The 288358-nt window shown below is 44.6% G+C and overlaps 8 protein-coding genes and 1 long non-coding RNA gene across 16 annotated transcripts; 2 read left to right on the top strand and 7 right to left on the bottom strand.

The window, feature by feature from the left end:
• Positions 1-46028: 46028 nt before the first annotated feature.
• Positions 46029-48163, bottom strand: LOC119708462 (inositol 1,4,5-trisphosphate receptor-interacting protein-like 1). The gene has a single exon (XM_038154925.1). The coding sequence runs from the start codon at positions 48099-48101 to the stop codon at positions 46029-46031; it is 2073 nt and encodes a 690-aa protein (XP_038010853.1). The 5' UTR covers positions 48102-48163.
• A 2815-nt stretch (positions 48164-50978) lies between these two features.
• On the bottom strand, positions 50979-53113 carry LOC119708463 (inositol 1,4,5-trisphosphate receptor-interacting protein-like 1). The gene has a single exon (XM_038154927.1). It carries the CDS (start codon positions 53049-53051, stop codon positions 50979-50981), a length of 2073 nt encoding a protein of 690 aa, XP_038010855.1. The 5' UTR covers positions 53052-53113.
• A 2805-nt stretch (positions 53114-55918) lies between these two features.
• LOC119708464 (inositol 1,4,5-trisphosphate receptor-interacting protein-like 1) lies at positions 55919-58053 on the bottom strand. Its single transcript, XM_038154928.1, has one exon. It carries the CDS (start codon positions 57989-57991, stop codon positions 55919-55921), a length of 2073 nt encoding a protein of 690 aa, XP_038010856.1. The 5' UTR covers positions 57992-58053.
• Positions 58054-60287: 2234 nt separating this feature from the next.
• On the bottom strand, positions 60288-95234 carry PARVG (parvin gamma). The gene is given in 14 exon segments (XM_038154787.1): positions 60288-63210; positions 74539-74612; positions 76569-76641; positions 80148-80249; positions 81089-81157; positions 81259-81320; positions 83269-83291; positions 84173-84228; positions 85114-85229; positions 85624-85716; positions 85719-85763; positions 86663-86765; positions 89614-89678; positions 90184-95234. Coding segments are annotated over 14 exon segments (987 nt in total). The 5' UTR covers positions 90263-95234; the 3' UTR covers positions 60288-63183.
• Positions 95235-99126: 3892 nt separating this feature from the next.
• Positions 99127-153244, bottom strand: PARVB (parvin beta). Of its 5 annotated transcripts, none has more exons than XM_038154364.1 (13): positions 152914-153244; positions 128751-128840; positions 126827-126897; positions 120107-120209; positions 116644-116784; positions 116168-116283; positions 110209-110267; positions 108579-108598; positions 107309-107370; positions 106057-106125; positions 105087-105188; positions 103384-103456; positions 99127-99536 (listed from the first exon to the last, which is right to left on the bottom strand). In XM_038154364.1, exons 1-13 carry the CDS (start codon positions 153026-153028, stop codon positions 99460-99462), a joined length of 1098 nt encoding a protein of 365 aa, XP_038010292.1. In that variant the 5' UTR covers positions 153029-153244; the 3' UTR covers positions 99127-99459. The 5 variants fall into 5 exon arrangements, with proteins under 5 accessions (XP_038010292.1, XP_038010295.1, XP_038010296.1 ...); XM_038154367.1 differs by lacking the exon at positions 152914-153244 and adding an exon at positions 136273-136385; XM_038154368.1 differs by lacking the exon at positions 152914-153244 and adding an exon at positions 136098-136122.
• A 1193-nt stretch (positions 153245-154437) lies between these two features.
• Positions 154438-174304, bottom strand: SAMM50 (SAMM50 sorting and assembly machinery component). Its single transcript, XM_038154587.1, has 15 exons — positions 174144-174304; positions 171924-172034; positions 170792-170893; positions 170232-170319; positions 169573-169679; positions 167557-167687; positions 167276-167363; positions 166662-166790; positions 165965-166036; positions 164797-164883; positions 163425-163495; positions 162948-163015; positions 161949-162095; positions 160711-160852; positions 154438-159959 (listed from the first exon to the last, which is right to left on the bottom strand). Exons 1-15 carry the CDS (start codon positions 174162-174164, stop codon positions 159914-159916), a joined length of 1410 nt encoding a protein of 469 aa, XP_038010515.1. The 5' UTR covers positions 174165-174304; the 3' UTR covers positions 154438-159913.
• Positions 174305-175351: 1047 nt separating this feature from the next.
• Positions 175352-192273, bottom strand: LOC119708492 (patatin-like phospholipase domain-containing protein 2). Of its 3 annotated transcripts, XR_005259088.1 has the most exons (10): positions 191968-192273; positions 187017-187249; positions 186594-186659; positions 183786-183995; positions 182657-182717; positions 180371-180589; positions 179926-180058; positions 178640-178756; positions 177931-178081; positions 177422-177554 (listed from the first exon to the last, which is right to left on the bottom strand). XR_005259088.1 is itself a non-coding variant. In XM_038154967.1 (9 exons), exons 1-9 carry the CDS (start codon positions 192152-192154, stop codon positions 177263-177265), a joined length of 1518 nt encoding a protein of 505 aa, XP_038010895.1. In that variant the 5' UTR covers positions 192155-192273; the 3' UTR covers positions 175352-177262. The 3 variants fall into 3 exon arrangements, 2 of the variants coding, with proteins under 2 accessions (XP_038010895.1, XP_038010897.1); XM_038154967.1 differs by lacking the exon at positions 177931-178081 and having other exon boundaries at positions 175352-177554; XM_038154969.1 differs by lacking the exons at positions 177931-178081; positions 183786-183995 and having other exon boundaries at positions 175352-177554.
• Positions 192274-192397: 124 nt separating this feature from the next.
• Positions 192398-207105, top strand: LOC119708114. The gene is made up of 4 exons (XR_005258965.1): positions 192398-192592; positions 195304-195401; positions 205710-205827; positions 206847-207105. It is a non-coding gene; the product is annotated as an uncharacterized LOC119708114 (long non-coding RNA).
• Positions 207106-216436: 9331 nt separating this feature from the next.
• Positions 216437-243038, top strand: SULT4A1 (sulfotransferase family 4A member 1). 2 transcript variants are annotated; one of them, XR_005258964.1, is made up of 8 exons: positions 216437-216931; positions 232632-232762; positions 234184-234264; positions 234369-234495; positions 236444-236538; positions 237948-238086; positions 239644-239773; positions 241378-243038. XR_005258964.1 is itself a non-coding variant. In XM_038154080.1 (7 exons), exons 1-7 carry the CDS (start codon positions 216592-216594, stop codon positions 241488-241490), a joined length of 1026 nt encoding a protein of 341 aa, XP_038010008.1. In that variant the 5' UTR covers positions 216437-216591; the 3' UTR covers positions 241491-243038. The 2 variants fall into 2 exon arrangements, 1 of the variants encoding a protein (XP_038010008.1); XM_038154080.1 differs by lacking the exon at positions 239644-239773.
• Positions 243039-288358: the final 45320 nt, after the last annotated feature.

Here is a 288358-nt window from a genome sequence, read left to right on the forward strand (position 1 = left end):
CAATTTACCAGCTAGAGGGCTGTGTTTTTCCAGTGCAAAATCAGGTCTTAAGTTTGCTTATTGTCCTCACATAGCACAACTGGCAGAAGTAACAGAGCAAGATCAAAAGGAAAAGAAACTACATGAGAAAAGATGAAGTATGAAACAGTGCTGGTAACAGACAAGCAGCAATTCATGATCAAAGGAATGAATCTGACCCCAACTATATAAATAAAGCAGTATCTTCCCCCGTTTCTGAAAGGAAGAATTCATTGTTTGCCCTCATATCACGCAATCCTTTCAAGTGCAGATATACTTAGGAAGCTGAAAGGGAAAAAAATAGCAGAGTACCTCAAATTTTGTCTATTTTACTTTATTCATCATGAAAGAGGATTCTCCTGGGACCTCACTGCTTTCCCATTGATGTTGTTTATAATCCACAAAATAAATAATCAAACCCCAGAGCATTTTCCATTCCAGCTAAACAAGGTAAGTGTCAAAACAAGGTCTCCTGACCATTACCAGCTCGAAGCAAAGAGTCCTCAGCAGCCAGATCAGCACTGCATGCCCCACACATTTCACCTCCACAGTCACAGAGTGGATTTGTGAGACAGATGTGTCCCACCACCATCTCCCAGCTAGGGCAGAACCCACCCCACGGAGCTTCCTGGTCCTTTGAATTCAGCTGGAGCAAGAGGCTCAGAGAGGGTTTGATGAGGAGGTGGTGGTGAGCAAGCTACCTCCACGACTGCTGCTTATGCTCAGGTAAGAAAAAGCAATCCCCCCACTGGAGTTCTGCAGCACCTCCACCTAGGAATGGACTTTTGGACTCTGATATTTTACTATTCAGAAAAGGCAAATCAAAAGGAATACCTAGAAAGTTTCACTTTAACCTTCAAAGTATCAAACACCATTTGCCTACTGTTATGAATGGATGTCAAAATTCATATTTATTAGAATAGAGAAATAGATTCAAGCTTGTATAAAATATATTAAGGTAGATAGATATTAAGTAAGTGGGTGACACAGGTGTTACATCTGGACATGTTCTCAAGGAAAAGCCAGGAAAGCAGTCAGCAGCAGTGAGAAACCAACACACACATACCACACTGATAGACCACATTTACATGTGAACACAGCAGGAACCCTTGGTTTCGAGGTTTCAGCTACACAGGGAATTACGCCATCGGCAGCACATCTGGCTACTCCCGACCGGGGGTGGGGGGGGGGGGGGGGGGGAAGAACACACACTATTTAGAATTTTAAACAACTTCTGGGAAATCTCTTAGTTTGTAAAAGAGATTTCCAGTAAGGACTGAGTATCGAGTATTCAGGGTGATAACAAGGATATCTCTCTCGGTATGGTGTGTATTGTTAAGCTTAGTCCTGTCTAGCACAAGACCAGAAGCCGATGAATTATTCCCGAAGACATCGAGGACCGGACCACCTTCCATCAGATAGCATTCTACTGGACCGGAGAAACCTTTGGAACTTGTTTGATTATGAAAAGGACAATGGACTTCCTAGCCCGCGGCAAGAAAAATGGAATAAAAACCTGAGTGGAAGAAGACCTAGGTGTGCCGCCACACTCCAAAGCTGCCAGTGCTTGGAGTTCCTCAGCGTGTCACCCAGAGTCTATTCCCGGGCTAGACTCTGTCCGATCCGTGGCTTACCGAAATTCTGTCAAATTTGCGCGAAATAAATTTTGTACTTTTTTTTTATATCATAATTTGGCTCTTGCAAATTATTGATAAAATTAGATTGGCAATTTCATTCATAACACCTACCATCTTATTTATTAAGGCCACACAACACTGTGGAGACTCCCATGCCAAAGACCAGGAAGCAGCAGAGTTTCTGTGACACACGCTGATTTTCCCCCTCTCCCTCTACCCCATGCCAGAAATGGGTCCAGGCCTGTGGAAGGGGCTAACAGCAGGCCTGTTAGCTAAAGGAGCGAGAAGAAGCTGAGAAGCAAGAAGAAGCTGATAAGGAGCTCTCTCCAAGGCTGTAACCAAGGAGACCAAGAGAAGTGAGGAACAGAAGAAAGATAAGAACTTCGCAGCTGGATGAAGTATTTTTAGAAAGTTTGTTAAGTCACTGTAACTTTTCACCAATGGTGTTATATTGATTTATTGTGTCCAATAGTTAGGGTAGAAGAAGCATAAACAGAGAGTGTATAAAAGGTCAGCCATGTTCGATAATAAACAGTTGCCAACTGAGACTGCTTGTGGTCTCTGCTTGTGTCGCGACCGCCTCGACAGCGACAGAGGCCCATCTCCCAACTTCAGGAGTAACGCCAGAAGTAGCACCAGCACCGCCATCCTCGGTGTGTGCAGATGTCTTGTGCAAAATCAGAAGAATGTTACAGCATTTTCTGCTGAAATGGATGGCCTCCCAGCACACCTGAGCAGGGAGATTTTGCACAGAGAAGTTCGTCAGCCTGACATCAACAATGACTGATGGGCACTCTGTAAAGCTGAGTATTCAAAGCCTTTGTGTTCCCATGAGAAGGACCAATTTTTTCAAGACCTGGGCTCATACTTTTGGTGTACCAACAACCCAATGTGCAAGAGAAAAGGTGGAAGATTTTAGATTCTATTTTGGTTTTCAGAGTCAGCTTTGAAATACACAGAATGTCCTTGTGGAACAGAAATTTCCATGTAATTTGATGGTTGCATGCCAAGAGTTTTTGGTGTGATTGTCCCTGAACAGAAGGTGAATGTTAGGAAGCACATTAAAAGGAAATGTACCAGAACCATTGAATTAGTTCCTTTGTTCCTGCTGACAATGGCCAAGGCATCACCACAGAAAGCTGAACTTATTGATGCTGCACCTCCAGAGAGAAAACAGCTCCTCTGACAATCTCTGCTGTACTACCAGATCTAACAGTTCATTTTAGCTCTTCATCCCTCATATATAAACTCTTACCCATTTAAATAAACCACTCTGAGGCATCTGCTAGTTTTTGAGGTTGTGCTTGACTTCAGGGGAGCTCCCACCTCCATACAAGCCCTCTGCTAATTATTGTCATGTCAATCATTGCAGCATAAATTTGGACTGGATATGTTTTCATAAATGCTTCCTTTATATACATTGGTCCTGATTATTACATTATTGTACCTGATAAATAATTGGCAGGCAACAAATTACTCCTGGTACCAAGGCTGGTGGTTCTGCTTAGGTTTGGGGTTTTTTTCCTATGGCAGACTACAGTTACTGGTGTAGGATAACATTTTAAAAAATCATTTCATACTTGATAGGAATGAAGAGAAAATACTGTTTAAGCTCAGGCAGAGAGAAAGCATATTGAGATGGGACAGGCTTTATACTGGAGAAAGGACAATATGGAGACAGAAGGTGGGAAACGGAATAAAGAAAAAATACACCCCCCATTTTTTCCCTTTCTGTGTGCTGAAATACACGACACTCATTTTTCCTTTAACAATAAATGTTTGTATTTCACAGCATGTCCTTCTACTAATCAACATTTTTAAACTAAACACCCTGATTTACTGAAAACGTTTTTGTTCTTATCTAGGTTGTTTGTTGACAATCAGTTTTTCTTTAAAACAGAGAATACCACCACAAATAGGTACCTAGAGAAAGAAGTCCCTCAGTGCTTGATTATTGAGGCCCTTCTGTTAGAACATTTGCACACTTCAGTAATTCCCTCCTAACTCATGTAAAATATTGATAAGAGACATTATTTTAAAAATTACCCTAGACACAACTTTCTTTGTTTCATTCAACACAAGTTTAATGTGCTTTCTCTAAGAAGCAGCAAAAGAGAATTATTTTTATTCATGGTCTTGTCTCTTTACCTGCTTCTGTTAAAAGTCCATGAGTGTCAATGTTGGTGCCATTGGTTTTAAGAAAAAAACAGATAAGAAAATAAAACTTGACAGAAACCAAAAACAAAAACTGAGCCATTTTCTATTGCTGATGCCAATCTGAGCAGAGCTGCAGCCCCCACCCAGCAGCCAATTTGACCTGTGCAACAAACTCTGAGGGACCCGAGACACTTATCCTTCTGAAATGCCACAGTTCCCCTTTATCTGGGATTTGACAGCGTTATAGCATTTATGATTCCTCAGTTTTGTATCTGCCTGCCTGCTCTAAAGCCTTGGATGCAAGATTATAATACAAGATTGTAATCCTTGTTGCAAAACTAAGCTCTTTGGAACTTCCTGCACCAAAATAGTCTGATCTCAATTAGTAATTCATTTGCCCAATGAAGAACCAATATTTGCTTACAGTGTGAGTTTAGGGGTTGATTTTTATGGCCTGGAATATGTAAAGAAGTATTCATAAAATTGCAAAATGTAAGGCATATCCTGGCAGGCTAATTTTAGAAAACTAGATTGTCAAGTTTTAACATTAAATCTAAAGCTGGATCAGTGCAGGATTAAGCAGAGACACAAAAATGTCACCATTTTAAAATTTATTAAATATTTGCTCTTTAAAGTAAAATTGTACTTTTGCAATCTCTCCATTCAAAGAGTTTGGAGAAATATTCATGCACACAGTCTGACGGCTGAATCACTTCCTTTTGCTGTGTGTCCCATTTGCTTTTTCTGTATTATTCACTACCACAGAGACACGGTGATTTAACATTAATTTAATTTACATATATTAAATGTCCTCAGAGTATTTGCACAGCTTGACTAGAACTATGGGACCAGCTTTCCAAATTCAGATAAAATTTCCAAATTCATGGCAAAGCCCACAGGATGCAGTTATTTTGCTAAGCTGGCTGTGGAACAGAGTCACTTCTTAGGTCCTCAAATTTAACTATTCATGGAGAGTTAATTACTTCTGTTCTGCATATGAGCAACAGCTGACAAGCCTTATGCATTGGCATCTTTTTCCTTTGTCAGACTCTTGCTCTGCATCTGTGTCCGTCTCTAAGCTTTTCAGAAAGTTTCTGTGTTGATCAGTCGAGTTTTCCTTTTGAAAATCGTACAATTGGATGATTATAAAAAAAAGATCATCATGTTTTGAGAGCAGAGAGAATCTGGACTTTCACAGTCACCTTTTTGCCCCTTGCAAAAAAACTCAGTGTAGATCTAGATCTGTAATGCTAAGTATTCCAGATCTCATTCCTTGTCTCCTGGTACCACTGGGGGAGGAAGTAGAGCTGGGAAGGAGGGAGGAGTGGAGAGAAGGTGTTTCTAAGGTTTTATTTTACTTCTCATTATTCTGCTCTGATTGTCTCAGTGTAATAAATTCAATTGACATCTCTACTTCAAGCCTGTTGTGCCTGTGACAGTATTTGATGAGAGATCTCTCTCCAGTGCTTATCTCAACTCATGAGCCCTTGGTTGTATTTCCTTTCCCCTGCCCAGCTGTGGAGGGCAGTGAAAGAGGGGCTTTGGTGGGTGTTGGAATCCAGCCAGGGCCAAACCACCACACCACAACAGCACCCCCAGTGCCTGGCAGCCAACAGCCAGCTTTAGTGGAAGGTTAAAGCCACCAATCTTTAAGGAATGGATGTGAAGGAGATTAGGGGATCTCAAGAACATTGTCAGGGTCCTGAGTGTCTATAATAGTAGGAACATGTTTGATTTAGTGCACAAAACAACCTAGACTAGCCACACTCCATTTTAGTAGAGAAAGCCAGAAGGGAATTGGTGTAGTTTTTGCCAGTCTCACCTGAGGAAACTGGTCTTGGTCTCCAAATGAGGTAATGCCTTTCACTCTGAGTCAGTGTGAGTAGGACACACAAGCACCACTATCTCCTGGGTTAAATTATAGCCCACAGAAAAATTAATTCCTTAGTCTGTTTCTGCAGCCTCTGAAAAATACTTACCCATGATACATGGGTAATACATGATACTGAATGCATGAGCCACAAGTTCTATTTTCTATTTACATGGATTATTCTGTTGTGTTATAAAATCCTTTCTATAAATTTATGAAGTTCTATCATAGATTTCAAGTCTTTTTCCTCAGCAATTTGCAGGGTTGTGTGTTGTGTCCCTCAGCTCCCTTGAACTTCATCTTTAAGATGGCTGGAAACTTCTACTCTGCTAATTGCTGGTGTATGAATTGAAACAGTACATTCTGTGCCAGTAATCCCCCTCCAATTGTTAGTTTTTTAGTTCAGCAGCATGTAGTAATCTTAAAATTCCAGGTGGCCAGCCTCTTTCACCTTTGCCAGTAAAGAAAACTGGAACAAGCAGCACAAAACCAAGTACAGCCACTCCCTAAACTAAAGCACATCAAAAGCACATGGTCGGGGGATCAAAACAAAGTGGTAGAAGTACCATAACAGGCAAGCACAGCTAAAAAACTGTGTATGACTCATTGACTGACTACTGCAAATAGCAGAAATTTAACCAATAGTGTACTAAGGAGCCAAAAGCCTTAAAAGTCAGCTGCAAATGTTAAAAAAAAGGTGAAATTTGAAATTCCTATAATAACCCCAGAAACTGAAATATCCCCGTGTTGTCAATACAGTTTCCAGCAGAAATCTAAAATAAAGCCCCATACTAGCTACCATGAAGAATGTTAACTCTATCCCAGAAAAAAAAAAAAAAAAAACAGCACAGTCCTAAAGGCGAATGCCAACATTTTCCTGTTCCCTGTATCTTTTTCAGTAGAATCAACTACATCAACATCTGGTGAACCAATACACTCAGATGCACAATTCTATCATCTTTTTAAATAAAACAATTCATAAAGCAAATTCATAAATAAATAAATAAAACAATTCATAAAGCAAGCAAGAAACTGTCCCCTGTTGTGTTGTGTAGGTATCAGAAAGGTTCAGTAAATTCCAAACATCCTCTTATGGCTGGCTTAGGAAGCAAACCTTTGGGGCTCTAACTTTGCCCAGAGAAAGGGCTGCAAAGGCAGGGACACACAGCTAGTTGTGCACTGCTCCTGCCATGGTAGAGAAGCTTGGCAAGTGAAGACAAGCTCCTAACTCATTTTAGGAAGAGGGTATGCATGTGAGAAGGGAAGAATGGCTTATATTAAAAGGAAACTGTGAGGGTGAGTAGGAAAGGCACAAGAGCTGGCAGACAAGTACCAAGAGGATTTGCTAATTAGCCATCAGCTGCTGCCAAGGTGATTGGTGGGGGAAGCACGGCGCCTCTGAGTTGTCACCATTGCCTCAGCAGAGCTCACTTCTCCCAAACTTATTCTCTTCATCTCCCCTCCATCAAGAGAGTCCTGAGGGACTGCAAAGCAGTCAGGCAGCCAGGCAAGCTTGCCACTGAAGTACTGACAGCACTGACATGTCAGAGATGACATCTCCACACAAGCTTGGGACACTTGCATTCCAGCATGAAGATGAGCTTGATTTTTGGTTGCCTACATGGGCACCATCCTTCAGTCAAGCCAGCCTGAAGCCTGGCAGACCTTCTCCTTCACTAAGGCTTTCTCTCCAGTCAAGCTTTTTTTGTTTCCTCATGTCAAGCTGGATATGCAGGAGAAACTACAAATGAGAAAACTGTTTATTAAACTGTGTTAATAAAAATTACTTTGTCCCATGTCATCTGTGTTTGTCTACTGAAAGCAAATGGTAGAAAAATTAAATTTATGCTCTGTAATGCCAGTTGGTGCTAAATAATACTACATGGTAAAGGTTTGACTTAAAAAGTGATTGAAAAATTCTAGTGCTAAAGTAGTTGACCAAGTTTTGCGTGAGCACCAGTTAAAAATTAGGACATGAATGTATGATTTCAAATATATTTATAAAATTCTTTCATCTGTACTTTAGTGCATACTTGGGATGAAGAGCACTCTTGAAAGTTGAAATTACTGTCTACTAAAAGCATTAGTCTCAGAGAATTTTATCTAAGCATTTTTTAGGTCAGAGTTATCACTTTTTTAAAACAAAATAGGTCTAATTTCCCTTCTACAAAGCCCAATCCCTGCTTGATTTGCAGTCCAGATTTTGCAGCATTGTGCTAATTAATGAGAAGAATAGAGAGATAAAACCACTAGAAACAAAAGGAAAACCACTTTTGTTTCACTGTGTTAGGAGCAGGAAAGACAAGGAATTAACAGGAGAAATAGGAGGCAGAGAGAAGGAGAAGGCAGGGCAGAGAGAGAACAAAAATTTCCCCTGGCTCCCTGCTTTTCAATGGCTATGAACAGCCCCTCATGTCCATCCAAAAACACTGCAGAGAGACTCCTAGGTCCAGAGGACATCAGCTGTGCAAAGATGGGGCATGAACACACAGTGAATTACTGTCTTTGTGTCTTCAGGGACTCAAACAGCCTCTATGCCTACTCTACTTCCCAGGCTGCAGGGCTGCATCCTAGGCCCCTAGAACACATCTCTGGCCTTTCTGGCAACCTTCTTCTTCACTTGCTCTCTCCCCTAAATTTAGGCAGGAACTTACAGCAGAGCCTGCTGAATTGCCACTCAATCCCTTTCAGGAAGAGAAAAACCATTTAAAAACTATTGATCACCACCACCTGCAGGAGAGGATTGCAGGTGGGGGTTTTTTAAAACAAAATAATGGGTCAGTTTCCCACTGAGTGGAATTATTCTTCTGTCTCCAGGGAATGTGTGCACAAAACGAAAAGCACCCCACTTTCATTCTACAATTTCCATCTTGTTTATGATGCCAGCCCCCCTCTTACTCCTGTAATGAGATTCCTTCCTTCCTCTGTGATTCCAGAATTGCTACTACTTCTATGATGCCAGAATCTTTTCCTCCTCTATGATGCCACACTCCCTTGAACATCCAGGATGGCAGAAACCCTCTTACCTCTGTGGGCTCAGAATCCTTTCTCCATTCCTCAACAATGCAAGATTGCCTCCATCCTCTTTGATTACCTCCACCCTCTATGAAGCCAGATTCCATCTTTCCTCTGTGATGTGAGATTGCCTCCAAGCTCTGTGTTTCCAGACTCCTTTCTTCTGCTATGGTGCCACATTCCCTCTATCATTTGTGATGGCAGAACTCCCTCCTTTTTGATACCAGATTACCTTCACCCTCTGTGATAGCAGACTCTATCTATTTCCAAAACTATTAGAAAGATAAATGTTGTTTATCCTCATTCAGAAGGTTTGGATAAAGTTGAGGATTAATTTTAACTAAGTAGTATCCCATGGCTAAGTGCTTGTGGACATGCAGGGAACCAGGAAAGAGTGATGTAGGAGCATTGTGTTGCCAGGGAAGGGGCAAAATTACTTCAGCAGTTTCTCTCTGTTTGTAACTCCTGTAATTATCTCATAATAAAAATAACCTCCAGGATGTCTGAGTCAATGACAGCCATGTTCAGCCACAGCTTTCTCAGATCAGTTTTGTCATGTAAAATATTTATCAGACATATTTTGTCCTATTCTTCCCCATCTGTCTGGTGACAAAAAAAGGTCACCAATGTGCAAGTTCAATGCAGTTCCAGTGACAGCAATTAGATTGGGAACTTTATTCACAAACAAGTAGGACATTGGTGGGTACAAAAATTAATCCACTGGAGATCTGAGCACTGACTCTCAGGAAGTTATTACACAGCTAAGCACCACTTCATAAGATCTTCTGCTCTCCATAACCCCTCTCAACAGTACCAGCACCAGGACTGGAGGCTGAATATCCGAACAGTATTAAAAGGCGTCCCTGCAGAGCCCCTGGCAGAGGGACTGTTGGGAGCAAAGTGTGACAACATGTTTCCCAGGACAGGGAAGAAGCTGGGACAGCACCTTCACAGCTTCAAAATGAGAACAGCCTGCAGGTACTGTGTGGTGGGAAACACTAAATGGTCCATGGGGGTCCAAGAATTAACTTCCTCAGCTTTGCTTCTTAAGCCTTTAAGTTCAACCATGCCTTGTGAACACCAGCAAAACACTTTTGCCTTGTTTTCAACACAAGAACTTCTTTATGGTAGCATCTGGATTTTATCACAGCACTACACCTTGCCACCTCGGATCCTACAGCTCTTCTGACTTCAACCCTGGGCCAAGTGTTTCACTCAGGGAGGCCCTGTCAGAGCATTTCTGTACTGGGCAGCAGCACTTTTTTTTTTTAGCATCTGTCTAGTGAAACTGGAGAAAACTTTTTTCTGTCAGAATTACACAGCAATTCTGTGTGAGGCAGCATTAGTCTGTTGCTCAATATCAAAACAACAAATGGCAGTGTCTCTCCTGAGGGCCACAGCCAAGCTTAATCTATTTTGTCACTCCCCTAACCCTTCCCAAGCACTGTGGGTTTGTAATTTATCCTTTTATCCTTCCTTTAGATGTCCCAATAGACAGTTGCTTTTCTTTCCTCATAGGGCTGTCACTTCTCAGCAGCCCCAGCCTTTGTGTAAGCTCTGTTTACTGTAGAGAGCAGCCACTCCATTCCCTTTCCTTTCTCCTGTCTTGGCTCTTCAAGTGGTGACATCTCCTACACCTTATTTTGGTCACTAGACAAGTAGGTAAACTTTCCTGCAGAAATATTTCTTTTCCAGTGAAAGCAAGTACTCTTCTACTTGAATGTGCTGGATATACTTAGTTTCTTTTTAAAGATACACTTTAGCACAACCTTTGTAGAAGAAAGGGAAAGAGATCAATAAATGAAATGAATAAATCATAAAGGCATATTTTCCACAGTCAAAGGGATGAAGGGGAAAGGGTACCAAGGAGGTCACAGGGTTATTTGTGCACTTCTAAAAAATTCCAGAAATAGGCACCAAAATTGGGGAACACTGTATTGTAGGATGCAGAGGTCAGGAACATTGCTCAAAGGCTCATACCCCTGGCCTCATAGGAGTATATTGAAATTTTAATATCTTAGAATAAAGAAAGGTCAAACAAGAAAACTCCTGTACATTCCAGTTGCTGGGAAAATTGCACATATTAAAATATGCTCCAAGAAGACATGGAACATAACTATTAGGAGGTAGAAAACCTAGAGCTTTGCTTCTCAAATTAGATCTTTTAGCCAACTGCAGCACATCAGCATCATACAACTAATTATTATTGTGGGAATAGCAGTGTAATGCAATTAGCATTAATTTGGAAATGACTCAGCATGACCATGCATAAAGGATGAATGAATCACTCCTACAGAGTCTCTGGCTATAAGCAGTCCAGTCACAAGTATGAGAAGCAGGGCTGTATGGCTAACACTGAGATACAAATTTAAGCGGTATTTGAAGCTACCTGACAGTGTCAGTCTGAAGAGGCAAAGGCATTTAGGAATGGACCATAAAGTCAATTGAAAATGACAGAAGATCACTTGGATGAAATTAACTTGTACACAGGGGCTGAAATTAGAAAGCAGGGAGCAAGGCCATGCAGGCAGAAGTGCTATCAAGGACTGGGATTCAGTCAGGCACAGGCAGAAAATAGCTGCTCTCACAATGAAGAGATACTGGCTGTGATCTGGAGAACAAATGGGTCCACCATTTACCTAAGGAAGAGGACCAATATGAGGGAAAAACATGACTCTCATATTTTACCATTTTTCTACAATTCTTTTGAATCTGATGGACAGGTGTTCAGAGCAAGGACCAGATCCTTCCAACACCTACCAATGGAAGATAAGTGGATTTTGAAGTGGCAGACTAGACCCTTTCCCCATGTAACTTATCCAAAGCTTACTGCAAAGACACCAGCAAACCTGGTTTCCTTCTATAACCTGGTTGATCAAGGGATGCTGATTGATGTAACCTTCTTGGACCTCAGCAAAACTTTCAGTACTGCCTCTCCCAGGATCCTTCTGGATAAACTTTCCAGCCCACAGCTGGATAAACACATCCTGTGATGGGTGAGCAGCTGCCTCAGGGGTCAGGCACACAGGATGACAGTGCCTGGGGTGACACCAGGCTGGCAGTGGTCACTGGTGGGGTCCCACAGGGCTCCACCCTCAGCCCTGTGCTCTGAAACATTCTCATTAACGATTTGAAGGAATTCTAAGTCATTTTGCCAATGACACCAAATTGGAGGAGCTGTTGACTCCCTTGAGGGCAGAGAGGCCCTGCAGAGAGACCTGGACAAATGATGGGGGTGGGCAGTTCCCATTCTGTGAGGTTCCACAGGGGATTCTGCCCCTGGGATGGGGCACCCCTGGCTGTATGGACAGACTGGGAATGAGAGGCCGCAGAGCAGCTGCAGGAAGGGACCTGGGGGTTCCAGGCTGTGGCCAGCTGGACATGGGCCAGCAGTGGCCTGGTGCCAGGAGGGACAGCCCTGTCCTGAGGCACCAGGCCCAGCCTGGCCAAGGAGGGGATTGCCCTGCTCTACTCTGGCTGGGGTGGCCTCACCTCCAGTCCTGAGGGCAGTTTTGGGTGCCACAACATAAAAAATCATAAAAAGCACATTAAGCTTTTGGAGAGTGTCCAAAGGAGGCCACAAGGATGGGGAAGGGTCTGCAAGGCAGGCTTATGAGGAGTGGCTGAGGGCACTTAGTCTGTTCAGCTGAAGAGAAGACTGAGTCCAGAGCTCACTGTGCTCTTCAACACCGTTATGAGGGAAAGCATTGATCTCTTCACCCTCCTGACCAGGGACAGGACCCAAGAGAACAGCTGAAGCTGTGTCAGGGAAGGGTTAGGTTGGAGTTTAGGAAATTTTCTTCCCCCAAAGGGTCATGGGGCACTGAACAGGATCCCCAGCAATGGTCATGGACCCAGGGCTGCCAGACTCCCAGAGAGTTTGGACAATGCTCTCAGGCACAGGGTGGGATTGTTTGGACAACACTCTCAGGCGCAGGGTGTCTGTGCAGGGCCAGGAATTGAACTTGATGATCCTGGCAGGTACCTTCTAACTCAGCATATTCTATGACTCTGTGAAATCTGGCCCATAATACTAGATGATGGACATTTTTCTCTTTTGCAGACATGTAAGAGACCTTGGAAATTTGTTTATGTTCACCCAAATTTTTTTCCCTTTTTTGTTCTGTGTTTGAATAAATTACTCCCCTCAGGGACTATCTCACATGGTGTGTTTTCCAACAACACAGGCCAGCTAATGCTTGGACCCTTTCCAATCATGGAAACCAGGCAGGGGTGGAACAGAACCCTTTGGACTGCACAGCTGCAGCACATTGCAGGATAACATAAAAATGAAGATGGTTACAAAGAAGGAACTGGCCTCCTTTGCCCAAGCAGGATTCAATCATGGAGTGGTTAAATTTAGTCATGGTTACCTCTTTCCAACACCCTGCCATGGGCAGGGGCACCTTCCACTATCCCAGGTTGCTCCAAGCCCTGTCCAGCCTAGCCTTGAACAGTTCTATAAAACGTGAACATTGCCCCATAAATCAAAGTTACCAGAAAAATAAGGCTGTATTCTTCAATGGTCCAGATTCTGAGACTCGCTCTATTTGGTTCAGTTAAAGGTCAAAATTGACATATTTATCTTAAAAACAAGGTCACTTTAAATTCCTAATATCTGAAAAAAAACCCTCAGATCTATCAGAAAGACAAATTAATTTAAAGATGAATTAAAGATAAATTTAATCACCCCTGTAAAACAAACAGCCGCTTGTATTCCAGTTCTGACATCCTAAAAAATATTAAGCCCTAAAATTTTATTCCGATTCTATTAGGCCTTTCTAAAAACTCTGCTATGACACTTTTAGTATTTAGTATTTCCTAAGTATGGAAAATTAAGGCTCTTTTCTTTTGGAAAATACAAAAAAAGCCAATCCTCAGAAAAAAGCATACAGGGTTAATCTTTAACTGTAGGAGCCCATGAGAAACCAGATGCTGAAATTCAGGTGGATGCAAGTACAAATGATGTGAAACTGCTCACATTCAACAGACCCATATAGAGGCATTCAGAAAGAGTCAGCGTTTCTAAATCCTGGTCTGCAATCGCCAGAGAAAAAAAAAACAAAAATCCCTCTGGTACAGGCCACAGTGATAGGGAATTGTTTTGCTCAAGACAGAAAAATCAAAATCCTGTCCTCATGTAGTCAGGGTAGTTAAGATCCCCTGGCAACCTTCTTAAAACAGCACTATACAGCTTTCTGCTTTGCTTCTAATTTGACTATTTACTCCCTCCACTGCCCCTTGAGAATCACTTTATACAATCTCCGTTTGATAAGACACCTTTGCTCCATGTCTTTATTTTCCTGTAGCATTGCAGCATATTGGCATGTATCACATCTCCTTGATTTCAGGTATTCAGGTGCCACACATACAGGCGGGCAAAATGCACTCCAAAAGTATCATAAGGAACCATAACCAAATTCAGGCTCATTTTTCCAAAAGCAAAAAAAGGATCAATTTGTCACATTGCTTTGATTTTGAAAAGCACATTTTTCAAAGGGCATCTCTATTTATGCCTCCTAATTATAAGCACCATTATTGGGCACAAACAAGACAGTTCAACAGCCAGCTAAATGGTCTGCACACAGAGTTGCTTATAGATGCAGAGTTCATGTGGGGAAAATGTATTCACCATACTCATGATGCCTCTTTGAAAATGCCAAGGTACTGCCCTAAAGCTCTAGAGACAAAGCTTAGCGCACAGCACCAGCTCTGAAAATGAGCCCATGAGGACTTTTTGAGTCAACAACTCTGTTCACATTAACAATTCCCAACTTAAAACCACAAGTCACAAAATAAAGACGAGGTTTTACAATACAATGCTTTCAGTTCAGAACATCCTAATACATGAGTAAGGAGGTTCTCCTTTCCAGACATGCCCTTTCTTTGTAAAATTCAGTATAAAATGCTTGAAAAGCTTGAAAAACTGTAGTACCTTTACCCTATAAAGCATAATTTTCTCTACAATTATTTATCATTCTACTCCTGAATTGTAAGGGATAGGTTCTTCATGAGAATTTATAGTATGCCATTGTCTTCCCCAAAGTTCTGACAATTTATAACAGCAGAAAATTTAGCCATTCATAAATGCAGAATTAGAAAAAGAGTTATTGAAAATCCCTCCAAGTTCAAGGCCTAGGAAATCATACTTGCATGACAAAATATTAGAAGACGGTAGCTCTGTTTCTTAGCCATCTTCTAAATTTCCCTATTATCCTCCAAATTTTTTCTACAATAGAATTACAGCGGTGAGTGAGCCGACAGCTGTAATGATGGAAATGAGATGGAATTTGTTACGTCACAGAACCCTGACACCCCTTAGGTGTGTGAAAAGTGCAGAACAGCACAGTCAGATGCAGTAGCCCAGCTTTCCCTGGAAGGAACTCGATGCTGTGAGGTGGGAAAAAACATTTTGAGTGCAAGTAAGGAGTCTGAAGGCACGAATTCCATGCCTCCCTTGTGTGGCTGGGAGCCACGCTTGGTGCTCAGCAGCACGAGCGGGACCCACACATGGCCCATGGGCTGCCCTGGGTTTCTCACACAGGAGAAGTGCCAACAGCAGCGGGCAAAGGTGTAGAGGAAGGTCTGAAGTGTTTGAGTAAGTCTGGGAGCTGTATAGTTACACAGAAGCAAGGTATCTGTAGATTTTGGTAGTCGTGCAAAGGGTGTTTGCCAGTTGGAATGCTGAAAGATTTACTGGGGGCAATAGCACTGGCAGGAGATTCCTCCTGCTAAGGAGAAAAAGTAATAAAGCAGGTGCTAGAAATGCATATACCATTTAATTAAAACCAAGAACTCTGGGCACTATTTAGAATTAACTGCACAGGTTCCTTCAAACCAATTACCCAGCTTAACACAAGTGTGTGTATTCAGTCTCTAAAAATTTCATAATGTTTTATAACAGAAGCTTTTTTGTATTTATTTCTTTTTGAAGAATAAGAAATACTCTTATAAGATGAGAGTATTGAAAACCATTTCAAAGATGAATAACATGAAACTCTAAGTGACCCCCCTGTAATGATCTCTTGCCCCTCCATGAGAGGCATCATTGCTCAGCAGCCTCATGCTGATCCACCTTTCGGATACCATACCTGCCCAAAGCTCACTAAAAGGTCATTCTTGGTCTCTAAGGATGCAATTTAAAACTTAGCTCTGGAAATAACCTTTCATCTTTAATTATGTTTTATAATCCCCCTGCAAAATACTAATAATTTGTAAGCCTTGTGGAGGTAATTGTGTTTAACCAAACCCATAGTATGAAGTATTGAAGTGCTGGGGTTTAGATATCAGTGGCCAGGTCCCTGTGCAAGCACATTCATTCTAATTCAATATATTGACTTCTTTCTTCTCCACACATCTTCCCCTGTCATTTAGAGCCAAGGAAAGTAAAAGCTGCATCTGCTGACCTTCCTCCCCTTCCAGCTTTATTTTTGTCCTCTTTCAGAAAAGGTCTCCTGTGAAGGAACACATCAAATTAGTGTGGCAGAAAACAGCAGCTGCAGGCAAATTCAAAGAGTAGAAAGACTGTGAATTTGCCATACCAATTAAACATATACTTGCACACTGAAAATTAAGACATTCAGGATACCCAGTTGCCATGAAAAGAGATGCAACTCTTGGCTGCTCTGATCATGGTCAGCATCTCAGAAGAAAAACAGTGCAACACAGTTGTGAGCAAAGGGGTTGCATCCCAGACATTTCTCATGTGATGGAGCAAACCTGCACCCTCATGTAGCTCTCTTTGTATATCTGATGTCTTCCTTAAATGTCATGTCTTAGAATTGCATTCCTTCAAATGGAAAAAAAAAAACAAAAGCATATTTCCCAAAAAGAAAAATTAGAATAATGCACATGTTCAAAAGCTCAGAGGAAGAATCAAGAGTTCCTGATATTTGTTTCTTAAACATCCAACATTTTCTAAGTGTTTAGGGCTAAAAAATCACATTTATTTCACTCCTTTCTACCTCATATTCAGACAAGCAGCAGTTATCCAAAAACACACTGAACAGACCAGTTGGTTGGGGTTCTTTTTATATAAAACAATAAATTACAGAAGGTTACATAGAGCAAGGAAAGAGTTCGCTGTGGTCATCATCAGGAACCAAAATAACATGGCATGAACAAATAGAAATTAGTTATAGGCACTTGCTACTATTTCTACAGTGTTGAGCCATCATAGATGAGATTAAATAATGTCATGGTGGGGAGGGGGAGGGGAAATAGCTTCCTCTAATCTCTCTTGTCAAATTACATCTGGGTTAAGAAAAGAATTAAAGCATCTCCTTTTACATTTCCAGGAAGATAAAGGCAGACAGACCACTCCACATTGAGGGTAAGGAGGAAAGTTGGGATTCTGGTCTAACACCCACATCCTTTGACAGTTAATGCAGGGAAATCAGGGGTTACAGTCTGGGGTGTCCTGGCAGAATTTTGGATGCCCACAGGAGAAGGCAGAGATGCATTTCCTGCAGAAGAGTCCTTTCTGTCCTGGCTGAGTAGCTCAAGGCTGTGCATACTCAGGGTCCCTAACCTAGCTGAGATCCCACCTGTGGAGCTTTCCAGGCTGTGGGCACAGGTTGTCAGCACCTGGCAGATATTTCCCCAAACTCTGTGTTTGGAAAGTGAAGCCAAATCTATTTGAAGAACTAGAATCCCCAATACATGGTCTAATTCATCAAAACATCTTCCCCTTCACAGAAAATCAAGATTATGAAACCCAAACTTTTCCTGATGTTTTGGGTTCTTTCCCTCCAAGCATCCCAGAACAGTTATTCAAATACTGGAGAATCACCATTAGGATTTCCTTTGTCCACATTTTTTTTAAAACAGGCTCCTGTAAACAGCACAATAAAAAGAAATCTAGGTTAGATTTTTGAGGACATAATGGCTAATCCTGGCCTTAATTATTACAGATCACTTCACTTCTGGCAAGGATATGACCACCCATACCTTCAAGAACATTTGCTTGTTACTGCAAAACCTATCTGAAAATTTTGCTAATATCAATCAGAACTGAAGGCAGGAAAAAAAGGCCACCACTCAACTGCACCTCAAGGCACATGGTCTGTGCAAGGTTTTCCACCTCTCTTTTTCCCTTATTACATAAAATCTAATCACACTCAGTAGTTGCTTCAATATGCTCAACATTCACTACTGAAATTTTCATTAGCTAAAATTCATTCTCATAAATAAAAACACAGATGGCTTCTTCTGTACCAAACTGTTCTATCCATCTTCACCACACACTTTGCAGGCACTTAACAGAACACTTATAAAATCTGGACTCCTGTGAGGTGCAATGGTGAAGTAAATGCTGTCATTTTATTATCAACAGGATTTCAGTGAGTTTGATTCAAGGGATGGTGTCAATGGGGCTTTCTGAGAACTTTGACATGAGAGCAGCATCTCTAAAAGCTCATAGTAATTCCTGTAAATGAATTCACCGACATTTTCTCTGTCACTGTTAATCAGTGAATAATTTGCTCCCTTAGGCTCCCAAATAGGAAATTTTACTACATTGCATGAAATATCTTTAAAAATTGTAGTTGTGATGCAACAGGTTTTCCAGTTTGCAAAAAATCTCTATCACAGTAACTCCCTTTGCAAATGGTATTGGAGAAGATGATGGAGGCAGGCTTCCTTCCCTACCTGCTCAGGTGGACAGGCTGCCCCCTGGGGCTGGTGCAGAAGGTGTCAAGTGAGGCACAAAAGCTCAGTGATTTCCTTTTTCCTGGCCTTTTCTGCATGTGCTGTGTTTTTCTGGAGATGTCCAGCAATGAGGCAAGCCCTCACAATACCAGCACTGGTAGCAGAGTGGCACAGCACTAATGAACCACTTGGAATGACCATTATTCTTACAGAACTAATGAGAATTAGAGTGGAAAACCCCGAGTCATTTACACGCTGATAAATTTATACAAGTGAGATGTACCTATCTGGTCTGCTTCCACCAGCTGCTTTTGGTAAAACTGAATCAGAAAGAAGATTGTCTTAGAGGGAGAAATTGATATGCAGAATAATAATCCTCTTTTCCTTTACTTGTTTACAAAGTATGTTCACATAAAAAAAGCTCTCTCTCCCTTTTTTGTATGTTCATACATGCTCTCATTCTTCTTTTCCCATCTAAAATATTAATTTACTCAACAACTTGTGGGTATAAAACATTAGACTAACATTCCTAAGATGTTATTTAAAAAGCTACTGAACAGCCCAAATTATCTCTGCTAGTATTCAAATTAGCATCAAAGTGATAAATGTGTGTTAGTCTGAAATGGCTGGTCCTGCAAAGCATGAATGGCTAAAAGGTCACCACCTGAATTGCCTCTGTGCCTTGTAGCACACCAGCAACAGTCAGGATGTCATCCACTCCCTAGGAGACAAAGTTTAATAAAATTTGAAGAGCAAAGGACTGGACTTCAGAAGATAGTTTCCTTTTCCATCAAAACCCAAATATTATTCATCTTTACAATAAAGAAAATTATAATGAAAAAGCCATGCACATTTTAATATTTAATTAGGGGCAAAAGTATTTCAGCAAAATTTCCTCATCACAAAGACAGGGATAGAGGAGAATTTAATTACAATACTTATTGAAAATGTGTTAGCTTTACAATTCTCTCTCCTTCTGTCACAGTTCTCCATTAGGCATAACAAAACAGCTCACAGACCAGGTACTCTGATTAGAACAGCAGCTTATGAATATAATATAAGCTGTTGAACATACTGCAAGCAGCAAAGCTTTCAAAAAAATCTCTCTTTGTCTGCAAGGCAAATTACCTCTCCCCACATGAGTGCCCAATTGCACTGATACACTGAGTCCTGAATATGCTGAATATAATATGTGGCACATAGGGCTTTGCTGGTTTTCTTTGTGTTAGATATTTCCACAGGCACACCCCTCACTCTCACCAACCACTGCTGTGGTGCATCACAATCTGACAGCTGTTTGCAGTTTGCAGTATATGACTGATCCTTTAAGTCACTGATTAATATTTCTTCTCTCAGAGACCTTTCAAAATGGCTGATTAGCATATTTAGAGAAATTTTGGGAAACACTCTGTTGCCTTGTTATTTGATGGCAATTTTTTTCCCTTCACAAGAACAAGTCCCTTCTACAAATTCTAGAAATGGAAAGAATTTAAAAGGTGGGAAAATAGTTTCCAATCCAGCAGGTCAGAATGTCATATTCATTTGATTTTAAGTAACACTGATAATCTAGTAGAAGCAACAGCAAATGTAAGAGTCACAGAAATTAATGTGGTAGTTGTGGGGTGATTTGAACCAAATTTGGAGAAAGTGTATTGCAATAAAAATTATTACTTTAAGAAGAATTTGTTTCATGTATTGTTTTACACCTTGTGTGAATTAAAAAAAAAAAAAAAGAAAAAAGAAAAACAGACAAAACCCTGCTTTTCTTTACCATTTTGAATTAAAAAAACCTTAGCTTCTTATCTTGATTATTAATTTCATTAAAAGGGTTGCTGTGCTTTAACCAAACATGATAAAAAGTATAAAGCCATATTAGGTTTTATGAAGTCAGAGACAAAAGCTCATTGAAGTTTAAATTCTGCTGGCAATCCATCATGCTGCTTTGAAGGTAATTTTGAATTCTGGTATTAGGCTTTGGGAATACATCTTTCTACCCAATTCACACACTACCATTCTTCAGCTCCCATTAGAAGAGGTTACCAACATGTTCCCCTGATTACACACAGAACCAGCTGCCTTGACACATCTTGAAACACCTCTCAATCATACTGGGAATGAAATTGCTTTAGAATCCATGACTTGGGAAGCATCAGTGCTTCAGCTCTTTCACTGTTAAACAGGACTGACTGCACACCGTTTAAGACAGCACCTAAATAGATAAAAGAGAAAGCTGGGGAAAGATAAGATCAGGAACTCAACCAGAAAAAAAGGTTAAAAAAATGTAGAATGTGTAATTTGCCTACGTTCAGAAGGAATGAAAAGCAGAATTGGGAATTGAAAGCAGAAAACAGATCTTCTGGTCTTAATTTTGGAAATATCTGTATCCAGCACTACCTTTCCCAAATGAGAATTGAAAAAAAAGCAGCTGTTTGATTTTGTCTTTTTTCTAAGGAATGTCTCACTGTAAACAAGATGATAAAGTGAGGCAGTGTCTAATCAGGACTGAGACAAGGTCTGGCAGGACTATCAGTCTTGATGTTGCAAGAGATTTTCAAGGACTCAATAGGAGGCATTTTCTCCCCAGTCCAAGAGTCTGCCTCAAAATTAGCTTTGCCCAGCAGTTGTGGTAATTGGATAAAATAAGCCCCTATGGGAGCTGTAAGAAGTGTTCAAGCAGGTGGCAGGGAAAATTTTTGGTTTTATGTAGCTGGGCTTCAAAATTCATGCTAATTTTCACCCTCATCCCTCCCCCCCAAAAAATAAGGGGGAAAAAAAAGGTTGATGATAATTCAAGGTTAGGTTTAAAAACCACCCAAAACCGTGGAGAGGATGTCCACAATCATAATGCAATCTGATTTTTGATGAGTTTAGAGACATTCAACATAACAGCAAAGAGCCTCATGACAACAGAAGTCCTTATCTCTATTTATGCTCCAGCAGAATTGCAAAATCAGTAATGTTCTGACCATACTACAACAAAACTACATCTGCCAATCCTTACCCAGCTGTGTCTGGAATAAGCCAAGGTGCAGCCTGTCTCCATGGGCACTGAAACCATTGTGTAACTCAGAGCCTTCCCAGCTGTAAGCACCCACTGCAGCTCCTGCAAAAGGTCTGTGCAGTCACACTGCTCTGGTGTCCAGACACCATTTCAAATCCTCCTGTCCTTCCACCAGAGCCTGTTTTTCCCAGGAGGACTGTATAGTCAGATCCTATTCTCATGACATCCTCTTCTTTTTCTTTGAATCACATAAAACACATTGCTGAGTTTTTTCCCGAGCATATTTAAAATTATTTTCAAGTGTGACTCTAGTTGTTTTTCTTTCCCACATCACTATCATTGATGATATTTGCCAGACTAAACACATCTCCTAATCTGCCAGCTAAGGAGCTTCAGCAAGCTAAGGGCCACTGGTTCTCTGCAGATTTAAATCCAAAAGATCTGAATTCTGTTACTGAGCTTCAAATTAACCACAACAGGACAGAAAGACTTTGCCATGGAAATGCAGATAACAAAGAGCACAGAGATTCACTGACAAGAAGATATTTTGTGGTAATAGATTAATGGGCTCAGGTATTTACAAAAGAGAGACAGGGTGCCCAGCTTCAAGAGACACTTTCTTCCTTTGAAAAAAATCTCAGATGTACTTCTAAATACAACCACTGACAACAGCACTAGCCTGCTGCCTTGGTAAAGCACCATGTTTGACATTTACTTTTCCATTGCTAAATGGTGATGAATGGGTATAGAGCAACAGTGGTAGGTGGCTCTATACCATGGTCAATTTGGAAAAATAAAAAAAGCAAAGGGTAACTGTCACTGTCGAGGTGGTCGCGACACAAAGCAGAGACCACAAGCAGTCTCAGTTGGCAACTGTTTATTATCGAACATGGCTGACCTTTTATACACTCTCTGATTGTTTATGCTTCTTCTACCCTAACTATTGGACACAATAAATCAATATAACACCATTGGTGAAAAGTTACAGTGACTTAACAAACTTTCTAAAAATACTTCATCCAGCTGCGAAGTTCTTATCTTTCTTCTGTTCCTCACTTCTCTTGGTCTCCTTGGTTACAGCCTTGGAGAGAGCTCCTTATCAGCTTCTTCTTGCTTCTCAGCTTCTTCTCGCTCCTTTAGCTAACAGGCCTGCTGTTAGCCCCTTCCACAGGTAACCAAGAGTAAAGGAAAAGAAAGAACATTTTTAAAAGTGCCTTTGAGGTAAGGCAGATGGAAGCATCTTCAGAGAAGCAAAGGGGAAAGCAGCACAGTTAAAACTAAAGCAGAGACTGAAGATTGCACTGCAACCACTGTTGCATTTTCTGATCACATGAAGAAATTACAAACTCCTATCAAGGAAAATTAGTTTGATTTTTTGTGAAGAGATAGTAGGAACTAGGACAAACCAGGTAGGTTACAAAAACACTGGGCCCCTACAGACTTCAGCCCAGTAGAAGAGAGCATTCTGTAAGATTTGACTTGGTACCCTGGGCTGGAGGTCAGAAATAGGTCCTGATCCCAGCTCAAATGTCCCTTGAGGGATGACACACATCAAACCTCAGCTCTTTTTTTCATTTTGGTAATTTTCAAGCAAACTCTTTGGGGCCCAGTGGTATTTGTCACTCCACAGGCAGCACACCTCCGGTACCGAGCCAGAACATCACAACATTGTTGTCACATAAAAGTAATGAAATCCAAAGACATTAGGACATAAAAAATGCAGCATATGGCTTCGTGACTAGAAGAAAATCCTAGAAACACTTACTGAAGTGCAAGAAGAGTTGCTGCAGAAGAGCCATGGGAGAAATCCACAAAGGCTGTACGTGTTATCACAGCACATCCTGTCTCCACAGTGAGCTGTAGCACATGAACAGGACAGGGCAGAAGACAGAAGGGAGTGGGAGGACTGTCAATACCAGCAGATACAGCCTGCATAACATGCAGCCTGATACACTTGAATATTCACCTCTCCCTATCAGGGGAAATGCCAGACATGCTCTCAAAAGAAATTCTCACAAGCCTTCTTGACCTAGGTAAGCATTTCATGCAAACTTTCCATGCTGTTGTACAGTGGGTGCAAAATTCTTATAATTTCCTCTTTTCCAGATACATAGGCATACTCCTTAATCAGATTTCCTTTGTCAAAAGGTGTTGCCAAACTTCTCAAAATTAAAAAAAAAGAAAATTTCAATTATTTTCCATCTACTAATCTTCTTACAAAAGAAAATGAAAATGGCATGAGCAAAAAAAGTAGAGCAAAAACAATGTAGAACAGTGTAGATTAGTAATCTTCAGTTAGGTAGGGGGAAAAAGGCAGGGGGGAAAAGATGACATATTCTATATATTTATGCTGTAAGTTGCAGCACTGTACAGAGCAGTCCAAGCACACTATAAAGGATTTGGGTCATGCAAACCTCCACCAGGCTGGTGCAAAGGATGGGGTAATTACCCTACCAGCAGCAGAAGTGGAACCAATTTGCTTTGAAATGCCCCTCTCTTCATTCAGGCCATGAGGAGATAGATTGCCTTAGTTGCCAGTGGTCTGAGTTGACACCAGGTTAAACTCAGTGGTGACAGGATCTTTTGCTTCTGGTGTGAACAATTATAGATAAGCAGTTGTGTGAGGGGTGAGATAATCCACTGAGTTGGAGAGGTTGAGAATCCCCATCAGAGCTGAGGAGGAGTTTCCTTGCTCTTCACAAGGAGAGGGGGAAGTTTTCTCCCAGCTCAGCATCAACAGGAACCTCCTAACCCAGCTGTCCATGAAAGTTTGTCATCTCTGGATTCCATTGCATAGGACAAACACAATGTATTTTCAAAAACAAGAGGTTGCTTGCAGTGTTTCCAGAGCATTAATGTTACATAAAATAGAGTCTTTAACCCAAGGGCTAAATCTTATTCCTCTCAGGACTGTGCAAAGGCCTTGTGGGAGTGGAGGCTTTGTGCTCCCTCTTATCTCCAAGAGGTTGGGTGGTTACCAGGATTTGGCCTATCTTGGTCTCAGTGACAACAGCCCAGACGAGGCACCCAGCCCCCTGGGGGGGCACATGCAGGTCAGACCATGATTCACCCACATACTCACACAAAACCTGTTTTGCCTTAATTACTGAGAGTTTCATGTTTCTTCAGAAAATCTGTGAAATTGCTTTCCCAATAGCTTTAAAATCTCTATGTTCCTTAGGAGAGCTCAAGGCATATTCAGACATCCTTGTTTTACTTTAACCACTGCAACCACACAAGAAAAATGTCCTATTTAAACTCAAAAATGGCCATAACCTGCAGATACAGCTCAGAAAAATAAGTAAATAAATAAATAAAAGTAATGCTGAAACCATCATTAAGAATAGCCTATTAGCTAATGTTGTAAAACAGTGTCATTGCATTTAGGCTGTCTTATTAATGATGAAAAATACAGAAGTCAGATCAAAATATAATGAAAGTCATAGATTTAGAAAACTTAGCTGTGCAGAAAGTCCTAATAGCTCTAGTCCCTATATCATCTCCTTGTGTAGGAGGAAAAATTGACCCATAGTGACACTCTGCATTCAAAAAAAGACCTAAACAGTCCTAACAGACAAGAATTTATGTCACTGATTAGAGAAAAAAGTACAGAAAGGGTCAGGCTGTCAAGGAAGTTCAGTAAAACATCCTTTTGTGGAGACCAGATGGTCTCCTGTGCTAGTGAATTTGGAAAGGCTGATTGGTGCACCACTACCAAGCTGAAAACCAGAGGTCTTGACAAACATCTGAATGTCTTCTACCTTTCCTAGTTATTATCATTTTAAAGTTCATGTCTCTAGCTCAGGGAAGCCAAGGGCTGTCTTTTTTTTTTTTTGTTTCTCATCTTCCCCCTCTCCCTCCACCTTTTCAATTTTTTTTTCTTACTAGCTGCAACTAGTTTTAATACCATGATCAGATGTTTACTCCTTCAGGGGGAGGTTCTTGTCTTAAATAAGGTATTCAAATGCTGAAATTTGAATTGACACAGAGTACCAGTCTGAGGGGTGCTCCCATATAGAAGAGATCCAGTGGATTGCACTTTAGGTTATTAAATCTGCCTGACTGTTGAACAAGATGGTTTGGTTTAAAAATTAGCACACAGCCTTCAGCATTTTGCACATTTCAATGTCTTTTTTTTTTCTCCCCAAAATTAGTTTCCTTTCCATACTGAGCATGTGGGAATTCCCTCTCATCACTCCCATAATCGTCAGGAATTATTACAATATTGGAGTACAAAGGCATGTAGAAATCACAGCTTCAATCAGGGCCTCAGTGCAGCAATCACAGCAATCCACAAAGTTAAAAATATTCCTTGTTATAGTCTAAATATAGGAAAGCATAAATAAATAATTTAATTTTGTAGCCATGGAAACAAAGCTCCAGAACCAGCCCCCTGGTGCAAGTTAACATCTTCAAGAGTCTTCAAACAAGACTCAGTGTTACATGACAAAACATCCAAAAACTGTAGTTCAATTTTCAGACATTTCTGCCCCACCTGAACCAAAGCTACTCAGAGAGTCCCTGAGCTGAGCACCACATTATGCACCTTTTCTCTTCCTCTGACCTGTCCAGTAGAGCAACCTCAGAATGGTTTCCCCAATATTTGTCACATAGCTGCTATCATTGCCAAGACAAATAGATCCCATCTTCTGCTATGGCCCATAAGAAATTAGGAGAAGAAATAATAAAATAAAACTAATCTTACCTTAAATCTTTTTCCTTTTGCTTTTCCTTTCTCATTTTCAACAAGTCAACTCATCCAGGTTTTCCTATCGGTGCTTTGATCTTCCAGCCAGTATAACATCTATGTTTATTTCCATCTCTATTTAACCAAGCAGAAAGAGATATTTGACACTAATGTTTTGTTTAAGTCCTGTAGGTCTCAGTACTTTTGGAAGGTGTTAGATGGGCAATAGGAGCTTAATATTTTTCCTTCTTAATGACATGGAGCTGATAAAAGATGATGACTGGTAAATAAATACATGACAAAAATTCCTCCTCTTTTTATCAGTAGTAACGATGATGCCAGATTCACCTTCCTAAAAGTCTTTCCCTCATGAACAAATTCATTTAATGCAGAGCACTGGAGAGTGAACTTCTAGACTGCTTTAGGAATGTGACAAAAACAATAATGCTCTTTAGCACAGACAGGGTGCAGGGACAGACACGACATTGCTTTGCTACTTAAAACTTTGAAAAACTGTTTTCCTGAGAAATCATTTGGATTCCATGATATCACATGTTCTTTGAAGGATGGTTTTATGAAATTTCAGAGGTTATTTCAGTATTTGGCCAGGCCTTTGGCCCTCTAGCAAAACACAATACTATCTTGGCTAATAACACATCTCAGATACAGTAATGTAGACATGCTTGAGAGAGAGAGTTCAACAGCTATATTCCCTAAGTAAATTATTTACTCCTATCTTACTCTGCCACAGGCCTGCAAAGGAAAATCCAGCTTTCCTACCTGCATAGGAAAATCCAGCTTTCCTACCTGCATTTCTTCTCCGAAGTGCAATGTTCACACGTGGAGCTGAGGCAATGTGAAAATGCTGGGAGTGTTTCAAGAATCATCAAGGCTGTTGCTATCAGGCAATGGTATAAATAATTTTGTAGCTCTACAACCTTTGTCTCAAGAACAGTTTTTCCTCCACTACCCTTAAATGAGGTTTACTTCAAAATGTTATTTTTCTGGCAGCTGGATACCTCAGAATTTTCAGCCACGCCACAAACACCTGTTGCTTCTTGCATTACTGCTCTATCAGTGCAAGCAGCTCTTTTCCTTCCTGATGCCTGCTACTCTTCCACCCCCACACAGAGAAATGCTCCCAGCTTTGTGCCACAGGCAATTCCATTAATGCACTCTTACTTATTCTGGCTATACCACTAAAGGAAATGCTAAATAAAAACAGAATCAACAAATAAAGCCAAACTCACATATTTTCTTTCAAAGCCCTTCTTGCCTCCCCACTCCTGTTCTCTCTAGGACAACACCACAGAAACACACCCACATTGCCTTTCCCCATTGCACCTGAACATCAATATTTAAGACCTCTTTGCACTCTGGGGGTTCTTCCCCAGCAATGAAGTTAGACAACTTTGCTCAGTTTTACACAAGGAATTTGAGCAGTCACTGACTTCACTGAACAATTTTGCCAACGGACTGTAATGACTTTGGAAAGGAATGTACATCTTTTCTCAAGTGCAAACCATTCCTTAGAGATAAATAGTTTTGTGAAGCATGAAAATCAGAGGGTTAGGCAATTTGTGCTGATCAGACACACAATCAGTTGATTAGCTCCAATTAGTTTGGAGTTTCAGTTCTTAATTCTTCAGACACCTGTTCTCAGGGACCTTTCAACACTTCCCATAAGAAAGTTCCTCAAAAGAAATACCTCAGGTGGTATCACTGAATTTTGTGTAAATATCTTCCTTCAGGAACTTAGATCTGTATCACTTGTTACAAATACAGGAGAAAGAGGAAAATTATAAAAGCCACGTCCAAGAAGCCTTGGACACAGGAAACCTTCTTGGAGGAACTGCAGTGCAATGAACCCTGCAGCAGCAGCTGAAGTTCCTGTGTGCACTGAGTAGAAAATGTCCAACAAAATACTCTTTTAATCAGTAATTTTTCATCCCTTGCCCTTGACTGGTTACTAAAAAACAAAGCATTGTATTTAAAAATTTGCCCAGATGCTTTTTTTTTTTGCCATGATTTGCATTCAGAAACAAGCAGTGGTTTAGTTTTGATTGGACTTTCCTTATCATTGCCTGTCTCTCCAGTGAAAACAATACCTGACTTCTGGAGGCACAGCTTCAGAGATACAGCAGAGAAGTAAAAGCATGAAAAGGCAGAAAAGCAGTAGAAGGTTAACATTCTTTACCCTCTTCTTCCAGTACTTGAAATTAAGTGTCGTTAGTTCAAACTCTGCATGGATCTACAGCTTACTGCCTTCCAGTTTGTCACCCAGTATGGTAGCACTGGACCCTTTAACTTATCACTCACTCTCAGAAAATTTAAAAGGTGGCTTGAAAACCCTACAAGAAGAAACATAAAAAGATGAGTGGGGAAAAGTAGATAGTCTACTTTTAACATTACCCGTGTTCTAAGAGGAGACAGCCCAAAGCTCCTGCTGTTTGCAACCAACAAAAGTAGATTTTTTGAAGTTCTATGGGGACATGGCTGGACATTTCATTCTCAGGGGCAGAAGAGCAGGTGCATGGTGATGTGTAGTAGTCATGGGTACTCACACCAAATATAAATGTTTAGGTACCAATATAAAAATAAATCATTTTTATATGATTTTGCTTTGTGTCCTGGTAAATTCAGTTTGGCAGAGGCTGATCTCTGCATCTCACAGGTCTGAGATGCCACCAATTTCCTGCCTGGTTACAACTTGCTTCACATCTCTCACTACATTTCCCAAAACAGCCCTCGGTCATTTCCTTTTTTACCTGGAAGAATTAGGACTGCTCTGATGCTCACAGTAAGCCTCAATGGAGCACCCTATTTTCAGCTGTGCTTACTTACAGATGAGGATAAAAATAATTCAGGAGGGCAGTGTGATGAAGTGTTTCCTGAATGAGATTCCAGTAATTTATTTTGTTTTCACTGAAATGACCCCATGAACAAGTTCACTACACATCTCAAGTGGCTTAGTCATAAAAACACATGTGCACCAGAAAGCCTTCTACATGTGAGGACCACCAGCTGTTAAGAACCCTTGATATCATATACATCTAAAAACAGAGCAGCTTAGGGACAAAAAAAAAGGCCTTTCAGCATCAGTGAGAGCCCTGTCTTACTGCTCAAGCAAGCAAATATGTGCCAGAGAACTGTCATGGAGCTGGCACCATGTTATTCCCCTCACAGGGACTCCTCTGTGCTTGGAGATGTGGCAGTGCTGCTGCCATATAACATGTTCAGTTGTGCCAGGTCTAATATGGGTTATGCATTAGGTGTCCCCTGCAACAAGCATTGCCCTAAATTGCATAAACCCTGCAATAATTTTAAATATTGTAATATGTTAATGCATTATCCAAAACACATCTTCTCGAAATACTGACTCCTCATGATGGGCACATACAGAAAAAAATCCATGTTTACGACACCTTCAGGACCTTGAAATAGCTGTGACATTTGCACAGAAAATAAACAAAGGCATGCACAGTTTCAAAAGGGTCTGTGATTTGACCCAAAAGGAAATTATTTACTCTGAGAAAAACACTCTCTAGGAACTGCCAAGGGCTCCTGTATGAAATAGTGATGAGTCCCAGTTCTTTCTTTCAATGCCCCATCAGGCTGCACAGCAGTGCAGTGGCAGGAGCTCTTTAGTCCCACAGTGCCAGGCATGGGTATGTGCAGTGGCTTGTGCCAGTGGAAGGCAGAGGAACACCTCACATCTAACACTCCCATTCATGCGCCTGACTGGGAGGAAAAAGCATCCATCTTCCCTCCAACACCATATATATCCTCCAGACATAAACCAAGCCCTGGAGGGATGCAGAAACCCTCTTTGTATCCCACTCACCTTCAGTTCTCCAAGTCCTGGAACAAAGCCTTGAAAGAAGCAGACAGTTCCTAATGCTTCAACAGCATAAAATTGAGTATTTTGGTTTGTGAAATGCTTTTAGGTGTCTGAGGGCATCATCCAGCCAATGCTGAGGTACCACCACCAACCCAGACATCCTCCTGCCTATTTGACCTTCCACTAGGAAGAAAAGTAGGAAAGGGATGTAGAAATACAACTGACTTCCTGCCAGCAAAACGCATGGGGGTGTTTCAAATGAATTTTTTTTCTGACTTCCTGCCAGCAAAACACATGGGGGTGTTTCAAATGAATTTTTTGGAAATTATTTCCCTAGAAATGTTGTGGGAGGACTTCAAGGGAGATGAGTGATACCCTTGATTTCATTTCAGGAAAACCATATGCTAAATTGTAGGAATTAATTTTCCCAGATAATATTTTGACATTTCTACAATATGGTGAAAATTAAAATTATAATAATGGTATTTGGCTTATTTATCCTATGTGGTGTCTGAATGTATAGTGGTGGGGGGAGTGCAGATGTATTCCTTAGTGCAGATTTACATGAGATTAAAGCATTAGTTGTGTAGAAGCCATGAGACACTGTAGCAGGCGCAGGCCCTGCAAACCTGCCTTGGCGTTCAGAGGCCTAAGACAGGCAGGATGCTGAGTCATGAGGACTGGATGTTAGGAGCCCCTCTCTCCTGCTCTCGGACCCTTGCTTATCTCTCTGTAAGGCTATAGGTCACTTTCCTCTAACCCTTACCATTGGACAATTCTTGATCCCCTCTTGCCCTATATAAACCCCTGTTTCTGCACAGCTCGGTAGAGCCGCTGTCCCTGAGACCCTTCCAGACACTCCATGGAAGAGCTACAAAGACCAATAAAGACATCTACTCGGAACCTCATACAGCTCTCTCCTCTCTTTCCTGGTCTTCCGAATGCCTGCTGCATGCCCCAGCCGAGCCTAGCAAGCCCATGGGCTGAAATCACCCATGAGCTGAGAATCACTGAAGCTGAATATCACTAAAGGCTTGCTAAGACGCAGGCTGGAGGCACTGCTAGAGCTTGGGCCGACTAGCCCCCCTCAGAGCTAAGCTATCCGGCTTTGATGCAGCTCCTGGGTACACCCCGTAGCCCAGCCAGTGGCATTAAGACACAGCTTAGAGTCTTCTTAAACTTCTGAGGAGGAACCACTGACACACCCCCTGGCAGCATCCAGGGCACAACATAGGGAGCAAATCCTTAATGGGGATGTTATGAGTGAGATTGCCAATTTAATTTTATCAATAATTTGCCAGAGCCAAATTATGATATAAAAACAAAGTACAAAATTTATTTCGCGCAAATTGACAAAATTTCGGTAAGCCACGGATCGGATAGAGTCTAGCCCGGGAATAGACCCTGGGTGACGCCCTGAGCAACTCTAAGCACTGGCTGCTCCAGAGTGTGGCGAGCACACCAGCTTTCTCCATGTAGGTCTTTTTATCCCATTTTTTTTGCCGCGGGCTAGGAAGTCCATTGTCCTTTTCATAACCAAACAAGTTCCAAAGGTTTCTCCGATCCAGTAGAATGGTATCTGATGGAAGATGGTCCTGTCCTCGATGTCTTCGGGAATAATTCATCGACTTTTGGTCTTGTGCTAGACAGGATTAATCTTAACAATACACAGTCACATGCCGAGAGAGATATCCTTATCATCCGATACTCAGTTTTTACTGGAAATCTCTTTTGCAAACCGAAGTTTCCCAGAACTGTTTTAAAATTCTAAGTAGTGTGTTCCCCCCCTTCAGTCAGGGGATCCAGGTGTGCTGCTGATGACATCATTCCCTGTGGGGCTGCAATTGTGAAACTGACTGTCTCTGTTGGGTTTTTACATGTAAATAGAGTCTATCGGTGTGGTAGGCGTTGGTGTTTTGCTGCACTGACTTTTCTAGTGTATTTCCCTGAGAACATGTCCAAACGTAACTCTCCTTCTACCTTATTCTATACTATTCTGAATCTATTCTTCTACTCTAATAAATATGAATTTTGACACTCATTCATAACAGGGAGGAGCTGCTCCCATGGGCATTTCACTCTCTTGTGCAGAATATCACCATCACTTCACCAAAGGGAGAATATTTTGGTCAAAATCAAGCCCCTCCCTATGACAAGTTAGAGGGGGTTTTTTTCATGTGTTTGTGCATCCATAAATCTCCAGCTCTGACAAGCAGGATGGTGCAAAAGCTCAAGGCCAGGGTTTAGGCTGGCACTCTCACTGGTCTTTCATACAGGATTGTTTCAATTTATGGCTCTATTTTACCCTCCTTGATTTATTAATTCAGCAGGTATGCACTCTGCTAAGAGTATACTCAGCCTTACTCAAACAAATAGCACAGGATTCCAGTGGTGTAAGTAGAAATAAGATCAAAGATTAGAAGTAAAAAAAAATCATAACATGACAAAACAATTGCCAAAAATACTTCCACAAGCACTGATCCTGTTCCTTCAGAAGGTGACAGAAACACTGACATATATACCAAAGCTAATTCAAACATTACAGAAAAACATTATCTCAATAATTTACCCTAATTTGAGAGAAGCTGCTTGCTTTCTCCAGAGGGCTGCTGAAGTGGCAATTTTTGGATTTTACATCCTACAAGCCTGACTGGCACCAGGTGCTATCGATTGTTTCCCTCTCAGGAACCTGTATATTAAAAAATTATCGCTTTCTCTTAGGAAGCCCTCAGGTCTGGCTGCCCAGGTTCACTCCAGATTTTTCTTTATTGGACACATTTTAAAAGTTATTTCAAAACCACCAACGTACAGGACTGAGGCCCACCCTAACATCATCCAAAATAGCAAGCCTGTCTCTGACTCCCAAAACCTGTTTTCTCTCTAGTGTGCCCAACAGTCCAGATTTTGGGTGTCAGCACTGCTGGCTAAAGGCTGTGATCTGATGCCCACTCAATTTCTTTTTAGAGACTGTACTATTCATAAAACTAAATCTACCCTATATCCACTGATAATGAGGCTGCAACTAAAACTCATAAATATATCATGTAACTCACTTTCTTCAACTGGTTTGATCCCTCAGGGCCCAAAGAAACAAGCAGCAGTAAAAAATGAGTTTCCATTACTGACATGAGAATGCACAGCTTTGACAACACGACAGCCATTGATGAAGGGAATGCCATGTACCACCATGCAGCCTGTATGACTTATAAACACTGACTGAACTTAAAGAAGAAACAGAAATTAAATTCTACAGGTATTGAATTGTAACTCCTGATTGGCAGCCAGCTGTTGCTTACTCCAGATTAACAGGCAGTATGACAATGCTCACATCCAACCTCAGGTGAAAACCAGAGCAGAAAAAGTTTGTCCAGCAGGTGACTAAAGGAAATGTGCATGTTGAGAGTTTTCATTCTTTGTTTTTTGCAAGCAACTTCAAGATGTTATTACTAAAGACATTACACTCTTTGCTCTTGAATTCAGAGGTTACACACATTTTCAGCCATTATCCCCCCACCTCTCCTACCATACAAACAGCAGCTCCAAACCATTTTTTAGGTAAAACATACACTGAGAAACAATGGGTAGTTCAGATCATCACAGCACATTGTAAATGAGATTCTAAACTGGCAACTATAACCAAACTACCCCTTTGAGGGCATAAACATTGGTGGAAGCATATTTCTAAAACTTCTGTCAGCATCACATCTTATGAATAGAAAATATTTCCTTCTTCAGCAGATCATATAGCAAAATTCTAGTACAGAACTTACTTTAGGCAGGGCAATAAAATAAAATTTTTTGCATTCCATGAAGTTAAAATTAAGTTTTAAATCTAGGTCATGTAAAAAAAAAATTTAAGGTCCCTATCACTTCTGATTCAGTATTTCAGGCAGATACTCCTGGATTGTTCACTGCTGAAAACCATTTTCATTTAAAAATTGCCTTAAATATGTCCCATATTTCCATGAGCTAACACTTTCCTTACTTAATGACAGTCTTACGTCTAAGGCATAAAAGAAGTACCAGAAGATATTATTTTTCTCCTTCATTGCCCCTAAGAAGTGCGACTTTTAGAAAAGAGCCATTTTAAAAGCTGCACTACTCACAGACAGCTGGGTTGAAGGAGGCTTTTAAACTTGACCAGTGCCTCTTAAAAGTCATTACTTTGAATTACAGAAGAGGTGGCACATTTTAGCTCAGCATCTTCATGCTTTGAGTTCTGCCAGAATTCCTGAGCTCTGATGTGTACACACTCTGATCTGTGCTGCAAATCTGCCATTTCAAACCCCACCAAACCAGCGCAATGTCCCAGTCCAAGGAGGGCTGAGGGGCAGAGCCCATCCACATTGTTCCACACCCCTGTGCTCCCTGGGATTTTATTTATTCTGGGGAGGTGCAGTCCCATCCCCAAGCCCAGCAGCTCCTGACACCACAGGAGGGCAGCCAGGGATGAGGAGAGCAGGGACAAATCCAGCAAAGGGGCTGCACACAGATTTTGTGCGAGAGGTGTTGAATCAGAGGAAGCAGAGGCCAAGGAAATCCAAAGATCCATCATGGAATCCTGTCAGCTCCAGAGGTAAGGAGGGATGCTATGCGGCAGCCATCCAGCATCCAAAGCAAGCTGGGGCTAGGAGGACCTCACCCACTGCCAGCACCCAGGTAATTCTGGCCCCAGGGCAGAAAAATGCTCAGGACAAAATATCAGAACTGAGAAAAACACACTAACATCTAAGGCATTCTCTTTTCTCTTATGTCATGCAGGATATGCATAAGCTAACTCTTTCTATTTGTTTTAAAACTGATAGCATAAGGAAGCAGATGCTGCTAACCTCAACTGAGTTGAGTTCTCCTTATGCCTATGTAGTCCCAATTAAATTAACTAGTATTTTCAAAGAGCAAGACATTTCTTTACAAAGAAAAGCTAGAATAAAAAAACTAAGGAATTTTCAAACTTTTATATACATGGAATCACTTTATCTGCCATGATATTAAAAGGGGAAAAAATGGTTTAGCAGTGAGATTAATGAGAAAATGTCTTCGCCACAGGAACATAACCAGAGAGTGAAGGATGTGACTACTGACACTTCGTAGATGCATCAAGGTAAGAAGTGCCTGGTGGAAGAAGTACTGCATTGTGACAGTCAAAGTAAATCTTTCTAACACTCCCCCAGGAAAAAATATCCCTTTGCCATAAGGAACTCAGCAAACAGAAAATGATGATATGATAATGATACAGTGAGAATTACCAAGAAGGCAGAGCAACCTGCAGACTGGGTTAATACTTTGTCTCTAACTGAAAAGCTAAAGAATAAGAGATGGTCCCAGAGCCCTGCAATTTAAAGCAAGCTACACTCTGTGAATGCTTTCTGATAGCAATAGCTGACAAAGGGGTAGCAGAGGTTCTCAGACACAAAAACTTTCTCTGCCTTTCAGCATGGAAAATTAGGTGAGTCGATATATAATTTAGTATTTAATATACCATTTGAACATCGTAAATGTCAGGCAATGTTGGCATTGGGGGGATGATAGTGGCTAATAAAAGCAAAAATTACTCATAATAGAATGAAGCTAACTTGCACATCATTAATCTTCCTGCCCCATAATTTAAATGCATAATAGTAGTTTCTCCCCATGTCTCAGCAGTAGCTGAATAACAGTGCTGTTCTGTAATCTTACATCATGTATTCAATTCTTTTGGAGGCAGGCCTGATAACGCCAACTATTATTGAAATTACTCAGTATTGCCTGCACAGAGCCCTGCTTGTGGTTGCTTTCAGAACCATGCCTCAGTTTAGCTATCTAGATGGATGTTAGATGTCTTCCTTACAGGAGATTATGCTTTTTCAGATCAAAACCTTCAGACAGGATAATTTACTTGCTTCAGAAAATGTGGGCTTGTGAACAGGTGTCATGGTTTGGCACTGGTGCAATGCCAGTGCCCCCATGAAAACATAGTCTCCCTGGTATCTGCTGTGAGATGTGATCAGAAACAGAGCAAAGCAGGCCTCTACTTGTGAACAAAGGAGGAAAAAAACTTTATTACCTTACAACTATAATAAAATGAACACACAGAGCAAAATGGAAACCTTTCAAAAACATTTCTCCTCCCCCCACTCAATTTCCCACAACATAAAATCAACCCTTAGATTTTTACCCAATCATCACCCTTCAGATAATCAGCTCTCAGTCCATCTCCACCCTTCAGATAATCACCTCTCATTTCATCAAAGAGAGAGGAGTCCCTCTTGTGCCACAGGCTTCCCCTGGAAACACAGCCGAGTCCTTTTGTGTTTCCATGTCACTCAGCACCACCTTCGTGACTTCTTCCTTCCATGTCCAGCGCTCTCACCACTGCACATGGATCAGAGCTGCTTTTAGGGTTCTCTTTTCAAGGATGCTTTGCCCAGTTCCAGGAGAAAAACTACAGTCTCTCACTTTTTTGGGACACTAGTGCCCCCCAGATTTCACCCCCTGGGGCTGAGGGGTCTCGAGAGCAAAGCTCTTCCTCCCCACTGAAAATCGAGGGCACCACCACCCTCCTCACCCGTCGTCTCTGCTCACATCACTCCTTCGCTGCTCTCCTTTGGCACCAAGCCATCGCCTCCCCCTAAAATGCAGTCTCTGTATTACAGGAAAAATGGTTCTGTCCTTGGCCATACAAGAAAAGTCCAGCCATAGGCCACTCCATCATCTCCTCCCACCTAGAATTCTTCTCAACTTCTCGCGGTCATTCTTCACTTGCACAACTTTGCACCACACTTGCGCATTTCCACCTATTTCATCCCTGTCTCTCTTCTCATTCAGCTCCCGGAGGATCAGCATTTGCAAGGTTTCCATCATCCCATAGAAGGGTTAAAATCACAGTCTCTACTTGTCCAGAACTCCCATGCTGGCCCTGCCGGGCACTCTTCTTGCCCCCTCCCCCCCCCCCCCCCCCCCCCCCCCCTTCTCCTTCTCGGCCAGGCCAGTGCTATCAAATTTCAAGGTGGCACTGGCATGCTCTCTCTCTCTCTCTCTCTCTATCTCTCCCTCCTGGGAAAGGGGGCCACCTGATGCCTCTCAGAGTTATTCCACCCTTCCACCTTTGTAGGGAACTCACTCTTGTCCTGCAGGGGCCAGGGGCCTTCACCTCCCTTCTCTGCCCAAGGCCCTGGCAGCTGGGCAGGGGAGGTCTGACCTCTTCATCCACCGGAACCAAGAGAGAGTGTTTGCCTGGGAGTTCTTTGCTTTTAACCCCTGTGTTCTCAGAGGTGTATCCATATCCTCAGTGGCCCAACCAGGTGCCAATATTCACATCTGAGCACCTATTGGTTTGACCACCACCTCCCAAAAAACTCACTTCCTTTCAAACCACGACAACAGGAATGTGTTTTTCTCTGCTAATCTTTTTGAAAAGCTGCTATTTTCCATGTGAGGGTGGAAGCTTGAAGAGGGCAGAAGGTGCTTTTCATGATCTCATATTGGTTTTGCCATCAGCAGAAGAGTTACGTGAGAACTGAAAAATCACCAAAGCTTCAGCCTCATTTTGTCTCGCAGAGTTGCCAGGGTTGAACTGCCTGAACTCACCATCTGCTTGGTGCCACCAAGTGTGTTCCCACCTCAGGAAGGCTTCACACCTGCTGGCGGAGGACAGCCAGGCTGTGTACATCCCAAATTTGAAGTTTGGGATCTGGAGACTGGATTGGGCTAGATAAGAATGAGACAGCTGGTGGGAAGAGGATTGTCCCGCTCTGCTCTGTGCTGGGGCGCCCTCACCTCGAGTTTTAGGGCATCTCTGGGCACCACAATGTAAAAAAGACATTAGACTCAGAGAGCATCCAAAGGAAGCCACGGGCACAGTGAAGGGTCTGAAGGGGAGGCCATGTGAAGAGCAACTGAGGGCATTTGGTCTGTTCAGCTGGAGAAGACTGAGGCCAGAGCTCATTGTGCTCTTCAACACCCTCACAAGGGGAAGAGGAGGGGCAGGCCCTGATCTCTGCTCTGTGTGACCAGGGACAGGACCTGAGGGAATGGCTGGAGCTAGGTCAGGGGAGGATTAGGTTGGATATCAGGGAAAGGGTCTTCCCCCAGAGGGTGGTGAGGCACTGAACAGGCTCCTCAGGGAATGGTCACTGCCCCAAGGCTGCCAGAGTGCCAGGAGTATTTGGACAATGCTCTCAGGCACAGGGTGGTATTATTGGGATGTCCTGGGCAGGGCCAGGAGTACTCAATGATCCTTGTGGATCCCTTCCAACTCAGCATATTCTGTGATTCTACAGTTTGATTTTCTTTCCTTCAACCTCAGGTAACACACAGAAACATACTAAAAGTCAGAGCATATCAAAGGCAGAGCAGCGGGCAGCCAGCAGCTGTGATGTGTAAAATTGAAGGCATGGGCGGTGATCTGAATTCATTTCCCTTACACACATACATGAAGACACACTTTTTAAACATCTGATCACAGGCAGGTTTTCCACAGGGTGCCTCAGAAGGCCTCTGCACACAGGACACCCCTCATGGACAGCCCTTCTCCTTCTGATTCCTCTGCCCCCATCTCTCTTTACTGCCTGCTGCTCACATTTCTTCTGAACCCAGAGCAATTAGCTTTTCACCTCTATGACATTATTGCCAACAGTACTGTACCTTTTTATAAATAAATAGCCTCTGCCCAGAGAACAAATCCAAAAATGAATATACACACAGCCTAGCTCAATTCCAGTTGTGCTCAGTGTGTCAGTGTTCTGACAGTTCTGTCACGTGCAAGTCCACCCAAGCCTCAGGTGAGGACGTAATTAGTGATCACCACTGAAAAGCTGGTTTTACAGGACCAGGGATCAGATGGGAACGCACATGGGCAAGGAAAGCTATTTGTGCATTGTTGTTATTTTTGCTATTATTGCAAATTAGTGGCCAGAGCTAGGTTTTCTATACACAGGGTTTCTTGCTTTAACCAAAAAAATGCTGTATAAAATTTTTCAACAATAACAAATGAATGTCCAGTCAACCTGCACCATTTCTTTCAGATAGGAAAAAAAACTGTTTAATTTTAGAACAGTATAACTTATTTAGAGACCTTTTAAATTTCTTTAAGACTAACTCACTTTTTAAAAAAAAATATAATTTCACTAAGAAGTCAGCAAGTTTAATTCCAAAACTCATGAAAACCAAGGTCTGTCAGAGTTTTGCCATGGAAAAGGCCAGAATCCACACATTTTACAAAAAAGTGGAAGATGCTGATGTCATGGTTATGGCTTTCTGTAGTTTGTACGCAGAAGCTGGTGTGTCAGCTGAGCAAGCTTTCTAAACAATAGCACTCCCTGACCTTGAAGATTTAGGAGTTTTTTGTTTTAAACTTACTTAGGTGCATACATTGTTCTGTCCAATTAGTTGCAGCTTCCTGATGAACTCTGCTATTTCTAATAAAGGGTCTTGGCTAGTTTGATTTTGAAGCAATTGGTCATTTTTATGGGGAAAAGATAAATGAGAAATTCTCAGGATGTTAAAAAAAATTTAAATTATCAATTTTCAACAAAATTGCAAAAGAAGAAGCCATTATATCTTGATGTCTCCATCAAAGCATCCTCCTCATCCTGCAGCACAGGTTTCTGATACTCAGACTTCCTTCTGTGCCTCAGGCAACCACAAACTTGGTGTGAAGGCAGGCAGGGAAAGAACAGCTAGATACAACTCTAAAAGCTGAAGTTAAAAAACTCTTGCTTTCCTACCAAGTTGAATATCATTGCCTCTCTTTGAACGTCCATAGCTCAACATGCTCCACCTGTTCCAAAATTTCACTTCTTTCACGATTATTATCCAGGGGGAAAAAAATTGACCTTGATTTTGGATATAAAATATCAATCTGAAGTATTTGTACACACATATGTATGTATATGGCAAAACCCAACATAAATAAATAATCCATGTTTAGTCACAGACAAACTGCATAAAGGGCATGCCATCAGGGCCTGTTCACCCCAATTTCTAGATTAGGAATGGGGTCATCTGGATGGCTGTCAGGATTCACAGAAGGACTGCCACACTGACCACAAGTGCCTGAGATTTCTACCAATCATTACAACACTGAGGAGATCCTGAGAATTTAGTGGGAGAAAAGCCTGGGGCTCCCAGGTTGGAGCTTCTTAGATTGTAATGATGTTTGTCAGCATGCAAACATTTCATTCCTCCTTCCCAGACGTTATTAAGCAGAAGTGAGTCAGAAAGACAGCCAAATCGAGATAATATTTCTGTGGCATGTTTATAAATACTCAGTTCCATTAGACTGCAGATTCACAGAGCACTCCAAAGGATTGTTCCTTGTTAAGGCATAAGGCATCATTGTGGAAATATACCTTTGGCTGTTGGAGAGATTTCCCTGGAATACAATTGAGCATATGCCAACAAGCTGGAAGGGTTCCATAGCATGGGAGTGAAGTGTTTGAGGCATCCAAAGCTGTGCTTTAGCACATGTTCCTGCCTAAATCTACTCAGAAGGGAATCCTTTTGGAGATGGATAGTCCTGCAGTGAGAGGAAGCAATCATTTGTTGAACGCCAAGAATGTGTCTCAGTGTTATTCAAGTTATGTGGAAATTAGAAACCTACAAGCCAACAAAAAGTGAACTGAATGTAAACAGTTTGTGATATTACCTGGAAAATATAAAAAAATTCAGAAGTAGCAAGTCCAATTGCTAACACCTTTTGGAAGACCTTTAAGTTCATCTGTTTACAAGCTAAGAAAACAGATGTACTTGGATTTTTTTTCACTATTTTACTGAAAATTAGGAAAGGAACTGGACAGAAGTCAATGCCTAAGCCCTTGAGAGTGAATAGGTTTTGAAAAAGACCTTTTGTTATACCTTTTTCCTTTCAGAGTCTGAGCACCAGAGAAAACAAGATCAAACAGGCAGAACTGGCTTTGGTTATGTCTGTATCCCTTTTACTCTGGCCTCTGCTAATGTTGTGGTCAATCAGCACAGAAGCTTGTTTCAAACAGATATCAGAGAAAATAGTTATTTGCATGGGAAATTTGATAAAGTGCCACAATTAGCTCAGCTGTAGTAGGGGATTGTGATTCCAGGCGCATTTCAGCCTCACTGTCAGGGTGATTTCTCTCTACAGAAAGGATTTAGCTTTCTGTTGTCCTAAGAAAACTAAAGAAGTTCTGAACAGAAATAAGTAAAAGATTAATCCACTATAAAGCATTGTCATCTTACAGCAATTCACTTCAAAATCCCATTTCCAGCTAAATTAGTTTTAATTTCTTAATTAAATAGTCAATCACAGAATTTCATTTAAAAGAAACATCCCCTAATTTTTTTTTCATTTGTTTTTAAGACTTCCAGTGAGTCCTTCCCCACTAGAAGTCAGGAGACAGTAACACTTTAAGGATTTGAACTTCTTGGCCACATCTGTGTGCAGATCCCAGCCTCCCCACCTGCTTACATCCCAAGCTGTGGGCAAACAACATGTACTCCTCCCATGGGTGCACAAATACTCAGCATGGTGTTCCCTGGGGTCTGTGCTGCAACATGCCATTAATGAAAGTTCTGAGACATGTTCAGAGTGATTCTTGCCCCCATGGTGTAATTAAATATTTCCTCTTTGGTGAGCAGAGGTGTTATAGCTTCCCAGTTCTTAAATGTCTCAACTGAAGTACAAAGTTGCCTGTGAGGTATCCATGAAATCACAGAAACAAAGTTTTAGGGAAAGGGGCACGTTGATGCAGAAAAGTTAGGCTTGCTAAATGTGGTGGGCTGGGCCCAAGAAAAACTAAATAGCATGTAAAAGTAAAGATAAACTGGAGAACTGCAAAGCAGGAGCACCACTGGAGCAAATGGAATGGAACCAAGCAGAAGAAAATGTTGATAAAATATCCAATGAAAACAGAGCACTGGTACTGTTTGTCCCATAGAATGGCTCTGCCCCCTCTGCTGCAAACCTCTAGAACAGAGCAGCTCAACAGGCTGTGTCAGGAAACAATTCTGCCAGCATAGGGTATAATATATAGCAAGATATGGATGGGGAATGTGTGTTGTATCATTTTATTCTGTGATGAAATCCTCTAAGCAGGCCCCCTTTCAGAAGTGAAAAGCCCTGGAATAAGCTCAGTGAGTAGAAGGCAGGTGTTCTCATTGGGGTAGCTTAGAAATTCAGTCTAACTTGGATAAAAGGGAAAGAAGGGAAAGGAAGATACAACAACCCTTCTTCTTCAATTGGTTGCCAAAACCTAATAAAGACATAAAATGCACGACCTACTGAAGAAAACTACCTCAGCCCAAACCAGTGCACACCTACCTTACAGAAAAACTGTGCTGATCAGCTAACTGGCATTTCTGAAGCACTTCAGGGGCCTCTGAAAAAAAAAAAAAAAAAAAAGGATTTGTGATGTAAAGTGCTTGTTCTTGGGAATTTCCAAGCAAATATTGATGACAATTGGGAGCTTGGCAGTGGTTAAACAGTCCCAGGGAGTTCTCGATCCTTGCAATTCCCACCCTGAAAACAAAGATTGTAGATAAGAGAGTGAATGAACACACTTGTAATAGAAGAGGGGAGCGGTGATGTGAGGCTCAGAGGCTGCCACAGAATGACTGAAAAATTGGCTTCATGCTCTGCCAGGGGCTGCTGCATGCCGCAGGAAAACAAGAATATTACTCAGTAATGAAGAGGCGGCTCTCATTCCTCATGTAGGATTTGGACTGGTGGGGGAAGCTCTTTGAGTCCCTCTGGTAGTAAAGTGGACCAACAGAACAGATTCTGCAATCCCTTGTAGAAGCTAACTGTTCTTTGGGATTTTTCCCTGTGTCCAACAAGGTATGGAGCCCCATTCTGTACCATTTGTCATGCAAAAATCATATGTTTACAGAGATTAAACCAGTTGCGCATTTGCTGCCTGTCTGCATCAGTCCTTCCATGAGCAGCAGCCTCCAAGCCCCTTCCCCAGACAGCACTGATGTTTCTGCTTCCCCTCGAAAGCTGTCATCTGAAAATCTATCCAGAGATGCTGAGAAATCAATTGTGTTCCCTCCAAACTGCCCTTTCACCACTGAAATTGGCCCAAAATTTCTTTTTTTGCCCTGTAAAAAATGCCTTTGGGGAAAATCCCCAGTCATTTAGCTGCCTCTAAAATATAAATATTTTACTTTCCTAACTCCTTAGTTAATGGAAGAAAGTGGGCTGAAAACAAAAATAATTTTAAAAAGCCACTTTTCATGATTTTACATTAATTTTAATTTAATAGGCAAAATAGCATTTCAAAGAAAAATTCCCTTCAGAAGACTCATTAAGAAAAGAGCCGCCTCTGTTTCTAATACATTACATGTAAAAAGGGTATTTTCCTTTCCAATAGATTATAGTTAGTTTTTTCATTTCTTACATAAAAGTTTGCTTCCCAATACTTAATTAATCCAGCTTACGGATTCATAATTTTGTGTTTTCTAGATCAGATATTACTTGAACCAAAAAGCAAATAAAAACATGAGTGTCAAAGGTCAAAAAAAAGTAGAAGGAATCTGAGTAAACCACATAATCTGAAGCCATAAACAGAAGAATATGCATCCACACTTGCTCAAATACGGATATAATGCAAAATACGAGATACAAAGGCAGCAATTCGGTTTCAGGCTTGCTGCTTTTCTGGACGATAAGCATGGCAGCACCCTCTTGCCTCCCCACGACCTGGTACTTGTGTACCAGGTCTCTGGGAGAGCGCTCAATTTTTCTGCTCCAGAAGGAGATTCCCAGCACCATTACAAGGTGTTCTGCATTAGAAAGATGCCTTTTGGCTGCCCAGCTCCGGATAGATTGGTCTGTCTTTCTCTGCATAAACAGGCACAGCTACACAGACTGCAGCCATGAACCACCACTTAAGAGTCACGGGCTGGTCTTGTTGGCCTTCCCCCGATTCCTACCCAAAAATGCTCAACCCCATCAGCACCATCATTAAGCTCTAGACAGTTGGAACCCCGCCTGACACAGACGGTGGCCCCAGCGCCTCTCCTTCCCTTCCTGTCCCTTCTGCAGGGTTTTAAATACAAAAAACAGAGGCCATAGATTAGGCAGTTCGGGAAGTCTGCACCTTCCGAGTACCTCAGGCTGTGGGGGAAGAAAGAGGGGGCATGCACCTGGGAATTAGGATAAAAGAAGGAGGCTGCGCCCTTGTCCTGGGTCTCAACAAATCAAGACACGCCATGGGATATGTCCCTTTGGCCTCTCCCTTTATTCCAATAGCATTACAGGACCCCTCTGGGTCTTTCCTGGACATAACCTCTGGCGTCGTGAAGTTTTTTTGCGAGACACCCTACTCCTGCAGCTGGAGCCCATTCTCCAGCTCTTCTCTGCTTTCTAACGCATCTAAAACCCCGTGTCCTTGCTGCTGCGTGGCTCTCCCACGGCTCTCTGCCAGCCACGCTCCAGAGCTCCCAGCTCCAGCTGGCAGGGCCTCAGCACCCGCCCTGTGGCCTCCCGCCCCAACGGCCACACCAGGCCCTGCTTGCTGCCCTCACGGCGGCACTCCCGGCCCCAGTGCTCTCCAAGGCCTTCTCCGGGGGCACCTTCCGGGGGCCTTTCAGTCCCTGCACGAGGCCCAGCAAAGACCTGAGAGGGGCTGTGGACAAGGGCCTGCAGGGACAGCACCAGGCCCAGCGGCTTCCCACTGGCAGCGGGCAGGCTTGGGCTGGAGACGCGCAAGAAATTCTCGCCCCCCAGGCTGCTGAGGCCCTGGCCCACGCTGCCCACAGCAGCTGCGGCTGCCCCATGCCTGGCAGTGCTCCAGGCCGGGCCGGATGGGGCTTGGAGCAACCGGGCCTCGTGGACGGTGTCCCTGCCCTTGCCAGCAGGGTTGCAACAAGACCATTTTTAAGGACCCTTCCAAGGCAAGCTCCTCTGTGCTTCTGTGATCACAGGGGCCGGGGGCAGCTGGGCTTAATTTCTGATTGGAACCAGTTCAGCACCGCAAGTTTGGCTAATTTCAAGGAGACTCTTCACAAGCCCAGATTCACGACTTGTGACTTTTACCTATGCTATAGGTCTGCTTGAGCTCAATAAAGCCATGCACGATCCAGGTTCTGGAATACTGTAGTTTATTGAATCAAGAGCAAAGCAGTTTCCAGGTTGCTACCCATAAAAGCACTAACTATAAGAGCATAGTTATTTGTCCCCAACAGACAGAGACACGATCTATGGCTTTACTTCTACATTAAAAAAAAAAAAAAAAAAAAAAAAAAGATTTCTTCTATGCAAGAGATAAGCTATAATTGTTATGTGTGTTACAAATGTATCAATTTCATGACAATCTTTCCAGATGGAAACGCCCTAGGAGCATGAATACAATATCACAACTTCAGAGTGACACTAAGTACTGGCCATATTGTATTCTTTAAACAAAATTACCTATTTGACTCTTTATAATCATTTCTTATCATGATATAATAGTTACATAATTCGTACCGTTGATATTATTTATATTATTCTATTGGCTCTTATTATATTTTACTATTATATATGATAATTGATAAGCTTTCTAGCATAGAATATGTATACACGGGAGATACATATATATATATATATATATATATATATATACACACACACAAGTTAGCAATCTAGATCTTTACGTATACAAAATATCAGGTCAGCTCCAACACAGTTGCTACAATGCCGAGCCAAAGGATTCCCAAGGAGAAGCACCGTCCATTGACTGATGCCAAACATTGCCCAGGGACTGTGGAGTCTCTCTCCCCAGAGAGAGTCAAGAACCTTGATGGGAACGCAATCCTTTGTAGTGCACGGCGGGAAGAGCTGCCTGAAGCACCCCTGAACCAAATGATACCACCAGTGGTCCTGTCAAACATTCCCTCATCTGGGATTCTGAGATCGGCATCTTTGCACAGGGTGAAGCCCTCAGAGGGGAAAATGGACTCAAAGAAAGAGGTGGGGGAATAATAGGATTTCCTCTTGTGGGATCCTTGATCTGTGTAGCCAACCAGGTCATCCCCGGATGCAGTGCTGGGGAGGCTGTTGAGATGACACCGCTGCTGCTGATGGCATAGTGCTGCTCCGCAGCGTTTTCCCGTCCCTCTCTGTAGCCCACCTTCTCCCCTCTTTTCCCATCCACTGAGAGCTGGTTCTCTGCCACCAGGTGTGAGCCTCCCAAGCACAGCTCTGTGCAGGAGAACCTCTTTCACTGCTCGTTTTTAAGGATCCGTTTGAACCAATGGTGCAGATCCACGTACTGGCTCATTGCCTGGGAGTGGGCAACGGGATCCATCACCAGCTCATGGAAGAGATTGCATGACCCGGCCATTAGGACCTCTGGGGGCAAGCTGATGCCCTCCGGAAGCCTCTGGTTGCCCACAATGAAGTGATTGAGGCTTCTCATTTCCACACACGTGCGCAGGCTCTCGCTGATATCCATCAGGCGCCTCACAAAATGTCTCCTGCGCCACTGGGACACGGGTAAGACGCTCAGCAGGTGCATGACAATGGTCTTGATGGTATAGGTGGAGAAGCCTAAGCCCAGCTGCAGACGAGTGAAGAACTGCAGGCATTTCAGGTGCAAGCTGTCAGGGGGAGCCCGCCTGGCGATGTACCTGAAGAACTTCATCTCGGCCACGGCGTAGCTCTCCGGCCAGATTGTGCTTGAGGTGTGGGCTTGCCTAGGCTGACTGCTTACAAAGACGTCTGAGTTGCCTTGCCGCACCCCAAACAGCATCTCAATCCGGTAGCTTTCTCTGCCGTTGGTCACCTTGAACTGGCAGGAGCGTCTGGAGGGCAGCAGCACTAAATGCCAATGGTGTGACTGAAGCAAAGCCGGCCAGATTGCTCTCACCAGCTGGTAGAACCAGCGGGCAGTTTTCTCCACGTCCAGGTAGGAGCCCGTGCACAGGGTATGAAGGAGGCTGGGAGCCTGATACCTCCTCAGCTCCTCCTCAGGGTGGTGCAGGAAGCACAGCATGTTCTCAACCCGCTGCTCCCTCGTGCAGGTGCACTCCTGCTGCACGCGGATGTGGAAGTTCCTCAAGCGCCTCTGCCCTGCAGTGCCCAGCTCTAGGTGGAAGCTGTGCCCTCGGGGAGGTGTCATGGGTATGAGCACCTGGTACACAACATCCTGCTCCCGGGGACTCCAACCTTCAAAGGCACTGCCCACCCCGATAGCTCCTTGCAGCACCGGATAGAAACTGTTGGACAAGACCCGTCGAAAGTAAACTGCAAAATGCTCCATCAGGGTTCTTGTCCAGGTGCATCCTTCCTGCAGGTCCTGCACAGGCCACTGTATGCGCTCCATTATGATTCTTCCAAAGTTATCGGCACGATCGCGGTATCTTTCCGCTTCATTTCCAACATCATTGATGTTCGCTGCATTTGCAGCCTCGTTGCCAACTTCATTTGCAGCATCACGTCCTTCATTTGCAGCAGCGTTGTCGGCTTCCTGTGCATGGCCATCATCACTGTCGTTTTCCTCCCCATCCATGTCACTGTCTCCTTCTTCCTCATTTCCAACATCTTCTTCATATGCATCCACGTTGTCCACTTCCTCTTCATTTACACCATCATGTCCTTCTTCATGCTCCTCTCTCCTCAGGCTCCTTTTCCTCCAGATACACCACAGTGCCAAGAGAAGGAGCAGGAGCCCAGCAAGGGTCCAGACCTGCCAGTGCTGCCAGGCAGAGCAGAGCAGGTCTCCCCAGGCCCAGACACCCTGCTTCAGGGCCAGCTGCTCCACCTCCCGCTCCAGACGAATCTTCTCCTCTTCCTGGAGCTTGGCACGCCCCTCCATTCGCAGACGCGTCACCTCGTCCGAGCCATCGCCCGCGGGCTGTGGGTACTGGACTACACTTTGCAAGAGCAAGAACCACAATACCCAGGTATCCATGGTCTGCAGGAGGATGGAGAGAAGGCCTTTGAGAGGGGCTGTGAGGGAGGCAGCGGGCACTGGGGGCAGCCAGGGACGGGAATCCCAGGGATCTGGGAGCAGGAAGGACAGGACCCCAGGGAGCTGGCAAGCGGCCAGGCCTGTCCTGCTGCCCGAGCAGCAGCAGCAGCAGCAGCAGCAGCACGGTGTCCTGCCCAAGGCTCTGCCACGAAGGGCTGTTGCTGGATGCAGGGGGAAAAGCCAGCCCTGGGCACAGCGTTTCTGCCCCGGCCCTTGACCCCAGGCCGGCCTCCCTGCCACGTGTGCACTCACCGCTTGCCCAAGCAATACAGGGCCAGCGTTACCTGCTGGGGCCTCGTATAGCTGCCCCCATTGTGACATGGCCCCATGATGCCATGGATGTCACAGTACACCACAGCCAGCCCAGCCCCGCCCTTTGTCCCCACCCCAGCTCAGACTGTCGGAGGGGCCCTGGGGTACTGCTTAAGGCAGCCTTTGAGAGAATCTTCTTCAAAGAACTTCTCTTGGTCCTTCTCTTGTCTTTCTCATCAGCTGCCCTCCGCTGGCAATCTCATAGATATCCATGTCGGAAGGCACCCTTGAGGATTGTGGAGTCTAAGCCTTGACTCCACGCTGAGCTTCGCTTAAATCTCTGAGTCTATAAAAGGTGCGCTTTGGTTTCAGGCTTGCTGCCTTTTCTGGACGATAAGCATGGCAGCACCCTCTTGCCTCCCCACGACCTGGTACTTGTGTACCAGGTCTCTGGGAGAGCGCTCAATTTTTCTGCTCCAGAAGGAGATTCCCAGCACCATTACAAGGTGTTCTGCATTAGAAAGATGCCTTTTGGCTGCCCAGCTCCGGATAGATTGGTCTGTCTTTCTCTGCATAAACAGGCACAGCTACACAGACTGCAGCCATGAACCACCACTTAAGAGTCACGGGCTGGTCTTGTTGGCCTTCCCCCGATTCCTACCCAAAAATGCTCAACCCCATCAGCACCATCATTAAGCTCTAGACAGTTGGAACCCCGCCTGACACAGACGGTGGCCCCAGCGCCTCTCCTTCCCTTCCTGTCCCTTCTGCAGGGTTTTAAATACAAAAAACAGAGGCCATAGATTAGGCAGTTCGGGAAGTCTGCACCTTCCGAGTACCTCAGGCTGTGGGGGAAGAAAGAGGGGGCATGCACCTGGGAATTAGGATAAAAGAAGGAGGCTGCGCCCTTGTCCTGGGTCTCAACAAATCAAGACACGCCATGGGATATGTCCCTTTGGCCTCTCCCTTTATTCCAATAGCATTACAGGACCCCTCTGGGTCTTTCCTGGACATAACCTCTGGCGTCGTGAAGTTTTTTTGCGAGACACCCTACTCCTGCAGCTGGAGCCCATTCTCCAGCTCTTCTCTGCTTTCTAACGCATCTAAAACCCCGTGTCCTTGCTGCTGCGTGGCTCTCCCACGGCTCTCTGCCAGCCACGCTCCAGAGCTCCCAGCTCCAGCTGGCAGGGCCTCAGCACCCGCCCTGTGGCCTCCCGCCCCAACGGCCACACCAGGCCCTGCTTGCTGCCCTCACGGCGGCACTCCCGGCCCCAGTGCTCTCCAAGGCCTTCTCCGGGGGCACCTTCCGGGGGCCTTTCAGTCCCTGCACGAGGCCCAGCAAAGACCTGAGAGGGGCTGTGGACAAGGGCCTGCAGGGACAGCACCAGGCCCAGCGGCTTCCCACTGGCAGCGGGCAGGCTTGGGCTGGAGACGCGCAAGAAATTCTCGCCCCCCAGGCTGCTGAGGCCCTGGCCCACGCTGCCCACAGCAGCTGCGGCTGCCCCATGCCTGGCAGTGCTCCAGGCCGGGCCGGATGGGGCTTGGAGCAACCGGGCCTCGTGGACGGTGTCCCTGCCCTTGCCAGCAGGGTTGCAACAAGACCATTTTTAAGGACCCTTCCAAGGCAAGCTCCTCTGTGCTTCTGTGATCACAGGGGCCGGGGGCAGCTGGGCTTAATTTCTGATTGGAACCAGTTCAGCACCGCAAGTTTGGCTAATTTCAAGGAGACTCTTCACAAGCCCAGATTCACGACTTGTGACTTTTACCTATGCTATAGGTCTGCTTGAGCTCAATAAAGTCATGCACGATCCAGGTTCTGGAATACTGTAGTTTATTGAATCAAGAGCAAAGCAGTTTCCAGGTTGCTACCCATAAAAGCACTAACTATAAGAGCATAGTTATTTGTCCCCAACAGACAGAGACACGATCTATGGCTTTACTTCTACATTAAAAAAAAAAAAAAAAAAAAAAAAAAAAAGATTTCTTCTATGCAAGAGATAAGCTATAATTGTTATGTGTGTTACAAATGTATCAATTTCATGACAATCTTTCCAGATGGAAACGCCCTAGGAGCATGAATACAATATCACAACTTCAGAGTGACACTAAGTACTGGCCATATTGTATTCTTTAAACAAAATTACCTATTTGACTCTTTATAATCATTTCTTATCATGATATAATAGTTACATAATTCGTACCGTTGATATTATTTATATTATTCTATTGGCTCTTATTATATTTTACTATTATATATGATAATTGATAAGCTTTCTAGCATAGAATATGTATACACGGGAGATACATATATATATATATATATATATATATATATATATATATATATACACACACACAAGTTAGCAATCTAGATCTTTACGTATACAAAATATCAGGTCAGCTCCAACACAGTTGCTACAATGCCGAGCCAAAGGATTCCCAAGGAGAAGCACCGTCCATTGACTGATGCCAAACATTGCCCAGGGACTGTGGAGTCTCTCTCCCCAGAGAGAGTCAAGAACCTTGATGGGAACGCAATCCTTTGTAGTGCACGGCGGGAAGAGCTGCCTGAAGCACCCCTGAACCAAATGATACCACCAGTGGTCCTGTCAAACATTCCCTCATCTGGGATTCTGAGATCGGCATCTTTGCACAGGGTGAAGCCCTCAGAGGGGAAAATGGACTCAAAGAAAGAGGTGGGGGAATAATAGGATTTCCTCTTGTGGGATCCTTGATCTGTGTAGCCAACCAGGTCATCCCCGGATGCAGTGCTGGGGAGGCTGTTGAGATGACACCGCTGCTGCTGATGGCATAGTGCTGCTCCGCAGCGTTTTCCCGTCCCTCTCTGTAGCCCACCTTCTCCCCTCTTTTCCCATCCACTGAGAGCTGGTTCTCTGCCACCAGGTGTGAGCCTCCCAAGCACAGCTCTGTGCAGGAGAACCTCTTTCACTGCTCGTTTTTAAGGATCCGTTTGAACCAATGGTGCAGATCCACGTACTGGCTCATTGCCTGGGAGTGGGCAACGGGATCCATCACCAGCTCATGGAAGAGATTGCATGACCCGGCCATTAGGACCTCTGGGGGCAAGCTGATGCCCTCCGGAAGCCTCTGGTTGCCCACAATGAAGTGATTGAGGCTTCTCATTTCCACACACGTGCGCAGGCTCTCGCTGATATCCATCAGGCGCCTCACAAAATGTCTCCTGCGCCACTGGGACACGGGTAAGACGCTCAGCAGGTGCATGACAATGGTCTTGATGGTATAGGTGGAGAAGCCTAAGCCCAGCTGCAGACGAGTGAAGAACTGCAGGCATTTCAGGTGCAAGCTGTCAGGGGGAGCCCGCCTGGCGATGTACCTGAAGAACTTCATCTCGGCCACGGCGTAGCTCTCCGGCCAGATTGTGCTTGAGGTGTGGGCTTGCCTAGGCTGACTGCTTACAAAGACGTCTGAGTTGCCTTGCCGCACCCCAAACAGCATCTCAATCCGGTAGCTTTCTCTGCCGTTGGTCACCTTGAACTGGCAGGAGCGTCTGGAGGGCAGCAGCACTAAATGCCAATGGTGTGACTGAAGCAAAGCCGGCCAGATTGCTCTCACCAGCTGGTAGAACCAGCGGGCAGTTTTCTCCACGTCCAGGTAGGAGCCCGTGCACAGGGTATGAAGGAGGCTGGGAGCCTGATACCTCCTCAGCTCCTCCTCAGGGTGGTGCAGGAAGCACAGCATGTTCTCAACCCGCTGCTCCCTCGTGCAGGTGCACTCCTGCTGCACGCGGATGTGGAAGTTCCTCAAGCGCCTCTGCCCTGCAGTGCCCAGCTCTAGGTGGAAGCTGTGCCCTCGGGGAGGTGTCATGGGTATGAGCACCTGGTACACAACATCCTGCTCCCGGGGACTCCAACCTTCAAAGGCACTGCCCACCCCGATAGCTCCTTGCAGCACCGGATAGAAACTGTTGGACAAGACCCGTCGAAAGTAAACTGCAAAATGCTCCATCAGGGTTCTTGTCCAGGTGCATCCTTCCTGCAGGTCCTGCACAGGCCACTGTATGCGCTCCATTATGATTCTTCCAAAGTTATCGGCACGATCGCGGTATCTTTCCGCTTCATTTCCAACATCATTGATGTTCGCTGCATTTGCAGCCTCGTTGCCAACTTCATTTGCAGCATCACGTCCTTCATTTGCAGCAGCGTTGTCGGCTTCCTGTGCATGGCCATCATCACTGTCGTTTTCCTCCCCATCCATGTCACTGTCTCCTTCTTCCTCATTTCCAACATCTTCTTCATATGCATCCACGTTGTCCACTTCCTCTTCATTTACACCATCATGTCCTTCTTCATGCTCCTCTCTCCTCAGGCTCCTTTTCCTCCAGATACACCACAGTGCCAAGAGAAGGAGCAGGAGCCCAGCAAGGGTCCAGACCTGCCAGTGCTGCCAGGCAGAGCAGAGCAGGTCTCCCCAGGCCCAGACACCCTGCTTCAGGGCCAGCTGCTCCACCTCCCGCTCCAGACGAATCTTCTCCTCTTCCTGGAGCTTGGCACGCCCCTCCATTCGCAGACGCGTCACCTCGTCCGAGCCATCGCCCGCGGGCTGTGGGTACTGGACTACACTTTGCAAGAGCAAGAACCACAATACCCAGGTATCCATGGTCTGCAGGAGGATGGAGAGAAGGCCTTTGAGAGGGGCTGTGAGGGAGGCAGCGGGCACTGGGGGCAGCCAGGGACGGGAATCCCAGGGATCTGGGAGCAGGAAGGACAGGACCCCAGGGAGCTGGCAAGCGGCCAGGCCTGTCCTGCTGCCCGAGCAGCAGCAGCAGCAGCAGCAGCAGCACGGTGTCCTGCCCAAGGCTCTGCCACGAAGGGCTGTTGCTGGATGCAGGGGGAAAAGCCAGCCCTGGGCACAGCGTTTCTGCCCCGGCCCTTGACCCCAGGCCGGCCTCCCTGCCACGTGTGCACTCACCGCTTGCCCAAGCAATACAGGGCCAGCGTTACCTGCTGGGGCCTCGTATAGCTGCCCCCATTGTGACATGGCCCCATGATGCCATGGATGTCACAGTACACCACAGCCAGCCCAGCCCCGCCCTTTGTCCCCACCCCAGCTCAGACTGTCGGAGGGGCCCTGGGGTACTGCTTAAGGCAGCCTTTGAGAGAATCTTCTTCAAAGAACTTCTCTTGGTCCTTCTCTTGTCTTTCTCATCAGCTGCCCTCCGCTGGCAATCTCATAGATATCCATGTCGGAAGGCACCCTTGAGGATTGTGGAGTCTAAGCCTTGACTCCACGCTGAGCTTCGCTTAAATCTCTGAGTCTATAAAAGGTGCGCTTTGGTTTCAGGCTTGCTGCCTTTTCTGGACGATAAGCATGGCAGCACCCTCTTGCCTCCCCACGACCTGGTACTTGTGTACCAGGTCTCTGGGAGAGCGCTCAATTTTTCTGCTCCAGAAGGAGATTCCCAGCACCATTACAAGGTGTTCTGCATTAGAAAGATGCCTTTTGGCTGCCCAGCTCCGGATAGATTGGTCTGTCTTTCTCTGCATAAACAGGCACAGCTACACAGACTGCAGCCATGAACCACCACTTAAGAGTCACGGGCTGGTCTTGTTGGCCTTCCCCCGATTCCTACCCAAAAATGCTCAACCCCATCAGCACCATCATTAAGCTCTAGACAGTTGGAACCCCGCCTGACACAGACGGTGGCCCCAGCGCCTCTCCTTCCCTTCCTGTCCCTTCTGCAGGGTTTTAAATACAAAAAACAGAGGCCATAGATTAGGCAGTTCGGGAAGTCTGCACCTTCCGAGTACCTCAGGCTGTGGGGGAAGAAAGAGGGGGCATGCACCTGGGAATTAGGATAAAAGAAGGAGGCTGCGCCCTTGTCCTGGGTCTCAACAAATCAAGACACGCCATGGGATATGTCCCTTTGGCCTCTCCCTTTATTCCAATAGCATTACAGGACCCCTCTGGGTCTTTCCTGGACATAACCTCTGGCGTCGTGAAGTTTTTTTGCGAGACACCCTACTCCTGCAGCTGGAGCCCATTCTCCAGCTCTTCTCTGCTTTCTAACGCATCTAAAACCCCGTGTCCTTGCTGCTGCGTGGCTCTCCCACGGCTCTCTGCCAGCCACGCTCCAGAGCTCCCAGCTCCAGCTGGCAGGGCCTCAGCACCCGCCCTGTGGCCTCCCGCCCCAACGGCCACACCAGGCCCTGCTTGCTGCCCTCACGGCGGCACTCCCGGCCCCAGTGCTCTCCAAGGCCTTCTCCGGGGGCACCTTCCGGGGGCCTTTCAGTCCCTGCACGAGGCCCAGCAAAGACCTGAGAGGGGCTGTGGACAAGGGCCTGCAGGGACAGCACCAGGCCCAGCGGCTTCCCACTGGCAGCGGGCAGGCTTGGGCTGGAGACGCGCAAGAAATTCTCGCCCCCCAGGCTGCTGAGGCCCTGGCCCACGCTGCCCACAGCAGCTGCGGCTGCCCCATGCCTGGCAGTGCTCCAGGCCGGGCCGGATGGGGCTTGGAGCAACCGGGCCTCGTGGACGGTGTCCCTGCCCTTGCCAGCAGGGTTGCAACAAGACCATTTTTAAGGACCCTTCCAAGGCAAGCTCCTCTGTGCTTCTGTGATCACAGGGGCCGGGGGCAGCTGGGCTTAATTTCTGATTGGAACCAGTTCAGCACCGCAAGTTTGGCTAATTTCAAGGAGACTCTTCACAAGCCCAGATTCACGACTTGTGACTTTTACCTATGCTATAGGTCTGCTTGAGCTCAATAAAGTCATGCACGATCCAGGTTCTGGAATACTGTAGTTTATTGAATCAAGAGCAAAGCAGTTTCCAGGTTGCTACCCATAAAAGCACTAACTATAAGAGCATAGTTATTTGTCCCCAACAGACAGAGACACGATCTATGGCTTTACTTCTACATTAAAAAAAAAAAAAAAAAAAAAAAAAAAAAGATTTCTTCTATGCAAGAGATAAGCTATAATTGTTATGTGTGTTACAAATGTATCAATTTCATGACAATCTTTCCAGATGGAAACGCCCTAGGAGCATGAATACAATATCACAACTTCAGAGTGACACTAAGTACTGGCCATATTGTATTCTTTAAACAAAATTACCTATTTGACTCTTTATAATCATTTCTTATCATGATATAATAGTTACATAATTCGTACCGTTGATATTATTTATATTATTCTATTGGCTCTTATTATATTTTACTATTATATATGATAATTGATAAGCTTTCTAGCATAGAATATGTATACACGGGAGATACATATATATATATATATATATATATATATATATACACACACACAAGTTAGCAATCTAGATCTTTACGTATACAAAATATCAGGTCAGCTCCAACACAGTTGCTACAATGCCGAGCCAAAGGATTCCCAAGGAGAAGCACCGTCCATTGACTGATGCCAAACATTGCCCAGGGACTGTGGAGTCTCTCTCCCCAGAGAGAGTCAAGAACCTTGATGGGAACGCAATCCTTTGTAGTGCACGGCGGGAAGAGCTGCCTGAAGCACCCCTGAACCAAATGATACCACCAGTGGTCCTGTCAAACATTCCCTCATCTGGGATTCTGAGATCGGCATCTTTGCACAGGGTGAAGCCCTCAGAGGGGAAAATGGACTCAAAGAAAGAGGTGGGGGAATAATAGGATTTCCTCTTGTGGGATCCTTGATCTGTGTAGCCAACCAGGTCATCCCCGGATGCAGTGCTGGGGAGGCTGTTGAGATGACACCGCTGCTGCTGATGGCATAGTGCTGCTCCGCAGCGTTTTCCCGTCCCTCTCTGTAGCCCACCTTCTCCCCTCTTTTCCCATCCACTGAGAGCTGGTTCTCTGCCACCAGGTGTGAGCCTCCCAAGCACAGCTCTGTGCAGGAGAACCTCTTTCACTGCTCGTTTTTAAGGATCCGTTTGAACCAATGGTGCAGATCCACGTACTGGCTCATTGCCTGGGAGTGGGCAACGGGATCCATCACCAGCTCATGGAAGAGATTGCATGACCCGGCCATTAGGACCTCTGGGGGCAAGCTGATGCCCTCCGGAAGCCTCTGGTTGCCCACAATGAAGTGATTGAGGCTTCTCATTTCCACACACGTGCGCAGGCTCTCGCTGATATCCATCAGGCGCCTCACAAAATGTCTCCTGCGCCACTGGGACACGGGTAAGACGCTCAGCAGGTGCATGACAATGGTCTTGATGGTATAGGTGGAGAAGCCTAAGCCCAGCTGCAGACGAGTGAAGAACTGCAGGCATTTCAGGTGCAAGCTGTCAGGGGGAGCCCGCCTGGCGATGTACCTGAAGAACTTCATCTCGGCCACGGCGTAGCTCTCCGGCCAGATTGTGCTTGAGGTGTGGGCTTGCCTAGGCTGACTGCTTACAAAGACGTCTGAGTTGCCTTGCCGCACCCCAAACAGCATCTCAATCCGGTAGCTTTCTCTGCCGTTGGTCACCTTGAACTGGCAGGAGCGTCTGGAGGGCAGCAGCACTAAATGCCAATGGTGTGACTGAAGCAAAGCCGGCCAGATTGCTCTCACCAGCTGGTAGAACCAGCGGGCAGTTTTCTCCACGTCCAGGTAGGAGCCCGTGCACAGGGTATGAAGGAGGCTGGGAGCCTGATACCTCCTCAGCTCCTCCTCAGGGTGGTGCAGGAAGCACAGCATGTTCTCAACCCGCTGCTCCCTCGTGCAGGTGCACTCCTGCTGCACGCGGATGTGGAAGTTCCTCAAGCGCCTCTGCCCTGCAGTGCCCAGCTCTAGGTGGAAGCTGTGCCCTCGGGGAGGTGTCATGGGTATGAGCACCTGGTACACAACATCCTGCTCCCGGGGACTCCAACCTTCAAAGGCACTGCCCACCCCGATAGCTCCTTGCAGCACCGGATAGAAACTGTTGGACAAGACCCGTCGAAAGTAAACTGCAAAATGCTCCATCAGGGTTCTTGTCCAGGTGCATCCTTCCTGCAGGTCCTGCACAGGCCACTGTATGCGCTCCATTATGATTCTTCCAAAGTTATCGGCACGATCGCGGTATCTTTCCGCTTCATTTCCAACATCATTGATGTTCGCTGCATTTGCAGCCTCGTTGCCAACTTCATTTGCAGCATCACGTCCTTCATTTGCAGCAGCGTTGTCGGCTTCCTGTGCATGGCCATCATCACTGTCGTTTTCCTCCCCATCCATGTCACTGTCTCCTTCTTCCTCATTTCCAACATCTTCTTCATATGCATCCACGTTGTCCACTTCCTCTTCATTTACACCATCATGTCCTTCTTCATGCTCCTCTCTCCTCAGGCTCCTTTTCCTCCAGATACACCACAGTGCCAAGAGAAGGAGCAGGAGCCCAGCAAGGGTCCAGACCTGCCAGTGCTGCCAGGCAGAGCAGAGCAGGTCTCCCCAGGCCCAGACACCCTGCTTCAGGGCCAGCTGCTCCACCTCCCGCTCCAGACGAATCTTCTCCTCTTCCTGGAGCTTGGCACGCCCCTCCATTCGCAGACGCGTCACCTCGTCCGAGCCATCGCCCGCGGGCTGTGGGTACTGGACTACACTTTGCAAGAGCAAGAACCACAATACCCAGGTATCCATGGTCTGCAGGAGGATGGAGAGAAGGCCTTTGAGAGGGGCTGTGAGGGAGGCAGCGGGCACTGGGGGCAGCCAGGGACGGGAATCCCAGGGATCTGGGAGCAGGAAGGACAGGACCCCAGGGAGCTGGCAAGCGGCCAGGCCTGTCCTGCTGCCCGAGCAGCAGCAGCAGCAGCAGCAGCAGCACGGTGTCCTGCCCAAGGCTCTGCCACGAAGGGCTGTTGCTGGATGCAGGGGGAAAAGCCAGCCCTGGGCACAGCGTTTCTGCCCCGGCCCTTGACCCCAGGCCGGCCTCCCTGCCACGTGTGCACTCACCGCTTGCCCAAGCAATACAGGGCCAGCGTTACCTGCTGGGGCCTCGTATAGCTGCCCCCATTGTGACATGGCCCCATGATGCCATGGATGTCACAGTACACCACAGCCAGCCCAGCCCCGCCCTTTGTCCCCACCCCAGCTCAGACTGTCGGAGGGGCCCTGGGGTACTGCTTAAGGCAGCCTTTGAGAGAATCTTCTTCAAAGAACTTCTCTTGGTCCTTCTCTTGTCTTTCTCATCAGCTGCCCTCCGCTGGCAATCTCATAGATATCCATGTCGGAAGGCACCCTTGAGGATTGTGGAGTCTAAGCCTTGACTCCACGCTGAGCTTCGCTTAAATCTCTGAGTCTATAAAAGGTGCGCTTTGGTTTCAGGCTTGCTGCCTTTTCTGGACGATAAGCATGGCAGCACCCTCTTGCCTCCCCACGACCTGGTACTTGTGTACCAGGTCTCTGGGAGAGCGCTCAATTTTTCTGCTCCAGAAGGAGATTCCCAGCACCATTACAAGGTGTTCTGCATTAGAAAGATGCCTTTTGGCTGCCCAGCTCCGGATAGATTGGTCTGTCTTTCTCTGCATAAACAGGCACAGCTACACAGACTGCAGCCATGAACCACCACTTAAGAGTCACGGGCTGGTCTTGTTGGCCTTCCCCCGATTCCTACCCAAAAATGCTCAACCCCATCAGCACCATCATTAAGCTCTAGACAGTTGGAACCCCGCCTGACACAGACGGTGGCCCCAGCGCCTCTCCTTCCCTTCCTGTCCCTTCTGCAGGGTTTTAAATACAAAAAACAGAGGCCATAGATTAGGCAGTTCGGGAAGTCTGCACCTTCCGAGTACCTCAGGCTGTGGGGGAAGAAAGAGGGGGCATGCACCTGGGAATTAGGATAAAAGAAGGAGGCTGCGCCCTTGTCCTGGGTCTCAACAAATCAAGACACACCATGGGATATGTCCCTTTGGCCTCTCCCTTTATTCCAATAGCATTACAGGACCCCTCTGGGTCTTTCCTGGACATAACCTCTGGCGTCGTGAAGTTTTTTTGCGAGACACCCTACTCCTGCAGCTGGAGCCCATTCTCCAGCTCTTCTCTGCTTTCTAACGCATCTAAAACCCCGTGTCCTTGCTGCTGCGTGGCTCTCCCACGGCTCTCTGCCAGCCACGCTCCAGAGCTCCCAGCTCCAGCTGGCAGGGCCTCAGCACCCGCCCTGTGGCCTCCCGCCCCAACGGCCACACCAGGCCCTGCTTGCTGCCCTCACGGCGGCACTCCCGGCCCCAGTGCTCTCCAAGGCCTTCTCCGGGGGCACCTTCCGGGGGCCTTTCAGTCCCTGCACGAGGCCCAGCAAAGACCTGAGAGGGGCTGTGGACAAGGGCCTGCAGGGACAGCACCAGGCCCAGCGGCTTCCCACTGGCAGCGGGCAGGCTTGGGCTGGAGACGCGCAAGAAATTCTCGCCCCCCAGGCTGCTGAGGCCCTGGCCCACGCTGCCCACAGCAGCTGCGGCTGCCCCATGCCTGGCAGTGCTCCAGGCCGGGCCGGATGGGGCTTGGAGCAACCGGGCCTCGTGGACGGTGTCCCTGCCCTTGCCAGCAGGGTTGCAACAAGACCATTTTTAAGGACCCTTCCAAGGCAAGCTCCTCTGTGCTTCTGTGATCACAGGGGCCGGGGGCAGCTGGGCTTAATTTCTGATTGGAACCAGTTCAGCACCGCAAGTTTGGCTAATTTCAAGGAGACTCTTCACAAGCCCAGATTCACGACTTGTGACTTTTACCTATGCTATAGGTCTGCTTGAGCTCAATAAAGCCATGCACGATCCAGGTTCTGGAATACTGTAGTTTATTGAATCAAGAGCAAAGCAGTTTCCAGGTTGCTACCCATAAAAGCACTAACTATAAGAGCATAGTTATTTGTCCCCAACAGACAGAGACACGATCTATGGCTTTACTTCTACATTAAAAAAAAAAAAAAAAAAAAAAAAAAAAAAGATTTCTTCTATGCAAGAGATAAGCTATAATTGTTATGTGTGTTACAAATGTATCAATTTCATGACAATCTTTCCAGATGGAAACGCCCTAGGAGCATGAATACAATATCACAACTTTAGAGTGACACTAAGTACTGGCCATATTGTATTCTTTAAACAAAATTACCTATTTGACTCTTTATAATCATTTCTTATCATGATATAATAGTTACATAATTCGTACCGTTGATATTATTTATATTATTCTATTGGCTCTTATTATATTTTACTATTATATATGATAATTGATAAGCTATCTAGCATAGAATATGTATACACGGGAGATACATATATATATATATATATATATATATATATATATATATATATATACACACACACAAGTTAGCAATCTAGATCTTTACGTATACAAAATATCAGGTCAGCTCCAACACAGTTGCTACAATGCCGAGCCAAAGGCAATCTCTTCACAAGCTTGATATAATTTCTGTTGAAAGAATCCAATCTAAAGTCCTGGTGCACAACTTCAGTTAATTTTCTCTGGTCATTTTGTTTGTTCCCTTCTCTGATATAATGACCCTGCCCTGGTAACAGCTTCCCTTCAGAGATCCGTAGACAACTATGGGTTGTTCCCGAGACACTTTTTCTCTCTGCTGGACACTTTCACTTCCCTCAGGCCTTCTTCATCAGACTTGTGCTCCAGACTGCTCCTCAGCTCCATTTCGCTTCTATGTAAAGAGAGGGAGAGAAATAAGGGGGAAGGGGGGGGGGGGGGGGAGAGGGCGTAGAGATAGAGGGAGAGAAGAGCCCCCGGAGTCAAAGATCAGTCCTGATGGAGGTAATGATCAGCACTCGGTTTATTGCAAATCTGAGGGTACATTTATATGGTAATGCAGGGTTCAGCGACGTGGGAATATTTTTGGTTCGATACAAAGCAAAAAGCTAACATAGCTTTAGTCACGTAGAATATCTTGGCAAAAGTATCAGTAGAACATCTTGCCCCATATCTTCTTTTTTCTTATCCTCAGGACATTCTGCTTCACATCCCTGGGCACATCTTGGCAAGTGTCTCCATATTGTCTGTTCCAAGGGCAGCACATCTCTTCTAGCACGTCTCTGCTAGCAGACACGCATGCAGGGTTGTGCAAGCAGGCCTCTCAGACCAGTGTCTGCTTAAAATGCTCTCTTCATCTGTGCACACACTCAAGCACATCCATGTCTTTCTTGTCATGAGGGGACCAAAAGTGAATGCAGGATTTTTGGTACAGCCTCACCCGCGCCGTATTGGGGAGGACAATCACTGCTCTGCTCCTGCTGTCCACACAGCTTCTGGCAGAACCTGGGATGTCATTGGCTTCTTGCCAATTTCACATACGCTTGCCCTATGACTAGAGATAGGTCTTAAAAAAAATCAATTCTTGCCAAGCCACCTTTTGCTGACCCAAAGCACAAACTGATGGCAAAATCTTAGGGCAGGTATAAGCATTTCAGGAGTTTTACAGATTTGGAATAAACACGCAACTAGCCAGTGTGGTACAACCCTGTCCTACACTTGTGGTGACCACTCATCTGAAGCTGTGGGCTGTCCCCTCCTTCATGCCGTGTCAGCAGTGCCACAGGCCAGGGCTCTCACACCTGGAGGATGAACACCAGACAGAGACAGCTTGGGTTAGGGTGGTCTCACCAAGACCCTTCCATGCACAGCTGCAGGGTTTAATTCCAGCACCTGAGGTTCACCCTATGACTAATAAGGAGAGCAACACAACTGAGTCCTTCCATCAAATTATTTTATATAGCATTACACAAGGATTGTCACTTAAAAATAAAGGCAGAAATTCTCAGGTAGTCCTTTCATGTCTTCTCGACATGTTCTAGCACCTATATTGGCATGTTATTATCAGCCAGGATGAGAGCAGAGGGACAGAATTCCTCATTAGTCACACCACAGCACCTAGGGTTAGTACACTTGGAGGGAGGGATGATTCCTCCTTAAAAATACTGACAGAGGCATGAAGAAGGCACCTGCAAAAGCTCCGGGTGAAGTTCACAAGAGCAGCATTGTGAAAGGTGCCTCTTACACATTTTTCTCTTCCCCTGCGCCAGCTTCCCCAGAGCACCAGAGAAGGAAGGACAAGGCAAAGCCAGGCAAAATATAAAGATCTGCAGCCAGATTCTCCATCTTAGTGTATTTACTGTCATGGTGTAGGATTAAGTGCAAAGTTTAATGGGGGGGGGGGGGGGGGGAGAGAAAGGGGGAAGCAAAGCCCAGAAGAAATGAGAAAAATTGCATACAAATAACTGATAATGGCATTAGAATCTGAGTGGGAAAGAAAGGTTGGCAGCTCCACACCTCTTTTTTTCTTTGTTTAAATAGCAAGACAGTGGAGTGCCCTTTTGAAAGCAGATAAGCCTGGATATTTCTGTTAGGAATTATAGAGAGCATGCCCTTAATAGTATTATTTTTCTAGACCCATTGTCTGAGATTTGCTCTCATCTACTGTCTTGGTTTGGAAAGACAGGTGTCTGCTAAGGAAGGCAGGATCCTCCCCCAAAATGGAAAACATAAACCCCCTCCCTCTGGATTGCAATAAATTTTAAATTAAGGGGGCTCTCAGGCAAAAAGTATGGGAGCAAGAATAGCAGTTCTTTACTAGGGAAGAAAATAAAAAGACAAAATAAACAATGCTGTAAACTAAAACACTGATGGAGTCAGAACACAATCTGACACCGTGTTGGTCAGGGTGTTGGTGGCAGTCCAATTGGAATTGTGGCTGCAGTCCTCCTAGAGTGCCAGGTGGGGTTTTGTTGGAGCAGGGATCCTGTAGAAAGGTGTAGTCTTCCTCTGAAGATCCAGTAGAAGGGGCAGCTGTTCCTCTGGGAAATCCAGTGGAGAAAGCCGTGCTGGTGTTCCAGAATCTCAAGATTATATCTGGGTAGAATGCTTTGCTCTTCCCTCTGGGCAGAGCATCTCCCAATGGTATGCTGTAGTCCTTATCAGTCATGCAGTGACATTCAATAACCTATTATCAGCAGATGTCTCCCCGGAGGGAGGAGTGGTTGTGGAAGAGATAAGGAAAACTTTCCACTTAACAGAAGACAACTGCCATACAGATGGCAAATAGAATACAATTTGATTGGCAATCCAGGACATCCACTTAAGGCAATCATTGAAGAATTAAAAAATACAACTTAGTCACTGCTTCAAAGGCTGGTTTTTGGCTGTTTTTCCCCCAAGGGAATATAAAGGTACCACTATCATAATGGCTCTTCCCATGGTAATTATCAGGAGAATACTTCAGAAACTGGAATCTGGGAAACAGAAAAAAGGCTGTAAGTGTAACCACTGTGCCTTAAAAAACTAACATTCATAAGTATTGTTGCAGGGAGCCCCCTGAGCAGGGAAGGACAAGCCTTGACTCCATGATTGGAGAAGGCTGAACAAATGCTTTATTAAGCTATACTATATTACACTACATACTATAGTAATACTATATTACTACTATACTAAAAGGAAAAACCCAACGCCCTTGCCAGATAGTCCAATACACACATGGCTCCAATTGGCCAAATGAAATCAAAACACCATCACCAGAGTCCAATTAAGAATGTACCTTTTGGTAAACAATTTCCATAACATATTCCACATGTGCCAAGCAACAGGAGCAGCAAATAGAGATAAGAATTGTTTTTCTTCTTTCTCTGAGCCTTTTTGCAGCCTTCCCCAGGATTTTTCCTGGGAAAGTTGTGCCTGCTGCTCTCTGTGAAGAGAGCTGTGGCCACACATAAGGTGGTCTCATGTCCCAGTGCACAGCCACTCCATCACAGCCAGGCAGGAGATTCTACCCAAGCAAGCCATCCTCCAAGGTTCTAGCACAGAGCAGCTCTGTTAGAGCTGCTGGTTTACATCAGAGCTTTTTTCTTTCCCTTTGCAAATTAAAGGATATCTCTGCCTTGATTTGTAATCACAGAGAAATGCAGATTTGCACCTAACTATAGTCTTTCTGGCAAACCCCTACCCTCATGGAAAGTTCTTTAATTCAGCATGTGTTTGTTCGGATTTTCAACTTCTCATATCATAAAATTATTTCTGAAATGTCTCATTTACTGGATTATTCACCATTTAGTCATTATGTTCATTTGGGCACCTCAAAAGGGAATTTTATACAGATTTTCTCATGCAGGAAGGCAGATGAGTACGCACACACCCCCTCCATACACAGTCAGAAACTACAGAGAGCTGAGAAACAGCATTGTAAAATGAAAAGTAACAGTGTCTAAAAAAACCTGAAAAACAGGTTATGCAGCAGCATCTCCCCAGAGTTCCCTTCCCTCTGCAGGAGCAATGCCTGCCCTTGCCATGGATAGGTAGTGGGATGTTTTCCTGTGGAGACCCCACCTTGGCCACCCCTGCCCTGCTTCCAGCACATGGCATGAGGAGCACCTCACCCTGGCTTTCCATGCTATGAGATCAATCTAGTTTGCAAAGAACCCTCCTTTTATTTTTTTTAAATAAATAATCTTCATTAGAAGTCAGCAAGCTAAAACAAGCATTAAAACACATCCTCACAGAAAGATAAATATGAAATTAAACTCACAGCAATTGGATTACTAGAGCCGTCAAATCAGAGAAAGAATAATTTCAGAGAAGAGCATACCTCCAGCTGTTAGTTAATTTTCCAGTCCACTAATTCAGGCTATTTGCTGATGGATTTTGCCATGCCTGATTACCAATCAGTTAAAAACCAAACTCCTTGCTTGGAAACTACTGGTTATCCACAGCCATTTCTCCAAAGATAATGCAAGCAGGATTTCCATAAACTTGCTTAAGCTCCCTGATAGACAATTAATTCTTAAACCCCTCATGCTGGATTTGCTTCAGTGCTTGCATGAGAGGAAATCAGAGATATTGGAAGGTAATAAGGTCCAATACTCTTTGTTACATGCAAATATGGCTAAGTATGCAGAGAGGCTGCCACTGAACAGTCAGCACAATTGTCTGCAGCTAATCCAAAACAGCTTATGAGCAAAACCAGAGTGAGCATTTCATCCTGCTACTAGGATTGCAAAGGAGGCTTTCTTGATTGCACTGGCTCTAAGCCAGCAACAAATGGATTTTCTGGAGCCACCAAGTTTGTTCCAGATGAAAGTTGTGATGAGGAGGAGGTGGGATCATCTCCCAGACATGTGTCCATGGTTCTCCCCATAACAGGTCAGCACCCAGGTGCCCACACTCCTCCCACCCTGCCTTCCATTTGTGTCCCATGGGTGGAGTCTGTCACTCTTGCAAGCACTCTGTGACAATCCTACTTGGTCTAGGAACGGCTCTGGAAAGCATCCATGCAGCATCCCCACCATGGCAGACTATGTATTTTGAAAAGGATTTTCCAACATGCTCTATTTTGGTTTAACTCCCACTGAAATCACAGCTAAGTCAGTGGTGGGAGTCTTCAAAAAAGAACACCCATGGGCCAGAGAAAGCACTATTTTTGGAAAGTATCAATTCCTCCTCTGGATAGGGGAGGTAGGAGGGAAGGCACTGCCTGCCTGACACACATTCCACATCTCCTCACACATAGTCACCTCTGAAAGACCTTTATTCTTCTGTCCTCAGAGCTGTGTGGTCACTTCCACCCATGTATTACCACCAGTGCTGGCAGCATTTCATACCCAGCTTTGTAGAAATAACCTCACAAGAACAAGGCAGTGAGAAGTCAGAAAGCATGTTCCAGCATGCTTAGTGAGGTTGTTTGCTGATGGATTTTGATACACTTGATTACTGAACCATTAAAAAATCTCTTTGAAAGTACTGTCTGCCTGCCAGCATTTCCCCAGTGGCTATTTGTGGGGTTTCCAGTCCCAGATTGGGGTGACCCCAAAAGATGGAAAAGTCCCTCCTCCAACCCATGCCTTCGAAGAAAGACTCAGTAGTCTTCTGTTGTCTGTTCTCAAGGAAGTTTATTGTTGGTTATCTAAAAGATTCTTCTCCTGAACTGCTGTGGCCCGTTCAGCAGGTCAGACAAAGGCACACTGCCCTCCCAGGGGGCTGGTGCCATCTTTTATATCATACAATACCTACTATCTATATTGAATGGTGACTTTCTACTCTAAACCAATCTGTGAGTGCCAACATCACCAAGGACATGGAGGCTAGGAAGGAGAAAGAAAGAGGACAGGGCACACCCAAATCCCTCCATCTTAGATCTCCTTACCCCCACGTACAAAACTTGGACCCCTGCGTACAAGGCTTAAAACCCCCCTATACAACACTCAAAAATCCTTCCTTTCACTTCGTGACTACTTCTACTACAATACCTAAACTTGTGTGTGTGGCTTGTAATTCTTCATACAGAGTTAGTAGCTTGCTCCATGGGCTAAGATCAAAACCCCACATGTGTCTTTGGCTGCATGCCAGGGTCTCAGAGCTCCCTGCCAGCAGCTCTGGCCATCCAGGACACCCAGAGGGATGTCCTGGGTTCTGACAGCTATTGTCCTGAGCATTTATGTGACAGCTTACATGCAGCTGAGCTCCAGCAAAGACTCAGGCCACCTGTCTCAGGCTCTGCACCATCAGAAGCAGCACAAGCTGGGACCTCAGAGCTGGCATTAAAGCACACCACGCTCAGCCTGCTGGTCACTGAACCTTTTCCTCTAAGGGACACAGACCTGAAGGTTCCCAACCATTCATCAGGATTGTGTTTTCTCGCCTGTGTTACTCTGTCCTTCTGCTGTCAGCATCTTCTTGGAAGGTAAGACAAGGAGAACTGTAAGGCTGTTGAGAAAATATAAACTTTCCCTGTGCACCCTCCAGCTATCCCCCCAGTACCAGCCAAGTTTCTTCCTCCTCCAGGCTACCTGTGCTTGCTTGCTCTCCTCCTCCAGGTAAAACTCAAATCCACTTCCTTCCTTGCCCTGCCACGATTCACAACAGTCATGGGGTCGACAGCTGGCTGAACACAAGCCAGCAGTGTGCCGGGCTGGCCAAGAAGGCCAACAGTATCTTGGCCTGTCTCAGGAATAGTGTGGCCAGCAGGAGCAGGGAGGTCATTCTTCCCCTGTACTCAGCCCTCACCTGTACTGGTGAGGCCACACTTTGAGGGCTGTGTCCAGTTCTGGCCCCTCAGTTTAGGAAGGATTTTGAGACCCTTGAGTGCGTTCAGAGGAGGGCAACAAGGCTGGTGAGGGGCTTGGAACACAAGCCCTGTGAGGAACAACTGAGGGAGCTGGGGTTGTTTAGCCTGGAGAAAAGGAGACTCAGACCTTAACACTCTCTACAGCTACCTGGAAGGTGGGTGTAGTCAGGTGGGGGTTGGTCTCTTTCTCCAGGCAGCAACTGACAGAACCAGAGGACACAGTCTTAGGCTGTGCCAAGGGAAATATAGGTTCAATATTAGGAAAAAGTTTTTCACAGAAAGAGTGATAAAGTACTGGAATTGTCTGCCCAAGGTGGTGGAGTCACCATCCCTGGATGAGTTTAAAAAAACTGCATGTGGCACTCGGTGCCATGGTTTACTTGAGATGTTAGGGCATGGGTTGGACTCGATGGACTCTTGAAGGTCTCTTCCAACCTAGTGATTTTTTGAATTCTGTGAATTCTGTGACTTGGCTGACCTCCTCACAGGTCACTTCCTCAGAGATACTGCCACATCCCCTCACCCATGCAGCTGGAGGCTCTGGGCAGGATTTGTTCTCCACAGGAGATAGCAAATGACTGTGGAAAAGACATACAGAAAATTATAGTCCACTCACCCCACTGGGGGCTCTGGCAGCTCCACTGCTGAGAACGAGACAAGCTGAGCAATAGAAAACTGACAAACCCTGATTAATAATAAAGTCATAATGAAACCATGCCAGCTGGCAACAGCATGATCTGTCAGCACAGCTGGATTAGTGCAGAAGGAGCCTGCTGTTGTCTGGTTCTGGAAAAATGCACAGGAGTTGTGGAGAGTGAGGGCGTCCCCCCACCCTCGTCCTTGTCAATAAAAGTCCCACCCTGCACCTACAGACCAGCCACAGCATCTGCCACACTGCTGACCATGCTGGCCACCTATTTGGACAAGGGAGTCACTGGCGTAATGGTCTGCAGAAGGGAAAAGACTGGGTTTTAGGGCTCACACTGAAGAACTCACTGATCTTACTGACTCCCAGCCTGAGCTGGGCACAGGTTCACAGAAGGCACACCTTGGCAAAGGGATTTCACCTGCAAAATGTGCAATGAGGCACTGACACATAAAACATGGACAGTGATTCAGAGCTACAGATACAATATTTATTAGAGAAAAAGGCCATTTTAAAGACATGACCACCCCTTGAGATCACACACAAGCACAGTCTGCAGGACTTTTCTGCTCCTTAAGTATCACCTGTAAACACTGTCTCAGGCCAGGTCTTTGGGGTGCTCAATGTATCAGCTCAGCTAAATGGCAAGGAGGTAACTGGACAATAGTTTCACACTGTCACACATGAGATAAAGCTAAAAGAGCGTTGCCATAGAAAATCACTTGGGTGTAAAGCCTTGCCTTGCCGGCTGATCATGAAAGAACAGTTCAGGTGAGATGGCTCAATGGGGTACTTTTGCCTGGATTACACTACAATGTTTTCAAAAAATTACTTCAAAGAAGAGAAAAATATGGCTTTTACCTAAAGGGACCTGAAGAATCCAGCTCTTCCTAGGAACCTTTCACAAGATGATCATCCTTAATATGATCAAGCTGGTAGCTTTATCAGTGCTTTAACATTAGTGTTTGTGTATGCTCACTTCTCATTAAACACTACTTGAGTTTATTGAACCTGGTGATAGCTGGTACTACACTTAATAGCGTACTCTGCGTAGATGTTAAAAGTTTGCAGAATCTATTTTTGGGTTTTTTTGCAATAAAGCCTGAGACTCTTATGTTTTCCTGATTCTAAAATAAAGGGAGGAATTATTTCAAAGGGCATGTTAAAAGAGAATGAAAAAAAATGTTGTACCAGCTGGAAAGAGATTGTGGCTTTGGAATATGAATCAATTTTCTGGATTTCATTTTCTACCCACACACTGAAGCTGCCTTTTCCACCTCCACTCAAGAGAACAAGTATGGACACAACTTCTACTTTGTTTTTTTAAATTATTTAAAAAACTTTTGGTATAGCAGATGACACAAAATGTGTTAGCTGCCCACTTCTGCAGAGATGCACAGTGAACTTCAGTAACATGCTATGAGTTGAATTAAACTGTCTGCAAGCAAACTTTTCTAGACAATCTGTTATTTGACACACTAACCAGTAAAGCCTGTTGGACCATCTGCTCTGCATAAAGTCCAGGGTACATGTTTCACATGATTCTAAACTTAGCAGCAAGCCAGAGTCAACATTTCCACAGTGGGGATCCCCTACAAGAAGTTCTATCAACAGCTTTTTACCCTCTTGGCTTGGTGTCCAAGATCCAGGAAAATCCCTTTCCCCAGCCTATTTCCACCTGTTCACCGCCAACCTGACACACCCAGGAGAAGCTACACTGCTGCACACACAATTCCTACCCATGGGCATCCAGAAATCCCCTATACAACCACAAAAAACACTCCAGGATACAACAACTGCACCAGAGGAGGCTGACCTGTTGGAGTTCTCAAATGCTCCAAAAATTTCAAACCCTCCATATTCAACATTTTCCTGCCAAAAAAAGGGAACACAGCCAGGAAAACTATACACAGACAGACACACATATCTCAGCTGCCCTGCATTAAAAGGTAAAAGGGGGAAGGAAAATTAGCTCATTACTGGATCTGGCTGTACTTCTGCATCCCTAACACACTGGCTCAGTCAAAATGTTTTCTGCTATCTTTGATATTATTTTAATGTTGGAGGAAGGATAAGGAAATTCTTCTTGCACCACTGAGAAATATTTTAAATTCTTATACACAGCAGCCAGCTGGTGTTTCCAGAGTTTTTACACAGCTTTTTTGCATTTCAAATACAGCTTCTCTACCAGATACCTTCCCAGTGACATCCTGGCAGCTCAGAGTATGGAGAGGGGAAGGAGTTGTTGCACCACCTATGTCAGCACCACAAGGGGGGCACAAAAGGGAGGAAAATTGGGGTGGACAAGGAGTCAGAATGCCAAAACACGGAAATATGTAAGGGGAAGCACACATAGAGAAATTGGATGCTAGAACGAGCTGTAAATTGAGGTTTATTCATTTCTTCCATAATTTTAGTCAGTGTGTCTGCAGAATAGCTGACAAAATACAAATATCTGACTCCACCAGGAGTCTCTATCTTACTATGACACTAGTATAACTTCATGTGGCCCAAACTATCCAGACTTTTTCCTATTTTATAACAGAATTGTGTTCTTCAGCTGTGTTTAGGGTCAGATCACATTTTCATTACACCACTGCCATTTCAGATCATATATTTCAACTTCCCATTTACCAGCATGGGCACAACCCTGTAGCTGGGCTCTATTCCCCAAAGGAAGCTGAAGCATCCCACCGGCACAAGGTGTGTGCTCCCTGCAGCCCTAGGATAAGCTCAATGCAGGCTGCAGCTCTCTGGAGCAGGTAAATCCCAATGGCACCTGCAATAGAGTGCAGGGAACAACATGAGTCACCCCAACTGCAATTCCCCAACATTTCATGACAGCAGATTTGGGGAGCTCCCATCTAAGCATAGAGTTACAGTTCTACAGATAAAACTAATCAATTTATGACTAAGCTACTCCATTCTCCTCTAATATTTAGCTGCTATTCTATATTATTGTATTGGCTCCTTGCTGAGGGGTGTGAAATGAGTTATGTGCAGGCTAAGAGAGGGCACCAAGGGAAAAAATCCTTAGTAACTTTATTTTAGCTCATGGCTAGAGCAAAATTACTTGGGGGACTCTGGTAATAGAGGAATGACATGGGGGAAAAGGCTTAGAAAACTAAGGGGGGAAGTGAATGGCAAAGGTACCCTGATGCACTTTGTTGAAAACAAAATGCAAAAACCCCAGAGGTGGTTTATTGTGTTTGGGGTTTTCCCCCTCATTTTTAAGTTCTAGAAAGTTCAGTTTGTTGTTGGAGAAGATGGGACAGCAGAGGTGTGCCAGTCCACAGTACTGCTGTCCTGAATTCATTAACACTTGTCTCAAAACTCATGTCTCCATACCTCAGTCTTTAGATCCTGTTCACAGTCTCACCATCCTAGAAAATTTTGAATGGCAGAGGAAACCCATTCATCTCCAAAGTGATCAGAAAGGCTGATATACACTCATTTGTTTCCTTCAAAGTAACACTTTCATCTAGTCTTTATAAAAATATTAATTGACTAGAAAAAAATCTCGCAAAAAGTTGACAATGGCTTTTACTCTTTGGGGATATTTTAGCAGCCTGTAAGAGAAAGAACAAGGTCCCTTCATACAGACACAAACACAGCTCATGGAGAGCTCACGGAGAAGAAGAATTTGAATGAGCTGCTTTCATGGTTTGAAAACCTAATTGCCAAAGAGACTTATGCAGCCACTGTGAGGATGGCTCCCTGCAAGAAACAACACAACAGAAACCACTGGAAAAGAATAAAGGAAGGGGGAAAATGAGAAAGAAGGAAAGGACAAACACTAAGCATTGGCACTCCCACCCATCAAGCAGGTGAAGGCTGCCAGAATTTTCCCTCTGGAGCTCCCCTGCCCTATTGCAAGGCAGCAAGGACCTGGCTCCAGGGCTGCAGCCACATGATGTGGGTGACAAAAATGTCAGTGTGATCCTGACAGGACCGGTTCCCAAGGAGAAGGAGATTTGACAGCAGGGACAGCTCTCCAATTATCTGTCTCAGGCTTTACAGGCAGTACCAATCTCAGTCAATGGCTTGATCCTGTTAATGAAAACTGTGCATCCACTTTCTTTTAAAGTCACCCTGGTAACTCTGCCCCTTCTACCTGCAGTTCTCTCCACACAGCCCTGCCACTTCACCTCCAGAAATATGTATTTTTATGGCTGAGTCTGGGTATTTTGGAAAGAGTGGATGATGGAAAGATGACAGCAAGCAGGAGTTGGGAACCCTTCAGATCTGTCCCACTTCCCAGCTACTGCTGTGACTCAAAGCCACTGCACCACTGGCCTGTAGGACAGGGAAAACCTCAGAAGCTCCTGTAGGGCTTTGGAAGGGACCTTAAAGATTGTCCAGTTCCCACACCCCTTCTGTGGGCAGGGACACCTTCCACTGAACCAGGTGTTAGCATATTCTTTTTGGCTCTGTCACTTTATATTTATTATTAAAATGGTGCCAAGGCTGTGGCTACATCTCAAGTGTAAATAGTGCATTTGTATACTACACCAGTTTATGGAGTGGATGTCTGTATGATGGATTAGTAAAATTCCACAGCATGTTTTAGGAATCAAAGATAGACCCTTTATGAATGAGGTCAGACACATCAAGTGTATTATAAATTTGCTCTCAGCATAAAAAGCAGATTAAAACATTAATTTTTGGTTCAAGTACATTACCCATCTTTTTTGTCCCCTATATGTTTTCAAAAGAATGACTTGTTTATAGCAGGTTTAGGCAAGCTGGTGTTGGAAAGGGAATATGACCCTTTCTTTCATTAAATATCAAGATCTAGACTTCCTCCTGCTGGAAGTACAAGCACTGGATTTATTTATGTCAGAGGAGTGGAACACAAAACTCAGAGCACACGGATTAAAATCCAGCAGTTTCCTTGAGCAGTAATAATCATCTAACCAGGGCAGCACTAGCTAATCCTCCTAGCACTGGTGGCTTTTTCCTAGCCCAGATCATATGCCTGGAGTCACACACTGGAACTGAATTCTGATTACCACCACAGGGCAAGAGGTTTAGGACAGCTTCCTAGGAGGAAAAGGCCAGACTGCTACCAAATCACTGCCCAGACCCTCCTGCACCCTCACCCCTGCTCTCCACAAGCCACATCCTGGGTTTATCTGCTCAATAGCAATTAATTCTACAATGAATGCATGTTTTATGTGCAGTGTTACAAAATTCTGCGAAGCAAGAACGAACTTCTCAGGTCTCCCAGTTGATTCTTGGAAGCCCATTAAGGACTCAAGCAAGGTGCCTATGGGGAATTGCAAATGAAAGAACCAAGTATTCTTTACTTAAGTTGTCCAGATCAGCACACACAACTAATATTTGCTGGGGAATCAAGTGATCTTGGTAGCTCATTGGCACTAAAGATTGTATTTTTCTCTGTAGAAACGTCGCAAGCTAATTCTTGGTGCAGAAGGGATTGGTATCAGGGCAGGTTGCACTGCTCCATCCCCCAACAGCTGTGCAGTGTTACCATTTTCAAGAGACTTATCCACATTTCTCTCTAAGGATCTTCCCTGGGCTGCATGATCCAGAGGTAGACACAACAAATTCTCCTCTGTAAATGTCAGCACTCGCACCCAGTGAGCTCTGGTTTCCCATTAACACACAGATGGAGGATCAGACCAGAGATCAAATGTCAGAGTTACCCATGGCAGGAAATTTATTCAGTTTAGATGGAAGCGAAAAAAAATACTGAAGCTTTTAATTATATCTCTAGTTTTATACAACATGACATAAATTTAAGGTCAAGAGAGTAGAGAGAGGTTTTGAAAGGAGTTCTGATTTAAATCCCCCAAGAAAGACTGAGGGTGATCATTAATAAATCGTGGCTATCTTGATGCACCCAGAGGAACCTGCTGGGAGGTGGGGGATGGAGGCTGGACAAATTCACCTAGGAGAGCCTGACAAGTTTGAGATGACTCAGCTGTCAGAGGCACTGGGAAGCTGAATTCACTGCTCCCACCTGTAGTGGCCTCTATCTCCACCAGCTGCAGAGCTCAGCCAGCACCTGCCCACTTCTTACTGCAGATAAAGTGCAGATGTGTGACTCCCTCTCACAACGTGCTGGACAGGGATTGGCATCCCCGCTAGCCAGAGTTGGTGCTGCAATTGGAGCTGGACATGGTTTGACACTGGCCTAGCAAGGAAATACGGGTATCCTTCTACAGCTGTGCAGGAGAACCCCCTGTTCCTGCACAGTTTCACACCAGCATATTCTGCTGAGTGCCTTTTCCATATTCGAGCAAATGAGCACTGAAACATTTATAAAACACTTGGTAGGTTCACATTTCATTTTTGCTATGTATTCATTTGGCATCCAATTCATATTCTCTTGTCTGACAGCGCTGGCCACCTTTCTAAAGCAGTTTTTGAACTTCAGGTGTGTCTCAGCCCTCCCACTCTGGTGGGTCTTTCTCATCTCTAGTTTTCCAAATGACTTCCCAAAGCAGGAAAATGGGGAGGATGCAACAACTTTCAAAGTCACCTTCAGGAGCAAAGAATATAGAGCCTGGAATAAACACACATTTAATTTCTTTGCAGCATTGGGGGGCTCAGAGAATACAGAAGGCAAAATCTGAAACAAGAGCTACAGCCCTAGAATTACACCAGCTGTGGGGACACATTTACAGTTGCTCAGTCTGTGTATGTGAAACCTTGCATGAACAACATATTTGCTATAGAGTATTAACACAACAAGTGTCAAACATCAGTGTATGCCCAGAAGCAGTGGCAAACAAAGCTGGGAATTCAAAAACCATACTATGGTCTGCAAGGGACAAAACAAACAAACAAACAAACAAAAGCAGCAGCTCAAGCTCTTGGCCTTGTTCTTCATACTTCTTTGGTTCTGTATTTGGAATACAAGCAATACAGAACTCGCATTATAGCCTTCATATCTCCATTCACAATATCTGTGGATATACAAACCAGAGACAACAAAACCAGATGGGAAGTATTAGCAATCCCTGGAACAGGATGAGACTGCACCTGCTAAAGACAGTCTCCCACATTTCCCCAATTATAATGTGAACTTGGACAATCGAATTTCAACAGGAAGCGAAATAGGAACTAAAGAGGTAGAAACTAATAATTTATTAAATTAACATGAAGAAAAGGGACTTCTGCTGCTGGATGACAAATAAGGGCAAATAATGCAGAGTAAGAAATTCACTAGCAAAGAGCAGAGTAGATAGTTTAATAGTGCTTTATATCTTGAGGGTTTTATGATTATTCTGTGTCAGGAATCATTATTTTTTTTGCTGTACACTTTTTTTGTTGACACTTTATTTTTTTGTTGTGATATTTTCATCATGTTTGATGTGTTGTTTTTTATTGGATTTTTGGTTTTGTTTTGTTTCTGTTGTTTGGGGTTTTTTTCCATTTAGTTTTCAGCTTCTTTCTTCCTGGCTATATAAACTTCTCTTTTATTTAAAAATCTCAGTGGAAGAAGGTAATGGATTCAGAGGGGTTTCTGTTCTTATGGTACTGTAGATCACTGGGAGAAAGACTAAGAAACACTAGTAAAATTAGATCCTTGAAAAGTCTAAATAGTGTAGCTCTAGCAATGACTCCTAAATAATATTAAATTCACTCAGTGGCTGAGGATTTCCCCAGTGAAGGTAAAGGACTTGAGGATGCTGGCATGAGTATTTCTTATACTGATCAGCTCTGTGTTTGAGGTAGTGCAGAACAGCCAGAGGGGAGGAAGGAAAGCACAGATTTATTTCTTTTCACACAAAAGGTAGATCTCAGCATGGAGATCTGAGCCCACACCCATTACTCTGTTAATGTTAACATAAATAAAAGCTCTTTAGCTTTCCAGGCTCCTAGCTCTGTGCAGCACAGCAAAAAACCCACAATTTGTGAATGCCTAGCATGCAAACTGCTGACATCACCAAAGCAGCAGTCGGAAGAGAGAACAAAAGGAAAAACAAAGGAAGCCCTAAATCCTCTCTTTCCTTCCCCATGATACCATGTGTTATGTACCCAACACATGCACCCACTCACAAATAACTAACAGGGAGCTAGAACTGGAAAAATGCTTGTTATTTTTAATAAAGATTTTACTTCCGTTTTCAACAACAAGCTTGTAGAGGAGTGCAGCGATTATGTGCCCTGCAAGAGGTTAGACTTTTCAACCACAGCACCACCCATTAATTAACCGCATCACTCCTCCCATCAAGAGCTGTCACTAAATTTTTCTGTGGAGTATTTTAATTGGAAAACTGGACTCATCCAAATGGAGCTTGTTTGTTTTTGTGGTGGAGAAAGAAAGAGGAGCATGCATGTACATTGACTCAGTGATGGAAGCATTCACTTGAATGAAGGAGATCAAGATTCAGCTCCCAAGTCTTAACCAAGCAAAACAGCCACTGAAAAACTGTGACTTTCATATTCAGGAGACTGACCCACTACTCTTCTGAGTTTGAATAGAGTGATCAGTGTTTCTGATTTTCCAGAGAAATTCATCAAGATATCTTCCCACAAAAACAAGCTTGCTTTTAATGCACTGAAAGTTTTTATGAGACAGGAAAATAGCTTTGCCTCCAGCTCAGCTGCTGTAATTTCCCTTGGAACTGTCACTGGTTTAAATTTTAACAAATACTGAATTATTAAACAGTTTAAGTTTAGTGTAAAGTTACTAAACTTATAAAACCCAAAATTTTAGTATAGAAATAAAGATTTTTTTTTTTAAAAAAAAGGTCTTATACCTCTACAATTCATTCTGCATGATGAGGTGTAGGGCAGCCATATAATGAAATGTGCCAGTGTCATTTCCAGAACCTGCTTCCTGCAATTACCCAAACTTTTGCTAAGCTGGGATGTTAGCAATTCTATTCCAGGTAATTTTGCATGTCATGACTCACCTTCAGAGTTCACAGGAAAATTCAGAAGGCCTCCCTCTGCTAGCAACTCCAGTGCCAGGTTAACATTGTGGAGCTTTTGGAGAGAGAGAAAGATATTAATATAAATAACAATATTTTCTAACCAACAGAAGGTTTTAAAAAGTATTTCTCTAGTAGCTGAAGATACTGATTCATAAATATGTACTCATATTCCTCTCCTTAGTTTTGATGAAGTGCTCTTCAGAACTTTTACCAATTATCATAGAAAATTAGATGTAAATTCCATCTCCAGCAAAACATACCCCATGAGGTGGGCAGAAGAATCTATTTATTTAAAAATGGACCTTGCATGTGAAAGACTTGTGTTAATGGGGAAAACAGGCTAGATTCATAACTAGATCTAATGGATGCATGGAGTATATTTCTGGGTATTTTTAAACAATGCTTATGTACTTACCACACTTGGCACAAATGAAAAGGGAAAAGTTCTCTATATTTCCTTCAGAATTGCAAAGATCAAGTATGATTGTTAGCTAGAAGTTTCTGCTGTACTTCTAAAATGTCTATTCACATTAATAGCAATGATGATATCCTTAATAACACTCATCAGAAATTAAGCCCACATCTATGAATGAAGGCTGAGGGTTTTTTCTCATTTTTCCTCACTGCTTTTTCTCTCCCTTCCCCACATAAAAGCAGCATCACACACATAAGCAGTAGTTGTAATTGATTTTTTTAAAGTAATATCACTTTCTAATGGCGTAAGGGTAGTTGTTTACTTGGCTAGTAATTAGCAAATTCCCTTCCTCTAAAGGACTAACAAGACCTGAATGAACTTCAGATTGCCTCTTCCTGCCTTCCCGGAGCTACTGGGCAATTTATCCTTTGGGAGCCTGCTGTTCCCTGTTACATTGTGACAATAAGCACAGGAGTCCCCCCTGCATAAACCAGGCAAAACCTCTGCGCTCTGAAGTGAAGCAACAGATTTATGTTTCACCTGGTTCTCTGGTTTACAAGTAACTGAAGCTGCCTGTTTGGATTCAGGTTTGTTTCCTTCCTCTGATAGTCAGGAGACAGGAGAGCTTAAGACCATGCAGTTCTACACAATTTGCTAATTGGAATGAATAAATCAAATGTTTCCTTAATGAACCAGCACAGGCAGAAAGGGCACATTTCCCTCTCTGTAATGCATCAGGGATTTTCAAGGAATGGCAACATGTGCATTTCAAAAAGCATCTTCAGACAGAAATACCAATAATTACCCAAGAAAGGGAAGCCTTGAAAATAAGGTGTTTTTTCCAGCTGTACTTTTGGACTCAAAAGAGCTGGACAGTTTTCTAGAATTTACTACTGGACAGCAGCCAGGACATCTGGGGTGTTTCAGCTCTGGGCCTGTTTTGGCAAAAGAGCCAAATTCACACAGTTTTGACAAGCACACGAGCCCTCCATCATCTTCATCTAATGACTGCACAGATATCACCCCTAGTTTCAGCCTGAACTATTTTGTGATTGTATTCTTTGTCTCAGAAAACACACACCTTTCTACACTCACGAGCACCCAGAGCTGCATTTCTTTACAGTTACTTGTAAATGCCTTTTTTTAGCAATAAAGACCCCCAAAAAACCTGCAGCAAACCTGCCCACGTGCAGTGTTAGCTTCTTGCACCTCAAAATTGATCACCTTCTAAATTTCTGTCATGAAATTGTTTTGGTTAGAAGGAACTGTAAGGTGAATGCACCGCACTGATCCCAACAGTGCATGTTGTCACCATTCCAACAACAAATGAGATCTTTTAAATCCCAGCAGAGGCTATATCTTTATACTTTACTGCACCAATTAATGTCTAAAATAACAGGGAGTTAGAAAGCACAGGGGAACTGAAAGACATGTTTTGTGTATAAATGACAGCTGAACTATGGTTGATCAATATTTTTAGTTGTCATTCCACTTTTTCATTTTGTAATGAGCATCAGAGGAGAAACAAATTGGAAATACCACATTGGCAAACTGCTCAACAGCAAGTCCAGTCCTTGGAAGTAACTTTGCTAAAATGAAATTACTACATTTTTTAAATGTAGTACATTTTTTGTAAAGAATTGAAGCAGTTCCCAACACCATTCTATTCTTCTCTGATGCCAGTGATGGGCAGGGTAAGAACTAGGAAGTCTGAGCTTTGATTTGTACCAGAATTGTACCAGGACTATCTCATTTCCAGAAAGACATCTGTGAGGCTACAATAGGGCTGAACCAAAAAGAAAATGGTTATTTATGAATTTTCAAATAAGAAAATATTCAGTGGCTTCCTCTGAATAAAGCTAACGGAAATGTTAAAAATTTCTGTCCAACTCAATGGGAACAGACCAAACAATTTTGAAAACTGAGTGGAAGAGAAAGGGAAGAAAAACAACTCTAAGGAAATGCTTTGATTATGTCTGATTAGATGCTTCAAAATATATTTTCCCTGTTCTTGGATTAAAAAACCAACCAACCAAACAAACAAACCCAAAAAAAACCTACCAAAAAACAAACTACATTTTTATGCTAATACTTTAAACAGTTACCAACTGACAGCAATAAAATTTCTAGAACATTTGAACCTAGGTGTCAAACAACTGTGCTTTTAAATTTTCTGATGAAAAGCTCCATATATTTGTTAATATAGGACCTCTGAGAATTTTCATTACGAATAAATATTGCCCAGGGGCATTAACTGGGCCAAGGTTGGGAAAAAGATGAAAGCTTCATCTGCACAGGGAAGCCGTAATGCAAACCATGCTAGAGGAGAGATTTTCTTCACTGGCAGCTCTCAAGCAAAAAAGATCTGACACATTTCACTTCCAGAGATTTGAGCACGAAACAGGAAAAATAGCTACAGTTTCAAGATTTTCAGAGCTACTCAGAGACCCAAATGAATAAAAGCCTACCCACACAAGAGACAATCTGAAAATACCTCAAATATCCCAAAATATATCAACATTCCAGACCTGTGGAGGAGGCAGCCCAGCATACACTTCCTTCTGGCTGCTGACAGCTTTTACTTTTAAAGCACAGATTAAATCTGCCTGGTAGAGGTGGAAAAAGGTGCCAAGCAGGTTTGGCTGAGTATGTTATAGATCCCAGCCTTGGAGGAGGAAAGGATGTAAACTCTCAAGAGCTACCCAAACACAGAAGGGGCCTCAAAATGTTATGGCCATGTCTTGATTAAGGTATATTTTTAGGGCAGCATAAAGAAACTCACAGGGATTCAGTTCTGCTGTGCAAGATGTGTCATCCTCTTCAAATCCTGTTTGCAGGACAGACTGGTAGAAGAGAACACATCCATTTCCCAGCACACAGAGCCCTGGATTTCACCAGAAGGCTGCAGAAGCATGACCAATGCCAAACAAGTGCAAGTAACAGATGTTTGCCTCCCATGAGAAGCTAATTTTGAAGAGGACACTGACCTGTTCTGAGATAGCACCAAGCGCCTGTGTTGCAACTGCCCTAAACCCCCCTCCTGCAAACACTGTGGGCATGAGACGTCACACACAGCAGCAGCAGTGCAAACAAGAACACACAGTTTTATGGCTCAAGATCTAAATAATTACAGTACAGCTTACCATTTCCATGGTGCTGGCCGGAGTCAGGAAGAAATTCCTTAAATTCAGAAAGTAACCCTCTAGTTGTCCAATTAGCAGAAGTAAGATAACCCCATCTGAAAACTAGATAAGAATTACCTGAAAATTATTTGACTTTAGTAAGCTATTCCAGTAAATGCCATTCAACAAAGGAATTTAAATGTTACTCAGGCAAGCAGAGAGTCTAATGACCCAGCTCCCTTAACCTCTTCGACAGTGAACTTCATATTTAGTCATATAAGGCTCCCAAATTCATATTTGTGGAAATACAACCTTGTAAAAGGACAGCTATTAAAACTAATTATTCCAAATAGGAAAACACTTCAGATGTGCACAAATGCATAACTATAAATAATAGAAAATTGTGCCTGGTTATGTATGACAAAACACTTGAAAACCTTGTTTTCTTACAGTTGCCCACTGGAAAAATTCAGAAGAGCACCCCGTTCACCAGAGCCCAGGGTGCTCAGCCCAAATTCTCTTGCAATTTCATACTCTAAAGAAGCTCTACTGTCGGAGGAGGAGACTTTGAAATGTGATGAAAATAAGGCTTTCATACCATGAAGCAAATGCAGCATCAACAATCACTAAATACGGCAATCAAGTTGATTTTCATTTTAATGTTCAGGAGACCTTTATTTCCATCCTGACACAGAAAGCACACTTAGGAGCTGGGCACACTCTGAAAATTACTCCCTGTAGCATTACAAAGGGCAGCATTCAATACAAAGTCTGTATTTTTGCATTAATTATTAGCTTCAGAAACTTCAGAGAACAAACCTTGATATCTTAACCCAAACCTGGAAATCATTATGTTGCCAAATTTCAAATTTACTGTAATAAAAAGGAGAATTCCTAATGGTGAGAGGAAACACCCAAATGGCTGACAAAACATGGGTACCATGCAGCTTGGAGCACACTACCTGAGATTCAATGTCTTTCACATTTAATCCTAATTTTCCAAGATGCCGGTCAACAAATTGCAAAAGTGCCTAAAGAAAAAAAGGGAGGAAAGGGGGAAAGGTAATTATAACTTTTCTAGTATTTAAGCTCAGCCTAACAGATTTTGATATCTACTAAAAAAGTAAATTACCTTTTTTACAGCATCCAGTTTATCTGGAGCACAGCTAAATAATTCATCAAAGACATCACCTTCTGTATCAAAACAACATTAATCGGTTTCATTTTTAATAACTGAGAGATCAGAGCTTTAAAGTGGCTACAGAAGGAGAAAGGTATTTGCATCTTACAAGCCAAGGAGGAAGAAGTAGCAGGGAGGCAGAGAAAAATGCTGCTTTTATATTTATCAGAGGACAGGATGACAGGCTTCCCTTCAGCCTGACCACATCAGAGAAAACAATTTACTTCCTTCAGCTCTGTAATTTTCCCCTGCAGAGGTTCTCAGTTTGTGCTGCCACCAGTCTGAGCACTGGCTAAATTTCACAATACTATGGTTTATTTCTTTTCACTTAGTTTTTTTGGTTTTTTTTTTTACCCTGAACTTCTGGGATAAAATGCAGGGAGCAGAAGAGCTGTGTGTTTTACTGCTCTCCTCAATCAGAAATGTCAGTTAGACCAAATTTGCAGAAAAAAAAAATCCTCCTTTCTTCAAAAAAACCACAAGCAAGATACGTAGACTCTGCCTTTCCTCTGAAAACTCAGGGACCTCAAAAATAGCCAGTTTTGCCACCCAGTTTAAAGTGGAAGAGGAGCTAGTGCCAGCAGAGCTGTGCCAGAGAACTAGCAGGAGTCTAAAACTTCCAAGGAAATGAGATCCATCCAAGTCCCACCCCCACCTCCCCTTTCTGCCCAGGTGCAGCAAAAGCAGGATCCATCTCTTCACCCAGCCACGACTCAGCTCTGGTTCAAGCATGAGCAAAATATTTGAAACACCCTGAACAAGGAGAGGCACTCTGGCAGCTCAATTAAATGGAGAACCAGCTTCTACAGCACAGAAGAGCAGAGGCAGCTTTGCTTAAGGGAAATTCCTCCCAAAAGACAGTGACAGAGAAGCCTCCTTTGTGAAAGGAGTTCCTTGGGTTTCTCTGTTCTGCAGGTTGCTGCGGGAGCAATGTCTGGGAATAGGTGAATCCATCAAACAAATCAGAGAGAGCCCTCTTCTGGAGCCATGCTTTGGAATTTCTCTCTTTGCTAAGAAAGCTGTGTCAAAAATAGAGAGATGGCATCTTGAAGAGGGAATTGCAGATTTCTCTTCCCAGCAGAATCAGCCCACTACAAGAAACGCCTAATTATGTGTTGGGCATTTTTCTTCCTTTTTTTTCTAATTTTATTTTCTTTCATTTTTTGTTTGGGGCATGGGGTGAGAGTTGGAGTTTTTTTCACAATTTCAGCCCACACTATAGAACACTCAGTGGAATAAGTGATAAATAGATATTAAATTATATTGCTTGGACCTCTGCAAAGGATGAAAATGCCAAAATAAAGGACACAGCAGAGAATTCAAATGCTTGCCTTGGTTCTCTAGGGGTGCAGTGTGCTCCCTTGCAGCAGGGAAGAGCAGCTCACACTGAAGCCAGAGCAGTGCCCAGACCTTCTGCAGGCTTTGCCCATGGGAACATTTTCCCCTCAAGTGTTTCCCAGCCCTCAAAAGCCCTAAGGGTAAAAGCTCTGGGGATATTTGACTGAGCTGCCATCTACAACCCAGTACCACTGGATTTCAAAATCTCATTTGCAAACTGTGGGAAGTAAAGTACAAAAACCGGTAGCAATGAGAAACTACAGTTCTGAAGCCTTTATAAATAGTTCCAACAGTGAACATGGTCCATGCACAAATCCAAGCTGGCATTTTGCCTCCAGCCAGGTTTCTTTTTTGGGTCATCAACCCACCTTCATGCCCTGTCTCCCCTCCCATCTGTTGCCTGTAGCCCACAGGCAAAGTGACCACCCATTTTCCAAGCTGTATTCTGTTGGTATGAACAGGCAGTAAGAGAACACATTTGGAGAAAAACACCAGGAAAAAATCCATGAATCTCCATTAACTTTAGTGGAAGCATACTGATTTTATCATGGGGTAAAAATGGATGAGGACATGGTGTATAAAAGCACATAATGAAACATTGAACTTGGCGACGCCAGCACTTACTTGACTGCGCTTCTATATTCTCTCTGGAAGTGCAATAAAAAGCAAGAATTAAAAAAATGATTCAGCAGAGCTGATCTTATTCATAAGCTTTGCTTATCTGCTATCCTGTAAAGCAGGAGATAGAGTCCAAAGTGGCATTAACTTTATGTCAGAGTGACTTTCCAACAGACATTTTTAAGTAGATTGTATATCTGTGTAGGGTCTTGGAAGCATATGAGATTTTAACTGGCCCTCACACCATTGAACATTTATTTTACGAGCACAATCCTCAATATTCTCTTCCAATAAGCTGCTCATGATATTAGAGCTTGAAGGTGTTTTGGCATATAGAAAATGGTTGTAGGAAAATCTGTTTCCACTTCTTAGAATGATGTGCATGGTTTTTTTGGTATATAAATGGTATCTGACTAAACTCCTTTAATAATGGCAGTACCTCACACACTCAACAAGCTAAAACATTTCTTTCACAGTAAAATAAGAAAAGAACTGCCTCCTTTCTCTTTATTTATAAACAAAACAGCAGCAAATTTAAAGTAGATTTAAACCTTTGCAGCTTTAGAAAATTTCCAGTTTAGTCTGGCACAGGAAATTTACAGTACTGGAATTTTATTACTGTATTTGCTATGAAATTCCATGGCAATCACAAATGCTAAGTTTAAGGAATAATCATGCATATTGTTCTATATATAGGATAAATAAAGGTATTGCACCATAATGCCAAGTGAGAAGAGAGGAATAAAAAAAAAAAAGAGAAGAAATCAGAGAAATAGCTCACATGCATGCACATGCCTGGGCTTACACCTTTTCCATTATCATGATCCCAGTTACTTTTTGTAAGGGGGAACATACCCACAATGATTCTTTTCTTACTGACTGTGTAAAAAACAGATATATCCCCTCTTACTTGTTTTCTGTGATATATTCCACTGCATTTGATGTCTTTAATCCTCTGGAGGTGGTCTGTTGAAAGGATGGTAAACAATGTTGGGTTTGTCACACAAAAAATATTCCATAAACAAGTTTTCATGACCTGTTTGCTGCCTTAAATGATTATCAGAGGGCACTTATTCAATAACTCCAGTAAAATGAGTACAGGTACTTCGAGAGATTTCTGCTTCCTTCTGCTCTCTTTAGTCTCAAACAGGATATCTTTTACTTCCCCATCAGAGGAAGTCCTTGGTGTTTGCTGCTCTTCCCTTTCATACAGTGAAAAACATTATTAGTATACATACACTGGTGGTGCTAATTTTTGCAATTATAAATTGTAAACAAATATAAAATAAATACACAATATAAAATAAATAAAATATAATAATAAAATATAATAAAACAAATAAAAATATAATAAATACAGTCTCAGAATTGATTTTAAGAAACAAAATAGAGGAAGAAAACTTGTAGATATCTGCTTGTAAAGAAAAATACAAAAATGTTACCCTAATGGAAGGGGAGTAAAAACTCCCATCATCTAAAGAAAGAAATATTCAGCATTAAAAAAACTTCATGATTTATGGATACAATCTTCTATTTTAAAATATTCAGAGACAGTAACAGCAGAATTTCTTCATTTTTTTTTTTACAGAGATCAACATCTGCTTTCAGTTTTGACCATTCCTTTGTTTGGCAGAGGAAGAAAAACAGCATAGTGTTTTTACCCTTTTAAAGACAGAGTATCCAAACTGAATACTCAATCTATCCAACAAAAGCAGAAATTGAAAGGTGTGGTTCACAGAAAATACGAGCATCTCTTTCACAGCTGCACACACATTTCTTGCAATTCTAAGCAAGTTAGCCTTGTGAAAGGACTCTAGGACCTACTGTAACAAATACTGAAACTACAAATACTTTGATGGTGATTGTCTCCACTTGAACATTTGGAGGCAGAGCCAGGGTGGGTTCAAAGTGCTCTGCTATTGCAACCAGAAGATGCAGTGTGCTCAGTAAGTCCTTTGCCAAGATAGCTATAAAGGAATAAAACAATGCTCAGTGTACAAAACATGTGAACTTCCCTCCAACATCATGAATTCTTCCTGTGCAGAGAACCTCACACTCATGAAGGGCCATAACACTGGTGGGATGCCTGATTGGGGTTTGTATAATATCAGAATTTATCAATAGCACAGCTTAAAAGTGAGATATACAGGGATGCTGAGGGCTCTTAAGTGATCCACAAGCCACACACTTGGAGGAGGCAGACCCAGGTGGGGTCAGATATTTCTGTCTCACTTTTGATTCAACTAGTAATTGAAAACAGGTTGTTTAATTACTGTTCTGGTAGCACAGAGCCTCACAGCAGCCTTATAGCACAAGAAGCCTATGATGGATAATTTTCTTCGATTTCACTTCTGCACCTACATTCCATACTCCATTTCAGCTGACTTTCTTCCAGTTGTAAACACTTGGCCACAACTTCCAGAATCACTGAGAGTTTCTGTCGCTGTTTTTTTCTGTTAATGCAATCTTCTCAACATCCAGCTTGAGAGATCCTAAGTTTTCTTTTACAGAGGATCCATAGGAAGAAGAAGGATGTATTTTAACATCATAGTAGGGAAAAAGAAAATAATTAGAAACATAAAATGACAGTGGAGCACACAAAGTCTTGTTTTAAATGTTCAATATCATTTAAGAGCTCTGCAAAAGGGAGAGGACCTAAGTCACTCCTTGTAGCATCATCACCCAGCCCTAGCTCTTTCCATTTCTTCTACGGAAATCCAAGCAGTGAATCTTTCCTGTAGATAATGTACAAAGTCGATATCAAATCATATACAGAAGAAATCCGAGTTCATTGCTCAGGCAAGTAAACTATGAAAAATCAGCCAGTCCTGCTCATGCTGCTGCTCTCAGCCCTGGTAGAAAGGAAATAGATTTAAAAGACGTCCCCAGGGAAAGTGAAAAGGGAAAGAAAAATGTAGAAGGGACAGGAGAGATGGAGAAATAGAAATAGGTAACAGGCGGCTCCAGGAGGTCACATCTTTATACAAGCACCACATAGTGCCAAAACCCTCTTAGATGCTTTTAAATTTTTCTTTTCTTTCTTTTTTTTTTTTTTTAAGTCAGGAAAACATATATTACAGTGCACCACAAGCCACCTTTTTGTTCCTGGTTTATGTTCTTGGTTTGTGTTCCTCCTTCATTTCAGAAGCATTGAATTTCACACTTCATAGTTAACCTTTTCATTATGTCAACTAGCAGGTATTAAGAATTTCTTAGAAGTAAAATAAACATGTGAAACAATAGTGGGAATTTGTTCAGAATTGTGATTATCACAGCTGGCCCTCGGTGCAGTGAGAAGTGATGACAGGTCCCTGCTACTGCGATTCCTGAGGTTTATTCTCTGATAGGAAAGTTCCTCCATGAGACGTCTGCAAGTACTAAACTCAAAGGAGCAGCTCACCCAGGAGATGATGAAGTACCAGCCCATCATACAGGTCTTCCTCCAGACTTTTAACTACTATGTGTTCTTCTTTCAGAGTTCTGCTGATCCACTCAGTCAAGAACTGCAGGGGAAAACAAAGCAATTATAATCCTGTTATTCAAACAGCACAGCACTCGGTGCTATATTCTGTTTCACCTCTCTCTTCAGTCCCTTATCTCAGATCTTGGTTTGCTTTCAATCTCTACTTCCTTTGTGCTTTTTGGTTGTTCTCTAAAGTGTTAGTTTTTCCTAATTATCAACTGAGACAGACATCTCGCTACTTATATTCTGAGGAATTATGTTGTACAGCTCGGGAAAGAGATCTTCTTCCCACTTCCACCAGGGAAAAGGCTGCACAGTACACTTCCTATCCCCTGCCTTCATCCCACATCACAGAATTCACACAAATTCAACTGCCAGGCAGAAGTTTGTAAGAGACTTGGCTCATTCTGTGGGTTTCTTGTACTCATCCACACTATTAACACTCCTCCCTCTCATCTCCTGGTTTTGTTTTCTTTTTCTTTCTGCAATATTGTACCACTCAATCCCCAAATATCTCCTTGGAACTTTTTTATGTGGCAGTCCTCCCACTGGCCTTCCAATATCCTTCCTGCCTTTGCAAAGGGGAAGCTGCTCAGGTAGCCAAGGTCTGGCTACAAAAGGAGAGGAACCACATGTGCTCCCAGATGGAAGAACAAAGCAGTTCCTCAGTGCTTCTCCAAGCATGTGTTTTATTCACATGTGTTGAGGGAAAGCAAATATGACCTGGTAAAGCAGAATAGAAAAGCAGTAGCCCCAGCTGGCTGCCAACATGAACTTCTCTCTTGTAAGAGGGAAGGGTATTGCTCTTATTGCTGTGATTGTTATGAGTGAATGTCTGGGGTGGATTATATCCTTCTCACTTGCTGTAAACAGAAGAGAAAATTCATACCAGATTCCTGTAAGCTCGCCAACTTTAACAAAAATGTAAGAAGGGTTTGAAAAGAAAAGTCTCTGAGAAGCTTGAAACTGCGCAAGAAATAAAAAAGCCTGAACTGGGAAGCTGTCAAACTGTAAAATGCATCCTCAGCTAAGAAGTAGCAAGAGCAGAAAGCTGCGCTCTTCAGCTGATGTTTGGTGACACTTAGGATGTGTGAGGGGTAGAGCAGAACCCCAAACACAAGAGTCCAGCCAGAGGGAAGTCAGAAAAGCAGCAAGCACTGCTGAGCATCCCTATGGCATCCCTCCTTTGCTCTCCCAACTCGACACATCCTGCATCCTTCCTTAGCTCTCCCAGCCACATCCACAGCCTGCAGCTCACACAGTTCTGCTTTCTGCCTAGGTGTGGGGGCCCCACTCCGCTGCAGAGCAGAGCCTCATGTCTACAAACGAGCAAACAGGGAAAGTAGAAAAGGAATACTTTCAGACGTTTGCTGCTGGCTTCCGAATGTAACCATCTTCTATTTTACATGCAGCTGGATATTTATAACAACTACAGGAGGCCATTTTGTATTTCTCAGTTCTCCAAAGCCACCTCAAAATGAAAATGCAGTGAAAGTCTCTCTACCAGTGAGTTTCTTTGCTTTCCTTGTTCTTCCCTTGAAGATTCCTCCCTGTCCCTGTCTCCATCCCAAAGGTTTCTCTAGAGAAGCTATCAAATCTTTAGATTAGGAAGGCAATCAAGGGGCACTGATGGGAACCCAGAGGACTTTGTCTCCCCCAGGACACAATTTCTATCTCCTCATCACCCAAAGAAAAGACATTAGACAGTGATGAACATTATTTCAGGAATCTCTGACAGGAAATGGATTAAGCACTGAAGCTCACAGAAATTTTCATAACTGAGGAAAACTCTTCATTTTTGGCAATCTCAAAATAACAAATCCAGTCTTTCTGTAGACAACATAATTGCATTTTGCAGCACCACTTTTCAGACTTTCCCTTTGGTATAACAACATCATGAAAACCTGACACAAAATCAAATCTTTTTGATCAAATGTGCATGAATACCTGATATAGAAACACACCTACTTATATGTTTATAAATGCTACAAAGGACAAACAACAGCACATATCTTAAGCTGCTTTGCGTAATATTTATAACAATTTCAGCACCTCTATAATGCAAGGAGTGCTGGTCTCATAAGACACATGACACTTTTCTTCCAGGAAGTTTTATTATGTGGACTGTGCCATTAGAGAAATTGAAACAGTGATTGAAGACACTGGGGAGACTTTCAAAATTAGATGGAAATAAAGTACTTGCCTGTGGAATAGGACTCATCCTTCACAGTTACCTCAAGAAGGTAATGCACCATACAAGGGCCTGAAAGCTTTCATCCTGAATTCCTGGTGACTTGCATTCTCTTCATCCCATCCCCCTCTGCTCTCTGCTAACCTTGCCAGCTGAACCAGCTACTGGTGAAGGCTGCTGCAAATCAGTAGAGCACTCCTAAAAGTTACCATGGGATCAGTGCAGCAAACCTGCACCATTATCTCTCTTTAGTCACAGCAAATGCTGACATGGGTCTGCTTGAGGTCCCAAGATTCCCAAGAATGCCTGGATTCTTGTAGCTGTTACGTTACCATCACAATGAAAGAGCAACTGGGTGCTTCTGGTGTGGCTGGCCCACACAGCCCAGGTTAGGAGAGGTGTCACATTAGAAGCCACTCAGGTTTGTATCTGCACTCCACACCCAGCAGTGCTCACTGCATTGGAAGCTTGATCCTGTATGGCCCGAGCCACCCTGATGCTGTGCTGGAAAAAAAGTTTGGCTTCCTTTGTGTGGAGCCCAAACACCAAAAGCAGAGCTCATTCCCATCTGTAGAGAGTGGGAGCCTGAGGTCAGAGGGCTGGGCATTTTACAGGGCTGAAAGAGGTTAAAGAACCAGGTTCTTTGTTTGCTTTAGCACAACTCAAGGGTTAAACAATGCAGTAAAAGAAGTGGTACCAGTTTCAATTCTTCCAGTTTGGTGTTGTTGCTTGAGGTTGGTTTTATGAGTTTCCTCTTCTCTCCTGTGGAAGGAAGCAAACAAGATCTATCACAGTTATCAGATATGACTAAAGCAAGTGTGCAGCTAAATCTGCTATCCGTTTGATATTCCCAATATGGCTAATTGCCCAATGTAGAAACATTTATTTTTCATTTTAACTAATTCCTTATAAACAAGAAACTGGTATAGCAGACTACTAAGCCTGCTGTTGGAAATTATGCTTCAGTGTACTTCAAATTAGTAAGATCTAGATGGACAATTCTAGAAAGAGGAAAACACACTTGGTCAGATCTACATGTGTGAAACTTAAATTTCAGTTAAAGAACCAGCTGGACTTTGTGTTGCTTCTTCATGATCTGCCCCCAAAGAGTCAGCAGCCAAATTACACACACAGAGCTTACTCATTTCTGATACAGCCATGGGATCACTGCTGAAAAATATAGAATTCATTTGTAGAGCACATTTTCTGTTTGGCCCTTCAGGTGGTCCTGTGGCCTTTTTTCTGTCCTGGTTCATAAAGCACATACCTTTAGCAATGACATCCTCAGTCAGGAATCGACCAAGTGTAGAAGGCTGTGTAAATGCATTTAAAAAGTCTGGATCCATTGTCTTTAATCACTCTTGGTAAACTGGTAAAAAACTTTGGGGGGAAGGGAACATGAGTAAAGGGACATAAAGATCAAAATTAGTGCTAAGAAAACAAATTGTAGAGGTTTTTTTTTATCAGTTACTATTTCATCACTAGCTGCATTTAAAAATATCTGAAAATATATTTAAATGTGTGCAAATAAAAAGAAGTTAAAAACAATTTTCTTTTTGTTTTGTGTTAATCATCAAAATATAGGGAAAAAAGACCCAAAGACCTGAATTAAAACTTGTTTTAATCACATCTAATTGCATTTTCCCTGCATTAGATAAGTAAAATCCTATTTCAAGTGAACTGAAAAACAAGCTTTCCGTCCCTAGGTATTCATGGATATGTGTTAGAAAATATAAAAATTACCAGTACTTAAGGAGTATTAAATCAAGAACCCAGTAGTTAAATTACTGAGACAAGTTACTAAATATAAGCAGCTTCCATTATTGGACCAGTTGGTACAGATGTGGGGAAAAAAGGAGAGCTGTTGGCATCTGAATAGTCTCTTTTACAAACTCTACTAGAGTCATAGAATCAGTTAGATTGGAAAAAACCTCTGAGAACATTGAGTTCCAACTGTTCACCCACCACTAAACCATGTTCCCAATGCCACATCTGCATTGCTTTTGTATCTTTCCAGGGATGGTGACCCCAACACTTCCCTGGGCAGCCCCTTCCAATGCCTGAGCACCCTTTCAGTGCAAAAATTTTCCCTCATGTCCAACCTGAACCTCCCCTGGCACAGCTTGAGGCCGTTTCTTCTCATCCCGTCCCTGGTTCCCTGGGAGAAGAGTCTGACTCCCCCCAGCTGCCCCATCCCTCCCCTCCTGTCAGGGAGTTGTGCAGAGCCAGAAGGTCCCCCCTGAGCCTCCTTTTCTCCAGGCTGAGACCCCCCAGCTCTCTCAGCCCCTCCCCCAACTCAGTTCCCATCTCTGGATATGCTCCAGCCCCTCAATGTCCTTCTTGTCCTGAGGTTCCCAGAAGTGCCCCAGGATCTGAGGTGTGGCCCCAGCAGTGCCAGCACAGGGGACAGTCACTGCCCTGGCCCTGCTACCACACCATGGCTGGCACAGCCCAGGTGCCATTGGCCTCTTGCCCACCTGGACACACCAGGGCTCCTGTCCAGCCACTGTCCCCGGCACCCCCAGGGCCTTTCCCAGCTTTTCAGCCCCTCTGCCCCAGCCTGGAGCTGCAGGGGGTTGGTGTGACCCAAGGCAGGACGGGGCCCTTGGCCATGTTGACCCTCAGACCACTGGCCTAGGCCCATGGATCCAGCCTGTCCAGATCCCTCTGCAGAGCCTTCCTGCCCTCTGGCAGATCCACACTCCCACCCAGCTGGGTGCTGTCTGTGAACTGACTGGGTGTGACCCCTGTGTCCTCGTCTAGATCATCAATAAAGACATTAAACAGGACTGGTCCCAGTGCTGAGCCCTAGGGACTCTTTGGGACTGGTCACCATCTGGATTTGACTCCATTCCCCACTGCTCTCTGGGCCCCACCTTCCAGACATGCAAGAAGCAAAATGATTCTTCATAAACTAAATGCACATTGATTCAAGTGCCAGAAATCAGAATTACAAACTGGAACTGTACTGTGGCCTGCAGAGGTGAAAGAAATTACTGGAGGATGAGGGCTCCGGACGCTTAGAACAAACTATGGTTCTAGCATGAGTAAGAGAAGTCATCCTTACCAAAAGTCCAAAAATCTCTGGAAGTCAGAGCAGAGCAGATGTCATGACCAGACTTTTACTGCTGGGCCACTGTAGGAGAGGGCGAGGGGATGCTGACTGGTTTTGTGCTTTTTTTAACAGAAAATGAGATGCTCCAGAGGTTCCTGCAGGAGAATTCTTCCACTCCCTACCCACAGTGCCCACATTGAGAGCCCTGTTTCCTAACTCTTCCTGTGAAATGAGTGGGAATGGCACTTTTAATAAACAATCCAGAGCATTTAAATGGTGTCTAATTCTAGTATTAGGAATGGAGTTCCCTCCATTCTGTCACCAGAGACAGCCCTGGCTGGTGCTGCAGGTGCCTGAAGTGAGGTGCTCCCACCACCCAGAGCAAGGCAACTGCTGAAAATGCAAAATGTTTTGTGTAGGATGGAACAGAACATCTCCAAAGTGACATTCCTCTGCTTGATAGCTTTATACACCAAACAGCATAGTGCTGCTCTGAAGGCTTTCACATATTTCTTACAGACTCCAGTCAGTATGTTATGAACATGTGTTTTAACAAAGATTTTGCCAAAGCTGAGAGAATATCAGTAGAAATTAGCAATTGGATGCTTTTGCACATCGATCTGGTAAAACAAATTGGTACAAAATTGCCAGCAAGGCACTAGGAGAAAGGGTCACAAGAGAATTTGTTTCATTATGGTGGCGGCAAAACTGAATGCTATCTGTTAAAAGGTGCTTGATAAAAAAAAGATAGGAGAAATTGAGTGATGTAGTGCCTGAGGAACAACTGAACTGTGTGAGATAAGACTGCCCAGATGAAATTAACTGAGATAAGTTAATTAACAGAGAGCAACCCGAAGGACAACTTATTTTTAAATTAGGTTTCTGACAGCTGTGATGCCTTGAGGAAGTCCAGCTTGTAACAGAAATGGTCTCTGTAAACCACAACTTACTCAGCTTTGAGTGATTACAGTGATACACAATTCCATTTGTGGTGGAATTAAAGTGGTGTGTGTTGCCTGCCACACCCCCGGGCTCTTTTTGGCCAACATTTGAACCTGAACATCAGAAGCCACTCTAAAATTTGGAAACCTGTAAGGAAAGGCCTGAAATTCAGAATTTGCAATAAGGTAACATAATACCATCTGGGGCCTCAGTCCTGTATGTCAGTCAGAGTTAAAATTGCTACCCTGGGTAAGATTAACTTGCCGGGTATCCAGTCCCTCCATTTAAGTAACTTAGGGAAAAAAAACAGAACCCCAAAATCTATAAGCAGTGCAAGGATACAGAGACACTTCCACAAAACACTTTAACAGTCTGCAGATCAGCCTTCCTACAGCAAAGCTGGGGTCCTGGTCACTAGGAGTTGTCAACGCATTTACTCCCCATGAACTCCCTGCTCATCCATTGAACATGTGTCTGTCGCTCTCAGCCCTCAGCAGCAAGGAGGTGCAATGTGGCCCTACATCACCTGAAGCCCCATCTCCTGTTTCTTGCTCTGAGCTGTCCCTGAAGGCACCAGGCAAAGACCACCTGATCCACATTTTTCACACCACCGTGTTAATGCTCTGTGTCACTCCTGCCCTACAAGCCCAAAGCTTCCTGTCCATCTCTTTCCAAAAGTGAGCAAAGACAGCCTAGTTACCCTTCTCTGGAAAACCAGCTGCTCATCCTCAGTGCTCTTTTCTGAGCTTCCTCCAGCATGATCACAGCCTTTTGGAAGTGCAAGGAACGAGACCTGCCCAGATTCAGAAGGGTGCACTGCAGCATTCACAGTGGTCTCTGCTCCTCTCCTCCTAAGTCCTGTTTGCTTTTTTCATCACTGCTGACCTTTAATTGGGAATTATCTATTAGATCTCCAAGATCTTATTCCTACATACCAACACACCATTGAGAGCCCATCATTTATTGTATTTTAGCTCACATTTATCACTATTGATTTCCCACAGGCATTTCAGAGTCTGAGAACTGCAATTCTCCAGCATTTAATAGACCCATTGCTTATTACTCAGCATTCACAAGCAGCCCTTCATGTAACTGTGCAACATATTGGTGAGGCTTGGTCTCGGGCAACAGCCTTTCAGAGAATAATATACTGTAGGAACAACACAAAATGGAACATGCCAGGGTTGGGACACCTCCTTGGGTGAGCTGTTTAAAGAAAAACATGAAAGGTCAGAAGAGTTGGTTCTCACACACAAATTTCCATATTTGCTGCAACCAGCCCCTACCTCCCATCAGTTAAATTTGTTGCTCAGAGCTGTGGCTGACATACTGGTTTTCCAGCCCCCATCCTCCCGCACAAGTTTTTTTATCAGTACTATCAGGAATACATTGTAAGAGACAACTGCTTGAATACAGTGTGTACAGGCATTTCATTACAGCATCTTTAAATAAAATAGATGCTTGATTATGGACTATTCAAAGGAAACGGCATTTTCTGAATGAAATACTCATTCTCTGAGAATGCCATGGATGTACCGGCTTTTTTTAAACCCAAGGGGTATTTGATTTCTTGTGTGCCACTGCCACCTGCAGTGGTTGCCAAGAAGGTAATTGTTCTTAGGTCAGGAGCTAGGCTATTGCACAAACTTGCAAAGTCCCAACTACTGATAAACAGATAATTCTCAAGCTAGGTCAGAGCTCACTTTTCCTCCATGAGCCTTCACATGGTCTGGCTCCCAGACATCTCCAAGGCACCACACAAAGCACTAATGGAGGTCTCTGGCTTACAAATCAGCTGTAGAATATTTACAAGGCACTTTCCAGTGCTATCAAACTCTCACCTATTACCTGTTTGAAAAGACAAAAGCCCTACTCTGCCTAACTCAAACAAGTAGATCACATGAAGGAGGAGAAAAAAAATGGGAATGTTAATAGTAATATTTCCACCTTTGGGAAACCAGAATTAAAAAATAAAGGGGGAAAAGAATGCACATTGTGCACCCAGTTTAAAACTTATTTTCACTACCCTGTGTAGTACCAGACTTCTCAGGAGCCATCTTTTCTCATAAGCATAAGATGTTATCTTAGTAAGAACAATACACACAGACACAGAAAATCTTCCAGTTAAGAACACTAATTATGAAAAAAAAACACCTAAAGGAACCCCATTTTCCAGACTTACTATTCTCTCCTTCAGTAACTCTCTAGAAGCTCTTCCAAGACCTTGTCCCAGCAGTAAGGATGCAATTTCTGGAGAAGAGGGCTGAGCCCAGGCTTGGAGGTCTCCCATGCAGGGCAGCACAAAGCACACAAAGGGGAAGTTGTGCTGCAGTGCTCTGCTCTTAAAAACGAAACTATGGTCCCATCCGGAACTTAACTGACTGTGTGCTAATCCCTGCTGCAGAGACTGAAATAAACAGGAACACAAGTGCAGAAACATGCCGCCCTGCAACTTTTGAAGCACCAGAAAGTATTAAAAAGATATGATTGTTCTTGGATGGTACTGCCCAGCATGACTGGGCTGCTCTGCCTCTGGGGTGACTCATAGAGCACTTGTGCTTTGTATATAATGAAAAACTAGACAAAAGCAGACAAGATTGTGTTCCAATACACCTTTTCTTCATGCTCCTTCAAGTATTTTATAAAGCAGAACAGCACCACTCTACCTACCTGGCAGAAGGAGAAACCTAGAAAATTAATTTATTTATCCTTAGAGTGGAAGTTAGCCACATCAGGGCCAAAAACCCTGATGTGAGATACGAGTTATCTCCAGCAGGCAGTGCTGCTGCTCTTCCTCCCCTTTCACATCAGTTATTAAAGAGGAAGAGCTCCCTACAGAAACCACTTTTCCTGGACATTGCCTCCAGGTGTGACTTGCATTTATTAACACACCTATTGTCCTCCAAAACCTGATGTAGTGACCAGTGCGTGGGGTATCCAGACTTATGTAGAACAGCAGTAGTCAATCCTGAATGAGTTGCATTTGATTTCATGCCTATGATGACTAAAGATTTTTTGCTTTTTATACATTTTTAATGTATTTGTAGCTTTGCAGATGACTGTTAATACATGGTTATATAGTTCCTAGAATTTTCCTACCCTTTCTCTTAGACTTTAGAGTAATAAGCAATCCCTTTTAACATTCCTGAAATTCTGTTGAGTCTTATTCTCAAGAGAGCCCCTAACAAGGATGTTTTGTTTTGCAACCAGAATCTGAGAAGACATCACAAGAAAATAGGGCAAAGAAGTCCCTGGATGAGCTCCAAGGGGCTGATCCAGGGTGGGCGTTTCTGTAAGTTCTCAAAGTACATCTCATGCACACACCCCCAACCACAAACACCTGGCCCCCACATGAAAATAGCCACTGAAGAACAATTCAAGGATTCAACAGCAATAACAAGTTCTGATAATGCATTTTCCTGCTCCTTCACACTGCCCTTCTCTATTGGAGAGCCACTCTACACTCTCTGCACACCAGAGCAAAGGGAAGCTCACCATCCATAAGTTCTTCCCACAGATATTATATTTCCATTGAGAATAAAAAAAAAAAGTAGAAAACATAGTGATCATTATTTGTTTATTTGAATAAATAGTACAACTGTCAAAAACCATGCTTAAACACTCCTGCTGTGAATTTTAGCAAACATAGCATTGCATTGTAACTTGCTTACAGTACACAACTCTTATCACTAAGATGGTTGTCTCCAACATATGACAAGTCCAGAATTTCATCTGCGAGGCTGGTTTTTAGTAGTTAGAAATCCAGAGTAAACACTGTTAAAAACAGTAGAAAAGAGTCTTAAAAAACACATTAATACTGAAAGCACTGGGGTGTGGGGAAGAGGAGTAAGAAATCCTATACGGTTTAAATTGATTTTAAAAAATTTGCCACTGTCTATTTTTCATCTTGAAAAACAGAATGCAGCCGAGGACTATCTGAGCTTTTTCAGTGGTAATACAGTTCACTGTAACTGAGTGTGTCAAGTAAATGCACCTAAAAGTCAAGTTGTATGGACTGGAAAAGACAGACATTCATTAAGTACTTACAAATGTAGGAGCTTTAATGCTGCAGAGCATTAAGCATTCCAGATGAACTCAACAGGATTCAGACTGGTATTCATGTAAAAAACCCCAGTAACAAAAAGATATTATGAACAACATTTTTAACACTGACACAACTTTTTCTGAGGCAAAGAATTATGGTACATGTGTCACAGAAAGACATGACAAAAGCAGGTGTTCAGAGAAGCTTTACCTACATGGCTCCTCCTGAAAACTGGGCTCACTGGGATAAAGCCACACTTCAGTTCAATCTGCCCTGCTCACAAATCTGGTTAACAATAAATACAGTGTCTACAGAACAGTGAGCTGGCCAGACAGCCAGGAGCCAAGGAATGAAAAAAGTATTTTCCCTGTGCAACATCTACCAACAAACAAGACCACAACAGAACGGGCTTTGACTCCTGATCCAGGGAGCACTTCTGGCTGACAGGGATATTAACAGAAGGAATGCTAAAGGAGACCCATGGCTGTAGCAAGGGGAACAGAAACATAGAATTCAACAAAAAAGACACACTTTTAAAACCTATCATAACCTGCTCACCTCTGCTTATGTGCCCTGATGACGCCAGCTCTATGATCCCAGCTAGGAAACAGCCATCCCCCTTTCTAAAAAGCCAAAACACCCTCACCCACCTCTTCTTTTTATCTTCTGTTTGCTTTTTATATTAATACTGCTCACAATTTTAAAAACTTATACTCTCTGGAGGTCTTCCCCAGCAACTCAGAGAATATAAACAGAGCTGGCACCTCCACATCACCTGAAGGAAGGAGGATGGAATAACAACTCTTTAACAGACTTGCTTCCTGCAAATAAACCTGCATTAAACTAAAAGTCTAAGAGACCTTTCAGCTCAGTGACCTTCCAGCCTTGTGATACCTTTATTTCTCAGCACAAAAGTTAGACCAATTTCCTTCACCTGCCAGGAGAGCTGTCCACCAGGCCTTAGCACCTCTCCTGGTGCAAGTCTCCTCTGTTGGTGCTGTGGTAGAGTTTAGTGGCCCCATCTGAACTGCACATCCTTGTTTCAGGCTCAGTATAAACAGTGAGAGGTCAGCTCCTTCCTAAAGCACAGGCCTGCAAAGATTTCGCAGAGAGCCTTGCAGAGCAGAGGAGATCTGAATTTTTCATGCAAAAAAAGGGCAACTTCCTTCCATCTTTCTTTTTTTTTAGAGGGATGAGGGGAGGTGATCCAAGTAATCCAAATACTAGAACTCAGAACCAAAAATACAAAGCAAAGAAGCAGAAGCTCATTTCTCTCCCTCTGAGATGAAAAACTGTTTGAGAAGGGAAGGAGAAAATCCCAATTGTAAAATTATACCATTAAAATAGTATGTTTCTTCTTGAATCTAAACTCAAAGGCAAATAATATCTGCTGTAAAAATTTGATATTTAGGGAAAGACAACGCCGACGTACAACAGGACTCAAGTGAGCCCACGGAGCAGAGCAATTGCACCTGCTCTCCTTCAGGGCACTCTGCCTAGTGTTTCAGCCAAAGGAATGGATGACCATAAAACAAAACTTGCGGCTGTGATACATAAAGGGAACAATCAAATCCCTCTTCTGTGTGCTCAAAGGAAAAGGGTGATATTGAATGCATATTCCACATATTACTTACTCTGGAAATGCCAATCCCATTTCCTCCACAAAGCTCTCCTCAAAAAATCCTCATACACTCAGATGGCTCCTGTTCTAGCACATTCCCTCTGTTAGTTTCAGAAAGGACAGGGGAAAGTGCACCAATCCAGCCTGTGCTTGTGTGACCAGCTCTGGACCAACCTGACTGAAGCTGAAGGGTGACAGTGGCCCTAGCAACCAAATTTTCTCTAGGAAAAGAGATTAAATAAAAAATAGACACCAAAATATTAGTTGGTCATCCCATTGCAAGACTTGTTCTCTGTAAACACTGAACGGAAGTAACACTGAGTAGAAAGAGGTGAACACAAAAACTGAAGCTTTTGCCATTAGCTTCAGACAGTGCCTGTCAGCCAACCCACCCAACAGAACACACAAACCCTTATTTAATAGAAAAGGCTCAGGTTCTAAATAAATTGCAATGGTGATTTTCTATTGTTAACACTCTAAGCCTGGAAAATCATCAAATGCCATTTGCAACCAAAGAGTATGCAAAAGAGTCTTCTGCAAAAGCAAAGAATCTTGAGCCGTGAGGAAAGCCTCATGTTTTCCCTGTTTATTAAAGTAGTTGGTGGTATATTTCCTTTCTCAAAAGAACATTTGTGGGTTATAGCAAACAACAGATTCAAAAGTGTGAAATATCTACACATTTTCAAGTGACCTAGAGAATACACATGCATCATTTTTAGTGGGATTGTCTTACAAACAGCTACAGAGGGAACACATCAGCTGTACGAAGAATGCATGAAGTACATAGCATAAGGCACAATGGGAGCATGCAGAGAGTGTGTTTATTGTAACTTCTGCCTGGGGAGGTTGAAGGATGAAGAGACCTCAGCAGCTTCCAGGATCACTCAACGTTCTTGTACTTGGTGAAAAGGTTGTACAGAACCCTGAGGGTAGATTTCAGGTCCAAGTTGACAACATCTGTGGAAGAAAAGGAGAAATCCTTAATTTACATTGTGTTTTCCTCATTTGTCCTGACAGGAACAGAAGTCCCCACTTCTCTGAGCTGATGGAATTGTGAATTAAAAAAAAATCCACAGAGTTCTGATCTCCCCAAGCCTTTTAAATGTCCTGCACAATTTGCCTCAAAACAGCTTAACAATGATAGGGTCACAGCTAACTTTCCTCTGGGAAACAGGAAGGTAATTCCCTTCCCCAGCTAAAACTGGCTACAGAGAAAGTCTGCTTCTGTCAGAGACCTGGGATAAAGGCTTTGGGAAATACTCCTGATAACTTCCCAGGCCACAGAAGCAGTGAACAAGCAGTCGCACACATCCTGAGGTACTGAACCACATCCACAGCTCTGCAATGATATGGTCCATGAATTAACAAAGCCTGAATCCTTAGCAGACTCCAAGCTTTTTGTTATTTAATAAGCCTTCTTATGCTCGGCCAGGGAACAGGTCAGGAATAACTCTCAAGAAAAAGCTTCCCTGTTAGCACCTCTTCACCTATACTACAATAAAAATACCAAGAATGCAGGGATTCTGGGGGGAGGCACAGGACAGAGAAGGCTGAAGAGGCAGAAAGAAAGTTTGGATATAATATGTCAGAAATTAGTAGGAAGCAGCAAAAAATACACAGTGACCAATATATATGGAAGCAGAAGTGAGGAAGAACAGACAATTTAAAAATCATCAGAAGTCCTAGGAAGACAGCAAACTTGTTAACAGAGCAAGCAAACTTCTTAACAGACCAAGCACAATTAACGTCCAAGGGAAACCTCCCCCATTCTCTGCTTTGAAGACTCATTGCCAGGACCTCTCCACCCTTACCTCCCTCCCCACACTAGATACCACTCTAACCTCCACACTTCATCTGGTATTTTCAATAATCTCTCAAATATTCTTTCTACCCTTTTTGCCTGTATTATTTTACATATTTCATGTATGATTTTCAGTTCACATTTGCAGAAGAATCTTCTCCTGCCCCAAAGAAAGATCCTAATTGCTGTGAAGTCATGCATCCTGAAAAAAGAAATGTCCTATCAGGAAAACTGAAATACAAAACTTCTCATTTTTCCAGGTATCATAAAAAGTTGATACCCAAATTAAAACAAGCCAACCCAAATTAAAACACAAGCTTAATACTGAACGTTTTCTTATTTTTCTTTTTTTCTATCTTCCAGTGGTTAAAATTCCATCTCCATTCCTTGACAATGCGGACCAATGGTTAGCAACCACTGCTGCAAAAGTTATACTGTAATTCCAGTTTACCATTTTCCTAACTTTCAGACCTTATTATGTCTTTGACTGCTGCATTAGACTACAGAGTGTGCAGCGCATCCTCCCTGTGTGGGCAACTGCAGTGTTCCTTATTGATCAGTGTCTAACAAGTATTTCCAAGAATAAACATATTCTCAGCCTCCTACTTCTTATAATAAGATAAAACATGCACAGCTATAACATTACCAAGAGCAACAACTAATAAAATGTTAAATGAAAATGGCCATACACTCTAAAATTACTTTAAAATATTCCATTAATTTAAAACTCACAGTCCATAACAACCTCATTTAGAGGATACGAAATTAATCCACTAGAACATAGTTCTGCTGCAATAACTCAGCACCAAGTTCTGCTGCTGGCCCAATCCACTGAATTGGGCTGGAAGAACAGAGAAGAGGAGATGACCTGTATGGTCCTATTTTTGTTTACACCTGTACACAGACACACTACAATATTTAAGAAGACCTATTTCTTGCAAGCACTGCAGAAAGCATGGGCTACAGGGATAAAAATGATGTTCTGCTCTAGACAACGTTTTTCCTTAAATCCTACAAGTAATCAAACTGGATGGACAGCCAGGCCCACCACCTCAAATCCTGGGGGCACTTTCGGAAATCTCACATCAGATAAGACATTGAGGGGCTAGAGTGGGTCCAGAGAAGGGAACAGAGCTGAGGAAGGATTTGGAGCACCAGGAGCAGCTGAGGGAGCTGGGGGGGCTCAGCCTGGAGAAAAGGAGGCCCAGGGGGGCCCTTCTGGCTCTGCACAACTCCCTGACAGGAGGGGACACCGAGGGAGGGGTCAGGCTCTGCTCTCAAGAAACAAGGGACAGGATGAGAGGAAACGGCCTTAAGTTGTATCAGGGCAGGTTTCCCCAACTGGGTATTGGGAACATTTCTCCAGCAAAAGGGTTGTCAAGCATCAAAACAGGCTGCCCAGGGAACTGGTGCAGTTCCCATCCCTGGAGGAATTCAGAAGCTGTTATGGCAGTTGGGGATGTGGCTTAGTGGTGAACACAATGGTTCCGGGTTCGTGCTTGAATTCAATGGTCTTAGAGGTCTTTTCCAATTCTATGATTCTAATCCAAGAGGCATTTACTATCCAATTCATGGTAAAGGGTGTGATTCACCTGACAGGCTTCCCAGCCTATTGATGATCAAACAATGGATCAGAGTGTGGCATTAACAGAGCATAACTATACACAGAATTCCTCGGCAGAGCTTCAGATTCTCTGTCAAAATGAATTACTGTTCAGTGAAACACATATTGCAATACATGACTGGCAAAATCTTACAAATGACACTAGATGACAAGCCATTCCCAAGATGTGACTGTCCTCTCCAAGGGAGCAGTTTTTCAGGAGCCACAGTCAGTTTCACAGATACCACATGAGCACACTTACTCAAACAGCTGGGAACTGATGCCAGAAATGGCCATACACAGAGAAGAGGAAGGAAAACACACAAGAGATGGTACATCTTGCAGCAGCAAAAAGCAAAAAAGGAATGTTGTATGAGCTAATTTGACTCTCCAGCTTATATTAATTACATTTTCAATCAGTAAAACACTTAAAAGCATATTTTGCTCAGTATTGAATCTCGACAAGCAAGACCTGCTATAGTGTTTTACCATTCATGATAGCATAAGAATGTAAGAAAGCCTTATGAAAAGGTAACCTCTTCTGATTTTCATCATTCTTTTCAGCATTTTCAACATTCTTCAGGAGCACTTTTCATCGCCCAATTTACAACAAAGTACTGACAGTATGTATAAGCCATTTAATACTGTCTTTTGCCCTTTCCCCCCTCTACAACCATCTCCACTGTTTGTTAATCTATTTACTATCACCATTTTTTCTCATTTTAAGTCTGAACAAATGTTTTTGGGGGGGGTTCCTCATTTTCCTTTGTTATGCAGAAGTTTGTAATACATACATAGTCTGTAACATCAGGAATAAAAGTTGCTCATTTAGCAGTCAAAGTTTTAATTCCTCTTTTTATCCCTAGTGCAAGGAACAATGCAGACCTCATCAATAATTAATTTTAAAGTTCAGAGACTTAAAGGGAAAACCTGGGTTTTACACTTTTTAGTTCTGACCCCTACATCCACATAAATCAAGAAGATTGTTTGCTACTGGTTCTCCTAAAAAAAACGTTAAAGCCTTCCTGTTATACGTCACTGAAATCCAACCACAGGAGTCCAGACTACCACCAGCTCCAAGAACTACAAGAATTAGACCATGAAAAGCTTTCTGCTTGCACTGTTATTGAAAACACCTGCTGAATTTATCATGTAGCACAGAACGGCTCTTAAATGACTCACTAAAGCTCCACTTGGACACCTCAGTGAATCTGCTCCAGACAAGAAGCATAGGTAGGATATACCCAAGGCATAGACAGTGAACCCTTTGGAAAACCCTCAGGGGGCCCATTCACAGCTCCACTTTGTGGTACTATTGCTACTCTGAGTGGAATTGCACTTGAAATACACCTGCTCTGATGAGTTTATACACAGTTTAAAGCCACGTGGCACGTCCATACCTTCAGGGCGAGCTTTTGGCTTCTTCAGGCCTCCATCTTGCATCAGCTCAAAAGCAAAAGAAACATTGTGCACCTGAACGACATAAAGGGTTTAGAATCGCAGAGTTATATAGGCATCAAAAGCCTTTAATAAAAATTTTTAGATGCTTTATTCTCTCTGTACTTGATAATTCTATTTAAATCAATACTAAACATTTACATGATGAAGCATAGCAGAACCATAAAGTGCTTGGTGACAGCAGTTCCTGGGCAGGCTGTGCAGAGAATCTGCAAAATAAGCTAAGCACAACTGTACATAAAGAGTTTCTGAACAAGCCCCCAGAGATCACACAGGAGCACAAATCCAGAGGAAAGAAAATGGACAAAAAGTGAAAGTGAAAGAAAGTAGATGTCTTCATTTAATCTCTCCTTTGAAGAACAAAAGTTACAATTTAAAGAGATCTGCATAGCAGATTTCTTGTCCATGCTTACTGAAATTTAGACAAGGTAATTAACATTATGAATTCTGTGCAGTTTTGTCACTGCACATGACAGTTCTGGAGAGACAAAGTTTACCACTCAGGACTTCATTATTAATCTCTTTTACCTGCTGCAGTTCTTCCTCATTCATTGTGACAAAACCAATCACTTTCAACACAGTATTCCCCCCCCCCCCCCCAAAACCACAGAGCCTACCTCTCCTTCTTTAATTTACAAATCTCATTCCTCAAGGCTAAGTCTCCACAGAAAACCACACTGTGACTTCTGGAATATTGGGTAATCTTTATGAATTCCAACCATTAATAATAAAATTGTAACCAAAGAGATGCTGGCTGCAACTCAGCACCCTGCATTTCTACAAGAGCAAAAATTGAAGATAATAGGACAAAGAAGCAAGAGAAAGCTATAAAGTACATGTGAGATGTAGTAGAGAACCATCCTTCCCAGAGATATACCTTTGCTGAGGGGCTGACAGCAACAACGTCTGCGGGAGCTGTTACGAAAACCCCATTTTAAACAGCACACACAAAGCGTTCCATCTTTTAACTTTAGCCAATGCTTCCACTTTTGACCTAGCCCACTCCTGCTGCAGCTCAGCCAACACAAAACTTGTCCTCTGCCCTGCAGAACCTAGAAGAATGAAAAGCAGGGGGCACCTGCAGGACTGCAGCAGGACCAGACTCAGGGTATTCTGATATACCATCACCAAATATACACAGATGCATGTGCAGGTCTGGGAACAATTGCAGACAGAGACAAACTTTTGATTGTGACATTAAAACACAGCCTAAACACTTTTCTCATTGTGAGCACAAGGAGAGACACAGGACAATGGAGCAAGTGTGGGGCTGAGGGCAAGAGATCTACATGCAAGAACACTTCAGGCAGTACTGCAATCTAAAAAATTACTTTGGTTATGCAAAGTACTATACAGTACAGAGCACTCACTATTGTATTTATTCACCCTGGATATTTGTAAGCTTTATGTGTTGTCTGATGCCAGGAACAGACTACCTTTCTTCCTTAACTATGAGGAATTTACCCATTTATTTCACAATTTTTAATGGTTTTAACCATCAAGTGCCACAGCCTCTTTGCTAGATCTCCAGAAGAAAATATACCAGCTTCTCTTTCATCTGGCACAAGGAGAAAAGATAAAACAATTGGAAAAAAAAACATGTGATAAGAATGTAGAAAGAAAATAACCTGGAGTTTCTACCCACCTTTTGATCAAAACTTTCAGGTGTTAAGTAGAAGTTGTGAAGAGGAACAAAATAGTCCTCAAGGAGACCCATGAGCAAAACCAAGTAAACACCATCTGCAAACTAAAGAGAAATATGAGGAGAAAGCATGTGTTTGTAAATCAGCATTCATAAACTCATAAACAAGAAGAAAGAATGCTTGGCCCAAATTATGGTGGGGTTTTTTTTCTGTTTGTTTGGATTTTTTTGCCAGCACAGAAGTGTGAGATGGTTCAGGAGTCTTTTCTTGCTTTCCTCATGTCCATTTAATTTGCTTGAGGAATCCTGCCAACTTCACAGCAGTAGTTAAAAAAACCCCAAGCTTCCTGGGGTCATTTCAACCACAATCCCTCTTAAGTTGCGTGTGTTTAAATCTTTGCCGTTAATCAAAACTTCAAAATAAGTCTCCCCTGTCACAGGTAGGAAGTTGAATTTAATAAAATAATTTTTTCCCCCAAGTCAAAATAGATTGTTTATGGTTTTAGAAAACACTAAATAAAATCCTACATATTTTCAGCCACCCTATTCGGTGCTCCTACCAGACCAGATGGCTACTGACTGGCTAAGGGGGATAATGTTATGCAGGTCTAAGACTTCCCACTTGTGATCATGATATGGCACATGTGACATCCTCTAAAAAATAAATTCTTGGGTATGGCTAAGGCAACAATTTCTTGTGACAGATCAGATCCAGTTGCCCATTTATTTCAGCAAAGCTGTAAAATAGCAGTGAATGAATGACTGGTATTACACCAAGCCAGGCTCAAATGAATTACCCATACTCCTGGTATAATTTTCTGGTTACTGTGTTTATAATTTTGCTGAGACAATAAGATAACCATCTTTCACAGCCCAGTAAACTCTGGAAAGAAGATCTGCTTCTGCTTAGCCAAGCCATGTCTGAAAATTTGCAATTTACACAGATTACATCCAAGAAGACAAAGCCTCCTACCTGGGTTTCCAACTCTGTTACTTCCAAATTCAGTTTATTCAAGTGTTTGTTCACAAAGGTGATCAGAGACTATTAAAAAAAAAAAAAAACCAGCAGAAACAGCAATGTCAGACACTACACTCAGCGCTGATGTGAAAGGGTTAACATAACCTTTAAAGACATTTTTAGAAACACAATAGGCATGTTTGCTGCCTGCTTTTGCACAAATAAGTACACAGAACTTATTTGTTTGCACCAGATGCCAAAACTCAGCAGATGGTGCTGTTACATGCAGCTTTCCCAACACATGAAGTAAACTTTAGTGGCTGGGAAAATGCTGTGATGACATCGGTGCCTGAAGATGAAGTAAGCAGTAGGTGCATTTACTGTCCCCACTAATTTTTTCAGGTACTTGAAGGAGCCAACAGCACAGTGGTGCACACACAACTCTGTTCCTGGAGGGATGTGTGCAGTCAGCACACAGATTACAGCCAGGATGTAGCCCAGGTCTGGGGTTTCTATTCCAGATGCAAACCCTGCCATTACAAAACAGACCTGTGCTAATGGATTGCAGCACAGAGATCTGTCAGCCCACTTACACCAGGGACACAGAGCAGAGTGTTACCACTTTTATTGTGTGGAAAGAGTTAAGTTAATTCTTTGTCCACTTTAAAGGACTTTCCTTAAAGACATTTCAGGCTGGAGAGATAAAAGTCTTCCTGAGACTTCAAAGCATTATTTTAAAAGCATACATCCTTTATTTCACACAAGCGGAAGGGACCATTTACGACACTGATCTTCACCTACTGCTCTCCTAAGCAGCTTAACAGCCAGGCTGGAACTATCTAATGGAACTACATGGAGTCTCTTATATATTTCCCCAAAGCAGCAAGAGCTGGCAGAGAGAGATAAACAGCAACATTACCCCTTTGCTCTAACACAAAGCCATGCCAAAAATATATCTGGATGGACGTGTTGTGCAATGATGTTCAGCCTTAAAAGACAAACCAGGGACCATAGGAATAAGTGTTTAGCACTTGGCCAAAAGCAGCTCTTTTGTAAAAGCTTTACATTCAGCAAACTTCTTTATGGGTGAATCACATTTTAATGTTTGTAAAACATCACCGGGTTTTCACACAGTGATCCTTGGGGATAAACACCCCTTTCACTACTTCAAATTCCTCTTCTGTTATTTGCTGGATGCTTCTAAATATCTTTCTAAAAGCACAAAAAAATGCAATGTGGAAAATAAAGCTAGGATTTTACTTTTTACCTTTTTGACTACGCTGAGCTTGTCTGGTGCGTGATCAAAGAGAGTGTCAAAGGCATCACGCTCTAGTTTGGGGGAAAAAAAATTAAAATCAGAACACCTCCAACATCGCAAGTGTGGGAAGCAGGTTTCCTGTCCAAAACCTAAAGGTTTTTCTCCTCAGAAAGTCATGTAACAGAGACCCAAGCTAAAAGTTAGCACCCTGTTTTGGTGGCTGGCTATATGCTAGAGCAAAATGCCCTGGGAATTTTAGAGGTAACTGAAAATAAACATATTCACTGATTTCCCTTTTCTGCCATTCAAAATTGGTACACAAAATATGTGGGTGAAAGAAAAGTTAAAATGAAACACAAATTCTGACTATACCCCAATCCTAACTTAAACAGCTATGGTTGCGTCCACATTCAGTGGATGTCATTCATTGCACCAAATTCAGACATTAATTTGGTTAATTTAAAATTACTGGTAGTACCCCTGACATCAGTAAAGCCTAGAACTGAACTCAAGTGAATTCTGATTCAGCAGTGCATGAAGAGCAAAGCCTACAGACAGCATAAAGATTTAAATTATGTTTCTACCTTCAAAGCACTGTCTATCAATATCTAATCAAATCTGTTTCCAACATAGCTATTAACAGCTTTTCCATGATCAAATACTTTTTATTTACAGAACACATTTTAATAGTTTTCTACTGTCAAATAAACAAACATATTTATTATCTAAATTCCTGAATGTATCCTGAAGATACATTATTTAGCCCCTATAGCTCCCTGACATTACTAATTTTTCAGTACCTTATTAATATTTAATGTAGATATGCTGCAAGAGGAGAAATTACAGTTTTGACATATTATAATGGGCAAATAAAGAAAATAAATTACTTCTTTTCATCCTTTACAGGAGCATACATCTTAAAATGAGAAATTACTTAGCACCATGAAAAAAAAATAAATGCAAAAAGGGAAATCTCTTGGCAGCAAAGCAAAAGAAATGGGTTTTGTTCAGAAGACCAGACATACAGTTGGTAAGGCCTAAACTTCAAAGTCTAGAAGATACAAAGGAGATAAGATTCTTCATGCAAAGGAATTAGATCTGGTCCTACCCATTATGCTCCACATCTGCATGGAGTAACAAAGCCTGCCCCCACAACACATCCCAACCTCACGGAATTGCTCAACCCATTGTCTTGGTCTGCTGAAAGAAGAAAATGACCAGAGTTCTATGCCTGACAAAACAAACAGAAAAGAAATTCAGAGTTAAGTTTGTTACTTACCAAATCTTCCCATCATCATCCTGCAAGTCAGAGAATTCAAAAACATGAAGTTAGTTCATGAATAATCAGTTTGGGAAGACAAGAGAATGGCCGTAAAAGGAGTTGTCCTTCAATATGCAGAGGGCCAACAACTTGTGCAAACTCAGGGGTCTGAGCACATCACAGAGCAGACCCAACGGGCTGCAGGAATGTCCCCAGCAGAGCACCAGGGAAGTCAGGGAAATCCATTTGAAATGAATGGAAATGCTTAATTACATTTTGGACACAATTATGACTTCTTATCCGTACCTTTTATGATGAAGGGTGAATGACTAAAAGTGCTTGTGTGTGTATTTCCACAAATATAATCTAAACCACACAGCTTACAAGAAGCAAAGCCATCTATCTCACTTTAACCTGTCTTCTCTGAAGAAAACACATTCTATGTGAATATTATGTAAATAAAACTGCCACATATGTATGAAATACATACATAATACATACATAGCCAGTGACATCACCAGACACATGCAGATGTTTATCAGCTGAGAATCAGGCCCTGCTTTGCACGGAGGAATTGGAAAGTATTCAGTGAATGTTGGATCCTGCTGATCACTTAGGTGTACTTGTGTCTGGATATACAACACATTAAGCAGTAACCTCCTAAATACCGTGTAATACTAATTAGCTCCAAAAAATATACCTATAAACACACAGGCAATCTGCAAACATCTTTCTTACTAAAAAATGTCCAAGCCCCAGGCTGCAGATCACATCTTGCAAACCACATCTGGAAGAGAGCATAAGCTCACTGCATTGTTCAAGGGCACAGGAGAGAGGGAGGAATTTTGGCCCACAAACCTGAGCCAGAGCTCTGATCCTACAAAAACCACTATGAGATCTTTAATGTCCACATAGAGACCTTATGATCTCATTTCTGAGCGCTTCCATCTGAAAGATCTTCCCCACTAAGCACCACATGGTGCTTCATTTTATCTTCAAAGCCATGGCAAGCTGAGCCAACTCTACAGGGAGCCAATACACTAATAAACTGAGGGAGGGCTCATTAAAGCCCCTCTCTAGAAAAGCTGCCTTCAGGCCATGTGAAGGAAAACCTCAGCTTTCAGTTGAAGCCAAAATGCATGTCTAGCCTTCTCCTTATAAAAAGGACTGTAAAAACATACAGCAAATTAAGCTGGTACAAGAACTGGAGAGGGAAGAGGTTTATTTGTTTATTTTTGCTGAGCTCTTGTCTCCTTGTAGTTTTAACTGTATCACTTCAGTTTACAGAGCTATGTCGAAGAATTGTCTTTTTTCAAACTAATTCTCCCCCAAAATATCTACATTAGCCCTCCACTTAATAGAGAAAATAGCAATAAGCAGAAATCAGATATATATAGCTACATCCAGTAGGCAGGGGGGAAAAAAGGCTCACAAAAGTCACTTTCAGTTAAAAGCTTCTAAGACACAAGAATTTCCAGAAGACACTTCTCCCTTGTAGCATATTTTCAGAGAACAAGTCATTTCCATATAGTTAAAAAAACACCACATGAAAGGATTTCATTAATTTAGCAAGGATGGGGTATGATTAAACTTCTCTCCCATGCTTAGAAATGGTCTCGCATCCTGCACAGAAGCATTTTGTGCTTACTCTGTCGTGGTCGTCAGCTCCTCTGAAACATGAGTGGTCTGAAGGAGGCCTTCACGTTTCTGGAAAGGAAGATGGAATTAGCAAAGGAGAAGTTCATCAGGGGCTCATTCAGCATCTTTCAGAGCACCAGAGGACAGAACTGGATGAATTCACTAAGTTTCACAGACTAAACAGCTGACACAGGAGGATTCACCCTCAGAACAGTGGCATTGATCAAGCTGACAGCTTGACAGGATGTTTGGGAAATGTGTATTTACACCTGCTGTATTTGCAGCTGTATTTGCAGCTAACTGTCTCACTAACAATCCTCTTCCTCAGATCACAGTCAACATCATGCCTGGAATGCAATTTGGAGTTGGTCAGGCCCACTTTAGATCCCCGCAGGGTAGCTGGTCATGTCAGGATGCCAACCAGCATCTTGGCACATTTGGCAGCTTGACTCTTCTGGGACAAAAATGACACAGATGGCTGTTCCCAGGCAAGGGCTCCAGAGTGCTGGCACAGCTCTCCTAGAGCAGGCATGGCCACTGGGGCCACTGCCACACACCTGACAGGGACACACACATCCTCCAAGGAAACACAGGGAGCACAAAAAACTCAGCTGATGATTTCACAATGAACAGCCCTTCCCTGATACCAGGTTGTCTCTCCTTGGCATAATTTTCTGCATGAATAAGGAGTCTCTGCCCAAGAGAAATAGCATGTGTTGAGACAGTTTCAAAATACCTCAGAGGGTGGAAGTGCTTTCACCTGCGTGAAAAAACTTGATTAGCATCTCCATGGGTTCCTTTCAAAACTATGCCTGAATGGAGGAATTTCTTTCCTCCCTTCTGTGTGCTCAAAAAGCTGACAGAAAGAGCTCAAATCTCAGCAGCCATCTAGGAACCAGGTCTGTCAGAATGACTTAGGGGAGGGTTAAGGGAAACAACCCCCCCAGGCACAAGCTCTGTACATCTTTACCATCTCAGTCGAACCTCAAGCAAGAACTTATTAGGGAAAACAGCTTTGAGGAGAAGCACATCTTTCCCCAGAAGCAGTTTGAGAAATGAGAATTGAAATCTCAAAACCTGTAGTAGGAGCTCCTGCCCCTCCACTCCCTACTGAAGAAATGAAGGCAGGCAGAGCTGCTGGAAGGGAGGGAGCCTGGCTGGAGGCATAGGGGAAGCTGTAACAGCTCCATGCATGCCAGGGCCCTGGGGTTTGTGCTGCCAGCTGGCCACGTCTTCACAGCCCTCACCTCCCTATCACACTCCTATCTCATCCTGCTCCCCCGAGGAAGGGAGCCATGGGAATGGCATCAGGAGCTTTGGAGGAAAAGCCAGCATGACAGCATGGATGGAAAAATGAGGAGGCATGTAACAGGGCAGTGTTTTCCTGCATACAAAACAATGCTGTCTTTATTCCATCCCACCATGTCTCTGCGTTATTAACACGAGGCTCAGGACGTTCCAGGCATCCTGAACCCCAGGGAGAAGATGGTGTAACCTGTGAACAAAACCTCAGTAAGTGATGACTCATGAGTAATGCTTCCAAGTGCCTGATAAGAAAGAGGAATGGATTCCACCACTGGCTCTGCAGCTGGTAGAAAAGGAAGCACTGGCAGCCCAGCATGCTTCTCTCACAGCAAGCCTAGGTCTCCTGACCTTGCAATCCAAAAGCAAATGTCATTCCTTGATAAAATGTTGATTCCTCTCACCACTGGCACAAGACACATTTATTCTTCATCCTGCCTTGACTCTGACCTTTCAGTCTGCAACTCACACTAAAAGGGAATTACTGTAAAAATACCCCAGATCTCCCAGCAGCACCAAGGTGGGACATGCTAAAATTTTAAGAATGAGGCTGATGCAAACTAAGCATAAAAGATGACAATTCCTGAGCCTTGCAAAAATAACCGATACAGTGAGCCTTAAGGACAATTTTTCCACTTAATTCTGAGAACTTTTTTTGTTTTCCTGAATTAGGGTATTTCTTCACCATGCAAGCTTACATTTAAGAATAGCAGGCAGTCGAGTCAGCTGGAAAATCTCAGTATTTTCAGTCCTCACTGGAAGCACCACCAAAACCAACAGGGTTTCTCTCCTCCCTGCCCTCACTGAGGAGGGCTGGAATGACAGGCACGCGTTGAGAGACATCAGCATTAAAGCATGTATCACCCTAGACTCTTAACTAAGCACTTAGAGTAGCTGCTACAGAATTTAACCAAAAGCCCCACCTGAACCCTTGCTCTGCCAGGACCCTTCTTGAATAACTTAGGCATACATTGCCATGGTTCCCCAGTTTCCTATTTCATACAAAGAAACCAGCAAGAAAACTAATTCTGGAGGTTGATTTCAAAAAGGTTTTCAAGTTGCTTCCAAATAACTGTTTCAGGAACTCTGCTCTTGAGAGGGGCCATGTCAGGGAGGCCATTATGAAATAATAAAAAGGTAAGTGGTTTTCTGCTGAGTTGGCCTTTTAGTTGTTCCACATAATATGGAAAGACAGATAGATAGCTAAAGGTTCTTCCTACCAAGGAAGGTAAAACAGAAAGTCATCTCCAAAATGCTTGTGGGTTTCTGAGCAAACTAACACTGCAGGACCAAAAAAGGACTGTGCATTGTTTGACAGACCCAGATTGAGCTACAGATATTTCTCAGACTCTAAATCAATTATTTTAAATTTAAAAACATATGCAACACCTTAAGAAAGTCTCAGTCTGTCACCTCAAGATGCTAAAGGAAAAGAAGGATTTAATGGAAGGGCAGAATTACCATGGAACTGTGGAGATCTGGCTAAACACCTTCCATGTAGCACAGTACTGTCATAATATTATCACACTTTGTGGATTAGGACACTGAAAGTAAGAGGAAAAAAGAGCCCACAGCAATTACACAAGCTCATAAGGTGCTCTGCATTGCTCTGTGATGGGCTGTGGAAATGCACACATCTTGGCTGAACAGTCACTTGCTAAACCACTTCATTTTCATGGTGTAAGCACAGTCCTTTTGGGGAAGAAGCAACTCAGGGATCTGTACAGTGTGAGGAGAGCTCAACAGGTGGATAAAGATAATCAAAGTCACCCATGGAAATGAGACTTAGCTAGTTTTGAAAATTTCAGTGTAGATGTGCTCCTGTACCATCCTCCCACAGCATCTTGCATGGCTTCCTTGCTGCAGGGTCAGTTCTGAAAGACTTGCACAGAAGTCACTTAAACTGTTTATTTATCCCCTCAAATGTATATCCAAGCAAAAAGAGGCATTTAAATGAAAACCTCTCAGTTAACATCTTATGGTAACTGTGATCTAGTTTGACAGAACCCTGTTCATTGTTGGGATATGTAACAGGAGATCACTTCAAAACAAATTGGTAATAGTGGCAATAACCTTCTTAATAGTAGTTTTCTTGTTCGGATTAGGAACAATATTCACCTCATCACCATTCTGTTTGTCATTAGAATAACAGAGGCTAAACAAAGTCCATTTAAAGAGATTTGTGTTACTCAACCAGCATGTATTTTTAGACTAGATTATGGATGCTAAACAACAAAAATTCAGTTTACCAAACTAGAAGGCAGGTTTTTTTTTTTCCAGAACAAACATGCTCTGTTTCATACTACCCCTCGCTTTCCATTTAAATAAACAAAGATGAAGAGTTGCAAGCTTTTCCTAGCAGGTTAGGGGCTGAGAGAAGCCTCCTCTTGCACAGGGCCAGCTGTGCCCATGCCCCTCTCCAGGACTCCAGGCTCTAGATCCAAGAGCAAGAGCCTCTAGGATTTGACTTAACTCCCACTATACCTGACTCCTTGGGGACACAGGTGTTGCTCTCTCTCCTGCCTAGTTTCTTGTTGGCCTTTACGTCATCCTGTCATCTAGTCTCAAGATCCAGGGACTCTGGTGAACCACATGGAGTAGCCTCTATATCCCTCCAAGAGGAAAAGAAATTAAAACCTTCTCCACAGCCTTCTCTCTGCTGTATTAGTGGATGGTTCTGAAGCTTGAACTAAGGACAAGGAATGGGAGGCTTTATCTCTCTACGTCATATTTTTTTCTGCCTTAGCAGTTATAAAAGACACTTCACTGTACTGGGCAGAAGGACAATTTTCACATCAGGGTGTGAGAGAGCTGCTGACCAGCTTATATTTATATATTCCTCCTTATCTTTCCAAGACAGACAAAAGAAACTAAAAATAAATCAGTCTTGTATTTACATTCATGTTACTTTATAACTAACTCACTGTTCTTAAATTCAAAATCATCGCCTATAGATGATACACACATTTATTATGAACCAGGGAGCATCCATCAATTTCTCATTTTCATCACACCCTGCATGTCTCGAGCATCCAGGAAGGCAACCTGGAAAACACCATTACTTAAATATAAAGCAAAATGAAGCTCATCTATTCAACCACCCTACATCTTGTAAGGGGATCCAGGTTCACAAAACAGGGTGTGGGATCACTTTATCTTCTTCATTCTTGAAAGGAAAGTCACAGCTGGAACAGTAAACAGCACTTGCAGAGTGAGTGCCACAGCAAACAGGAACTTGCAGCGCAGAGTGCCAGCTGGAACACATCTTCCTGGGGTTCAGCAGCTGGGAGAAAAACTGGGTTCCCATGGGAAGCTTTCACTGGGATAGAAGGCAACAAAAAAGAAGAGGTACAGATGCTTGAAAGTAGAGTCTTTGTAGAGGGAAAGGTCAACACAAAGCAGAGAAAGGAATAACCAGAGCAGTATCTAGGGCAGGGGGGAAGCAGTCAGGGTTCCTTAAGTCAGATACCTCCCCCATATCTAAGGAAAGCTAACAAAAACACAGGACTGTGAAAGAAATTATGAAAGTCTATCAGGCCTGCCAAGGAAAACAACGTGTCTAAGTCTGCACATGAAATCACTGGGGAAAAACAACCCTGCTAACAGGCATTCCAGACTGGGGAGATTTTATGTGCTGAAACTCCTTCCTGCGCTGTCGGAACCCAGGACATCCCTCTGGGTGCCCTGGATGGCCAGAGCCGCTGGCAGGGAGCTCTGAGACCCTGGCATGCAGCCAAAGACACACGTGGGGTTTTGATCTTAGCCCATGGAGCAAGTTACTAACTCTGTATGAAGAATTACAAGCCACACACACAAGTTTAGGTATTGTAGTAGAAGTAGTCACGAAGTGAAAGGAAGGATTTTTGAGTGCTGTACACGGGGATTTTAAGCCTTGTACGCAGGGGTCCAGGTTTTGTACATGGGGGTCAAGAGTTTTAAGATGGAGGGATTTGGGTGTGCCCTGTCCTCTTTCTTTCTCCTTCCTAGCCTCCATGTCTTTGGTGATGTTGGCACTCACAGATTGGTTTACAGTAGAAAGTCACTATTCAATATAGATAATAGGCATTGGGGAAAAAGTATAAACATGTAACACGTAATGTATGATATAAAAGATGGCACCAGCCCCCTGGGAGGGCAGTGTGCCTTTGTCTGACCTGCTGAATGGGCCACAGCAGTTCAGGGAGAAGAATCTTTTAGATAACCAACAATAAACAACCTTGAGACCGGACAACAGAGGACTACTGAGTCTTTCTTTGAAAGCACGAGTTGGAGGAGAGACTTTTCAATCTTTCGGGGTCACCCCAATCCGGGGCACGAGACCCCATACTGTGCTGTTTAGGTTTCAATGGCCTCTCTGCAAAAAATGCATGGCAAAAAAAAACTGTACCAGAGTGATGGAAATTACAAACCCAATGCTCCCTTATACAAAATCCCATTGCATGCTTTGAGCTTGCTATTGCAATAACAAATGATGGCCCTAAACCTACTAAAGATGTGCTGTCCTTGGGGTCTCATTTAAGAACATGCAACCCAAAAATGCATTCACAAGCATGGGACTCAAACAAGTGGGACACACGTTTTCTGAATGACAAGAGATGGGAGGCAATGGGTGGCAGCAGCCCAGCACTGCAGAATCCCCTCTGCTCCTCCCTGGAGCTGGTACTCACCCGTACAACCACCACCTGCACAGACACGTGCTCAGGCAGCCGGATGGGAGCTCGGAAATGCATGGCCAAAGCCACCAGAAGGTGCAGGATGGAAATCAAATTCTTGCCATGGATGGCTGCAGGGAACAAGGGAAATAAAGCAAGTGAAGGGACACTGAGGTGTTATTTTAAACAAAACAGCTCTGAGGGAAAAAGGCAGTGAAAAATGCTTTTGGTCAACACAGTCTTTTTATCCTTTTTATCCTCTTTTTCCTGAAATTAGTAAGGCTCACCATGTAACTTCACAGGTAGCAAAGCCTGGATTCAGCCCTTTCTTTATGCATAACTTACAAGTCCCAACCCTCTCTGATCACAGACAGGCAGACCCAACCACGTGCTTTTCATTGCACTGGAGGATAATGGGGAAAAATGCTCTTAGCAGACTTCCTAAGAGATAGCACACTTATTGAGACAGAAAATATAATAAAAGTCCTTACAATCAACATTCCACTTGACTGTCCAGCCATGGGGTCGGAGTAAATCATGGACAGCTTCCAAGACTGTCTGCAACTTCTGCTTCTGACCAATTTCAGATTGTGTCACCTCTGCCACATTCAGTTTATGGTCAGCCAATTTTTCTGCATTTGAAAATCAAACAAAAGAAATAAATAAAAAGGGCAGACAAAACCAGACTAAACTATGTAGAGATAAGCACAGACCACTGGAGTCCACTAGAACTTTTCTAAGAGAATTATTTTCCCTGGAAGAAAAAATAGCTGAAAGTAAAACTTTCACCACAACAGGTCAGTTTCGATAAAAATGTGACAAAACTGGTAAAGTCTAGCTGAACATGCTCATTAATCAGGTGTCAAAATACGTAACAACTTTTAGCAAGACATCAACCTAGCAGCAATATTAATTGTACCTTCCAATTTCTTTCACTGCAGAAAAGCATTTGGCCCAACACAGCCTTCACTGCACAAGGAATCTGCACAGGTGTAAAGGACTTTTTTAAAGCTAGTTTAGGACAATAAATGGGAAATATTTTGTTTGAACATTTACTTCAGCTTGACAAACTTTATTTCAAGTCAGCTGAAGGTATGAATTTAAGCTAAAGCACATTTTGCATCCTCAAACCTTCAAGACTCATATCGCCCAGGATTCACTCAGAAGAACTAATTTAAAAAGTAAGTTGGTACAATCTTGTCATGTTGTTGACATTGTCACATCATAGTTGGTTACTTCAAAAATGAAATAAAACAGGAAAATGTGCAAAATTCCATTATTAAAATTTCAGTTCTGCTTATGTGATATAACTATTTGTGGCCAAAGTCATAGACAACTCGCTCTTCTCTTCCTCTGTGTTGTGGCCCTTGCAAAAGAGGCAGAAGCAAAAATTCTGAAAAAAAGAAAAACCAGGGAGCTGAGGAAGGTGGGGTAGAGTCCTCCAGCCATCAGAACAATGGAAACAGCTCATCTCTGTTCTTGTTCCATACCTATAAATAATGAGGCCAAACTCACTGTGCTGATCTGTCCAGGATGTCAGGACTGGTTGGCCATATTCCAATTATATACTATTCCACTCTCTAAAACAAAAAAACATACTTCACCAAAACTGTTTTCACAAAATGAGATTCTAAAGAATCTGAAGACTCGCTCAGAAATGTTTCAGAGTTGTCAAAATTCCTCATTTTCCAATAATGGAGATATTTCTGCTCTAAAGTTCAAGAGTATGCTTGCTCTGGATGTTTTATCAAGCTGAAGATATCTTCTTTCTTCTGTTTTTTTTTTTAAGTGGCAGCCATACAAAAGTACTCTAGTAACCCAAAGAGAAAAGACTTGGAGGCTATCAACTAACAAAAACTTTGAAACATCTTGAATTTTTCTAGCAACCTAAAGTAGGGATTTTTTTTTAATCAGTATTATTTTATCAAGATTATCAAAACAAGCAAAATAATTTTTCAGTCTCATGTTAGGGCTTCTGCCTATTCTCAGCCCAGGCTACCTATCAGTCAGCAAACAAATTTATTTCCTTTCACACCAACATCATATGTACCAGGCCATTCCAGCTTCTCTGAGTGGCACTGCTTGCACCTTGATAAAATTAACTAAACAAGGAGCTCCACCTCCATCGGTTATTTACTAATATCTTACTTCAAACCACTTCAGCATAAGTCCAGACACAAGCTGCTGTCTTTGATCCTTTTTTTGTGGGGCCTGGCTCTCACTTAAAAGGAATGGTTAACTACTACTTGAAGTTTAATGACCACGCCTTGTTAGTTTTTCCAGGAAGGCGGAGGAGGAAGGCGGAGGAGGAAGGCGGAGGAGGAAGGCACAAAGACACTGCTGAAGAACAGCAGAAGACTGGGGCTGAGCTGTGGTAGCTCCAGGTCAGGGGAGATGCATCTGCTTTCCAGTCAGGGGCCCAAAATGAAGGAAATTAGTAAAAGCTGGTGCAGTAAAAGATCTCAGGCTGCAAGATGTCCAGGTCCATCTTTCCTCCTGTCAGATATGCTAAGTCTGATGATCTACACAGAGAACCATAGAACCATCTGGCAGGCTGGAAGAAACCTTTAGATCACCGAGTCCCAGCACTAACCCAGCACTGCCAAGTCCACTACTAAACCACATCCCCAAATGCAAGACCTGCATGATTTCTGAACACCTGCATGGATGGCGACTCTAACACCATCCTGGGTAGACTGTGCCAAGGCTTAACCACCCTTTCAGTACAAAAATTTTCCCAATATCCAACCTGAACCTCCCCTTGCACAGCTTGAGGCTGTTTCACCCTGTTCCCTGGGAGCAGAACCCAACCCTCCCTGGCTGGCCCCTCCTGTTAGGGAGCTGCGCAGAGACAGAAGGTCCCCCCTGAGCCTCCTTTTCTCCAGGCTGAGCCCCACCAGCTCCCTCAGCCTCTCCTGGTGCTCTAGACCCTTCCCCAGCTCCACAGAGTTATGAAGAACAACTGGATTCAAGCAAATACTCCCCCAGTTAAAACTACCTGTACAATGCTGATCCATACAACATTTGGAGGCTCCTGGCTGCAGGCTAACCCAGAAGTGTTGAAAGTACCCTTGCTTCATTCCTCAAGTTATTATTTTTGAGGAGTTTCAACTACACACAAAGCTAATTATCATTAACTAATCTTAAAAGCTTGTGGATGTACATCAAAACACCTCTCATTTAAGGGGCCTGTGCAGAAAATCCAGCAACCAGTGGAACCAGCAGCACTAGATCCTCCTGCCCCACTGTGACACACACACACCCCCCACAGCCCAGCCCACTCCTGAAAACACATCAGAAGTGAGCTGAGAGCAGTCTGGCTAAGAAAAAGTGTGGATTTACATGGTACTGGAACCCTCAAGTCTCTTTGCTTTCTAAAAGCATCCCCATAAATCATTGGATTATCCTGAGTCTTCTCCACTGTGCTTCCTGCATCAACACACACATTGCAAAGATGGAAGGGGGCTGCAAAATCCCAAATTCTCAACAGAGTGTATCCCCTCATTTCATTCACACAGAGGTGCACATTTTGAGCACGTCTGCTGCCATGCATTCTCTTTTTCTCTTTTCCCCCCGCAAAAGTAATGCTTTTAATCAGGACCTCAAAACAGCTCTCAGCCCTAAAGCTTTGAAAAGCAAAATACACTGACAAAATTTTGGACCACATGGCTTCTGCTTGGCCCCACAAACACAAACCTCTTCACTCCTTTTCTACCCCACATTTCAGCTGCCTGGACTACAGTTAGTCCAGGAAACAGATACCTAAGGCATTATTGGGATTTCCACCCCTCTCAGCAGAGGGCCTGAGGAGAACAGATGGAGAAGCTGAGGCAGCTTTCAGTGACATCAACCATCTCCCTGAGATGTTGAGTTACTGCACAATCCGCAGCTTTGGGAGAGGTTAATTTTGGGCCCTCGCAATCTCTGGCATCACCTTTTCTGATGGGGACTCACCCAGTAACTTTTGCAGCACCTGCCCATCATAAAGGTCCTCTTCAAGCTGTTTCACAATGATTCTCTCCTCCACCAGCACATCATTAATCCAGTCAATTAGAACCTGCAAGCACAGAAAAAGGTGGCAAATGTCTAAAACCAACCAAAATACGTTCCTTTTGTTCAAGGCAGTAATCAGGACTATAAAACAGATGAACTGCAAGCACATTTATGTATTTCCAATTTGCACAGATGAGACCTGAATTTAAAAAAAAAATGGAATAAAAGCATCTGATTGTCCCCTATTGTTTTTAATTCAAGTCTTGACAAGAGAGACAAGGCATTTTTTCCTCAGCTATTGCAGAATACAAAAGTCCAGAATTAAAATCTTGGTCAAATGGGTCTGATAATAATTTTACCATTTTAACAATTCCCGTACACTTACTACCATAACTATGAAAATCATTCAGTCACCTGTAAAACTGGAATGAGCATAAAGAATCTTTAAAAAGAAAAGGAACTGAACTAAGTTTCCCAGGTGCCAAAGACAATTATTTCTTAACAGTTACAGGAAAATAAGCCTTGACTGTTTGAAGCTGGTAGTAGCATTCTCCTCCAATTTACTACTTGGAAATTTAAATTATTTTCACAAAAAAACCCCACAGTTCTGTGGGAAGAGACAAATGTTGGCTCCTGCTACTTCCTAGGTTCCATAAGATATGAGTATTGCCAGTCACAGACGTGAAAAATCCATTGTCGGGAGCCACCTGAAACAATAAGCTTAATTTAAAAATTCTGTAATCTTTAATTTGCATCATACAAAGTTGCCGATTCTTTAAATTCACTTTCTGATTAGACCCCATATTTCTACCTCTTCTTGTTATGATTGCAGTTGTGATGGCTAAGAAGGTTCTGGGGTTTCATTACACAAGAGGTCTTGAAACAAAAGCAAATAAACAAAATATATGCAGGTTTGCAGTGGAAAACACCCACCCTTGGAATCCTAGGGAACAAGAGCATTTGAATATGATGGGCACGAGGACATTCAGCCTGGCTGCTGATGTTCATTCAACCTAAAAACCTCAAATAATCTGGCTGGCCTTAGTGATCATGAAAAGGTTTACAACCCAAACATGAAATACTAATGCTTCGTGTACCTCTTAGCCGTGTCTTTAGTACTTTCAAAGCAATGCTAAAAATACACAGAGCTGAAAGTCAGCTCTAAAAACAGGGGCTGTGTGGAAGTGGCAAGCAAGCTTTAGCTGAGTGATTTGACAAGTGCTCATTTCATAGAAAGCAAGGATCAGCATCAATGCTCACCTACGTAAATCACCCTTGCCCTCTAAACTGTCCAGAAGGATTAAAACCTCAATAATAAAAATTACTCTTCCAAAGATCTGCCTTTGAAAATAAAGGTTTTCTGGTGAGTTATTCACTGTTCAATATCATCAACTTGTGTCAGAAGTGGTCTTCTCTCACACAGGTACAAGAGGGGAGTTGAGTGAAGACATATGGATACACAAGGATGAACTCTGCAGCAGCAGCATCATCACCCCATTGCTCCCCCAGAACAAGTCAGCAGAGGATCACCACAGCTGGAAGCCAATGAAAAGCACAATACTATCTTTCACCTCAAAAACTTCACCAGTTATACAGAAAAATCAGTCCTAGATAACAAGACGTCATCTACAAAGAGATTTTTTAAAGGTGACTGCCTAATTCCATAATTATACAAGCTTGAAACACAAAGATCCATAAAAAATCAACTGAAGAAATCAAAATCATAAAAGGTTTAGGTCTTCTGTGAGATTTACAGAACAGACTTACAAAAATTATCTGAAGCTCAGCAGAAGATATTTAATAATCAGATCCCATTACAGACCCTATAAGAAGAGGTTAGATTTCAAGAACTCCTCAAAAGCTTTGTTAAAGGAAGACTCAGGATGCTAAACTATTTGAAACTATTAATAAACATTTTATTTTATTTGGCCTGTACTGAATGGTATTGAAATCAGAATCTAGAAAATGCCAAGGTATTATAAATAAAAGACTAAAATCTAAGATCCAATATCCCATTTCCAAGAGTGCAGATACACAAGAATCACAGAACAGGGTCTTTAAAAAGGAAAATACATACACTGTGTGCTAATTAAATGTTTCACAAAAATTTAGCACTGAAAAACTTTAAGTAAAAAAACTACAAAAAAGACAAATTAAACAGGTCTAGCCATAATTATTTTATTATTTTAACAGTTTAGTACCCAAATCAAAGAAAGATATCCCAAAGAACATTCTAACTTCTCTACTATTCAGACTACAACTTCAGCTCCACTAGAAAAAATGAGTTTGCAAAGAAAAAAAAAATCTAGGTGGTTTTTTCCCACAGCTGTTGAAGACTGTAAAGTACTGCAACAAACAAAAAAAATCCCAAGCCTTTCTTGATTCCTTGATTACGTCTTAATTAGAAACCTGGAAAAATTTTTCAGCACAGATTTTTTTCTTTTTAACTTTTACAGAGGAAACATCACATTGCTTATTGAAACGATGAAGGTGCAGAAATAGTTTCTGACTTCTCACAGAATGTCAGCTCTCTCCAGTTCTTTGTGATTTCTCCTTCATAAAAATGCAGAAGCAGGAAATATTCAATAACCTGAATATCTCTAAATTTTACAGCCTGACACAGGCACCTTGGTGCTTGGTGGGAAGCAGACGAGAGCTTCTCCTACGCATGAAAAGATGCTTAACCTCGATGTGTCTGGTCTCACACTCCTCTACCCATTCCTTCCTTCCTGTGCTTGTACTTCATACAGTTCAATATTACATTTTGGGCTCATAAAGAGCTGCTTTTCTATAGCCTTCTATAATATTTGGGGCTAGTAGCATGGTTTTAAAAATTTAGTATGATACTCTGATGTCCTCACAACTGTGCCTGGCATTTCCTGCACATCTGCACTCATCTAAGGCACTTTTCAACTGGCCCAAATGCTCAGACACATGCACTTGTAGCTGAAAAAATTCAGAGTTCAAGGGCATAAGGACCCCACAGTCACCACTGCACAGTAGTGGAAAAAATGCAAACCAACTCAAAATACATTAACACATCTAGCACAGTGGGAAAACAGAAAGCCCAGCCACCAAAAACAGCCCAGAAAGAAAACCCTGGCTTCAATGACCCACTTCCCTTCAGCTTCTGGGGAAATCAGGAAGCAGAGATCAAAGGTATGAAACTGGCTTCAGGGCTGAGCATGAAAATTAATAGCAAAAATTCACATTCAGGCCTCAAAGCTAAGCACAAAGCACTGGCATCCTTTAAGCAAGGGAAAGGCTTCTTGTTGCCAAAAGCAGATCAGAGAGCATTTAGGGAGCTTGGTTTCATCTGGTCACACGTGACAAATCACATGTCAAAGCCAAAATGAGGCCACTGTCCTTTCTCTTCACCTCAGTAAAATCTAAAAAAAGCCATAAAACCAGAGATGGGAAAAGTCTGTATCTTCCAGGACAGAGAGCGTTTTACTACAAATGAGAATGTTTACTCTTTTCAGGCAGTATTCAGAGCAGCAGTGTTTGGATCTGTATAAAGTTTAGATAAGTCTTTTAAAGGCTAGAAGTTGCTGCAGTTAAAAATCAATCTTACAGAAAGCTTTGCAGGGAGGAAAACCACCTTACAACTGTGGCTTGCTGCCTGTGGTGAAGGCACTTTCAGACAGGACCCAACTCTTGCAAGCTGATGTTCTAAAATTTTGCATTCAATTAGCCAAAGCTCTTTCTTATATTTTTCCTACTCAAATATTCTTCCTACTGAAATACAAAAAATGAGCAAATATTGGACAACAAGTAAAAGAAGCTCACATATTTCAGACACTAAAAATAGAGCATTTTGTGAATGCAATATTTATACACATATATAAATAATAGCAGTAACTCATCTCTCTTTCCCTGATCTGAATTTTCAGCTTTAGGTCTGTTCAACCACCTACCAAATTTTCATTACACACAAGGCAAATGAAGTGAGTTTAAAAATGCTGCTGGCCAAAGAGGGAACTTTGCTGAACACTTCATACTGACAAATTGCGACTATTTTTAGAAAACTGTCAATGGTGATAGCATACAACACTTAAAGGGATAATGGTTTTCATATGTTCAAGAAGACTTAAAGCAGGTATTTTCACATCCCTGACTAAGCAGTCTTCAACAAGGAGATTCTCTGTATATTTGGTTTACTGAAAGAGAGGAATGAGGCTTTTTGTTGTGTTTTTCATCTGCTGGTCTCTGTATTACCACAATGCTGTATAGTCTGTCCCTCTAGAGTTACATAGACTGTCAAAATCACTTCCAAATGCCCAATCCACAATGCATATAATTCCTATGGCACGAGGTTAGCAGAAACTAAACCAACATTTGGTGGAGACAAAGAGGTACTAAAGCAGCATCAGCAGCAGATATCTCTGCTGCTTCTTTGCGCTGAGATCCATTTACCCCACTGCATTGAACTGGCAGGACAGAAACACTCAGCATCAGTAATGGCAAGCTGTTGGCACGTCTAACTCTGGCGCTGAAAGAGACCTGGGCTGCCCTCAATGAAATTGAATCCCACTGACAGCTTTGAAAAGGCACCAGGATCTGCTGCTGCTATTGGCACATTCCTGTCTGAGGGGAAAGAGAGAGAAGGAACCACTTGGAACTATAAAAACCTCCATCTATTCAAGTTCCCACTCCTCACTAGTCCATGGAGAGCTTTCCTTTCAGGCTCTGCAGGGGCAGACACTTTTCTGCTGGCTGGGTTTCTAAAGCACAGTAATTCTCATCCAGCACTGAGGCTCTGGAAAATGCCATTAACCACCAAAGAACAGAAAACATGGAATAAATTACTCTTTTTTTTTTGCATTATCCAAACTCTAGTATAAAGCAAGTTTTGCCAGCATAATTCAAACGTTCCTTTGGCTTACAGACTGACACCAACACTGCTGAAACTCTGTAAAAACTCTAACTGCAGAGAGGTATGCAATTACCCAAATTACACGGGCACTCTACAGAACACATCTCTCCTTCAGGGATGATCCCAAGGAAACAATCTCCAGTTCCATGCTGCTCCCTGGACCAGCTGATCCCATTCCATTGGAACCTCTCTCCTTGCACTCTCTCACACTTGCACTGAACAGGCCAGTGCAAGTGTGAACTGGCCTAGTGATCCTGAACCTGATTCTGCAATGCACTCAAACATTATCCTCAAGCATTGTTCTGGCCCTGGTTTTTATTCCTCCTGGAGGTTTTCAGATTTTTAATCTGAAAAAAAAACAAAACAACAACCTTGCTGGACTACAGCATCTAGGGAAGACTCAAACTTGTATTAAACTCAGCAGGAAAATTCAGAATTTAAAAGCAACTGCAGCCTCCATATCAAGTCTCCTGAATCACAGAGTATATCTGGTTCCTCCACTGCAATGACCCTTGTTCAGGTGATAATTTCACTGCTCCACTAGCAGAGAAACCACATTGCATTCTGAGAGAGTGATGCAAGACTACTGCACCTTTGAGAGAATTAATGGATTTAGGTACTAACAAAGAAAGAATGTGCAGTCACTTAATTTAAAGCCACAATATACTCCTGGTGAATTAGAATAACAGAAATTTGAGCACAGTTCTGATGTGGTTTTGTGATGCTAAACATATTATTGCGGTGGTAATAACAGATGACTGGGCTTGTTTTAAAGATGTACCAGATGAGCAGTTTGCTGAGGCATTTGCTGAAGCAGTTGACTTTGGGGAAGCAGCCAGGGTATGTGCAGCCAGGGTGCATCAGGTTTTCAACAGGGAATATCCCCAAGCTCAGCCCCCTCTCAGGAAATGATATACACTATCCAAAGCTTTCATAGCCACACAGATATAGCTGGATTGTCATTTCCAACAAAATTATTTTTAGAATTATTTTAAAGAAATGAACTGAAAGTGTAGTGGGAGGTGTAACACCAGTACAATACTTTTTTGAAAGAGATCCCACTTGTTCAGGGTCGCCATCCCTTCTCTTCATGCTCAAGCTTGCACTATGTTAACCCCAACAACTTTCTGCATAGAAAAGGCTCTCCTAAACATGAGTCCTTCAAGAGCAAGCCCTCTGTCATGCCAGGGAGGAATTATGGGCACTGCTGAGTCAGGAAGTCTCATGTAACAACAGCACATCGGAGCACACCATATCAACACCTAGGGCAGTTATGTCTAGCAATGAGACAGACTCAAAACCACCTGTCCCTCACCCAGCACACAGGTAAACTGAGGGCAGAATGTAGGGCAAGAAGAACCTCAGTTCCAACTTTACCAGGACACAAGAGGTCCCTTCCTTGTCTCCTAACATTTCAGTCCTACTCTTTCTTCTCCCAAAACCTCACTAATGCTTTGCAAAGCTCCTTCCCAGCTTTCAGAAACAGAAGGTACCTACATTTTATGTGTAGGGACTGCAGACAGACTAAAGCCAAGCACTGATCCTTGCTGTCATCATCACAAGGATAGAAATGGACAGTGGAGCTTAACTCCGTAACTCCATGGGCACCCTGACATTCATCCTTTCCTTGTCCCTCTCACTGTTACTTTTAGCCTTACCTTGTTGTTGACCTTGCTCTCAGTTTCCACAGCTACATTCCAGTGACAAGTTGCCATTCCTCAACTGTGTTCTTGGGTGACCAGCTTGCAAATTACTCCAGCTCAATAGTTAAAGGTTTGAAGAAGGACCAAAGATTGATTTCCTACCTTGATCAGCTCCTTGAACTTGGGGTCTTCTTTTGAGTTAGGATTGATCATAGTGCGTTCCTCATTCTCCTCTGTTCAAATAAGAGGGGAAACCTTAGTGAGATTCACTTCAAATGTGCACTGCTGAAACTGAAACAACTCCATACCATTAAGGAGCTCATCAGCTGACCGAGAAATGGCAGTGCCTACTCATCCTCTCAGCCAGGGGATGTCCAATGACCCCAGTGTGAGGCAGTTTTAGTGATACACAGAAAGACAGCACAGCCCCACTTCCCTAAACCAGGTTGTCTCCCCTGACCTTCCCCTGCTCTAGCCCTGCCCTATGCAGAATGCTTCAGGAAAATCCCTGTCTTCATGTGGGGCACATTCATAGTAACACACCAAAAATCACAGTGAACTACTTTTCTCCTTCTCCTCAGTTTGAATTTAACTTCTAATTGAAAACACCTGTCCCAGATTGCAGCACCTGGAAGAACAGAGTGAGCTTAATGAACTACACTCAGTGCAGTCGCTGAGATTTGGGCTGAGAGTTTGTGCCTCCACCCTCTGGTTCCCCAAAACTTGGTCACACATGTGCTCCTGAGTGCAGGAACTCCTCAACCTTTGATTAATCTTATTACCCCGCTTCGTATCAGCTGTGCTGGTGCATGGGGGAAGAACATAAAATAGATTTCACAGGTGTAAAGTCTTCTATTTCTTCTGCTGATGAGATATGTGATAAGTGCTCTCTAATGGCCAGAAGGCAGGCCATATAAAATTTATTTTCCTATTGATTTTTCAATTATTTCTTTCTTCCTATCAGGACAACAAAGTTTTGGTATCACCATTGGTCAGGCCATTGTCACACTGCTCAGTGAACCCCTAAAACCTGGCAGTGACTAGCCTACAGTGACTTCCCACCGCAGAGCCAGACCTCGCTGCTGTCAGATGGGAAGCACGACACATCCTGGTCACAAGACTGACTACACAGTTTTTAGTAACCAGTATCTGACTGGTTACCTTAGACTTCACCCACACATTTTGGGGTCAGTATTTTCCAGGGCTTTTCATTTTTATCAAAAAAATAAGACTATGCTACCTAAATACACTTGAAAAATTTTCACAAACCAATGAATAAAACATGAATTCTTTTGCTGCCTTTTTTCCCACCCCGTTCCTTTACTTCCTCATTACTGCCTCGGGTGAGTCAGGCAGTCCATCATAAGGAAGTGACACCGACTACACACCCAAAACACTAACCCTGAACAGGACTTGACACATAACAGAACATGATTTACCACAAAACTCGTGGTGATCATGTCTTTGCAGGACAGGCCTTCAGCAGCAGTCCTGCATCTTCTAAAGACATACCCAGCTTTAGTGGTATCCAGAAGAAATCACTGGAGACACTCCTGGTCCAGACATATCAACACAGAGCAACCAACACTTCACCCACATCTTAGAAAAAAGTACTTTGCATTTCCTAGTACTCTCCTAATCAGAAAATCTGAATGGATAACACTTTCTCAGTTTAACTTACTATTTCATTATTTATCCTGATGTTTGATTTACTCTTTCATAATTAGCTTGTTTCAACTAATTGCGTAGATTAAGAGATATGTGGCCAGGAAAGACAAAAGTGGTTTATTTCAACATGTTTTAACACTTTTTGCTATTAAATTATGCTGTTTCTCTTGTAGGGACTCAGAGTGAGGGAATGGGGATGGACATAGGAGAGAGTCCATAAACTACCTTGCTTGGCACTGCTCTTCAAACTCCATTTAGCCTTTTTAATTTCTAGTCTACAAGTAACATGCAGCCTTTTTCAATTGTCACTTCCAATCCTCTCAGCTCCAACTGGACAATCTACATTCAGCACTGAAGCAATGACATGGGGGCCACAGTGGCCCCCTTCACAAACTATTCCTGCAGCACGGAACTTTACCTAATAGTGTGTCTTCTGGATGGATGTCCACTGTGCTTGGGTTCATTGGTGCATTGATGGCATTTTTACCTTCTTCTTGGAGGTCACTCACTAGATAGAAGAAAAAAAAAAAAACAGCCAGAGTATAATAAATGCAGAGTTGTTGTATACGTAGGGGTTGGGGACAGCGTTCATAACAACAGACAACATCTGGTAGATCCATTTCAGAACAGGACCGCAGTTTATGGCATGAAGAACTGCAGCCATAGTGGAAAATAAAATCCTAGTAACATCTGTTTATAGCTTCCTATTAAGCAGAGCTACCACAGAAGTGTCTGGAAACTTTTAGCAAGAAAACCAATTCTGTAGTAAGAACAAGCTCGGAGTGCTTGTTTCTCCAGAAGGAAGGGGTGTGAGCTTTGCCTGCAGGACGGGCCCAGCCTAGAGCAGACATCCAACTGTAAAAACAAACCCCTTTTTTTACAGCAAGACAGCTCATCACCACCCTTTCCAGCTGTAGAACATGCAACTTGCTACTGGCCTTGTTAAATCTTCAGAGAATCCCAGGCAGACCCACCAAATAAAGATGAAAATTTATTTAATTCCAGTGTTGCCACTTGATAAAATAGATGTGCCGTGATCTGGTGAACACAAATTGAATTTTTTTTACTTCAAGCTGCCCTAAACTTACAACTCTCATTGGGAAGCTCAGTAAAGCATACTTCATAAATAAAATGGATGTTAAAATACTTCCCTGCATACTGCCATTAGGAAGGAACTAAACTTGAGGATAAACACTAAATAGTTCTTCAGTATTTTCCCAGAACTTGTCAGTAAGAAAAGCACCAGCATTGCTGTAACACTTTCACACTCTCCAAGGCACATCTCCCCTTAAACTCAGATGACATTGATTACAAGGCGTGAAATCACAACTGCCCGGTACTTTCAGTGACAGTTCTGTGTAAGCATGAACTAAAATGACTAGTGGCAGCATTTGTGATAGTGCAGTCTCCTTTGGGAGGGGTCCCACACTCTTTTAAGGGAAAAGCAAGGAGTTTGAAATAAATAAGGTTTGCTAGGCAAACCTTTGCTAGGAAAGGAGTAACAGTTAAATAATGGTCACAGTATCCCTGCAAGCTCTCCCCTTCAAGAGCAGCCATTATTCACCTTTTCCACTGGAAAAATATTCCACAGGCTTGACATTAGCATGCAGTCTGTGAAGGTTACAAAACGCTGCATCAGGACTTGCTGTTTTCCTGCCCCACAGAAGTGGAAAAGACAGAGATCCTACTGCCACAGAGGAGGACGGGGAAGAAGAATACACTGCAACCCCCACTCCTTCCTCACAGAAAATTGAAACAGATGCTTAAAACAAGTTCTCACATTTCTTAATTGCAGTCTCAAGAGGTTACTTAATTCTGTTTCAGAGCATGGTACTGATCACAACTAAAATCCTCATTATGGAGTGCAACAAACCCCAGTCTTGTATTTTGAGACCTGATGGTTTTAGGCTCCATGGTTCCCCACTGCATATAGAACACAATGTCCTCAGGCCAAGATTTCTCCTCCTGAATAAAGATGCTGGTACAGAAATTCTAAAGCTACCCTTTTCAGCATTCCTTCTCATTTTCTTGAAAAAGTCCACAAACAAAAAAGTCAGGGAGCAAGAAGGCCTCATACAATAGATCAAACCAGCTCTAACAACATGCCTTACCCAGCCCTGTTTGCATTATTCCCAACTGGAACTTCTCACCCCAACAACTCCTACATTGTGATGCCGCCAGAAGGCACAAGACAATTCATGTGAAAACTGAAGTTTGATTTTTAAAACCCTGCTAAGACTATAAATGTTCAAACTTTAATTGCGTCAGACTTATTTAGGAATTACCAGCCTTATTTCTAGATGTAGCACTCTTCATTATCACAGCAGTGCCATCATTTCTGGGAATGCCAAGTGTTCAGTGAGTTCAGGGCATCACTGTTCCCAGTGCTCTGCAAATGCAGAGAAGAGCTGCTAAGTTCCTCTGGGCAGTGAATGCATGGCACAGTGTATGTATATGAAAAAAAAATGATGCATACATTTCAATCCAGAATACTTCTAAATGCAGCTAAACTAGATTTATTCCCAAAAGTTCAAGTAAGGTGATGCACTTACTCTTTTATTTTAATATAAAAATTATCTCTACTTTTCTAACAAAAATACCTAGTTTCTAAGCAATTTACTAAAATGGAAGAAAACATTAATACAAATTTGTGTATTAAGCCCCCATTGCTCATGATGTAAGAACCACACAAAACCTTCATACTTGTCTTCAGACCATGTGCAGCTGTGCCAGATCCCATGGGACCAAAACATCCTCTCTCACCTCTGCCAGCAAAGCAAGGCTCTGCCAGCAGAAAGCTTCCCAAAGCTGCTTCCCAGGGAGAGCCCGGCATACCAGGTCCTCATGAAGAGATTCCTGCCACAGAGGAAGTGTTTCCTACCTCCTTTTTTGCGCCTCCTGCACAGCAGTCCGGCCATCCCAGCCCCAGCAGCAAGGACAGGTCACAGACAGAGCCCATGGGGTGTCTGAATGCTGACGGAGTGGCAGCAACTGGATACGGCACTGCCACGTCCAGACTGCCAAATCCCCCTAATTTGGGCACGGTGACACAGGAGCAGGCACTAAGATCAGCTCCCAGCTGCCGGGGACAGGGGCCAGGAGGGAGGACACAGTACTCGGCTGTGGTCCCAGCCAGGAATCCCTCCCTGTCCCAAGAGAGCCCAGCACCTGCCTTGGCCCACCCCAGCTGCCTAAGGGCAGGCACCTAAGGATGGTGTTTGCTGTGCATGGAGCTTCCTAAGCAAGTCACCTGTACCTTCTGGTGAAGGCACATCTGGGTTTCCACAGCTTGCCCCAAGGGACACAAAGGCTCCCAGAGGCAGCATGCAGACAGGCTCGAGCACTCAGGAACAAGAATTTTCCAGGGCACTCTCCACACCTGCAGCACTCCAGAAGCCTTTCATGCTGTGCTAGAACAATGCTGAGGACTTTTTCCCTGCTCACTGCCCCCAGTATTCACTTATCACTGCTGAGCAAGGAAACAGAAGCAGGAAGGGAAACAGAGCCACAAAACTGGAAAGAAATGAGAACCCACAAGTAAGCAAGCTGAGGTAATTAATAATCAGGATGGAGCAACAGGTACATTTCTGAGAACCCAAAAGGTATTTTAATGAAATTTACAACAAAGAACAGCTTTCAGCCCATGCTTTCACAAACCCTAAGGTACTGTAGAAGATTATGGGTATTAAAAGATTGGCAAGAACCAGCAGCAGTGACTTTGCTGTGAGGTTTATACCAGAGCTGTCCATGTAAGAGGCATTGACTGGAGAGCAGAGGTGTGCTTGCACAACAAGTTATGGTCATGATAGGTCCTACAGGAGGTATTACGGCTCCTTGCCTGCCCAGGCACAGGGCTCCTTCTTTTCCCCTTCCCTTCCCCACAGGGAACAGCTTCCCCTGTGGTGATGGCACAGGTCTTTTGCTCCCTACTCAATGCTAGTGTAAAACATCTTTCTCTAAAACCTGATCATTCCATTTCAGAGACCAGTCACAGCAAATGTGCAGCACAAAGGGGTAGGACATTGAGAACAGGCTGAAGAAGCACAGCTTAGTCCAGGCTGGCTTTCAGCAAAAACCCTATGTTTTCCCCTAAACTAGAAATTTAAATTGACATGAAAAGGCCACTGCTCTACTGGTCCCCAGGAAAGCAGCAAGGGTTCCTGGCAGCCCTGCAATATTTTGACAATCTCCTGTCAGTGTCAGCAGTCAACATTATTAACTTACGTTGGAACATGTGCTGGCCTTTCAAACAAATTAATGGAATGATCAGATCACACACACACACAGAACAGAGCACTAGATCTGTAAGATAGGCAGGTTGTCTCAGACATGGGATTACAGGCAAGCTGCACACAGCACAAACAATTCGCTACAGAAAGCTGGAAGTGCCACCACAGCTGTCAAGGATTTCTCAAAAGCCAGGAGATGGCCTTTAAAGTTAGCAGAAGCACTATAAAAAGATGCCCCAGCTTTCTCCTTTTTAAAAGAAAGAATCAACTGATATCAACAACTTTCTACCTTCACTCTTAATTTTAGTGTAATTTTAAAAGGTATCAGCAACAGCACAGGTCACTTTAGTCTTTGCCATTCACAGCCTTGTTATTAAAAATCTGAGCATAAGCCTCTGCATCTTACAAAACAGATGGAAAATGCTACTTAATTTTAGCTCTGGTTATTTCTGACTGCAAGGCTGAATCCTACCCTGCAGAAAGCAGCAGCTGCTGTGACACTGATCTCAGAGTTCCTGTGCTTCCCTTTGCATTCAGCCACTGCCCAGCTGGCTCAGTAGTGCTGCCTGACCACAACTTTCACATGATGCACTTCCATCTCATGATTCAATCTTAACTTTGGAAGCTATCAGGCTGCTTTGAGGTTCTTGGATGATGATGGTCCTTGCAGATGATCTGCCCAGGTAACTTTGTCCTCCTCTCTGGTGGGAGCAGCACACAGACAGCAAACTTGAAATGCCCAGGTAACTCAAACTGCACAGAAAGCTCCCTTCCTGCCCCCAAGTTCTTACTGCTTCCCAAGTTTCCTCCTTCTCACCAGAGGCAAAACTGTGACCAGCTGCACTTCTTCAGACAGCAACTCACCTGCCTGCATTCATATCCTCATAGTCCAGATCATCACATGCAAAATAGAAAACTCATATTCAGGACCATTCTTGGCCCTTTCAGAGCAGCAACACGACCCTCATTAACTCACATCTCAGAGGAGAACAGGGATACAGGGCAAATCCCCCTAGTTAAGCAGGAAACCCTTGCATAACAGATCAGGTATCAGCTGGAGCTCCTGCTTTCCATGGGGGAAGTCAGACCAGAAGGCAACAAGTTCCTGAACACTCTGCAGTGCCAACCCCTTAACTTGCTTCTCTGCCTATCACAGACTAACACAGGCAGCCAGGACTAACACACAGCCCACAACTACATTTCCACCTGACAGCTAAAACTCCTACAAAAAGTTGTCTTGAAACCTGCAAGCTTTCTAGGCCTATTTAACAACAGGCAGTTTTGCCAAATCTCACATTTTCTATGAAAAACTGATAAACTGAAAGGTTTCAGAACCAGGCCCAAACATGCTGCTACACTGCACTCTTTTGTAGAGACAAACCACACACAGCTCAGACTACTGATCACTGCACATTTACAAAAGGCCCTGAGATCTTTTCATAGAGGCTGCAGGAGAAAGACAAAGTGGCCATTAACTATAACAGAGAATTAATAATCCCAGGCAGATCAAAGGCAAAGACTTGACCAAATCCACATAAATGCACTGTATCAATGGACTGCATTCAAAGCACAACTGCGGTAAAAAAGCAGATTATTTAAATGCCACAGCAGGCAAGGCACTCGCAATGGCCAGACTCTGGTTCATAAAGAAATTGAAAGGTGTAAAAGAAAAGGGAAAAGCAAAGCCAAAGGCAACTTTTAGGAAAGGGCTGTAATTATGCTTTTGGTCTAGTTGCAAAGATCAGGCCACACTTGCTTAAACGAATGTGTTAAAATTTACACAGGTCTGTTCTGTGACTGCCAAAAGAAAGATGTCCCCTTTATTTTTGCCAAAGGTAAAACACGTATCTAGCATGGTAACAGCATATTTAATGCTTGTGCCAGCTGGGAACATTTATAAGAAATTTGGGCTTTGTTTTGTTTGCGAGGGTGAAATATCGCTTTTGTATTTTCACAAATATGGAGGTTCCTTTCTTTCTAGGGAGCTGTCTGGGGGGTGTCTGTGGAAAGAGGATTTCCATTTTTTGGTGGTGTTATGTTGCTGTCTTCATCAGGCAGGGATCCTTTATGGCAAAGAGGCACTCAGACTTCATCTTGAGCCCCACCTGCCACTCACCCCTTCCTTTTGCAGATATTACTGGTTCCAGAAGCCACATTATGTCACACAGTGGGAAAACTGTGTGTCTGAAAACTAGCCAGATAAGAAAGAGGAAAAAATATAAAGTTAATTTTCACTGTGTAGACACACAAACATTAATGCTGGGCAAAATTAACTAAAAGAGCCAATCAAAAAGATCAACCAAACAAAAAAAAAATAACCAAAACCAACCAAAAACAATCAAACAAACAAAAAAACCCACTCCACCCCCAGATAGCAGAAATATCAGTGTGGACAATAATGGTGTTTTAAAGTATTTGTAAAGTTACACTTAAAAAGATAATAGACAGATACCCTCAAACATGCAGAGCAGATAGCTTCTACACTCCAGGACATGCACTTGCTTTGTCCTGAATAGATTGCTTCAGTCCCAAAGTTTTTTGACTGGAAAAAGCCAGGCAAGAATTAAAGCTAAGGAGAACCCTAAAAGCAGCCAGGGAAAGCTACACTCCTCCCCCTGCACCCAAGTTCTCCTTGAAAAAGAGGAAAATGTCCTCTTTCAGCCTCTCCCAGGTATACTTCCCTCCTGACACAGAAAGGGTCATTTCTCCCCACAAAACAATGGTGGAGGGTTATGTTCTCCCAAGGACACTGCATGAGCACCAGAACAACTTCCAGCAGAAGGGGGGATATGGAGCCAAATCTGACATATGAGGGCAGAGGGAAAGACAGCCTGGTAAGAAAAGAAAAGGACTGAAAGAGATGGTCTTGTGTCCACTCCCAGCAGAAAACCATCAAGGCATTTTCAATTTACTGCCATCCATTTTCCATGAAAAACTTAGCACTCTCTCAGGCTTTGGTATACTCCTACAACCAAAGCTGATGCCACAAGCAGCTGAAGGAACAGCACCCTCATGTCTAAGAACTCAGTCAAATATCCCAAATGAAGCAGGCTGATTTCCACAAGATACCAACCGCCAACAAGGCTCCTTTAGCCAAAAGCAACTTCAAAAACCAGAATCAACTCACTGCTTAGGTGTCCACATTTAATGGTTCCAGTGAAAGCAAACCACCAAGGGAGAGACAGCAGAAGCTGTCAGAAGCAGAGCTAACAGCACTACTCTGGAATAGAGACATGCAACCCATTCATCCAACCCTTGTCTTTTGCAAGAAGAAATCTCAAGAAATCTGGGAGAAAATGGCACTTCAGTTTACAGCCTCTTACAAGGCTCTACCTCTGGATCCCACATCCACATCTAACCCTGAAAACTTTATCAAGCAGAACACTTGGCTTCAAAAAAAGTCATTACTGCAGCTCAGGCTAGCACATTTTACAAGTGACCAGCTTTCCATTCCTCCACCAACTTTCTTCCACCTCCTTCACATGGTTTGGCACTTCATTTGTAGGTAGGTAAGTAAATGAACCCCCCTTAGTTACCTGCCAAGCCAGTTTCATCTGCCTCAGCTTCCTGCTCTCCCCATATCCTTTGCACAGAGGAATGAAAAGGTCACCACCACCACCACCACAAGTAATCTACTATGCAAATATGAGAACATTTTACGCTGTTTGTTCTTCTGGATGTGCCAAGAGAAGTACAGAGTAACAGACTCACTTCTAAAGGCACTGATCCTCAAGGCTCCGTCTTCCACAGCTGACAGGACAGAGCTTGATAGCCAGACTCCAGGGGAATGGAAAGGAGGCTACAGATATGACTTGCACTTCCAAAAAAGCAACTATTTTGCTCATGGAACATGATTCTACAGGAAGAACAAGGCAAGATAAATGGTTCCACAAAAAGTGCATATGCCTCATTGCTGCAGTTGCCCAAATGTCAGCCAGAAAGACAAGGAAAACTCTGAAAAACACCTACATGCAGCAACTCTACTTGCAACACACACATTGAGAGTTTGCTAGCAAATACCAGAGGACCAGTGGAGGTTCAGGCCATACTCCAAACTAGAAGCTTTACCCTAAACACTCAACACAGAGTTTTTAGCATAGCATATGCCAAGGTTGCTCATGTCCAGCTCTACCTTTCCTGTGTCCTCTCTGCACTCAGGGCAGTAAAGCAGTGTATTAGAACTGAGATGAAAGATCTGTGTAAGTAAAAGCTACAAAATACAAGGAAGTTTTCTCACTGGTTTCCAGACATGTCCTATGAGGGAAATTATTTTACTTGTTGCTTTGAGCAGCAGAGGAGCCTGTCAAGACAAGCACTTCAGTGAAAAGCACTATAGACCTCACAGTAAAAGCCTGGAACTCAGAGCCCACAACCAGACAAAAGCCAGTCCATGAAGGGAAGGTACAGTGGAGATAGTGGCTGCCATAAAAGAATTTAGATATTTAACTCTGCTGGATTTAAGTCAGAAATAGCCCCAGCATTTCCTAATGGAGCTACTGAAGACTGTGTAGAAAGAGTGGAACCCTTCAACTGACTTTGCAGTCCAGTCTCCCAAGCACAGCCCTCAAGGGATATCAAAATGCAATCATGAAACAAGAGCCAGCCAAAGAATCAAATCAAAACAAGTCCAAAGCTCAAGAAAACATCATATTTCACAAAGTATCAAAAAAAGACCTGTCGTTGTTTTTATTAATTTACTTAGCACACCGAAGTTTCACAGGATTTGCAGTTAGAGCTTTCTGTGGTCCCTTTCAAAGCCTTTGCACTGGTAACACCAGGCCTAGTGAGCTAGAAAAGGTGGTGCTTCAGTGGTGCTGGACATCTTAAAGACTTTCAAGCTCAGTTACAGGTCAGCCCCAAACCAGCGAACAGGACACATCCCAAAACATGAGACAAAGAGCTCATGCAACGCAGGTGTAGCCTGGAGGATCTTCTCCCTCGTCTTCTTGCATCTGTTCCTATTCTGTCCATGATTGCAATGGATATGGAATCTTTCACATTCCCCACAGAGAATCACCTGGCCAGCTGCGCTGCAGCATGCTGAATCACCCAACCCCCTGAAACAACAGTGCCCATCTCCTGTGCATTCAGCACAAGAGTGAAATTCCCCAGCTCAGACCATTTCAAATTGTGTTTGCAGTCTTGGAGAAACTTCTTACCAACCACTGGATCAACAGCAAATGAAGCACTCCACTAAAGATGCCTTCTACCACGACTCTGGATATTATGGCACCTATACCTAATGCCATTCACAGGAAGAAAAGTCCCTCACTAAAAGTTACAATTTCTTTTATCAGATGGAAACAAATATATAACTTTCTCCCTCAACCATGCAGCAGAGACTGGACACTAAGGTCAGTCCCTCTCATCTTCCCATTACCATCTGTCTCTTTCCCTGAAAAGGGACCCTCAACAAACTCAGAAAAAGAGTGGAATTCAGAAACTAAGATAACATAATCAGATAAACCTTCCTTGGAAGGACCTAAAAAGTTCATGTTGAAGCTGGACTGTTGCTGCATTAGGTTAGGTCAGGCACAACAGCTTCTTCGCTTCCACATGCAAAAATAAAACCCAGCCACAGTTTGTGTGGTAGACAGCATCAGATCTGCTTCACAGGCAGCACATCTGGTTTGCTCCTGGCACAGCAGGGCCATTTTGCAAGATGATGTCTAGGACACAATTAAAATCCAATTTCCCAATGATATGGCTCCATTACACAAGCTTATTTAATTACCTGATTCCATTACCTATCCTTCCAGCTGCAGAGAACGATGAGGGAGGTAGCAGGAAGAGCCAGCAGATCAATACCTGACTCCAAGTCTGGTTAGGGTCTTGAATTATGGATTTTTTTGATCATGGATCAGTTTGCATGACACAAAGCCTGGTGGTGACAGATGGGACACATCTGTCTCAAAGGGGGATAGAGTCTCTTGGGAGGCAGCTCAGGAGGGCAAATGGGTCCACAAAGGCTGGACATTCTTCAGGAAAAGAGTTTATCACCTTGGAAGGAGGGCAGGCAACTCAGGAGGACTACAAGGATGGCATGAGGTTATGCAGGGGGGAAATTAAGGGAGTCAAAGCCCAACTAGAACTTAAGCTGGTAAAGGACAATAAAAGCTGATGTAAAGGACAATAAAAATGTTTCTACAAATGCATCTGCAGCAAAAGGAGTGCTAAGGAAAATCCCCACCTTTTACTGCATGCAGTGGGGACACATAATGAAAAATGCTGAGGAAAAGGCAGAGGTACTAATGTCTTCTCTGCCTCACTCTTTAAACAGTCAGACTGGTTGCTCTCCTTGTACCCAGCCCCTGAGCTGGAAGGCAGGGACAGGGAGCAGATCAAATCCCGGAATCAGTTTTGGGGCCCTCATGGCAGAAAAGACACTGAGCATGTCCAGAGAATGGAAAGGAGCTGAGGAAGGGTCTCAAGCACCAGGAGCAGCTGAGGTGGGGGTCAGCCTGGAGAAAAGGAGGCTCAGGTGGGACCTTCTGGCTCTGCACAACTCCCTGACAGGAGGGTGCAGCTGGGGGGGAATCAGGCTCTGCTCCCAGGGAACAAATGATGAAGCAAAGAGGAAATAGCCTCAGGTTGTGCCAGTGGAGGCTCAGGTTGGATATGAGGAAAAATGTCTTCACTGAAAGGGCTGTCAAGTGCTGGAACAGGCTCCCTAGGAAGTGTTGGGGGTCATCACTGCTGGAGGTACCTACAAAATTTGTATATGTGGCACTTGGGGATGATTTAGGGATGGACTTGGCAGTGCTGGGGGAACAATTGGACTTGATGATCTTTTGCAACTTAACTCCAGAATTCTAAGTAGAGCATCAAGATCTACAGACCAAATTCTGTAGAGTTACCATGCCTAAATTTCCAGAGGAACCAACTCACTGTAACAATACTGGGAGCCATACATGAGGAAGAAGGCAAACAGGAATCCTGAGGTATAATTTCATAACCCTGCTCCTGTGGGAGAATGTTAAGTGGGAAGTGCAAGCAGTTACTTTTTCCTATCATTTTTTGAAGAAAATCCTGTCAGTTTTGCAAAGCTTCCAGATCCATCTGCTGGACTAGGCAAGCCAGAGAGTAAACAACCCTATTCTATTTTAAAATTACAGAAGTGTCTACATCTGTTTAATGGCACAAATGCATGCATTTGCCAAACAGGCCTAGTGGAACAACACTTTCTGAGGATTACACATTCTTCTATTTCAAGACACTAAAAGAGACACGACACCATGCCTCTATACAGACATCTCCTCATCCAGCTCTCAGTCTCCTTCCTTGCTCCAAATAAAATGTGTATGCAACCTTCCCAAAGCTAATTAAAAATTAGCAGTAAGGCCATATGGCAGCTATAATGGAAAATACACTATTTATTTTTTCAGTGGACTTCATTATGATTCAAGCACACAATGAAAGACATACTAAAGGAGGAACTGGGATTCCAGGAGCCAGAACAGTTTGCTTGTTTTATAACCAACATGCAGCATACATGGAAAAGAGTTTTTATAAAAGTCTGTATCTGATTGCCAGACAGGTCCTAGGGATTATAAAGAAAACTCTTTTGATCTGGAGAAACAATCATTGAGAGGCAGAACTGAATTCCCAGCTTTCTCACCACCAGAAAAGCCAAAATGAGATTCTCATCCCATGGCCTCCCCTCGCAGCCTAAGGCCTCTGGAGAGAGACAGGTCTGCAGAGAGTGCAAGGAAACAAGTCAGTGTGCAGGATTTATAATTAGGAACCCCATTGTTCCTCCAGGAGGAAATGACAGTGATTTAAGGGCCCGGAGCATAGAGACCCACTGCTCCCAGTATGTGCTGCCAGGTGTGCCTGTTCTCTCCACATCTGGTTTTCAGAGCAAGGCTTCACCGGATTCAGATTACAAAAGGCTGACACCACGTGTTTTCCATCATCCTGTTCCAGCCAAACTAGACATACACAACAGAAGTCACAAATTTCAGGTTGCAGCTTTCTACTTGGCCATCAGAAGAGTACAAATTAGGGAAACTACACCTGAGCACAATATTATTCACCCTGGAGAGATCACTTGGCCACTGGCCTATTAGCTGTGCAACACAGAGATTTCTGTTCCCCCTTCCCATAAGTGCTGTGCCCACTCCCAAAGGCAAACAGGGTTTGCTTACACACATCTGCTGGTTTAGACCCCCTGCCCACAGCCACTGAGCAGCCTGTCCTGAGCAGAGCTCGAAAATCCAGGTTCAGGAATTCCTCCTGAAGGCAGCCTGGCAGAACCCCTAGATAAATAGAGCTGTCCTGCTAGTCATACTCCCCCATCATTCTCTCCCACCCTCCTCACAACAATTCACACCTCCCTCAGTGTGGGGTTTTACTCCCGGATTGGGATGACCCCGAAAGATTGAAAAGTCCCTCTTCCAACCCGTGCCTTCGAAGAAAGACTCAGTAGTCTTCTGTTGTCTGTTCTCAAGGTAGTTTATTGTTGGTTATCTACAAGATTCTTCTCCTGAACTGCTGTGGCCCGTTCAGCAGATCAGACAAAGGCACACTGCCCTCCCAGGGGGCTGGTGCTATCTTTTATATCATATATTACGTACTACATGTTTATACCTTTTCTCCAATGCCTACTATCTATATTGAACAGTGACTTTCTACTCCAGACCAATCTGTGAGTGCCAACATCACCAAAGACATGGAGGCTAGGAAGGAGAAAGAAAGAGGACAGGGCACATCCAAATCCCTCCATCTTAGATCTCCTGACCCCCATGTACAAAACTTGGACCCCTGCGTACAAGGCTTAAAACCCCCCTGTACAGCACTCAAAAATCCTTCCTTTCACTTTGTGATTATCTCTACTATGCTATCTAAACTTGTGTGTGTGGCTTGTAATTCTTCATAGAGTTAGTAATTTGCTCCATGGGCTAAGATCAAAACCCCACGTGTGTCTTTGGCTGCATGCCAGGGTCTCAGAGCCCCCTGCCAGTGGCTCTGGCCATCCAGGACACCCAGAGGAGAATCCTGGGTTCCGACATCTCCCCCTTCTCTTTGCACTAAAACCACGTCTTTGGCAGCCTTATTCATGGCCTGCTACACGCTCTGAAGAATGCATGGCTGAATGAGCAGAAGAATTACAAGCCTTATCAAAATGTAAAAACTATTATTTAACAAAGTTTCTACAATTTCACTGATTCTCACACTCATGCAGAAACCTAAAGTCTGTAATTTTCTGTGGACTGGTGAAGCACAATGGTTGGAATTTCTGTGCAGTCCACATCTGTGTGTCTTCTTCTCTGCTTGTCGAATGCTCAGTATTTTCTTGCACTCGATACAGTTTTACATTCTTTACTGAAATCCACCTGTACTTTGTACCTGTTAAAACACAAACAAATCCACATCCCCGCAGGGACTGGAGGATCCTCTTAAAATCCCAGAGATGAAGAATAGGTCTTGATGTGAAAATGAAACTTTGATCTGTTCTGTTTTGCAAAATTGCATAGAGAAATGCAATACAACAGTAATTAGAAATCAACTAAATAATACAGACAATCAACAGCACATGTGAAATCACACAATTATCAAGTACTACAATATTGGACTGTCATCTTAGATTTTGCAACAGCTGATGAATCTTAAAACAACAGAAGATTGAAGAAATCATGTTCGGATTTATGTTTCTCTAAGCTCCCTTTGAAAACCAGCTCAGCTGTCATATATGGTTAAATTGCTAAGTCAAAAGGACTTGAATACTTTTTGATGCAGAAAACTTCTGGGTTGATTGTCAATCACTCTACCAAGTAGAGCTAAAGCTTGGCCACAGCTCGAACTCTAATTGGTGAGTATCACTTAACACATTCTAAAATAAGACTCTTAAAAACAACAGTTATGAATAAGAAACTTTAGGATTAGAAATCATTTACACCATGAGATAACATGATAGGGATTTTTCAAATACAACAAACCTCTTCTTTAGCGATGTGAACTTTGTCACAGTCAGGATTGTGAACTTGGATCTGGACACTGAGAGTGAAAGAAGTGCAGCTGCATGAAAGACTGACTACCTAATACAATACTGAAACCCAAAAACTTAAGAACTTAATGTTACAACTGAATTCTCTGCTGAAGTACCTCTGTAATAATGACTGAAGAAAACTATGAGACTGGCAATCTGGATAGAGAAACCTAAAAAACATGTGAGTAGTTAAGAAATCAAAAGACAGGATTCTGAAGAGACACGTGTCTTGCAGATGATCACAAAAGAGATAAAAGATTATCACACAAAGACATGAAAGCCAGCTGTAAATACTACAACAATACTTTAACAATAATTCTTATCACAAGACAATTTTTTTAAAGCATTCATATAACATTAACAACTATCATTATTTATCATTATTACTTATAAAAATTAAAAATAACAAAGGTTACAAACTCAATACCAACAATTCCTAGAACTCTGAACTATTGGGAAATCAGCTGATGACCCCACAGACTCTTTACATGATGTTTTGTTTCTCTAGGAAGCATTTTTCACAGTAGAAAAACAATAAAATCCCAAGAAATGACTGATATGAAAAGACCCGTTTAGAAGTTCAACTCATAGGAAACTTTGTTTGACTGGAACATGGAGCTCTGTACTTGTGGCATTGTCCATGTCTTCTGCATCTGAATCATGGTCCTCTGGCAAATGCTGTTGCCATCACTTCTGTGGAACCTGCCTGTGGAAGAACTGAACTAATTGCCTCATATAACATCTGCTGCATTTTTTTTGGAGTTGACCTTGTTGAAAAACTGGATAAAGCACTGTGAAAATTCTCAGAAGTTTCTCATCCTGCCCTTGGAAAACTTTCTAGACTTGTTTTTCCTCAAAAGCCTGCCTGGAGTTCTGGCTGCTGTGGTTGCCTAGCAACTCTGACAGAGCGCTGCCTTGAAGGACATCTCTGCCCTGACCTTGCCCCGTCTCTGCCTGTGCCTGCCCTGCTCTGCTGTCTTCTGGGATCTGCCTCCCCTGGCTCCGTGCCAACGTCCACAGCTCAAGTATGCAATTCTTGTCCTGTTTGTGCCCGTTTCACGTCTGCAACATGCGAGCTGCCCCTCCCCGACCAGGTAGGGTTTCGCTCTACCGACACGCGCGCGTGCACTGGCGCTGCCGCTCCTGGACGAGCATCCGCTGCGGTTTTGTGCTCTGTCTCAGTGGGCTGCTCTGCCAGCGCCGCCGCTGCAGTGTGGGAGCGGTCGCTCTGTGCCTGCCAGGTGGCCGTCTCCGCGGCCGCGCGGGCTCTCAGCATGGAGCGCGTCACGGCACCTTGGGAACGCGCAACCGCCGCGTCCATGCTTCCCGCCGCTGCCTCTCCTGCCGCCGGCACTGCGCATGCGCGCACCGCCGCCGCCACCGTGGCTGCAGCTGCCGCCGCTGCCGCTGTGGCCCCCCCGCCAGCCTCCGCAACCCCCACGGCCGCCTGTGCGGGCCCCCCGGGCTGCCGGCTGACCGGTGCCACCTCGGCATGGGTTCTGTGCCAGCCGCCGAAAAGCAGCTCCTTCTCCCGTCCTGCAATCTCTCTGCCCCCCATCCTGCTGTCGCCTCTGTGGCGGGCTGTAATTCTGGGGAACAAGCCACAAAGAAGGCAAAATCCCAGTCCTTTAAGCCGCGCTTTCCCGCAACTGGAAGAGGTGTGCCTGGGCACCCTGTAGGTCTTGAAGGTGATAACGATTCCCCCCCCCCACTTTTTTGGTGAGAGTGAGTTCTGTTCCTCCTAATTTCATAAGAAATCTGTCTGCGGATGGCTAGACGATTCCCTCTCTTGCGGATGGCAAGAAGGCATCCCTCCCCCCTGACTGGTGGGAGTCATTTTTGCTGCCTGCTGATGACAGGTAGCCCCGCGGCACTCCGCGAAATTGCCTCCAGCATTACTCCCTCTGGAGCCAAAAGTTTCAAGGCCTTGTTTTCTTTCCCTGTTGCTAAATGATAAAGATGTCCATTAATCTCTCTGAGTTGTTCCTGGGAATATGCTTCCTTCATGTTCTTAATTTTGACTGTTTTCACCAAAAGCTGAATTAACACGAGGTCGGTCCGGAGATGGTCGTGGTCCCTGTCCAGCAGTTTTCCAGGCGAGGAATTCCAGACACGCGTTTCTGGTTTTCTTCTTCTCCGGGCTGCTCTCGAGGTAATTTGTCTTGGTGAAGGTCACAATATTTTGTCTGGGCCTCCCTGGTCCTTCTCTCTGGAGCTTCGGAGTGTGCCTTCTTCCCAGATTGGGGTTGGAGGTCGTCTGGTGGTTTTATCTTTTTGCTTCAGTCGTGCCGACCCAGGGACGCCAGATGTGGGGTTTCCTGCCCACCCAGGGACGCCAGATGTGGGGTTTCACCCCCGGATTGGGGTGACCCCGAAAGATTGAAAAGTCCCTCTTCCAACCCGTGCCTTCGAAGAAAGACTCAGTAGTCTTCTGTTGTCTGTTCTCAAGGTAGTTTATTGTTGGTTATCTACAAGATTCTTCTCCTGAACTGCTGTGGCCCGTTCAGCAGGTCAGACAAAGGCACACTGCCCTCCCAGGGGGCTGGTGCTATCTTTTATATCATATATTACGTACTACATGTTTATACCTTTTCTCCAATGCCTACTATCTATATTGAACAGTGACTTTCTACTCCAGACCAATCTGTGAGTGCCAACATCACCAAAGACATGGAGGCTAGGAAGGAGAAAGAAAGAGGACAGGGCACATCCAAATCCCTCCATCTTAGATCTCCTGACCCCCATGTACAAAACTTGGACCCCTGCGTACAAGGCTTAAAACCCCCCTGTACAGCACTCAAAAATCCTTCCTTTCACTTTGTGATTATCTCTACTATGCTATCTAAACTTGTGTGTGTGGCTTGTAATTCTTCATAGAGTTAGTAATTTGCTCCATGGGCTAAGATCAAAACCCCACGTGTGTCTTTGGCTGCATGCCAGGGTCTCAGAGCCCCCTGCCAGTGGCTCTGGCCATCCAGAACACCCAGAGGAGAATCCTGGGTTCCGACACCTCAGCAGGGCACAAATGCTGATGCAGCCTATGACACCAACTAGAGACAGGTATGCTACAGCCACCACGGAATCACAGAATACCCTGAGATGGAAGGGATGCACAAAGCATCAAAGTCTAACTTTGGCCCTGCACAGACACCCCAACAATTCCACCCTGTGCCTCAGAGCACTGTCCAAATGCTTCTGGAGCTCTGGCAGACTTGGAGCCCTGACCATTCCCTGAGGAGCCTGTTCAGTGTCCCACCATCTTCTAGGGGAAGAAAATTTTCCAAACTCCAACCTAACCCTTCCCTGACACACCTCCAGCTGTTCCCTGGGTCCTGTCCCTGGTCACACAGAGCAGAGATCAGAGCCTGCCCCTCAAAAGGTCTGCCCTCAGTCTCCTCCACTTGAAAAGACCCAGTGCCCTCAGCAGCTCCTCATGTGGCTTCCCCTCAAGGCCCTGCACCATCTTAGTAGCCTCCTCTGGACACTTTTAGTCCTCCTCCGGACACAAAGCCTCCACCAGGCAAAGCAAGGGCCAGTCCACACTATCACTTGTGAGTGAGAGTGAACAACTCGGTTGGGCTGTGCCCTGAGCAGAAAAGCTGAGCTTCACCAGTGACAATGCACATCCATAACACATCTCACAGAGCAGGCAGTGTGTGTACAAGGGTGGGGATAAGCAATTACCAAGGTCACCATGAAGAAGAGCTCAAGGCTGGGCAGAGTAAGGCATGTGGATATTGTGAGAGCTGAGCAGAACAGAGCCTGTGCCATCAGCCTCATCCTGACACTGGCACAGGTCAGATCATTCTCTGGAGTCATCTCCATGACCTTCAGGTAGTTGGCTTCTCTAACAAAATACCTGGATCCTGTTAGTTCAAACCTGGAGGTATGCTGCAGTTACAATTGCTCTAATGATCAGAGGTCAGCACAAAGAGGAGCCTTTGAGAAACATGGTCAATTTCCTTTCCTTCTTCCTTGCTGACCTCCAGGTCTTCTGAAAGGGCTGAGAGGAGCTGGAGGGCTGAAAAAAGAACAAGACTCCGAGGTTGAGAAGGCACACACAGTCCCTCCCGCACTGCAGGAGTGGCAAGGATCACAAACCAGTGATGGTACAGGTGAGGCAGAAAACTCCTTCTCCTTGTGATACACACCAGTGTCTCTCCATGGTCACATTCCCCTTTGAGACATCATATCCCAGGAACCCTGACAGAGACAACCTCAGGAATCTTGCAGCCTGAGATTTCTAGCGATGCCTGAGAGATTTGTACACTTGAGTGGCTGCATTTGAAAGCTGACAGCAATTTGGCCTCTAAATCCCACATGGGCAGCTCTAAAGCAGCAGCTCTGCTGGACTTCCACAGCTACAAACCTGAATCTCCTCAGCTGTGACTGTGAAACTTGTGTGCACAAGGCACACACACCAAAGCTCCTTCCACCTGAACAGCAAAGCTGTGGCTGCTGAAACACCAATTCCTGCAACCAGCGGACTCTGCCTTGCCCTGGGTTTGCCTCAGACCACATAAGCCTGCATCCCTTAGGAGCAAGTTGTTCTGACATGCTTTTACAATGAAAAAAGCTTGCCAGCTAATCTCCCAAATCTCCTAACATCAAAGGACAATCCAAAACTCAGAGCAGTGCATAGGAAAACTCCACCAGCTCTATCTGTTCTCAGATCCGCTAGCCTGTAACAGTCCTTGAAGTACATAAAAAGGCATTTAGAACTGTCATGCATAACTATACTCTCTCCTCTGGACTGCCCTGTTGCCAATGTGCACATCAGTAGGATGCATGGATATTAATGAAGTGATCTAAATATCCCAACTCTTACAAACATGAGCACACAATCAGTAGATAATGTATTTATGATAATGCACTGCAGAAGACAGCCTGATGTCCCTGCACAGACTCACCAGTGAGATCAGGAGTCCCTCCTTCACACAGACTTTCTGTGAGTTGTGACTTTGCAACTCCCCTCATTCCCATCAAGTCCATGTGCAGCTCAGCAGTACATCACAGTCTCACAGGGCTCACCTCCGCACTCCTTGGACACAGCCAGATGCCCCCTTCTAAAAGTCTCTTTCTCCAGTGTCATAATTACTAAATCCTTTAGAAGAAATTAAAACAGGTATCACTGAACAACTGCTCTGAAATAAGGGTAGACTTTAGGGAGAAAAGGATTGGAATTCTGGTTCTGGAAAACTGGAAATGTTGATAACCACCCTGATAAGGTTTTACGATGAAGTTTAACAGTATTTTTACAATGAATCTTATTTTAAAGATTGCAACTCTGGAAATAAAATTACTTTTGAATGCCTGTTTTCCTTAAAGGAAGGCAAGGCATTCCTTCCACACTACTGAAGAGCTATGGAGCCATTTTGTGTGTCTTGCTGCATCCTGTCTGGAAGAAAACTTGGAGCTGTAATTCCAAACTCACTTGTCTCACCAGGAGACTGTGCCTAAATCTGCACTGGGTGAACCATCCTAGCCCAAGTGCAGCTACAGGAGGAAAATGTGGGGGTTATGGTACTGTTAAAAGCACAATTCTTGTGCATGTAAAGTTCATTTCAGTTGAGACATTGACACAAAATATATTCCCAGTACAGTTTTTGCCACAATATATTCCCAGTACAGAATAGAACACAGAACCCAAACCAGCACCACTCTACCAAGACTGCGACCAGACCTGGTCAGGCTGAGCTCTACAGGAGAAACAGCAATTAGGCTACACAGGTTCCAACTGGAAATTTAGGTTTGTTTAAATCAGTAGTAGAAAGTATAATAAATCGAGGTTGAAATATGAATCAACATGTATTTGCACAGACTTTCTATATATACACACATATCTGGAACAGTATGTAGCTTCAGCATAACTACTACTACTACAGAAAGGAATTTGCAGATCCTTTCTTAAAAAGCAAGTAATTCTACTTAACCAGCACTCATCTCATCTTCTGTGGGGTATTTCAGCAGCAGTAGTACATCACAATGCACAGACACACTTCTCCAGGCAAGCATCCTCTCAGTCTGCAGCTAATATACTCATGTGAAGCAAGACAACAGAATTACACCCCACTTTTGTTTTTGTCTCTCCATCTGCCTAAAAATTCACTGCCACATCCTGTGAATGCAGAAAGTAAATTAAGAAGGGGGTGAGACACCATCAGGACATCTCACCATAACACAAAGACAGGGATCCCAAGAACAGCACTTCGGCCTCCCTTGATATGCACAAAACTTTCCCCTCATTCAGCTCCTGTTGCAATAATCCTGCCCTCTGCAGTGCTATCCTCTCCTACTGATTTCATCAGGCACAAATGAATGGCACTTTTCCAGAGCAGTTGCCTCACCCCTGTGCCCACCCTCCATCATGTCACTAGGACACAGCACTAAGCAATTGATTCTGTTTTATTTCTCTCACTGACTCCCCCATATTGGCTATACATACACACAGACACAATAACAGAAAGCTCATTTAGCCAAACACCTGCTGCCCAGATCTTCCATACAGCGTGTCATGAGGAAAAGAAAATCAAGCTTTGCAATGAGGCTGGGAGTGAAGCTTGCAGCAAAAAACCCTCCTTTATTTCAGTACAGCAGGATCACACCGACAAACAGGAAGGGGAAGATTTTTTCAATTTCCTTTTGCAGATAAAGTTGAAATGTAGTACTACCTGAAACAGTATCTTTTACAAAATCTGAAAATAAGCTAAGGAATAATCTGGTTTAAAAACCATATCCTCTATGGGGTCTGCCAGCACCTCAACAGTTTTCTGAAGTATTTAAAGCAGATTTTGGAGCTCTTGAACAGGTGGCACATTTTGAAAGACCAGAATCACAGAATCAGGGAATGGTCTGGGTTGCAAGGGACCTTAAAGCCCATCTCATTCCATGCCCCTGCCATGGGCAGGGACACCTTCCACTATCCCAGGTTGCTCAGAGCCCCATCCAAACTGGCCTTGGACACTGCCAGAGATGGGGCAGCCGCAGCTTCTCTGGGCAGCCTGTGCCAGGGCCTCACCACCCTCATGGTGAAAAATTTCTTCCTAATACCTGGTGTAAATCTCAGATACACCAAGATGGAGCCGTGGAACAGTAAATATCAGGCAAACTTAGACATTTGCAGATTTCCATGTGTCCTAAATGGGCAACAGGGAGAGAAGTAAAAACCAAAGCAGTCGCAGAGCACTGGAACTGACACATCCCACTTTTCTAAGGATGTGCATCATGACTGACTGTAAGATTAGGAACACATATCTCCCTTCATGTTATCCCAAGGCCTTTCCCGTCCTTTCTCTGGCCAAGTCCCTCCCCTGTGGACTCTCCAGTACTATCTTAGTATGGTTGAGTTCATCTGCTGGTTTTCCTGCTGTAGAGCTCCTCTGAAGTGCTCCTATACTCACTGGTGACCCATTTTAACATAGCCTGCAGGCATTAATAATCAGCAAGACTTTTCTCCCTGGGATATCTTTACCCAAACTAGGGGTTAAAAATATTCCTGGGAAGGAAGAGGAAGGGAGGAGCCAAACAGACATTGAGATCACTCAGCAGCCTTCCATAGGAAACCAGGGTAAAAACGGCTTCCCCACGAGCTGCTCTTTCTCTCAAGTCAAGGCGGCCTAAAAACTCTCCCCAAAAATGCATTGCAATAAGTTATGAAGTAATTAGCCAAAAAAAAAAAATTAATTTAGATGCTCATTGTTAGCAGCCACACAGTATGGTTATTTACGACCTGTGACTAAAGAAATGAAAACTACAAATGAGAACTTTTTCAGTATCATTACAAGTAGCTTTGAGCTGTGTGGCTCAGAAGTTGTGCACAAAAATAAAAAGGATTGATATAAGTGGATTTTAGCTCTCACACAGACCCCATTAAAGGTCACTGTATGAGCACAGCTGGGACAGTGACAGCTGCAATACACAGACAGGCAGTGAAAGCAAGCAGAAGGTATAAAGAGCCCTCAGGCTGGAGCTTTTGGAGCTGATGGAGGCAGAGGAGGAAAGGATGATTTTAGGCTGTGGCAGCCTCAGCATTCTCATTTGCCATGGAGAGGAGGGGATTTACTCTGGGAAGATCGTTCTGACCTCTGCTGGTCCCCTCAGGCAAACCCAGCAGAAACCTGGAGGCAGACCAGGAATTCCCAAGGGCAGAGCACATGGGGAAACACTGACCACATCTGCTTCTACCAGCTCATTCAAGGAATGCCACTCAGATAACTGTTCAGTTTACTTCTGCTCCACACTCACATTAAAAAAAAAAAAAAATAGTTTCTAGCCCTGAAATTTGCTCCTGGGGCTGCCCAGGTCCTTCCACAAGCCATGTTCCAGCCTCTCTCCCCCTGGTGCAGACCCCCCAGCTCATCACTCTTACCCCTTGGCCCACTCCCACTGGACAGGCATGGCTGGGACAGCCTCTACTGGAGAGCTGCTCCACAAAGGGAAAAAAGCCATTTCCCGTCACAACAAAGGGGCTGGGCCCCTGCAGCACCAGGGAATGTCACAACAGTGGCTCCTCAGGCTTGCAGACAGTGGCATTTCAGACTGGAAGGAATGCTCTCACAAAAAGCTGCCCCTTGTGTTGTAGCTTCCTCCCCACCACACCAACAGAAGCGAGGTTGGGAGGCTTTGGTGTGGTTCTCCACTAAGTACCAGGCATAGCGACCAAAAGAGGCCCTTCCATTGCCACAAGGAGCTGTGGCCACACAAGTAGGTAAAACCACAGGCAAACTCAGCAAAACCAGCAGGTAGCCCCTGCTGGAAGTGGTCACCTCAAGAACATGGCTTAGTGATGCTGAAATGCCTAAGAAGGGAAGCTGCCAACTTGTTTCAGCTTTGAAGCTACCTTTGACATGCACTTTTTTGGAGCACGTGCTTGGCCTCCTTGCCAGAGGTGAGTTTTTTCCACCATCTTCCTTTGGAAGCAAATGAGATCATCTCAGGTAGGCACAACTGCTTGTGCTGCTCCTCAGTAGAACCACGTCAGGGAAACTTGATTAAAAATGGATAACAAAGGAAACACCAGTAAGCCACACCAAAACAGGCAGCAGAAGGAAAGGGAAGCAATTTCCTTGAATCAGGTTTCAAGGCCAAATATTGTAGTCTTAAAAATTAAAAAGCTGTCTTCTGAATGTTGCTGGCAATTCATAGACTCAATATAGGCAAAACATGCTCAACAGCCAGCTGAAAGGAGGCTGAAACTTGAATTACATCCCCACCCTACACACAGCAGACACTAGGACAAAACCAAGGCCAGTTTTAACCAGCCATCAAGTCACAGTTGTGTTAAGCCATAGGGTGAGGATACACATATTTCCTGCTGGCAGGTGCCAGGAGTCTGGGGATAACACAGACGCAGCTTCTCCACAGAAGCCAGTACTGGTGAGTCGGGGAAGCTGGGGAGAACAGCACACACCATCCCCAGAGGACGGGAACACTTTGAGCATTCAGGACTGGGCTAGTTTTATCAAGTCCAGCAATGAGACACCTCCCTTTTTCAACAGCAACAATGCTGCTATCTGAACAGCCCTGGCAAGGGCCGGCAGCTCCGGGGGCGCCTCACAGATGTGCCCACGCCACAGGTGAGGGTGTGCAACAGGGGCTGAGCCCCCCCAGTGTAGGTGCTGGTCCATTGGCGTCAGGCTGGGGAGCTTCTCCAGGCTCTCTGCAGCGAAGGGAAGGCTCTTGTGTCCCTGCCTAGGTAGCACCAGCAGTGACATCCCACACGGACACACTCGTACAGCCTGGACTTTGTGTGCCCATGCGGAATCTTTCATAGTGAGGTGAGTGGGATGGGTGTGTCTAGTCTCTGGGCACAGTGCCTACACCAACATAAAGCCTATGGATGAAGCGGACTTGGAATGAAACGCGGGCGGACTTAACTATTCCCCCTGGCGTCCTCAGCTCTCAGACCACAATGAAACGACAGCAACAGTCTCGTTGGTCACCAGGAATTTATATTATAGCACAAAACGGGTTCTGGGCTTACCTTCCCGGACATGCGACATGAGCTGATGTCCCGCCCTCCATCACTTCAGTCTCCCCCATCGCTGCCAGCCTTCCCCCGCTATCAGCCGCCCCCCATCGCTGCCATCCATCTCCCATCATTCCAGTCTCCCCCATCCCTGCAGGCGCTCCCCATCGCTCCAGCCGCCCCCCACGACCGTCCCCAGCCACATTGTGGCTCTCGGGGGCGGGCACGGCCCCTCCGCGGGGCCGCCGAACAAAGCGCGGCTCGGGGGCTCCGCTGCTCCTCCCGCGGAGGAACGGGACGGGGTGGGATGGGATGGGGCGGGCCGGGACGGCGGAGCGGCCGCGAGTCACGCCGGCCCCGAGCACGTTCCTTCCTTCCCCCGCGCCGGCGAACTCACCCTCCTTGGCTTTCTTCTTCCTGGCCAGGGTCCCGCCGAGCTTGCCCAGGAACGACTCCTCTTTCTTCATCCTGTGCGGCCGCAGCGTGGGGGACCGGACGGGCGCGGCGGACATCGGCTCTGTCGGGGGCTCGCCAGGGGAGACCGCCCGGCCCTGCCCGATCCCGCCCGGCGGCTGCGGGGCCCGCGGAGCTGAACCAAGGCCGGCAGTGGGGAATCAGTCGCCCGAGCGAGCGTGGCGAGCCCGCGCTATGCGCTCGCAGCACTGGGAGCGGGCTGGGAGCCGCTGCAGCCACAGCGCCCTGCCACGGCCGGGAAGTCCGAGGGAGGCGGGGGCGGGACGAGCCTCCGACACCCCCGGGTGCCGGGGGCCTGCACCGAGCCCACCCAAGCATCACCTGCGGCCAGGCGGGCGGGCCCCTCCCCCGGAGCACCTGGTGCGCCGGACCCACGCAGGTGCCAGGAAAAATAGGTAAAAAGCATTGTGGCAAAACAGCACCCCCGGCCCCACCACAGCCGGACCAGAGTGGTGTTAAGCTTGAAAGTACACAAAGATCAAATTTGAAATGACATCCTTTCTTAGGAACAGTTTTATATAATCCACATTCTGCAACAATTGGACACAACTGGAGGCAAACGCTCAGCATGTGCCATTTGTCGAGGCACCGCAATTCCTTGCTGGCTTCATTCAGGTGTGCCGCCTAATTTTGCAGCCATGCGCCCCTTCTGTCAGACCAGCCTGTCTTCTCCCCCTGGCATGTGGCCGGTCAGGTCTGACATCTCCTTTGTGGGAGGATCGAGGAGAAGGGGCCGTAGGCTCTGTGTTTGCCAAGCCACCACCTCCCAGGTGTCCCCGCATTGCTGCTGCCATCAGCACGGTGTGGTGCACAGAAACGCCCCAAACCAGACACTGGGGTGGGATCCCACAGGGAGAGTTTCTTATTTCTTATCATTTCACAGCAGCATGATAGAGGGTTGTGGAATACACGCTAAAAACAGGTTCTGAGGAGTTTTTAGTGTTAGGGCCTGGTCCTGTTTAAGCCCCTTAAGTGATCCCACTGATTTTAACGGGACTGCTGGGTCCCCAAAGTCACACATAACCTTTGTCTGTGCTCCTGCGAGCAGTGTCCCTGTCGGCAGCCCTTGCCCCAACAAAGAAGCGCATTCAAACCAACACAGCTTGGCTCAGGAGCTGCACACCCAGCTTATATGGGACAGATTTGCAGGCTCGACCTGACACAGAGGCAGGACGCATCCAGAGTAGAATGTAGCAGAGACAATTTTCTGAGTTTCATTCGAGATTTAACCCCAGCTAATCCCCTCTGTCACCCAGACCCACTCTTGTCCCTCACCTCCAGCTGCTTTTCTACAGTCACTTTGGCAACTAAAAGAAAAACCCAACAAAAACCAAAATCACGCAGCCCAAGCTTTCCAGTGTGACTGCACATGAAGTCACCCAATGGCAAGTACCAGCAGAAGGGAAGTGGAGGGCACATATGACCAGGCTGGAAAGGCTCTTCTGAATGACAGTGCACACTTCTGTGAACTTTATTGAAACTCTCCTTTGGAACAGCAAAAAAATTTCATTTCCTGTGACAACTGTGTGTTGCCTGTAGCAGAGGCTTTTAGACTGCAAATGAGAATTTACCAGGGGTGGGATCAATACCAGTTACAAAACCACTTTGCAAAATTAAATAATTAGCAAGGACGTCAACTGCATTCTCCTGGCATAAGCCGCATGAGACCTTTTACAAGTTCAAGCTCCGTTTTCAGTTCATCAATACCTTGAATTCATACAAAACCCACACATTAATGTTGATCTCCAACAGGACTACTAGAGTGAATATTTTCATTTCATAAAATTCACACTGAAGTCTTAGATTACATTTAGCTTTAAGGCAGTGTGGAAAAAGCATTTTATCCAATCTCTGGGGGAAAAAAGCCCCATAAAAATCAATCAGTTCTCATACCAGATTTTTTTTTAATGAAATTACAATCAGAAAATGTATGAGTACAAACTTTGAGCGAGAAAGCAAACTGCTTAATTTACACACATGGAACAAATGGTAAATAAAACTTCACTGACTCCAGTGCAGCACTCAACATCTAACCACTTAAAAGAAAGTGTCTTTTAATAATTGAAATAAAGCCACACAGATGGATCCGTTCACCTCAGACTTTGATGTCCTATCTATTTATAAAATGCTTCAATATATAGCTAAGTAGAAAAAGCATTCAGCCTACTGCAAAGAAAAAAGGAGATGGAGTTGTTTGAGACAGGTGAGCCCATGGCAACATAAAGTCAAATTACACTTCAGAAACACCAGAACAAAACCTGGAGCCTTTTAAAGACTCATCAAACAAATAGGGCTCTTCTAAACAGGAAATGAAGAGCTTCCATGACTGCTTTGATCAGTGTTAGTGTGCAGTGATTTAACTGGCTAATGGCCACTAACAGGGACACTGCTGCTGCTGCACCAAGTCAGCAGCCTGCAGCTCAGAGCAAGCCCAGCTACATGGTTTAAACTGTCCATAATGAATCAAATACCAGCCCTCTGCAGCCAGAAAATTCTCTCTGGTACCTTCCTCTCATTAGGGATGGGATTCCGATGTATTTCTAGAAGAATATATTCAATATTCCAATAATGAGTGTTTTCTCATTTAAAAAACTGCCAGAGCATAAACATGTAATTTGAGAGAATTACACTAAAAAACTAAGCCTTGTTTAAAATCTGTTTTTATTTCCAGAACTGAACTGCTACTTTAATATTTAGCTGAACATTTAAAAGTCTGAATCCACATCTGCTCATTTTAACATTGCTCACCTTTTTGATAGAGGTGTTGCTTCCTTTATTTTAACCTCATAGCACTTTATACTGCTTTCAAAATTTTAGACCACCTGAGGTTACTGTTATTAGATATATCACAAAATAACAGTGACATTGAATATATAATGTATATAATTGGTCTCTCTTCATGAGATATTGAAGCAAGGCAAACCCAGCCACTTCTTAAACCAGCAAATCATTGGTGACCTGTACTGGATATAAACTTTAAAGACACTAGACACAGTTAATTTTTCTTCCTGGTCGGCCAGACAAATGAAATTGGATTGGGGGTGTGACTACTGGTGTTTGGGTTTGGTTTGTTGTTTGGGGTTTTTCTTGGGGGGGGGGGGGGGGGTGCAGAGTTAATAATGTTATTTATTAAATACTGAGGCAGGAATGTACCACTTAACTGATGCCACTGATTTGCTTCAGAGTACCTTGTATTATGAATTCTATTTAACTGAAAAGCTTCTACAAAGACTATTTATCCCATGCATGTGTTGGCTCTGGATTGCGTTTTTTGCTTAACAAGAGAAGAAAGCACAGAGGATACGCTCAGCACAATGTCTCATCCCAATTACAGTAAAATCATTCAACAGCATTGCAGTTTCTAACAGCGATTTAGCACTGCTCTCACAAAACACACATCCACTATCTCAACAAGTTTGCCATGGTTGAGAAGCTGTGCAAAAATTCTCCTGGAAAAGATTCCTACTGAAGCTGTGGCTGCAAGTTCCAGCCCTCCTGAAAACAAGACAAGAATAGCAGAACAAAGTGTATTGTACACTCAAATTCTGTAATTTTGGGATTTTTATGCTCTCCCATGCAAACTTTTGGATAATCTTTGAGATATCTGACCAACTCCTTAATAGTCCCACAAAGGACTCATGGTGTTTTCTTTCCTCGTAACACCCCAGTAAAAATTCATACCTTTTCATGTGAGTGCTCACCTAGCCCAGAGAAGGGAGAGCCAACATGACCTCCCCTCACTTTTCCGTGTTTGATCACACATGGGAAAGTCTTGGGACACCTCCCTCAAAGGGCACAACAGGGACAGTTGTTTCTACACAAATGCCTGACAAAACCAGCAGGTATTTTGCAAAGGTAGGAAGTACTAAACCTTAGTTGCTACACCTCTGCAAAGACTGGCAGCCAGATCTGTGTGAAAAAAGGCACAGAGTGCCAGCAAAGGTACTTATGTGGAAGCACGCTTCTGTGTTATTGAGGTCAGCTTTATTTTTAAAGCTTATATTTTGAAATTAAATACTGTTATGGCCTTAATATGGCAGCAAACCTGCCCCCTACATCCTCACAACCTCCCAGTTTCCTCTTCCACCTTCACTTAAGCCCCCTAGAAACTTACTCATTAACAGCACCTGAGAACACCAGATCTTCCAAATATAAAGAGCAATTTCAACTTTTTTATATAAGCAGAACAGCTGGAAACCACCCACGGTCCTACAAGTGGTGATGGAAATATTTGCCATACTTCTGACATGCTACTGCCACCTTCTCCCAGGCTTGTGGCTGCCCTGACACATCACTGAGACCCTTCAAACCTTGTCCCAGAACAATCCTCTTCTTCCCAGGCCTCCCTCAGCCCCCAGAAAGGGCTGCAAGCAGTGAATTAAGACCACACCTGAAGGGACTCTGCCAGCCTGGTAGGACCTACAGCCTCAGCACTGCTCACATGAAATCAGGAGGCCATGAGCAGGTGTGCTGCTTGGGGACACTCCTTGCCACCTTGCTGTCCCTAACAGTGGCATGCCTGAAAAGCAAGAGCATCTTCACTACTCCACAGGTAAACTGATATCCAAAACTGTCCATTTAAACAAACACAAAGCTTCTGAATCACAGTTCTGACTGCAGGCCTTACTCCATTTATCCTTTCAGCTCTGGCCAGAAACACAATCAGGAAGAACATGGATTCAGATCTGCCCAAAGCTCTCCCACTGAACACTATGGCAGCTTTTACTGGATTCTTATTTCTACCTTATCCATTTTAAGTACCTGGGCCTCTGCAGCAAAATTTAAATGGAAATATATTAATCATACAATATTCCATAGAAGCAATCACATAATCCAGATGCTTCTTCCAGAGGAATTCAGACATTCTGTACTGGATAGCTTTTGTGCACTTGTGGTATGGCATAAGAAAGTGTTACTTTTCAACCTAGTGCAATGCCAGTAGCAAAACAGTGATGCAGGTGGAGCCTCACGGAACATGATTTTTGCTCTTGTTATCTGACTGGACAATTCTCTGGTGAGTGGCACAGCAAGGTCTGACAGAAGATGTGCTCAAAAGATCTCTTCAGCCTTCAGCAGTTTCTTCCATTCCTCCCTTGATGCTCACAGAGCTCTCTCAAAACTTCATTGTGGCCTAGCTGGTGTGTGGTGTGCACACTGAGTTCGGGGCTCTCCCTAGGCCTGCTCAACTCAGAACACTGCTGAGCCCTCTCAAACAGTCAGCTGAGCTTAAGGTGTTGTGTCATAATAAAGTACGGCACTTGAGCAGCCTTGAGTAAACACAGTGTGCACAAAAAAGAACTCTTAAGGCAGCAGAATGCAGCTAACTTTGAACTACTATAAGAAAACTCTAGCAGTATCCTAGTATCTAAACATTCACATCAAAAATATTTTTTATATTTCAAAATGTCATAGTGTTGGAAAAAAACTAGTAACATTTGTTGACATTGTTGACATAGTTTCATATTTTATCTCATAACAACAAAAGAATCATCAAAAATGCCAGGTTAAATATGTACTTGCTACAGTATCTGTTAGATAAACACACTGAAAAAGTTTTTTTATATCAAATTTTGCTATTTGAAACAGCTGCCTTCTGTCACACCATTTTGAACATCTGTAAGCCTAGTGCTGCTACTTTATAAGGGGGAAGGATGTTTAATCAAGCAGAGCTCTGCAAATCCAGACAGTCCAGTTTGTAGCCTTCATATTTTAGAGAATTATCAACTAAACCAGATTTAGTTACTGTATTACACCAACAGCAATACATACCAATGCTAAACCAATGTATAAAACTGTGTTCTCTTTAAAAAGAGTAGAGTTTGAGTGCTGACTTGACTGGGAATGAGCTTTCATGGCAGTCCTGACATATTCAGCAAAGTCAAGCAGAGCACCAGCATGTCCAAAGATGTCTTTAGCTGAGCAGAAAAAAATCAGAAGTTTAACAGCTCATGTATTTCTGTTCTGCTCCCCCAGAATCTTCTTTGTATTGTGATTTTAAAGCTGCCGACACTTAACAACAAAAAAAAAGTGAATGTAGATACAGGGAAAGTGCACTCCAAGTTCATATTCTCTCAGCATGACCACACAGGGTTGATACACATAAAAATAATCAGTATGCAACTCCCTCCAAAGATGTTAGGACCAAAGTAGTGAATAAGTCTGTCCTTATAAACTGGATTATACCCCAAGTGATAAAGTCAGAGGTGGCTTGGAGATGAAATGAGCATCTCACAAAGTCAGGAGAAAGACACAAAGAGAAATCAGGTAGTTCCACACATTTGTATGTCTGGAGCCACTTTTTGCAACTGCTACAAAAAGCTGCTTTTGCAAGACATAAATCAACAGCTTTGCTGAGAGCATTAAAACACTCAAAGTTCAGAGCCCTGAACCTTTCAAAATTATAATTTTAGTATTTACTATGCTAGACAGATGACTTGAATTTTTACAGTATGCAATTCAGATTTTAGCAATTTAAACAGAGGTGGTTTACAACTGAAATATATTCAAATCAGAACATTTTGATTCATTTAGAACCATAAAAATTGTATCATTTTTGACTTGTAACAGCTTTTTCAAGGACTTGTGGTTGGAGGACGGAAGGCAGTACAGACCAATACAACTCTAATGATATGAACCATATCCAAGAACCAATATCTGACACAACTCTAATACTTCAAGTAAAAACCAACAACTAAAAGCTGTAAGATAGACTTCTACAAACACTCTCCCATCTTTGGTAAGAATCAGAGGTACAATGAACCTTTAGAGCATAATTATTTAATGTAGTTTCTTTTGGAGTCCAAGAGGTAAATCACTCAGCTATGCATCTGCATTTCAAGGAAAAAGGACCATTTTGAATTATGTTATAGTCTTGATTTCATCTCCAAAACACAATTTCATTCCATGATGTAAAATATTCTGTATTATAGAAATCTTATTCCTGCTCCAAACTGAACACCATCACATATCCTGAAAAGAAACAAACAATAAACAACGTGATATATAAATTACTAATGAAATGAAAATCTATTCTCCCAATCCCCAAATTCCAAAGGTTTTAGCTGACAATGGTTTTTTAAAATAAATGCTTTGACAATCTGTCATCCATATGGAGCATTTACATTTCCAAATAAAGCCCATAATTTTGAAATTGCTACTATACATTCACATTGCCCACAGAAACAATCCTCCTCCTGTATGAAAGACTGGATATCTCACACAATACTCACAAACAAGAACAGGCCTCCTGAAGCTTTTTCTTGCATATTATAATATTTGCTTGATGTAGGATAATTGGTTGCTAACAAATGAATTTGTTCTTCTTTTCTCTTTACAGATAAACTTAATTTTCATTTTTCAAGCAAAGACATTAAACTAGGTATTTATTAAAGACAGCAAATGAGATATTTATCCAATCATTTGGGTTTAGAAGGCTTAAGAACACCCCACAATCTATTTGAGTGATCACTTCCCCACAAGAAATGAAGCTGCTGCACAGCTATTTGCAGATATCCACAGCTGCTCTCAAGGTAAATGAACTGTGGTGCTTGGGAAGCAAAGTCTTAACCCAACTGTGCAACCAAGGTGAATAAAGCAGGCTGAGAAAGCAACACCAAGATGTCTCTGTTGGTATGGACTAAACAAACCCAAACAGCACAACTCTCTGAGAAAGCAGACAGGAGTGCAGGAACCTCTGCAGAAGCTGGTGTACGAAACCAACCTGTCTCCAGCCTGTACTCCCATGGGGAAGCAGTAGTTGAGCTCGAGCCTGGCGATGTTTCCCAGGCGCAGCACTATTCCCATGCCGTAGGACCAGCGGATGCACTCTGCCAGCCTTTGCAGGTGTGCCCTGGGACCATCACCTGCAGTCAAACACCAATAGATGAGCAGCACAGCAACAGAGCAGAACTAGAATAAAAATACTGTGATTTCAGCTGGATTGTTGGCTGGTCTCTATGTCCCACTATAGGGCACCTACTAGCAAGAAGGAGGAAATGAGTATTAAAGACTTCAATGTCTTTACTGCTCTCTTCCAGTACCTGAAGGGAGCCCACAGGAAAAATTGAGAGAGACTAAGTGACAAGAGCCTGGAGTGACAGAACAAGGGGGAATGGCTTCACACTGACAGAGAGGAGGGTTAGATTTGATATGAGAAAAAAAATTCTTCCGTGTGAGGGTGCTGAGGCCCCGGAACAGGCTGCCCAGAGAAGCTGTGGCTGCCCCATCCCTGGAACTGTCCAAGGCCCGGCTGGATGTAGCTTGCAGGAACTTGGGATAGTGGAAGGTGTTCCTGCCCATGGCAGGCAGGAGAACAAGATGAACTTTAAGGTCCCTTTCAACCCAAACCATTCTGGGACTCTATTCTATGACTTAGTGGGTCTCCACTATTTTTAAGTTGATTGAATTATCTCCCTCCCATATGGATGTCACCTTTCTTACATCAAGTGAGACATACATCAAATATCACTATATTCTAAAACTGACTGAAATCATATTGAAGAGTCATACATTAATACACTGAAATGTATCCTGGACAGAGTTAGGGATGGGAGCAAAAAGAGTCCCATCAGCTACCACACCCTCATTTAATGCCACCACTTTTTCTTTAGTTCATTCCAGTAAACACCAGAATCCCACTAAAACATCATCTTTCATTCTCCCTTCAGAATGGTGTAAGAGAGCAAGTGTTAGTTACACACTGGTCTGCAAACATCACCTGTTCACAGACACTACCATTACCTTCCTGGCTCTCTTTCCTACAAGTTGTGCTGGAAATAATGGAGAGAGCTAAATAAACTACTGGCAATCTGTCAAATATACAAGTTAAAAGCAGCAGGTTTTTGACAGGCACCAAAATATATGCAGTAAACAAAGTGCCTCTGAGTGAACACACAGAGAACAACTCTGTTTTGCTTTTATATGAAGAGAAGAGGGGTTTTTTATTCTGATGAGTCTTACCATAGTTGAGATTGCAAAGATTTCCAGCATTAAGGAAGAAATGTGTTCGGAAAAGGTCTCCAAACCCTCCGCGACCAGGCCGGAAAGGGAGAGGGGTGTAGAGATGCAACCCTCCAGCCCAGTAGGCTTCTCCTCCCAAATAATCACCTGTTTGGGAAAAATGTTGGAATAAACATTTTAATTTTAATTTACTGTGGAACATATTAAAGGAATCACTTGTTAAATGTTCAAAAACACATCCATAAGTTGTTTTACATTCCGTGAGTTTACATTCCACTTCTACCCTTTACAACTCTTCCCATTTGCTTCCAACTCGCTCCAAACTCACTACTATTAGTTTGAAAAATTAGAACTTCCACATTTCTTTAAACCTTCCAAGGGAAGTACATATTTCTTCCTTCCCTCACCAGAACAGCCTGAGGCATGACAGTTCATCAGAACTACCTCCTGGCCACCTTTGCAATATTTGCCTTGGTAATAAAAATGGGCAATTGATACAATTGAGCTATTAATTTCAAAATAGACCAGGATATTGAATCCACTGATAACAGCAGAGTAAGGAACAGAACTGAGGAAGCTCCTGGAACTCCAAATACCTCTGCTGAGCAGATTATCTTTCCCCTAAGCTACCTGAACATAGGCTGTATCAAACAAACTGTTGCTATAACTATGTTTTGGGAACTTTTCCAGCTTGAAGGTTGCTTACTAATTAAAATGACATGCTGGAAGTGTGCAAGTTTGAACACACACACACACACACACACACACACACACACACACGCACGGTTTAAAAATTTAGTAATTAATCACAGCTTAACTATGAACTACGTGGCTTTATCCCATTGTGAACTGATCTGTAAACAACATATCAAAGCCATAACACTTCTCAAAAGTAGAGAATGAGTGTAATTATTTTAGATTATACAAAGTTTAAGGACTCTCTATGATACACTAATATTTACAGTATTGTCAGAGGAGGGGGACTTAAAAGTATCAGACCTTCACTCTGGGGTCCAATGCTGTACATACTGAATCCACGCACACTTGTTGGTCCACCAAGGTAAAACCTAGTGAATACAGATAAATTTAAATTAATGCTTCAGTTAAAGGTGACATTGTAACTGGTTTAGTAATGTGATCTTTAAACACCAGCATTAAAAGGCAAAATTTGCTACAGAGTGAACAGAGTCACAATATGGCTTTGTGTCTGAATAAACCTATGCCTGTTACAGAATTTTGCAGGAGGTAAATACCATTTTGCAACCATAAATATGGGCAGGCAGAGCTACTACAGAGCAATTTATAAATTTTTACCAGCCCAATATGAAAATGGCTTGAGTATGAACATGCAATTACAGCTAACTACAAACATTTTATTCTCCTCAGAACTACTACTGTTTTTCTCTTGTGCAGAGTTTTCTATATACAATACCTCTGTTGACTGGAGAAAAACTCCCAAACATTTAAAAAACTTGCCTGTCAGCTATACTGGATGGCTTGTCTCCAATAGGTACCAGCATTCCACCCCAGAATGATGCTGAAACAACCTTTGGAGAGAAAAACAAGTTGTTTATTAGTACTTATTCCTCAGGCAGAGCTCCCATCAGTCTCCCAGAGTTATAGCTGTTCATATCCTGTGGATATCACACCCTGTATGTCAGATTTGCAACAGGATTTTCAGGAAACTCTTGATGGCTGCTGCCCTCTTTCTTTTATGCAGTGCTGTGCCTTGAAAATGTCAATATAGCACATTTGAATCATATGCTACTTCCACAACAGCTTAAGGGAGCACTCAACCTCATCCAGCACCTCTTGTCTTGAGAATTTTCATGTCTTGAATTAAGACAACACTGCTGCCATCAATTATTCCTGGCAATTTGAAACCCACAGGAGACTGAGTGCAACAAGCAGCTGCCAAAAATGTAAAATTATAACCTGTCTGTAAATTAACCTCATAATGACATGAAACCACTTTCTGACATCAAATAAACTACAGAGTTATTCTTTATCTATAAAAAGTAATTCTTGCAATTCAAGTCACTGAAATAAATAGATTTAATCATTTGCTTGCTGTCTATGTGCCAGGTGTCACTAATAGACAGTGACATCTATTGTGAATACCTTTGGGATAGAAATTATTGTAACCCCTGACTTTTAAATCTTCATGATGCAAGTTGCTGTTTAATTCCCCATTCAGCTCTGAGAAGAATTTATTGCACTACCTCCATGTGATAAAAAACTTCTTTCTAAATTCTGTTAGAAATACTCCTGGGATATGCTGAAATTCTTATTACAGTTTTTCAGTATTTCAATTCAAAATCCTATTTCCACCTAATACTAAATCAATGCTGTTGAAATCAGCCTTCCCATTTTTTTCCCAATAATCTTATACACAAGAAACAATTACATGCTATGATCAAGATGAACAGTTATATATTCAACATTTCAATTAAAAAGGAAATTAAACCAAGATTATACAGAATATTCATGAAGGTTTAAAACTTCTAAGTTTTTCAAAAACTTCCAAGGTTTTTGAAAAATCCCTCCTAAGGAAGATGACAGAGAACTGACATGACCAACATCACTTGTGGAAGGAAAATCATTCTTATGGTTAACTGTGAAACAAGTTCTCTCCAAAATTCCCACTTTTCAAGTGATTGTGCACAGCAGGAACATAAAGTTAAAAATACAGATAGTCCATTTTCCAGAAAACAGAATCAAGTTATCTACTCCAGCCATTTTTCACAATCTTTTTCCTAATACATAGTGGAAAATAATCATAAGACATAGGTTTAATAGCCCCAGAAAAACTTCAGGTCAATTACTAAAATATCTTTAAAAAGTTTACCGAATCCCAGAAAAGTTGCTTATTCAACTGAAATTCAAAATCCTCTTTCAGAAAGCTCACATCTCCACCTGTATAGCCAGCCAACTCCTGCAAAGACATAAATTTATGGAAGTTGCAACAGATATTTTATGTTTCTTTTCTCTAGAAGTTCAGCATGTCTGCATCAGCACAGGTAGTATTTTTCTTTACAAGAAATACAGAAACACTGGCATGGTGAGGCAGCTGATTTTTGGACTGAGCCATGCATGAACCTCTGAGCCTCAGAATAATGAGCTGCATTTTTTTCTTTTCCAAATATTAAACCAAACTACTGCTTTCCAACCCATTTTGTAAATGAAGGTAAGATAGAATGGAGCTGGAAAATGCAGCATTCAAAGTCAAGACTGTGTTTTCCCATATCTGAGAAGATTTTATCTGGTGAAGAAGGGCATGACACAATTTATTACTTTCAGCTCTCATGAAGTGACTGAACTCAGTGTTAGAGGCAGGATCTAATAAATTACACTTTACCTAAACCCTGAATTACAACCACTTTTCTCACTCGCAACACTCCACTACTGCTTACTTTTAGTTCCAGTGGCATTTCAAATCTGCCTCTAAAGTACTAGAGAAATTAATGCTTCGGAAGTATTACATACACAGCAGAAAAGCCAACTTTTAGAAAGACCCCAACTGTAACAAGACGGACAAGCATTTTCTCAGCCAAAATGATACATGCATATGCCTTGGAAAGTGATTTTTACCCAGTCTTTCATTTTTAACTCTCAGACTTCGAAATTATGTAAGTACCAACAGGACTGCAGCCTGGCAATCTGTGCGTGACATTGTTAAAAAAAAAGAAGGGCAAATTAATACCCACTAAAAGTGTAGTGTAAATACTGTCAGGGATAGTGTCTCTCAGCTAATAAATAATTTAATGCTGATGGAGAAGCTGTGCTCTTTGACTAATGGCATACAAATGAAAATTTTCCACCATAAAAAAAGTTCAAGATTTTAAAAGGCACACTGGGTAAACAGAAAAGGTAATTACCAGTCTGCATTGTCTGCTAGTCAATTTTAGATTTATTTCTAACTTTAGACTTTTTAACATAAACATCAATTAGATAAATTAAGACTTATTTGAACACAGAGATAAACTCCAATAATAGAACATGTGATTTAAAGCTACCTGATTAATTTTCAGCAAAGCACCTCGTTTTGGCAAGATTGAGGAGTTCCGGGAATCAATTACCATGGCATGCTGAAAAGAAGAAAAAAATTTGGGTTATGTTGTCATATCTGTTGAATGCCTCAGAGTGACAGCATTATTTTCCTTCCAAAACTGTGCAAACAGTGGAAGACAAGCACAGCTCCAGCTAAGATTAGTGTAGCTACATGGATTTGAGAACAATATTCCTATAGACTGGCTTTGTTTTGACATTTACAGGCCACATGAAATGCAAACGTTTATATTTTCTGCCCATGGCACACACCAGAAACAGCAGCAGTCCAACTGCAGTCCACCAATCTGCAAAGAGCTTATCTCCTACAGTTTGTAAGCTGTAAGTGAAAGATGGCAAGTGACCAGAAGCTGGCATCAGGGAGAACTTTTACAAAAGGCTTAGGATGAGGAAATTTACTCTTCCTGTCTGCTACAAAACAAAGCAATTCTGCAAAAGAGATGGCAGGTGAGACAGAGGGAGAACAAGCCAAAGCCTAACAGTCAACTATAATTCTCTTAATTCCCTGTTCTCCCTTTGGGCCTCCTGGATTACTCCACGGCAATGACCAAACACAGCAAAAGATGTCTGAAGGAAAACACATTCCTAAGTATGAGATGACTCAAAGCCATGTGTTTTTAAAATATTATAATGAAAAAGCCTTACAGAGAGAGAAGATTTTAGAGAGTGTCCACTTTCCTCTCGAACTGAAAAGGATGCTGTTCTAGCAAGGCAGCCAAGCTCTCTCCACACAACTTCCCACTTCACTGTGTGATTAGTCTTCCAGATGGGAAACTACAATAAAGAATTCATTAAAACAATTGTTACAAAATTAAAATAAATATTTTTTATATTTGAGTCCATGGCTTTCTTCCCAAACTTCTTGAAACAGAGAGAAACCCTTTTCCATTTCAGAGTTAGGCTAATTCTGCTCCAGCCAAGAGAGTTAGATGCACACTAATTAATCCATTCCAAATGAAAAATATCTTGAATTGGGTTGATACATTAAATGAGGCAGTCAGCTGCCTCTCTGAAATGATAATTTTTAAAAAATTGAAGAAAAACATACTAGCATTTTTATACGGCCAAAATGAGACTGAACTGTAAAAAAAAATCCAAGATGCATGACCTCTCCCATTTTCAAATCACTGATCTCTTTCAAATAAAGACAAGTCAGCCCTATGCATGAGTGATTCAATTATTCAAAAAGTAAAACAAGTATTTCCAAGAGCCCAACTGAAATGTAAATGAAGCAGGTGTTACACTTGTGCTACACTCACATTATATTCAGTTGATATTCCTCTGTCTGTTTCTCGAAGAGAGCTCCAAGGGAACTGTCCAGTTACTTTGTATACATTAACTGAAAAACTGAAACACAACATTACAATCAGGTTTGAAAGGTAAACTATTTAAGGTACAGCTCTGAATAACTACAAAAATTTAAGAAACCAGCTCTGCTACATCAGAAAAGAATAAATGTAATTTTTACACAAGGAAAGCTCTTTTAATTGTTTTATATTCCTTCACTAAAAAAAGAAGTAGCAAAAAACACATCCCCTACTTTTTTTCAAAGTTTCCAGGCCGTGGTTTGAAGAAGGACAAGCCATATGAAGTTTCTTTTGTTCCATAGGAAAACTGGAAGGTCACCTTTTCGGCACGTCCAAGGAGATTTGGGAACTTCAGCCCAAGCACCTACAGAAAATAAGTAAAAAAACCCCCAAAACACTAGACAAACAAACAAAAACCTCCCCATACCATAACATTTTATATTGTTTGCTGTCTTGCATCTAAATCATATGCTGAAGACAGGGAGATCATGAGAATTAGAAATTAGGATACTTAAAAATACTTGTAACTGAATGTGGTTTTGTTTCTCAATTAGTTTTCTCTCTGCACTGGCAGCAAAAGCCAACAGTGCAAGTTACAATCAAACATCCAACTTTTCTTGCTGTTTAGTAGCTGCTGACTTATCTGCACTCTCACTGAGCTATCAGTACTGATATAACTTCCAGCAAAATCTCCAAGCCTGTCTAAAAGCCCTGGAGAACAAATCTGCACAACAAGCAGCTGCTTTGCAACTGCAGATTCTCCCACTGATCCTCAGAAAAAAATCCCTGTCAGGGAAGGTTCATCAGAACCAAAGCAAGGGAAAATTATCACTATGGAGCCACTTCCCTGTAGTTTTGTTTGGAGCACCAAGATGCATAACAATTCTACAATTCACCAGAAACTACTGGAAAAGTTTTGCCTATTCTGACACAAATTCCTTGCATCCTTCAGGCAGCTCTTGGCCTTCTGACAGAAAAGATGGAGCAGGTTTCCTCCCAACACAGACACTACCACAGTACTACTGTCATGTGTTCTGCTGGAAAAGAATGCTAAAAAACTCCCAAATCCTGACTGCCTTTATCTGACAGTTGTTGAAAGCAAACCAGTAACCTGAGCTTTATGATGGTTATTATGCCATAAGAAGAAAAGGCTTTTAGTATGAAGTACTAGATGTATAAGCTTCAGCTGAATTTAAGGGATTAGAATAAATAAAGCTATTCAACTCTTAAGGAAACATAATCTAGGTTGCAAATATCAGTGTATACAAGTCATGCTTTTAGAGCATTCACAAGTTTTACTTCTCTGTGATAAATTAAAATCAAACAGAGGAGGAAGCTGAGCACAAAAAGAGAAACCCAAGCAGCTTTCAGTCAGTTCTGAGCAGCACTGGAAGCAACAGGCAGGATTCCCTGCTGGTTTCCTTCAGGCCACAACACCGTGGACCTGGCTCCTGGCAGTGGAGCTGCATAAGCAGCTCTCAACTCACCCAGTTCCAACTCTCCTTGCACATGCAAAACACCATCACCTGAGTCATGTGAGATCTTATCCAGGTTAAAAATACCCCTAAGAGGAAAAGGATGAGCCCCTTGATCTGGCTTATCCACCAGCCCCAGGCACAGCTGCCCTTTACAAGTGAGAAGGCAAAAAGGGTGCAGAATGAGCGCCTGAAAGCACAACTTGCTCACAGCAGCACTTCTGGTAAAAGCACACTGACAGACCAGCAGTACAGCCGGTACTTCCTGGGGCAATTGGCAAATATTATTCATACAATATTTTAATCTGATGCATCCTTAATTGAGTCATATGAAAACAAGTTCCAAAGTTTGTAGAATTCACAAAAACCTACAGCTCAGAATAATTAATACCAGGCTAAAGGAGAAAAACAAGAAAAAATTTTAAGTCAAATATAAAGCATTTTGACTGAGAAGAAAAATACTTCAAGTATATCTCATAGAAACAAAATGCCAAATTCCTTACTAATCTCTCCAGTAGATGAAACATCTTAAATAATAGCAAGAAATAATTCAAGAAGTTCCAAGAATTAAAAAACTAACATGCTGAGCTGGAAGCTACAGCATTGTCCCCCTGCAAAAAATAGGCTTTTGCTGAATGAAAGCCTGCCACAAAGGCCTGACAAAGTCTTAGTAAGGCTGGATCAAGACTGGATCACCGAGTTCCTAGCTAGGCTTGAAACTGAAGGTAAGAGGACTATCAAAAGGCATTACTAATAATTTGAAGTAATCCATACCATGCTGCCTTCATTATTGCCAACCATGGTGTTATAGCTCCCAGTTAACCTTCTCAATTCGGTTACCTCAAAGGTCACATCTAAACCATTTGGAAGGGCATCATCTCCTAAAGAAATAAATGAAGTGCATGTTATCTCTAAAGAGGTATTTTAAAAATTGCAGACAGAAGGTTACTTGAATTATTTGAAAACTGAGTTAAGGCATAATAAAAGTCCAAGTTACAAAGGGAAATGGCTTGAGAAAAGGATGTTTGGATGTGAGTGCAGAATTTGACTCAATCATAGGATTACTGGCTTTAATCATTTCATGTCAATGTGATGTGCAATACAAGTACAAGACACACTTTCAAGCTTTCCCTCACATGTTCCTTGAAACTGTGGATTAAGGAAAGCTTACTGTAATTATTATAAGTGCTGAAAATTCACTCATGGACATACACATATATGCAAACACATGCAAATAGATTTCCTCCATAGGGGTAACTGATGTAGATACATTTGCATCCATAGCATACCCACCTATTCATGTAAAATATATATAAAGGTATACAAGACTAAGTTACACATACAAAAAATATTCAACCTATTACACAGGGAAATATACATTACAGGTATGAGTATATGAGAATAAAGGTGAGGATAAATGAGGGAATACACACCTTGACAAGTATCAATCAGAACATCCACCTGCCTAAAGATTCCAAGACGAAGCAACTTCTCACGAGCTTCATGTGATTTCCTCATCACCTACAGCATGAGAAAAGTAGCTCAGTCATAGAATCAGAGGATATTTGGGATGGAAGGGGCTTTCAAGATAATCTAGTCCCTTCGAGTCTTTCAGGTTAACAAAAAAATGAGGAGGATAAATTAGTTAAAATGCAGCTAAGTTGTAAAATATTCACAGATTTTGTATATAAAGATACAATGTGCACCTTCAAAACACAATACAACCACTTTTAACACTTGCATCTGCAGAAATAATTTAAACCCAGAGCATCTGGCTCAACACCTTCTTACTTTTTGTTAATTTGCTTCCTAATTACTTTAAGAGTTAAAACAGTTATTCAAATAGGTTCCAGTAGCTGCAACTTATTTAGGGGGCCCCTGTTCTTGACAGAGTTGCCCCATGTCTGAAAGGAGTTGCCCAAAGGAGAAAAAAGAGAAAAAAAAATTTTATTCGTTTTTAAACAGCAAGTCTGTTATTCGCTGCAACACTTACATCAATGAGATTTTTTGCCTTGAAAACATCGGAGATTTCATACATGATGATGTCATCTTTGGTCCTTCCAAGTCCATCGAAGTGCACATGCTGAACTACCACCTAAACACAACAAATCTTTACACACAAGTACTGGATTTGCATTTAATAATGAGGATCAAGGTCACCAATTCAAAAAAATTACTGTGAGAAACCTTGATGATTCCTAGGGCTAATTCCTGCTAACCTACATCATCAGAAATGACTGCTTTCTAAGATTCTGGGACATTGTTCCCATAAGACAAAAATGAAAGAAAAGAGACCTCTAACACCAAAGCTAACACTGGTTGTAACAGAAGAAACACTGACAGACTGCAGCTGCTGGGGTTTTAGTTATAAATGTTGTATGGACAAAGAAGCAACTGCAGAAATCACACAAGTAATAAGTACATAAGACAGAATTATGTAGTTAGTCATAGTTATTTGCTACTTCTTTTATCAGCTACACACAAGCAAAGAATTAAAATAAGAAAATCAAACAAGTGTACAAGCCACAAATATTTAAACTCTGTTAAAATCGTCGATACCACAGAAGCAGTGCAGTTGGAAATGCAGCTGAAAATCACTCCCATTATGAGGTTTTATACTTTCATTTTGGTAATCACCTGAGACAATTTTACTGTAAAAATCACAGCACCTTCCACATTACCCAGTAAAAATGGAGTCCAGTGATTGCATTTCCCTTACTTTTCCAATCTTTTCAGTGAATTATAATTTTAGGGGTAAATGCCAAAAAAAAAATCTGCTTCAAATAGTTGTCAAGGATTGGAAGGCAGTCACCACCCCTGGGGGGATTAAAAACCATGTGGATGTGGCACTTGGGACATGGTTAGTGCTGGGACTTGGCAGTGCTGGGTTAACAGCTAAGACTCTGTGACCATAGAGGTCTTTTCCAACCTAAACAATTCTATTATTCTATACCAGAATTTGTAAAAGAGACTATGCAAATTATAATAACTCTATCAGAAATATCCGTATGACTCTCTGTATTCATGTATAATATAACAGCAAAAATAACAGCAACCTTCTATTACTGCCAATTGCTGAAAAAAAATGCTCTCCAAAAAACTCAGGATGTTGCTCAGGCACTTACATCTTTGTTTTCAAGAATTTCCTGCTTGCTCTCAGGTTCAACTTCAACCAGTTCAGCTTCCTCTCCCAAGGCACCAAAGTCTGGCCCAGCCATTGGAAGAGGCTCCAAACTCTGAAAGCATTAGAGAAAACAGCATTTAATAGGGTACACAGATTTGTGATTAGTGTCTTTTGTAAATGAGAAAAACCCGTGGTTCTCAACAGTGTGCTCATCCAATCCTAAGTGAAAAAAAGCAAAAGAGAACTAAAATGAAAGGCATTACCAGAACACGTGACACCTACCTGCTTGCTGAAATTTCTAATGAAAGCTGAATAGCTTCCATGTTGAATGATTTCTGAAAAATACTCTGCATTCTTCCAAAAAATAGCCTTAAGTTTTAAGACAGGATCCTTGTGTAAAAAGATGAATTCCAAATTCTTAAAAAAATCTAAAAGCTCAGGCTTCAGTACTCTATTTTGGGTTTTAGGAAGCAGAAAACTATGAATGCCAAACAATAAAATAAAAAGGGTGTTCTCAGAATGTTAGTTTGCTTTGCATGTATTTATTTGCCTCTATATGTCAGTATTTCTTTTATTTTAAGCCTTATTCTTTTCAAATACGCCTCAAGAACCTCAGGTTCTGACCATCAGAGCCAAACAATTTAATGAAACACAGCATGGCTTTACTTATTATACCTGAAAGAGTCCTAAAAGAAGACTTATCAGAATAGCTGCTTTCCTGAATAGTAAATTGCTGTTGCATATCAAAATCCAGTTAAAAGGAAGACAGAAGCTTCTACCACTGCCACAGATTTCAGACAAGTGTGAACACTCTGTATCCACACAAAATTGTCTAGCAGTTCACACCACAGATGGACATAAAACAGAGAATGCAAGCAAAAAATCTTGAAACAGAAATTACATTAGTCACAGTATTTACATACTCTAGCCATTATATTTTATGAAAATCCTTTTGTCAGGATTTTCTTCTCCTGAGAAGCTGAGGGGCTGCTGCTTCAAGATGTAAACAATTATTATTTGCTAGTGTGGAATGCAACAGGTGCTTCCTTGATTGGTCAATGTGAGATATTTCTACTTAATAACCAATCAAGGAGGCAGACTCTCTGGGAGTCACAAGCCTTTGTTATTCATTCCTTTCTATTCTTGTTGCACATTCCGATGCATCTTTCTCTCTGTTCTTTTAGTATAGTTTTAGTGCGGCATTTTTAATATAATATATATCATAATATAATATAAACCAGTCTTCTGAAACATGGAGTCAAGATTTCTGCATCTCTCACCCTTGTCCTGGCTGCACTGAAGAGCACACTCTAGAGCCTTAACTGGAAGCAGCTCCCTGTAACTGTTCTTCAGCCTTAAAACTGAACACTTAGACCTCTATGTTTCTTCTTTAAGCACTGGTAGATGGATTTGGAGATTTGTGCATCTATTCACGATGATTTCAGGCATGTGAGGCCCCCTCAGCCCTCTCCAAGCAATGCAATGCTCCAGCCTCCAAGTCTCACCAAGGGCGCTTCTCTTTGTACTGTTTTTTCAGTTGCTTGGTTTTGGGTTTTGTTTGGTTTGGGTCGGTTTTATTCTGTTTTCATTTCCCCAGCCTCATTCTTACCAGCTCACCCCTTGGGAGGTCAGCTCTGGGGAAACCTCAGGAAAGACCTGAAAAAGACCCAGGTATTCTATACGGAGGAAATTAGTAAGAAATTTATCTCTTTTGTGAGGATGCTGAGGCTCTGGCACAGGTTGGCCAGAGCAGCTGTGGCTGCTCCATCACTGGAGTATTCAAGGCCAGGCTGGATGGGCCTTGGAGCAGCCTGAGATACTGAAAGGTGTCTCTGCCCATGGCAGCGGGGACGTGTCAGCACACGACCATAAAGGTGCTTCCAAGCCGCCAGTATCAATGATTCTATAAAACACCCAGAAATAAGCTGAGAAGGGAAGGTGCCTCCGAGCACCGGTACAGGCACCGACCCCTTCTCTCTGCCGCAGCCCGACTGTGCAACAATCGCCGGGCTCTGAGGCGCGGAGCGACTGAGGCGGGACACGGCCCCCGATCGCAGCCCCTGCCCCAGCCCCGCTCCCGGCCGCGGCCGCGCCGTGCGCGGCCGAAGGTCGCAGCGAAGAGCGCGGGGCCCTGCGACCTTCGGGCGGGTCCGGGGCGGCTGCCCGGGTGCCACCCCTGGCAGGTCCCACCCCAGCCGATCTCCAGGGCCCCCGCGCTCACTCGGGCGTGCACGGTGCCCATGGCGGCGGCGGCGGCGGCGATGCAGGCGCGGCCTCGGCGGCTCCGGCGGAGTCGGGGCGCTCAGGGCCGCAGGGCGGAGGCGGCCATGACAGGCGACTCCGCCCGGCGCCCATTGGCCGGAATGGCGGAAAGGGCGTGGCCGGGGAGCGCTTCCCGCGGCCCGGGGGTCACCGAAACCCGGGAATTTACCCTAAACCCGCGGGATTTTACCCTAAACCCGCGGGATTTACCCGAAACCCCGGGAATTTACCCTAAACCCGCGGAGTTAATCCCAAACCCGGGGGGTTCATCTCAAACTCGGGGAATTCACCCCATACCCGGGAATTCAGCCCAAACCCGGGGCATTCACCTCAAACACAGGGAATTCACCCAAACCCACGTGTTTGTTTCACCCTGAACCCATGAGTTCACCCCAAACTCAAGTGTTTGTTTCACCCCAAACCCACTTGTGTCAGCTGAAACTGACAGGATTCACCTCAAACGCATGTGTTTCATCCCAAACCCATAGGATTCGCCCCAAACCATGGAAGCAGATTGGGCACTTGAAACTGAAAGCTTGTGTTTCAAATTACTTTAAATTATTGTTATTGCAATTATAATTATTATTATCATTGTTATTACTAATACTGTTTTACATTGCATTAAATTGTTATCCTAGGTATGTCTCTATTTCATTTTTATATTTGTAATATATATTTATAGACAATATAGTTATTATATATTAGTTACAATTTACATTACTGATTTATTTTATGTTTTAATACCTATATTAAATATAAATAAATATTTTAATGCATCTATTATTCATAGAACAAATTATTTAATATGTTTTTATTATCATATTTATATTTAGTTATCTGCTAACTTAGTTTTAGTTCAGAAACAATGCACCCTTTGTTTTCTCCCTTCACACCCAACTTTCTCTGGTTTTTAATTAATTCTGTTTAAATGCAACAAGGTATTTGTAAAATAACCATAAAAACCCCATCAAAAACCAAGAAAAGACGAAAAAACCACAAAACTTTAAACTGAGGCAACATTCAGGTCCAGTCAGAGTATGCACAAGTATCTCTCGAGCTTCAGAGTAGTACTCTTTAAAAAAGCACCTCAGAAACATCAATGACATCAACATTCTGATTTAACTTGCACTAGGGTGAATTACACTCAAGAAAGCTCAGAGATCATGGTAACAGAGATTGTGTTTTTATTTTCGAAAAAGGAGACACAATGGGAGATGTGACCAACAGAAAAAGTGTTTAAAGTTGATTTAAATGGAGCTAATAGAAGTATTCCAACAAAGACCAGAAGCAAAACTTGGCACTCCTGATTTAATTCTAAAACAAACTGGTAAACTAATGAATGAAGACAATTTAAAACAGATCTTGTATATTTTAATTGTAGTTAGAGTAACAATTCCAATATTTTTTCTTGCAAGTTTGATGATATATACACTCAAAAAATGAACAGAAGAGTTGAAGTAAAGTAGCACCATCCTTGGAGAGTACGAAATAGAGAGTTCTGCACTCCCTCCCCAACTTAAAATCCATTTGAATATTGTAAAATGCAGCACTCCAAGCTTAGGGAAATCACAGCTGAGAGACTGTTTGAAAGGCAGGCCCAATTCAAGTGCTACATTTTGCCCAAAGCTCACACGCCCATATCCCAGCTCCTGTGCATCACAATCCAACCCCTTTTCCTGAACAAGAGGCCCTCAAGCAGCTCTTCCCTGGGTTGCACAGAATTCTCTCTCTTGAATGAGAAGCTCCCCCTAAACACATGTGCAAATCAACTTTAAAGCCATTATTGTTTCCTTCTACTCAAAAATTGTACAAGATCTGAAAAGCCACGAAAACAGCAATTAATCCTAATATCACTTTCCTTCCTAGATGTCCTCATCCTCTAATGCATTATCTTTGTTAAAATCATGCAGAGCCTTTGTAGTGGAAATGGTTTAAGCTGCCATTTCTCAACAGAAGTACGTTTTGGCTAAATTTTCTACCTATTATTTGAGACCTCTGCAGAGCTCCCTGAATATTGATACTTCCACCAAGCCTTACACTTTTGCTGTGCCTGACAATCTTGGGAAACTTCCTTTGGGTCACCCTACCTCACTGAGACAGGAGGGACACCTTTCTTTTTCTTCCTTTAGCAACAGGGAAGTGAAAGAAGGAAAGAAAAATCTCAAACTGAAGGGGGGAAAAAAAAAACCAAACCAAAAACAATTAGAGAGACAACCTAAACATCATTCACCACTTGCTATACATTGATTTTTTGTTTACATCTTCTGTAAAGTTTAACACCTTCTCCACATACTGCTTGCTACTAACCACAGTCACTATTTTACCTACTTTTCAATACTTGATCAAGTATTAAGCTTTATGTTAAGTTCCAAAAAAAAAAGTCCTCTGAAGTCAGTGAAAGTGTACTTGTTTACACTTCAGGAGAAGGTGTCTCATTTCTCATGCCATTTTTGCCTGAAGTATTTCAGGAGAGAAAGAGACACAGAGGAAAGGTAATAGGAACTGCAGAGTACATCCAACAACCTAGAATAATACTGTTCCTACAGTATCTTGTGGAGACAACTTTCCAGAAACTCAACAGTATGTTTAAATACAAGGCAAATGGACACTGGAGGCCACTAAGAAACTCACTTGTGTATTCCTCTTAAGGGAGTAAAAATCCAATATCATGTAAGTGCTATAAAAGTAATCCTAATACATAATATTGTTAAGAATTACATTTTAAAAAATGTTCTGTTATCTATGCCTGTTTGTCTAACAATCTGTTTACAGAATTTACATTTTTATGCTGGAAGTAATTTTTAAAAAGATTTATTTCCAGAGAGACACTGTTTAACTACAAGTCTTAGTACAGTTGATTGAGCTGGTGCTTTGACAGAGCTATAATCTGTTACTTAGTATAGCAGACACTGTTTTTATAATCCTTAAAACAGTAAGAGTCCCAAGGCAGATTTGTCAGGAAGCTGTAAACAAGTAATTTCCCAAGACTTATTGGCAACAAACAAAGTGATCCCTAGTCTAGGTTTTAATTTTGTCTGCCCAGTTTCAATTTTGGAAACTGTGGAATCTACTTCCCTATTAATACTCTGGAGCAGTTTGGAAACTTGTCTCTGAGGAAGAGTCAACATCTATTTCCAACACAGACTCATCAGGATTTGGGAGGAAATTAGAATAGGACTTTAATTCAGACTGCTCCTGGATATCAGCAGAAGCATTTTTCATAGCTGAGTGCATAAAGCATGAAGATTCCCAGAGCCAGCTCTCAATGTGTGCAGCAGAGTGAGGCATTTTAAGGTGGCAGTATGAAGAACGAAATTCCACAGTAGATGGGACAGTTTGACGTTTTCTTAGTGATGCATAATTGTCTTTCCTGTTTAAAAAAGAAGGAAGGAAAAGGAGATTATTAGTGTTTCCATGGCATTTTTGTCATGTTTACAATAGCAAATACAGTTGTTTACCTTCCCAAAGGCCATCTCTGCATTCCACTTTACAATCAGCTTATCATCACCAACCTGAACAACTGGAACAGAACTTGTCTACACTCTAAACCAGTACCTGAATCACCAAGTTAGCCCTTTCCAATTTGAGAAACAGGAAACTGAAGTTTTATCCAAAACCACATATTTTTTTTAAAGCTTTCTCTTCTCTCTTACAGTGCTTTTGGGGAAAAAAAAAAAACAAACAACTCCAAACAACAAAAACTCAACAAAACAACATGCCACAACCCCTCTCACAAACAAAAATACCTCAATTGCCATACGCAGACACTTCAACACCGCTTGAGCTGCTTTTCCACAAGGAAAACCGTGTTTCTGTTTAATCATGATGCAATGAGCAAAGAACCCCTCTTAGGAGTTATTTCTGACACAAACTTGTGATTCTGTATCTTCCCAAAGCCTGTCTCAGATGAAGAGACTTAGAATTGGTAAGACTGGAATATGAGAGACTGCTAAATAAGGGTAAAAGCAGGAGGGTGGCAATTCCCAAATTTATTCACAGAATTCACAGAATGACTAGGTTGGAAGAGACTTTCAAAATCATTGAGTCCAACCCATGCCCTAACACCTCAACTAAACCACGGCACTGAGTGCCACATCCAGTCTTTTATTAAACACATCAAGGAATGGTGACTCCACCACCTCCCTGGGCAGACCATTCCAGAACTTTATCACTCTTTCAGTGAAAAAAAATTTTCCTAATATCCAACCTATAGATATTGTGGAAAGGAATCAGAAATATTGCTAAGAAGGATGAAAAGACACTGGATTACATGTGCTATCAAGTAACTGAGGAGAGTAGTAGGATGAATAGCAAATATATACCAAGAGCTACATTTTTGCTCAGAGAGATGCCTCAAAAGCCAACTAGTGTTATTCAGTAAAAGACTTTAACTGATTTCAAAAAGAGAGAATTTCTAAAACTGCATCATTTGCATGCAGCAGCACTGCACTTTACCTGGCTGTACAGAACAGCTTGCTTTTAGCCTGGGCATAAACTGTGGCAGCAATCCGAAAAAGCTGCTCCTGCATCCATCGAACGTCAGCAGGCATGTCAGGAAACCAGCTCACCAACCTGCAGGCAAAACCAAAACACAGCTTTTGTAAGCAGGAAATTTAATCTCAGTTATGTTTGCACACACCCTGTCCCACATCCAAAACAGCTTATTTCTCCCCAAACCAACTCCCCTAACCAAGGTGTCCATTTCTTCCCAACCTCCCTGAATTCCCATCTAACCCTTTCATCTCTCTTTTACAAGTTAAGAAAAGGGGCACCACAAATCACTGCATCCCTCAGTGGCTGATCAGTGTGTGCATTCCACACCCTGTGACCAGCACAGGAATCCTGCAAAATATTCCTGTCTCCAAGATCTTTGTGGTAGGAACTTTCTTCTCAGTTTAAAGCAAGGTAGAAGAGGAAGGAAGAACAAAAGAAAAGCAAAATGGAAGAATAAAGAGAAGGCAAAACATGAACAATGTACTAAATGTACTTTTTTCCTTATTATACCCCTTAACAGGGGTCAGCTACATCAAAGCGGGACAAGGAGGAAAACCCCACAGACACATCTGTAGAAACTTGCTGCCTCCCCATCCACCAAAAATGGCATAGAAGTGCCACATTCAGTGGCACAGAAACAAAATGCTTCACTGGAGCTCTATATGGTTTGATTACCAGAACTGTTTTTTCAAGATTTTCGAAAGATAGTCATGACATCTGTTGCTCAAGAGAATTCCCTTAAGCGAGTACAAAGCTTAGGATTCATGGTGTATTCATTGAGCATAACTTCTCCTTGACAATACTTGAAACTTAGCAAATTAAGCCCTACTTCAAAAGCACAACTTTCAGACAACCTAAACAAAACTGGTAAGAGAATTTATATGGTGAGTAAACAGTGGATTTCACTCCAGACTTCAGAAAGAAGCACAAGAAGGATGTGAAGAGAGTTCAGATACTTCTGTAGAATATTCCTGGAAAGCACAACTAAAGCTGCTTCGTTTGAGCAATTACAAGGTAGCTATTAGTAATATGAGTGTGTAATTTAAGAATTTTCTTAATATGTATATTTATCTAGCCTTGGATTATATAGGCTTTAGGATGCATCACATAGGTAGAAATAATGGGTCTTTTGACAGTTACCACTTGAATAATTGAGTCCCAGAATACCTCCAACCCTGAACAAGCTCTCAATGAGCACATTTCCAAAGTGATGATAATTCTAGAAGAGTTCTTTACAAGTTTCTTACCGTAAAGCGACCGAGTAAGCAGACTCCACTGGGAGTGTGTACGGCAGCATCAGGTAGGATATCACCCGCATGGGGAAGAGTTTAGAGAACTGAGCATAGAACCCATTCTGTTCTTTACAAGCTTCCTGCAGCGCTTAAGAATAATTATTAGGGAAAAGATGTTACACTATCTGAAAGCAATTTCAATAATTTTCTCAGAGTTTTGTAATATCCAGTCAATATTATCAAGTGTTACTGAATAAAGCTCAGTTAGAAGATGAAACAATTAATCTCAGAGCACTCTTACCATAAACTTTCTCTATGGTATTTTAAAAATGGGAACACAGACTCATGGCACAGGGACAAAACACACTATCCAGAACTTCTAAGCAATAAATCCAAGAATTAATATTTTTTTTAAAAAAGTCAAATTTGCCACTCAGAGGAAACAGCCTGAAGCATTCACCTTTACGAAGTCTGGGAGGTAGACTCTCAAATATGCTCTTCTCCAAAGGCCATGGATTTTGCTTTAGCTGGTCATTTAAGCTGGTCATTTTCAAAGTTTCTACTCTGTTATTTTCTGTCAATTTTCTTCCTTTCACATGGTCAAGGTGTTGTTCTGCAGCCTCGTGGGGGTTTCTTTTTGTGAAGGACAAATGGATATAAATCGAGTCATTCAGAATACCTGAAAGAGTCAAGAGCTTTCACTTAGGTTTGATCCACAGGTCTCCTGAGTACCTGTACAGCACCTGAAGTCTGTCTGTCTAAACAAATATATGTCCTTAGGGAACACCATCATCTACCCCATGTCAAATGCACCTGGCTCTTAGGATCCCACAAATGTTTAATCACAGTGATGGCTCTTCTGGAGGTATAGCTCTTACTTTAAAAAAGGTTCTAAAGAGAAGGAAAAAAGTGAACAATTAAGTGAAAACAGTCATTTACCAAAGTTGTGTTTCTGCAAGAAAGCAAAGGATTTAAAAAAGAGGAGGAAAGCTGATTTCATATGTATTTGAAAAAAAACACCTAAAACACGTCATATATTTGGGAAATTTGACGTGGCAGATATCATGTGAGTACTTTGAGGCATTGCTACAACAGGGTTGAAAAGGAAAGCAACTAGGTTACAGTATTTTTTTCAGTTGTATCCAAAGTACAGATCTAAATCAACAGGGGTTGCAGAAATAGCACTGATAACTACCTTAGAAACAAGCAGTAGATAATGAGTACAAAGAGAAAAACACAAGAATTTTAATTACACTTCGTTTCCAGAAAATTTTTATAAAATTACATATGAAACAAGACTACCAAATTTGATTAGAATCTATACCTGCATAGAACAGAACCTATATCGTACATGCAAGTACTAGTAAAAGACAAATGTCAAAAGAATATACAGTGAATTTATCAAAGGAAAATATTTGAAATGTCACAGATGGGGGGGGGAGAAATTAATTCCTACAGCTGAAATAATAAGAAAGGTGGTGCATGAATGACCTTGGAAGGGTTATAATTATCATTAATTAAGCTTGACACAAAACAACCCTGTGACAGAATAAAAACAAAGTTGATCACAGGATTAGCAGTGTGAAAGGAGGACAATAGTGCAATACAGAAAGGACATGGGGCAGAAAGACCGAGGAAGAACTGCAAGGAATGTCAGATATTAGTGTCAGATGGAAATTTGCACACAGGAAACCTGTGGGTGCAGGACAGCAACAGAACCCAGCTCAGCACAGACAACCATAAACCAGAGGTTCTTTGTAGAGTTTGTGCATTTAATCATGTGATAAAAGCTATAAAGCAAGACTTTCTCATTAAATAATAATAACATTATAGAAAATCAAGCTCTTAAGAAGAACTGTGAGGTTCTTCAGTAAAGAGAACTGTTTCAAGACAACTTGAATATTCAGTAACCAGGTATCAGCAGAGTACATCAATGACTGCTTACATCCTGCAGCTGGTACTTTCTGTAATAGTGCAAAAGTCCCATTTCTATTCCCATTACTGTGATCTGAGCCAGTACCAATTTGCTTCTGCATCCAAAGACTACAGGGCCCAGGCACATTTAATGCATGATTAACTTCATCCTAATATCAAGTTACTGTTTTCAACTTGTTTGTCTCAAAGCTTGCAGAGCAACAATATTCACCAATATAAAACATGTTATTAGAATTCTAGGAGTAGAGTAGCAGAACTCATAATTCTTCTTCCTAAACTTATCTGGGTGTCAGCAACTGCTCCATTATAAGTTGTTGTCTTCTGAAATCTTTTCTCACACAGAGGGTTTGTGTGTGACTGAGTTTTTATTGTTAGCCAGCTCCCACTTCTGGACTACCAGAAAATCACCTGGATGACAGCAGAGAGGAGGTAATAGAAGATACAGGTTTCAGAGGAGTGGGAAGCAGTAGCCTATACTCATCCTGCACAATTAAGATAAAGCCAAGTAATAATATTATTTGCCTAGAACTGGAATTCTTTGGAAATTTCACTTAACATTTACTTCACACAGATTTGACAAAACTTTGAAAGTTCAATTTTTGTGTGGCACAGTTCACCTCAGGTGAACTGTGGCATTTCTACGAGAATGAAACTATCATGATTCTTCTAAAATTCTCAAAGACCAACACCCTTCTTAGCTACACACAACTTTCTCACTCTTTTTGTTTGTTTTGATTTAGGGCTTTTTTGTTTGTTTTTTAAACTTTGGTTAAGACCATATAATCAATAATTATCTGAAAGTTTAACATACCATTCTCCTTCAAGAATTTAAGGGCATCCAAATACCCCTGCTCACAGATCTCTCCAAGTACCTGCAAATATAGAGTAAATGAGTCAGACAAATAAAAAGAAATTTCAACTTCAGATCAACAGTTTGCAGAATAAAGAGTCACTTTCCTCCACCTTTCACTATGGTAAGGAAAAAAAGCCACCTTAACAATTGCTGGAATACAGCAGATTCAGGTTTATATGGCTACTGTGATAATGCATACATGATCATGTACATTAACATAACTTTCAGCTGTTAAAGATGCATGGAATGATGGCATTCAAACAGTTTGGAAGACTTCCCTCTCCTCTTGTTTCCTTGATTAGCTCTTCAGAAGCTGCTAGCAGCAATGAAACAGGGTGTTTGTCAATTCCCCTCGTTCCCTCCCAGTGCTTCTCACTTCCCAAAGCTTTGAAAAATCAGCTGTGCAATTCTGATGCTCAGGCTCTTAGACTTATCTTTGCTATGAAAATATCTTTTACCAGATGCAATACCAGCTCACCTACACAAGGATACTAGTAAAAGAAAAAAAAAATCCTGCATACGTAGAATTTAGAATTGGTCTTGAAGTGGACAAAAAGCCCTCAATTTAAATATATCTGCAGCAGTCAGAAAAAATTGCTTCTTTGCTGTACTATATCCCAAGCCAGTTGAAAAGGTCTGGTTTTATTTTTTTATTTTTCCAATTTTCACGACAGCAATTGAATAGCATTTCTCTCTTCAGATCTGCAACTAACAGCAATGAGCAAAGTTGAAAGGCAACTTGCCTGTGACAAGTATTAAGACCTTTACAAAACCATGAAACTATAGAACTTCTTCTAATTTCTTCGCAGGTAAACATGAAAGGACTACAAACTGACAGTTGTTAATTTCCCAGTGTTGATTTTATGATAGAATCCTGTGACAATTCCCAAATAAATACTGAAAGCCAGTAACAGGTTATGCATTTTTAGACCGAGAGAGACTAAAACCAAGGAGGACATAGACAAAACATGAAAAAATATAAACAAGATACATCCACAGAGAAGTTGGTGTGACTGGATGAAAAGCTAAGACACTGCAACTTTCTGCAAAAGCTTTCATGATGAAGCAAAGGAAGGCAGGGGCTGACCTTGGGTTCAGGTGGAAAGAGCGCCTGTGTTAAGCGATAAAGGTTGCCCAGGCTGAACTGAATGCTGGTGTTGGTCACATTCATCTCATGGAAGTTGGCTGACTTGCCCTTGGGACAGATGTCACACTCCCCAGCGAAAGGGGACACTGTGATGGTGTTCTTACACTCATAGTGAGGCAAGTTGTCACTGATTCCTCCATCCACATAGCGCTACAAAAAGGAGCGGAAACAACACATCTCAAGGGCTGACAATGTCTGACCAGCAGAGTCCCCCATGCAAGAATGAAACAGCACTTAAGGCTGTAGCTTAAGCCCGGTGCTCCAAAGCTAAACATTTTGAGTGGCATGATCTGTTCTCTAAAGCCAATAATTATTCCTACCTATGGTTCCATAGGCAGTGCAAGCATGTTCCCTTTGGGATTTTTCAGTATGTTTTTTAAAAGATGATAATCCTACACAACTCACAGAGAAAAGCAGCTCCATGCTTCAAAGTTCAAGTTCCAAGATACTAGACCATTCTAACTTAAAAGTACTCTTCATAATTAGAATTTTATAGAAAAGTATCAAAAAAGATTTTGACATAAGGAAAGTGTGAGTAAAAATGGACAGGACTTCAGAAAATGGGCCAAGTCACAGACATCTGTTGTGCTTTGTGTACAAGTTCCAGGTTATGCTTTTGTCTCCTTCACACTGAATCACCCATTTCTGTAGTTTTAATGCATCACCACCTCAGACATTTTAAGACCCAAGCCCCAAAGTGTTCTGTTTTGGGGTAACTACTGTCTAGTGCAGCAGCTGCAGTGACTACAGACAGTGCCCTCCACTCACTCGCGGCAGCCAGCTCTCCAGTGGGCCACAGGGAACTGGTTTTTTCCCACATCACCAGCTTTTCTGGTTCAGAGGCTGTATTTTCCTCCTTCCTAAAAGGGCAGCAAACCTAAACTGTAGGTCCTTGTCAAACATAAATGTGACAGAGCAGTGATTTGAGCAGGAGCAACCTGGATTATCAGTTTCAGCTGCCCTAATACTCAAGCCCTGACCATTCTGAGAAACACATTAGGAATTCCAGCAGCATGCAGCTCCTGCCAAACTTTAGGTGTGTAATGCAATCATTAAAGTACAAGTGAAATCCTCAAGTCCTTCGTGACAGAAATAAAATACAACAGGTCTGGCAAAGGAAGACTCTTCTCCTGAAATGATTAAAAGGTGGAAGTACATCTCTGAGTCACTGTTCTACTGGTCTAAATGATTTTCATGATTTGGAGTATCTGCTCAGCTGTTCCTCCAAGTAATTTTTTAAAACTAAAACAACTGCTGTGTTTGAAAGGAGTAAAAAAACCAAACAAAAGCCACCGCACCCAAAAGCTTTTGAATTGGCAGTTAGATGCACCTTTAAAAGGTTATCCTCAAGCCTTTGTTTTACAGTATATAGGCAGGGATGCCAAGCAGTAAACAGCAAGATGCTCCAAAGTTTACATTTTTGACATTCTGTTGTGCTTAAGCCTATATGAGTCATGCCAAGCATATGTAACTGTGGTATTTTTACAAAGTTACATCAAAAAATGCCTCCTAAGCATTAAAGTCATCTCAAAATAATTGGAAAGATTAAAGTAATAGAATTATGCCTTCCTTTCCTCAAAATATGGCCAAATAAAGCATCCCTTCTATGTTTTTGTACTCTGAACTAAGCCTTTTAAAATAACATTGTTGTCTGGTGACAAGAACTGAACAGCCAGATTAGCCTGGATCCACCTAAACCTTGGATGTGTTCCAACGCCCTGTTTTCATAACACCTTTAATCTGGAAGAGTTTAAGGAGACATACAAGGTTTAGAAGTACAGATAAAGAAAATTCCTATACAGTCCTAATCACTTTTGCTTAAATTTCAGCATGAAGGAAAAAAAATAACCAAAACATTTCACATCTATTCTTGACCTTTTAATACTTGCAAATTGCCTTGAGAACAGCATGTAATCAAAGACATATAAGTTTTCTTTCTTCCTTCCCTTCTCCTTGTGCAAAGAGCACCAGAGTTGGAGGGAAAGCAAATGCAAGTGAATAGAATGGGGTAACAAAAAGCCACTGATGTCACTGCCTTGATTTGAAATGCAGATCTGCTTCCAGACCTGTAATTATAACACCTACTACAAACCATGCCAACTTTCCTGCAGTTTTTTCTCTTAAACAGGGGGTTTTAGAGAGCCCAGTACAGCCATGATGTATTAAGAGGCTTTGCAACCAGCAGTTCCTGGGAAGCAATAGAACATGCTAATATACTGATATTTTACCTCTAAAAAGTAAGATTTCTTACACTGAATACAAAAGCCAGAAGGCATTAAAAAGCTCTGTCTGCACCTAACTGAACACAGAACTTTTATTCCAGTTGTAAGGAAGATCTCCCTACAGGCAGAACATGAAGATTTAAAATAAACTATATTACAAGATATTTTTTTGAAAAATTGTAGGTGACTCTTCCTATAAATTTTTGCAGGTGAAAGGGCATCACTTCCTCAATAAATATTTTATCCATAGGTTACATACTCATTATCTTGTATCTTTTTCTTTTATTAATGAATTTTAGAGGACAGAGGAGGGACAAAGAGACAATATGTGTGTGTTAAAATACACATTAATGTCTTCCACACATTCAGTGTTCCTGTCTTTTTTTGGAAAGTTGTTACAGCTACAGTACTAGAAGCTATGATGAAGTTATTTACTTTACAGTAGGATAACAAAAAACCCCACATGCATTCATAATACTTTCAGAATAGCTAGAACTATTTTTAGATCTTAACAATAGAGACTTACCACACCTCTAAATGATGGCGGAATGAGACCACAATAAATAGGGACAAATGAACTACAGATTAAAGCCTGTAAGAAAATGAGACCATAAAAATTAAATGTTAACTGTTCCATTATTGACATAAACATTTATCTTTATAAAATAAATTCTTATTCACTAAGGCTATAGTTTCATTAGATCCGCTGCACTTTTCAGGCATTTATCCTCTTTTATGACTGATTCCTTGCACCTCCTTCCTAAAACAGTTCACAGACACATTGACTGGGAAAAGCAGTACATGAATCTGGTGTAAAAAAGCTTGAATTCCTCTTTAAAACACTGTCAGAGTAACAATACCTGAAATGCTTAAAGCAGAAACCCAACAGGTAATGTTAAAGGGACCTAGGATTATAGAAGTTTCTAAAAGTTCCCAAAAATAAACATACCTGTATAACTTCCTCTTTAGAGTTAAAATTAGATATCAAGGCATTCTTGCCATCTGATACTCTGGTTAGTGAAATACACAGTCTGCCCGATGACAACTGGTGCGTGTTTTCTGGAAGATTTCTCATCAGCCCATCTCTTATTATCTTTATCACATTAAAGGAAGGATGAAGAGGACCCAGATTTCGCTTTCTAGCTTCTTTGGCTAATGCCAGAACATCTGCACAAGCCTGAGCTGGAAAGAAAATGCATTGCATTTAACAGCAGAAACACAGCCAACGTTTGGACTAATAAAGCATATCTAGAGCCCCAAATTATCTCTCTTAGTGCTAGAATGAAAATGCAAGAGCTTTTTAAAGATAAGGTAACTGTCCAACATGGTTAAGGAGTTTAGGAGTTTTCTGAGAGACAATCAATTTAAACTTTCAAAAAGATCTCTTGGTGAAGATTAAGCTCCTTATATGTCATTATGATGTAGATTCTAAGTGTAAAATATCCATATGAGACAATTGCACTAGGAATTAATCATTCCAGAAACACATTTTTTGGGGGGGGGGGGGGGGGGGGGGAAGAAGAAGAAGATGAACCTAATTTAAGGTTTCAGGACACCATTTTTTCCTCATTGATATATAAACACACTAAAGGGAGCATGAAGTGTGATCTGGTAGGAATGCCAGGTAGGTGCATTTTTACAGTAACAGACACATAATAATCTTTTCTCCAATTAAATCTATGTTTGGGAACTTTGAGCCACTACAGAAGACAGGACTGTTCCTGAAGAACACTAAAATCCTCTCAACATTTAGTCACAGGAGGAAGAGCAGCTCATCCACCTGCAATGGTTTGTTTGAACTTACAATGTCACATTTCTCTAGGACACACTTTGAGGAAATTGCTTGTCAGTTTGGTGGGGGGGGGGGGGGGAGAAGGTCAAAGTAACACCTTATCAACCTGAGCAATAGGCTTCTAAAAATATTTTCAGAATTTACATACTTGAACTTGCTAGAACAGATAAAATTCAATTTATCAGGTTAAATGTGAGCACTGCACTAGCAACAACTCTGCTTAAGCCTTTGAGCTCAGATTAATTTCCAAAAATATTACATTTCTACAATGTTATTCCCTTCTCAAATATCAATAACTAAACATTTATCAATCTCAACCAAGAGTCTATGTCCAAAAGAGCATCTCTACAAAGTCTGAGGTATCAGACACACTTTGTTTTTACCACTTCAATTGTTTCATTCCATCCTCACAGAGGGAAACCTTGGGCCACAAATCCACTGACACAGGTAGCCTGACAGCAACCCCAGCCCAGAAGACAGAAAACAATTTAGACACAGCTCACTGTTCATGGTCAAATATATGTTCCTCTTAGTAAAACACATTTTACACACAAATAAAAAAATTGCACTAATCACATTCTGACCAGTGATAAAGTTAGTTCCAAAAGCAGAATCAGGCAGTTCTAATTTTCCCTGCATCCAGATACTCATTACCAACTCCCTTTTTTTATTTAGCAATGCTCAATCTTCTAAACTTTCTAAAATTAGCCATGTTGCAGGAGCCTGAGATACTGAACTACCAGAATTCTGTCCAGGAAGAGCAGTCTTGGAGCATATGCAATAATTACCATTTCTAAAATAAATACTTTTGAAAGCTTATGCACCAAGCAAGTCACTTGCTTTTTCTAAAATATAAACCAACAGCAAACAAATACATGCAATTTGATTTAGCAGTTACCCATTGTCTCCACATACAAGAATTTCTATGCTCAAAGTAGTTCATAGGAAAAAAAACCCAAAAATCTGACACATTTTGTTTATTGTAACCTATTTTAAACCCAGGAAGGGCTCCAAATCAAGGGGAAGAAAAAAAAAAAAAGGTCTATCTAAGAGTATGTGATATTAAAACACTAAAATTTACAAAGCTTTTTGTTAATAATTCAACAGACTTCAAAGTAGTCCAACTTCTTTTCCTTCTCTCTTCCTTTCCAACAGGATTAAAATACAGTTACCTCTTACGCTGGCATATTCCAAAACAGGAACTTCTCCAAAAGGACTAAGGGCTAGAGCTCAAGTCAAACTGGGATTTTAGGCAGGTCTTGGTCCATCTGTTTTATTTTTGAAACACAGGAGAGCTAAAGAAATTAATATTCCGAATAAATGTGAACTGTTTCCTGTTATAGTTCTGCATTCCTCTTTTCAATTGTTTGTTAACTATTCGTTTCACTGAGTAAAAGCTGACATTGTATTTGCAGCCTGCACTAAACCTGCTCTAAGTGCCTCACTGGAAAGGATGATTACAGTACCATCAAAACACCAGATCTCCAGGACATCCAAGGAGTGCAGCTTTAACATTCCAGTTTGGAATAACCTGGAATGCACTTCATCCTCAAAACAACACTCCAAGCTAAGCTTCCCAACCTCCCCCAAATTTAATGAGAGAAACCTCTTTGTCAGTCTATAGAAGTACACTTTTCTTCTCCATTCAATGGCTTATGATTGTATTTATCCATTTATTTATTTTGAAGTTCTACAGACTCCCCACCTATCCAGCAGGTAATGTGAATCAAAGAGAAAAAAAAAAAAAAACTTCATTTAAAACATCTGGCTGCAAGACTGTAAGAATTTAAATAAGCTCTTCGATTTCAGCCCCTGCTGAACAACCCCTGCTCACAGATTTGCACACCCTGTTTTGTGTGCACTAATACACAGACCAGCTAAGGGCTGGGTCCTGGCAAGCCCCAAACATCTCCAAGTGTGGAGATCCCACAACCTCTCTGGGAAGCTGTTCTATTATTTTACCACTCTCATAGCAACTGTCTTTTCCTTACACCTCATCTGAATTTACCAGGTTCCAGCTTGTGCCTACTGCCTCTCATCCTTCCTCTCACTTCTAGGAAGAGCTGGACTCTGTCTGCCCACAGGAAAATGCAACTGTGATAAAAAACCATAGGACTTGCTAACACCTCCAGCTGCAGGAACCACAAATACTGCACATTAAAGTATATCAGAATAAGAGAGGCATACAATACAAACTCACAAAATATATCCTATTATCATGGTAAAACAGTTTCTTTACAGTTTATTTACCATCCTCTTTCACACAAGCTCACAAAACACAGCAGCTAGAAACTCAGAGAATTAGCATGGGAGTACCTTATTAGTTTTGTCAATTTACAGCAATTCACAGATTTTAGAATGTGGGTTGTTTTGAATTATCTTGCAAGTAATGCCTTCGTTTGGTTTGTTTTTTTTTTTCACAGTAGAAACACACTTGCCCATGGAATCTGCTAGCTTGAACAGTGACCACACACATATTCTATTAGTTAGAGAAAATCAAAAATCTCAGTTGGCATGTAAAATTGGTAATAATTGGGAAAGGTAATAGTTTGAAATCTACAAATCCTAATTATTTAAGTGCTAAACCATTTAAAAGCTGTTCTTAACTCATACTGCCAAATAAACAATATCTATTTTCTGGGCTTAAGAGTGCTTCAGATATTTAAGATAGCTTCCTTCTCAAATAATTTACAATTACTTAAGACCTAAAACTGGGTATGTTCTAAAAATACCACCTATTGGGGAAAAATATTATTTGTTTTAAAAGCTCACAGCAGGCTCATAATAGCTCAAGTGTGTCATGTTTGGACATCACAGCAAAATTAAATTAAGCAGCATAAATTTACTGCTAAAGCTTTGAACAAATTAAGCTTATGTGCTAGAGCTCGGGGCTAAAGCAGTAGGGACAAGCATTGCTCTCCTATACTTACAGAGAACTTCAGCTTGTTTTTGTCAGTGGACTTTTTTCAGAAATTTAAAAGCAAAACTCACAAACCTCTCCAAATTCAAAAAAGGTACTCATTGTTCTCCTCTTCTTCTAAGACGAAATCTGAACTTACAAAATCCTCTAGTTCTAAACCAGTCAAGGTTGTTGCTAGCAAAAGCAATCAGTGTGGAATCATGAACTAGACAAGTGTTACTCAGTGGATTCCTTTAGTTTAGAAAGAAAACCATTTTCAGATTTTCAGATATTTCACAGTTTTTTAAACAGCAATCCTGTTGCTTTTCCTAAGCACCTTGATATTTTGATAGCTTTTATCAAGTGTAATTCATTATAAAAATGTATATTCATGAGCCCTAAACAGGTAAAAGGTGTATTTTTTATACTGCTAGAAAATAGGTGTGTATTTCAAAAAGCACACTACATTCTGTTTCAAACTAACATCTTTAATCCAGCACAAATACAACGCAATATTACCTCTTGTTTAAATGACAATTAAAATCAGTGATTTTAATCGACCTACTGTTTCTAACCATACACCTAAGCGACCTTTGCAACATAGACCGTGCCCAGATTAGAGAGGAAAAGCACGTTAAAGCTAACCTAAGCCCTGACCTTAACTCTCTTTGCCTTACCCCAGAAAGGACCAGCTTTGGAGGAAGCAAGATAAAGCTGTCCGGCATTTCACGTGCAGGGAGATGCTCCATTTCCCAAGGAAGCGCAAACACTTTGTTTATAGCTGATGAGTGTAAGTGGGCTGGCCCACTTGCTCTGAAGGGTGTTAGTGCTCGGCTGCCTCCCGCTCTCCCAGGTAATTCCTGGACTTTGGACAGCAGCGGTGAGAGCAGCCCCTCAGAGGGATACGGACGGTACTCCGACCTTTCGGCTGCTCAAGTGTGCGAATCGGATTGGGCATCGCCAGTACCATTCCCTGCGCCACGGACACCCCTGGGATTTAATTCCACCCACGGGAACACGTTTTAGGGGTGAAGAGAAGCAGAGAATCGTAGCCAGCCCGGCCCGGCCCAGCTCGTTTCGGCGAACCCCGCGACCCGAGCGCTCCCCAGGGTCGCGCCCAACCTCCCGCGCCGCACCGGGCCCTGCCCGCCGCACCTGCCCCTTCCCTGCTGCCCGCCTCGCCCCGCTCTCCCCGGCCCCGCCGCTGACCCAGAGAGCCGCCCCCGACGAGGACGGCGCCGGCGAGCGCCCCGGCGGAGGCGCCGTAAATGTGCCGCGCATCGCGGATGACGTGCGGGGCGCGCTCCTGCAGGCAGGTGGCGGCACCGATGTGGTAGACGCCCAGGAAGCCGCAGCCGGCGAAAGACACGCTCCAGCCGCCCTCGCGGTCCAGCATGGTCGCCGGCGGGATACGCGCTGGGGCCGGCGGGGACTGAACGTTTCGGTGGCAGGGGCCACTGCCCGGCGACTGGGCGCCCCCGGCGCAGCCGCCCCTCGCGTTACACGCAGCCGCGCCCCCACCGCCGGCCGCGCCGCAGCCAATCCCGAGCCGTCGCTCGGTGGCACAAGGCGCCCCCAGCCAACCAGAGGTCAGATGCAAATTAGGCCCCGCCTCCTCATGCCCCCGCCCTGGATAGGGCGCGCTCCCGGTGCGATTCGCGCCCGGGCCTTGCGTCGCTCGTTCCCTCTGTTCCCCGCAGACTTGTCGGTCCCTCCAGACCCTTCGAACCCCTTGCCTCGGGCAGCTTCTGCCAGTACCCAGCCCTCGTCCCGAGCGAAGCGGTCCAGAGGGGCGCGGCCCGCCCACCGCGCTCCCAAAGCCGCACGGCGCCTGGTGGGTTCCGGGGTTAGTGAGGCACAGTGGGTCTGGGATGAGTGAGGCACAGTGGGCTTCGGGGTCGGTGGGACACAGTGAGTCCGGGTCGGCGAGCTGGGGCTGCCGGCCGGGCAGATCGCGCCCTGTGATCCGCTGGTAGGAAGGGAAGGGATCTGGGATCTGCCGGGCACGGCGGGCAGCGGGAGGCGACACCGCTTCCCCAGCCCGTGTGGGCCGTGGGAGGTGCGGGCTCAGCAATCACCCAAATTATCCACGGCTCAAAGGAGTCCACTGCGCCAGCATGTGCAAGCATTTATATCGCATGATCTTCTCTGTTTAATACTCCTGAAACTTAAAGAAAATTCATTATGATAGTAACACTAGGCTTATAGTGGGAAGATGATAGAATAATCTGCTTTCAGGTTGCAATTTCAACCTGCAAACAATTCTGTGTTCGTGTTCTACCGGCATTTTACAGAAAGAAGTTCAAGCAAAGCAGCTAAATGCCATCTGAAGTCTAGAACAGCATCATCTGGCAGAGTTTCAGTAGTGCCAGCTGACTGATGCATCAAAATTAAGTGGCAGGTAGTGGTGGACTTCTGGAGGTCTCATAATCTTTAAGACTCTGAAGACCTCATGCTTTCAGCTCTGCAGGCTTATTTTCCTAAACAATTGTTCATATATTTCTGTGTAGTGCTGCATTTCAGTCCAGAGATATGCTCTAAATAACTTTCTCCTCGAGTCCTCTTAAATGCATCTGAACATGTCCAGGTAGGGTTTAGCTCCCTGTAAAAGGGGCAGGTTTTCTCTAAAATTTGTAAGAACTGGCATTTATATGTGAATCTGTCACCACAAATCCCTCACTCTGCAATGCTGGTAGAGATTGAGTAGCTCAGAAGGGAATTCACAACAATTACCATGCTCAGCAGGGAGCTCCCCAGGGCTCTACTATGAAAATAAAACAGAGAACAGCACCTCTGAAATCCTTCAGGATTTAATTACCTCACTCAGGACTGCAGAAATCCTCTTTAGCTACCTGCATGCAGCATTGCATCATAACAATGGGATGTTATAACATCTTGGAAGAGTCCAAGAGGAGTTCATGCTTTCCAAATACACCTAGGAGAGGTTATGTTGTGAGACCTTTTATTTATAGAAAGCACTGCCATGAAGAGAGCAAAATTCAAGCTCTTTTTCTATGGGTTTGAAGCCATAATTCTGCCTCTAAGTGAGCACCACAAGCACTGGGCCATATTTCCAGTTTTCTCATTTCTAAGTAACTCTCTCGACATTTCTGTCTTGTTGGGCCATTCAGCTTCATCCATTCACCATTTCCATGAGCAGAGCAGGGAGTGTCCTAATCCCAATCCTGCCTGTCTTTAAGATGCTTCCCATTATTTAGGAAAAAGATTTGAACCCCTTTCAGTTCACAGGGAAGGAAGAAGCTGAAAAGAGAGATGAAACCAGATCTCACACTTCCTAGAGGAGCCTTCTTTCATTAAAAATGTGATTGTGACTCCTGTAACTTTTCCATTCTCTTCTAAAGGAAAGGCCCAGCTGTGCTGTATTTTGTATTCACTTCATGTGTGCTCTCATGCTATTTATTCAGAACATAAGTGTGGGAGAGTACCATTTCTTAATCTATGTTTTGGAAAATAGACACCAAAGTGTTCAGAGAGGGACATTTCTGAACATTTACAGAAGTCTGACAGAGCTAATTAAATGGCAGGCAAGCAGGGGATTTTCAGAACATTATCACATCAATAGGTTTTTCAGGGCTGAGCTCAATTTTGCTGGTAGACATCAACTCTGTTTTAAAATGTTTTTTTAATCCCTAAACTGTCACTAGAAGGCTGTTCCTGAACCACATTTCCTGAATAGTCAGGAGGAGTCCTATTTCTCCTGTAAAATGGCCAATTCATAACCATCTGCTCCTCTGATTTGGGTCCTTTGACATTAGTATCTCCTGTATTACACTGACAATAGAAAGAGTGCTGAGTTTTATTCCCTTTATCCCCCATTCTGTGACATTCAGGGAGCTGAGCTCCTCTGGCTTCCTCTCATGACACAGGTGCTACAAATGCTCCCCAACCAGTAAAGCAACCTGTCCTTCAGATGGGGCTTCTCTAGAGCTCTACACAGTCTTTGCTAGGGAAGCTGAATCACAGGTTCTGATTACTTGTACCGTGATGAACTGGTAAATCCAGGTCCTTCCCTATCTCAATTTACATAAATGTTTTTAAATGTATTGCAATTCCCTTAGTACACAATACCAAATTTATTTCCAACACTAGTGTCCCACATATGCCCAGCCTTTTTCAGTATCTGTGCCTTCTTGGGCTGCTTCTAACAGATAGTGCAATTTCTCTACTACATCATCTCTAGCTTAGCAAATAACATCTCTTGCAAGAAAAAAAAAGGCAACAAACAAAAAAATTTAAGCTGAGGTGCATAACGACAGGATGGATCCCATCCAAGAAAGGTGATACAACCTTGTCACAAGTACTACCAACCCTACTGCAATTGTACAAGATGCAGTTTTGAGATATATATCAAGTTTATATCAAGTTTTTGATCAAGTTCATAGTTTATATCAAGTATTGTTGATAAGTATCAAGTGGTGTTTTTATCAAGTATCACTCCATGTACTATATACTGCAATCTGTGTTGCATACACATCTTAAATCTTTTACCGAATCAAGGCCATAATAATTTTCTCATAATTCCAGGAATATGAAGCAAGGCCTGAAAGGCGTTGTGAGGAAAATCAAATGTATTTCAGTGGGGTTATAATCTACCAGGAAACTTGCATGCACCTCGCAAACCTGTAAGTAGACACTGACCCAGCCCAATGTCTGGCACATAAACTCAACAGACACACCTTCTGTTTGTCATCTAACCACCCTTCATCCTTTCCATTTAGCAGCTATGTTAATCATGATACAGGCATGCCATTTTCCTAAGATGTGGACTAAATAAAACCTTTCATGCAAAAAGAGAGAAACTGATAGTGCACTAGTAAGGTGCCTTTAAATCCTTAGGAGAAAAGTACAATTTAAATACCTGCAGAGAGCTGAAGGCACATAATTTATGGGAAAAGGAGCCACATGGGATGGAGCACTAGCAGGAAGTGACAAGCAGTACTGAGCAGGTAAGAAAGTATCAGGTCTGAGATCTTGGCCAGCTGTGTAAATCTGACAACAATTTCTGTCATCAAACAGAGAAAGAAGGTCAAGACGTTACTGCTAAGCCCTGCTTGGAAACAGCAAATGTTTTCTATGATTTTTTACTTTCAGAGATTCATTATTAAAGCATTTTAAAAGATATTGATGTATCACAATGGCCTTTTTCATGGGAGAAGTGGAAGAGGATACAGTAATGAGGTTGGCCCAGTATCACTCAGCAAGTCTAGTTTCAGAGTTGGAGGGGAAGTCTGATTTACTGAGAGCTAAGCCACATCTACAGCCTAGAACTTCTCCAGAAGGATAACAAAGCACCTGCTAGAATTTCTGGAGCCCAGGACACTTGCCAGTGTAGTGTGTGTGTCCTTGTCAAGTGATCATCTAGCTAATCTAAAAATATCAAAGCCTCATCTCTGCCTGATACCTTTCTGGAAATGCTCTGCTGTGAAAATTTTCTGCAGAAACAAAAAACATTCATTGGCAAAGTTTAGGTGCCTTTGGTGAGTAATGCAGCCTTGGCTCATGACAGAAAGCCTTGCTCTTCTCTGCCTAAGAGAATCCAAAAAGCAAAACCAAGGGATTCCTTTACACTCCCTTTGAGATCTCTTATGTGGGATGCTGCAAGTTTACTCCTCTTGTTTCAGTGCATGCAGGGGAGAAAGAATATGAGCTCTGCTGTTTTTGTTATTTAGATAACTGCTGTTTATATTCCTTTGAAGATGCTAATTTGTCACAGAAATGATAATCAATAACAAATATTAATTCTACTCCTTTTATGGGATCATCCTACCAGGGCTGGATAAAATAAGAGAAATTCTACTGGAGAAGTAGCCAGGAGACTGTTAAACATATTTTCCTCTTTAAAATGCATGGGGAACCACAGGGCAGGAATGGAGAAGTGTTGAGTTACAGAGGGAGGTAAGCTGAGGACAAATACAGACCATAACCTGGACAAGAAATTCATTACATCCCTGGTGCCAAGGCCCCACATGCACTCTCGCCACTGGCAGGGCTGTACACTGGGGAGCAGGGACAAAGAAAGGACTTGAAATCATGCTGCCAATATAAGTTTCAATGGTTTTTAGTCCATTTGCAACATCAACTGAAACCCCCTCACTACACTCTATTCTAAATCTCACAGAGAAACTACACTTGGCACAAGTATCCTTCCTGTTTCAATATTGGCTTCCAGCACTGTTCAAACTATATGGACCAGCAAAGACTCAGACATTTGGTGGGGATTTTTTTCTCTTTGCATGTGTTATGACCCAGTAAGCTTGCAAAGGTCTCAGGTTCACTACTCTCAGGTTACTTTGGCTAGAGGTTGTTTTAGTGAAAGCTGGTTTTTTCCCTTGGGCCTGATCTTCTAACATTTGAGTATGTATTTGGGAGTTCAGGTTAAGGTTCTGGTGATTGCTTCTAAGTCATTATTTTTGTGTACAGTAAAGCTGAAGAAACTTGAGAGTATGAGCTCAGAAATTGGTTTGTACATGTCTGATACAGTAGATGATGACAGTTTGAGCAGTTTTAGTGCAGATTCCAAACTTCACAGCATAACCCTTTGAACTAAGCTAAGAGGTCTTTGACGTACAGTTGTGACTGTGGACTAACAGACTCCAGTCTGGGCAAAGGGAAATCGGCTGTGAAGATCTGTATCAAAAGGGCAATACAAAACCTAAAACCAGATAGACAAAGCAACTTCTGGTGTTTTCCAGAGGTTTTTGCCATAATCTTTTCCAAAGGAAAAGAAAATCAAAAATCAAGCATCCATTTCACGTACCTTTTGCTAGGATCCAGCACAAGTCATTCTGTAGAGACAGAGCCCTGTGCTCTCTGTGGCTGAAGCATGGGGGTTGTAGGTCTAGCTTTTGAAAAAATATCTTTACAGGCCCTGTTTCAAGCTGTATGCTCTTACAAAACAGGATCTTCATTTTGGAAGCTCTATTGGAACTACTTTCTCTGGTTGCTTTGTCTTTAGTACTTAGTGTGCTACTACCTGGCTTGTAGTTTACTTGTGCAAACAATTTTGTGAGTGTGGCTCAACTTTAAAATATTGGGAGTTTCTCAGACCTAGGTGCATCCCAGGCCCTAAAAATTCTGGCTGTTGAAATGCAAATTCTGCTGCCAGCCCCTTTCTTCCTCTGGGTGATGTGGGAGGGAGAAACGCGATAAAGCAAATTTAGAAAAGATAATCCAAAGAATGTGTTAACTAAAAAAACCACACAGAGCACATTTGCCTTTGGCCAGCTTGTTTGCAAACAAGTGGAATAGGCAGGCAGAGAAGAACACCATAAAAGGGGCACCACTGGCCAGGGTCTGCTTAATTACAGTGCATGTAACACCCTCAATGATCATCAAGAGCTTCCACCTTGTGCTAAAGGACTGTCAACAGTGACTGAGTGCTGGTACCAGAGGCTTGCTTTGTCAATTTATTGGAAAAATAAATGTGCATTCAGCACATTTTTACATCCGAGCGTGGCTGGAAACCAGTGTATACTGGTTCAGGTAGGAGAAGCAAAGAATTTTCATATCTTGAATTCCTTGGTGTGAGCTGTGTTTTTCCTTCTCAAAGCCAAACAGAAAAATCCTGAGAGTTAAAATTTGCTTCTCAGTTCTGATATCAAAAGCCATTGCCTTTACTCTTCATAATTTCAAAACTCTTGCATGGAACAAATAGCCTAGAACTATTTCACATGAACATGGTCCAAATACTGTTTCACAGGAACATGGCCCATTTGAAAAAAAATATTTTCACTTTATTTTTGTTTCATAACTTTATGGCCTGATATGCATGTTGCAACAGTTTCTTGCAAAAGATCCCATGCAGTTCTATACATCTTGCTAATGTGATACAGCAATGACCATGCTCAGTGCTGACTTGCAACCTTTTTTTTTTTATTAATTACTGTTGGCCTTGACCTAAGAAAAGACTTCAAACCTGTAATTGCCCTAAAGACTAGGTGTTTGTCTTCCCAACTCAAAGACCAATAATATTCAGGGAATTATTCTAGATATAGATATGGACATATGTACACTTTCTCTGGCAGATTATTTCCCAAGAGTTGTGATGTATTTGAATATTGTCTTGCACTCAGCAATTCATTAGCCAGGAAATGTACATGATTATTTTATATTCACCTCTTTATGAGGGTTCTCATTCTGCAGAGAAAGAGCTGGTCCTTCATTCACCACCCCTGAGAGGTGGAAGCTTGTGAGAAAACTATGAAACTAACATTTGTAATAAAAGGAAATGATTGTTTGTGTACTCAGAGACCAGTAAGCCGCTTAGCATGCATTAGCACCTTCTTAACATTTGAAAATGCGTTAAGAAATTCTAGAGAGGAGATTATGGAGCTGAACATAGGTGAAGATGTTGTCAACAGAGTGTGTGGGTGGGATGTAAACATACAGGCTGTGCATAAATATAGGCCTTTGGTAGAGCAGTCTTGGTTCTCTTGATTCTTTAAATACCAGGGATTTGAAATTCCTAGGTTTTTTTCCTGCCAGCTGGAGAAGGGAAGGAAGTTGTAAGAAGCACGTTGCACCTTGCAGATGGCTAAACCAAGCCACAAGCTGGTTGACAGAACCACAGAATGCCAGCACAAAGGGGACAGGGATTTCACAAGTGCCACAAAAAGTTGCCCAAAGGACCTCATGCAGTTTGCCTTGACAAGCAAAAAATTCTAGTGAGCTTTTGGGCAACAATACCAACCTAGGCAGTCAGTGCCAGCCCTCTGCCATCCTTGGCTGTGCTCATATTCTAGGTAAGTGCACAGTGGACTGGGTGGAGGAGTTGCAGTGCCAGGAAATAGCTTTCCACCCACTCTGTTTCCCTCTGTGTTTGCCTGCTTAAAGCTGCTGAACAGCAAACCACCCATGGCCTCAGCACGGAAAAGCTTCCTTAGGGCTTATGTAAGCCAGGTTACCTGGGGAAAGTCATTCCCTGGCATGTAGCAGAGGGGGACCTGAGGTAGGAAGGGAGGTAGCCTCAACAGGGGTGATGTCCCTGTGTGCTGCACAGCATTTGGGGACCTTTCTGCTCACTCAGCTGTACTGCAGGTTTGAGGGACTTACTGAAAGGTACCCTTGTGTTGTGAAGATGTTGGACAACCCACATCTGCCCACTGTGGCCCGTTACACCAAATTCATTCTGTAGCCACCAGGCTTCCAAAAAATTATGAGAAAAGAAAGAAGAGACATTTTAGGAAGCCTGCCTTTTCCCTAAAAGTCTCCAAAGTTCCTGTTTGTGGAGCTGGAAGTTTGGAGCAGCTATTCCAGAATACAGCTTGAGGAGGGTGGCTAAAGTCAGAGCTGGCTACAGTTTCACCACTGTGTGACAGGAGTTGTTACAAGTGACCGACCTCAGCCTGAACCTGTTTTAATCATTAAATTATAGCACAATAAGGAGGATTTGGGGAAAGCTCTTTGTCCTGTAGCTCTGCTTTAAGAGGAATAGAGACCTTTTTCTCTTTCTCTGTAGAGGAAGGATGTTATTTAAGTCCAGTGAGGAAGACATGTAAGCTGTGCATCTCTCATTGGGTCAAAGTAAACATCCGTTCTCCTCATGCTCCTGTGAATTATGTTAGGCAGCCATCTGTGCAAGGCCCTGGCTGCTGTGAATCCCATTTTGAAGAATTCATCATTCTTCCCAAATGTTGCACCGGAAATTTAGACACAGCTTTAACACTAGGTAAACTTTATGCCAAGGGATCAAGTGTTTCAAGAGGTTTGATGAAATGGTAACGGCAACAATAGCCAACTCCTTTGGTTGGTCTAACTTTCACCTAGGTTGATTGGTTTCATTTTCATATAGAAATGTCCAATTTTTTTAGTAGGGAAATGATCAGTACAGCAGAAACCAACAACCTGCTCAACTCCCCACCTAACCAGGAATCCTGACAAGTTTAAGGAGTATATGAGGGCTCTGCAGAGAGATCTGGGCAGGCTGGATCCATGGGCCCAGGCCAGTGGTCTGAGGGTCAACATGGCCAAGGGCCCCGTCCTGCCTTGCGTCACACCAACCCCCTGCAGCTCCAGGCTGGGGCAGAGGGGCTGGAAAGCTGGGAAAGGCCCCGGGGGTGCCGGGGACAGTGGCTGGACAGGAGCCCTGGTGTGTCCAGGTGGGCAAGAGGCCAATGGCACCTGGGCTGTGCCAGCCATGGTGTGGTAGCAGGGCCAGGGCAGTGACTGTCCCCTGTGCTGGCACTGCTGGGGCCAAACCTCAGACCCTGGGGCAGTTCTAGGAACCTCAGGACAAGAAAGACATTGAAGGGCTGGAGCATGTCCAGAGAAGGGAAAGGAGCTGGGGAAGGGGCTGGAGCACCAGGAGGGGCTGAGGGAGCTGAGAGGGCTCGGCCTGGAGAAAAGAAGGCTCAGGGGGGATCTTCTGGCTCTGCACTACTCCCTGACGGGAGGGGACAGCTGGGGAGGATCAGGCTCTGCTCCCAGGGAACAAGGGACAGGATGAGAGGAAACGGCCTCAAGCTGTGCAGGGGAGGTTCAGGTTGGACATCAGGAGGAATTTTGTCATGGAAAGAGTACTCAGGCACTGAAAGGGGTTGCCCAGGGAGGTGGTTGAGTCCCCATCCAAGGAAAGACTGGATGTGCCTCTCAGTGCCCTGGGCTGGGTGACAAGGTGGGAATTGGTCACAATCCCTGTCTACTGGTTTTGGCGTTTAAAAATAACTGCCAGGTCCAGATTTTCAACTGCTGCAAATAATTGTATTCACTTTTCAAATGTGGTGGTGAATTGGTTTTCGAAACCAGTAAACTGTTCTGCTTGAATAATACTTTTATTTGGAGTGGTTCCCTTTTACTTCAGTGATGTTTCCCAGTAAGAAAAGTGGTATAAAATTCGTACCAGAAATTGTACAGGAGTCCTGACATCTTTCCCAGCTCTGGTCTGCTGAAGAGGAAGGATTTTTCACTTCCTGTTACTTTGTATTTCATCCCTTTTGTCCCTTGTCCTGCTCTTGATTGCTCTGCTCCTTCCTCCTCTGCTTCCATGTTTGTATGCTCCCTGTCTTCCCTTCCTTCTCCTGCCACTTCTCTGATTTTAGGCTTAGCCAACATTATTAGCTAACTTCAGAAAGACAGAAGTGAACAGTTAGCTGGGTTAGAAAGCTGAATTGGAGAGGGTAAGCAGGGACCAGAGAGAGGCTCTGCCTCCTTGGCATGAGCCAGCTGGTGGCTTGGCTCTGTCTGTGGCCTTACAGCAAGTTCAGTGCAGGCTGAGGCACATTTCCAAACATTTTGTGACTTGTGGGTACCCCCTGCTTCTCTCTCCTGGATGTGCAAGGGAGAGGGCACAGCAGCGTGCCATCTAAAGCTGGTTAGTGGGTCAGGGAGCTGGCTCTGGCATGGGGAGGGACTGACCTTCCCCTCTGCCATCTGCCATTACCCAGAAAGCACGCCATGGGAACCAGGCTGCTGCTGTACCTGTTTTTTCAGAAGTCCAGAGCCTTCTGCTGTTTCTGTCTGTGCTGTGACAAGAGTGACCAAGGAGTGGGGGATTTTTGGCCTGTCCATTCTCATTGACCCAGTCTGCCCTCTGTATATCCCAGGCAGATGTGCCTGATGTGCTCCTGATGTCTGTACATGTGCCTTCTAAGAAATGCTGCTGAAGACCATTCTGGTTACATTTTTAACCATCTTAAATTGTGTACAAAACAGTAATTGTCATCTTCTCAGGCCTCAAGTTCTTGTCCATGCACTGGAAAGGAACAAAATAATTTTGTTTCCTTCCCTAGCCCATTCTGATTTAGGAATCTAGGCCACCATGTCACACTATTTCCCTTTACTCCCCATTCCCCCCACTTCTTTCCAGCTACTGAATCTTGGCTTGCTGTAGGGAATTTGGCTGTGGCATGATGTCAGTTATGTTGTGAAACAGCCAGACTCTGATCTTAATTCCTAGCTGGTAAAGGCAGAGAAACTCATAACTTCAACTTTACCCTCAGGGATAGATCTGTCCTGACTTGTCCTGTGGAATGAATAATACTCCAAAAATAGGAGTAAATACAATGTCCTTTCCCTAACTAAATACTGACTTTGGTCAACTAAAGAAACAAGGTTTATTTCCTTCAGTCCATTTCAAAAGCAAAGCATGAAGTTTGACCTTACTGAACAAGTTCTGAAAAAGAAAACGCCCTAAAATTTGATTGACCCCTTTTCCAGAGAACACTGTCAATGTTGCCCACTGATTTCCACTGAGCACTCCTAAATGAGCACATACCCAGACAAAGGGCAGTCCCATTAATTTAACTGAACTGTGCTTCTGCTTTCAGCAAAAGATAATGTTCTGATTGCCAGCAGATCAACCCCTTCTTTGCCACCTCAGAAAGGTAATTTGTATCCTGCTGCACAAGAGACCAGGCTAATACTGATTATTCCCAGGATTCACAGCAACATCACAAGAAGCTCATGAAGACTGCAGTACGTGCAGGCAGAGGATTCACTCTCCTGTAGCAAGTCCTTAGCTTTTGTTCTCCAAACCCAAGAAATAGGCGTTTTCCTAGCACAGCTGAAGTGTTCCATCATCTCTGGATGCTCTGTGGAAGGAAGGAGATAATTTACACTGCTTCAGAAGAAACACAGCTGCTTTACTGCCCTCCCCACTCAACGTTAGGCATGCAGAGTATAAGTGAAGATTAACTGGGAGACTAGGAGGAAGAAAGAATACAGGTAGTTGAGATAAGCAATATTATCTTTAGATGACCTCTTTTAATCTTATTTGTTGCCAAGATCAGCACAAGCCCAAGTTCTGCATACTCAGAAAACAAAAAGGCAACACACCTAGTAGTGTTAATTTTGCATTATTTTGCATTAAATTTCCAAGCAGAACTAGAAGCTTGGCATGGTTTCCTGAGGGTATTTCAAAGTTCAGCTAAATAATCATGCCTTATAGACAGGAACTTTCCATGTATCATCAGATAAACTGTTTCTCCAACATAATTAAGGCACATATTTTGATATTTCTCTACTCACAGATGTCCATGTGGATTTGCCTACCTCCATTATACCACAAAAAATAATACACAGATATCTACATACATATATATATAGATATATAGATATAGATATATATACATTGATACTCATGAAAATGCTGAAAAATATAAGCAGACACCAAGATTAGAAAAACTTTGTGATAAAATAAAACCTCAGTTTATAAACACTTATGATGCAGTGACAGTCCTAAAACTGTATTTTGGTGCTTATATTGTTAGTTTTTCTGTATATATATATATATATATATATATATATATATATATATATATATATATATATATATGCCCATGGCTGCATTTCACACCTCATGGTTACAGAGGTTGAGGTGTGTTTAGTAACACAATGGAGATTACAATAGGGAGCAAATGAACTAAAGCTTCCCTTTCTCTTTGCTAACCAGACATGAGGAGGGGCTATTTCTTGAGGAGGTCCTTGACAGCTGTGTGCTGTGAAGTCCTTGAATGCCCCCCTTTTCCTTGCCTTTCCATGAAAGCCTTGCCCTTTTCCTTTGCTCTTAGCCTCTATAGGCAGCAGACTCCTTGCCCTGTTTCTTCAACACCAGGCAGCCCTCCAGCCTTCCTCCAGCACATGTTGCAGCCCTGACCCCATTATTCTGGCTAAAAGGCTTTCAAAGTGGAAACATTGATAACTATGGGCCTTTCTCCTGTTGTCAGGGGCAAGCAATCTATTATCTTCACAGAAAATACCTGTTAGCAATGGGTAAGTTGTGAAAGTAACAATACCACAAGGGCTGTCTGATACATGGAAAATTAAAAATTCAGAAAAATAATTTGCATAGATGCCTTCTGAAAATGTTTTAAGAGGTTTATTTGGTTGACAGCTAAAAGTATTTTCATGTAGGTAACCATTGATGGGTCAAAAAGATTAGTTATAATTTTATAATTCTTTTAAGGAGTATGTAAAGGCAAATCACTCCTCCTGGATCAGTTTCTAAATTGGTGGGGTAGAGGTGTTATTAGTTTGAAATAGTCTTTAGACAAGTCTGAAGTTACCAGTCACTTTGTAAAATATGATTTCATATAATCTACATTCAAATCCAATGTCCCACAGAAAGAGCATGTGGGAGTTTTCCCCCATAGTTATATGGAAAGGCCCAGCTGTTAATCACTCATTGATGAATCCTAGAAGTATAAGAGGTCTGATGTCAGATGTTGCTCTATTGTACAAACACACATCCCAGACAGCTCACAAACACTTTATTCATCCTGAGTTTTAGAGACCCCAATTCCCTCTCACAGCCTAAGACCTCAAAAAGCCTTTCAAAATGAAACTAAAACTTATAAAACATTCTTTCAACTCCCAGTCCTATGAATTGGCTGTGATGTCCCTTGCTGAGAGGATTAATCCATTCCCTTCCTTGCTATCTATTGTATTGATGGCTTTAGTGAATCCAGAGCTTCAGTCTCAAGTCTTCTGCTTAAATCTACTACATAATTCCTTTTCCCTTCCTGAGAAATCAAACCAGATCAAAGCTGTCCTTAAAATTTACCTGATCTCTTGACTGAATCCACAACATGCTGCTCCCTAATGAACTTAGGGATTTTTTGCAGTATTCTCATCTTGGTCACCATGTACAACTAATTAAGTATTAGATTATAAAATCTTTTTACTTTCCCTGAATAGAATAGACATGAAATTGCATCCAAGAAAACTAGATTTCTGTTTCCCTGTGCTGTGGCCATCAGTAGCGCACAGAGTCTAGGTCAAAGAAACAGTGCCCTGCAGTTCCAACAGGGGCCAGTTCTGTGAGAGAATGTTCCCAATACAGACTTTTTTTCTGCTTTTCTTAAACCTTGGTCTCTATGAATTCTATATTACATCCACTGATGTTCTGCCTATCAGAAGCCCAACTCCCTAACCAAAAATCATTCTCATCTGAGCCCTTGCTTTCAACACCTTTTGTTTCCTCCTCCCAATGAAAGCTCTGAGCTGACAGGAGACTGCAGCTTATCCGCTGTCATCGTGGTTTTGTGACATGGATGTGGAGCCACAGAAGCAGCCAAAACAACACAACTGAGAAGCTGGCACAGAAACAACTTGGTAAGAATGAACAATTGAGGCTGGGGCAAAGAAGGAGATGGGGAGATAACTGACCAAGAGAAAGTATGGTGGAACAGCCATCTGCAACTGTTCTTCAGCTTTTTGTGGGACTTGGGATATGGGCTGAAATGGTTAAAACTTATTGTACGCAAAATATCTGCTTTAATTGAGATTGAGACAGTCCTAATTCTGTTGAATTTTTTTTTCAAAAAGCATTCCTCATGATAAGTAAGTTTGATTAATTTGTAGTTTCCTGGAATGATAAAGTAAGCTACATCTTCAAAGGAATGATGCAAAGCAGCAACCAGTGCCACCAAGCCTGTCAAATGTACATTTCACAATTAGGAAAGGGTGCAATATAGAGAAAAACTTTAAAATGCCCTTTAAATCTTGAAATAACTCCTAAAAATACCAGAAAACAGGCTATAGAGCAGAACATTGCATTAAATAATGTAATTTTCAGGAGTTCTTTGAGATATGTATCTCAAGCATATTTGAATCTGCAAGTACAATCTACATACTAATTAAAAAATTCTTGCTGCAGCTCATAAGATCCAGTTAAAATCTCAGAACATTGTTTGACTCATAGTCCATTTTCTGCATTTCAGTGTTTTGATTTTTCTATGTAACAGCAGATTCAAAGGACCACAGAATGTTGTCTCTGTATTCATTATTATTAGTGCAATATCAAAATATAGCTTCTATTTGTCTTATTCTCTTTTGCCTTCCTTTACAGAGGAGCAAAAAGCAGACTAAGACCTAACTGCTCCCCCAGTTCATGCAAACCACAAGAAATTACACAAATAGATCTTTTTTTGCTTGAGGCTTTGCACTTAAAACTAAGTTTTGTCATGATCTAATGTGCAATATGTCACTAGGCATTTACAGGAGGAAAAGCATGCTGCTCAAGTATTTAGCTGACATAAATTGTCATAGAGCAAAAAATGGATGGTGCTACAGTGTTTACAATTAAAGTGTGACAAGTAGTACAGTTAATATTGTTTTGCTTTTCCCTACAGTTTTTTCCTTTGTGATGCCAGCAGCAGAAGCAATCTGGAAAGGAGGTTTAGCACAGGTTAATGTAGTTCTATTCCCAACAGAGAATTTATATTCTCAGTAGCTGTCACTGTCGAGGCGGTCGCGACACAAAGCAGAGACCACAAGCAGTCTCAGTTGGCAACTGTTTATTATCGAACATGGCTGACCTTTTATACACTCTCTGATTGTTTATGCTTCTTCTACCCTAACTATTGGACACAATAAATCAACATAACACCATTGGTGAAAAGTTACAGTGACTTAACAAACTTTCTAAAAATACTTCATCCAGCTGCGAAGTTCTTATCTTTCTTCTGTTCCTCACTTCTCTTGGTCTCCTTGGTTACAGCCTTGGAGAGAGCTCCTTATCAGCTTCTTCTTGCTTCTCAGCTTCTTCTCGCTCCTTTAGCTAACAGGCCTGCTGTTAGCCCCTTCCACAAGTAGCTGGAAGGCACATACACAGGTAATGTGGGTGTTGGTTTCTCAATTCCAAAGCCAGACCTATGAAACCAAATTGCCCTAGCTTATTAATCTTTTTCCAGCTTTATTTACATGTAACAACATGGAATGTAATGCTGGTATAAATTAAGTGAAATCAACGCCAGATGTAAGAGAACTAGGAATGGATTTAGTTTGTTGGGCAAGAAGGAACACTCCCTTTCAGGTCAAATTTTTGAAAATCTGGCAGGCTGAATTTCTTGCTAAATTCCCACAACCCCATTTGACGTGTGCCTAGCTTCTGTAAATGCAACAGTCTAATTAAAGGATGGTTTAAGCAAGAGTTACAAAAGCGAGATCATGCAGCACCTAGAAGACTGGCTTCTGGCTTACTTTGTGTTGTTCTCAAAGGCATTCAAAGAAATCTCTGTTGCTACCCATGTGTAATGGTTTGGCGCTGGCCCAATGCCAGTGCCCCCATGAAAACCCATCTTCCCTGGTGTCTGCTGTGAGATGTGATCAGAGACAGAGCAAAGCAGGCCTCCACTTGCAACAAAAGGAAAAAAAACTTTATTATTACACAATTACAATAAAATTAACACACAGAGCAGAATGGAAAACCTTTCAAACATTTCTCCTCCCCCCACTCAATTCTTACAGAATATCACAAAACCTTAGATCTTAATCCAGTCCATCACCCTTCAGATAATCAACTCAGTCCATCTCCACCCTTCCGACAATCACCTCTCATTTCATCAAGGAGAGAAGGAGCCCTCCTTGTGCCACCACAGGTAAATCCCCGTCACTCCGCAACTGCACGTCGTGACTTCTTCCTTCCATGTTCAGTGCTCTCACCACTGCACATGGACCAGAGCTGCTTTTAGGGTTTCCCCTTTCAAGGTTGCCTTGCCCAGTTCCAGAAGAGAACGACAGTCTCACCTCATTTCGGGACACCAGTCCCCCCCAATATTTCACCCCCTGGGGCCGAGGGGTCTCACCAGCACTTCATCACCTGTCGTCTCCACTCACATCACTCCTTTGGCGCAGCCTCCCCCTAAAATGCAGTCTCTGTATTACAGGAAAGGTTCTATCCATGGCTATACAAGAAAAGTCCAGCCAAAAGCCACTCCATCATCTCCTCCACCTAGGATTCTCTCAACTTCTCCCAGTCCTTCTTCACTTGCACCACTCTGCATCACACTTGCACATTCCTTCTTATCCGTTTCTCTCCTCCCTCAGCTCCCGGAGGATCAGCATTTGCAAGGTTTTCCATCGTCTCACAGAAGGGTTAAAATCACAGTCTCTGCTTATCTTGAACTCCGGGCACTCTTCCCTTGTGGGCCCCCCCTTCTCTTCCCCGGCCAGGCCAGTGCTATCGAATTTCAAGATAGCACTGGCACCTCTCTCTCTCTCTCTCTCTCTTTGAGAAAGGGGGGCTGCCCACTACCTCTCCGAGTTCTTCCACCCTTCCGTTTCTTCCAAGGCTCTGGCCTACCTCCCTCGGCCGCGTGGTTTTCCCCTCCCCCACCCAGCCCGAAGCTGGGCAGGGGAGGTCTGAACTCCTCCATCCACCGGAACCAAGAGAGTGACCCCCCTGGGAGCTCTCGCTTTTAACCCCTGTGTTCTCAGAGGCGGATCCATATCCTCAATGGTCAAACCAGGTGCCAATATCCACATCTGGGCACCTATTGGTTTGACCACTACCACCTCCCAAAAACTCATTTCCTCTCAAACCACGACACCATGTCAAAGTACTGGCAAAGATTCAGTGAGAGCTGAATCTTTCATAATTTCTATCTATTTGATATTTTGTTTAATAAAACATCTTCAATTATGTGTAGCAGACCTTCAGTTACAGCCTGAGGTGTATTTGTTATGAGTACTCAGTGCAATTCAAGACAGTTTGAGTAACTCTCTACTGTGGTTTTTCTGAAGAACAAATAGGAGAGTGAAAACCACAAATTTAATAAAAAAAAGCATTACTTACAGGGCCCTAGAGCTGGATACTAAATCCCAGGCTGATCACAATCATACCACTAAGCCAGCCAATGACCCAAACACTCTGTGCGGCACCAGGGGGAAGAAGCCAAAGACTCCTGAGCTGCACCTCTGAATTTTCCCTACTCCAGGCCCCAAAATTTTCTAGCACAGAGGTTCCACAGGAAGCATAGGGGGGGGCTTTCATTCTCACCCAAGCCCACCACTAAACCACGTCCATAAGCACATCTACATGGTTTTTAAAAAGACTCCAAGACACTAAGTCTACTATTCACTACATTTCATAAGTACAGAAAGAGAAGGTTTAAGAACTTCAGTGGAAACATTGAGTAAATTAGCGCAAAACTGGGATTAGAAACTAAGACTTCTGTTTCCTATTGCCATGCTTAAACTTCAGAACAATACTCTCTCTCTTGGAGTACCTTTGCTTTGTGTTTGCCCTCTTTTTAGAGGGCCCTCTTTTTAGAGATTAACCTTCCATCTCTAATTCCCATGATCAGTCCCATGGAAATGAATGAGAAAAGGCTCAGGACTGAGCATTTAAATAGCAGTCTTAACATTTTGTAGCCCTTTTTTTGTTAACCCAGTACCTGTGCTCTCTTATCACTCAGTACTTAAACTGTGATTATAAAAGTAATTAGAAATAATCACAGGTACCTATACTCCAAAGGCTCCAAATTATATTTGGCAAACTGAAGTTATAATGGTGTAAGAAAACACACATAATTTGTCAGCCTAATTAATAATTCTGGGTAAGATAAGTCATATTACACCTGAACATATGACATACTCTTGAAAGCCTGTGACCTCTCTCCTTATTATGAGTCCACCCACAGGAGATGACTGCAGCCTTTAGCAGAAGACACATTACATCTGAACTATTTTCAGGTGCTTTCAGCTGATGACGTATCCAGAATAATCATGATACTACCACATGCCAGCAGATACTGTACCACAGTCCTTGCGACTGATTGTCTGAAGAACTATATTCTTAGCTATAAGTATTAGGATCAGGGTGGAGCTGGAGGTCATCTGAAACCAATAATCTCTTAACTTTGCAATTGTCAGCTTCTGGATTTGGCAGCTGAAAGATGAACTAACTAAATTCCAAACACAGCAAGTGTAAGTTAAAAAGCCTTCTCTTCCACTTATGTATCACTTCAGAACTTGCAGGGCAGAGTGGGCTTGAAGCCTGGCATGCAGAAATGTGCAGTAGAATGTGGTTTGTTAATCTCTTACAGACTCCTAGGCACAGTGAGGACACAGTGAAGTAACACTGCTGCTCTCACAGAACGAGCGTGGTGCCTTACACCCAGGGAAGGTTCAGTGAGGTTCTTTTAGTGGCCAGTCCTGGGTGACTGTTGTTCCCTCCATGCCTTATGCAATCCTTAAGCAGGTGATGCTGTAGGCATTGCTCACATCTCTTCCTGCTCCTACTGAAGAGACTTTTTGTGGTGATGTCATGGTTCAACCCCAGCCAGACCCAAGCCCCTAGCAGCTGCTCGCTCACTCCTCCACCAGCGGAATTGTGGAGAGAATCAGAAGGGTAAAAGCTGGAAAAGCCATGGGTTGAGATAGACATCTTAATAGGAGAAGCAAAGGCTGCGCACACAAGCAAAGCAAAACAAGGAGTCAATTCCCTGCTTCCCATGGGCAAGCAGGTGTTCTGCACCTCCAGGAGAGCAGGGCCCTGTCCCATGGAATAGTGACTTGGGAAGATAAACACCACCACCCCAAATGTCCCTGCCATTCCTCCCTCTTCCTCTCTCTTTACATACTGAGCATGATGTCATGAGGTCTGGAGCATTCATTGGGTCAGTCACGGTCACCTGTTCTGGCTGTGTCTCCTCCCAAACTCCCAGGCACACCCTGCCCCTCCCCAGCGTGGCCTTTGAGGGGCAGGAAAGGCCTTGGCCCTGTGCAATTCCTGCTCAGCAATAACAACACCACCTCTGTGTTATCAGCCCTGTGTGCAGCACAGATCCAAACCACAGCCCCATTCCAGCCCCTGGGAAGGAAACTAAAAAATAAAATTTAAAATTTGCCTGTTTTCTGAATAAAAGTTGCTCTTAAAAATATCCACAAATTCAACACCACAGGAGTATGGAATGGAGACAGAAGTGTGCAGGTAGCTAAAGCCCACTGGGGAAAATATTTACAGCTATGCAATACTAAGCTATGCAAGGTGTCCCCTATCATCTTGTCTAGTGGTATTACGATTGCACAGTTTGTGCTGGGGGTCTACAAAAACAGCAGTTTTGTGTGGTGTTATATTTTAGTTAAATGGCATGCTCTGTCTCACCCCTCGAAAATGTACGGTTTATTCCAAGCTGTGATCGTCCCCTGCAGTGTCATGTGTCTGTAATCCCATTGGCCCAAGTCTTATTCTGCGCCCACTTTGAATCTCCCTCTTCAACTGTGCGAGGGAGACGAAACCCTTTCTCTTGGCTCCTTTTCTCCCTAGGCTCTCCCTCCCTCCCTCCCCCTCCCTCCTCCTTCCTCCCTTCCCCCTCAGAAACCATGCTGCTCCCGGGGGTGGCACCCCCAATAAACCCTCATCTAATCAGCATCCTCAGAAGCCGTGTGGAGTCTCCTTGCCTGCCTGCTGCTACCAGTGAAGATTACATCTTAGAGGGCTCCCCGAGGGACTCCCAAACTAACAGCAACAGTTTTGAACTTTCCAGAAAGCAGAGCAGAGCTGACTTATTCACTGCTTCTCCTCCCCTCACGTGATCTTTGCTTTGAGGCACTGAAAATATCAATGCATCCCCAGTGTTTTTCCCTTGAAGAAATCAACTTGCTGTGTATTTTCATTACTCGTCTCTTCGTGTTCCTAGCCTCATTTATTGTACAACATATATGATACAAAGGGATCACATGATTTTTAAATTCTGTTGAAGCTGGTGATACAACAAGCTCATCTTGTCTGGATGCCTCTACCTGGCCCGTTGGGAAGGGTAGTGTTTAGGGTAAAGATGATACATGATATCTACATGTAGTCATGATCGAAGTCTGCTGAATGTGAAATGATCTAGAATATAATTTTAGGAATGCTGTAAATTTGTGAAATATATTCTCTGGTAAGGACCTGTCTCAGAGCTGGCACAGTGAGTGATTTGCATTGCTCCTGAATGTAACACTGAGTGTTACAGCCTGAGGCACCCAGCAGCTGGTTCTGTCAAGTACCAGCTAAGAAAATTTCAGAGAGAAATACAAACCCTTGCATCCCGATCACATTGATCAGGATCACATCAAAGAAATCATGTTTGGCATCAATCTTGTCTCCTAGAAAGACCACATATCTTTTGATTAGGTAATGGGAGGCAAGAGATTTATCTTCAGGCAGCTTCCCAACGTGGATTACAATCCTTGCACCATTTTGACAGCTGGAAATTAAAGCAAAGGGAGACTGAGTTATTTAAGGTTACACAGAAATCAGAAAGAGAGCAGAAAAGAAATCACATTCCTTAACATCCTGGCTATAGGGCCAGAGCACTCATTCCTGGTTACAGGTAAAAGAAACAGGAAAAAAAATGGTGAGTGCTGACTAACAGCTTATGATCCTCAGCCTCATAGGCAGCAGGAGAATTAAATGCTGTGTTAGGATTATGTGCTTAAACCTCCCACGGTTATAGCTCACATTTGGTGTGAGTCAGTGAGAAACATTCCTGAAAGTTCATGTGTCCTCACTGAAAAAATGCCAGGGGCCAGCAGGCAGCAGTGTTTTGTAAACACCAAGCTGGTGCATTAATATAACATCACATGCTGTTATTAGGGTAACACCACATCAGTGTAGTTAATACCTACAGGAGCCTTCATGAAATGTCATGTCTAAAGATTAATTGCAGTTAGCTTTTATCTTCCTGTGCAGTTTATCTTTCTGTGAACATGCCCCTCCAGTCCTGATGCAAGTTTCTATTACTGTGTTTTAACACAAAGGTAAGGCAAAATATTGCCAGGTTTAGCTTTGTTCATCAGATGCATTTCAAAAGCTGAAAGTCCATTTTTGTATGAGCATCAGTGTGCACACACCTCAAGACAGGGTATTCTTTACAGTATCTTAAGCTTTAGGCACATCTGGCAGCAGCAGAAGCAGCAAGGAGACACCTCCTGACTCTTCAGCAGTATGAAGGTGTAGGAGCCCTCTGTGCAGTGACAGACCACAGAAATACAGACATAGCAAAGCTGCAGAGGAACAGACTGACTTTTTTTCCAGGGTTAAATTCTACTTCTTCTAAGATCTACACCTTAGTTTCCTCTTAGCCAAGGTTTATACAGAGATAGGTCTACTGAGGTTGGTCCCAGTTTACATCACTGTGAGAGAATCTGAAGTTTTTTCACCTCCATCACTTTGCAAGCTACATATTCTGACTCACTCCACATGTCCTGTCTAGTTTGAGGGTAAGTGAAACACTCCAGGATGATTCATCTGCTAAAGCACATTTGATTTTTATTTAGCTTTAACACTGGATCATCCTTAGGTCACTTGCATAAACTCTTGGGTACCTGAATGAGTCTGCCAGCCTCACCCTGTTTGTGAATGATTAATCTACTGACTGAAGTCTCTTTTAACAGGGAATTCCTAAACAGTTTCCATGCATTTTGTGGTTCAGTTGTCTTGAAATACCCAGCAGATCTGACGTGACTCAGGTATGTCAGATCTGAGTAAGCACTGGGCCAGTGATCTGCACACAGGCATTAAACCTTGATGTTTAATATCCACATGCATGCATCAGCTCTGCAATTTGTGCACTACAGGTCCCACATCCTCACTTACTGCACCTGCAACACAGAGACAGTCATTCCAAGTGCAGTTAGTCCAGGGGACTTGGTTTCTCAGCCAATTCCGACTGCTCTTTCATTTAAAACATTATAATGTTGGGTTTTTAGGGTGTTTTTTTTGAGTTGTTGTTGTTGCTGCTGTTATTTTTTTTTCCTAGCGCATCCCTGTAAAGCATTTCCAGTCAATGAAATATTTTTGAGATTGGATTTTGACATACTTTTCCTACCTCTCCTAACCATAGCTTTAATATCTACAGTTTATTTTTAGTATGAACAGACATAAGTAAACTACAATAAAAGCACTGATTTATGCATGCTGGTGGGTAGATCTACAAAGCCTGAAAGCAGTTGTTGCTCAGCCATTTGAGCTGCTACTTTTCCTGAAGTTGCTTCTGTAGAAGAGAGTCTGACAGGACACACAAATGCCACAATTTAGAAAAGTCAATTGAAATTGTTATGAACAAGTTCACAAGTTGATACAATTAGAACTGTTAAATGTTAATTTGAAATTTTAACCAGTTAAAATGTTAATCAAATAGTTGCTGGATGTTAAACTTTTAATCCCCTACCTTACTGATACCCTTGTTGCCTTCGACGGGTAATGCTTCAGCTGCTCTCTAAAATGGCGCAGGGTAACACCGCCGGGAAATATGCAAATGAAGAGACATTCAAGAAACTCCAACCAGGGGCCTTAGAAACCATAAAGGAGCCGAAAATTTAACGAACTAAGCACTGGGCCATATAATCGGAAAGTTCCCCTATTCTAGCAGCAAAGTTTTAGATGCCACCGTAACCGACTAGAACTGAGCCTAAATGAGCACCCTAGACGACGAGCTGCTGTTGTTTCCCTACCTACGGCCGCGAAAAGGGAAGTCTCAGGTCTGCTGAGAAGCAATACTTGTCACTCTCCTCCTTGCGTCGCCCATGGAATCACCGACGGCTTGCGCGACTCCTCGAGCCCCCACCCAAAGCTAATCAGTCAATAAAAGCATCCACAACGAGCAGATCTCCTTGCCCTTCATTTTCTTCAAAATTAGTTGTGGGAATTTATTCCCTAGTACTTAGACATGTATTTTCCAAGCGACTGTACCTTCTTCCCTTACTTTGCTTCTTCTTTATATGCTTATTTTATTTCTTTCAAATGTATGAATCTGCAACAGATGGTTTGAAGCTTTTAAAGAATTTCTGTTGTGTTTTAGTGCCACCACAGAAAGATAGATAATTTAAAAATAAAGCACCTTTTGTAAGACAAGCAAGAGTAAACTAAACCAAAGTTCTTCGCTGATGCTTCCAGAACTAAGGGAAGTCTTAATTCTGTTGAAATACTGCTGGCTTTTCATTTATGCCAGACCAGGCAACCACACTGGCCTTTCTTTTGGTAGCACAAATATATTTTAAGGGAGGTTAGGTGTGTTGGGTACTGCTGAGTGTTGAAGCCTGAGCCCCACCTGAAAGATGCCTCAGGCTTTAATTGAAGCGATACGCAGTATAAATACACTCCACAACCAGATATAGTTATGAAGTGGGGATGTATGTCAACGCCCGGCACAAGTGGGATAGCTCCCGTGAAAACTTGAGCCTCGAGCTTCAGCCTGTCCCACATCTTTATTCACAAAGGTGTTCCATATGCAATACATTGCACAACTTCGCTATGCATATTCAAGCCCTGGCCCCGCCTCGTATGGTAATCAGATCCACGCCCTTCTGGGCATGCGTTGTTTGCTGTGGTGGTCGCACGGGGGTCTCTGGTGTCTCTGAGGCTGAAGGCTGTGGTCTTCCTCATGGCTGAACTTTTGAACTTCTTTGTGCATGCGCTTTTGGTCTCTTGGTGCTTATCTGAGTACGTCTGTCGGGCTTAATTAGCTTGGAGACAGAGGAGTTCCTTTATCTGGGCTTTTTGTATCTCTTGGTCTTCTCTGGTATTGTTCTTTGTTTAAGAAACTCCAGAAGTTTGCATTTTCCTATGCCCTTTGTACCATGGTAGAGGTTTCTTAAGTAAGAAGGTTAAAATTCAACACATAGTTCTACAGGCTACCTTTTAAATGCTTAATTCAAGCGAACTCCAAAAATCTCTGTTTCATAATGAAAGCTGTTACCCCCCTGGATACACAGAGGTGGCATCCAAGAGATCGGGAGGAGGGAGCCAGGATGAAGAGTATCCTGTGTGGAAGGCAGGTGCCAGCTTAAACGGCAGTAGTGCAAGGAGCAAATAATCTGTGTTGTTGAAAAAGCAGGTGCGCTCCCCTTTGTCACTGTCTTACCTGCCCCCGCGATGGATCATGCCTGATCTCGGTGCAAGGGCGGGGATGAGCCCCCGGTTCACTCGGCGGCTGCGGCTCATCCCTTTCCCCTACACACCCCAGCATCCCATCTTCCCTCTCCAAAGCCTAGACACTGCCACAGCGCCCGCACCGCCGCGGGCTGGGTGGAAACGGGGATGGCGGCAGGTCCTGCCTCCACCCCCGCTCCCTTCCTAGTCGGCCCGGCCGCGGCTGCGGCTGCCCTGCAATGACATCACCGTGCGCGGAGCCCCCGCCCGCCGTGCGCGGGGCTGTGCCGAGGGCCGGGGCTGTCGCGCCCGCCGCTCGCCCGCCCTTTCCCTCCCCTCCTCTTCCTTTCCTCCCTCCCCACCTCCCTCTCTCCCTGCCGCCGGAACGCCCGCGGCCCGCAGGGAAGAGGATGGCGGAGAGCGAGGCCGAGACCCCCAGCACGCCCTGCGAGTTCGAAAGCAAGTACTTCGAGTACAATGGGGTGCGGCTACCGCCCTTCTGCCGAGGGAAGATGGAGGAGATCGCCAATTTCCCGGTGAGGGAGAGCGACGTCTGGATTGTCACCTATCCCAAATCAGGTAGGCGGGCGGGCCGGGGCTGCCGTGGCTGGTGGGGCGGCTCCTCCTCCTCTTCCTCCTCCTCCTCCTCTTCCCCCTCGCCGGGCAGCCGGGGCCGGGAGCGGGGGCTGGAGGTGACCCGGCGGCCCCCGCGGGATATGGGGGCGAGGCCTGAGCCTGTTCTCAACCGCGGGTGTGCCTGGGGATGGTGTTCTGTATCCAAGGGTGGTGGTACCCTGTATTTGGGGGTGGAGCCCTGGGACTGAGGATGGTGCAGTGCCCTGTGTTCAAGGATGGTACCTTGTATTCGGGGATGGTGCCCTGGATCCAGAGACTGTGCCCTGTGTCCGGGGATGGTGCCCTGTGGCCAGGTGTGGTGCTCTGCACCCGGCAGCCCCCGCAGCTCTGCAGAGTTAAGAGCCTGTCGTGGGCACGGAGGGGGTTCGGGGACCCTGTGGGGGACTCACGGAGGGTAGGTATACGCGGGTGCCCGGTGCTGCCCCGGTGACCCCGCCGGGGTGGTCACGAACCGCTGGAGTGCGACGATGCTGGACAAGGGAAATCTCGCTCAGCAAAGACGTCGAACGGGGAAGAGCTGTGCCATCACTGCAAATACCTGCTGTGGCGCACAGGTTCGGTGTCTGCTCCACAGCCTTCCCTCCGTGCTGCGCTCCCGAGGCGGCTGCGCTGATTCTTCTGGGAGGACATGTGCTCCAAGTACGTTCTTGCTGCACTGTCTGAATCACCAGAAAGGCCTCCTGTTCACAGTACAAGTAAATGTTTTGTCCAGTAAATGCATCCTTTGGCTGTTGCACACCGTTTGGGTGTCTACTTGTAATGCTGTATTTCTTTATTTTTTTATCCTCTCTGTTTCCAAGCAAAAATATTTAAACAGAATTACCGTGGATGTAGTGCTGCTTGCAAAGAGACAGACAATATGGGAGCTTTGTAGCCACCTGATAAAATCAGATAAACTCTTTTGTGAGTGCATTCCCAAGTGACTTTTTTCTTGACAATGAGATGATCTCTTTGTAGGAAAACCAAAGTCCACTGGAGATAACATATGTCAGCTCTGTAAATGCCCTTGTAAAACGATGTTTCAGTATTGTAGGTTTGTGACTTACTTCATTGTTTGTTGTGTGAATGGCTGATGCTTTTCAATTTCCTGGTGTGCTGCTTCAAGCATGCACATTTCTACAATGTAGCATCTATTATGTTTTTTATAATTTCTCAAGCAGTTTCAACATTTGTCTTTACATTTTTTTGATATTTTGTTACTAACTATGCTCCTTAAGACTGGCAAGAGCTTTATAGATAATCCATTAGATAAGGGAAAATATGTAGATGGATGGCCCTCAAAATACTAGGCTTAGGAGTAGACAGCTACTTTTATATTGTTCTTTTAAATTGTCTTCTTCAAGATTTATATGGTGCATGCAGCACCAACACTGTTAAATTCTTTGTGGTTTAAGATTTCAGTTTTGAGAATCTGAGGTTACAATGTTCCTGTGTTAGATTTGCATCCCAATTTTGTAGTGGCGTCTTGTCAAATATCTTCAGCCAATCTCAGCCAGCCACAATATCATTAAAAGCTGGCAGTAGCTTAGTTTTGATGGCTACACAGTTGGCTGTGGAAAGCCAGCTTGCATAATCATATTTAATTTGCTGGTTTGTGCATATAGCAACATAATATTTGATCTTTTGGGGCCCCAGTGACAGGGAACTGCCCACTTAGAAAATTGCCATGCTGCAAGAGGATTTACTGGCAGTCACTGGGATAAGGAGAAGATGGATGAGAAATGGGGCATCAAAACCAGAAGGTGCAGTATTGTGTGGATGAGCTGGAGGAGCAGCCTTGAGATCAAAATAGGATTTTATTTGCCAGGAAAGAGAATGCTTGAGTGGTGAGTAATCTGATGTCCTTGTTGAGGGAATAGGCTCTGGACAATAATAGCATCTTCAGGCTCCAACTCCTTGTAGCCCAAAGTCTACCAAGACCCTTGGAAACTTGTTTTGTCAGCTGCTCCTCTGAGGCCTACAGCTTATTTAGGGCTTCAGAGTGGCTGCTGGCTAGGGACAGGCATAGCAGCAGAAAATGGGCTTCCCTAGGATGGCTCCCACTGATTTAGCCAAGGTCATGCAGAAAGTCTACAGCAAAGCCAGGAATTAAATCCAGAAGCCCATTATCCAAACTACAACTTCATCTTGCTGCCTCTCAATAGTGTTGACAAAGATTTTTCTGTTTACTGGACCTAATCAGAATTTTCATGATGTTGCTCTAATGAAAAAATGTAGGTTCACAAAACAGATTTTGTGCACAAAATGTAATTATTTGTGGTGAAATGGTTCAGCTTGTTCTGGTAACATTTAGAGGTAGAACATGGCTGGGACCACTTATCTGGTTTCTGTGAATAAATTGTGTTTGAACAATAGTTCAAGAAAGAAAAATGCACCAATGTCAAATAGGCCCAACAGAAAACTTTTTTCTTGTTCCTAAGGAAATCAGCTTTGTTCAGTGTAGCAGCAGCTCTCCGTCTGCTCAAACTGTGGAAAATACCCAAAAAAGTCTGTTTGCTGGATGTGTGAGAGGCCAGAGCCTGCGGCTGCAACCAGAAGGCTCCTGCAGTAGGTATTGACCATATGGTGGCTAATTTGGCAAAGAAAATCCACAAGTGGCCAGGACTGCTTCAGCTGTCCCAGGGACTGGTGCAGTGGTCTGGAAGCCATTTGGAAGATACTGGACACGGCAGGAATAGACAATGCAGCTCCAAACATTTGAAATGGAGGCGGAAATAGTTACAGTTGTTGGTAAATTGGGAGTGACCCAGGAAGAAGCTGTTTCAATAATGGTAGAAAATCAAATGTACTAGTGGCCTTACTGGCAGTAGTGTAATAAGCCTAATGGAAAGTGACTCTGCATTAATGTGATTTCCACTGAGGGATGGCTGAATAATGATATCTTTAATTATTCTTAACACCTGTGCCCAATCAATGGTAACAGCTTTTGGGAGCTTCTGGACTATGAGAAACTTTATGCCTAAAACCCAGAGACTCAGATATATGAATGTGTGTCTGTATTTGTGCATATTGGAGTACTGTAATTATAGAAAACCTTTTTTATCATTATGCATAATTTAAAATCAGGTGTGCTACAGAAGAAATGAAGTCAAAACTTTTATCGTCCACATAGCTTTGTTGTCTAGAGTAGGCAGGCTGAGTAGGACACACAGATTTGCTGGAGAAAATGTAAACCAGAATGCCATTCTCTATAGTGTGAAGTAACTGGAGCTCACACCACAGGTAAGATACAGAGCCACTGTTTATAGGGAGCACTGTGCCTCTGCCACAACTTGAGCTGAACCCTCTCATCCTGTGGATTTCCTGTGCTCTACTTGAAAATAAAAATTCTCATCTGTGAGCTTAAGCTACAGAATTTATGGAGGAGCAAACTTTTCAATGGTATTCCCTCAGTCACCATGCTGAAAGTCAGGTTAGCTGTTTGCTAATATCAGTGATTTCAATGGAATTAAATCAGTCCCTAAAGTGTAGTGTTTAGTTCAGGTTCTCTCGGTGTTTTGTTGTACAGTGTCCCCATGGCTGGACGTGATCTGTACATGTTCTTGCTCAGAAATGGTCCACAGCAGCTCCCTTCATACCATCTTGTGTGTGTTCTAAATGGATGTGTACGTGGTATTCTTGGGTCAAAACCCACAAGTTCATGCCTTTTGCAAAACTGGTAATTTGAGAAAGCTGTTTACATTCATAATGAAGCTCTCGCTCCCATGGTGATTATTTTGCCAAATAAGTTTTTGGAGTTCTGTGTGGAAAAAATGTCAATTGTTGAGCAAATATCAGCTTCAAGTCCAGCCAGTTCATGAGAACTTGCATTTGGTGCCAGACAAAGAGTGAAAAGAGCAAATGTTGCCTATGGTCTTACTTGTCTGGGGGTGTCTTTCTGAAGATTCTCAATTTCCCTTTTAGCACTGGATTTTTGTAACCACCCTTTGGCTGCTAGAGAATATGATGGCTCTAGACCTTTGCCTTAATGAAGTGCTAGCAGTGATTTTGTGGGTCATTCCAAGGACAGCTTTCATGTGTGTGTATTTACTAAGTTCTTCTCTTTGGAATTCTTTCACACTCACCTCTGGTGTTATGTGAAATCAACCAGGAAAAGTCAGTTTGAGTTGCCCATTTTGTAATGTGTTTGAGAGGTTCTGTGTGTACAGGTCATGCCTCTGGCAGTGCATTGTGTGCACAGGGAGGTTCTCTGATCTCCTTCTGTTCTGTGTGCCCCTCCCACTGTGTGCACACCTCTTTTATCCTCCTATTTCTAGCACTCCTGATCCAGCACTCCCTCTTGCTGGGTCATCAGGATGTGCCACTCCCTTCTCTGTCTGATGGAGGAGCTCTGTCCTTCCTCTTCTTTACAGTCTCTCTGCATTCTTCCATTTCCCTCATCCCATAATCCCTGTTATCTTCTTCCCATGCGAGGACTCTGTGTGCCCTGGGGTTTTCTTCTGTTATGGGGAAAGAGTTGTTTGATGCATTGACCATTACAGCTATGACAGGGACAACTGTTAAACTGTGGGATACAGAGGGTACTGTATAATCACCAGTTTTCCTCTTTGTCTGATTCCCCAGTAAAAGTGATATACTTCAGCTCATCAACATCTGAAATATTTTTTTATTAGACTCAGCATTCAAAAGTTGCTGCACTTAAGGCAAAGAGAGGCTTGAACCATTGGAGATGTAGACATATGTGCTTTTTCTTTGGATATGAAGTTGGTTTAAGAATTCCTTATCTTTGGCCTCTTGTTTCTTCCTGTTCTAATGACCCTTAGCTGTCTGTGGGACCATGTTATAAAACAGATTGGCAAAATCTTGAAAAAACAAATACATTACAAAGAAAATGTACTAAGTAGGTATGCCAAAATCTTGCTTTGTTTATCTTGTTTAATCCTACTTTTCATGTTTTCCACAGACTGTAAAAATTTCCTGGCAATGAAGTTATATTTCAAGGTGAAATTGGTATTACTGTACTTCACAGTAATAGTCTTATTATTCACTATACAGAGTATTATTGCTTGACTAAGTTCCTGTGGCTGCAGGTACCCAGATGGGCTCAGGTCAAGCACTGCTGACAGTCAGTCCTGATTTGCACAGTCATAACTGAGAGGAAAATCAGGCTGAAGGGTTGCTCAAGGATGTTCCTGAGTTGTGGGAGGCTTGGCTGGGAGCTGTCAGAGGGATGTGTGGCAGCTGTGGTGGATTGAAGAGGTTTCTCTCCTAATGGCAGGTCTGAGTGGCCTTTGTAGCAAGGGCTCCTCAGGGGACACAAGCATTCACATGTGTTAAATTAATTGACTTGCCTTAATTTCAAGTGTTCTTATATAGAACTTCTCACAGCAGTTTTGTTGGCATTATTTTAAACAAAAGCATTGCAGTTGCAAAAGAGCCAGATTCTGCAGTGCTGGATTTATAGTGCTATAGCCTTTGCAGAATTGTGTTGCCTCGGGCTTAAATCATTTTCATTTAGAGAATTCATGCAAATGTTACTGGCCCAGAGGCATGCCTTGAGAAATCATAAGGCTGGCTTAAAAATCAATTTTTCACACAAAATACATTTGAGATTCTTTTTCTTTCACCTCTGGTTTTTGAAGCAATATTATGCTCTGTGACATAGAATGATGAGAAACCTCTGTTAGTTTCGTGAATCTGGATAAGCAAGTTGATACCTTTAAAATCAGAATAGAGCATGTAACTTTTTCTCTCTGACAGTAACATCACAGTTATTTGGGTTCTTTAAGCAATGTATAAAGCTCAGATATTGTTCTGTTTTAATGACAGATGAATGTGCATCAATTCCCATATCAGGTGGTCAGAATGAATGGAATTCTTTTTCAAACAGGAAGGGAAGAGCAAACTGCATTATTTGCTAGAGATATGCTTTGTGAGCTGTCTCTTTAGGGACTGATGGATAGGGTCTATATTTAAATCTGATTTCATGCTCTTGATGACTGAAATCATGTTCCTTCCACCACTGAGAAGAGTAAATACTCCACAGCCTAAACTCACTCCATTCAGGTGCAGAAAGTGACTCCAGTAGATAAATATTTCTGGGGGTTAGAGCCACTGGGTTTCTGTGTTTTGAAAGTCCTTCTGAAATGGGTCTATCTTTTTATTTATATATAGCTCAAAATACCTTCAGGTATTGACTCACTCTTAAATGCTGCTAGGCAAAGAAATTATAAATAAAGCTATCAAAAAATAAGTGACTGAAGACAATGTTTAGTTTGTCACTGATGCATTTGATTTGATTTCAATGTGAGTAGAATTGAATAGGTCCTTGTATGTCTCAAACTTGAAATAAAAGCAGAGAAAAAAATATCTGTAGTTAGGAAAAGGAAAACTCCTTTTCTTATCCAGATAGCAGTGTTTCTCTCATGACCCTTTTATCAGACCAGTGAAGAGATGTTACTAGAGGCAGAACAAATGGTTCAGAAGATGAAGAATTCTCCAGTTATTTAATAGGTTTTGCTGGGTCTTTTGCAAATGCTGTATAATTGCTTCCCTGCTGTTAAGTAGCGCAAAACTCAACTTGCTTTTTTTTTTTTTTTTTTTTGTAAACAGGCATAGAAAAAAAAACAAGAAAAAAGGTTTTACCCTGGGTAAAAAGTGTACTCTGAACATGTGAAATCGTTTTTGATTGTATTAAATGATAATGACCTCAGAGACTAAAGAATTAGAAAATTATATTGATCAGCCAGACCCACCAGCTAGTCATTTCATGTTAATGTTCATTTTGACTGGCACAGCCCAGGTGCCATTGGCCCCTTGGCCACCTGTTGATGCAAGGCCATGAGAAACACAACTTAACCATGCAGTCGACAGCCTGTTTACTGCTGGTCGGGATTGCCAAAGTAGCACAGAACAGCTGGAGCCATTGCTGAAGCTGGATTGCTCTCTGCATGCTGAGCTGAAATGCACATTAGTAATGATCAGTGTCAGTGCTTATATGGGATCACCAGTGCTTTCTGTCAGAAAAAGTGTCTTCTCTTCAACCATTTTGCTGCAGCACTGTAAATCTGCTGCCTGAAAGGGAAAAACCTTGTAACAGTATTAAAATGGTAAACTGAAAAAGCAGATCTTTGTGGAAGCTTACAGGTTTCCCCATGGTTATGGGCACACCCAGCATCAGATTTCCACAATTTTTATAAGTTTCACAAAGGATGATATCTAACAAATACTGTCCAATTAGAAGAGCAGTTGGTTAGGTAGTTTTCCCCCAGGTTTTGCCCCATTAGAGTTGGTTCAGGGGCTTCTTTGTCCCATTTCTTGTTGAGTCTTCTTAGATTCTGGTTGGAAAACAAAATGTCCTTGAAGGTTCCCTTATTGAAAACCAGTCTTTCAGGAATGTGTTAGATTTTAGAGTAATAAGGTAATCTTCTAAGAGAAAGGGTAGGAAAAATACCAGGAGTTATATAACCATGTATTATCAGTCCACAAAGCTATGAATATATGAAAAATGTATAAAAAAGCTAAAATCTTTAGGCATCAAACCCATGGTGATATCAGTTGGCCGATCCGCTTTTATACTCCCAAACAGATCTCTTTCCATTTCTGATTCTGAAGAGCAGCAATGGAAGGAGCTGTAGCTGGCTTAAAACTGCAGTCCAGCTCAGTGAGGGGGGACATAGGTACCTTGAGAAGAATGGTTTTGCTTAGTGCAGCTATAACTTGAGTGGGATTTCACATTATATTATTGCTGTGCTAAACTCTTGAAACTTGTCCACGTAACATGTGCAAAGGCACATTATGTGTAGGCAGGTCTTGCCTAACAATTTTCCTGAAAGGGGTTGAAATTGAGGCAGAGAATTGCCTTTTGAGTAGTGACAGACATCTGACATTATTATGTGGGGAGAGGAGTATGTTCACAGCCGAGGGTATGAGATCTACCTCAACACAAGTGCCTAATAGAGGTGCCCTGTTGTTCCCTGATTTCTGATCCTATCTCAGTCATCAGAGCTCGCTGTGAAGTTCTGCATTTACCCACAGACCATAGAAGAGACCACAGAGTGATAGAGTTGTCCTAGAAATCAGTGGAGCTAAGGGTAACTATGCGGTTCTTTTCCATGCAATAAAGTCCTTGAATGTGATTTTAAAACCCAATGACTTGTCATCACAACAAAGTTCTTTCCTGCATTGTTGTCCTTCGTACAGTGTGTGAAAACGAAGGGAAATTAGGCACAGTGGGAAGACTTTCAGCTAGAGATTGTGAGCTCCTGCTGAGGTAATGTATTATGCAATTTAGGCATGTTTTTTTGATGTGGGCTCTAAAAAGATGGGAGAATGGAACTGCCAGAGGATGCAGGAGGGCAGGCTACAACTGAGCTAACAACTTACTGTGCTGGGTTGGCTTTAGACCTGGTCAGCTTTGAATAGATGTGGAAAGGGGGAGAAGAAATGTCATTCTGTCAGAGCAAGCAGGCTTATTGGTTATTTCTATGTTCCTGCATGTTGTATGTTATGTTTTTTTGGTTTAACCTGATGGATGTTGTGCTCTCTTTTACCATGGGAGCATGTTTGGTTGGTGAGTAGAAACTGGAAGAAAAATTAACCCAAGGATATGGGCAGATGTCTGCTTTTAAAGGTACCTGTGCTAGTGCAGGGTTGTTAGTGCCCTTAGCCTGCTGTCCATCATTCCTGGTAGAAAAACAACGTGCAGAGTATTTTGGGTGGATGCATTCCGATTTGTCCCACACAAAATTTGCTATGTGAGTTGATGCCAAAAGTATAAACTCCTTCAGCTAATTTGGCAGATCTAATTTTTAGTCGATTGGAGCAGTTTGTGTGAAGTTACTCCATTAGTGTTGACACCTGGTGCAAGACAGGGTGAGCATCCACAGATATGGACAGCCCAGCTAAAGCTTCAATAGAAGAGTAAAACCATCTTCCCTTTGAATATCTGATACCAAGAAATGTCTGTAACCAGCCAGTAGCTGCTCTCTGTGAAGGGCCTGTGACAAAATCCAGGACATTTGGATATGATGAAGTCATGGATGTAGGGACAAGCTTAAAAACACAAATCAGGACTCTTCAATCAGAAGGCAAATGAAGGCAAACTTTTGGCCTGTTGATGTTTTTAACAGTAGATCTGTAGACCTGACTCACAGTTCTTAGAGCTGTTAGAATGCCACTTACTCAGCCCTTGCTGCAGAGCATGTGAGGATGTTGTGGATTATTAACAAGGATAGAAAAGAAAGGCTTTTTGCCCCAGCTCTCCTCAGCAAAAGACCTCTGCCAGCAAGAGCCAGATTAATCTCTCTTCTTCAGGGAATCAATCTCTGTGGTTATGGGTTTGGCTATGCCACATATCTCCCAGTGAACAGGTCCTGGTGTGTTTTATGTACTAGTGTTGCTCCAGTTTTAGGACCTAGCGTGCTCCAAAGGAGGTGTTTTGCTCCAGGCTGGTGTTTGGTATGGGCAATAGTGGCTGCCTGCCTGGCTGTGTGGAAGTGAGGCTGCCCCAGCTGTCAGTGCCAGTTCCAGACGCTCTGTGGTCGATGTGCACTTCTCATTCTGTTCTCTGTTGAGTAGTTAGTGTGCTAATGTAAGGGAGAATCATGACGCAGGCCAGGCCACTTAAATAAGAAAATAATACTAATGCATTAGCCAAAAATAGCTCTGCTTTGTAACCAGTTCATTAAAGCAGTGCTTTAGGATACTGTATTGGACATAATAGCAATAATTCTGTGGATAATATGTGTGTGTAAACAGTTCGGTGACAGCATTTTTAGCAAACAGAAAGTAGCTTTTCCTCCTAAATAGAATGGGGTTTTCATAGTGTGCTGTTTATAGCCTCTGGCAAAACATACTCAAAACACAATTCAGAATTAATGGATCTATGTCTGCAGAATTTAGCCTGTTGGTTTTGGTTTAAAAGCTGGTAGCTGCAAGAAGAAAAATAAATGGATTACCAAGTCTAAAAATCTAATACTGTGCTTACTGAATGTTGCTGGAAATTGTGTATTTAACACTTCTTTTAAATCCAGTCTTACTTAAATTGTCCCCTTTACTTTCAGAAGGTCTGAATTTAGGTTCATTGTGTCCCACAGACTTCCTTGACAGGTAACTGTTGGCTATGTGGCATTTAGACCATATAAGAGGGACATTAGTCTTAAAGGATGAGTATTCAGTCCTTTCTGAAAATTTGGCCCTCTGATAAATATTTAATTGGTCAGCCAAAAGAAATAGTGTGGCAATATAACATCACAATTTCAGTCTTTATTCTGAATCTTCAGTCTCATTTAGCAAAACAGAAGAATTGGAAAATATGGTATCAAGGTATATGCATTATTTTTATTTTTAAAACACTAGTTGTTAATGAAAACCTCTATTCGTAAGCCAGGTGGAATTTGAATGTGTAGGAGAACTTCAGCATACAGACCTCAAGAGGAGATACTTTAATGTTTTGGATTTTTTTTTTTCTTCTATGGAAAATCTAATTTTCCCTCCAGTATTGTAGGGTGAGGATGAATCTGTCAAACTGACCTGAAGGCAATTGGCCAAGGAGGAATGAGCTTGCAGGCAACTAGAGCAACAGTGTGAGGCTCTGCTGTACAGCACTTGCAGACCAGTCCGGCAGCTTTGGCAGCCCTCACTTTTTTTATGAGCACTTGCATCTACCAATGTTACAAAAAAGTTGTGAGTCATAATGGATCTGCTGCACTGGATTAGCCAAAATTTGGTCAAGCACTGGCAGACCAAACAAAGTACAGATAATTGGGATTGTTAGATTACTAGCATTAATATATCTTTAATTTTCCATGTGGTTCCATACAAGGAACGAATGAAGGGAATATACCAAGGCCTTTGCATCCTTAGGCTGCAGGTTTGTCCTGTCTTAGCTGATAAGAGAGGAGAAACTGAAAGAAACTACCTTAGGAACCACCTAAAGAAGCAAAATTTCACTGGAAATCTTACGGTTTTATATCTGCCACTTCACTTGGAACACATTTATGATATCTGATGACTTCATAAGAGTGTCAGTGGCCAGAAAGAGTTTAGAGAAGCCAGAGAACATCTGCACTAGGGAACATTTCTCCCTTCCAGAGTGACTAAATTTGACATTGGAAGACATCTAACACACAGAAGGCAGAATGAGTAGCTGTGATGTTTCCAAGTTGACTGTGTCTCACTGTGCTGCCTGGTTGCTGCTGCAGCAGATCCTGAGGAGCAGAGGCAAGTGGCCCTGGTATGACTTTGCTCTTGCTGCTGAGGCATTGGCCTTGGAAAGGGCACAAAGGAAGAGTTCCCAGTCACAGGGACTGCCAGGGCATGGTGGGATTTGCAATGAGTCCTGGTTCCTGTGCATCATAAGGTAGCCCAGAAAAGCACAGTGAATCCCCACCACCACACTCCTGTTGTGCAGGTTAGAAATACAGGCCAACTGATAATTTAAAAAGCTCTCCTAAAGACACCTGCAGATTCTGGCTGGCAGTAGCTTCTCGCAGCTGTTCCCACCCCCTCTCTTTCCAGATACTGTGTGATAAACTGGAACACTTTTCTCCTGAAGCATTTTATTGACATAGCAGAGGAGCTTATCAAGAAGAGCATTTCTAAGATACTTGGCTCTGAAGTTCCTCAGATGCTGACTGTCTCCATTTTAGCTGGAATTGGATAAGTGTTCATGAATTCCATGTCTGTTTTGGCAATATGACCTTAGAGGTAGGTAACAAGGTGAGCAGTCTTCCTCCTGAATGAAATGTTGCAGATGGAAGAAAAAAGGGTAGAATTGCTGGGAACTTCTTAATGTGGCATGTAGTGCCTCATGTACAAAGGCTGGCAGTTAATCCTGTTTTTCAGTGATTATCCTATTGTGTTTATTCTTCTGTACCATCCCAAGTGAGGTGTGCATGTACATGTACAAGTGTTTAGCAGCACAGGGAAGAAGATAGTGGAGATGCACAACATCCATTGCGTCGGCAGAGCCAAAAATCTAGGGGCACGCTTTTCTTTTTTTTTTTATTTAGCTTGCTTCACCTTTTTCTGCTGTCCAACAGGTATCATAATTTTCCTTTTTCTTAGAAAGTCCCTGTGACATTTACATCTGGCCAGGTTTTGTGATAGACTGGCATTGCTGGCATTATTCACATAATCTCCTTTGATAATCTCAGTTTCAGAAATTTACTCATCTTTCCATCCATAAAATGATGGTTCTTGCAAATGTCCACAGAGATCACTAAGTCAGATGGGTCAAATGGCAAATTTCTGTATGTGTTACACACAGATGGGGATGCAGCAGAAGACTCATATCCTATCATACTATGGCATTTTAATAAATTCTGCTACCCCAGGTCTCCGCTTGGGCTCTTCATTTTGTGGATAGGTACAGTATCCCACCTTATTTGGCTTTTCAGCCAGCTGGTGTTCCCAGGGTTGAAGATGTTGTCCTAGCAGCCAGGTCTGGAATTTGGGCTGCCTGTTGCTAGGTTAAGTCATCCTTCCTAAACCAAAAGAACATTTAGCTCTGATACATTTAATTTGAGTGGGTTTTAGTCCGAGTAGAGATGTGAGGAGGTCATATCTATCTAATTATACATAAAAAAGCTTTTAGATTTTTTTTTCTTTTAAAAAAATTAGGCATGTGATACTTTAATTTGTTCTTTTAAAAAGGGAACCAGGTCAGTGATAAATTTTTTACCTGTAGCTTTTGGAATATGTGTGTGTGTGGTAAATAATAATTGATTAAGGGTGACAAGTTAAAAAAAAAATCACTATTCCCTCAGAAGTTAATTCCCTAGTTTTCATTTGCATTAAGACCTTGAAATTCTGAAGCATAGTAACTTGAGTGCTAATGTGGGAAAAATCAGACTAAAAAAATCAGGAAAAAAATAAAGTGACTAACAAAAGAGAAAACTAGCACAGAGATCATGGCTGAGGGAAATTGAGATGAGTGATCCTACTGCAGGTGTAGGGAGGAGAAATTCCAGCCTACTGGGTAGTCCTAGCATTTCTCTTTCAATGTGTCACCAGTTTTGGTGGAAACCCTTTTAGATGGAGACTTCTGAGCTTCCAAAACCCCCACTTTAGATGGGAAATATGTAATTTCCCACCTCTGCAGTTCTTCGTGGATTTGACAGCAATCAAGACAAGTCTGGTGCACTGCCACAGGTCTGGGCAGAACCAGGTAAGGGGGATCTGCCCAAGGAGGCTGTGCTCCCTCTTCTCACTTTTAACTTTTCTGGTGGACTTTGTGGAGAGCTAGTGCTGCTCTCCTGAAGATTCAGTGTGGTTCTGCCTCAACCCTGCAGCCCTTCTGTATTCAGAGGCACAATAGAGATGGCAGCTTTCTGCCTAGAGAGCAGCTCTGCAATGAAAAAATAATTTATTGTGTATCACCACAGAGTTATTTCTTTTCATTTCATGGAAACAGGGCTGCTGTGGTAACATTTCTCTTTGCAGGTAGAATTAGAAATACTGAAATAAATTATGGAGAACCAGAGTGTTTCCAGTCAGAATAAATATTAATGAGAACAAGGGTTGTGCTCTAATGCCGCTGGCTGGGATACGGGGTGTACCCAGGAGCTGCATCAAAGCCGGATAGCATAGCTCTGAGGGGGGCTAATCAGCCCAAGCTCTGGCAGTGCCCCTAGCCTATGCCTTAGCAAGCCTTTAGTGATTTCAGCTCAGTGATTATCAGCTCATGAGTGATTTCAGCTCTTTGAGCTTGCTAGGCTTGGCTGGGGCACGCAGCAGGCATTCGGAAGACCAGGAAAGAGAGGAGAGTGCCGTGTGAGGTTCCAAGACGATGTCTTTATTGGTCTTCTTCGTAGCTCTTCCACGGGGTGTCTCGAAGGGTCTCAGGGACAGCGGCTCCAACGAGCCAGGCAGAAACAGGGGTTTATATAGGGTTAGGGAGGATTGAGAATTGTCCAATGGTAAGGGTTAAAGGAAAGTGACCTATAGCTTTACAGAGAGATAAGCAAGGGTCCGAGAGCAGGAGAGAGGGGCTCCTTTTGTCCAGTCATCCTGACTCAGCATTCTGTCTCTGAACGCCAAGGCAGGTTCGCAGGGCCTGTGCCTGCTACAGTGCTCATTCAGAGTCACAAGGACTGATACTAAAGTACTGTATGAATGTTAATTTTAATGCATAAAATAGATGCTTGAACTTAAAAATGCAGAGTGAACAGCCTTGGGGGCAGGTGTGTATTAAGTGTGTGACAGCTGTCTCTGTGGATGATGATAATATAAAAGTGTCTTTTTTTTTTTTTTTTCCTGTCCCAATCCTTTTTAATTTACCCATCAATCAGTAAGGGAACTGTGGAATCTTGTAGTGCTTGCTGTCCAAGACAATTCTTGGAGGTGTGTGTTCTTTCACATTGTATCCAGGCTGGGTTCACTCCAAACATCGACCTCACTTAACTGTTTCTGTCTCAGATTGATTAAAAAATAATCAGAATAATGAAAGAGTAGGGTTTTGGGTTTTATTTTTTGTTGGTGTGGGGTTTTTTTTGGTTTGTGGTTTTTGTTTTTTTGGTTTGTTTTTTTTTTTGAACAACATACAGGATTGGTACAAAGGTGCCTGTTTGTGCGTACTGTCATGTTAGTTAACATGAATTAACTATTGGCTGTTACAAGTGACTTGCAACTCACTAATTATTTTCAAATGGCCACTGATCTCAGAGTTTACAGCTCATCATTCCAAGGGCTGGGATGCAGGAGCAGGCTTGGGCTTCGTAACCAGGTCTGGAATCATTACTTGTTCCTTTAGGCAACATGAGAGAGTGGATAAATCATGGTCTCATTTTCCTTACTGCTGACAGTAAATAATTAATGATGGGTTAAATAATATTGAGTTTGTCTTTTGCAGTTTCCAGGGTGTCCCACATTCTTGGAATCTTTTCATCTGAACTGTGGGGTCCTTCCCTGGGCTCATTGTGATCTCTCCCCATTCTGTTCCTCCATCTCACCAAGAGCCTCTCTCTTCACAACACTCTGTCAAATACCTCTGTTTTGAGGGTTCCCTACCTGCCTGAAGGTAAAGTCATTTTGAAATAGTTTCCCTGTCCAAAGGTCTAATTGAAGCACCTATTAATTTTCCAAAGTGCAGTCACTGGCCATGATATGTAATGGTTGCTTTGTACATGTCCTCAGAGTGGGGAGAGATGCATAACTGAGGCTTCTAAAGCTTGTGACTGATGCATGGAGGTGTTTGGGGCTTTATCCACTCCATGAGCTGGAGGCATAACTAGACTCTCAAATCATTGCATAACAGGGATGTTGCCTGCAATTTAGAATAAAAGTCTCTCAGCACAGCCACTAATGCATTTTGTGAACTTGGATAACCTCTGTTCACCTCATTTTTTAGTTCCTAAAATGGAAATAGTTGTGTTTTGCCAAGGTAACATTTACAAAGGTAAAACCTTTTGTTAAACGCTTTGCAATTCACAGGTTAAGTGATTTGGAAACAGAAGTGTATTTAAATTGTTACTGAAGAAAAAAAATCTCAGGTCTTTTGCATGGAAGATCTACATATATTTGAAATAAAACCAAGAGAGCTGACATACTACATTAAAACAGTATTAATAGACTTAGCTCACAGTCGACTGTTGAGGACAAAAGTTGCCATTATTTCTCTGTTTAGGTCTCCCTTCATATGGCTGTGTTTAGATAAGAACTGTAATACAACCTGTTCTCTCTCATTGTTTGGTATGTGCAGGCACAGGCTTGCTGCAGGAAGTGGTGTATCTAGTGAGTCAGGGAGCTGATCCAGATGAGATTGGACTAATGAATATAGATGAGCAACTTCCAGTCCTAGAGTACCCTCAGCCTGGTCTGGACATCATCAAGGTACAATTTATTGCAACTAAAGTCTTCCAGCATTTGGGTGTCTGTCTTTCTCAGTTCCATGTTTATCACTTAATTTCATCCTGTGTCCTTCTCATCACTGGACTTGTTTAGAATGTTGCGATGATTCAAAGTGTTAATAGGTTATTTTAAATTGCTGTTTTTAAGCTTCATTGTGTTCTGCTTAATACTTTAAATGTGTCTCCATGTCCTAACTAGCTTGGCAGTGGGAATCAAAGTTCCAGGCCTCTCTTGCTTATGTAAATGGGAGCTGGCCAAATGAGGCAAATTTGCTTTGATTCCTTCCCTGAATTTGTGAAAGAGTAACTAAAAATGCAGCTATCCATGCATCTGTATTCCCACTGCTCTGAATTTACACATCTCAATCTTTAGATCCACAGATCCTGGCTCTCTACAACACTGTAGGAGGTAGTTTGAGGGGTCTGGAATATCCTGCATGAAATATCCTGCATGAAATTCCACAGTATTAAGAAGCCCTTGAAGTCCAGCTGCATGGCACATAAGTGTGATCTTGTCCTTGCTGCAGCCACTTCTTACAGAGGCATGTCTTGGAATTATTGGGAAAACTATACAGGGCCATCCTGTAACAGCTGCAGTGCTGCTTGGACTGAGCAAGCTGAGGCTGGCAAGGATGGAATTAAACTGCTTGTGGTCAATGATAACTGCAGCTTCAGCCTCCTTTAGGCTGAGAGTATTTAGAGGTCAGAGATTGCTCTTCTTTTTCATCTGTGATGCCTAATCCGGCAAGACCTTTGCCTAATTGCTGCAAAACAGTGGTGGCAATAGTAAAAGGTTTAGTTTGAGATTACACATTCTTATCTATGCCATGTGCTAGCAGCTTGATTCAATATGGATTTATTCAATTTTTAATAGCAGAGCATAATTTCTGTCATAAGACAATTTTGTATCAAATTACAGAAAAAATATTGTTTGAAAGATATTCACACACTCAGATAAACCTTTGGGCCTAATTCTGAGGATAAAATAAAATGCAAGGGTAATATTTGGAAGAAGTTAGGGGTCATATTTTCAGAACTTCTAGTATTTTTCAAGGATCTTTAGTGGAGGCATCACTGGAAATAAAGTGAGTTTAATATTAAGAATCTTCAGTGGTTATATTCTCTTTCTGAAAAGGTCCTGCAAATGGACATACTTTGAAAACAAAAAGGATAAAACCCCAATATGACAAAACCCCCAACACATTATCCAACCTTTTGATATTTTAAAACCAGATGTAACTTCCTGACCTGATTTTGAGTCCCAAACTCCTGTTAACTTTAGGAAGTGAATTTGTGAATGGAAGTCAGTGTAGTAGAGGGCCTCAAGTGTGACAGTTCAGGCCAGCTCAGCATGTTCCCTGAAGCAGTGCTCAATGGGAAACAATTCTTTCTGCTTTATTTTAGGAGCTGACATCCCCTCGCCTCATCAAAAGCCACCTGCCCTATCAGTTTTTGCCTTCGGACCTCCACAGCGGCAACTCAAAGGTGAAAATGAGGTCGTGTTTGTTTTAACTCTGCTGGCAGCAGTTGTGTCAGTGCTTTGGGATGAGGAAAAAGCTTTCAACAAGATTACTTTCCCCCCATCACAGGTAATATACATGGCTCGAAACCCCAAAGACCTGGTGGTGTCCTATTACCAGTTCCACCGCTCCCTAAGGACCATGAGCTACAGAGGAACATTTCAGGAGTTCTGCAGAAGGTTTATGAATGACAAGTGTAAGGAGCTGTTCTCTCTGCACACATTTATTTTCATCTCTGCGTTCCTTCTGCAAGTACAGAAGTGAACTGGATAGGAGTGCATTTGTTTTGCATATACAGCAAGGAAGTTGCTACGGATAGCGCTGCGGGGATTGAGATTTGTCCATGCAAACTATAAGCCATGCTTTTTGTAAATACTTGCCTTACAGTATTTGACCTCCTGTGTTCAGCAGTTTGCCTGCTGAACTGGAGCAAAACTCTGGTGTACTCTTCTGAAAGTCAGTTTGCAGGCTGCTGTACTTCCTAAAAAGGGGTGAATACTCCCAGCATAACTTGATTACAGTTATGCCTCACTATCAGCTACTTTTCAGGAGTGTTTCTGGTCCTCAGTTTTGGGGTTATTTTCCTGGTAATTCTTTTAATATTTAAATTTCAGCCAAAACCTCAAGGTTCATACCTTGGAAGTTAACACAAAATTCTCTAGTTTGCATGGGCCTTATGTGGAGTGCATCAGTGAGCTCGAGTGAGACCCCATGAGAAGGCAGCTGCAGGTTGCTGCTGCCTGAAAAATGCAGTTCTGTGAGGAGAATGCAATAACCAAGGGATTGCCACACTCTAGCTAAGGAAGAGAAAAAAAAATCCTGCTGCCTTTTATTTCTCTGCAATATCTCTTCTGATACCTTAATGTGACACTGAGAATTCACCGGGTACCTTGAGCTCTGAGAGCAGGATCTCCTCTAGTTCCAGAGCAGCAAACCTGGAATTTAGGTGAAATGATGCTGAAGCAGCTGTGTAATACCAAAGGGAAGAAAAAAGTAAAGCCTACCAATGGAAGTTATTTAACAGGCCTAAAAAACCCTTTACTGCTCCTTATCCTACAAACTTGAGCAGGATGAATGCTCTCCTCCCACTTCAGCCCACCTTCAGTTTTCCATTTGCATTCCCTGGGAATGGAATGTTTGCCTGTAGCCCCTGATCAGGAACTTCAAGACCAGAGACAGAGACATAAGAAAGATATGTTAGAAGGTCTTCTAAGATAGAAAGGTTGGGTTCTCTTTTCCATGTAAGTATCCCAAGAGTTATTTGTCTCTTTATCTTGTAGCAGCCACCTGACTTTATCACGACCTCCCAGAGCCAGTAAAACATCACAGCATGTTCCGTGGCCATAACTGTACAAACAGGAGGTTTGTAGTGCATAGGAAATTTAGCATTCAGCTGCATGTTTCCATCTCAGCAGAATCCTGGCAACTCAAACACGTACAATGGACAAAGAGATCAGTTTCATAGGAAGACAATTTTACTCAACTGACCAATTTTCAATTTTCATAAAGGCACCAAGATTCCATTTTTGTTATTCCTATACCATAAGAAATGAATGCATGAAGGTAATACATCAATGTTCCAGTTAACAGAATGAAACAATTCTTTATCAAAGAGAAAAGGTGGCTTCAAAATACAAACCTAAGAAGTTGGTTTTATAATTTTTCTATAGCTGCTTTGCTGAAAAGATAAAATTGACCAAAAATATTGGGAAAGAATTGAAAAACTCCTTATTTGCTTAACTCCTACCTTGATTATGTGAAGTACTTTGTGAGAATTAGTCAGTGGTAACAGAGAAAAATGTAGAATGCATTTCTTGTGGGGTTGTCTTGTAATACTGGCAACAAAAGAGATTCTTGAGGTTGTAAATACCAGGTACCAGGGCTGAACCTCTGGTAGAGACACATAAATTGACACATAAATCAGTGCAAATGTGGACTTAATCAGAGAACTGGAAAACAAATGAATCAAGTTTTGGGGGGAGGGTTAGGTCTCCATTACATGGGGTCAAAATGAGACACTGCTCTCCTGGGGCTATGAACCACTCCAGTTGTTTCATTTTTCTTTTTTAATTTTTTTCCTTTTTGAAAACAGCTTAATAACCAAAGTGTTAATTTTCCTCATGCCAATCATAATGTTTTTGCAGTAGGATATGGTTCCTGGTTTGAACATGTGCAAGAGTTTTGGGAACATCACATGGATGCCAATGTACTTTTTCTCAAGTATGAAGATATGCATAAGGTAGGTTAGATGTAGCAAAATGGTGTTTTTACCACATTTAGCATCCTAGTTTTTAAAATACATAAGGCACAAAATTACATTCTTATGTCCATATTTGGGCTTCCTAATGCCTGATACCATTTTTAAAGCATTGACTTTAAAAATTCAGTAGCTTCTATGGACTTTAGGCATTTTCATATCCATTTTAATTTACCAGGGTGTCTGCCTGCGTGTATAGGCACTGAACTACTTGCAGAGAAGGCAGTGATGTGAAACTCTTTAGTACTTGCTACACTCAGCCCTGGGCATTCATTTAAAATAAATGTCTTGCTCTATGTGCTGTATCAATGAGGGAAAAAATTTAAAATCACTATTTTGTCCTCTGTATTTGGCGTTTATTGGAATTATTTGGTTGTTCTTACTGCTTTCTGTGAAACAAATTTGAAAACAATGAGGGTATGATTATGTAGCATAAGATAGATATAATTACTGAGTCCTTACAGTATGCTGGCTAATAAATCCACTTAAATCAGAAATCTAGTGGAAATACTATGTATTTCTTACTACAGTAATACCATTTTGACAGCTAATGAAAATACTTCAGAATGTTTATTTGACTGGAAAACTAATGCAAATATAGGATAAACTCAGCTCCTGTTTCTAAACCTGTAAGAAGAAGAACTCAGGACAAAACTCAATAAAGCTGGGTAAATTATAATTCCAGCTTTACTGAGCCTTCTGATGGAGTGGGATTCTAAAAGAAGGTGTAATACAATCAGAGTAAATAAAGTTTAGTCAAATAATTTCAATATCATGGTTTTGAATAATTAATGGATTCCTAGCTGTGCTCACCAGATGGTAGCATCACAGCATCCTTCTGCTTCCTCGTAAATATTACTATTTTGTTCTTGCAACTCACACTGAGGAACCCAGGAATTCTGGAGATGTAAATTAATGGTTATTCTCAGATGCTACCTCTCCAGATCCTTCCCATCTACATGAATGCAGTCCCAGAAGCTGACAAAGGAAGAAGGGCTCTCCTAACATTTTTAGTCATTTATTTGACTAAGGTCAAAATCAAAGTAACTTTTAAATCCTCTGAAATGCACTGGTATTCCAAAGGGATCATTTAAGGGTGGGGTGTTCCCTGAAGTGGGAAGCATCACAATTACTTTTCAGTTGTTCCCTGTTCCAACATCTGAAATTTACATGGCCATGCTTTCTGCCATCCTGTCTTACTCTAATTGCTCAGAGTGTGTTTCTTCTCAGCAAATTGGAAGGTGACAAAACTTCAATGCAGTGGTGTTTCTACAACTTCCGCACTTGTATTTCCTACACTCACCAGGATATAACTTTGTAATATTTAAACTCATTAAAAATGTGATTTTACTTATTGTGAAATAACCCAGGTTTTAAATGGTCTCTTGCAGGACCTAGCTACAATGGTTGAGCAGCTGGTGAGGTTCTTAGGAGTTTCTTATGACAAAGCACAGTTGGAATCCATGGTGGAACACTGCCATCAACTCATTGATCAGTGCTGTAATGCAGAGGCTCTTCCTGTTGGCAGGGGTATGTTTAAAACCCACAGCAAAACTCTTCTTGCAAGTAACCCCCGGAGTGTGTTAGATGTTGGTAAAATATTGCTATGTAAAGGATGGGAGGGAGCTGACTGTTGGTGCAATATGGGGGCTGGGTTGTTTTGAAATCAGGTTAAGTAGAAGTGACTGAAAAGGATGGAAGAATCCAAGAAGAACAGGGTAATGTCAAACCACTCCATCAGAGAGTCTTTGTCTCGCTTTGATGGATTCAGCTCCTTGTGCTGAGAACTCTGCTCTGCTCCTTCTGACCTCTGGCATGCCAAAGCCCACACCATCTTACACAGTTTATCCTAGCCTGAGCCCTGGGGTTTAATTTGATCAGGTTTTCTAGAATAGAAGATATTTCTCATTTGGAAGGCATAAAATGACGAGGAACCACAGCTTCTCTTATAAGCTTTTTATTTTCATTTCCTACCCCGGCTATTTAAAATGTGTTTATCTTCCAGATGTCTATTCTGGTGAGATTCTTTCTCTAAGAACTTGAAGGTGCCATATCATCTGTTAATACATCTGTCCTTTGATAAGAAATCAAGTCCTTTCAGTTGCCTTTGAAAAGCATGAGAGTGAACTTAGGCTCCCTCAAATTATTTTCTGTGGGCTGCTCTACATCACTTTTAAAAATGAGGGAATCAGGTCAAGATGGTCAGTTACTATGTTACCCCTACATATGCCTTACCCAAACATAAAATCACTTCATACACTTATTATAATTTAATAATTTATTCCAGTTCTATTTGGACCTTTCCCATGTTTTCCACCCATAGCAGTGATACAGCATCACACATGAAGTACATGTTTATCGTCACTACAAAGTTTCTCAGAGGAATCGATTTGCAGGTTATTGTCCCTTACTCAGGGGTTATGACAGGAATACTTTGGTCTTCTTCTGTGTATAGGAACCCTTTCCATACTACTACTTTCAGCCAGCCTTCATGTGATCTACAAATTATACCAGCTGCAATTTTTATAATTATTTTCAAAACTCTGATGAAAATGCCAAATATTACGAGTCCTTCTTGACTTCTAATTTTGTGTTAGCTGGTTATTTATTCAATTATCACACATTTGGTTGGGACATCCCCAAGTCCTTAGGTAAGGTGCTTATGTGGATGCAAGGCTTTGCTAACAGCAGGGTTGTGTTCTCCTTGTTGGCCCACATGGAGCCTGTTATTTCTACTGTCTACAAATGTTTAAGAAAGAAGCCTTAATGTTGTAATAGAGAAGGAAGGGAGCTACAGCACTTAATGTGATACTTTGTCGTTTGTTCGCTGTGTGCTTTTTAGTATAAATATCCTTATTTTGAATTTCTTTTCTTTGCTGTCTTTTGCTTTTACAATATTTTGTTACTCCAGAATGTAGCTTCATTAGCAGTGCTTTGTTCCTTCTCTGTTCCTTTCTGTGACAAAGAATGGTGGCAATGACATGACAGCTGATTGTAATTTCTTTCAAATATTTTAATTTGCCATTAGTTACATTTACTTTATTATTTTGCTTTATTTTAGTTCTTCATATTTTTTTTTTCTTTTAGCACATTGATCTTTACTCTGAAGATAACCCTGAACTGCTGTGAAAGCAGAACAGTGATTAGATATGTTACTTGTATTTGACTCTTATCACATCATAATTTACGCAGTTGCATGATTCAAATCATAAACCAGGTGGGTGACTTTTTGACAAGCTATCAATTGATATGGTAAAAAAAGAAAATAATTATTTTTAAAAATCCACTGTGTATGTATGTCATTTGTAGAACTTGTCATTTGTCCATACATGTTTTTAGGGAGACTCAAAAATAAAAGGATCTTTTTTACCAAGCAGAGGAAGAAAATACTGCATTATCATTATTGAATGGGAAATACAGGGTTTTATGTTTCATGCTGTACTTTTTGCTGTTACAGTTGCCAGAGCAAGATTTAAGTTAGTATCAGATATTTATGATTGTAATAATTTTCCTAATTTGTTGTTTTAAAAATAGTGAGAAATTTGGTGAAAACAATGAATGGCACATTCAGTCAAGTTATTCTGGTCTTTGCATCCTGAAAAGAAATCAGGACCCTTTCATACCTTCAGGATTTATACAAAGGCCCTGATTTCACAAAATGGCCCTTGCCACACATGCTATACCATCAGACTAATAAGTAATATGTAGATGTTTGTCTTTGGTCTCAATTATAAAGTTTCTGCATAAAACCAATGGTAATTGAATTAAATGGGTATTCTTCTTACACAGCAAATGCATAATTAAGCTCCCTGCATGTAGCTTTGTTCTTGCTGTTATGGTTAGACTCTGGTAGCACAGTCCCAATTCTCCTTTCATTTTTTCCAGTTGAACAAGTCTGGATTTTGTCTTTATCTCCAGCATAGATGAGAAGAGAATTGGGCCTCTCAGTCTGGTTATTCCATGGGGCTTACTCAGCCACAAGTAACTCTGGCTGACTTTGAGTTAAATATATTTTGGGCTGCATTGAAACAGTTGTTAAGGGAGCTCCTGCCTTTGGCTGGTAGGTTCAACAGGGTCACCAGGTTATGTAATGTCATTGGTGGGGTTCCATAGGTTAACTCATATGAGGAAGGTGCTCAGTGTCCATATTGTATCTCCCCAAAAGCTTCCTATTCCTCATGTCCAAAATTAAAATGTCTGTGGCACATCTTGAGTATATGGCACTTGTTCTCTTTCATAGATGGAAATTTGTATTTAACAAACAAATCTCTCCATGTTGAGAAATGGAAATTCATCTGTTGCACTTATCTCTAGACAAAAAATAATAAAAATTAGCAATGAAAATATTATACTCCAACAGTCAGTTTTATACCCCACATTCTCTGTACCTTTTGGATAGTTATCTAAGCAGTGGGTGCTGGAGGCATGGTGATATTCAAATGTGTTCTTAGCTGTTGGAATTATTAAACAGCCCTAACTTGCACTGAAAGAAGAAATCCACATTTAAGTGAGCACCCAACCTAAAATCTGTGTTTATTTCTAATTAAGGCCAGAGTAAAGTCTCAGACAAATATGAATTCTTCCTGTGTGACACTGGGCTGGTGCAGCTGAAGATGTGTTTTATTTGAAGGCTTTGCAAGTGTAGTGCCAGAGTAACTGGGCGAGACGATGAACAGCTTTAGGTCTCATTAAGCTTTCATAGAAAGCCCAGACTGATCAGAATCTCACAGCTAATACTTGGTGCCCAGCACAATTAGACTGTAGGTATTTGGTGTCCTGTTACATCCACTCTCTGACTTGTGTTCTTTCTCTGTGTTTCAGGACGAGTTGGGTTATGGAAAGACATCTTCACTGTTTCAATGAATGAGAAATTTGATTTAGTTTATAAACAGAAGATGGGAAAATGTGACCTCACATTCGATTTTTATTTATAAAAATGCATGCATATGATATCCAGATATAGCTAAAAGTGCTTTATGCATTCATTTATTACCTGCTGGACAAATTACTGCAGCTATTATGTGAATAAGATTTAAAGAAAGAAAAACAATCTAAGTAAACCATATCAGATGCAATTATCTTCGATCCTGAACAGCTGTTTATCTTCTAGTATTTAAGTCCTTTGTCCACATGCAAGAACTTCTCAGACAATACTAGAACATTCAGCTGTTATGGAATGTATTATATACGTATAAGGTATGTATCATATATGCAACTAGAATGTACACCTTTTCAGCCCCACATTGATTATTTAATGTGTTTTATAGAAGCTTGTCACTAGAACCAAAATAAGCATCCGTAAACCAAATAAAAATTTATTTCTGAGGGAAAGAAGTAACAGGCTAAAACAGTATGCTAGAATGATCTCAGGGGTTAATTGTCACATTTATTTTTATAGCAGGTATAACCAAGTATAAATAAATCCCATTACAAAATAGGAACTGATACAAGTGCGGTTCACATTAGGTTCTGCACATCCTTGTCGTGTGATTTGAGCAGGTTCTGTGCACTGGCACACTCTGGGAGACAGGACTTGTTCTGATTTACAGCTGTGATTACAGCCTCATCCCAAATCCCACCCATGCCTTTATGGACACAGCTCAGAGCTGGCTTCCTAATGGAGGCAGTTCAGCTCCATGCCCAGGGACAGCAGACAGAAGATTCTTAAGCCCTCAGCTCTAGGTCACTCCCTCAAAATGGGGCTTAAAAGCCAGGGCTCTGGTGCAGGGACTTTACTGAAGAATCAGTCTCCAACTCTTGTCACTATGCTGAGTGAATTTCTCCCTTCAAGGGCAGCCCCAGAAGTTAAGGTGCTGAAAAAGCTCCAGTTCCACTAAAAGTTGAGGGCACTTAGCACTGCTTATGGGCTGTTCTCCTGGACTCCACCAGACCTAAGGGGAAGATCTGTGCCAGTGTAAAGCAAGCAAAGGGAACTGCAGCATCTGAGGAAGAGAGTTGATGGATATACCAGCAGGTGGGAGTATTGCACAAATATCCATGCACAATAAGTTCCAGGAATTGTTAGCTGCCATGACTGATCTGGATTATAATCAGGATTCAAGTTTATTTCTCTCATCTTTTTTTGGTCTCTACACAAACAGCCTGAAGCAGGCTACTATCACTACAAAACTCTCCCAAATTATGTTATTGTTCCATTATGTAATGACATCCATGCTTTTAGGCTCTCAGCTGCAGGAGGCCCATTTTTTGCTAAGTCAAATGTTCAGGCTCACTATGAAGAACTATGAGGAAGGACTAGATTTTAGTGTTTCAGTTCTGTTGGGAAACTGTCAGTTCAGCACTGGCAAATGGTGTAGCATGATGTGGCTTGACAGCACTTTTCCTTGTATATTTGTGAGTGAAAATGTTTTCAGTGAAATTTTATTTCTATTTTTATATTTTTAGTACTGTGTGAATATTAAGTGCTACACATTATACTTCTGTGTTTGCTTGCTTACTTAATAAAAGATGTGTTCTGTGCATTGTGGCTGCTCATTTTCTAGACCTCCCACTCAGGCCAGGTGGTCTTTGCAGACAAACTACAACAAACTGCAGGAACATGGAAGAAGGAGAATTTCCTCTTGCTACAGAGGAAGACAAAATTCCCCCACAGTTTCTGCAGATTAGAGTCAGAAGAAAATTTCATTAGCACAAAAAATCTACTTAAATCACTTAATCCCAAGGATGTAGGAGCAATACAACCTAACATTTCTGAAAGCACCAGGGAATGCTGCTCTGGTTCGCAGAGCTGCTTTCCTTTGGTGCAGCCAATACCCAGATGCCAGGAAATGTCCCACAGCCACATTTCTAACAGCCAGGTCCATCCATATGCCATTGCCTGTGCAGAGGGCCACCAGCTGCCAGACCACGTAACCTGTGCTGAAATTCTACCTTTGGATCTCTGGTACTTAAAAGGATTTGAGTTTTTCTATAAAAATCCAGGGGTGGTAAGCTTCTTCCTTGAACTTTCAGGACTCAGGCCAATGTTACCAACACTCTGCACAAACACAGATACCCGTTGGCCCAAATTGTCTGTGTAGAGAATGCCTCATTGCTACCAAAGCACTGCAAATTAATAACAAAAATACCAGAAAACCAAGAAAGTTCCTTTTTTCCTCCTCTCAACATTCCAGTTTGGTGAGGTGCTTCTGCTGAGGGAATTGCTGCAGTTTGTGCTCTGTCCAGATTTGTCAGTCCTGAAGGTTCAAGTGTTTATTGTGTCAAAGTTGGGCAGGACAGAGGAAAGACAAGAAAGCTGAGGAATAACCAGTGAAGGTTCTCAGTACTTTTGTATAAGCCTCACAACATGGTACCAATAGTCCTGGCAAGAATTATAAAGATGCATAGGCTTGAGTCACCATTATAATAAACCATCCAGTCTTGCCTGCGCTATAAATAACACCACTAAGTAGCTACCAGCAAATGTTTAAAGAGATGATTAAGGAACCACTTCTGCTGCTTCAGTCAAAAAAAAAAAAAAAAAAGAAATAAAAGGTTAACCCAGTGAGCACACCTGTGGGAAGAGCACAGTACAGAAATGATGATGTGTAATCTCACTACATAATCCATTTTATTTCTTTACTGCAGGATCTGCAGACTGGTGTCCTCTAGTTTTTGAATCATAAAACATGTGCAGATGAGTATTTTCTACTACCTGTCATAGTGTGTGTCATGCAGAACAGAAATGCAACTAATAATCAGCTTCATTCTGGCAATGGAGAGAGAATCAGGAAAAATAAGCATTTTTAAAAAGAGAACATACCCAGATTTCAGCCTAATGAGGTTCAGACCTCAAGTGCCAAGTCATACTCCAGTACAAACTGCTGGTTTAGCTTCAGAAAGTGGCAAAGAAATCAAGAAAACTCATGCCACTGATCTCTGGTCTATCTAGCTTTAAAACCACCTCTCTTAAGTGATGGCAAATTCTACAGGCAGACTGGAGCAACTCCCCCTTACAGCTCTCAGGTTTGAATCACACTTGGGTGCATGTAACATCCAATGTCCTTCAGACAGCATCTGAGCTGTGTGGTCTTTAATAATGAACGTGACAAAATTTTACAAAAATGCAGGAAAAGTCTTTGTGCTTTATAGCCCTGACATGTCAGAATAACTATTAGCAGCTCAGGACTCCTTAGCATGAGTTGGTTTTAAAAAGGATGAGGAGCTAATGCAGGAACATTAAGTTCTTTTGGTGAGCTGTACCATGCCAGCACAATTTCTCTGGATTTCGTCCCTTCATCCAAAGGCAAAATTGTAAAGCCATGCAACAACTTTTGCTGGAGTTCTCTCTGTGCACAGATGATAAGCCCTGGCAGTGCAAACTAGAGTAGTTTCAGAAGCTGCCACCTCCAGCTGTCCACGCTGCCTCTCTGCCAGGTATGGCCACCACAGAGGAGAGACAGCAGAAGCAAATGCTTCCTCAGCTGCTAGGATTTACAGGCTGATGGTAACTGGAACCAATGTGGATGGTGGTGGCAGATAATGGGCTGTGCCAAGAGCCAAAGCACATCCTCAGGTGCTGCCCTGGCTTGGACGTGTCCTCCCAGGTCCTTGTCTGAGCTCCTCTGCACCAGCCCTGCCATTGGCCAGAGGTCTCTGCCTGGGAGCGGTCTGCCTCACACACAGGCTGAGTCTCACCTGCAAAAATACTGTCTGTGAAGCTAGCACCATGTCCTTGAGCAAGAAGGAGAGACAGATCCCCTCTGCCACATGGCATGTGTAGCGTTTTGCCCGGGGGGTTTCGAGCTGATCTGATAAGCTCTCAGCCCCTCAATGCTACACCCCAGAATAGCTCAGATTTCATTAGGAGGCATAAAAGGAGCAGGAGGCTGATGTGACAGCATCAGGAACAAAAAAGGTTTAATAAAGACAAAATAACAAACTCAAAGCGATCCAGGTGCCACTTACTTGTGCTCCTGGTAAAGACACCTCACAAAAGCGATTTGGTTTCTTTGTTCTGTCCTTTTCTACTAAATGGCCCAGGTGGGACCTTTTGGCTTATGGCAAATTAGCTGTCCCCAAACTTGAGATGAAGTCCCCAAGGTCCTATCAGTGACTTTTCTACCTGATCACCGGGAGAAACTTCTGGGCTCTCTCCTTTTTGGGGGACAGAGGAAGGTTCTGTCACTCTGTCCATAGGGGGCACATTCCTACAGGCTTGGGGAACTAAAACCTGCTTTTGGGAGGCATGCTGTTTTGTAGGAGGGAGTGCTGCAATGTGTGACAGCACACAAGATGAAGGAAGAAAGGCAAGGTAATGACTGCTCAGACTGATCCCAGTCACAGGCACTAATGTGCTGACTGGCTTGATGTGTGTGGTACGAGTGATATTCATAAGTAACTGCCATGCAGACATTCAATCCACTGTCACCATCTCTGTTGCATGCTCAGCTTTTGCCAGCACGGAACATAAGATGATAATTTAATCCTCACTGGTGTTACAATGTGTTAAGACTGCAGCCCTTGCAGGCCTTACATCTGCTTCCTTTTGGCTTTGGAGGAGAGTCACCCATTAAATATGGGAGAGCTCTAAGGACTCAGAAAAAGTGAACCAATTGAAACAAAACAAGAACTAAGGAAAATGTTTTGATTTCAAGCTCCACTGGGAAAACTGCTCTTTTGTTTCAAAAGAAAAAAAAAAACACGTTATTTTTCCCAGGTACTGCTCTTGTTTTCCTTTGTACATTATTCTGCACCCCCCTCCCCCCAAAGTCAGTTCTAACACTACAGAAACAGATAATCCTGGAAATGCTGCAAGAGACTTTCTGTAGCTGGGATTACTACCACTCCACAGATGGTAGGATTTAAACTCACAAAGAAAGACCCACAGTGGGTCTCCAGTTCCAGGTTTTTAACCACCCTGCTCCAGCCATACATGCTGAGGGGTTGGTCTCTCTTAACAGCCAGACCCTTTCAGACACATTCCTTGTTCCCTCCTCAGTAAATACCAGAGAGATTAGAGGCTAAAATAGCTCTGATTTGGTTTTAGTATTAAAGATCTGTATAATCCTGTGTACTCTAAACAGGATGAAAAAGTAATATAAACAAAAATATGGCATGGGTCAATTCAAGTTGTAAATATTTAGGTTTTAACCATGCAAGTATGAATCATTTGGTCAGTCTTTTACTGAGTAATCTGCAGCAATTTATGTGAAATAATACTTCTTTGAAATAAAGAAGTATTTTCAAAACTATTTTATCTGAGCAGTAACTATGTTGCTATGTACAGCCATTACATTTCTGCGATTCTACACACTTCTGCTCAAGTTATTGTCTCTAAATGAGAACTATCACTGAATTCAAAGGTACTACATTGAAGGTAGGCTACATACACCAATATTTGGGGGAAACAAAGTTTTAATGTACCCAGTAAGGCAGTAATCTGTATCAAGAACTACTGAATTACTGAATCTGCGAATGGATGTTGGAAAACAGCATTTTGTCATTTGGTTGCTGATGTGCAGTCAGTGTGTCTGGATCCTGCAAGGCACTGCATTTTTTTCCAGAATGTGGCTACAGTAGTCTGTCCCTGCAGCCCAGCATGTCCTGATAATCGGAATGAGCTGCTGCACAATGAGGAATAGGTGCTGGAGGTAGCAGGGCCCACCTTAAGTGATGTGTTGCAGGTTGGCTTTCACTATAAAAGTATTTCTGCATTTGGGACAAAAAAATACTTAGTCACTACATACAAATTTCTCTTTTTCTATAAATCAAATAGCAACTCTTCTAAGTGATTTCAGGCTCCTGCAGTTGGTTTGTCCAAATGAATAGCATGTGCTGGAATCCAGAAAACTGTGACACGGGGACAGATGACACGTGAGAGAGAATATGGTATCTACAGGATTTGCTCATTCTATCTAGAGACTGCTGTCATGTTTATTTGCTACCGTTTTGTATGTTCCAGAAAACAAGTGATGCGGCTGTTCCCCTGCAGTGTATGAAGTGAAGAGGAAAGTTCTCTGATCTTCCTCTGAGTGGGGAAAAGGCTGCCTGTAAATAGTTGATACTCCTAAAATGATCCTTTTCCTCTCAAGAGCTGGAAAGAGGTAAAATTAGCAAGGGCAGACAGAGAACGTATTGATTAAGGATTTCATAACATCATAAAGAGTCAGCAAGGTACAAAAAGGAAGGCCAGAAGAGGGCAGATGGCCACTCGCCTGCCTTTTCAATTCGCCTTAGCATGCGAATGGAAGAAGTTCTTGGACAACTTCGCTGTGCATCCTTCTAGTGCTCCTGCAACAGTCCATGGGAAATCTTGCGCTTCTCTTTGTGCTGCGAGATGCAAAGTACTGGCTGCCCTGGGAAAGCCACATCGGCAGACGTTTGCTTGTGCTGGCACAGTTGTTCTCATCGCAAGAAAATTATGGAAAAGCTTTTGGCTAGGCTGCAGACGACAAGAGATGCAGGAGACAAAGATCCGGGGCTGTCCGGAGGTAAGTGCCGCTTGCCGGCATCTTCCGGCCGAAGCAGCGCTCCGGAGCGCACCGCCATCTGCCCAACCATGCGTGCGCCAAGAAGCCGCTGTTTTGCCTGCGGGAGCCGGAGAGCGCGGCGGCTTGCAGGAGGTGAAGAAGCAAGCCTCGCCACGCGGGCCTTGTGGGCGCAGCTTTCGAACTGCTGCTGGACGGTGGTTTGCCACTCGCCTGCCTTTTCAATTCGCCTTAGCATGCGACTGGAAGAAGTTCTTGGACAACTTTGCTGAGCATCCTGCTAGTGCTCCTGCAACAGTCCGTGGGAAATCGTGCGCTTCTCTTTGTGCTGCGAGATGCAAAGTACTGGCTGCCCTGGGAAAGCCACATCGGCAGACGTTTGCTTGTGCTGGCACAGTTTTTCTAATCACAAGAAGTTATGAAGAAACTTTCAGCTAGGCTGCAGACGACAGGAGATGCAGGAGACAAAGATCCGGGGCTGTCCGGAGGTAAGTGCCGCTTGCCGGCATCTTCCGGCCGAAGCAGCGCTCCGGAGCGCACCGCCATCTGCCCAACCATGCGTGCGCCAAGAAGCCGCTGTTTCGCCTGCGGGAGCCGGAGAGCACGGCGGCTTGCAGGAGGTGAAGAAGCAAGCCTCACCAAGCGGGCCTTGTGGGCGCAGCTTTCGAACTGCTGCAGGACGGTGGTTTGCCACTCGCCTGCCTTTTCAATTCGCCTTAGCATGCGACTGGAAGAAGTTCTTGGACAACTTTGCTGAGCATCCTGCTAGTGCTCCTGCAACAGTCCGTGGGAAATCGTGCGCTTCTCTTTGTGCTGCCTAATGCAAAGTACTGGCTGCCCGGGGAAAGCCAGATCGGCAGACGTTTGCTTGTGCTGGCACAGTTTTTCTAATCACAAGAAGTTATGGAAACTTTCGGCTAGGCTGCAGACGACAGGAGATGCAGGAGACAAAGATCCGGGGCTGTCCGGAGGTAAGTGCCGCTTGCCGGCATCTTCTGGCCGAAGCAGCGCTCCGGAGCGCACCGCCACCTGCCCAACCATGCGTGCGCCAAGAAGCCGCTGTTTTGCCTGCGGGAGCCGGAGAGCGCGGCGGCTTGCAGGAGGTGAAGAAGCAAGCCTCGCCACGCGGGCCTTGTGGGCGCAGCTTTCGAACTGCTGCAGGACGGTGGTTTGCCACACGCCTGCCTTTTCAATTCGCCTTAGCATGCGACTGGAAGAAGTTCTTGGACAACTTTGCTGAGCATCCTGCTAGTGCTCCTGCAACAGTCCGTGGGAAATCGTGCGCTTCTCTTTGTGCTGCCTAATGCAAAGTACTGGCTGCCGGGAAAAGCCAGATCGGCAGACGTTTGCTTGTGCTGGCACAGTTTTTCTAATCACAAGAAGTTATGGAGAAACTTTCGGCTAGGCTGCAGACGACAGGAGATGCAGGAGACAAAGATCCGGGGCTGTCCGGAGGTAAGTGCCGCTTGCCGGCATCTTCCGGCCGAAGCAGCGCTCCGGAGCGCACCGCCACCTGCCCAACCATGCGTGCGCCAAGAAGCCGCTGTTTTGCCTGCGGGAGCCGGAGAGCGCGGCGGCTTGCAGGAGGTGAAGAAGCAAGCCTCACCAAGCGGGCCTTGTGGGCGCAGCTTTCGAACTGCTGCAGGACGGTGGTTTGCCACACGCCTGCCTTTTCAATTCGCCTTAGCATGCGACTGGAAGAAGTTCTTGGACAACTTTGCTGAGCATCCTGCTAGTGCTCCTGCAACAGTCCGTGGGAAATCGTGCGCTTCTCTTTGTGCTGCGAGATGCAAAGTACTGGCTGCCCGGGGAAAGCCACATCGGCAGACGTTTGCTTGTGCTGGCACAGTTTTTCTAATCACAAGAAGTTATGGAGAAACTTTCGGCTAGGCTGCAGACGACAGGAGATGCAGGAGACAAAGATCCGGGGCTGTCCGGAGGTAAGTGCCGCTTGCCGGCATCTTCCGGCCGAAGCAGCGCTCCGGAGCGCACCGCCACCTGCCCAACCATGCGTGCGCCAAGAAGCCGCTGTTTTGCCTGCGGGAGCCGGAGAGCGCGGCGGCTTGCAGGAGGTGAAGAAGCAAGCCTCGCCACGCGGGCCTTGTGGGCGCAGCTTTCGAACTGCTGCAGGACGGTGGTTTGCCACACGCCTGCCTTTTCAATTCGCCTTAGCATGCGACTGGAAGAAGTTCTTGGACAACTTTGCTGAGCATCCTGCTAGTGCTCCTGCAACAGTCCGTGGGAAATCGTGCGCTTCTCTTTGTGCTGCGAGATGCAAAGTACTGGCTGCCCTGGGAAAGCCACATCGGCAGACGTTTGCTTGTGCTGGCACAGTTTTTCTAATCAGAAGAAGTTATAGGGAAACTTTCGGCTAGGCTGCAGACGACAGGAGATGCAGGAGACAAAGATCCGGGGCTGTCCGGAGGTAAGTGCCGCTTGCCGGCATCTTCCGGCCGAAGCAGCGCTCCGGAGCGCACCGCCATCTGCCCAACCATGCGTGCGCCAAGAAGCCGCTGTTTTGCCTGCGGGAGCCGGAGAGCGCGGCGGCTTGCAGGAGGTGAAGAAGCAAGCCTCGCCACGCGGGCCTTGTGGGCGCAGCTTTCGAACTGCTGTTGGACGGTGGTTTGCCACACGCCTGCCTTTTCAATTCGCCTTAGCATGCGACTGGAAGAAGTTCTTGGACAACTTTGCTGAGCATCCTGCTAGTGCTCCTGCAATAGTCCATAGGAAATCGTGCGCTTCTCTTTGTGCTGCCTAATGCAAAGTACTGGCTGCCGGGGAAAGCCAGATCGGCAGACGTTTGCTTGTGCTGGCACAGTTTTTCTAATCACAAGAAGTTATGGAGAAACTTTCGGCTAGGCTGCAGACGACAGGAGATGCAGGAGACAAAGATCCGGGGCTGTCCGGAGGTAAGTGCCGCTTGCCGGCATCTTCCGGCCGAAGCAGCGCTCCGGAGCGCACCGCCATCTGCCCAACCATGCGTGCGCCAAGAAGCCGCTGTTTTGCCTGCGGGAGCCGGAGAGCGCGGCGGCTTGCAGGAGGTGAAGAAGCAAGCCTCGCCACGCGGGCCTTGTGGGCGCAGCTTTCGAACTGCTGCTGGACGGTGGTTTGCCACTCGCCTGCCTTTTCAATTCGCCTTAGCATGCGACTGGAAGAAGTTCTTGGACAACTTTGCTGAGCATCCTGCTAGTGCTCCTGCAACAGTCCATGGGAAATCGTGCGCTTCTCTTTGTGCTGCCTAATGCAAAGTACTGGCTGCCCTGGGAAAGCCACATCGGCAGACGTTTGCTTGTGCTGGCACAGTTTTTCTAATCACAAGAAGTTATAGGGAAACTTTCGGCTAGGCTGCAGACGACAGGAGATGCAGGAGACAAAGATCCGGGGCTGTCCGGAGGTAAGTGCCGCTTGCCGGCATCTTCCGGCCGAAGCAGCGCTCCGGAGCGCACCGCCACCTGCCCAACCATGCGTGCGCCAAGAAGCCGCTGTTTTGCCTGCGGGAGCCGGAGAGCGCGGCGGCTTGCAGGAGGTGAAGAAGCAAGCCTCGCCACGCGGGCCTTGTGGGCGCAGCTTTCGAACTGCTGCAGGACGGTGGTTTGCCACACGCCTGCCTTTTCAATTCGCCTTAGCATGCGACTGGAAGAAGTTCTTGGACAACTTTGCTGAGCATCCTGCTAGTGCTCCTGCAATAGTCCATGGGAAATCGTGCGCTTCTCTTTGTGCTGCCTAATGCAAAGTACTGGCTGCCGGGGAAAGCCAGATCGGCAGACGTTTGCTTGTGCTGGCACAGTTTTTCTAATCACAAGAAGTTATGGAGAAACTTTCGGCTAGGCTGCAGACGACAGGAGATGCAGGAGACAAAGATCCGGGGCTGTCCGGAGGTAAGTGCCGCTTGCCGGCATCTTCCGGCCGAAGCAGCGCTCCGGAGCGCACCGCCACCTGCCCAACCATGCGTGCGCCAAGAAGCCGCTGTTTTGCCTGCGGGAGCCGGAGAGCGCGGCGGCTTGCAGGAGGTGAAGAAGCAAGCCTCGCCACGCGGGCCTTGTGGGCGCAGCTTTCGAACTGCTGCTGGACGGTGGTTTGCCACTCGCCTGCCTTTTCAATTCGCCTTAGCATGCGACTGGAAGAAGTTCTTGGACAACTTTGCTGAGCATCCTGCTAGTGCTCCTGCAACAGTCCGTGGGAAATCGTGCGCTTCTCTTTGTGCTGCGAGATGCAAAGTACTGGCTGCCCTGGGAAAGCCACATCGGCAGACGTTTGCTTGTGCTGGCACAGTTTTTCTAATCACAAGAAGTTATAGGGAAACTTTCGGCTAGGCTGCAGACGACAGGAGATGCAGGAGACAAAGATCCGGGGCTGTCCGGAGGTAAGTGCCGCTTGCCGGCATCTTCCGGCCGAAGCAGCGCTCCGGAGCGCACCGCCATCTGCCCAACCATGCGTGCGCCAAGAAGCCGCTGTTTTGCCTGCGGGAGCCGGAGAGCGCGGCGGCTTGCAGGAGGTGAAGAAGCAAGCCTCGCCACGCGGGCCTTGTGGGCGCAGCTTTCGAACTGCTGCTGGACGGTGGTTTGCCACTCGCCTGCCTTTTCAATTCGCCTTAGCATGCGACTGGAAGAAGTTCTTGGACAACTTTGCTGAGCATCCTGCTAGTGCTCCTGCAACAGTCCATGGGAAATCGTGCGCTTCTCTTTGTGCTGCCTAATGCAAAGTACTGGCTGCCCTGGGAAAGCCACATCGGCAGACGTTTGCTTGTGCTGGCACAGTTTTTCTAATCACAAGAAGTTATAGGGAAACTTTCGGCTAGGCTGCAGACGACAGGAGATGCAGGAGACAAAGATCCGGGGCTGTCCGGAGGTAAGTGCCGCTTGCCGGCATCTTCCGGCCGAAGCAGCGCTCCGGAGCGCACCGCCATCTGCCCAACCATGCGTGCGCCAAGAAGCCGCTGTTTTGCCTGCGGGAGCCGGAGAGCGCGGCGGCTTGCAGGAGGTGAAGAAGCAAGCCTCGCCACGCGGGCCTTGTGGGCGCAGCTTTCGAACTGCTGCTGGACGGTGGTTTGCCACTCGCCTGCCTTTTCAATTCGCCTTAGCATGCGACTGGAAGAAGTTCTTGGACAACTTTGCTGAGCATCCTGCTAGTGCTCCTGCAACAGTCCGTGGGAAATCGTGCGCTTCTCTTTGTGCTGCCTAATGCAAAGTACTGGCTGCCCTGGGAAAGCCAGATCGGCAGACGTTTGCTTGTGCTGGCACAGTTTTTCTAATCACAAGAAGTTATAGGGAAACTTTCGGCTAGGCTGCAGACGACAGGAGATGCAGGAGACAAAGATCCGGGGCTGTCCGGAGGTGCGCGAAGAAGCGGCTCTTTCGCCTTCGGTAGGCGGAGAGCCGGCAGCTTGCAGCAGGTGAAGAAGCAAGCCGCACAACAGCAGCATTGTTTGCTCAGCTCTCGAACTGCTGCGGGATGGTGGATTGCCATACGGATTCGTTTCAAAATCACGTTAGCATGCGAATGGAAGAAGTTTTTTGACAACTTTGCTCTGCATCTTGCTAGAGCGCCTGAAACACTCCGTAGAAACTCTTGCGGGTCTCTTTGCGCTGCGAGATGCAAAGAACTGGGTGAACTCATCAAGCAAGTTCGGAAGATGTTTGCAATGCTGGCACATTTTCTCTCACGGCGAGAAGTCATGGAGAAGCTTTTGGCTACGATGCAGACGACGAGAGAGGCAGAAGCCGGAGGTACGGGGCTGTCCGGAGCGAAGTGCCGCTCGCGGGCGTCTTTCGCCCGAAGCAGCGCTCCGAAGCGCACCGCCACCGGTACAACCCGCAGTGCGCGAAGAAGCGGCTCTTTCGCCTTCGGTAGACGGAGAGCCGGCAGCTTGCAGGAATTGAAGAAGGAAACAGCACGACACCATCATTGTGTGCGCAGCTCTCGAATTGGTGCGGGATGGTGCATTGACACTCGCATGCCTTTGAAAATCACGTTAGCATGCGAATGGAAGAAGTTTTTTGACAACTTTGCTATGCATCTTGCTAGTGCTCCTGCAAAACTCCGTGGAAACTCTTGAGGGTCTCTTTGCGCTGCGAGATGCAAAGAACTGGGTGAACTCGTCAAGCAAGATCGGAAGATGTTTGCAGTGCTGGCACACTTTGTCTCTCGGCGAGAAGTCATGGAGAAGCTTTTGGCTAGGATGCAGACGACGAGAGAGGCAGAAGCCGGAGGTACGGGGCTAATAAGAGCGAAGTGCCGCTCGCGGGCGTCTTTCGCCCGAAGCAGCGCTCCGAAGCGCACCGCCACCGGTACAACCCGCAGTGCGCGAAGAAGCGGCTCTTTCGCCTTCTCTAGACGGAGTGCCGGCAGCTTGCAGGAGGTGAAGAAGGAAACCGCACGACACCATCATTGTGTGCGCAGCTCTCGTACTGCTGCGGGATGGTGGATTGCCACTTGCATGCCTTTGAAAATCACGTTAGCATGCGAATGGAAGAAGTTTTTTGACAACTTTGCTATGCATCTTGCTAGAGCTCCTGAAACACTCCATAGAAACTCTTGAGGGTCTCTTTGCGCTGCGAGATGCAAAGAACTGGGTGAACTCGTCAAGCAAGATGGGAAGATGTTTGCAGTGCTGGCACACTTTCTCTCTCGGCGAGAAGTCATGGAGAAGCTTTTGGCTACGATGCAGACGACGAGAGAGGCAGAAGCCGGAGGTACGGTACTGTCCGGAGCGAAGTGCCGCTCACGGGCGTCTTTCGCCCGAAGCAGCGCTCCGAAGCGCACCGCCACCGGTACAACCCGCAGTGCGCGAAGAAGCGGCTCTTTCGCCTTCGGTAGACGGAGAGCCGGCAACCTGCAGGAGGGGAAGAAGCAAGCCGCACAACAGCAGCATTGTGTGCGACGCTCTCGAACTTCTGCAGGATGGTGGATTGCCATTCGCATGCCTTTGAAAATCACCTTAGCATGCGAATGGAAGAAGCTTTTTGACAACTTTGCTATGCATCTTGCTAGTGCTCCTGCAAAACTCCGTGGAAACTCTTGCGGGTCTCTTTGCGCTGCGAGATGCAAAGAACTGGGTGAACTCATCAAGCAAGTTCGGAAGATGTTTGCAGTGCTGGCACACTTTGTCTCTCGGCGAGAAGTCATGGAGAAGCTTTTGGCTAGGATGCAGACGACGAGAGAGGCAGAAGACGGAGGTACGGTGCTGTCCGGAGCGAAGTGCCGCTCGCGGGCGTCTTTCGCCCGAAGCAGCGCATGGGGGCGCACCGAGACCGGCACAACCAACAGTGCGCGAAGAAGCGGCTCTTTCGCCTTCGGTAGACGGAGAGCCGGCAACCTGCAGGAGGTGAAGCAGCAAGCCGCACAACAGCATCCTTGTGTGCTCAGATCTCGAACTGCGGCGGGATGGTGGATTGCCATTCGCATTCGTTTCAAAATCACGTTAGCATGCGAATGGAAGAAGTTTTTGGACAACTTTGCTCTGCATCTTGCTAGAGCGCCTGAAACACTCCGTAGAAACTCGTGAGGGTCTCTTTGCGCTGCGAGATGCAAAGAACTGGGTGAACTCGTCAAGCAAGATCGGAAGATGTTTGCAGTGCTGGCACACTTTCTCTCTCGGCGAGAAGTCATGGAGAAGCTTTTGGCTACGATGCAGACGACGAGAGAGGAAGAAGACGGAGGTACGGAGCTGTCCGGAGCAGAGTGCCGCTCGCGGGCGTCTTTCGCCCGAAGCAGCGCTCCGAAGCGCACCGCCACCGGCACAAGCAGCAGTGCGCGAAGAAGCGGCTCTTTCGCCTTCTCTAGACGGAGAGCCGGCAGCTTGCAGGAATTGAAGAAGGAAACAGCACGACACCATCATTGTGTGCGCAGCTCTCGAATTGGTGCGGGATGGTGCGTTGACACTCGCATGCCTTTGAAAATCACGTTAGCATGTGAATGGAAGAAGTTTTTGACAACTTTGCTATGCATCTTGCTAGAGCTCCTGAAACACTCCGTAGAAACTCTTGAGGGTCTCTTTGCGCTGCGAGATGCAAAGAACTGGGTGAACTCATCAAGCAAGATCGGAAGATGTTTGCAGTGCTGGCACACTTTCTCTCTCGGCGAGAAGTCATGGAGAAGCTTTTGGCTACGATGCAGACGACGAGAGAGGCAGAAGACGGAGGTACGGAGCTGTCCGGAGCGAAGTGCCGCTCACGGGCGTCTTTCGCCCGAAGCAGCGCTCCGAAGCGCACCGCCACCGGTACAACCCGCAGTGCGCGAAGAAGCGGCTCTTTCGCCTTCGGTAGACGGAGAGCCGGCAGCTTGCAGGAGGTGAAGAAGCAAGCCTCACAACAGCAGCATTGTGTGCTCAGATCTCGAACTGCGGCGGGATGGTGGATTGCCACTCGCATGCCTTTGAAAATCACGTTAGCATGCGAATGGAAGAAGCTTTTTGACAACTTTGCTATGCATCTTGCTAGAGCTCCTGCAACACTCTGTAGAAACTCTTGCGGGTCTCTTTGCGCTGCGAGATGCAAAGAACTGGGTGAACTCATCAAGCAAGATCGGAAGATGTTTGCAATGCTGGCACACTTTCTCTCACGGCGAGAAGTCATGGAGAAGCTTTTGGCTGGGATGCAGACGACGAGAGAGGCAGAAGACGGAGGTACGGTACTGTCCGGAGCGAAGTGCCGCTCGCGGGCGTCTTTCGCCCGAAGCAGCGCTCCGAAGCGCACCGCCACCGGCACAACCCGCAGTGCGCGAAGAAGCGGCTCTTTCGCCTTCGGTAGACGGAGAGCCGGCAGCTTGCAGGAGGTGAAGCAGCAAGCCGCACAACAGCAGCATTGTGTGCGACGCTCTCGTACTGCTGCGGGACGGTGGCTTGCCACTCGCATGCCTTTGAAAATCACCTTAGCATGTGAATGGAAGAAGTTTTTTGACAACTTTGCTATGCATTCTGCTAGAGCTCCTGCAACACTCCGTAGAAACTCTTGCGGGTCTCTTTGCGCTGCGAGATGCAAAGAACTGGGTGACCTTGTCAAGCAAGATCGGAAGATGTTTGCAGTGCTGGCACACTTTCTTTCTCGGCGAGAAGTCATGGAGAAGCTTTTGGCTAGGATGCAGACGACGAGAGAGGCAGAAACCAAAAGTACGGGGCTAATCGGAGCGAAGTGCCGCTCGCGGGCGTCTTTCGCCCGAAGCAGCGCTCCGAAGCGCACCGCCACCGGCACAAGCAGCAGTGCGCGAAGAAGCGGCTCTTTCGCCTTCGGTAGACGGAGAGCGCGGCACCTTGCAGGAGGTGAAGAAGCAAGCCGCACAACAGCATCCTTGTGTGCTCAGATCTCGAACTGCGGCGGGATGGTGGATTGCCACTCGCATGCCTTTGAAAATCACGTTAGCATGCGAATGGAAGAAGTTTTTGGACAACTTTGCTCTGCATCTTGCTAGAGCGCCTGAAACACTCCGTAGAAACTCGTGAGGGTCTCTTTGCGCTGCGAGATGCAAAGAACTGGGTGAACTCGTCAAGCAAGATCGGAAGATGTTTGCAGTGCTGGCACACTTTGTCTCTCGGCGAGAAGTCATGGAGAAGCTTTTGGCTACGATGCAGACGACGAGAGAGGCAGTAACCAAAAGTACGGGGCTAATCGGAGCGAAGTGCCGCTCGCGGGCGTCTTTCGCCCGAAGCAGCGCTCCGAAGCGCACCGCCACCAGCACAATCAGCAGTGCGCGAAGAAGCGGCTCTTTCGCCTTCGGTAGACGGAGAGCCGGCAGCTTGCAGGAATTGAAGAAGGAAACAGCACGACACCATCATTGTGTGCGCAGCTCTCGAATTGGTGCGGGATGGTGCATTGACACTCGCATGCCTTTGAAAATCACGTTAGCATGTGAATGGAAGAAGTTTTTTGACAACTTTGCTATGCATCTTGCTAGAGCTCCTGAAACACTCCGTAGAAACTCTTGCGGGTCTCTTTGCGCTGCGAGATGCAAAGAACTGGGTGAACTCGTCAAGCAAGATGGGAAAATGTTTGCAGTGCTGGCACACTTTCTCTCTCGGCGAGAAGTCATGGAGAAGCTTTTGGCTAGGATGCAGACGACGAGAGAGGCAGAAGCCGGAGGTACGGGGCTAATAAGAGCGAAGTGCCGCTCGCGGGCGTCTTTCGCCCGAAGCAGCGCACGGGGGCGCACCGAGACCGGCGCAACAAACAGTGCGCGAAGAAGCGGCTCTTTCGCCTTCTCTAGACGGAGAGCCGGCAACCTGCAGGAGGTGAAGAAGCAAGCCGCACAACAGCATCCTTGTGTGCTCAGATCTCGAACTGCGGCGGGATGGTGGATTGCCATTCGCATTCGTTTCAAAATCACGTTAGCATGCGAATGGAAGAAGTTTTTGGACAACTTTGCAATGCATCTTGCTAGAGCTCCTGCAACACTCCGTAGAAACTCTTGAGGGTCTCTTTGCGCTGCGAGATGCAAAGAACTGGGTGAACTCGTCAAGCAAGATCGGAAGATGTTTGCAGTGCTGGCACACTTTGTCTCTCGGCGAGAAGTCATGGAGAAGCTTTTGGCTACGATGCAGACGACGAGAGATGCAGAAGACGGAGGTACGGAGCTGTCCGGAGCGAAGTGCCGCTCGCGGGCGTCTTTCGCCCGAAGCAGCGCTCCGGAGCGCACCGCCACCGGCACAACCCGCAGTGCGCGAAGAAGCGGCTCTTTCGCCTTCGGTAGACGGAGAGCGCGGCAGCTTGCAGGCGGTGAAGAAGCAAGCCGCACAACAGCAGCATTGTGTGCGACGCTCTCGAACTGCGGCGGGATGGTGGATTGCCATTCGCATTCGTTTCAAAATCACGTTAGCATTCGAATGGAAGAAGTTTTTGGACAACTTTGCTCTGCATCTTTCTAGAGCGCCTGAAACACTCCGTAGAAACTCTTGAGGGTCTCTTTGCGCTGCGAGATGCAAAGAACTGGGTGAACTCGTCAAGCAAGATCGGAAGATGTTTGCAGTGCTGGCACACTTTCTCTCTCGGCGAGAAGTCATGGAGAAGCTTTTGGCTACGATGCAGACGACGAGAGAGGAAGAAGACGGAGGTACGGAGCTGTCCGGAGCAGAGTGCCGCTCGCGGGCGTCTTTCGCCCGAAGCAGCGCTCCGAAGCGCACCGCCACCGGTACAACCCGAAGTGCGCGAAGAAGCGGCTCTTTCGCCTTCGGTAGACGGAGAGCCGGCAGCTTGCAGGAATTGAAGAAGGAAACAGCACGACACCATCATTGTGTGCGCAGCTCTCGAATTGGTGCGGGATGGTGCATTGACATCGCATGCCTTTGAAAATCACCTTAGCATGTGAATGGAAGAAGTTTTTTGACAACTTTGCAATGCATTTTGCTAGTGCTCCTGCAACACTCCGTAGAAACTCTTGCGGGTCTCTTTGCGCTGCGAGATGCAAAGAACTGGGTGAACTCGTCAAGCAAGATCGGAAGGTGTTTGCAATGCTGGCACATTTTCTCTCTCGGCGAGAAGTCATGGAGAAGCTTTTGGCTACGATGCAGACGACGAGAGAGGCAGAAGACGGAGGTACGGTGCTGTCCGGAGCGAAGTGCCGCTCACGGGCGTCTTTCGCCCGAAGCAGCGCTCCGAAGCGCACCGCCATCGGTACAACCCGCAGTGCGCGAAGAAGCGGTTCTTTCGCCATCGGTAGACGGAGAGCCGGCAGCTTGCAGGAGCTGAAGAAGGAAACCGCACGACACCATCATTGTGTGCGCAGCTCTCGTACTGCTGCGGGATGGTGGATTGCCACTCGCATGCCTTTGAAAATCACCTTAGCATGCGAATGGAAGAAGTTTTTAAACAACTTTGCAATGCATCTTGCTAGAGCTCCTGAAACACTCCATAGAAACTCTTGAGGGTCTCTTTGCGCTGCGAGATGCAAAGAACTGGGTGAACTCGTCAAGCAAGTTCGGAAGTTGTTTGCAGTGCTGGCACACTTTCTCTCTCGGCGAGAAGTCATGGAGAAGCTTTTGGCTAGGATGCAGACGACGAGAGAGGCAGAAGACGGAGGTACGGTACTGTCCGGAGCGAAGTGCCGCTCACGGGCGTCTTTCGCCCGAAGCAGCGCTCCGAAGCGCACCGCCACCGGTACAACCCGCAGTGCGCGAAGAAGCGGCTCTTTCGCCTTCGGTAGACGGAGAGCCGGCAACCTGCAGGAGGGGAAGAAGCAAGCCGCACAACAGCAGCATTGTGTGCGACGCTCTCGAATTGGTGCGGGATGGTGGATTGCCACTCGCATGCCTTTGAAAAATCACCTTAGCATGCGAATGGAAGAAGCTTTTTGACAACTTTGCTATGCATCTTGCTAGTGCTTCTGCAAAACTCCGTGGAAACTCTTGCGGGTCTCTTTGCGCTGCGAGATGCAAAGATCTGGGTGAACTCATCAAGCAAGATCGGAAGATGTTTGCAGTGCTGGCACACTTTCTCTCTCGGCGAGAAGTCATGGAGAAGCTTTTGGCTAGGATGCAGACGACGAGAGAGGCAGAAGACGGAGGTACGGGGCTAATAAGAGCGAAGTGCCGCTCGCGGGCGTCTTTCGCCCGAAGCAGCGCACGGGGGCGCACCGAGACCGGCACAACCAACAGTGCGCGAAGAAGCGGCTCTTTCGCCTACGGTAGACGGAGAGCCGGCAACCTGCAGGCGGTGAAGCAGCAAGCCGCACAACAGCATCCTTGTGTGCTCAGATCTCGAACTGCGGCGGGATGGTGGATTGCCATTCGCATTCGTTTCAAAATCACGTTAGCATGCGAATGAAAGAAGTTTTTGGACAACTTTGCAATGCATCTTGCTAGAGCTCCTGAAACACTCTGTAGAAACTCGTGAGGGTCTCTTTGCGCTGCGAGATGCAAAGAACTGGGTGAACTCGTCAAGCAAGATCGGAAGATGTTTGCAGTGCTGGCACACTTTCCTTCTCGGCGAGAGGTCATGGAGAAGCTTTTGGCTACGATGCAGACGACGAGAGAGGAAGAAGACGGAGGTACGGAGCTGTCCGGAGCAGAGTGCCGCTCGCGGGCGTCTTTCGCCCGAAGCAGCGCTCCGAAGCGCACCGCCACCGGTACAACCCGCAGTGCGCGAAGAAGCGGCTCTTTCGCCTTCGGTAGACGGAGAGCCGGCAGCTTGCAGGAATTGAAGAAGGAAACAGCACGACACCATCATTGTGTGCGCAGCTCTCGAATTGGTGCGGAATGGTGCATTGACACTCGCATGCCTTTGAAAATCACGTTAGCATGCGAATGGAAGAAGTTTTTTGACAACTTTGCTATGCGTCTTGCTAGAGCTCCTGAAACACTCCGTAGAAACTCTTGCGGGTCTCTTTGCGCTGCGAGATGCAAAGAACTGGGTGAACTCGTCAAGCAAGATCGGAAGATGTTTGCAGTGCTGGCACACTTTCTCTCACGGCGAGAAGTCATGGAGAAGCTTTTGGCTAGGATGCAGACGACGAGAGAGGCAGAAGACGGAGGTACGGTGCTAACCGGAGCGAAGTGCCGCTCGCGGGCGTCTTTCGCCCGAAGCAGCGTTCCGGAGCGCACCGCCACCGGTACAACCCGAAGTGTGCGAAGAAGCGGCTCTTTCGCCTTCGGTAGGCGGATAGCCGGCAGCTTGCAGGCGGTGAAGAAGCAAGCCGCACAACAGCAGCATTGTGTGCGACGCTCTCGTACTGCTGCGGGATGGTGGATTGCCACTCGCATGCCTTTGAAAATCACCTTAGCATGCGAATGGAAGAAGTTTTTTGACAACTTTGCTATGCATCTTCCTGGAGCTCCTGCAACACTCCGTGGAAACTCTTGCGGGTCTCTTTGCGCTGCGAGATGCAAAGAACTGGGTGAACTTGTCAAGCAAGATCGGAAGATGTTTGCAGTGCTGGCACACTTTCTTTCTCGGCGAGAAGTCATGGAGAAGCTTTTGGCTAGGATGCAGACGACGAGAGAAGCAGAAACCAAAAGTACGGGGCTAATCGGAGCGAAGTGCCGCTCGCGGGCGTCTTTCGCCCGAAGCAGCGCTCCGAAGCGCAGCGCCACCGGCACAACCCGCAGTGCGCGAAGAAGCGGCTCTTTCGCCTTCGGTAGACGGAGAGCGCGGCAGCTTGCAGGAGGTGAAGAAGCAAGCCGCACAACAGCAGCATTGTGTGCGACGCTCTCGAATTGGTGCGGGATGGTGGATTGCCATTCGCATTCGTTTCAAAATCACGTTAGCATGCGAATGGAAGAAGTTTTTGGACAACTTTGCTCTGGATCTTGCTAGAGCGCCTGAAACACTCCGTAGAAACTCGTGAGGGTCTCTTTGCGCTGCGAGATGCAAAGAACTGGGTGAACTCGTCAAGCAAGATCGGAAGATGTTTGCAGTGCTGGCACACTTTCTCTCACGGCGAGAAGTCATGGAGAAGCTTTTGGCTACGATGCAGACGACGAGAGAGGAAGAAGACGGAGGTACGGAGCTGTCCGGAGCAGAGTGCCGCTCGCGGGCGTCTTTCGCCCGAAGCAGCGCTCCGAAGCGCACCGCCACCGGTACAACCCGCAGTGCGCGAAGAAGCGGCTCTTTCGCCTTCGGTAGACGGAGAGCCGGCAGCTTGCAGGAATTGAAGAAGGAAACAGCACGACACCATCATTGTGTGCGCAGCTCTCGAATTGGTGCGGGATGGTGCATTGACACTCGCATGCCTTTGAAAATCACCTTAGCATGCGAATGGAAGAAGTTTTTTGACAACTTTGCAATGCATTTTGCTAGAGCTCCTTCAACACTCTGTAGAAACTCTTGAGGGTCTCTTTGCGCTGCGAGATGCAAAGAACTGGGTGAACTCGTCAAGCAAGATCGGAAGATGTTTGCAGTGCTGGCACACTTTCTTTCTCGGCGAGAAGTCATGGAGAAGCTTTTGGCTACGATGCAGACGACGAGAGAGGCAGAAGACGGAGGTACGGTGCTGTCCGGAGCGAAGTGCCGCTCGCGGGCGTCTTTCGCCCGAAGCAGCGCTCCGAAGCGCACCGCCACCAGCACAATCAGCAGTGCGCGAAGAAGCGGCTCTTTCGCCTTCGGTAGACGGAGAGCCGGCAGCTTGGAGGAGGTGAAGAAGCAAGCCGCACGACAGCATCCTTGTGTGCTCAGATGTCGAACTGCGGCGGGATGGTGGATTGCCACTCGCATGCCTTTGAAAATCACCTTAGCATGCGAATGGAAGAAGTTTTTGGACAACTTTGCAATGCATCTTGCTAGTGCTCCTGAAACACTCCGTGGAAAATCTAGCCGGTCTCTTTGCGCCGCGAAATGCAAAGAACTGGGTGAACTCGTCAAGCAAGATCGGAAGATGTTTGCAGTGCTGGCACACTTTCTCTCTCGGCGAGAAGTCATGGAGTAGCTTTTGGCTAGGATGCAGACGACGAGAGAGGCAGAAGACGGAGGTACGGAGCTGTCCGGAGCAGAGTGCCGCTCGCGGGCGTCTTTCGCCCGAAGCAGCGCTCCGGAGCGCACCGCCCCCGCACAACCCGCAGTGCGCGAAGAAGCGGCTCTTTCGCCTTCGGTAGACGGAGAGCCGGCAGCTTGCAGGAGCTGAAGAAGCAAGCCGCACAACAGCAGCATTGTGTGCGACGCTCTCGAATTGGTGCGGGATGGTGGATTGCCACTCGCATGCCTTTGAAAATCACCTTAGCATGCGAATGGAAGAAGTTTTTGGACAACTTTGCTATGCGTCTTGCTAGAGCTCCTGCAACACTCCGTAGAAACTTTTGCGGGTCTCTTTGCGCTGCGAGATGCAAAGAACTGGTGAACTTGTCAAGCAAGATCGGAAGATGTTTGCAGTGCTGGCACACTTTCTTTCTCGGCGAGAAGTCATGGAGAAGCTTTTGGCTACGATGCAGACGACGAGAGAGGCAGAAACCAAAAGTACGGGGCTAATCGGAGCGAAGTGCCGCTCGCGGGCGTCTTTCGCCCGAAGCAGCGCTCCGAAGCGCACCGCCAGCGGCACAAGCAGCAGTGCGCGAAGAAGCGGCTCTTTCGCCTTCGGTAGACGGAGAGCCGGCAGCTTGCAGGAGCTGAAGAAGCAAGCCGCACAACAGCAGCATTGTGTGCGGAGCTCTCGTACTGCTGCGGGATGGTGGATTGCCACTCGCATGCCTTTGAAAATCACGTTAGCATGCGAATGAAAGAAGTTTTTGGACAACTTTGCAATGCATCTTGCTAGAGCTCCTGAAACACTCCGTAGAAACTCTTGCGGGTCTCTTTGCGCTGCGAGATGCAAAGAACTGGGTGAACTCGTCAAGCAAGATCGGAAGATGTTTGCAGTGCTGGCACACTTTCTTTCTCGGCGAGACGTCATGGAGAAGCTTTTGGCTAGGATGCAGACGACGAGAGAGGCAGAAGACGGAGGTACGGTGCTAACCGGAGCGAAGTGCCGCTCGCGGGCGTCTTTCGCCCGAAGCAGCGCTCCGAAGCGCACCGCCACCAGCACAATCAGCAGTGCGCGAAGAAGCGGCTCTTTCGCCTTCGGTAGACGGAGAGCGCGGCAGCTTGCAGGAGGTGAAGAAGCAAGCCGCACAACAGCATCCTTGTGTGCTCAGATGTCGAACTGCGGCGGGATGGTGGATTGACACTCGCATGCCTTTGAAAATCACGTTAGCATGCGAATGGAAGAAGTTTTTGGACAACTTTGCAATGCATCTTGCTAGTGCTCCTGCAACACTCCGTGGAAAATCTAGCCGGTCTCTTTGCGCTGCGAAATGCAAAGAACTGGGTGAACTCGTCAAGCAAGATCGGAAGATGTTTGCAATGCTGGCACACTTTCTCTCACGGCGAGAAGTCATGGAGAAGCTTTTGGCTAGGATGCAGACGACGAGAGAGGCAGAAGACGGAGGTACGGGGCTGTCCGGAGCGAAGTGCCGCTCGCGGGCGTCTTTCGCCCGAAGCAGCGCTCCGAAGCGCACCGCCACCGGCACAGGCAGCAGTGCGCGAAGAAGCGGCTCTTTCGCCTTCGGTAGACGGAGAGCCGGCAGCTTGCAGGAGCTGAAGAAGCAAGCCGCACAACAGCAGCATTGTTTGCGACGCTCTCGTACTGCTGCGGGATGGTGGATTGCCACTCGCATGCCTTTGAAAATCACGTTAGCATGCGAATGGAAGAAGTTTTTGGACAACTTTGCTATGCATCCTGCTAGAGCTCCTGAAACACTCCGTAGAAACTTTTGCGGGTCTCTTTGCGCTGCGAGATGAAAAGAACTGGGTGAACTCGGCAAGCAAGATCGGAAGATGTTTGCAGTGCTGGCACACTTTCTTTCTCGGCGAGAAGTCATGGAGAAGCTTTTGGCTAGGATGCAGACGACGAGAGAGGCAGAAGACGGAGGTACGGTGCTAACCGGAGCGAAGTGCCGCTCGCGGGCGTCTTTCGCCCGAAGCAGCGCTCCGAAGCGCACCGCCACCAGCACAATCAGCAGTGCGCGAAGAAGCGGCTCTTTCGCCTTCGGTAGACGGAGAGCGCGGCAGCTTGGAGGAGGTGAAGAAGCAAGCCGCACAACAGCATCCTTGTGTGCTCAGATGTCGAACTGCGGCGGGATGGTGGATTGACACTCGCATGCCTTTGAAAATCACGTTAGCATGCGAATGGAAGATGTTTTTGGACAACTTTGCTATGCATCTTGCTAGTGCTCCTGCAACACTCCGTGGAAAATCTAGCCGGTCTCTTTGCGCTGCGAGATGCAAAGAACTGGGTGAACTCGTCAAGCAAGATCGGAAGATGTTTGCAATGGTGGCACATTTTCTCTCACGGCGAGAAGTCATGGAGAAGCTTTTGGCTAGGATGCAGACGACGAGAGAGGCAGAAGACGGAGGTACGGGGCTGTCCGGAGCGAAGTGCCGCTCGCGGGCGTCTTTCGCCCGAAGCAGCGCTCCGAAGCGCACCGCCACCGGCACAGGCAGCAGTGCGCGAAGAAGCGGCTCTTTCGCCTTCGGTAGACGGAGAGCCGGCAGCTTGCAGGAGGTGAAGAAGCAAGCCGCACAACAGCAGCATTGTTTGCGACGCTCTCGTACTGCTGCGGGATGGTGTATTGCCACTCGCATGCCTTTGAAAATCACGTTAGCATGCGAATGGAAGAAGTTTTTGGACAACTTTGCTATGCATCCTGCTAGAGCTCCTGAAACACTCCGTAGAAACTCTTGCGGGTCTCTTTGCGCTGCGAGATGCAAAGAACTGGGTGAACTCGTCAAGCAAGATCGGAAGATGTTTGCAGTGCTGGCACACTTTCTCTCTCGGCGAGAAGTCATGGAGAAGCTTTTGGCTAGGATGCAGACGACGAGAGAGGCAGAAGCCGGAGGTACGGGGCTGTCCGGAGCGAAGTGCCGCTCGCAGGCGTCTTTCGCCCGAAGCAGCGCTCCGGAGCGCACCGCCACCGGCCCAACCCGCAGTGCGCGAAGAAGCGGCTCTTTCGCCTTCGGTAGACGGAGAGCCGGCAGCTTGCAGGAGGTGAAGAAGCAAGCCGCACAACAGCATCCTTGTGTGCTCAGATGTCGAACTGCGGCGGGATGGTGGATTGCTGTTCGCATTCGTTTCAAAATCACCTTAGCATGCGAATGGAAGAAGTTTTTTGACAACTTTGCTCTGCATCCTGCTAGAGCTCCTGAAACACTCCGTAGAAACTCTTGAGGGTCTCTTTGCGCTGCGAGATGCAAAGAACTGGGTGAACTCGTCAAGCAAGATCGGAAGATGTTTGCAATGCTGGCACATTTTCTCTCTCGGCGAGAAGTCATGGAGAAGCTTTTGGATAGGAGGCAGACGACGAGAGAGGCAGAAGCCGGAGGTACGGTGCTGTCTGGAGCAGAGTGCCGCTCGCGGGCGTCTTTCGCCCGAAGCAGCGCTCCGAAGCGCAGAGCCACCGGCACAACCCGCAGTGCGAGAAGAAGCGGCTCTTTCGCCTTCGGTAGACGGAGAGCCGGCAGCTTGCAGGAGGTGAAGAAGCAAGCCGCACAAAACCAGCATTGTGTGCGCAGCTCTCGAACTGCGGCGGGATGGTGCATTGACACTCGCATGCCTTTGAAAATCACGTTAGCATGCGAATGGAAGAAGTTTTTGGACAACTTTGCAATGCATCTTGCTAGAGCTCCTGCAACACTCCGTGGAAACTCTTGAGGGTCTCTTTGCGCTGCGAGATGCAAAGAACTGGGTGAACTCGTCAAACAAGATCGGAAGGTGTTTGCAATGGTGGCACATTTTCTCTCACGGCGAGAAGTCATGGAGAAGCTTTTGGCTAGGATGCAGACGACGAGAGAGGCAGAAGCCGGAGGTACGGGGCTAATCGGAGCGAAGTGCCGCTCGCGGGCGTCTTTCGCCCGAAGCAGCGCTCCGGAGCGCACCGCCACCGGTACAACCCGCAGTGCGCGAAGAAGCGGCTCTTTCGCCTTCGGTAGACGGAGAGCCGGCAGCTTGCAGGAGGTGAAGAAGCAAGCCGCACAAAACCAGCATTGTGTGCGCAGCTCTCGAACTGCGGCGGGATGGTGCATTGCCACTCGCATGCCTTTGAAAATCACGTTAGCATGCGAATGGAAGAAGTTTTTGGACAACTTTGCTATGCATCTTGCTAGTGCTCCTGCAACACTCCGTAGAAACTCTTGCGGGTCTCTTTGCGCTGCGAGATGCAAAGAACTGGGTGAACTCGTCAAACAAGATCGGAAGGTGTTTGCAATGGTGGCACATTTTCTCTCACGGCGAGAAGTCATGGAGAAGCTTTTGGCTAGGATGCAGACGACGAGAGAGGCAGAAGACGGAGGTACGGTGCTAACCGGAGCGAAGTGCCGCTCGCGGGCGTCTTTCGCCCGAAGCAGCGCTCCGAAGCGCACCGCCACCAGCACAATCAGCAGTGCGCGAAGAAGCGGCTCTTTCGCCTTCGGTAGACGGAGAGCGCGGCAGCTTGCAGGAGGTGAAGAAGCAAGCCGCACAACAGCATCCTTGTGTGCTCAGATGTCGAACTGCGGCGGGATGGTGGATTGACACTCGCATGCCTTTGAAAATCACGTTAGCATGCGAATGGAAGAAGTTTTTGGACAACTTTGCAATGCATCTTGCTAGTGCTCCTGCAACACTCCGTGGAAAATCTAGCCGGTCTCTTTGCGCTGCGAAATGCAAAGAACTGGGTGAACTCGTCAAGCAAGATCGGAAGATGTTTGCAATGCTGGCACACTTTGTCTCTCGGCGAGAAGTCATGGAGAAGCTTTTGGCTAGGATGCAGACGACGAGAGAGGCAGAAGACGGAGGTACGGGGCTGTCCGGAGCGAAGTGCCGCTCGCGGGCGTCTTTCGCCCGAAGCAGCGCTCCGGAGCGCACCGCCACCGGCACAGGCAGCAGTGCGCGAAGAAGCGGCTCTTTCGCCTTCGGTAGACGGAGAGCCGGCAGCTTGCAGGAGGTGAAGAAGCAAGCCGCACAACAGCAGCATTGTTTGCGACGCTCTCGTACTGCTGCGGGATGGTGGCTTGCCACTCGCATGCCTTTGAAAATCACGTTAGCATGCGAATGGAAGAAGTTTTTTGACAACTTTGCTATGCATCCTGCTAGAGCTCCTGAAACACTCCGTAGAAACTCTTGCGGGTCTCTTTGCGCTGCGAGATGCAAAGAACTGGGTGAACTCGGCAAGCAAGATCGGAAGATGTTTGCAGTGCTGGCACACTTAGTCTCTCGGCGACAAGTCATGGAGAAGCTTTTGGCTAGGATGCAGACGACGAGAGAGGCAGAAGCCGGAGGTACGGGGCTGTCCGGAGCGAAGTGCCGCTCGCAGGCGTCTTTCGCCCGAAGCAGCGCTCCGGAGCGCACCGCCACCGGCCCAACCCGCAGTGCGCGAAGAAGCGGCTCTTTCGCCTTCGGTAGACGGAGAGCCGGCAGCTTGGAGGAGGTGAAGAAGCAAGCCGCACAACAGCAGCATTGTGTGCGCCGATGTCGAACTGCGGCGGGATGGTGGATTGCTATTCGCATTCGTTTCAAAATCACCTTAACATGCGAATGGAAGAAGTTTTTTGACAACTTTGCTCTGCATCTTGCTAGAGCTCCTGAAACACTCCGTAGAAACTCTTGAGGGTCTCTTTGCGCTGCGAGATGCAAAGAACTCGGTGAACTCGTCAAGCAAGATCGGAAGATGTTTGCAATGCTGGCACATTTTCTCTCACGGCGAGAAGTGATGGAGAAGCTTTTGGCTAGGATGCAGACGACGAGAGAGGCAGAAGCCGGAGGTACGGGGCTAATCGGAGCGAAGTGCCGCTCGCGGGCGTCTTTCGCCCGAAGCAGCGCTCCGGAGCGCACCGCCACCGGCACAACCCGCAGTGCGCGAAGAAGCGGCTCTTTCGCCTTCGGTAGACGGAGAGCCGGCAGCTTGGAGGAGGTGAAGAAGCAAGCCGCATGACACCAGCATTGTGTGCGCAGCTCTCGAACTGCGGCGGGATGGTGCTTTGACACTCGCATGCCTTTTAAAATCACGTTAGCATGCGAATGGAAGAAGTTTTTGGACAACTTTGCAATGCATCTTGCTAGTGCTCCTGCAACACTCCGTGGAAAATCTAGCCGGTCTCTTTGCGCTGCGAAATGCAAAGAACTGGGTGAACTCGTCAAGCAAGATCGGAAGATGTTTGCAATGCTGGCACACTTTCTCTCACGGCGAGAAGTCATGGAGAAGCTTTTGGCTAGGATGCAGACGACGAGAGAGGCAGAAGACGGAGGTACGGGGCTGTCCGGAGCGAAGTGCCGCTCGCGGGCGTCTTTCGCCCGAAGCAGCGCTCCAGAGCGCACCGCCACCGGCACAACCCGCAGTGCGCGAAGAAGCGGCTCTTTCGCCTTCGGTAGACGGAGAGCCGGCAGCTTGGAGGAGGTGAAGAAGCAAGCCGCACAACAGCAGCATTGTGTGCGACGCTCTCGAATTGGTGCGGGATGGTGGATTGCCACTCGCATGCCTTTGAAAATCACCTTAGCATGCGAATGGAAGAAGTTTTTGGACAACTTTGCTATGCGTCTTGCTAGAGCTCCTGCAACACTCCGTAGAAACTTTTGCGGGTCTCTTTGCGCTGCGAGATGCAAAGAACTGGTGAACTTGTCAAGCAAGATCGGAAGATGTTTGCAGTGCTGGCACACTTTCTTTCTCGGCGAGAAGTCATGGAGAAGCTTTTGGCTACGATGCAGACGACGAGAGAGGCAGAAACCAAAAGTACGGGGCTAATCGGAGCGAAGTGCCGCTCGCGGGCGTCTTTCGCCCGAAGCAGCGCTCCGAAGCGCACCGCCAGCGGCACAAGCAGCAGTGCGCGAAGAAGCGGCTCTTTCGCCTTCGGTAGACGGAGAGCCGGCAGCTTGCAGGAGCTGAAGAAGCAAGCCGCACAACAGCAGCATTGTGTGCGGAGCTCTCGTACTGCTGCGGGATGGTGGATTGCCACTCGCATGCCTTTGAAAATCACCTTAGCATGCGAATGAAAGAAGTTTTTGGACAACTTTGCTATGCATCCTGCTAGAGCTCCTGAAACACTCCGTAGAAACTCTTGCGGGTCTCTTTGCGCTGCGAGATGCAAAGAACTGGGTGAACTCGTCAAGCAAGATCGGAAGATGTTTGCAGTGCTGGCACACTTTCTTTCTCGGCGAGACGTCATGGAGAAGCTTTTGGCTACGATGCAGACGACGAGAGAGGCAGAAGACGGAGGTACGGTGCTAACCGGAGCGAAGTGCCGCTCGCGGGCGTCTTTCGCCCGAAGCAGCGCTCCGAAGCGCACCGCCACCAGCACAATCAGCAGTGCGCGAAGAAGCGGCTCTTTCGCCTTCGGTAGACGGAGAGCGCGGCAGCTTGCAGGAGGTGAAGAAGCAAGCCGCACAACAGCATCCTTGTGTGCTCAGATGTCGAACTGCGGCGGGATGGTGGATTGACACTCGCATGCCTTTGAAAATCACGTTAGCATGCGAATGGAAGAAGTTTTTGGACAACTTTGCAATGCATCTTGCTAGTGCTCCTGCAACACTCCGTGGAAAATCTAGCCGGTCTCTTTGCGCTGCGAAATGCAAAGAACTGGGTGAACTCGTCAAGCAAGATCGGAAGATGTTTGCAATGCTGGCACACTTTCTCTCACGGCGAGAAGTCATGGAGAAGCTTTTGGCTAGGATGCAGACGACGAGAGAGGCAGAAGACGGAGGTACGGGGCTGTCCGGAGCGAAGTGCCGCTCGCGGGCGTCTTTCGCCCGAAGCAGCGCTCCGAAGCGCACCGCCACCGGCACTACCAGCAGTGCGCGAAGAAGCGGCTCTTTCGCCTTCGGTAGACGGAGAGCCGGCAGCTTGCAGGAGCTGAAGAAGCAAGCCGCACAACAGCAGCATTGTTTGCGACGCTCTCGTACTGCTGCGGGATGGTGGATTGCCACTCGCATGCCTTTGAAAATCACGTTAGCATGCGAATGGAAGAAGTTTTTGGACAACTTTGCTATGCATCCTGCTAGAGCTCCTGAAACACTCCGTAGAAACTTTTGCGGGTCTCTTTGCGCTGCGAGATGAAAAGAACTGGGTGAACTCGGCAAGCAAGATCGGAAGATGTTTGCAGTGCTGGCACACTTTCTTTCTCGGCGAGAAGTCATGGAGAAGCTTTTGGCTAGGATGCAGACGACGAGAGAGGCAGAAGACGGAGGTACGGTGCTAACCGGAGCGAAGTGCCGCTCGCGGGCGTCTTTCGCCCGAAGCAGCGCTCCGAAGCGCACCGCCACCAGCACAATCAGCAGTGCGCGAAGAAGCGGCTCTTTCGCCTTCGGTAGACGGAGAGCGCGGCAGCTTGGAGGAGGTGAAGAAGCAAGCCGCACAACAGCATCCTTGTGTGCTCAGATGTCGAACTGCGGCGGGATGGTGGATTGACACTCGCATGCCTTTGAAAATCACGTTAGCATGCGAATGGAAGATGTTTTTGGACAACTTTGCAATGCATCTTGCTAGTGCTCCTGCAACACTCCGTGGAAAATCTAGCCGGTCTCTTTGCGCTGCGAGATGCAAAGAACTGGGTGAACTCGTCAAGCAAGATCGGAAGATGTTTGCAATGGTGGCACATTTTCTCTCACGGCGAGAAGTCATGGAGAAGCTTTTGGCTAGGATGCAGACGACGAGAGAGGCAGAAGACGGAGGTACGGGGCTGTCCGGAGCGAAGTGCCGCTCGCGGGCGTCTTTCGCCCGAAGCAGCGCTCCGAAGCGAACCGCCACCGGCACAGGCAGCAGTGCGCGAAGAAGCGGCTCTTTCGCCTTCGGTAGACGGAGAGCCGGCAGCTTGCAGGAGGTGAAGAAGCAAGCCGCACAACAGCAGCATTGTTTGCGACGCTCTCGTACTGCTGCGGGATGGTGTATTGCCACTCGCATGCCTTTGAAAATCACGTTAGCATGCGAATGGAAGAAGTTTTTGGACAACTTTGCTATGCATCCTGCTAGAGCTCCTGAAACACTCCGTAGAAACTCTTGCGGGTCTCTTTGCGCTGCGAGATGCAAAGAACTGGGTGAACTCGTCAAGCAAGATCGGAAGATGTTTGCAGTGCTGGCACACTTTCTCTCACGGCGAGAAGTCATGGAGAAGCTTTTGGCTAGGATGCAGACGACGAGAGAGGCAGAAGACGGAGGTACGGGGCTGTCCGGAGCGAAGTGCCGCTCGCAGGCGTCTTTCGCCCGAAGCAGCGCTCCGGAGCGCACCGCCACCGGCCCAACCCGCAGTGCGCGAAGAAGCGGCTCTTTCGCCTTCGGTAGACGGAGAGCCGGCAGCTTGCAGGAGGTGAAGAAGCAAGCCGCACAACAGCATCCTTGTGTGCTCAGATGTCGAACTGCGGCGGGATGGTGGATTGCTGTTCGCATTCGTTTCAAAATCACCTTAGCATGCGAATGGAAGAAGTTTTTTGACAACTTTGCTCTGCATCCTGCTAGAGCTCCTGAAACACTCCGTAGAAACTCTTGAGGGTCTCTTTGCGCTGCGAGATGCAAAGAACTGGGTGAACTCGGCAAGCAAGATCGGAAGATGTTTGCAATGCTGGCACATTTTCTCTCTCGGCGAGAAGTCATGGAGAAGCTTTTGGATAGGAGGCAGACGACGAGAGAGGCAGAAGCCGGAGGTACGGTGCTGTCCGGAGCAGAGTGCCGCTCGCGGGCGTCTTTCGCCCGAAGCAGCGCTCCGAAGCGCAGAGCCACCGGCACAACCCGCAGTGCGAGAAGAAGCGGCTCTTTCGCCTTCGGTAGACGGAGAGCCGGCAGCTTGCAGGAGGTGAAGAAGCAAGCCGCACAAAACCAGCATTGTGTGCGCAGCTCTCGAACTGCGGCGGGATGGTGCATTGACACTCGCATGCCTTTGAAAATCACGTTAGCATGCGAATGGAAGAAGTTTTTGGACAACTTTGCAATGCATCTTGCTAGAGCTCCTGCAACACTCCGTGGAAACTCTTGAGGGTCTCTTTGCGCTGCGAGATGCAAAGAACTGGGTGAACTCGTCAAACAAGATCGGAAGGTGTTTGCAATGGTGGCACATTTTCTCTCACGGCGAGAAGTCATGGAGAAGCTTTTGGCTAGGATGCAGACGACGAGAGAGGCAGAAGACGGAGGTACGGTGCTAACCGGAGCGAAGTGCCGCTCGCGGGCGTCTTTCGCCCGAAGCAGCGCTCCGAAGCGCACCGCCACCAGCACAATCAGCAGTGCGCGAAGAAGCGGCTCTTTCGCCTTCGGTAGACGGAGAGCGCGGCAGCTTGCAGGAGGTGAAGAAGCAAGCCGCACAACAGCATCCTTGTGTGCTCAGATGTCGAACTGCGGCGGGATGGTGGATTGACACTCGCATGCCTTTGAAAATCACGTTAGCATGCGAATGGAAGAAGTTTTTTGACAACTTTGCTATGCATCCTGCTAGAGCTCCTGAAACACTCCGTAGAAACTCTTGCGGGTCTCTTTGCGCTGCGAGATGAAAAGAACTGGGTGAACTCGGCAAGCAAGATCGGAAGATGTTTGCAGTGCTGGCACACTTTGTCTCTCGGCGAGAAGTCATGGAGAAGCTTTTGGCTAGGATGCAGACGACGAGAGAGGCAGAAGCCGGAGGTACGGGGCTGTCCGGAGCGAAGTGCCGCTCGCAGGCGTCTTTCGCCCGAAGCAGCGCTCCAGAGCGCACCGCCACCGGCCCAACCCGCAGTGCGCGAAGAAGCGGCTCTTTCGCCTTCGGTAGACGGAGAGCCGGCAGCTTGGAGGAGGTGAAGAAGCAAGCCGCACAAAACCAGCATTGTGTGCGCAGCTCTCGAACTGCAGCGGGATGGTGCATTGACACTCGCATGCCTTTGAAAATCACGTTAGCATGCGAATGGAAGAAGTTTTTGGACAACTTTGCAATGCATCTTGCTAGAGCTCCTGCAACACTCCGTCGAAACTCTTGAGGGTCTCTTTGCGCTGCGAGATGCAAAGAACTGGGTGAACTCGTCAAACAAGATCGGAAGGTGTTTGCAATGGTGGCACATTTTCTCTCACGGCGAGAAGTCATGGAGAAGCTTTTGGCTAGGATGCAGACGACGAGAGAGGCAGAAGCCGGAGGTACGGGGCTAATCGGAGCGAAGTGCCGCTGGCCGGCGTCTTTCGCCCGAAGCAGCGCTCCGGAGCGCACCGCCACCGGCACAACCCGCAGTGCGCGAAGAAGCGGCTCTTTCGCCTTCGGTAGACGGAGAGCCGGCAGCTTGCAGGAGGTGAAGAAGCAAGCCGCACAACAGCATCCTTGTGTGCGCAGCTCTCGAACTGCGGCGGGATGGTGCATTGCCACTCGCATGCCTTTGAAAATCACGTTAGCATGCGAATGGAAGAAGTTTTTTGACAACTTTGCTATGCATCCTGCTAGAGCTCCTGAAACACTCCGTAGAAACTCTTGCGGGTCTCTTTGCGCTGCGAGATGCAAAGAACTGGGTGAACTCGGCAAGCAAGATCGGAAGATGTTTGCAGTGCTGGCACACTTAGTCTCTCGGCGAGAAGTCATGGAGAAGCTTTTGGCTAGGATGCAGACGACGAGAGAGGCAGAAGCCGGAGGTACGGGGCTGTCCGGAGCGAAGTGCCGCTCGCAGGCGTCTTTCGCCCGAAGCAGCGCTCCGGAGCGCACCGCCACCGGCCCAACCCGCAGTGCGCGAAGAAGCGGCTCTTTCGCCTTCGGTAGACGGAGAGCCGGCAGCTTGGAGGAGGTGAAGAAGCAAGCCGCACAACAGCAGCATTGTGTGCGCCGATGTCGAACTGCGGCGGGATGGTGGATTGCTATTCGCATTCGTTTCAAAATCACCTTAACATGCGAATGGAAGAAGTTTTTTGACAACTTTGCTCTGCATCTTGCTAGTGCTCCTGAAACACTCCGTAGAAACTCTTGAGGGTCTCTTTGCGCTGCGAGATGCAAAGAACTGGGTGAACTCGTCAAGCAAGATCGGAAGATGTTTGCAATGCTGGCACATTTTCTCTCTCGGCGAGAAGTCATGGAGAAGCTTTTGGATAGGAGGCAGACGACGAGAGAGGCAGAAGCCGGAGGTACGGTGCTGTCCGGAGCAGAGTGCCGCTCGCGGGCGTCTTTCGCCCGAAGCAGCGCTCCGAAGCGCAGAGCCACCGGCACAACCCGCAGTGCGAGAAGATGCGGCTCTTTCGCCTTCGGTAGACGGAGAGCCGGCAGCTTGCAGGAGGTGAAGAAGCAAGCCGCACAAAACCAGCATTGTGTGCGCAGCTCTCGAACTGCGGCGGGATGGTGCATTGACACTCGCATGCCTTTGAAAATCACGTTAGCATGCGAATGGAAGAAGTTTTTGGACAACTTTGCAATGCATCTTGCTAGAGCTCCTGCAACACTCCGTCGAAACTCTTGAGGGTCTCTTTGCGCTGCGAGATGCAAAGAACTGGGTGAACTCGTCAAACAAGATCGGAAGGTGTTTGCAATGGTGGCACATTTTCTCTCACGGCGAGAAGTCATGGAGAAGCTTTTGGCTAGGATGCAGACGACGAGAGAGGCAGAAGCCGGAGGTACGGGGCTAATCGGAGCGAAGTGCCGCTCGCGGGCGTCTTTCGCCCGAAGCAGCGCTCCGGAGCGCACCGCCACCGGCACAACCCGCAGTGCGCGAAGAAGCGGCTCTTTCGCCTTCGGTAGACGGAGAGCCGGCAGCTTGCAGGAGGTGAAGAAGCAAGTCGCATGACACCAGCATTGTGTGCGCAGCTCTCGAACTGCGGCGGGATGGTGCTTTGACACTCGCATGCTTTTGAAAATCACGTTAGCATGCGAATGGAAGAAGTTTTTGGACAACTTTGCTATGCATCTTGCTAGTGCTCCTGCAACACTCCGTAGAAACTCTTGCGGGTCTCTTTGCGCTGCGAGATGCAAAGAACTGGGTGAACTCGTCAAACAAGATCGGAAGGTGTTTGCAATGCTGGCACATTTTCTCTCACGGCGAGAAGTCATGGAGAAGCTTTTGGCTACGATGCAGACGACGAGAGAGGCAGAAGACGGAGGTTCGGTGCTGTCCGGAGCGAAGTGCCGCTCGCGGGCGTCTTTCGCCCGAAGCAGCGCTCCGGAGCGCACCGCCACCGGCACAACCCGCAGTGCGCGAAGAAGCGGCTCTTTCGCCTTCGGTAGACGGAGAGCCGGCAGCTTGGAGGAGGTGAAGAAGCAAGCCGCACAACAGCAGCATTGTGTGCGCAGCTCTCGAACTGCGGCGGGATGGTGCATTGCCACTCGCATGCCTTTGAAAATCACGTTAGCATGCGAATGGAAGAAGTTTTTGGACAACTTTGCTATGCATCTTGCTAGTGCTCCTGCAACACTCCGTAGAAACTCTTGCGGGTCTCTTTGCGCTGCGAGATGCAAAGAACTGGGTGAACTCGTCAAACAAGATCGGAAGGTGTTTGCAATGGTGGCACATTTTCTCTCACGGCGAGAAGTCATGGAGAAGCTTTTGGCTAGGATGCAGACGACGAGAGAGGCAGAAGACGGAGGTACGGTGCTAACCGGAGCGAAGTGCCGCTCGCGGGCGTCTTTCGCCCGAAGCAGCGCTCCGAAGCGCACCGCCACCAGCACAATCAGCAGTGCGCGAAGAAGCGGCTCTTTCGCCTTCGGTAGACGGAGAGCCGGCAGCTTGCAGGAGGTGAAGAAGCAAGCCGCACAACAGCATCCTTGTGTGCTCAGATGTCGAACTGCGGCGGGATGGTGGATTGACACTCGCATGCCTTTGAAAATCACGTTAGCATGCGAATGGAAGAAGTTTTTGGACAACTTTGCAATGCATCTTGCTAGTGCTCCTGCAACACTCCGTGGAAAATCTAGCCGGTCTCTTTGCGCTGCGAAATGCAAAGAACTGGGTGAACTCGTCAAGCAAGATCGGAAGATGTTTGCAATGCTGGCACACTTTCTCTCACGGCGAGAAGTCATGGAGAAGCTTTTGGCTAGGATGCAGACGACGAGAGAGGCAGAAGACGGAGGTACGGGGCTGTCCGGAGCGAAGTGCCGCTCGCGGGCGTCTTTCGCCCGAAGCAGCGCTCCAGAGCGCACCGCCACCGGCCCAACCCGCAGTGCGCGAAGAAGCGGCTCTTTCGCCTTCGGTAGACGGAGAGCCGGCAGCTTGGAGGAGGTGAAGAAGCAAGCCGCACAACAGCAGCATTGTGTGCGCCGATGTCGAACTGCGGCGGGATGGTGGATTGCTATTCGCATTCGTTTCAAAATCACCTTAACATGCGAATGGAAGAAGTTTTTTGACAACTTTGCTCTGCATCTTGCTAGTGCTCCTGAAACACTCCGTAGAAACTCTTGCGGGTCTCTTTGCGCTGCGAGATGCAAAGAACTGGGTGAACTCGTCAAGCAAGATCGGAAGATGTTTGCAATGCTGGCACATTTTCTCTCTCGGCGAGAAGTCATGGAGAAGCTTTTGGATAGGAGGCAGACGACGAGAGAGGCAGAAGCCGGAGGTACGGGGCTGTCCGGAGCGAAGTGCCGCTCGCAGGCGTCTTTCGCCCGAAGCAGCGCTCCAGAGCGCACCGCCACCGGCCCAACCCGCAGTGCGCGAAGAAGCGGCTCTTTCGCCTTCGGTAGACGGAGAGCCGGCAGCTTGGAGGAGGTGAAGAAGCAAGCCGCACAAAACCAGCATTGTGTGCGCAGCTCTCGAACTGCAGCGGGATGGTGCATTGACACTCGCATGCCTTTGAAAATCACGTTAGCATGCGAATGGAAGAAGTTTTTGGACAACTTTGCAATGCATCTTGCTAGAGCTCCTGCAACACTCCGTCGAAACTCTTGAGGGTCTCTTTGCGCTGCGAGATGCAAAGAACTGGGTGAACTCGTCAAACAAGATCGGAAGGTGTTTGCAATGGTGGCACATTTTCTCTCACGGCGAGAAGTCATGGAGAAGCTTTTGGCTAGGATGCAGACGACGAGAGAGGCAGAAGCCGGAGGTACGGGGCTAATCGGAGCGAAGTGCCGCTGGCCGGCGTCTTTCGCCCGAAGCAGCGCTCCGGAGCGCACCGCCACCGGCACAACCCGCAGTGCGCGAAGAAGCGGCTCTTTCGCCTTCGGTAGACGGAGAGCCGGCAGCTTGCAGGAGGTGAAGAAGCAAGCCGCACAACAGCATCCTTGTGTGCGCAGCTCTCGAACTGCGGCGGGATGGTGCATTGCCACTCGCATGCCTTTGAAAATCACGTTAGCATGCGAATGGAAGAAGTTTTTTGACAACTTTGCTATGCATCCTGCTAGAGCTCCTGAAACACTCCGTAGAAACTCTTGCGGGTCTCTTTGCGCTGCGAGATGCAAAGAACTGGGTGAACTCGGCAAGCAAGATCGGAAGATGTTTGCAGTGCTGGCACACTTAGTCTCTCGGCGAGAAGTCATGGAGAAGCTTTTGGCTAGGATGCAGACGACGAGAGAGGCAGAAGCCGGAGGTACGGGGCTGTCCGGAGCGAAGTGCCGCTCGCAGGCGTCTTTCGCCCGAAGCAGCGCTCCGGAGCGCACCGCCACCGGCACAACCCGCAGTGCGCGAAGAAGCGGCTCTTTCGCCTTCGGTAGACGGAGAGCCGGCAGCTTGGAGGAGGTGAAGAAGCAAGCCGCATGACACCAGCATTGTGTGCGCAGCTCTCGAACTGCGGCGGGATGGTGCTTTGACACTCGCATGCCTTTTAAAATCACGTTAGCATGCGAATGGAAGAAGTTTTTGGACAACTTTGCTATGCATCTTGCTAGTGCTCCTGCAACACTCCGTAGAAACTCTTGCGGGTCTCTTTGCGCTGCGAGATGCAAAGAACTGGGTGAACTCGGCAAGCAAGATCGGAAGGTGTTTGCAATGCTGGCACATTTTCTCTCACGGCGAGAAGTCATGGAGAAGCTTTTGGCTACGATGCAGACGACGAGAGAGGCAGAAGACGGAGGTTCGGTGCTGTCCGGAGCGAAGTGCCGCTCGCGGGCGTCTTTCGCCCGAAGCAGCGCTCCGGAGCGCACCGCCACCGGCACAACCCGCAGTGCGAGAAGAAGCGGCTCTTTCGCCTTCGGTAGACGGAGAGCCGGCAGCTTGCAGGAGGTGAAGAAGCAAGCCGCACAACAGCAGCATTGTGTGCGCAGCTCTCGAACTGCGGCGGGATGGTGCATTGCCACTCGCATGCCTTTGAAAATCACGTTAGCATGCGAATGGAAGAAGTTTTTGGACAACTTTGCTATGCATCTTGCTAGTGCTCCTGCAACACTCCGTAGAAACTCTTGCGGGTCTCTTTGCGCTGCGAGATGCAAAGAACTGGGTGAACTCGTCAAACAAGATCGGAAGGTGTTTGCAATGGTGGCACATTTTCTCTCACGGCGAGAAGTCATGGAGAAGCTTTTGGCTAGGATGCAGACGACGAGAGAGGCAGAAGACGGAGGTACGGTGCTAACCGGAGCGAAGTGCCGCTCGCGGGCGTCTTTCGCCCGAAGCAGCGCTCCGAAGCGCACCGCCACCAGCACAATCAGCAGTGCGCGAAGAAGCGGCTCTTTCGCCTTCGGTAGACGGAGAGCGCGGCAGCTTGCAGGAGGTGAAGAAGCAAGCCGCACAACAGCATCCTTGTGTGCTCAGATGTCGAACTGCGGCGGGATGGTGGATTGACACTCGCATGCCTTTGAAAATCACGTTAGCATGCGAATGGAAGAAGTTTTTGGACAACTTTGCAATGCATCTTGCTAGTGCTCCTGCAACACTCCGTGGAAAATCTAGCCGGTCTCTTTGCGCTGCGAAATGCAAAGAACTGGGTGAACTCGTCAAGCAAGATCGGAAGATGTTTGCAATGCTGGCACACTTTCTCTCACGGCGAGAAGTCATGGAGAAGCTTTTGGCTAGGATGCAGACGACGAGAGAGGCAGAAGACGGAGGTACGGGGCTGTCCGGAGCGAAGTGCCGCTCGCGGGCGTCTTTCGCCCGAAGCAGCGCTCCAGAGCGCACCGCCACCGGCCCAACCCGCAGTGCGCGAAGAAGCGGCTCTTTCGCCTTCGGTAGACGGAGAGCCGGCAGCTTGGAGGAGGTGAAGAAGCAAGCCGCACAACAGCAGCATTGTGTGCGCCGATGTCGAACTGCGGCGGGATGGTGGATTGCTATTCGCATTCGTTTCAAAATCACCTTAACATGCGAATGGAAGAAGTTTTTTGACAACTTTGCTCTGCATCTTGCTAGTGCTCCTGAAACACTCCGTAGAAACTCTTGAGGGTCTCTTTGCGCTGCGAGATGCAAAGAACTGGGTGAACTCGTCAAGCAAGATCGGAAGATGTTTGCAATGCTGGCACATTTTCTCTCTCGGCGAGAAGTCATGGAGAAGCTTTTGGATAGGAGGCAGACGACGAGAGAGGCAGAAGCCGGAGGTACGGTGCTGTCCGGAGCAGAGTGCCGCTCGCGGGCGTCTTTCGCCCGAAGCAGCGCTCCGAAGCGCAGAGCCACCGGCACAACCCGCAGTGCGAGAAGATGCGGCTCTTTCGCCTTCGGTAGACGGAGAGCCGGCAGCTTGCAGGAGGTGAAGAAGCAAGCCGCACAAAACCAGCATTGTGTGCGCAGCTCTCGAACTGCGGCGGGATGGTGCATTGACACTCGCATGCCTTTGAAAATCACGTTAGCATGCGAATGGAAGAAGTTTTTGGACAACTTTGCAATGCATCTTGCTAGAGCTCCTGCAACACTCCGTCGAAACTCTTGAGGGTCTCTTTGCGCTGCGAGATGCAAAGAACTGGGTGAACTCGTCAAACAAGATCGGAAGGTGTTTGCAATGGTGGCACATTTTCTCTCACGGCGAGAAGTCATGGAGAAGCTTTTGGCTAGGATGCAGACGACGAGAGAGGCAGAAGACGGAGGTACGGGGCTGTCCGGAGCGAAGTGCCGCTCGCGGGCGTCTTTCGCCCGAAGCAGCGCTCCGGAGCGCACCGCCACCGGCACAACCCGCAGTGCGCGAAGAAGCGGCTCTTTCGCCTTCGGTAGACGGAGAGCCGGCAGCTTGCAGGAGGTGAAGAAGCAAGTCGCATGACACCAGCATTGTGTGCGCAGCTCTCGAACTGCGGCGGGATGGTGCTTTGACACTCGCATGCTTTTGAAAATCACGTTAGCATGCGAATGGAAGAAGTTTTTGGACAACTTTGCTATGCATCTTGCTAGTGCTCCTGCAACACTCCGTAGAAACTCTTGCGGGTCTCTTTGCGCTGCGAGATGCAAAGAACTGGGTGAACTCGTCAAACAAGATCGGAAGGTGTTTGCAATGGTGGCACATTTTCTCTCACGGCGAGAAGTCATGGAGAAGCTTTTGGCTACGATGCAGACGACGAGAGAGGCAGAAGACGGAGGTTCGGTGCTGTCCGGAGCGAAGTGCCGCTCGCGGGCGTCTTTCGCCCGAAGCAGCGCTCCGGAGCGCACCGCCACCGGCACAACCCGCAGTGCGAGAAGAAGCGGCTCTTTCGCCTTCGGTAGACGGAGAGCCGGCAGCTTGCAGGAGGTGAAGAAGCAAGCCGCACAACAGCAGCATTGTGTGCGCAGCTCTCGAACTGCGGCGGGATGGTGCATTGCCACTCGCATGCCTTTGAAAATCACGTTAGCATGCGAATGGAAGAAGTTTTTGGACAACTTTGCTATGCATCTTGCTAGTGCTCCTGCAACACTCCGTAGAAACTCTTGCGGGTCTCTTTGCGCTGCGAGATGCAAAGAACTGGGTGAACTCGTCAAACAAGATCGGAAGGTGTTTGCAATGCTGGCACATTTTCTCTCACGGCGAGAAGTCATGGAGAAGCTTTTGGCTAGGATGCAGACGACGAGAGAGGCAGAAGACGGAGGTACGGTGCTAACCGGAGCGAAGTGCCGCTCGCGGGCGTCTTTCGCCCGAAGCAGCGCTCCGAAGCGCACCGCCACCAGCACAATCAGCAGTGCGCGAAGAAGCGGCTCTTTCGCCTTCGGTAGACGGAGAGCCGGCAGCTTGCAGGAGGTGAAGAAGCAAGCCGCACAACAGCATCCTTGTGTGCTCAGATGTCGAACTGCGGCGGGATGGTGGATTGACACTCGCATGCCTTTGAAAATCACGTTAGCATGCGAATGGAAGAAGTTTTTGGACAACTTTGCAATGCATCTTGCTAGTGCTCCTGCAACACTCCGTGGAAAATCTAGCCGGTCTCTTTGCGCTGCGAAATGCAAAGAACTGGGTGAACTCGTCAAGCAAGATCGGAAGATGTTTGCAATGCTGGCACACTTTCTCTCACGGCGAGAAGTCATGGAGAAGCTTTTGGCTAGGATGCAGACGACGAGAGAGGCAGAAGACGGAGGTACGGGGCTGTCCGGAGCGAAGTGCCGCTCGCGGGCGTCTTTCGCCCGAAGCAGCGCTCCAGAGCGCACCGCCACCGGCCCAACCCGCAGTGCGCGAAGAAGCGGCTCTTTCGCCTTCGGTAGACGGAGAGCCGGCAGCTTGGAGGAGGTGAAGAAGCAAGCCGCACAACAGCAGCATTGTGTGCGCCGATGTCGAACTGCGGCGGGATGGTGGATTGCTATTCGCATTCGTTTCAAAATCACCTTAACATGCGAATGGAAGAAGTTTTTTGACAACTTTGCTCTGCATCTTGCTAGTGCTCCTGAAACACTCCGTAGAAACTCTTGCGGGTCTCTTTGCGCTGCGAGATGCAAAGAACTGGGTGAACTCGTCAAGCAAGATCGGAAGATGTTTGCAATGCTGGCACATTTTCTCTCTCGGCGAGAAGTCATGGAGAAGCTTTTGGATAGGATGCAGACGACGAGAGAGGCAGAAGCCGGAGGTACGGTGCTGTCCGGAGCAGAGTGCCGCTCGCGGGCGTCTTTCGCCCGAAGCAGCGCTCCGAAGCGCAGAGCCACCGGCACAACCCGCAGTGCGAGAAGATGCGGCTCTTTCGCCTTCGGTAGACGGAGAGCCGGCAGCTTGCAGGAGGTGAAGAAGCAAGCCGCACAAAACCAGCATTGTGTGCGCAGCTCTCGAACTGCGGCGGGATGGTGCATTGACACTCGCATGCCTTTGAAAATCACGTTAGCATGCGAATGGAAGAAGTTTTTGGACAACTTTGCAATGCATCTTGCTAGAGCTCCTGCAACACTCCGTCGAAACTCTTGAGGGTCTCTTTGCGCTGCGAGATGCAAAGAACTGGGTGAACTCGTCAAACAAGATCGGAAGGTGTTTGCAATGGTGGCACATTTTCTCTCACGGCGAGAAGTCATGGAGAAGCTTTTGGCTAGGATGCAGACGACGAGAGAGGCAGAAGACGGAGGTACGGGGCTAATCGGAGCGAAGTGCCGCTCGCGGGCGTCTTTCGCCCGAAGCAGCGCTCCGGAGCGCACCGCCACCGGCACAACCCGCAGTGCGCGAAGAAGCGGCTCTTTCGCCTTCGGTAGACGGAGAGCCGGCAGCTTGCAGCAGGTGAAGAAGCAAGTCGCATGACACCAGCATTGTGTGCGCAGCTCTCGAACTGCGGCGGGATGGTGCTTTGACACTCGCATGCCTTTGAAAATCACGTTAGCATGCGAATGGAAGAAGTTTTTGGACAACTTTGCTATGCATCTTGCTAGTGCTCCTGCAACACTCCGTAGAAACTCTTGCGGGTCTCTTTGCGCTGCGAGATGCAAAGAACTGGGTGAACTCGTCAAACAAGATCGGAAGGTGTTTGCAATGCTGGCACATTTTCTCTCACGGCGAGAAGTCATGGAGAAGCTTTTGGCTACGATGCAGACGACGAGAGAGGCAGAAGACGGAGGTTCGGTGCTGTCCGGAGCGAAGTGCCGCTCGCGGGCGTCTTTCGCCCGAAGCAGCGCTCCGGAGCGCACCGCCACCGGCACAACCCGCAGTGCGAGAAGAAGCGGCTCTTTCGCCTTCGGTAGACGGAGAGCCGGCAGCTTGCAGGAGGTGAAGAAGCAAGCCGCACAACAGCAGCATTGTGTGCGCAGCTCTCGAACTGCGGCGGGATGGTGCATTGACACTCGCATGCCTTTGAAAATCACGTTAGCATGCGAATGGAAGAAGTTTTTGGACAACTTTGCTATGCATCTTGCTAGTGCTCCTGCAACACTCCGTAGAAACTCTTGCGGGTCTCTTTGCAAAGAACTGGGTGAACTCGTCAAACAAGATCGGAAGGTGTTTGCAATGGTGGCACATTTTCTCTCACGGCGAGAAGTCATGGAGAAGCTTTTGGCTAGGATGCAGACGACGAGAGAGGCAGAAGACGGAGGTTCGGTGCTGTCCGGAGCGAAGTGCCGCTCGCGGGCGTCTTTCGCCCGAAGCAGCGCTCCGGAGCGCACCGCCACCGGCACAACCCGCAGTGCGAGAAGAAGCGGCTCTTTCGCCTTCGGTAGACGGAGAGCCGGCAGCTTGCAGGAGGTGAAGAAGCAAGCCGCACAACAGCAGCATTGTGTGCGCAGCTCTCGAACTGCGGCGGGATGGTGCATTGCCACTCGCATGCCTTTGAAAATCACGTTAGCATGCGAATGGAAGAAGTTTTTGGACAACTTTGCTATGCATCTTGCTAGTGCTCCTGAAACACTCCGTAGAAACTCTTGCGGGTCTCTTTGCGCTGCGAGATGCAAAGAACTGGGTGAACTCGTCAAACAAGATCGGAAGGTGTTTGCAATGCTGGCACATTTTCTCTCACGGCGAGAAGTCATGGAGAAGCTTTTGGCTAGGATGCAGACGACGAGAGAGGCAGAAGACGGAGGTACGGTGCTGTCCGGAGCGAAGTGCCGCTCGCGGGCGTCTTTCGCCCGAAGCAGCGCTCCGAAGCGCACCGCCACCAGCACAATCAGCAGTGCGCGAAGAAGCGGCTCTTTCGCCTTCGGTAGACGGAGAGCGCGGCAGCTTGCAGGAGGTGAAGAAGCAAGCCGCACAACAGCATCCTTGTGTGCTCAGATGTCGAACTGCGGCGGGATGGTGGATTGACACTCGCATGCCTTTGAAAATCACGTTAGCATGCGAATGGAAGAAGTTTTTGGACAACTTTGCAATGCATCTTGCTAGTGCTCCTGCAACACTCCGTGGAAAATCTAGCCGGTCTCTTTGCGCTGCGAAATGCAAAGAACTGGGTGAACTCGTCAAGCAAGATCGGAAGATGTTTGCAATGCTGGCACACTTTCTCTCACGGCGAGAAGTCATGGAGAAGCTTTTGGCTAGGATGCAGACGACGAGAGAGGCAGAAGACGGAGGTACGGGGCTGTCCGGAGCGAAGTGCCGCTCGCGGGCGTCTTTCGCCCGAAGCAGCGCTCCGAAGCGCACCGCCACCGGCACAGGCAGCAGTGCGCGAAGAAGCGGCTCTTTCGCCTTCGGTAGACGGAGAGCCGGCAGCTTGCAGGAGGTGAAGAAGCAAGCCGCACAACAGCAGCATTGTTTGCGACGCTCTCGTACTGCTGCGGGATGGTGGCTTGCCACTCGCATGCCTTTGAAAATCACGTTAGCATGCGAATGGAAGAAGTTTTTTGACAACTTTGCTATGCATCCTGCTAGAACTCCTGAAACACTCCGTAGAAACTCTTGCGGGTCTCTTTGCGCTGCGAGATGAAAAGAACTGGGTGAACTCGGCAAGCAAGATCGGAAGATGTTTGCAGTGCTGGCACACTTAGTCTCTCGGCGAGAAGTCATGGAGAAGCTTTTGGCTAGGATGCAGACGACGAGAGAGGCAGAAGCCGGAGGTACGGGGCTGTCCGGAGCGAAGTGCCGCTCGCAGGCGTCTTTCGCCCGAAGCAGCGCTCCAGAGCGCACCGCCACCGGCCCAACCCGCAGTGCGCGAAGAAGCGGCTCTTTCGCCTTCGGTAGACGGAGAGCCGGCAGCTTGGAGGAGGTGAAGAAGCAAGCCGCACAACAGCAGCATTGTGTGCGCCGATGTCGAACTGCGGCGGGATGGTGGATTGCTATTCGCATTCGTTTCAAAATCACCTTAACATGCGAATGGAAGAAGTTTTTTGACAACTTTGCTCTGCATCTTGCTAGAGCTCCTGAAACACTCCGTAGAAACTCTTGAGGGTCTCTTTGCGCTGCGAGATGCAAAGAACTCGGTGAACTCGTCAAGCAAGATCGGAAGATGTTTGCAATGCTGGCACATTTTCTCTCACGGCGAGAAGTGATGGAGAAGCTTTTGGCTAGGATGCAGACGACGAGAGAGGCAGAAGCCGGAGGTACGGGGCTAATCGGAGCGAAGTGCCGCTCGCGGGCGTCTTTCGCCCGAAGCAGCGCTCCGGAGCGCACCGCCACCGGCACAACCCGCAGTGCGCGAAGAAGCGGCTCTTTCGCCTTCGGTAGACGGAGAGCCGGCAGCTTGGAGGAGGTGAAGAAGCAAGCCGCATGACACCAGCATTGTGTGCGCAGCTCTCGAACTGCGGCGGGATGGTGCTTTGACACTCGCATGCCTTTTAAAATCACGTTAGCATGCGAATGGAAGAAGTTTTTGGACAACTTTGCTATGCATCTTGCTAGTGCTCCTGCAACACTCCGTAGAAACTCTTGCGGGTCTCTTTGCGCTGCGAGATGCAAAGAACTGGGTGAACTCGGCAAGCAAGATCGGAAGGTGTTTGCAATGCTGGCACATTTTCTCTCACGGCGAGAAGTCATGGAGAAGCTTTTGGCTACGATGCAGACGACGAGAGAGGCAGAAGACGGAGGTTCGGTGCTGTCCGGAGCGAAGTGCCGCTCGCGGGCGTCTTTCGCCCGAAGCAGCGCTCCGGAGCGCACCGCCACCGGCACAACCCGCAGTGCGAGAAGAAGCGGCTCTTTCGCCTTCGGTAGACGGAGAGCCGGCAGCTTGCAGGAGGTGAAGAAGCAAGCCGCACAACAGCAGCATTGTGTGCGCAGCTCTCGAACTGCGGCGGGATGGTGCATTGCCACTCGCATGCCTTTGAAAATCACGTTAGCATGCGAATGGAAGAAGTTTTTGGACAACTTTGCTATGCATCTTGCTAGTGCTCCTGCAACACTCCGTAGAAACTCTTGCGGGTCTCTTTGCGCTGCGAGATGCAAAGAACTGGGTGAACTCGTCAAACAAGATCGGAAGGTGTTTGCAATGGTGGCACATTTTCTCTCACGGCGAGAAGTCATGGAGAAGCTTTTGGCTAGGATGCAGACGACGAGAGAGGCAGAAGACGGAGGTACGGTGCTAACCGGAGCGAAGTGCCGCTCGCGGGCGTCTTTCGCCCGAAGCAGCGCTCCGAAGCGCACCGCCACCAGCACAATCAGCAGTGCGCGAAGAAGCGGCTCTTTCGCCTTCGGTAGACGGAGAGCGCGGCAGCTTGCAGGAGGTGAAGAAGCAAGCCGCACAACAGCATCCTTGTGTGCTCAGATGTCGAACTGCGGCGGGATGGTGGATTGACACTCGCATGCCTTTGAAAATCACGTTAGCATGCGAATGGAAGAAGTTTTTGGACAACTTTGCAATGCATCTTGCTAGTGCTCCTGCAACACTCCGTGGAAAATCTAGCCGGTCTCTTTGCGCTGCGAAATGCAAAGAACTGGGTGAACTCGTCAAGCAAGATCGGAAGATGTTTGCAATGCTGGCACACTTTCTCTCACGGCGAGAAGTCATGGAGAAGCTTTTGGCTAGGATGCAGACGACGAGAGAGGCAGAAGACGGAGGTACGGGGCTGTCCGGAGCGAAGTGCCGCTCGCGGGCGTCTTTCGCCCGAAGCAGCGCTCCAGAGCGCACCGCCACCGGCCCAACCCGCAGTGCGCGAAGAAGCGGCTCTTTCGCCTTCGGTAGACGGAGAGCCGGCAGCTTGGAGGAGGTGAAGAAGCAAGCCGCACAACAGCAGCATTGTGTGCGCCGATGTCGAACTGCGGCGGGATGGTGGATTGCTATTCGCATTCGTTTCAAAATCACCTTAACATGCGAATGGAAGAAGTTTTTTGACAACTTTGCTCTGCATCTTGCTAGTGCTCCTGAAACACTCCGTAGAAACTCTTGAGGGTCTCTTTGCGCTGCGAGATGCAAAGA

Source organism: Motacilla alba, chromosome 1A (assembly GCF_015832195.1).
Source record: "Motacilla alba alba isolate MOTALB_02 chromosome 1A, Motacilla_alba_V1.0_pri, whole genome shotgun sequence".
Classification (NCBI taxonomy): Eukaryota; Metazoa; Chordata; class Aves; order Passeriformes; family Motacillidae; genus Motacilla; species Motacilla alba.

What these genes read in the sequence shown, in the direction of transcription:
- LOC119708462 (XM_038154925.1), bottom strand. Translation starts at nt 48,101, where the DNA reads ATGTCACAATGGGGGCAGCTATACGAGGCCCCAGCAGGTAACGCTGGC.
- LOC119708463 (XM_038154927.1), bottom strand. Translation starts at nt 53,051, where the DNA reads ATGTCACAATGGGGGCAGCTATACGAGGCCCCAGCAGGTAACGCTGGC.
- LOC119708464 (XM_038154928.1), bottom strand. Translation starts at nt 57,991, where the DNA reads ATGTCACAATGGGGGCAGCTATACGAGGCCCCAGCAGGTAACGCTGGC.
- PARVB (XM_038154364.1), bottom strand. Translation starts at nt 153,028, where the DNA reads ATGTCCGCCGCGCCCGTCCGGTCCCCCACGCTGCGGCCGCACAGGATG. An exon ending in AGTCAAGTGGAATGTTGATT is followed by an intron (nt 116,284 to 116,643) that starts GTAAGGACTTTT and finishes TGTTCCCTGCAG; the next exon opens with CCATCCATGGCAAGAATTTG. An exon ending in TGCAGGTGGTGGTTGTACGG is followed by an intron (nt 110,268 to 116,167) that starts GTGAGTACCAGC and finishes CTTCCTTTCCAG; the next exon opens with AAACGTGAAGGCCTCCTTCA.
- SAMM50 (XM_038154587.1), bottom strand. Translation starts at nt 174,164, where the DNA reads ATGGGCACCGTGCACGCCCGA. An exon ending in CTCTAAAATCTTCTCTCTCT is followed by an intron (nt 166,037 to 166,661) that starts GTAAGGCTTTTT and finishes TCTTCTTTTCAG; the next exon opens with CATGCCATGGTAATTGATTC. An exon ending in GGAGTACAGGCTGGAGACAG is followed by an intron (nt 159,960 to 160,710) that starts GTTGGTTTCGTA and finishes GTTTCTTTTCAG; the next exon opens with GATATGTGATGGTGTTCAGT.
- LOC119708492 (XM_038154967.1), bottom strand. Translation starts at nt 192,154, where the DNA reads ATGCTGGACCGCGAGGGCGGCTGGAGCGTGTCTTTCGCCGGCTGCGGC. An exon ending in TCTTTCCACCTGAACCCAAG is followed by an intron (nt 182,718 to 183,785) that starts GTCAGCCCCTGC and finishes CTATATTTGCAG; the next exon opens with GTACTTGGAGAGATCTGTGA. An exon ending in AAGCTGTTCTGTACAGCCAG is followed by an intron (nt 177,555 to 178,639) that starts GTAAAGTGCAGT and finishes TTTTTTAAACAG; the next exon opens with GAAAGACAATTATGCATCAC.
- SULT4A1 (XM_038154080.1), top strand. Translation starts at nt 216,592, where the DNA reads ATGACATCACCGTGCGCGGAGCCCCCGCCCGCCGTGCGCGGGGCTGTG. An exon ending in TCCACAGCGGCAACTCAAAG is followed by an intron (nt 234,265 to 234,368) that starts GTGAAAATGAGG and finishes CCCCCATCACAG; the next exon opens with GTAATATACATGGCTCGAAA. An exon ending in AAGGTTTATGAATGACAAGT is followed by an intron (nt 234,496 to 236,443) that starts GTAAGGAGCTGT and finishes ATGTTTTTGCAG; the next exon opens with TAGGATATGGTTCCTGGTTT.